Source organism: Dioscorea cayenensis, chromosome 19, assembly GCF_009730915.1.
Source record: "Dioscorea cayenensis subsp. rotundata cultivar TDr96_F1 chromosome 19, TDr96_F1_v2_PseudoChromosome.rev07_lg8_w22 25.fasta, whole genome shotgun sequence".
NCBI classification, from domain to species: domain Eukaryota; kingdom Viridiplantae; phylum Streptophyta; class Magnoliopsida; order Dioscoreales; family Dioscoreaceae; genus Dioscorea; species Dioscorea cayenensis.
This window is the reverse complement of record NC_052489.1, coordinates 26356763-26570743: the sequence shown is the minus strand read 5'-3', so window position 1 is coordinate 26570743 and position 213981 is coordinate 26356763. Positions and strand designations below refer to the sequence as shown.

At 34.3% G+C, this 213981-nt stretch overlaps 35 protein-coding genes and 4 long non-coding RNA genes across 64 annotated transcripts in view; 16 read left to right on the top strand and 23 right to left on the bottom strand.

Annotated features, from left to right (window-relative positions):
- The first annotated feature begins 3044 nt into the window (after nucleotides 1-3044).
- On the top strand, nucleotides 3045-8776 carry LOC120250411 (auxin response factor 4-like). Of its 3 annotated transcripts, none has more exons than XM_039259227.1 (15): nucleotides 3045-3305; nucleotides 3471-3517; nucleotides 4691-4800; nucleotides 4954-5049; nucleotides 5131-5187; nucleotides 5285-5437; nucleotides 5814-5898; nucleotides 6152-6242; nucleotides 6345-6509; nucleotides 6627-6743; nucleotides 6835-6910; nucleotides 7189-7336; nucleotides 7476-8107; nucleotides 8190-8380; nucleotides 8476-8776. In XM_039259227.1, the coding sequence occupies exons 1-15, from the start codon at nucleotides 3289-3291 to the stop codon at nucleotides 8558-8560; spliced, it is 2070 nt and encodes a 689-aa protein (XP_039115161.1). In that variant the 5' UTR covers nucleotides 3045-3288; the 3' UTR covers nucleotides 8561-8776. The 3 variants fall into 3 exon arrangements, with proteins under 3 accessions (XP_039115161.1, XP_039115160.1, XP_039115162.1); XM_039259226.1 differs by having other exon boundaries at nucleotides 5282-5437; XM_039259228.1 differs by having other exon boundaries at nucleotides 3045-3363; nucleotides 5282-5437.
- Nucleotides 8777-8967: 191 nt separating this feature from the next.
- Nucleotides 8968-11856, bottom strand: LOC120250413 (superoxide dismutase [Cu-Zn]). 2 transcript variants are annotated; one of them, XM_039259232.1, is made up of 8 exons: nucleotides 11714-11856; nucleotides 11106-11194; nucleotides 10911-11012; nucleotides 10732-10827; nucleotides 10599-10630; nucleotides 10427-10502; nucleotides 9271-9324; nucleotides 8968-9192 (listed from the first exon to the last, which is right to left on the bottom strand). In XM_039259232.1, the coding sequence occupies exons 2-8, from the start codon at nucleotides 11179-11181 to the stop codon at nucleotides 9170-9172; spliced, it is 459 nt and encodes a 152-aa protein (XP_039115166.1). In that variant the 5' UTR covers nucleotides 11182-11194; nucleotides 11714-11856; the 3' UTR covers nucleotides 8968-9169. The 2 variants fall into 2 exon arrangements, with proteins under 2 accessions (XP_039115166.1, XP_039115167.1); XM_039259233.1 differs by having other exon boundaries at nucleotides 11106-11187; nucleotides 11714-11825.
- Nucleotides 11857-12348: 492 nt separating this feature from the next.
- LOC120250412 (coiled-coil domain-containing protein SCD2-like) lies at nucleotides 12349-20496 on the bottom strand. Of its 3 annotated transcripts, none has more exons than XM_039259229.1 (16): nucleotides 19968-20496; nucleotides 19728-19896; nucleotides 18946-19021; nucleotides 18705-18746; nucleotides 18517-18588; nucleotides 18165-18239; nucleotides 17956-18066; nucleotides 17813-17873; nucleotides 16505-16618; nucleotides 16264-16376; nucleotides 15700-15769; nucleotides 14110-14154; nucleotides 13867-13907; nucleotides 12941-13067; nucleotides 12703-12860; nucleotides 12349-12597 (listed from the first exon to the last, which is right to left on the bottom strand). In XM_039259229.1, exons 1-15 carry the CDS (start codon nucleotides 20308-20310, stop codon nucleotides 12736-12738), a joined length of 1584 nt encoding a protein of 527 aa, XP_039115163.1. In that variant the 5' UTR covers nucleotides 20311-20496; the 3' UTR covers nucleotides 12349-12597; nucleotides 12703-12735. The 3 variants fall into 3 exon arrangements, with proteins under 3 accessions (XP_039115163.1, XP_039115164.1, XP_039115165.1); XM_039259230.1 differs by having other exon boundaries at nucleotides 12709-12860; XM_039259231.1 differs by having other exon boundaries at nucleotides 18517-18579.
- A 1420-nt stretch (nucleotides 20497-21916) lies between these two features.
- Nucleotides 21917-22483, bottom strand: LOC120250275 (classical arabinogalactan protein 26-like). Its single transcript, XM_039259073.1, has one exon. It carries the CDS (start codon nucleotides 22466-22468, stop codon nucleotides 21968-21970), a length of 501 nt encoding a protein of 166 aa, XP_039115007.1. The 5' UTR covers nucleotides 22469-22483; the 3' UTR covers nucleotides 21917-21967.
- Nucleotides 22484-23261: 778 nt separating this feature from the next.
- Nucleotides 23262-27648, bottom strand: LOC120249297 (acyl carrier protein 3, chloroplastic-like). The gene is made up of 5 exons (XM_039257801.1): nucleotides 27544-27648; nucleotides 26510-26600; nucleotides 25731-25822; nucleotides 23757-23879; nucleotides 23262-23605 (listed from the first exon to the last, which is right to left on the bottom strand). Exons 1-5 carry the CDS (start codon nucleotides 27646-27648, stop codon nucleotides 23483-23485), a joined length of 534 nt encoding a protein of 177 aa, XP_039113735.1. The 3' UTR covers nucleotides 23262-23482.
- Nucleotides 27649-27896: 248 nt separating this feature from the next.
- On the bottom strand, nucleotides 27897-31279 carry LOC120250653 (cytoplasmic tRNA 2-thiolation protein 2). Its single transcript, XM_039259482.1, has 8 exons — nucleotides 30788-31279; nucleotides 29722-30070; nucleotides 29551-29637; nucleotides 29297-29418; nucleotides 29149-29227; nucleotides 28628-29004; nucleotides 28211-28282; nucleotides 27897-28113 (listed from the first exon to the last, which is right to left on the bottom strand). Exons 1-7 carry the CDS (start codon nucleotides 31084-31086, stop codon nucleotides 28225-28227), a joined length of 1371 nt encoding a protein of 456 aa, XP_039115416.1. The 5' UTR covers nucleotides 31087-31279; the 3' UTR covers nucleotides 27897-28113; nucleotides 28211-28224.
- A 1733-nt stretch (nucleotides 31280-33012) lies between these two features.
- LOC120249895 (structure-specific endonuclease subunit slx1) lies at nucleotides 33013-35782 on the top strand. The gene is made up of 3 exons (XM_039258597.1): nucleotides 33013-33250; nucleotides 34540-34646; nucleotides 35403-35782. The coding sequence occupies exons 1-3, from the start codon at nucleotides 33072-33074 to the stop codon at nucleotides 35576-35578; spliced, it is 462 nt and encodes a 153-aa protein (XP_039114531.1). The 5' UTR covers nucleotides 33013-33071; the 3' UTR covers nucleotides 35579-35782.
- Nucleotides 35783-35887: 105 nt separating this feature from the next.
- Nucleotides 35888-39696, bottom strand: LOC120249894 (RNA polymerase sigma factor sigD, chloroplastic). Its single transcript, XM_039258596.1, has 5 exons — nucleotides 38887-39696; nucleotides 38289-38468; nucleotides 37623-37763; nucleotides 37313-37510; nucleotides 35888-37214 (listed from the first exon to the last, which is right to left on the bottom strand). The coding sequence occupies exons 1-5, from the start codon at nucleotides 39361-39363 to the stop codon at nucleotides 36933-36935; spliced, it is 1278 nt and encodes a 425-aa protein (XP_039114530.1). The 5' UTR covers nucleotides 39364-39696; the 3' UTR covers nucleotides 35888-36932.
- A 396-nt stretch (nucleotides 39697-40092) lies between these two features.
- On the bottom strand, nucleotides 40093-44978 carry LOC120250518 (armadillo repeat-containing protein LFR). Of its 2 annotated transcripts, none has more exons than XM_039259340.1 (8): nucleotides 44756-44978; nucleotides 43279-43448; nucleotides 42655-42797; nucleotides 42337-42551; nucleotides 41571-41676; nucleotides 41344-41482; nucleotides 40855-40982; nucleotides 40093-40757 (listed from the first exon to the last, which is right to left on the bottom strand). In XM_039259340.1, exons 1-8 carry the CDS (start codon nucleotides 44937-44939, stop codon nucleotides 40502-40504), a joined length of 1341 nt encoding a protein of 446 aa, XP_039115274.1. In that variant the 5' UTR covers nucleotides 44940-44978; the 3' UTR covers nucleotides 40093-40501. The 2 variants fall into 2 exon arrangements, with proteins under 2 accessions (XP_039115274.1, XP_039115273.1); XM_039259339.1 differs by having other exon boundaries at nucleotides 42337-42554; nucleotides 44756-44977.
- Nucleotides 44979-45680: 702 nt separating this feature from the next.
- On the bottom strand, nucleotides 45681-48992 carry LOC120250671 (protein TRAUCO). The gene is made up of 2 exons (XM_039259501.1): nucleotides 48027-48992; nucleotides 45681-46043 (listed from the first exon to the last, which is right to left on the bottom strand). The coding sequence occupies exons 1-2, from the start codon at nucleotides 48943-48945 to the stop codon at nucleotides 45769-45771; spliced, it is 1194 nt and encodes a 397-aa protein (XP_039115435.1). The 5' UTR covers nucleotides 48946-48992; the 3' UTR covers nucleotides 45681-45768.
- A 4184-nt stretch (nucleotides 48993-53176) lies between these two features.
- Nucleotides 53177-65522, bottom strand: LOC120249741 (structural maintenance of chromosomes protein 5). The gene is made up of 30 exons (XM_039258364.1): nucleotides 65331-65522; nucleotides 65072-65249; nucleotides 64836-64989; nucleotides 63814-63887; nucleotides 63396-63545; nucleotides 63172-63276; nucleotides 62958-63103; nucleotides 61726-61837; nucleotides 61491-61646; nucleotides 60458-60579; nucleotides 60230-60374; nucleotides 60087-60152; nucleotides 59334-59462; nucleotides 59149-59247; nucleotides 58845-59010; nucleotides 58602-58747; nucleotides 58459-58522; nucleotides 58156-58280; nucleotides 57937-58014; nucleotides 57293-57365; nucleotides 56833-56936; nucleotides 55273-55389; nucleotides 55130-55207; nucleotides 54929-55028; nucleotides 54800-54854; nucleotides 54165-54213; nucleotides 53973-54060; nucleotides 53817-53889; nucleotides 53606-53709; nucleotides 53177-53519 (listed from the first exon to the last, which is right to left on the bottom strand). The coding sequence occupies exons 1-30, from the start codon at nucleotides 65369-65371 to the stop codon at nucleotides 53470-53472; spliced, it is 3147 nt and encodes a 1048-aa protein (XP_039114298.1). The 5' UTR covers nucleotides 65372-65522; the 3' UTR covers nucleotides 53177-53469.
- Nucleotides 65523-68722: 3200 nt separating this feature from the next.
- Nucleotides 68723-73987, top strand: LOC120250625 (FACT complex subunit SPT16-like). Its single transcript, XM_039259449.1, has 2 exons — nucleotides 68723-68914; nucleotides 70507-73987. The coding sequence occupies exon 2, from the start codon at nucleotides 70512-70514 to the stop codon at nucleotides 73686-73688; it is 3177 nt and encodes a 1058-aa protein (XP_039115383.1). The 5' UTR covers nucleotides 68723-68914; nucleotides 70507-70511; the 3' UTR covers nucleotides 73689-73987.
- Nucleotides 73988-74687: 700 nt separating this feature from the next.
- LOC120250626 (sm-like protein LSM5) lies at nucleotides 74688-77068 on the top strand. Its single transcript, XM_039259450.1, has 4 exons — nucleotides 74688-74799; nucleotides 74947-75070; nucleotides 76481-76553; nucleotides 76842-77068. The coding sequence occupies exons 1-4, from the start codon at nucleotides 74766-74768 to the stop codon at nucleotides 76872-76874; spliced, it is 264 nt and encodes an 87-aa protein (XP_039115384.1). The 5' UTR covers nucleotides 74688-74765; the 3' UTR covers nucleotides 76875-77068.
- Nucleotides 77069-77265: 197 nt separating this feature from the next.
- LOC120250360 (tRNA-uridine aminocarboxypropyltransferase 2) lies at nucleotides 77266-78325 on the bottom strand. Its single transcript, XM_039259166.1, has one exon. The coding sequence runs from the start codon at nucleotides 78299-78301 to the stop codon at nucleotides 77516-77518; it is 786 nt and encodes a 261-aa protein (XP_039115100.1). The 5' UTR covers nucleotides 78302-78325; the 3' UTR covers nucleotides 77266-77515.
- A 38-nt stretch (nucleotides 78326-78363) lies between these two features.
- On the top strand, nucleotides 78364-81068 carry LOC120250361. Its single transcript, XR_005532998.1, has 2 exons — nucleotides 78364-80373; nucleotides 80811-81068. It is a non-coding gene; the product is annotated as an uncharacterized LOC120250361 (long non-coding RNA).
- Nucleotides 81069-84620: 3552 nt separating this feature from the next.
- On the top strand, nucleotides 84621-86141 carry LOC120250080 (transcription factor MYB60-like). Its single transcript, XM_039258842.1, has 3 exons — nucleotides 84621-84922; nucleotides 85010-85139; nucleotides 85225-86141. Exons 1-3 carry the CDS (start codon nucleotides 84787-84789, stop codon nucleotides 85808-85810), a joined length of 852 nt encoding a protein of 283 aa, XP_039114776.1. The 5' UTR covers nucleotides 84621-84786; the 3' UTR covers nucleotides 85811-86141.
- Nucleotides 86142-88614: 2473 nt separating this feature from the next.
- On the bottom strand, nucleotides 88615-91483 carry LOC120283694 (cell division control protein 45 homolog). The gene is made up of 2 exons (XM_039290410.1): nucleotides 91344-91483; nucleotides 88615-91223 (listed from the first exon to the last, which is right to left on the bottom strand). Exon 2 carries the CDS (start codon nucleotides 91125-91127, stop codon nucleotides 89361-89363), a length of 1767 nt encoding a protein of 588 aa, XP_039146344.1. The 5' UTR covers nucleotides 91128-91223; nucleotides 91344-91483; the 3' UTR covers nucleotides 88615-89360.
- Nucleotides 91484-92227: 744 nt separating this feature from the next.
- On the bottom strand, nucleotides 92228-96000 carry LOC120283271 (S-sulfo-L-cysteine synthase (O-acetyl-L-serine-dependent), chloroplastic-like). Of its 4 annotated transcripts, none has more exons than XM_039289909.1 (10): nucleotides 95775-96000; nucleotides 95287-95396; nucleotides 95141-95198; nucleotides 94790-95053; nucleotides 94531-94668; nucleotides 94094-94145; nucleotides 93948-93997; nucleotides 93654-93713; nucleotides 92783-92863; nucleotides 92228-92648 (listed from the first exon to the last, which is right to left on the bottom strand). In XM_039289909.1, the coding sequence occupies exons 1-10, from the start codon at nucleotides 95949-95951 to the stop codon at nucleotides 92559-92561; spliced, it is 1080 nt and encodes a 359-aa protein (XP_039145843.1). In that variant the 5' UTR covers nucleotides 95952-96000; the 3' UTR covers nucleotides 92228-92558. The 4 variants fall into 4 exon arrangements, with proteins under 4 accessions (XP_039145843.1, XP_039145844.1, XP_039145846.1 ...); XM_039289910.1 differs by having other exon boundaries at nucleotides 95141-95202; nucleotides 95287-95350; XM_039289912.1 differs by having other exon boundaries at nucleotides 95287-95350; nucleotides 95775-95836.
- A 3548-nt stretch (nucleotides 96001-99548) lies between these two features.
- Nucleotides 99549-99845, bottom strand: LOC120249295 (mini zinc finger protein 1-like). Its single transcript, XM_039257800.1, has one exon. It carries the CDS (start codon nucleotides 99843-99845, stop codon nucleotides 99549-99551), a length of 297 nt encoding a protein of 98 aa, XP_039113734.1.
- Nucleotides 99846-101139: 1294 nt separating this feature from the next.
- On the bottom strand, nucleotides 101140-102124 carry LOC120250287 (gibberellin-regulated protein 6-like). Its single transcript, XM_039259088.1, has 4 exons — nucleotides 101964-102124; nucleotides 101811-101855; nucleotides 101713-101749; nucleotides 101140-101590 (listed from the first exon to the last, which is right to left on the bottom strand). Exons 1-4 carry the CDS (start codon nucleotides 102033-102035, stop codon nucleotides 101409-101411), a joined length of 336 nt encoding a protein of 111 aa, XP_039115022.1. The 5' UTR covers nucleotides 102036-102124; the 3' UTR covers nucleotides 101140-101408.
- Nucleotides 102125-105410: 3286 nt separating this feature from the next.
- LOC120250286 (probable arabinosyltransferase ARAD1) lies at nucleotides 105411-108318 on the top strand. The gene is given in 3 exon segments (XM_039259087.1): nucleotides 105411-106529; nucleotides 107502-107841; nucleotides 107844-108318. Coding segments are annotated over 3 exon segments (1389 nt in total). The 5' UTR covers nucleotides 105411-105650; the 3' UTR covers nucleotides 108014-108318.
- A 431-nt stretch (nucleotides 108319-108749) lies between these two features.
- LOC120283768 (RGS1-HXK1-interacting protein 1) lies at nucleotides 108750-112583 on the bottom strand. Of its 2 annotated transcripts, none has more exons than XM_039290500.1 (8): nucleotides 112376-112583; nucleotides 112058-112124; nucleotides 111856-111933; nucleotides 111560-111612; nucleotides 109669-109805; nucleotides 109476-109540; nucleotides 109169-109237; nucleotides 108750-109074 (listed from the first exon to the last, which is right to left on the bottom strand). In XM_039290500.1, exons 1-8 carry the CDS (start codon nucleotides 112505-112507, stop codon nucleotides 109055-109057), a joined length of 621 nt encoding a protein of 206 aa, XP_039146434.1. In that variant the 5' UTR covers nucleotides 112508-112583; the 3' UTR covers nucleotides 108750-109054. The 2 variants fall into 2 exon arrangements, with proteins under 2 accessions (XP_039146434.1, XP_039146433.1); XM_039290499.1 differs by having other exon boundaries at nucleotides 109169-109227.
- A 653-nt stretch (nucleotides 112584-113236) lies between these two features.
- LOC120250675 lies at nucleotides 113237-115487 on the bottom strand. The gene is made up of 2 exons (XR_005533054.1): nucleotides 115232-115487; nucleotides 113237-114792 (listed from the first exon to the last, which is right to left on the bottom strand). It is a non-coding gene; the product is annotated as an uncharacterized LOC120250675 (long non-coding RNA).
- A 773-nt stretch (nucleotides 115488-116260) lies between these two features.
- On the top strand, nucleotides 116261-118403 carry LOC120250095 (E3 ubiquitin-protein ligase SIRP1-like). 3 transcript variants are annotated; one of them, XM_039258869.1, is made up of 3 exons: nucleotides 116261-116416; nucleotides 116658-116749; nucleotides 117127-118403. In XM_039258869.1, the coding sequence occupies exon 3, from the start codon at nucleotides 117134-117136 to the stop codon at nucleotides 118127-118129; it is 996 nt and encodes a 331-aa protein (XP_039114803.1). In that variant the 5' UTR covers nucleotides 116261-116416; nucleotides 116658-116749; nucleotides 117127-117133; the 3' UTR covers nucleotides 118130-118403. The 3 variants fall into 3 exon arrangements, with proteins under 3 accessions (XP_039114803.1, XP_039114805.1, XP_039114804.1); XM_039258870.1 differs by having other exon boundaries at nucleotides 116267-116416; nucleotides 116670-116749; XM_039258871.1 differs by lacking the exon at nucleotides 116658-116749 and having other exon boundaries at nucleotides 116266-116416.
- A 616-nt stretch (nucleotides 118404-119019) lies between these two features.
- LOC120283858 lies at nucleotides 119020-122136 on the bottom strand. 3 transcript variants are annotated; one of them, XR_005543391.1, is made up of 4 exons: nucleotides 120626-122136; nucleotides 120067-120184; nucleotides 119861-119962; nucleotides 119020-119194 (listed from the first exon to the last, which is right to left on the bottom strand). It is a non-coding gene; the product is annotated as an uncharacterized LOC120283858 (long non-coding RNA). The 3 variants fall into 3 exon arrangements; XR_005543390.1 differs by having other exon boundaries at nucleotides 121276-122136; XR_005543389.1 differs by having other exon boundaries at nucleotides 120067-122136.
- An 86-nt stretch (nucleotides 122137-122222) lies between these two features.
- LOC120249903 (myb-related protein 2-like) lies at nucleotides 122223-127527 on the top strand. Of its 2 annotated transcripts, none has more exons than XM_039258613.1 (7): nucleotides 122223-124243; nucleotides 124378-124579; nucleotides 124689-124768; nucleotides 124846-124903; nucleotides 124976-125066; nucleotides 125139-125208; nucleotides 126342-127527. In XM_039258613.1, exons 2-7 carry the CDS (start codon nucleotides 124381-124383, stop codon nucleotides 127083-127085), a joined length of 1242 nt encoding a protein of 413 aa, XP_039114547.1. In that variant the 5' UTR covers nucleotides 122223-124243; nucleotides 124378-124380; the 3' UTR covers nucleotides 127086-127527. The 2 variants fall into 2 exon arrangements, with proteins under 2 accessions (XP_039114547.1, XP_039114548.1); XM_039258614.1 differs by having other exon boundaries at nucleotides 122224-124243; nucleotides 124692-124768; nucleotides 126342-127526.
- LOC120249905 lies at nucleotides 125215-128910 on the bottom strand. Its single transcript, XR_005532906.1, has 3 exons — nucleotides 128798-128910; nucleotides 128458-128557; nucleotides 125215-125732 (listed from the first exon to the last, which is right to left on the bottom strand). It is a non-coding gene; the product is annotated as an uncharacterized LOC120249905 (long non-coding RNA).
- A 930-nt stretch (nucleotides 128911-129840) lies between these two features.
- On the bottom strand, nucleotides 129841-131211 carry LOC120249904 (uncharacterized protein At5g19025-like). The gene is made up of 2 exons (XM_039258615.1): nucleotides 130903-131211; nucleotides 129841-130769 (listed from the first exon to the last, which is right to left on the bottom strand). Exon 2 carries the CDS (start codon nucleotides 130720-130722, stop codon nucleotides 130057-130059), a length of 666 nt encoding a protein of 221 aa, XP_039114549.1. The 5' UTR covers nucleotides 130723-130769; nucleotides 130903-131211; the 3' UTR covers nucleotides 129841-130056.
- A 7090-nt stretch (nucleotides 131212-138301) lies between these two features.
- On the top strand, nucleotides 138302-139735 carry LOC120249294 (protein ETHYLENE-INSENSITIVE 3-like 2). Its single transcript, XM_039257799.1, has one exon. The coding sequence runs from the start codon at nucleotides 138353-138355 to the stop codon at nucleotides 139733-139735; it is 1383 nt and encodes a 460-aa protein (XP_039113733.1). The 5' UTR covers nucleotides 138302-138352.
- Nucleotides 139736-145693: 5958 nt separating this feature from the next.
- On the top strand, nucleotides 145694-147280 carry LOC120249293 (protein ETHYLENE-INSENSITIVE 3-like 1a). The gene has a single exon (XM_039257798.1). The coding sequence runs from the start codon at nucleotides 145709-145711 to the stop codon at nucleotides 147278-147280; it is 1572 nt and encodes a 523-aa protein (XP_039113732.1). The 5' UTR covers nucleotides 145694-145708.
- Nucleotides 147281-165182: 17902 nt separating this feature from the next.
- On the top strand, nucleotides 165183-167635 carry LOC120250616 (cyclic dof factor 3-like). Its single transcript, XM_039259442.1, has 2 exons — nucleotides 165183-165393; nucleotides 166222-167635. The coding sequence occupies exons 1-2, from the start codon at nucleotides 165331-165333 to the stop codon at nucleotides 167458-167460; spliced, it is 1302 nt and encodes a 433-aa protein (XP_039115376.1). The 5' UTR covers nucleotides 165183-165330; the 3' UTR covers nucleotides 167461-167635.
- Nucleotides 167636-169302: 1667 nt separating this feature from the next.
- On the top strand, nucleotides 169303-172175 carry LOC120250517 (60S ribosomal protein L24-like). 2 transcript variants are annotated; one of them, XM_039259337.1, is made up of 6 exons: nucleotides 169303-169409; nucleotides 169747-169791; nucleotides 169897-169972; nucleotides 170079-170180; nucleotides 170852-171000; nucleotides 171696-172175. In XM_039259337.1, exons 2-6 carry the CDS (start codon nucleotides 169781-169783, stop codon nucleotides 171847-171849), a joined length of 492 nt encoding a protein of 163 aa, XP_039115271.1. In that variant the 5' UTR covers nucleotides 169303-169409; nucleotides 169747-169780; the 3' UTR covers nucleotides 171850-172175. The 2 variants fall into 2 exon arrangements, with proteins under 2 accessions (XP_039115271.1, XP_039115272.1); XM_039259338.1 differs by lacking the exon at nucleotides 169303-169409 and adding an exon at nucleotides 169461-169616.
- Nucleotides 172176-172514: 339 nt separating this feature from the next.
- Nucleotides 172515-174532, top strand: LOC120249690 (protein SLOW WALKER 1). The gene has a single exon (XM_039258286.1). The coding sequence runs from the start codon at nucleotides 172633-172635 to the stop codon at nucleotides 174238-174240; it is 1608 nt and encodes a 535-aa protein (XP_039114220.1). The 5' UTR covers nucleotides 172515-172632; the 3' UTR covers nucleotides 174241-174532.
- A 139-nt stretch (nucleotides 174533-174671) lies between these two features.
- Nucleotides 174672-176714, bottom strand: LOC120249691 (pentatricopeptide repeat-containing protein At1g09220, mitochondrial-like). Of its 2 annotated transcripts, none has more exons than XM_039258287.1 (2): nucleotides 175149-176714; nucleotides 174672-175067 (listed from the first exon to the last, which is right to left on the bottom strand). In XM_039258287.1, exon 1 carries the CDS (start codon nucleotides 176700-176702, stop codon nucleotides 175152-175154), a length of 1551 nt encoding a protein of 516 aa, XP_039114221.1. In that variant the 5' UTR covers nucleotides 176703-176714; the 3' UTR covers nucleotides 174672-175067; nucleotides 175149-175151. The 2 variants fall into 2 exon arrangements, with proteins under 2 accessions (XP_039114221.1, XP_039114222.1); XM_039258288.1 differs by having other exon boundaries at nucleotides 174672-175064.
- Nucleotides 176715-181910: 5196 nt separating this feature from the next.
- On the bottom strand, nucleotides 181911-183475 carry LOC120250403 (NAC domain-containing protein 92-like). The gene is made up of 3 exons (XM_039259220.1): nucleotides 183264-183475; nucleotides 182605-182879; nucleotides 181911-182490 (listed from the first exon to the last, which is right to left on the bottom strand). Exons 1-3 carry the CDS (start codon nucleotides 183463-183465, stop codon nucleotides 182044-182046), a joined length of 924 nt encoding a protein of 307 aa, XP_039115154.1. The 5' UTR covers nucleotides 183466-183475; the 3' UTR covers nucleotides 181911-182043.
- A 6674-nt stretch (nucleotides 183476-190149) lies between these two features.
- LOC120283815 (gibberellic acid methyltransferase 2) lies at nucleotides 190150-192236 on the top strand. Its single transcript, XM_039290563.1, has 3 exons — nucleotides 190150-190874; nucleotides 191019-191312; nucleotides 191442-192236. The coding sequence occupies exons 1-3, from the start codon at nucleotides 190332-190334 to the stop codon at nucleotides 191802-191804; spliced, it is 1200 nt and encodes a 399-aa protein (XP_039146497.1). The 5' UTR covers nucleotides 190150-190331; the 3' UTR covers nucleotides 191805-192236.
- A 2996-nt stretch (nucleotides 192237-195232) lies between these two features.
- LOC120283887 (NAC domain-containing protein 2-like) lies at nucleotides 195233-197149 on the bottom strand. Its single transcript, XM_039290679.1, has 3 exons — nucleotides 196442-197149; nucleotides 196061-196311; nucleotides 195233-195962 (listed from the first exon to the last, which is right to left on the bottom strand). The coding sequence occupies exons 1-3, from the start codon at nucleotides 196599-196601 to the stop codon at nucleotides 195462-195464; spliced, it is 912 nt and encodes a 303-aa protein (XP_039146613.1). The 5' UTR covers nucleotides 196602-197149; the 3' UTR covers nucleotides 195233-195461.
- Nucleotides 197150-198338: 1189 nt separating this feature from the next.
- Nucleotides 198339-203091, bottom strand: LOC120283886 (pentatricopeptide repeat-containing protein At5g15010, mitochondrial-like). 3 transcript variants are annotated; one of them, XM_039290677.1, is made up of 3 exons: nucleotides 201159-203090; nucleotides 199476-199538; nucleotides 198339-198544 (listed from the first exon to the last, which is right to left on the bottom strand). In XM_039290677.1, exon 1 carries the CDS (start codon nucleotides 203037-203039, stop codon nucleotides 201279-201281), a length of 1761 nt encoding a protein of 586 aa, XP_039146611.1. In that variant the 5' UTR covers nucleotides 203040-203090; the 3' UTR covers nucleotides 198339-198544; nucleotides 199476-199538; nucleotides 201159-201278. The 3 variants fall into 3 exon arrangements, with proteins under 3 accessions (XP_039146611.1, XP_039146612.1, XP_039146610.1); XM_039290678.1 differs by lacking the exon at nucleotides 198339-198544 and having other exon boundaries at nucleotides 199380-199599; nucleotides 201159-203091; XM_039290676.1 differs by lacking the exon at nucleotides 198339-198544 and having other exon boundaries at nucleotides 199380-199538.
- Nucleotides 203092-210513: 7422 nt separating this feature from the next.
- LOC120283891 (zinc finger CCCH domain-containing protein 53-like) overlaps nucleotides 210514-213981 on the top strand; it is a 4233-nt gene continuing 765 nt past the window's right edge. Inside the window, exons 1-8 of one of the 7 annotated variants that reach the window (XM_039290683.1) lie at nucleotides 210514-212019; nucleotides 212103-212288; nucleotides 212381-212566; nucleotides 212649-212746; nucleotides 212831-213124; nucleotides 213216-213366; nucleotides 213615-213755; nucleotides 213868-213940. In XM_039290683.1, coding sequence (XP_039146617.1) covers nucleotides 211091-212019; nucleotides 212103-212288; nucleotides 212381-212566; nucleotides 212649-212746; nucleotides 212831-213124; nucleotides 213216-213366; nucleotides 213615-213755; nucleotides 213868-213901 — 2019 coding nt within the window. In that variant the 5' untranslated portion in view covers nucleotides 210514-211090 and the 3' untranslated portion in view covers nucleotides 213902-213940. The remainder of the gene's footprint in view (nucleotides 212020-212102; nucleotides 212289-212380; nucleotides 212567-212648; nucleotides 212747-212830; nucleotides 213125-213215; nucleotides 213367-213614; nucleotides 213756-213867; nucleotides 213941-213981) is intronic. The other 6 variants (XM_039290689.1, XM_039290687.1, XM_039290684.1 and 3 more) reach the window with 6 other exon arrangements.

Genomic DNA, 213981 nt, shown 5'->3' with positions numbered 1-213981 from the left:
GTTAGGACTCCTCTCTCTCTCTCTCTCTTGCTCTTTGAAAAAGTCATCATGCTCTTTTGTTTGTGTTTTTATTTATTTCTTTATATATTGTACAACATTACTCGATGAAAAACAATAGTTACCCGGTTCTAAATATATATATATATATATATATATATATATATATATATATATATTTTTACAAAATAAATAAATGATAAAATAAAAAATAAACGAGTACAAAGATATACCAGTTATTTGACTTGACAAACTTGTCAGGGATAAACTCCGCCATATAATTTTAAAGAGGAGAATGAAAGATATTTTTTACACAAAACTCCCATAAGAGATACAGAAAATGAATTATAATTTGAGTGGTCCGCCTGAAATATATAATTTTGTTTTAATTTTTTTTTTATATCTATTCATCCACGGAATAGTTTAAGCCGTATATTTTTTTTATAATATAGACAAATCACCTTAAATACATATATATTTTTTTATTATTATGTCTCAACCATGTCTTAGAAGGAACTCGAACACAATTGAATCCTCAACTTCTCACATAAGTGTCGAATGTTATTATTGTTATTCAACCATGTCTTAAATACATATATCTTTTATTGTTATGCTATTATTGTGGTGGTTATTCATGTGTTTGAAATAAAATTATATGATAATATGTTTGTTAATTTTTATTAAAGAGTTCTAATAGCTCCACAGACAACTCATTAATTAACTATGCTCACATTCGAAGGAAAGTAATTTTTTCTCTTAATGAGTGACATATTGAGGGATGAATTTTTTTTACAATATTAATTGAATTGAGAAGTTAATATATCGACTCCCTCTTTTAACAATGGTTGAAGTGAATGATTTATCCATATTATAAAAAATAATAATAAATAAATTTCTCAAAATTTAATCACTATCCAGCGCAATGGGCATACCACAATATTTTCAAAACTTCCATTTTTCCGAGTCTCAATAGTACTACCAATCAATTATTTTATTATTTATTTAATTTTCTACTTTTAAAAAAACAGTAACCAAAACAAGAAACTCATTTATCACAACAACAACAACAACGAATCAATCACATCAAAAGCAAAACAGCGTTCCATAATAACAATAATAATAATAATAATAATGAGCATTAATTAATTAATTAATTAATTAATCATAAAAAAAAGCTCGTCCTTGATGAGTCAAGGACCCAACAACAGCAGTGAACCGGCGGAACACCGTAGCACAAACCAAAAGCAAACACATGTCACAATCCCAGTGGGTAGTACTCCAATCACGTGTTTGTTAACAGTTGCGCACGTGATGAGGCGTGGGTGAAGAAAGAACTGAAGAAGATGAAGATGAAGATGAAGATGAAGATGAAGAATGGGCGATTAATTAATTAATTAATTAATTAATTAATTAATTAATTGTAATCGTAATTGTTTGGTTGGGGAAGCATTTCAATGCAATGCATTTGATTGCATTGCGCTGGTCCCGAGTAAATCGGCGAGGTCACGTCGCAATCTGGAGTCCTCGGCTTCCAGGCTTTTTATGGTAGCTTTGTCGCTTTCGGTGGAGCTTCCGAATCGTGCCCGTATTCTCGTGCGCTCTGGCCCGTGTCCGGTGTCCCCTCCCTCGCCCATGGACTCGGAGATCTCGCCCTACTACTTTTATTATTATTATTATTATTATTATTATTTAAATAATAAAATTAATTAATTAATTAATTAATTAATTAATTGTGTAAATATATTTTTGATTTGTTAATTCATCACGGGAATGGTCCTATTAACACGGTTTCGTAGTAGATATGATGGAACTGAGAATTTTCACTCGTTGAATTAGATCAATTTAGTAATTTTTAAAATAATGAACAACAAGCTTTTAATATAATTATTAATCTATTATTATATTATATAATAAATAAATAATAAATTTTATAAACTCATAGGTAAGAATGAGCGTTATTTTAGTTTATGATAATTAGTATGGAATCAAGTCCATTGAATAATTTTTTTATTCCCTTCCTTCATTAATGATTTTGGGCTATACTTAGATATGCATAATAATTTAATTTAATTTATAAAATTAAATTTTATATAGAAATACATTATTATATACTTAAAAAGATGTTTGGGGTCAAATATGGGATTGAATTGGAGGGAAGTTTTGATTTAATTAATAATAACTAATAAGTGTTTATTGATATGGATATTTTAAAATTAATTATTATATATTCTTAAATCTTTTTTTTTTTTGGAAAAATTGGTTTTTAAGATATTGGAATAAGTTTGGTTATTAAAATAGAAATATTGTGTGTTAAAATCTCATTTGTAGTTTTCTTTATTACAAATAATGATTTTATAAATATTGATGTGTTATTATGCATTTTTGTTTAAGCATATACATATGAATATATATATATATATAATAAAAAATATGAGTAAACTATAAATACATTAAAAAGGAGAAAAATAAAGAAGTTCAATCACATACAAACAGGACTATAAAAAAAAAATACAACAAATACACTAGAAGTGGATGTGAATTTATTTTTTGATGGATGTGCGTGATGTTAGATTTATTTATTTATTTTATTTTTGGTGAAATTGTCTATATATCCAAAAAAAAGAAAAAAAAAATATTTTTCTAAAAATATCTTATAAAGAGAATGACAGGTAATTTAGTATTATAATAATTTTAATTAACTTCTAATTAAAAAAAAACACATGACTAAATAATAAAGTGCATAGTTTATTTTGGAAATAAAATATAGTTTTAAAATAGTCAGACACAAGGAAGCAAGTACTGGCTAATAATGCTCTAGTCTATATATCATGAGGGTTCAATCCAACATTAAAAGAAAAAAAAAATATATATAATTATTGTTAACAAAGAAAGCAAAACTGATTACTTTTTGGCATGACAAGTAATAAACAAAAAATCAGGGAACCAAATATAGTTTATCTGTCAAATGAGTGAAGAGAAAACACAGGGTTTAGTTGTTAAACCCCTGTTGGTGGATGCTTTCTGTCTCTCTCTCTTTGTCAGACTGCATCAGTGTACTGTGTGTTGTTAACAGCAATGTAACCCCAAAACCAGCACTACAGGAGATGTCTATGTCTTTTCATACTTAAAAACACTGAAATCAACATGGCAAGAAACATTTGAGAGAAAGAGTGACAAACACTGTTGTAGGTGAAGAATTTGTGGTGGTGGTGGTGGTGGATGGTGGTTCTGGTGGAGGTGGTAGTAGAGTAGGAGTAGGAGCAGAGGGGAGGGGGTGGCAGGATACTAAAAATGGCAAGGAAATGTAGGTTGGTAGGCAGTAGAGAATGAAAGGCATGGGAATGACATTAGTGATGTTATTTATTTGTTAGTTTTGTTTTTCTTGTCTCTCTCTGTCTCTTTCTCTCTATTATCTCTATCTCTGTCTCTAAAGTTGTTTTTTTATGCCTTGTGTGGTCTGGGGTTGAGAGAAGAGAAGAGAGGAAAGGAGTGATGGAGGGAGGCAACAGCTCCAACCAAGGTGATGGATATGCTAAATTTCTTGTTTACTTTGTTTTGCTGGTGGAGCTGGTTTCTACTTTCTGTCTTTGTTTATACTCTGTATATTTTATTGCTTGTGTTTGGATGTTGTTGTGACTGTAGGAAGTAATTGTTTATTCTGTTGTTCTTGTCCCCCTGCTCTTGGATTGGATGTTGTTGTTGTTGTTGTTGTTGTTATTGTTTATTTAAAGAGAAATATAGATATTCAATGAGTGATTTTACTTCTTTCTTTTATGGAAGTTGGGATTTTGATATTGCTGGGTACCTTAGAGGTTTGAGGAAAAGGGGTTTCCCTTATGTGGAGGGGGATGCTTTGCCTTGAGGGAGTAGCAGGATGGGATCTTTTTGGGTCCTTTCCTTTCTATTGTCCTTTAGTTTTATCATCCTTTTCATGGGGCCTTGTCAATGGATCTAAGGATTTGGGTTGTTGAGTGGAACATATAAATATATTGTTGTGTTTTGTTTTAATGCTTTCATGTGTGATAGGATCAAGATCATTGAGCTGGATGTCTGTTTTTTCTTTCTTTCTTATTATCAATTGCATCTTGTATTGTTTTTTAGATGTAAAACTCTTTATGTCTTCTTGCTTGGTAGGTAACTTGTGGGTCTCATTGTGAGTTATTCTCCTTGTTGGGTAATGCTTTGGCTTTAGGGAGTAGTAGCGCTTTTGTTTCCTTTTGTTCCTTTCCATTCCTGTTCATTGTGCTCCTTTTGTGACGATGAGGAGCGCGGCCGCTTCTAGGGTTCATTGTTTTGTTTTCCTTTCCTTTGTTTAGTTTCTTGCCTTATCTAGATTGTTCATGTATGTGAAATTTAGGGTAGATGTTGTTTTCTTCGAGTCATATCTCTTTGTTTTTTAATGTGGGTTCTTTTGGCTCTTGCATTTGTGCCTCTCTGTCAAGTTCGCCGTGTCTTTGTTTTCGCCTTCTCGTTTTCTTTCATTGTTTGGCCCCTTTTGTGATGGGCAGCTTATGGGTTGCATCGAAAGGAGTTCTCCTTGCTTAAATTTTCTCCTTTGGTTTCACCTTAAGATTTCATCATCTGAAAATCCCATTTGGAAAAGGATGGAGATATCTGATGCTTTTATTCATCACTAGTTTGTGTATACCATTGTTGCGATAGAGGTTGATTCCAATGTGCCCTTTGGCTTTAGATGGAAATGACATTCACACCGAAAATTGGAGGTTGTGTGCCGGGCCAAATGTCTCGATACCGTCCGCTGGGGATAGAGTTTTCTACTTCCCTCAAGGTCACATTGAGCAGGTCTGATAATTTCCTCGCTGCTGTCATTGATCATATTCCATCTGTTCCTGAGCAATTCAAGATGTCTGATTAAGAAATTTGAGATTTAACACTTGACTTTCCTTTGTTTCCCTTTTTTTTTTCGTGATTTATTTCTTTGTTCTTGTTGTGAAGGTGGAGGCTTATGCAAATCAGGACAGTAACCGGCCGATGCCAAGTCATGGTCTTCCTTCGAAGATTTTATGCCGAGTTGTTAATGTTCAGCTTAAGGTCTCTTTCTTCTCATCTATGTTTTTGATTCATAAGATGCATGATTCAACAGTTTATGATGAACAATCCATTGTTCTGCAGGCAGAACGAGACACCGATGAGGTGTTTGCACAAGTATCCCTGGTCCCTGAACATGAGGTCAGATTTTGCTCTCTGATCTTCGGGTAAATCTACTAATGAATGAAATGAAAACTATCTAGTCTTGACTGTATGTTTTTGTTTCCATAAACAGCAGCAGGAGAACACAGCTGTATTTGCTACTCAGGAACCAACTGGTCTGAACCCGCGCGTGTATTCCTTTTGCAAGATTCTCACTGCCTCTGACACCAGTACTCATGGAGGGTTTTCTATTCTCAAAAGACATGCTGAGAAATGCCTTCCACCACTGGTTAGATTCACCGTGTTCTTTAGTCTCATCACTTATGTTTAGAGTGCGGAGAAACTCTCATCTTGTTGAAGTTACAATGTTCACCAATGCATCTGTGTCTTGTGCTTTATGTACTGTTTTATTGACTATATAATGTTCTCCAATGCATATGTGCTTTGTGCTTGATGTACTGTTTTATTGACTAGATAATGTTCACCGATGCATTAGTGCCTTGTGCTTTATGTACTGTTTTATTGACTATATAATGTGTCATTTGTTTGTTGCTAGGATTCATGATGGTTAATTGTGATTCAAACTGTTATGCAAATGGTTACTTTTGAATTTGACCCATTGTATTAGATGGCATTAACATTTTGCTGGATGCTTGTCGTTGCAGGATATGTCACAACAGCCCCCAGTGCAGACACTGGTGGCAAAGGATCTGCATGACGTTGAGTGGACCTTCCGTCATATTTATCGTGGTAAGTTGTATGGACATTAGAACCGGGAAATCTAAACGGGGTTCTTGAAAAGCTTATATTCAATCAATTAAAGATTATGAATTCCTGAAAGAGTGTCTATTAGTTATTGAGATACACTCTGAGTTCTCTTCATGTTTTAACGATAGTGTTCTTGGTTCTGCAAATAAAATTGTAATCTTCTGCTGTGTTACTACTGATTATCATATGATTAATTATTAGCCTGAAGGCTGCTTTATCTTGCACAAAATTTTAGGACAACCGAAACGTCACTTGCTTACTACTGGTTGGAGTACATTTGTATGTGCGAAAAAGCTTGTTGCAGGGGATGCTTTCATTTTCCTCAGGTCATTTTTCTGTTCCTTTTACTTATGACACATGCCTGATATTATTAAGATGCATTGGCGTGTGGATTATTCACATTGATCTTTCTTGTGCGATGCCTTCAGAGATGAAAATGGAGAACTCCGTGTTGGTGTTCGTCGTGCAATGAAAAAGCCGGGGAATTCTTCTGCATCTGTTATATCCGGTCAAAGTATGCGACTTGGAGTTCTTGCTTCTGCATCTCATGCTATTACCAGTGGGGCTATGTTTACTCTGTATTACTGGCCAAGGTATGCAATTTTGCTTCATGTGTTTTGTTTCAACTTTCAACCATAAAAGAATATGAGCTGTGGCCATTGCAAAAGAAAGTTTCACTTCTAATACTCGTCTTAATTTCAACTGTTCAGGAGAAGCCCTGAATTTCTGATTCCGTATGATCGATATATGGAATCCGTTAAAATAGAATATCCAATTGGCATGAGGTTTCAGATGAAGTTTGAGGGCGATGAGGGCCAAGAAGAAAGGTAGAGCAGCTTGTTACTTGAGATTATCCTTGGTTATTGCCTGTTTATGCAAATTGCTAAGTAATTCTATATGGTTTGTAATCGTACACAGGTTAACTGGTACTATAGTTGGTAAAGAAGATTCTGAACCGATGAGTTGGCTCGATTCACAATGGAGATGTTTAAAGGTTAGAAAGCTAATAAAATCCATTGTGCATACAGTTTTAGCTTCTACTAAACATTTACAGTTCTATTTCAAAAGCTTGATGTATTCTTGGACATTTATCAGTTAATCAAAGCGGGAAATGATGAGTAACTAAGAAACTTTCCATTCTTTGGTTTTACAGCATGTTCTATGAATTATGCTTTAAAATTTTTGCCACAAATGGCGAATGAATTGGAATGAGCATACCGCATAGTTTGATTAACACATTGTCTTCTTTCTTATGTCTTTCAACTCTACCAGATTCAGTGGGATGGAACATTAACCGCCATGCATCCGGAGAGAATTTCTCCATGGCAAATTATCCCATTCACATCGGCTGATGTTCATCCATTAGTGAATTCACGATCAAAGAGGGTGCGAAATGCTTATTACCGGACACCGCCCCAGGGTCGGTAAACTCTCACTCAATCAAAAGTTTTTCAGGAATTGTTTGATTTGTCAGACTATTTAGAAAAGTTTCCTCAATTCATTTAAGTTTAATCATGTGTGAGTTGCATTTTGGAGCTTATACCAAATTCCTGGTCCAGGTCCTTTAAATGCCCCTGTTTATCCGATTCCCAGATATTCTGGGGTCTTGCAAGGTCAAGAAAACATGGCACAAGGACAAAGATCCGGTTGTGTCATTGTCGAACAACCAAACTTACGGGAGCTCTCAACTCCTGGTTATCTGCCTCCACATACTAACAAGGCTGAAGGAAATCATAATGTGGTTGATTACACAAAACCGATGGAGTTGGAAAACTTATCCTTCCCTTTGCGGCCTAAATTTTCTGCCGCGGAGACTTCCTACAGAAACCCGGGTTCTAAAACTTTTGATAATCCATCTTTAGACTCCTATTGGCACTTTGACAAGCAGAATGCAGAGAGATCGCTGAATGAAACTAATGCCGGAACTATAAATAACAGCGGCAAGCAATCTATGTGCAAGATCTTTGGTGTTCTGATCAAGGGTTCAACCAGTACCATGTCACCGAACATTGTAACCTCAGTGCCTCCACAAGATGTAGCTCCTGTGGCACAACCTAAGGTGGCTACGTATGATATTGATCAACTTTCAGAGCCGTCGAAGAGCACGAGGCCGACTGAATCTGGTTGTTCTGCTAGCTTAAACGAGCAGTCGAGCTCAGCTCAACTTTTTCAAGCCCGTAGTTGCACGAAGGTTTTTGTTTTTTTAACAATTCGAATGAGGTTACTGATCAGACTTTGATGCATTATTTATTCATTCTGTTTTGCATTTTTAGGTTCATAAGCAGGGTTCAGCTCTTGGAAGATCAGTCGATCTTTCAAGGTTCGAAGGGTATGAAGAACTGAAGAAAGAGCTCGATAGGATGTTTGAATTCAATGGTGCTCTGATTGATCAAAGCAAAGGGTGGAAGATCATCTACACAGATGATGAGGGGGATATTATGATGTTAGGAGATTACCCTTGGCAGTTAAGTATCAAATGTCACATATGTATATATATATATATATATTATATTTCAAAGTTCATATCTAGTTATTTATTTGTGAGTTCATGTAATGCAGTGCTTTCTGCTCAATGGTGAGAAGGATATACATCTACACTCAAGAAGAGGTTGAGAAGCTGAAGCCAGGGATGCTGAATGGATGAATTCTGAGACGCTGTAGAAGAAGACTAATAATGTTGTTAAAAACTCTTTATTGAATCCTGGTGTCAGTTATTAAGTTTTGTTGCTCATTCTGGAGGAACAGAGACTGAATCATAAAGGCGCATATGCGCTCTCTGCTGTGTTTTTTATTAAAACTTTTCATAAGCACCATGATTTTGGAAATTAGATGAATGACAGCTGATTTGGTGATGCTTAAATTTAAATGAAATTTACTATAATTATAATTCGTGGCAAGTGCAGCATGTATCATATGATGTGCATTCATATCATGTGACATATCTAATGGAGTGTGAACCGGTCATACAATTTATTGTGTTCAGTTTTAAGTATTGATGCACACACTAATACTAGTGTCATATCCAAATAACTTGATCAATGAGTTTCAGTATTAATGGGGAAAGACCACACAATTGCATCCATTTCTGAAGATCATATGACAGAACAAGATAGGTATCAACACAAAATATTGTTTGAACACAACCAGAATCCTTAATTTATTAATCAAAGTATCTCATTATGGCAGAAACGATAAGAAGGTACTCTGATGTTCTCAAGGTACATGACATTCTCAAGATCTCAGAACCAGCAACTTAGGCTTGGAGTCCAATGACACCTGGAACAAAACTTACATATTAATATATTGGTCATGTATAATTTACATAAAATGATCTCAAGGATAACAGAAACCAACCACAAGCAAGTCTTCCGCCAGCATTTCCAGTGGTTTTGCTGAGTTCATGTCCACCTGGAAGTATAAAAAGTTTTGAGATACTTTCTATTGTTTCACTTTTTTATTTTCTTAACAAGCAAGAACATGCGGACATATGGACAGTATATACTTATAAGATGTGTGAAGCTCTATTTAGTAGACATCAAAACCATTAGAATAGGTGAGCTTAATTAACTAACAGAAAATATATTTTTCTGGTGTGCAAGTATTCAAAGATATAAGGACAAGGTTTTCCATAATCCACGATGCTAAGGTGGAACATGCTGGCCGACTACTAGAGTAAGCGACAGAGAACTCTGCAGTATGTGAAAAAAGAAAGAAGGCATACAAGGAAACAGAGGGGAGGAACATAGTCGCAACTTCAACAAGGTTAGTGAATCAGAATGTAAAGAAAGTAATTAAAAGGCCAAACATCATATATAAACATAATTAGTTCTATAAGTAGCATTATTAGAACACAATCAAAAGAGTACAGGAAGACACACATCAAATCCTATCAACAATTTCTTGACAAAGCACTGCTTAATAGTATATTAAAACAGAACATATTGTTACATCTGTTGCCCACTTAATTGGGTTTCAACAAAAGGAAGAGAGTTCTGGACAATTTAAAGTTTGGAATCATCATGATGCCTAGATGCAAGCTAGACATCATCAAACCAGGCCGTCATACAATTTCTAAAATTTTAATAAGCCATGGTGGTTTGAGTAAGAATTGGACTTAACAATATTTTATATGGAATATCATAATCCATGAGAGGTTACAGTGTTTTTTCTCCAATGTCATTCAGATAACCAAATTGATAGGGCAAAAAGGTAAGCCCTTTCTTCCCTAAATTTTAAACAATACAATTGAGCAAGGCACGCATTTCTTCTCATGCACAAGCAATCACACTGTATTCAGAAAGTTATACTTGGAGAAAGCAGCATGGAAAAGTTACCATCAATCTACAATACCAGCAGATTTACTCAAGAATAAAAAACTAAAAAAAAATTAAAATACATATAAAGAAAAAACAAATGTGCAAGAATAAAAACTTTATGCATATCCTTATTAAGACCATCAAAGTAATCATCCAATCAACACAATGCTTATGCTTATCAGAAAAAAATTTACCCTTTCCAAGATCATCAGGATCAGCATGGACAACAACAGCCCTCCCAATGACAGAATTTGGTCCAGTGAGGGGAATCTGTGCATGAGAAACAAACCACAACTCCATTTTTAGAATTACATAAACACTCCTTGAAGAATAAAAAGCAAAAACATGTAGAACATAAGTAATCACCTGGCAATCAACAATAGTAAAACAGACATTTCCTGGAACAATCAAAGAATAATTAGCATATGTATTATTGATGTTTGAACTATACCCTACGGTAACACAGTCTCATTAAGCAATGCAGAAAATGCCAAGTTACCATCTTCTCCTGCAGTCACATTTCCAAGATCACCAGCATGGCGAATCTCATCTTCAGGAGCCCCATGCTCCTTTCCAGCTGGATTAAAATGAGGTCCTGCACCGGCAAAAGGCACCATCTCAACACAAATAAATTAACTAAATTCTTGGATCAAATGAATAAGACGGAGAACAAATTACCAGTGGACATACAGCCATTGGTGGTATCACCGAGAGCATGAACATGGAAGCCATGAAGCCCAGGCTTAAGGCCAGAGACACTTCCAGTTACAGTGGTTGAGCCTGCAAAGAAACACACAAACACATAGACCTTAAATGGAGTTCAAAAACAATAAAGACAGAAAGCTTAAATCTTCAGTCTAGTAATGAAATCACCATCCCCTTCTTGGGTGAAGAAGACGGTGCCCTTCACGCCCTCACTTCCATTGAGCACAGCGACAGCCTTCACCATTGTTTTCTGTGTTCTAAAACAAACAAGAAATTTCAATAACAGTAATAACAGTAAAGTAATGCAAGATCAAGAGAAATCAATCATAATTACAGCAACGAAAGAGGGTAAAAAAAATGCAAATAGAAATCAAAACTTCAAACTTTGTGGTACCAATCTGAAGAAAAAAAAAATCAAATACGAAACTAATCGAAAAAAAGCTACAGATCCTAAGGTGATAATTTCATGAGATGAGATCAAAAGCCTTTAGTGCGATTCTCATACCAAACTAAACTAATAACAACTTGATCATTGTTAAAGAGTAGAAATAACTGCAAAATCAAAGAGAAACATTACTATCTACAAAAAAAATAGCAACTTGAGCTCGTCGATTTATGTTTTCAACCCGATTCACAATAAAAAGCTTAAGGATGATCAAGAAAGAAACATCAAAAACAACAGCCAGATTCGGTCATCGACACGATCGTATAGAAGAAAAACCCTAGAAATTCCTACAGAGAAAACCCTAAAATGATTCAGAGCTCTATGTTCTTACCTCAGGTGACCCCCTCTCCGATCTGGATGATCTTTTCCTCTCGAGCAGCCAGCGATTGGTAAACCCAAAGATGGATATTTATAGTGGTAAACTGGGGCGATGAAGTGGGATACGATTACGCTCCAGTTAGTATAGGAAAATTCTCACCGCATGATTTGGCTAGAGTTTGTTAATAAAAAATCAATATTACTGTGTGGCTAGTGACGTTTTGATGAAAAAATATTTTCAAAATAAAATTTTAAAGCGATTGTATTTTCATTGAAGATATTTTTTTTTTTTTTTCATATTTTCTTGGGCTAATTAATTTATGGATTTATTGATAATTTAAGTATAAAATTTCTACCATGATTTATTGCATTATTTTTCAAACAATTGAAGAGAAGCGTAAGTTCACCGCCAGCAAAGCACATACACAGTAATTGGCAAACGACCATCTGGCCAAAAATAATATTGTAGTTGCAGGTGTGAACGGAATCCCTCACCAACCCATGGCCTCAAATTGATCCAACTTATTTTAATTTAGAAATTATTAAATAAAATAGCAGGAAGGATCTGGAAATCTGAATTTATTCAAGCTTCTCCCAGGCTACTACTGATATATTTATCCGACTTTTTATACATGCAAAAAGCTCTGTTCTAAACAAGTAAATAAGAAATGTCTTGATTTACCTAAACTGTTAAAAAGATAAAAGATAAAACAAAAAAAATTTGGAATTCATAAAGTGATAAAAACCTAGTGTTATTAACCATTCACTATAAGATCAGTCACCGTTGGATAAGAACTTGAGGCAATTTATATCGCTTGTGCCATTGAACCTTAAATTGCTTCTGTACAGCAAAAAAATCTGGTGTGCAAGTGAACCAATAAATGAATGTGGATGAACCTGGACACAAGAAGTTTCAACTTGGATGTTAAGAAGAGGGAAGATGGGAACATATGAAGACATTATAAAAGGATGATGATAATTGAGCAAAGTTTTATTATTAACCTATACATGGAGTAAAATCTCTGTCAGCAAAGCTTAGAGCTCTGACTCTGTGCGGAATCTTTGATGATGACTAAAATCTGGAAAATTCTCTTCTCTTATGGCTTTCCATAGTTGGAACTCTATTCCCAACTTCTTCAACTCAAAAAGGCCTCGTTCAACTGAGACGGATGGTGTACTTATTGTGTTAGCACTGCATTTGATGTAAGAAGAGAAGAGAAGTGAGAAATAAAAAGGTTACCATCAACTGCATCTTGCAAAGTGGGGGAATGGCTGCTTTGGTTTATCCAAAACTGCAAACGTTCATCTGCTATGTCCTCCTCCAAGCCATGATTTTTCGCTCTCCTCCAAAAGTATGTAAGCCAAGCCTGAGAATGGGGAAAATTGGTTTAAGTGAAAACACCTCGAGATCACTAGTGCTTTGTAGAAATTTGCACATTCATACATTTCCAGTTATTGAGCACCCAAATTCTGTTAGTCTATGACACAATCAAGAATAGAAAGTGTAAGCCTTGTCATTTAAGGCTAGGCCTGAATGAGAAGATGATTTCTGCAACTATCAGCTCACTAATGGAGTGCCAAAAAAAAACAATTGCATGCTTATGTTCCAGCTTGATGGAAGCTTAGAGTTGAGAATAGCTGGTCAACTAGAAGCAATCATTGTCATGTGCATGACAATAGTTTTCTGTATGAGTATGCAAGGAAATTGGAACAAAACATCATCAGCATCAAAGAAGTCTAGTGATATAGGGTTTCAGAGAAAGTAGGCTACACACAAGTCAGAGAAGTAGGCTACACACGAGTATGTAGCTTTGTGCCAACGAAAAGTAACATCATGCAGATCACACAGTAGCATTCTAAAACAACCTTCTATATATGTGATTTGCTCTGGAAGAAAGGATAAATTTGGGAAGTTATAATTGATGAATACTTATAAAAAATATATGATCAGCATGCCATATAATTCTATCATATATAATAATATGTGTTAGCTCAATTTATTTGACAAAAAAAAAAAACCCTCCAGAACAGCAAAGATATCTAAAACCACACATTAAAAAAAAAAACAATCGTCAAACAACAATTGGAAACTTAAAAAAAGCAAATGAAACCAAGTAAAACTAATACCACATATAATTCAAGTGGAGTGGAGTTTTCATTACTGACCTGCTTGAAGAGTACATCATCTGACTCCTCCTGATTCAACTCTGAAAGCAAATATCACTATACTTTAGCCTCCAGTAAAAGCAAGCCACATGAACTGCTAACAAATTATTGCCTGATAATCTTTATGTTCCAACTAAGTATGGTATTGTTGCATTGTGTCCCCATAAACTTTACGAGGAAAGTTCTTTCTGCACCACTAATGAAAGTAGAGTGCGAAAATGCTAAGGTTTAAGGAACACTAACCAAATGTCTCTGTAGGATTTTGAACTTCGCTTTGAAGCAGAGGACCTATATTATTAAAAGAAAAGAATATTCAGTAAAACATGATTAATACCATTCCCAGCAATTCATTATAATCAAAATCCAAATGAGCTTACCACCACTTCAAACTTATTTCTACAAGTTTAGTCATGCAACATGATGAAAATAGCACGGCATGAAATACTGGTGTAGGTATGAAGTTCTTTCAATCATAACCAATGCAGATAAGATATTTTAAATTAAATCCCATAAAATATAATGTAACTTCCAAAGCCTGTGATTGATATAATTTGAATCTTAATTGAAAAGTTATTTAAACAAATAAAAACCATCAATATAATAAACAACAGGATTCTAAAAAAGGCCCCTCAGACCTGATCTGGAAGTCAAAAAGTATAGCTGATGATAAGCATCTTAATCCACATTAAATGAAAGTTATCCGTAAATCATCGCCAGTAACTATTGTGCTCTTGTCCCAAGGTGGTTGAGCAATAAATTGATCAGCATTTTATACTATTTTCCCATTAGAACAATATTTGTTCAGTCATGAATTATGATTATATTACCAACAAAGCCTGATGAACTTCCATCCTCCCTCATTAACCCAACCACCACCCCAAACAAGGGATGATAAAGTTCAAAATGAGATACCATAATTCACCGCTGATTTACTCAAGCTAGATGAACTAATCTCTATTAAAAGCAGGTGGAAATGATCCTCAGATTTGAAGCCATAATTAGTTTAAAAAATTACTGATTTATAGCAATGTGTTGATTAAAAGAATATATGATGTCAAGATGGATCGACAAGATGATTAGACTAACCCTCACAAGCATACCAACAAGGTCATGTTAATATATAAACTAGTAATTTAAACAAAAGTTGTGCGTCTAAAAGCTTATTACTTGAATTCATATTGTAAGGCTAACCAGCAGCATACATGAGCATCATTATTTTTTACATTTTGTCTTTGCACCACCTCCCTCCCTGCTGTTATGTTCTATCCATAATTAAGAAAAAAAAAAGACTAATAACTTCACAGTTCACGCTTCTAGCATACCAGAGCTTTTCACTTGCAGTATATTCTCTAGTGCTCTTCAGTCTTCACTGACCCCAATATAAACAAACATGAAAGAGTTCCAGATAGTTATATGATGATATGATGATAACCATGTCTTATGATTGACAATCATTACTTAAATCAGGCAGAATCTTAATAAACCGAAGCTTATCATTTAGATGGACTCAGGTAATAGTCGCCCTTAAAGTTACAAGAGCACCTTGAGGTCAACATCCTTGAGTTTCCTTTACATATCAATCATATGACGGGAAATTCATCAGCTATATAGCAGTATCCAAAAGCAAATTGTATCTCCCTTAAATCCAGGTATTGTGTACACTCTCATTTCCATCCCAAGTCATCTTAATCACAAGTTTAACCTTCATTGAACATTTTGGCCTGAGGTTTTGAACCACAATCTGATAAAATAAAATTGATCTCTAAATTTAATTTATAGTTATTCTATGAAAAAAATAATACCAAAAAGGTAATGGGATACATGGTATATGACCTGAGAAATGACCAAGTCTGACATTTGCATGCCGATGTTGAGCAATCGCTACCAAGACAGCTTCCTCAACCTTAAAAGTCATAAGAGAGATCTATAATATAAGAAATCAAACAAGCTATGAAGACGCTTCAATAATGTAAAAAAAATATCAAGGATAAACTGCCACTCTTATCATGTACTATGCAATGTGATATAGGTGGCAATGCTTAAAAATTTGCAGCATAGAACTCATCATCCAATCTCACTGTATTCATTGAGCAATACTTCACAAAGATAAAATCAGGCGAATTACTTCCAACATAAGACAGATCATGGACCCCAATGTAAATGATTACGAATGCCATGTATCAGTTAGATTACAGAGTGAACAAGGAGTTCAAGTTAAATGAATTTCAGGTCCAGAGTAGAATTAATATTGAAAATACTCAGATATTTAAACCATTCTTCTCATAAAAGCGCTATTATAGCTCAAGTGCATCTCAGGACACGGCCTAAAATAGTGGAGATAGAACTAATGAACAAATTGACAAGAAACTATTGCACAAATAAAGATAGAACAGGAACCTTCAATGAAGCCAGTTCTTTCAGGCCTTTCTCGACCAAAAGCAAGCTCTCAATATTTCCTTCCCCAGGTACATCATTTGCATCCCATGACAGCTTGTCTTCCTCCAAATCAGCTTTATACATTGAACAGGGGCAGAACAAGCAATACAAAATCATAAATTTTGGGTTCTAATTTGCATCTGAGACTTCACTAGAGAGATTTGAAAAGGTTGACATTGACCAATTAGTATCGAACGCATACCTGTTGAACAGTTATCTCTAGCCTTCTGTCCAGCAGAAATGACAACTTCAAGAGGGAGTGGGGCAAAGGATGACCAATACTCGTATTTATCTTCGGCAATATCCGAAAGAATTTCTGAACAACAAACAAGTGTACATAATGCCGTCACCCACACCATTAAAATTATAGCCAAAGGAACAGGATTAGCAAATAAAGAGGATGCACAAGCTTAAGTTTGTAGCAGATGCACCAGCACAAACGAGAGCGTACTGAATTTAAAGTTCTTTCTATAACACCAAGGCAGTAAGCCTTACTTTGGTAATGTTAGTTTATATATAAGATCAGAAACTCAAACACTAGTCATGAAGTAGGCATATCTCAATATATTGATCATGGAATGACTGGTAGGGTGCTGGTTAACAAACCAATAAAAAAAAGGGAAACCCAGCTATTTTGACCAAGACCCAGAGAATTTTTTTAATTATTTTTTTTTGAAATTTTAAATCCTACAAAACTAGATTTCATCCTTTTATCTATTCTTAAATTTTAAGAGTACTTGAATTTTATTAAATATATTAAGACTAAAGCCGCTAGTGGCTCCTAAAGCTTGGGCCCGATTCCTTATGACTATAAAGTTAAAAAAGAAAATTTTCAATCTAGGCCCTAAACTACATGCTTTTTTAGTCATCTGACCCCTTTGCCCAATATTGTGAAGTTTAGAGAACAAAAAACAAAAAAACTTTATTTATAAAAGCCATAACCAACAATTCCCCATACTTTATAGGCCACTAGTAGCTTTAGCCCAATACATCACAATTAGATTTAGTTATCACAGCAAGATACTAGGAGATAAATTACAAGATCTCCAGCATCAAAAGTGTGGGAAATTCTAATATTCTATCTACATAAGAAAATTACTCTTTCCCACTCTCAACTTCATCAAAAACCTTATCACCATACTCAGAGGCCACTAGTGGTTTTAGCCCAATAATCACAATTAAATTTAGCTACCATAGAAAGATACTAGGAGATAAATTACAAGATCACCAGCATCACAAGAGTGGGAAATTCTAATATTCTATCTACATATGAAAATTACTCTTTCCCACGCTCAGCTTCATCAAAAACCTTATCACCATAAGAGCCAGCATCCAGGTCCCTAATCAGATAATATAGAATAAAAAAAAAGTCCTATAGTTGTGACAAAATAAAAAAAGTGATGCAAGGGAGTGATTATCAAAAGAAACAGACAGTTAAAATTAATAATAACATTCAATTGTCCAAACAGCACGATGTTCTAGCAGAAGTAAAGACCACAAATCATCTTACCATGTTGTACACATAATTTCCAATATCTAGCAAGCCAACACCTCTTGAGAACCACCTCCTCCTAAGAAGGATACAAAAGAAATCATGAACAAAGAAAAACCAGGAGAAGATTAATATTGGTTGGACAAAGCTTATGTCCATACCATCTCCTCTTGAGTTAGCATCATTCTTTGTGCAGTTGTTCTGAGAGATCTAATCTCAGAATCACCTTCATGAATATTCTCAGCTTTTGATGCTGCCTCATTACTTGCTTTCTAAACTTGAGAATTATATTAGTTTGTGCAAAAACCACAGAATAATAGAACAGCTTAGGTTATTTCTTAAAACAGTTTGAACTTTGAATAAGCCATACCTTGGTCGCAGATCTAAGGGCTGAGATCTCTTCATTCATAGCCTGACGGGTTTGCAAAGCAGCATTCGAAGCATTCTGCAGCAAATATTAGGGTTCAACTTGCATCGTAAATAGATGATGTTAGTCATCACAATTCAAATGTTCAGAAATTTGGAAAAAGAACCACCAGTAATGGCTATTGATGTCATTCTTAAATTAATCCATTGAGTATACTAAACTGAGCAAAACATGTGAAGTATAAAGTTTAACATGCTATGGATTACCCTTGCTATGTCTGCCATCCATCAATTCATGATAACAATCAAGTTAAGAGACTTGAATTTTTTCGCCTGAGTATGAGTAAAAAGCAAACCTGTTTTTCAAGTTGTTTAACTCTTGCCTCTGCTTCTTCATATATTCCCTCTGCAATTCTAAGCTGGGAACACTAAAAACAGAAATATGAAAGGGTGCAGGAAGAAAAAGGAAGCTATTCTATTGGTAAAAAAAATCCCATATACAGGTAACCAAACCTTCAGATATATGCATTTAATAAAATCCCACCTTTTCAATAATGTTTTCGTTCTCTTCCTGTGGCATATCGATCTGCGATATAAATAAAACAACCAAAGATAAAATTTTAAACAATCCACAATCCACTACCATTGGGCAACAAAACAACAGTTTCAGTAGGATGGCAAAGATACATGTACGAAGAAAAAAATAACTTATAAAGATCCATATCAGCAGTCTGTTAAAGATGATATCTATCATTACACAGATAGATTATCTACCAAAATATTACCTCATCTTGGAGGGCAGAAGATGAACGAGGAGGGGCAGTTTCTCGTGTGTTCAAGGTCCCCAAATCAACCGACATCCTAAGCAAAACAAATTTCAAAAAGTACCAACGAAACCATGGTATTTTTATTTTTGTGAGAAGCAGGTGTGAAATAAAAAGTAAAAAGACTATCAAAGCAACAAATTCAAGAATCAGAAAAATTAACAACGGGACAAATCTGAAGTAAACATATTACTAGCAGAACTATGAAAACAACCCAAAATTCTGCATCCTATTAAGGTCGATACCTAAGTTTTTATAAAAGCAATGCAAAATATGGTCTTAGAAAAAGCTTTGCACTTGCATGAATACTACTTAAAGGTTGGGTTTAAATAATGAATGCATGTTTTCTGTGAATAAAAAACAGAAACGAAGCAACGGCAATTCTGATACAAGGTAATCAGAAAATACATACCAGGAAATATAAATGGTTAAAACTCATCATTTTTAACATAATAAAGAATTTGCCACTGATTAATATGAGCAAGCAATCACCAAATTTTAACATAAAAAGATAGAAATGAAATTCCCAGTACTTTTCTATCTCCACAAACTGGATACAACTCAAGAAATGACATGCAATGAGCCACATCCAATCCAAAAAATGGCAAAAACCAGTAGGGACCATGGCTCAAGGATTTTCACAATTAGATCTAAAGAAGTATGTTTTTCCAAAGTTTCAAGAATTAATTTCACCTTACTATACTAGTAAAAACAACTGATAATAAAAGAGCAAAAAAACAAACCTTTTTTCTCTTCGATTACTCAAGATGGACTCTGAAGGCAACGTAGCAGAGAGGGCCCTCGATGATGGCTTGATAGGAGGTATCAACGTGGCAGATGTCTTCACCGCCATGGATGGCCGAGCATTAGATGTGGAAAGCACGCTGGACGTTTGCTCCGCAAGGTATCGACCTAACTAATACGAAACAAAATCAAAAGCGAAGATGAAGAAAACCCTAACAAATGGGAGGAGAGAGACGAACCTAAGACGGCAGGGGAAGGGGACCGCTGGGAGCGGCGGGGGGTACTGTGCTCGACGACGGGAATAAGGTCGTCGTCATCCTCATCGCTGCTGCTTCCGGCATCGTTTGAGGGCTGGTGCGCCATGACTCTGGCGAGCCGCTGCATGGCCGCGCGGGTGGCGGAGTTCTGCTGGCGTCGGGAGACGGCCGCACCACCGCCGGAGGATGTGCGTATGTGGCGGTGCATTGGGGACATCACCGGAGATGAAGGGGCGGCGGGCGGCGCAGCCGCCGCCGCCGACGAGGAGTCGGAGTTGCTCTTCTGGCGGGAATAGACGGGGCTCCTGGTCCGGATCCGCTCCATCGTAGCGGCCAGATTGCCTCGAGATCGGAGTTCAAGATCAAGGGAGAGGTGGTAGGGCCCTCTTAAAACGGAATCGTTTGCTTCTTATGCAAACTGCGTAACGGTCGGAAGCGAAAGTGACGGGGAACGGACTCCGTTTCCGAGGGTATATTTGTAAATTTAAACAGATTGAATCTTGAAAGATAATAATTAGATAAAAGAACAATCATATGGTATTGTTAATCTTAGCTATTTATTATCTAGATTTATTTATGGAATTAGTAATTATGATTTTTTTTATTTTAAAAAATTGTGAATATGTTAAATTTTAAAAATTCTGAAACATAAATTTTGTTTTTATAACAAACAATGTAATCAATGTTGTTAATTTATGGCTAAACACTATCTTTTTGGTTGGTTGTCAGTTTTAAATAACTAAAAAGAATTTAAACCATGTATTTCAAAATCGTTTTTCTGTATTATTGTCAAATGATCTATGAAATAGCTTGATCTTTTATTTTCAAAAAAAAAAAAAAATTAGAGAAGCAAACAACCTAAATTGCATTATTTCTGAATTTTTTTTTCTTCACTGATAACTCTTCTCACTAATATTGATAATATAAGAAATTAAATTCTAACTAACAATAAACCCAAAGTTGTTATTATAGATTTGCATGAAATGTATCATACTGATTATTAATATTAATATATATATATATATACATGGATTTATGAAAACCAAAAGTCTTGAACATCCTTTGTACATGTATAATAAATTGTGAATAAACCTCAGCTCAGCAACATACCTATGAAGTTAATTAATACCTCAAATGTATTTATATTTTCATCAAGTAAAAAAAAAATATTAGTAATATGGCGTGTAAATACACCATTAAGGTAAAAATTGGGAGAATATATTCTCAAAAGATAAATACATACTAATAAACAACAGAATCCACATGTTAGGTGGCAACAATGCACGTGAAGAAGCCTCCAAAATGTTCATAAATTTCAGATGTCTTTTTCCTATCATTGTAAAAGAAGAACCCAAATTAAAACCCCCCCATGTTACATGCAAAGGACATTAGAGAACATTCATCCCCATCATCTCAATTTCCAACCATAGTTCTTCCATCTTTATTTTATTTATAATTTACTTTGGATTCCTGATTTATTTGATCATACTGTCAGAGTTTGCCTTGGCTTCCCTCACCATGTGGCACACCATGCAAGTTAATTTTCATGTAGTGTGTTAGAAAATACATGCATATGATTTAATTTGTTAAAAAAAAACCAATGGATTTTGGGTCAATTGATATTGAGTCCCTTGTGAGTCCCTTGTGTAAAAGGTTTGTTTCGAAAAAGACAAGATAAGGGCTCATGAGTTGGCGTTGAGCCTTGCTCCCTACAGTGCACGTCCTAGATTTTGATGCTTGTTGTTTTTTTTTAAAAAAAAATAATAAAAAAAATAAAGAATACATCATGTTTCACAAACCAATGAGAAGAAAACTACAAATAGATCACTGCATGCATGAGAAACTACAAAGAAGAAAGAAAGATTCCACCAACTTCAATATATTTAAACAACATCACATACTTATAATTCCAAAAAAAAAAAACAAATTTATCAATAAGAAAACAAAAAAAAAGGAAATAAATAAATAAATAAAAAGACAATTTAGAAGAAGAAGAAGAAGAAGGGAATGAAGACAGTGAGGAACAAGAGATGAGTAACACCATTAAAGCCTAAGTTCAGAACCAAGGCTGAGGACTCGGCGGCGGCGGCGGGGAGCTCGGAAGGGGACAAGGGGGAGGACGGAACGAGGGAGTCCGGGTTAGGAGGACTAGGACTGGAAGGAATGGTTGGTATTATTGAACTCTCCGGTGGAGCCACTGTGCCGCCGGGGGTGGGGAGCAATGGCATGGAGTCTGGCGACAAGGCCGGAGAGCCGGCGGCGGTGAAGGAGGAGATGGTGGAGGACTTCTTGAAGGTGAGTTTGAAGGAGTGGGATGGGGAGGAGTTGGAGAGGAGAAGAAGGGAGGTTGTTAGTGTGAATGAGAGGAGTGAGATGAGGTTAGTACTTGTAGCCATTGAAGTTGGAGAAGAGATGAATGTGATGAGGGAGATGGAGTGAGGTTTTAATAAGGATGTGGAGGGAATGGTTGATACAGTTGGCATGTTGGACTAAGTGACAAGAATGGAGTATTTTGATAACATGGGGGTGTGTGTGTGACCATGAATATTATTATGATGGTTTTTAACTTGGAAATAAATAGATTATGTTGTTAAGGTGAAAAGTGAAAACTTTTGGGGGGTTTGTTTTTAACAGTGTTGTATGTTTGTTTTTGTTGTAATTTTTTTATGGTTTAGTGGGTGGTGGTTTTTGCTAATTCAACTATTTATAAAATTTTACTTTTTTTTTTGGTGAGGTTTTAGAGTGAAATTTTTGGAGTTTGAATTTATTTAAGGAGCGTTAATTATTTTCCAATAATATAACGTTATAAAACCTATTATAATATAATGGTTGTTTTTAAAATCTAATCAACAAGGAAATAATAATTAATTGAATATATGCACAGGTATATTGATATTATGATTTAAATGAAGTTGTATATTTTTAACTAACGGTGGGTTGACCTGTTGGTATAGACTCTTTCACGTAAAATTGTAAAAGAAAATTGTAAATATATATATATATATATATATGTAAATACTTGTGTCTTACATATGTTTTTGATATTTTGATATATTTTTTTTTTTGAAAAAAAGGTTGCAAAGAGAAAATAAAAAAGCCACAAAAATTTAATTGGATTTTAAATATGTTCTCGAAGTTCCAAGATGGTGTGTTCAGCTGCACAAGTTTCTCGCGGAGTCTGACAAGAACATTGCGTGTCAGATTCAATTATTTCAAGGCACGGCTCCACACTTTCACTGTTCTCCAAACAGTATGGAATCCAAGCAATAGCTTAAATTCAAGAAATTAGAAAACAAAGATCACATTGATTAAACTCATCTCACAAATGGAGTCTCAGACAAACAAACAAACAAAGATGAATAGTAGGCGCAGCACAGGAGCAACAATAACATCAAGTGTTGCTGTTGCATGAACCTAACATTTATAGAAATATGCTATCATGGAAAAATTATGAACTCTATGGACTCTCCAGAGCAAGAGAGCTTCCTTATTTGTGTTCACTTGGCTTCAACGAGTTTGTCAATAAGCTCAGCAGCATCCTGCACCGTTGCAATGTTTTGAGCACTCTCTTCCTCAACACTGATGTCGAATGCTTCTTCTAATCCCATCACAATCTCAACCTACAGCATTAATACCAGATTTTCAGTCAATGGCTAAAACAAGCAAAGGATCCTGATAACAAAATGGTTCTAGTAACTAGAGCATTGTTCTCATTTAATCCAACAATAATAGAGGTGGAGGGAATAATTATTTTAGTTAAAAGGTGTCTACCGTGTCGAGAGAATCAGCGCCGAGTGCACTGAACTTGGTTTCAGCAGTAACAGCAGTGCCTTCAGGAACGGCCAACTGCTTTTTCACAATTTCACACACCTTATCCACTGTCTCCTGTTTGGCCTGTCAATACAGAAGGGCTTTGTCACTTACATTTGCCAGGGCTTATAGTAACGAGATATGGATATAAAATCACAACATAAATTCAACTAGATGCGATGGGTAAGTTTAGTGCAGGAATAAGAACTATAATAACTAACAAAACCAGCCATGCTTGAAGTGAAATGTGACATTCCATTTCACTTCCCGCATTTATAATATCCACATGTGGCCATGTTATCCAACTGGTTTCCAGCGGCCCAAATATTATTATGTTGGGCAAGTTCAAACATCAAGTAATATTTGATAGTGCCAATAATAGCTGCTGAAGATGGTTGAACAATAACTAATGTTAATGTGCTATGAATTCATTTATCTTCTGGAAAGCTATATGCTGCTGATACTAATCAATCAGATCCAAAATCAAATGTATGGAGAGGAAAGGGAAACACTAAAAAGTGCTAAATAATGGTCACTATAAATGCTTGTACCATACTTGACAGCTAATGTGGTATGGGTTTGTTGATCATCACTTGTCAGGATAGAAGCATGCTATACTAATTTATCAAATCCAAATTTTGAATAAAATCATTTGAATGTTCAGTATGCACAGATGAATAATGGTTTAGTTATTTATTTTATTAACCAGGAATGGTCAATACAGGACTAAATACAAGCAAGGATGTCTATATCATAGGAATGATGGGTTATATCCTGCTTTATCAGGAAAATGGGTAAAAAAACATGACCTGGAAGTTTTGAGGCAGAAATATATCTTAAAAGCCCAAACAAGAAGAGAAATGCAAACATCATCTATTGAATATTTACAAGAAAATCACAAATGGAGTCTCAGGAGAATCTTCCTTTTGTATTCCATCAATCTACGCCTGCTCTGTTCACCAACAAAATTTGGCTATATGGAAACACATTACTAGGCTCATACTTATCCATGCAGCATAGAATATCATTATTCTCCAAAATCCATTCTCAAAGACCAGATTCCACTTTGCTAGAACAAAAAAGGATTGCATCAGGCCGCAAAAATATTCCAAACTATATAAATATTCCCCTTTTCCTAGCTTATATAAAGAATTCAAACAGTTTATTATTCTACAAAAGACTGCACCAATAAAAAAAAAAGGCCAGTGCTCACATTCCACACCAACCGTGGTTAACTTGTTATAGATTAAAAAATCTAAAATCATTCAAAGATTTCTATACTAAACGCCTATAATCACAAACTTTAGACTATAGTCAAAGATTATAACAACTCAAACCTAAATCTAGACTCCCTATAGCTCAGAAGCCTCCACCACTTATGAGACCATCCGAAAGTACTGTGAATACGGCCAAACTACTACAAAATAATGTACATCCAAGGCAAGTTTGATGCAAAGATACAACATGTTGATCTTCTCTTTAATCTTAATGTTTGTGTTACCAGAACGATTTGCAAACAGAAATAATTTTCAACTGCACACATAACACACCAGGAGCCAGGAACTGCTAAGAGATATCTAGGTATCTTTTAAAAGCTTATGACCAAAAAAGCAGGCAGGTGCTCACAGTCAAACACACCAACACCAAGGTTCCATGTCATTCAAGTTGAGCATGTCATGCCATCAAGTACGGATGAAGCACTACTAAGAATAAAAAAAGAATAAATTTCCAATGTATGAAGCGATGGAAATTAGAATGTTATGACTCATCAGGCCAACTACTTAAAACCAGTGGTAAAATACATTCTAGTTTTCTAACAGAAACATGTGTCTCATTCGGCGTTGCTTGCGCTCAGTTTGTATCCCTACTTTTATTTAATTAATGGTTGTGGTTTAACCACCTTTAAAAACCATGTGTCTCACAAAAGAAACATACCGCACAGGAAACCTGAAGGCGAAGTGACCGGAAACTTTTTTTCTTTGGCTGGAAAAAGAAACCAATTTCAGAGAAGAGGTCCCACTCGCTCCCTGCACATCAGCAAAAGATACAAAACACATTAAATTTTTTTTCCAGATAAAAGTCTAGCAAAAGTTCATGTAAAAGGTCATGTACAAGCAAAGATTCCAGAATTCAGACTACCTTCATGCTTGATAGATTTTGAAATCAGAAAATTTTTATTATCATAGCAAGATGGCTTCCTATTTCTTTGAAACATATCCATCAACCATGAATAATTATTCCTCACAGATCATGGAAAAAATTTCACACAATAAAAAAAATCCAGAGTTACACTTGTAATTCTATATATATATATATATATATATATATATATATATATATATCCAATTCCTTCATCTTTTCCAATCAACTTACTGCTCAATAAGATATCATCTCTAATAATACCAGGTAGAACAAAACCAACAATTTCTAACCAATCTGAACCAATATCCACATTTATTATTTTTTTTAAAGCAACGGTTTCGGGAATCAATGGAATAACAAGGAAGCTAAATTTCATTCAACAAAAAACAGAAAAGGTGGCTCCTTTAAGAACCAAAAAGATTCAAAACAAAGGGAAAAAAATAAAAAAGGAAAAAACCCAATCAAAACAGCGTCCTTAGCACCGATTGCCACAAACAAAATCCTCCATCAGAAAACAGGGGATAAAATGGTGACCATATCGGAAAGAAAGCTGAAAAGGAGTAGATCAATACCAGTGACCGAGAAGAAGCTCCTGGCCGAGCACTGACGCTCGAGATCGCCGTTGCGGATAGCGAGGCCATGGATCGAAAGCGGCGGCGAGATCTAAGCAAAACGAAAGACCTCCAAAGCGCGACGAGAGCGAACTGCGTGTCTTGTTGAAATGGTTCCCCTTTTTAAAGCTGAGCTCTGATTTGTCCTCCTCCCGGGTAGAGTATTGTTATTATCGACATGAACACGTGGCAACATTTTGCATCAATTTTAAAATGCTATTAATTTAATCTTCCCAATAAGAAGATGACGCGTGTACGGTTTTCTTTAAGCTACTTGGTTCCTGAAAAGTAACATACACTTTAAAAGACCAACACTACCTCGTTTGTATCGAGAGCGTGAAATGACTAGAATGCACTTGGGTTTTGCGGTGTTTATGATAGGTATTATAGTCATTTCGAAACGGTGGGTTTTGAGGAGCTTCGATGATATCGAATGGGTAGGTTGCCGTAGGCCGGTAAGTGGGTGCGTCTTGTTATGAAAAGGTACATAACTTTTATTGTGAATGGTTTTATTTGCGAAAGTCGAAAACCACTTTTTTTTTTGTTTGTTCACTTATCTCTTAAAAATATATATATTACGCTATGAAGTTAAGAAATTATGGGATATTGACTAATCAATGTTTTATTGTAATTATATTTTATAAAGAGTATAACACAAATGTTATTTAATAATCCATCAAAAGGGAACGGTAATTGTGTACTTTATTTGATCGAGTTGGGAATTTTTAAACGAATATTTAAAGCCGTTCAAAAGAAACGGCGCCATCTCGAAAGTCCCAATTCAAGCAAATATGAGAACTTAAATATACCTAAAAATATTATAAAGACTAAAAGAGATAAAAGTACATAACTACAAAGGACATGTATGACAATTATACCTATAAAATATAATACAACTTCTTGAAGAAATTGGAAAAGGAGGACATAGAAGAGTTTGGATACAACCGGCAGGTAGGGTTCATCTAGTCCATTCAGAAGAAAAATTAGGATCACACCTTTAAGAAGATGAAAAGGGTAGTGTCATATACTCTCGAGGTGACCGCATTTGTGTAGAAGGGGATGATGAAGAAGATGACTGGTGTGAAGACCAAAGAACTCATGCTTTGCCTCTCTTGTTGAAATGTACATAGAGGATCCTTCCTCAAAGAAGATCACCTTCAAGCCTGGCACTGGGCTTTTGGATGCCTCCCTGATGTCAGCATTTGAGGTTGAAGAATAGAGAGCTTTTAGCAGTTCCTATGCTATCAAATAAGCATTTTAATATTCCATCTTTCTTGTGTTTCCACAGATTGGTATTATGCCTGTATTGTTAGCAGTGCTCCAACATGGCCAATGCAATAGTAGCTAATTTACCAATAATATAAACTATGACTTATAAGATCTTAATAAACATTTACAGATTCTGATGTTATTGCCGGGTATACATTATTTCCATAAATATAAGTGTGGCCACATAAATCAATCTTCCGCAGATTCAAGCTTTTTTATTAAACATCCTAATTGCCATGAATAGCAGCTGGAAGCATGATTTTGTTCCAAAACTCCCAGATTACAGCATAACAATCCTGCTGGATAAATATGATTAGTGAAGGTTTGCAGTTACCAATGGCAAGATGCAGAAAACTAGAAAAGTAATTTATATATTAAAAAAAAAGGGCTTACTGTGCAAACTGGGCTCAAGAATTATCATCAAGATCATCATCATCTGAGATAAGACAATCTTTTATTTGGTCTCTGAAAACAAAAGAAAAGGCAGATAATGTTAAAACAATATTGTCCCCCACATTTTTCAGTTAAACTTTGCTACATGGCATTGTCTGAATATTGTATCCATTGTGATCTAATTATGATAAATGTGGCAAAACTATCTTGTCTGAAATTGAAGTTAGTATGATTATCCAGAGCTTGAGGTCCCTGAGTAACTCATGAAGCAGTAAGCAAGTTGATTGGCAAGTCAGAAAATAAACACAGGGAGAACCTAGCAGTTTAAACTAGATTTTGTATGGAAATTAGGGCAGCATAAAAACATAAATAAGGGAACACATTACACAAAAAAATAAATGTGAAGTTTGCCCTCACCGTAAGGAATTGATATTTACTCTTTGAGTAAACGGTTGGGGTAATAGTGCATAAAACTGCACCAGAGGTACTTCATTCTTGGGAAGGATCTGAAAATGGCAGCTTTGACAACATTGAGAAATAAAATAATCAATGGATTCTTGATAATTTTCCTGAATTTTTTTCAAATTCTGCAAATCTGATTTATCTAAAGGACTTCCACAGATTGGACAGAGAACTTCTTTGGTGGAGCTATCATCCTTGACATTTTGGAACTTGCTTCGCAAACGTGAGGGTAGGAAATCATGATAACCATTCTTGCTAAATTTATTGAAATGAAAAGGCTTGAGCTTTTCTGCTGTTCTTAAAATTGTGCTCTCACGAGAAGGATTCTCATCCTGCACATTTTTAGCATCTTTAGAGAACATTTCATAGTTGTATGCACATAAAATAAATCTGTTGATCATTGCCACTGGCAAATTTTGATTAATCAAAATCAACAAAGAATAAAAAATAACTTAATAATTCTGAATATTGCCTACCTGCAACTGTGTAACAAATGATGAGACCAAAGCATTAATACCCACACAAGGTCTGTCAAGCAGCTTCTGCGTCTTCAAACTATACGGTCAATTAGAATGAGCCATCGTAAAGCAGCAAGTCAACATGCAAATTTGGAAGAAACCTTACCCATCAAGATGACAGACCATGCTGAGCTCCTGTGCAAGGCAATCTCGAAGAGGAAGCACCACTGGAATTTCCCATCTTACATCAATGTACTGGAAGTCAGCAGGTAAAGAATAACCTCGACCCTGACAAAAAATATGACAATAAACCCTCATCAGTTTCACCGAGTCTTTATTCATAACTCATGTCTAGATTTAAAACATGAACACAATTAAAACACAGTAAGATAACAATGGCGCAGGTTGGCTTCAACAAACCTTTACGGTTGCAGATATTATATGCCGTGCTATTGCCGATGTGCATGATCCAAGGACAAGCTTGTTGTATCCACGTTCCAAAGCTATCTGGAGAGCATTTACATAGTAATATTATGCATATACCACAGCATTATGAGTTCAAAAACTTGCTCCAAAGATACAAACTATAACCTTTTGTAAGGAAAGCAAGCGCAAATAGTGCAAAAAATCTTCTCTCCCAGTAGTATCAGTAATGGTTTCAAGCAAACCATTCAGCTTGCTCTTCCCATCATTGGAACCTAGAGAACAAATACTCTCAATGGGTAAAATATGCAACTCTTTTTGTACAGGTGCCAGATCAGAAACTATCAACTTTATTTCTTCTATTGCTTTATCAACTTCACAAGATGGTTGATTAGATGCCACACGTTCATCAACAAAAGCAACACCAACACCAAATACTGGAAGAGCTTGAGATTTACTAGCAACCCAGCTAGTGAATGCTTTGCGTTGCATTTCATGGATGAATTGCAAAGCTACCCTGACATAAACAAACAAGAAATTGGCAAACTAAGTCTAGAAGAACATTATGGAATTGAACCGACTATCATAAGTTTTTTAAAAGAAAAATGCTGCAGTAACCACATGCTTTTGCTAGTTGAAAAGCATTGAATGACAATGATTCAAGGATACATTGTAATTCAAAAGAACTGAATCATACATTGACAATGAAGAGCAAGTCCCACTATGCTTTTAATTTTTTGCCTAAATAATAAGACATTAAGACAAATCAAAACCAGCCAGACAGTGGCTCATCCTCTGAGATCCATCGCATGTTTAGGAGTCCAGTTAAAAATATAATGCACCCTACAGAATTTAAGCAACTAGTCCTGAATAAAAACATGGCCATAAATCCAATCGAATTGCTTAGTTTCCGCAAAGAGAAAGAGCAACAAGTGATTCAACAATAAAATAAATAAATAAATAAAAATATATATATATAATCGCAGAATGAAAAAGATAAGCCAACAAAACATTATCCCACAAATACCTTTTAATGAGTAATCACATCAATTATCACCCAAATATCACTGAAAACAAAATTGGAATTGAATGAAATTCATGAAAGTTCAATAGGATTTGCAAGCAAAACAATACCAATTGCAGTTCAAAGGAATCATCTTTTAGATCCCAAAACAACAAACAAAACATCAGGACCACCGGAAAAGAACGCATGAGAGAGGGAATAGGGTAAGACCTCGAGGCATGGCCGCCGGAGAAAGCGACGAGGAGATTGTCGGAAGGGGATATCATAGCGTTATTAGTGACGGCGAGCTTGAACTTCCCGAATACGTGCCCGCGGAAGCAGACTGCGCACATGCTGCTGTAGAATCGTTCTTCCGCCCCGCACTTGCTGCAAGGAGCCGGAAGCCCGTTGCTGGTTGGCGGCTCCGCGGCAATGGAGATGTTTTGGATAGGGATGGAGCTCTCATTGAAATCCTGGGCGCCGTCGGAACCAGAGCAGTGGGATTGGCACGTGGTTCCACAGGAGGACATGGCTTCGTTTTTTGCTTGCCGATGGGTAGCGAGGCAACCTAGCGAACGAGAAAGATGAGCCGGAGACGGTGACGGCGACGGTGATGACTCTAAAACGAGGAGGGAGGCGGCACCGCCAAAGTGAGGCGCAAAGAGTAGACCGCCGAGAGAGAGAGAGAGGGGGGCGCGATGTGGCGACGCCGGGAAGAGGAAGCGGTGGCGAGAAAATAGTTAATAGGGTTTCATGGAGTATTTATTAAATATTCCCTCCTCCTGTCGTCAATTTTACAGTGATTCACATAATTTAATAAAAAATTAGTTATTTTTATAAAATTACCTCTAATTTATAGTTTTTAAATTTTTTTTTATATTAAATTTTAATAAAAAAAATTAAACAGAATATTAGAATAATTTTAAAAAATAATAATAAATATTTTTTAATATTCAAAAATAACAGATAAATAAAAACATGAGTTTATGACAGATAAAAAAGAACTAAAAGAGCAATATTTAAAATGTGATTTTTGACTTTTGCAAATAAAGACAAATTGTTTTTTTCAATTCTACAAGTTTTAATTTAAGTTCTATAATTAAGTTGTTTGTTATTTGAATTAAATAATTTTTAAAACATTTACTACTTATTTATTCCAATTAATTTACATAAATTAAACAAATTAATTAAAATTAATTTATAATTTATAAAAAATTGTATTGATTTTTCTATATAATCGTTATTTAAAATATAATTTAATAAAATATATTATTAAATATTATTTTTAAAAATTATAAATATATATTAAATATAAAAGGTAAATTTAGAAAATAATATTTATTATTTTTTTTAAAATTTTAAATGAACAAATAAAAAAAACCTTTAAAATAAAACAAGTAAAAAAAAATCGAAGAGAGCAAATTATATATTATGTATATATATTTTATTAAAAACTATGCATTTGCTTGGCTACCGAGACTATGGACTTAGTTAGCTTTAATTGGAAATCTTATTTTAAATATGGTTAGTAAGTTATCACTGTTTAATGGGAAATCTCATGGCTTTGAGATTAGCTGATTATGAACATGCTAATATTTTGTTGGGTGACTTCTTTTAAATTTTTTTAGTTCTCTAAAAAATATTTTTTTAATAAAATAAAACAGTTTATTTATTTATTTTTAATATTATTAATATAATAAGATACATTAGAATCGCTTCAATAACCAAATGGTAAAACATTAATTCTCTTTTAATACATAATTAAAATAAAATAATAAAACTATATGTGAAATAATTTATCCATATTTCTGAAAAATTAATACACTAAAAATACAAGGGTGTCAAAGTTATAATAAAAATATTTAAATGTGTAATGTGAATAACTCAATAAAGAAGGGGACGTAAAGCATATTCTCATGAGACAAATGAAATGCTTCTTCTTTGGAAAGATTTAATTAAAATTATTACACATTTAAAGTTAAATATAAAAAAAAACCAAGGATCAAACATCATGTTTTGCGCAAGGTGAGGGCACGTGAGTCGGCGTTGAGCCTTGCTCCCCACACGTGCACGTCCCTAGGTTCTGATACTTGTCGTTTTTCTCAGAATTTTTTTTTTAAAAAAAACAATATATATATATATATAAACAATTCATACTTTTATTTTATTTTGTTTCGTCCAATAAACAATTTAAAATTGTTTTGATTTTTTTTAAACAAATTTGAGTCAAATAACAATGATTCAAACTTCAAAGCTCTTTCTACATTATTTCGGAAACTTAAGAATTTGTAAAATTATATGAATATATAATATATAAATAGAAGTTTATTAAAATAACAATTTAAGTAAATAATTCTAATTTGTGATTTTAATTACTATCTTTTTGAAGGGGCTTAAAGTAATTTTCACAAAATAAAAATGTGTTACAAAGCACCGTTCTCATCGTCAATGGCGGATCTCAGGACTCCGGAGAGTTTGGCTTCATCTCCGATCGAAGGTGTTCATCGGAGAAGAGATGACGGTGCTATCGAAGAGGTTCCAATCTCGCAAGAATCACCGCTCAATTCCATCGGGCACCTCATCCAGAGTGGTTTCCAGTTCGAAGCGGAGAGCCTCGGCGTGGTCCGTCTATCTGATCGTCTCGTCCCGGCTGCCACGGACCTATGTCGGCGTCACCACCAATTTTGAGCGCCGGTACTTCCAATTTCCTCTCTTCTTACTGCTTTATGATGCATTCTTTGGCTCCATGATAGAATGATTTGGGAGGGTTTGATTAGATTGCATTGTATGTAGCGCAGTAAACTTATTAGGGTTCGAGCTTGAGCAATCATAGAATCAATCAATCTATGCAATGCGATGAACAGTGCACTGGTTGAAATAATCTGTTTTTTGTTATTTAATTATTTTTCCAACCTCCAACATTAGCATGCTCTAGTGGTGAGATAACTTTGCTGTGATTGGGCAGGCATGAGTTTAAAATCCTGAAAAAAGCATTGTTAATTCACTGTATATTGGGGTTCAATAGGTCCACTTAACAAGTCTTTATTGTTTCATTGTACATTTCTTAGGGGTGGATCGTTTTGAGAGTGCTTGTTGTCATTTGTTAAAAAAAAAACTTAGAAATAATTTAGTATGTCAAATGCTCTCGGGTGTCTTGAGGAACCTTTACAAAGATTCATGTTTTGTCAGCCACTAGCTAGTAGTGGAGTCAGGACTTTGGTTGTCGGAATTTTTATGAACAGCCGTTGGATTTATTCATGTACTTCTAGCTAAAAGAACAGTGGCTGTTCTGGACAAAATCATTTGCAAATGGCGGTGGAACATCTGAATTGAGGCACTTTTCATCATGATGCATTCCATTTTTGATGTTTGAGTGAGAGAATAAAGATCTTCCTCTTCATGAACAATGAAGGCGTTAGTCTTTAATTTGGTGAATAATTTATTTCTTAGCATTGTGAACATCCCAATTAAAAGGTGTACGTAAGACACTTTTAAAGAAGTTGTATTTTAAATATTATTCCTATGACTAAGTGCAAATGGTCCTGAGAAAAAAATATTTTTGAGATACAATGTCTATTAATCGAGAAACAAATTTTCACACTTTATGCTTTTTAAAAACTCATTTAAACTAGAAGAGTTGAAGAAGTTATGACAATGCATTAAAGTTATCTTAAAAAGTTAATTTTAAAATTAATATATTTTTTTTCCAAAGATTTATTTTATTTTTTATTTTTGGAAAATTTATATAACACCCAGGGCAACAGTGTGGTATGTCTTAGAATTCCGTGTATTCTTTCTTTAGCAGCACAAATATGCTCACTGAAGATGCAATCTGTTATCCTTAGCTATAATCAGTCACTTATTTCATATTTACTACAGATTTCTTGTCCTTGTGTAATGAGTTTACCTATTCCTTTATGCATTTTGTTTCTCTCTTTTAAAATTGCTTGAACTTTTCCTTCATGAATATTTTTTTTTTGTAGTTTAAAGCAGCATAATGGTGAACTCAGGAGCGGGGCTAAAGCATCATCTGCAGGAAGGCCTTGGACGCTTGCATGCATTATTCGAGGTTTCAGGAATCGAAGTGAAGGTATTCATATGTGGTGTATTCAGTTTTATCCTTTTGTAACATGAAAGGACCAGCTTAGCACTTTTAAGTAAACCGTCCATTGCTGCCTTTTATTTGAAAAAACTATGAGAAAAAAAAAAAAGCTCGTTACTTCTTGCACATCTTGTCTGCTCTCTGGCGCGAGAACTACTATGTGCTATAATATATGAGTTACATTGCTTTTGTGATAAAACCACCAAACATTTCTGGACTGCTGGACAATGCAGCTTAACTGTTGCTTCACAATGTGTTGCCATCTGTCATCACTAGGCCTATAAACTAGCCATAACCACCTAGAAACAACTCATCATTGACGGTGTTAGGGCCTTTGTACACTGCTGAACTTCTCCTTAAGAAATTTTGATGCATGGCTTCCTAATATGTTGGTACCCATCGTCACAAATAGACTAATTATTACTAATCAGAAACAAACAACCAATAACAGTGTCAATATGATTTTCTTTTTATATTTCAGTGGCATTTTTCTAGGATTTGGACATTTGATGGCATATCAGTGCCCTAGTAAAACTAATCTGGTCTTTGTGATTGTGTTGCACCATCATGTCAGTCATGCCCAAACAGTTAATTGCTAACGCCATACATGTGGATGCCTTTGTTTTTAGTATATTACGTAAACCTCATAGCCTAGTTGCTTTTTATCTCGGTCTGATTGCAGACTTTCTTTATGTAGTTCCCCAAGTAAATTTGGCTATTGATACAGATCTTATCTATTTATAGCTTGTAAGTTTGAATCAAAATGGAAGATCATCTCTCGAAGGATGCCAAGGAAAAAGAGCAGGGAAGAGCGGTCCCTAAATTTTTTATTACAACATCGGGAAACAGCTCTTAGTAAGCTTAAAGCATCATTTGATTGCAGTTACTTGCAAATCGAGTGGCAGTCCAACTCCTCTTGAGCAGTGTCCATCACGCTAAGTAACCAATACCAAAAGCTCAGGTGACAAATTATTGCCGAAGTTATAAAAGTTAAACACAAGCCCAGTGAATTTCTGCTGAGTTTAATACAAATGGAGTACAAGTTGGGTTTATCACTTTGGAGCTCTAATTCTATTATATTTGTAAAACATCAAGACGAGATACTCTTGATTACTTTGGAATTATATGTGCCACTAGGTTTCAAGCAAGCTTTTTTTATTGTCTGCAAGTTTTTTTTAAATAAAAACACGCGTTGTCAGAGGGACTGACACAAACTGACAAAGGAACTTGTTACGGTGACTTAACGATCTCTTAATGATAAATTTCCTCTATTTTGCAACCTGAGGTGAAAACATTGTTTTTTCTATAAAGGACTCACATCAAGATCAACAAACAATACATTTCGATATGTGAATAGTATTACTGAACTGTATTATAAAAACGCCTTTTTACACATTTTATGGTTTTTTTTTATTATTTATAATTTACATAGAATTTATGAGTTACAATGCCTCACGTATAAGTCAATCTATAATTTTTATATGATAAAGATTCTATAGTTTATTGTTTTATGATGCCTATTTAAAATTTTATAGCCTAATGTGGTACATTGCTGGCACATGACAGGAGTATTGGCTTAATGGGATAACATCTTTTCAAACCATAGCCACATAGGCCTTTATGGAGGCACTGCTATCATCGTGTATAGTATAGCTATTTTAGCAAGGACATCTTTTTCTTAATTTGTCTTCAAATGGCCACAGAACTTTATGGAGGCACAACTATGATTCTGCATCTAGGTATTTTAGAGAGGACAATATCATTTTAATAATTTGTCTTGGATGCTTCAGTTGTTGCCCAAAGATTAAAAACTGCTGACTGTTGGCCATAAGCATGCAAACTTTCTTTCTTTGCCTGTACTTACCTGTGCATTCATTGTACAGGTAGGATCAAGTTTACTCTGTGTAAGAAGGCTAATGATCCATTCTTTCTAAAGCCTTAGCTAAATGAATATTAGCTCAATTTCCGATTCCTTTCAAATGGATATTCTGATTCTCTGCAAATTTCTGTTTGCTTATTAAGCCTTCTTCTCCCTATTAGAAGTACCAGAAAATTAGAGGCAACAACTCTGCTTTAGTGTATCAGTTATTCTGAATCTGAATAATTGCTTGTGTACATTGGTAGATATTGAGTAATGAAACTTTGTTGTATTATTTAAGATTTACCTTTGTTTCATGGTCCTCAAATCTATACAAGTTACTTTTTACAAATCAGCCAAATTTGACACTAATAAGAAAATAATCATCACTTGTAGGATTGCCACATTTTATAATTTCATGTCAAATTTTGCCTTAAGCTCTCTATTAAATCCTCTTCTTCTCTAAGCCTTGTTAGTGCAGCACGGTGAATCTGTCGAATTCTTTCCCTAGAAAGGTTCAATAATCTACCAATCTCCTCACATGAGTGAATCCTCTCACCAGCAAGTCCATAATGCAGTCTTATAATGTATTCTTCTCTTGCACTCAATGTTGTAAGAAGCTTCTCCATGTCTTGTAGCATCAGTTGTTTACCGACAATAACTTCTGGTCTTGTTTCATCTGGTCCTGGAATAACATCCTGCATGCATCCCAGACCAGTATCACAGGAGAGGTGGAGAAAATATTCATTCTTTTCTTTGCACAAACAAAACTGCACTATATCCTGTTAAATATTACCTCGAGTATTAGTTCTTGGTTTTTTGCAGGTCGATTGATTGAAATTGGATGCTTGCTTCTATCACTTACAAGCTTGACCCTGGAAGCACTTAAGGCTGTATGGTCTGCAATTTCCTGGTAAGTAGGCCATCTTCCTAATTGCCGGTGTAATAACGAGGTAGCATTGGCAACTTTCTTTGCTACTGCACTCATGCTTCCCTGCAAAATGACCATATACAGGTTTTAGTTACTAATTTATTAAAACATAAATCGTTATGCATTACACTGATGTATGACTTGCTAAACTGAGTTGAAAGTTATAAACCCACACCGGTTGTCTCACAAGTCTTGATTTTTTAGCTATAGCTTTAATAATTGCTTGTTTGATCCACCAATAAAGATATGTCGAGAGCTTGTTTCCTCTCTTGGCGTCAAACTTCTGTACACCTTTGAGAAGCCCTATGCTGCCTTCCTGAAAATTTACCAGGAAAAATATACAAGACCGATTTTACAAATTAAAGCACTACTGGAAACAAATGCTTTGGGCACTTCGTTGCATGTTGAACCTAAATTTGTACTTACTGATATGGGTACTGTCAAATGGTTTCATTTGCTCTAATTTCCTTAGTCACAAGTTGTGATGATTTTGATCAACTATTTATTTATGTCTTTAGGATGTATTCTCATTTTGTTAACACTTTATAGCACGGACTTAGTTGCAAATATTTATCTGTATTTCTGGGGTGAATATATTTCTTTCATCAAAAGAGGTTTATATTTTATAATTCCTAATTGTCGATCACCAATGGATTTGCTAGTAAAAGTTTAGTTCCTTAGTTACTCTTTTCACAGAGAGATTTTAAATTTTAGTTATTTCAGTTATGATGGTTTTTAAAGGAAAAGTTTTTGTCTGGTTTGGCATTTATCAAGGGCTGCTTTTAAGGTTCACCTGGATCCAATTAGCCTACCTGAGAATTAAAAGGAGCATGAGGTGAACCTGGATGAGGTCCTGGAAGCTCAATCCTTTGCCCTGGTATGGCGTTGCAATGGAAGCCACAAGCCTTTTGTAGCTGAGGGTGATCCTTTCTCTGCACTCTCGAGCTCTCAGCAACACCTTTTCATCAGATCTTTTCTTTGTCCTACAACCAGTTGATGCAGCTTCAAGCATGGTTCCTTCCTATTGTCATCCATTTTCTCAGGTATGTCAGAACAATTATTATCAGCAAAGTTTATAATATATCAAAAAATGATGTTGGTGTTATATCAGTTTGACATGCAGCTAACATAGCTATAAAAGTATCATTCATATCTTAGTATATGATGATAAATTAAGCCCACTTGGAATGCTCATCTTATTACCATTCCTATGCATGGTTAATTTAACTTCAAGAATGCTCATCTTATTACCATTCCTATGCATGGTTAATTTAACTTCAAGATTTTATTTGAGTTTCTGGCATGTTATAATTGTACTAATCTACACCATAATCTTGTATAAGTTTGAATTGATTGAAAACAAAGAACTGAATAGACCAGAGCAAATGATTAACAAGTACATATATTGCTTTTCTTTTGTTAACAGGCTTGAACTTTACCTTGATGTAGCCGGAGAATTCACCCTCTTGACGGCGTGTTAGATATCTGGATCGCTCTGACCATGCAACACCACCTTCCATCAAGTCTCTGCATGAATCCCAGTCTCCAAATTCATCCTCTCTGCTGCTCTTCCTCCTTCGCCTTCTTCTCCGTGTTACCAAATCTTGTTCTTCCCAGAAATCCTTGTCCTCTTTGGTTTGCATGGATATAGTCTCACTGAGTGCCATGGCCAATGAGACAGCATCATTTGCAGCCTGGGCTGCTGCATTTGCGAGAGTGATAGCCTCGGCCATGGCTGCAATTATCAGAGAGTTCTCAGACACTGTCAAATGACTAATGTTATGTTTAATGACACATGAAGAGGGAAGTGTGGAGTATGATGGGATTTGAACACAAGGTTTTGATGGAAGAGCATGGTGATTTGAGAATAGAGTGGTTGAAGTTGAGTTGTTTAAGGAGCATGCACGTATGGCCATTGGGTGTTACTGCAGGTGAAGAAGCTATTTAGATGGAAAGGGTGAGCTTTGTGTTGCTGAGAAGGGTGGAGGCACTATGTATTGATCTCATAGCTGGAGATATTTTAGTTGTTTTTTGCTCTTTTTCTGTGATAATGAAGGGTTTGTTCTTATTAGAAAAGGAGGATAAGGCAGTAGAGTCTCAAATTGATTGCTTTTTATTTTTATTTTTTTTTTTCATTTTTTATTTTTCTGTTTGTTGGATTCTCTGTTATTTGTAAATCATGGTGTTTGGTTGTCACAAAGTTAAATTAAAGTTTAAATTTAATTCAGGTATTTTATAGTTTCATGGGTTTCAGCTTTGAAGCTGTACCTGGATCTGACGAAGAATATAGAATGAATTTTTAATTCTTCTGTGAATGATTGAATACTTTTTCCTTATTATTGTATTTTTAATCATGTCTCAAGCATTAGTTTAGCTTGAAAATTATAAAGAAAAAAAAAATACATTTAAATATAAAAGGACATATATTTTCCTCTGGTCATATTAATATAAACGTTGCCATGACAACCACAAACAAACCAGACATACACACAAGATAAAATCAAGGCCTACCTTGTATTTTTGTCAGTTTATAATCAGTTACAACAATGCTCCAAGTAGAACTAAATAATAGCAATAAAATAACAATGCTCTAAATAGAACTAAATAAGAGAAATAAAACACATTCCATTAAAGTACATAAAAGATAAATGAGAAGAGCAACCTTGTATTTTTAATAGTTTCTAATCGGTTACAACAATGTCCTCAGTAGAACTTTAAAACCGAAAACACATTCCAGTAAAGCACAACCCCCTCAATGATACATCAATCAGCTACAAAGACAGTCAGGTAAACCATAAAGGCAGATGATTGATTAGCTACTCAAGAAACACAAGTGATTTATAATAAACGTCCCTAATTTGATTTTTAACCACTTCATCCATCACAAGGTCGTCAAATGCAACATAGTCGTTTATGAGATAAACTATGGTAGAGTTCCGCATGTTAGGTACAAGTCCGATCTGAACTACTTGAAAACACTCCACATGCACTAGTGGATGGATTCGAGCACTCATAGTCATAGAAGGCAAAGCCTACAAGTAAGTTCTGAGATCCTCACATGCCCCATACACCCCGAGTGATCGCAACCTTGCTATTGGGTCTTGAAGTCAGCTCATACAATATCCGAGCAAATATCTCAGAATATTTTCCATCTGAAAGGAGTATCTCTGCGAAGGTGCTTTCATGAGCCAAAAGGGCAGGCCTATTTTGAGGTTCAGAAACCAGGCTCTCCAATATCATCGCTGCTTTCCTACATACCTCAGGTACAGGGTGTGGAGTTCTAACAATCTTCAGGAGTCGATCGACAGCCCTAAACGAATAGGTGAAAAAAATAGAAAAAGAAAAATTACAGAGGATTCTGTAGAGATATTATTAGCACCTAGTTAATAATAACTAGGGAAGCTTACCATCTTTCACTTGCAAGTTTAAGGCGGCAGTCCATATTAACTTCTGAGAGGTTATAGAGAGCCCCTATTGCTGCCGCTTGTGCATCCACTGCTGGCAAACTCAGAAGATCAATCAGCCGCTTGTATATCTGTAATGCAAACTAGTTTAACTTGTTGCACTATTCACATTCTGCATAATGCAGTTAATATGAAAAAGTATAATAGATCTAAAGAAATCAAATTGTAAAAGGCAATTCGTTCTAACTTCAAGATTCATCATTACAACATAAGACTAGACAAAATCATCTGCTTTTTAACAGTCTCAAACAACAAGGACCAACTTTACATACATTCTAAGTCCCAATCACAGGGTCTCCAGACTCCAGAAATCAGGAGAACAATATATGGGTCTTCAAATATATTATGAACAGAATAATTATCCATCAGCTTCAATATAAATCATAAATGGCCAGCCATTAGGTTTTGACCATATCAAGGAGAAGAACAGACCTGTGGAGCAAAAGGAAGAAGATATGGCTCATTATCAGGATTTATTATAAGCCGTCCAAGCATTTCAGCAGCAGCACAGTGCCAAGCTTTGATTGAAGATCCCAGCATTCCCATAATGGCTTGAACAGCACGCTTTTCACTGGGATCAGAAAATCAGGTCAGAACGTCGAAACCAACCAAAGATTATTTCATAAAAGGAAGCAAAACAATTTTAAATTATCACTCACGTCATTCTGATAAAAGATGGCTTTGAAGAACTGAATATACGCAAGTCAAGCAGAGGTGCCAAATTGACAATCGTCTCAAGTGCATTAGTTATGAGCTCCTCGTCCTCTGTTCAATTAGAGATTGGAAAAGTATGAAAATACTTTAAACTTAAAAATTAGCAATCACAAGGCACAAATTAGAATTGGCCTCTGAATCTTAGATCTCAATTTCATTTAAGTGAACAAAATCTAACAAAGGTTTTTTTATCAGCGTGTTGATCCTCTAAGAAAATCTGTGCCTATAAAATATATCAAAGTTTTCTTCATAGATAAGTGCAAGCTTATCCAAATATTTATTATTCCCACAAGAAACCTTCAAAACCTAGCAGAATAATTGAGTACCAAATACACGACCTATGTAACAACAGAAGTGACTGGCTTGAGCCATTTCAGGTCAAGGCTTTGCTATTCACATTTTCTCCTTTCTATGGATAAAAATTATCATGTTTCCATGCATCCAAAACCCTAAGAACATGGTTTTCCAAGCGTAAATAATGATGGTTCAATAATCAAGTAGAAAACTAAGTCTATTTAGTGCTCCATATATGACCTGGTAGATAAAGAAGCAGACATAGGACAAGCTAAGCATGATCTTAACAAATGAAATTCCACGGTGACAAGCGCCATACAATTCACAACAATGAAAAGAAATGAATAAAGGGTAAAGTATAACCAAAAGACACCATATCAGGAAACTAAATAAATAAGGGCCCTGGATACCAAGTACCTGTCTCATGATCTTCTATACATTGAAATATTGTTTCCAAGCAATGCCTATGTTGTGCCATAATCAGGTCATTATCTGGCATGAAAGAGAAATTTCTGATTATATTTGAAGTGGCAACAGCACATTGCTGCTTTTCTGCGCGCCCTTCCTCATCCAGATTAAACAGGCCATCCTCATCAAACCACCACTCTAATGACTGGCGCTTCAAGCCATTGCTGCTGAATAAAATTAAATGCAAAATTAAGTTAATATTATCTAGCTCAGATATTCAAAGCCTGATAATTCATAGTCCACATAAAAGGGGTCTACACAAGGTACCCAGCATTGGGAGGGGCGTTATTAGGATTTGTCACTTCATAGTCATTTCCAAATCCTGTGACTGCAGTATTTTCCCCTAGTGATCTTATTCTCGGGCGCTTTGCATATTCTTTTGGAAGAGCTATGTCCCGCCAGTCATCAATCTGCAATATCGTGATAATAATATATTAATTGCAGTAAAATTTCATATGCATGTGATAGCGTTACTCCATCACAGGGGAAGACAAGCTAAAAACTTATTCAAGATCCTACTGAGCACTCAAATGCAAACACAAATATTTCCACAAAGGTTTCCAATAAGCGCCGATGAAATTATATGAAATTAATATTGATACATTTTCATGGATTAAAAGAAGAATAATCTTGTTATCACATAAGAGGGATATTGATCCCACAAGTACTTCTCTTTCCCTATTCTGAGGAAATAAATTGACAAAAACTTCACAGTGCACATTGGAGAAAACTTTCTTATTTAAAAAAAGAAAGAAAAAAGAATAAAGGCCTAAGAAAATAAATTGACAAAACCTTCACAGTACCACATCAGAGAAAACCTTATAATGTAAAAAAAAAACGAAAGAAAAAAAAATAAAGAATAAAGAATAAAGACAAAGGAATAGCACCTACGATTTGTAGGAGAGCATCCAGCAGTCCAGGTATTTTAGCAAGGGGCACTGCATCCCTGCGCATATCATCCTTCTCTTTGAAGGAGAGTAATGCAAGCGTGTTCAATGCCCACGTCAGCTCACTCTTCAACCCACTTTGCAGTGCCAGGACAATTCTTTTGTTATTTTGATCTACAAAGTGTAAGCAAAACAATGTTTATTCAAACGTGAGCCACTTGGCAGAAGAAGATTGCTTTAATAATAGGCAATAAAACTGTATTTAATTTACTATATAAACCACAAGAATGAATGGATAATTATTCTCATAATCACAGATTAATGTAAAATAAAAATAATTAAACAATTCTTAAAACAACAAATGGACACATCTCAAGGCAGCTGCAGTGTGCAGCTGCCAATGCCTACGAAAGAAATTTTAGCTCTAAGCGATTAAAAGTCGGTCATCTTCCATTCTCACTGTGAACTCTATTGAATGTGATACCATATGCCAACACCTTAATGAAATTCAAACTTTCTGTCATGAAGTGTTACTTATCAAAAATAAAGTATTTTCCAGCAACTAACCATTGGAAAAACCAAAATGATGAAAGAAAACACAATCTACCAAAACAAAAATGAAGTGATAAAAATAAATCCTCACTGAAACTCATTTCCCTATCAAATAGACCCTCCTTACGATGGGTGACTGCCTAAACATCACTATCGTTGTCATAATTACTTAAAAATTGTTTGCTTGATTACTTACTGAGAGCTAGAATTACTGCTTCAGCACATCTAGTTCTTTACACTCTTGCATCAACATATGTTCAAGCAAAGCACATAACGTGGACCATTGCAAGAAATCAGATTTCAAAAGGTTTTTGAATAAAATTAAAGCAGAACAAACAAATTTAAGTTCATATTTTCTTAAAAAAAGAAAAAGAAAAAAAGAAAAGTTCTTTTTATATAAAAAAAATATAAATAGATCAAATCCACCAGATTAAAAATTTTAAATTTAGTTTTTTTTTTTCCTTCTCAGCAGATGATAATACCGTCAATCGTAATCTCTCAACCGGTAACTTATCATGATAATAGCTGCCATTATCTAACATGCATCACAATGATCTCATCAAGCACGGATGCTACTCGCATACCCCCAGAACTGCAACAAACCAGACGAAATTCATCGAAAAACAAGAAAATTGGGAAGAACTGACACAAGCTGGCCAATTCCAACAACTCCTAGTTACAATCCAGATCAAGTAACCCAAAACCCATAAACTCCACAAGAAAACAACTGCACGTCCGTATAAACTCCACAAAAACCATTAAAAAAAAAAACAAGAAAATCATCTCCATCCAAAACCCACCACACTAAATCCTAGCAAAAAATTTCCATTAGCACAATCCTAGACCTAATTCCATACATAGATACCCAAGCAAGAATATAAAAAGGCAAAAACGAAAGCAAAAGGAGGAAAAAAGGATTGGGGGCGCACCAGCGAAGGAGGCAGGGAGCTGGAGGGAGGGGCCGAAGAGGGAGGCCGGGACGGACGAGTCACCGACAGCCGCGGCGGCTGCGGCTGCAGCAGCAGTGTTGGCGGCGGTGCTGCCGAAGGGCCGGCCGCGCTTGGGCGGCGTCGGGCCGGCGCCTGCCGCCTTGTTTGGCTCTCTCTTCTGCATCTCTCGATGGTTGCACAGCGATGTCAAAAAGAGGAGTGGGTTGTGAGGCTACGAGCGGGGAAGGACTAATAGATGAATTAACTAAAGAAAGAATATTTATTTTTACTCATAACCCCCTTGATAAACACGAAATTATTTATTAGCAAAAATCAAAATAGTATAAACATTTTTTTAATCCTTAAATTATATTTTATGGAAATTTTATAATAAGCTGATCTAGAAAGTAAAAAATAGCAAGAATTCACAAATTTTAAGGGCATGGATTTACTAGTATATAAATATAAAATTTTATAAAATAAATTATTTTAATGGAGTTATTTTTTATGTCTATCAAACAATATTCCAAATAAAAAAAAGGATAAAAATGGAGCTTTTGTTCATATAATTATTTCTAAAATTATTGGAATTAAGACAATATCCCAACTGCACAATACCATTCTTAACTGCGTTGAAGCGATATTTTTACAAGCATTATTTTTTAAAAAATAAGGACTTGAATTGGCGAAACAGGGCCAAATTCAGGCTCAATGGAAAACCACAGCAGAGCAAGCCTCACCAAAAGAGACAAAAAGCATAAACAAGCTCATAATTCATAAAACAAAAGCAGAAAACATCAGTATTATGAAATCTCTAAGAAACATGTTTTCCCGGAAAATTCCTGTTAGAAAAATCAAGATGTTCTACCCAACAAATTCCCTGTTAACTTCATTTAACCTGCTGCGCACACAAAACCAATTCTCCTGAGTGGTAACTAACATATCAATTAGATTAGAAATGTCATTACAATAAGAAGAGTGGCCACAATCTGGCAAAAAGAGTCAGGTGTGAGTCAAGTTGTTTTCTCCGTATGACCATTCTCGGCAGGGCCGTCAGCGTTAACATCCAAACCATGGTAAGGAACCTCGATCATGGGTTGTGGCACGGGACGGTCACCAAAATCTTGAGGGAAGAATTCAAAGTCCGGCCCAAAGTTGAATTTGACTTCGCAGTTTGGCTGATTTGGGAGAGTGTACATTGATGCAGCAGGGTAGTAACGCCCACCAAACAAGTCGCTGAAGGCGATACCTTGACACACTCCATTCTTGAAAAATGATATCTCACTTCCTGCAAATATGTTTTAAGTGATACAACAAACATTCAGATGACAAAACACATGGCAGATCATGTAATTATTACAACACGATTACCAATATACCTCTATTCTCTACTCAAAGATGAACTGTTTAGCAAAGCCAGCATAATAACAGGACAACACAAATCTACTAATGTTTAGACATTCACAAGCAGTGTACCTAATGAAATAATGAAATGGTGAATGATTACATAAAGAATACACAGGAAGGATGATACCTTGCAAGATTGCCAAGAGAATACACAGGCATAGCAACATTTAACAGGATTAAAAGAGACAAGACAGTTCCTGGATTGAATAGAATATATTATGCAAAGGACTGAGAAAAATTTGGAAGAACGTTGGATTTAGTTAGAAAAGAGGGACAAAAGAGGCATTAAAGTACAAATTAAAAATTGATCTGCTCACTAGTTGCAATAAAGCATTTCACTTTTAAAGGAAAGGTACTGACCATATTTCCATGATTCACTTTCTAGTCCATCTTATAAAAGGAAAATCTGAGGATATGATCCTCTCTAATGCATTACCATTGAATTTATATAACAACAATTTTCAAACGATACCTCTTACATCAAAGCAGAACTTGAAAGTATTTCACAAATGAATCATTTATAAATTGAAGAATGAAATCACATAAAGCTCCAGATTTCACTGTCGCAGCAGCACAATAAATTTACAAACTTCCCCAATCTCCATGAAAAAAGGCAAACATGTTCAAAGACATTCATTGGGCATTATTTTGTTTATTGTCCATAAAAGATAAATTCAACACTAAATAAGACTAATGGAACCAATATCAAGGGAAATTATATACATAGGCATAATTCCAATAGTGTGATCAATAACTAGAATGGACAGATAAAAAACAAAAGGTTAAAAGCAGACTGTTTCCTATGGCAAATGATGTTCAAACATAAAATTGAAATTAAATCATAGCTCTATCAGCTTCAAGGACAATGTTAATGGACATGAGATCAAATTGCAAATTTGCAACCTAAGCAGAGAAAACTAAATTTAATTGCAGAAACCATAATATGTTTGAAAACCCCAAACCAAATAAAATATAACTTCGACTTTAGAAAAATCTGTGTCAAAAAGGAGGGGAAAATTTCTCCTGAGGAAGAAAGATATCTCATATACTAATTAAATTATAATATGTAAACTAGATGGGAGAAGTTATCTTATTAGTTGCAAGGGATCAATTTATTGTATACTGATCGCATTCCTCTAAAATGAAGAGAATTCTCAAGTGTGTAAAGCCAGAGTGACTAAAATTTAGTAGGAAGGGATGATCATGAAAGAAAGTATAATAAAGTTAGCAAATACAGGTAAATGCATATCCGAAAAGCATGAAAATCTTTGCCAAATATGAGTAGAGATGTATCAACATCTGCATATGCAGAAATTAAATGCAGCACAGTTAAGGATCATACATAGCAAAAGAACATCGAGGTGATTCAACAGGAATCATGAAGATCTACTTACTACATTACCTAAAGTGACCAAGCATCATATGTAAAGACAGATACTGACTAGTTAGAATCTTCTCGTTTCTTCAAAACCCAAACTAACACGTCGAAACATAACACTAAGGACAAATTCAGAAACAACCATGAAGTATTTCACGTAAAAGAATAATTATAGATCAAAGTATGGGTAAGCAATGGCTTACAAGCTGATGTACAGAACAAACAAATATCACAAACAAAAGTTTAATCAAGAGCCAGGTTCAACAACCTACAGGTAAAAAAAAACTACAAAAGGGAACCAAAGGAAGTAATTAGCATTCGTATTACACAAAACTACTTGTAATGCATCAGATCAACACTAACACCAAACACAAAATTTTCAACCCCGGCACCAAAATCACCAAGGAACAACAAACGTGATTTGCAAAGCAGCAAATGAAGAAAAGGAGAAAAAGAAAGAAAGAAAGAGGAGTAGATGAAACTCACCAGGCACGACCTTCGGCGGCTCCTCTTTGATATCAGAGGCGCAAATGTACCTTTGCCCCTTGTACCAAACCAATTGGGGTGGCTTAGGGGCATACAGTCCCCCCTCGGGGAGGCTAATGTAGAACCCAATCACATCCCCTTCTCCATACCCATCCCCATACTTCTCTCTCAACGCCTTGTGCACCTTGCTCCCATCCACATCCCTGTAGGCAAAGCTATTCCCATCAAAACCCACCGGGGCCTGCAGGTCCCCCTTCTCGGTCGCCCACCCAAGCCTCGTGTGCCCTGACTCACCTAGCTTCATCACCCTGATCTCAAAGTACCAAGCCCCTTCTTGAACACCCCTTGTGGCACGCACCATGCGGTACCCCTTGGTACTGCCAGCAGTGAGGCGGTCATCGGAAAGCTCCACACGCTCGGCCTTGTGGAGCTTGGAGAGGCAGATAGAGGCGTCAGGTGAGTCATCAGATTTGTCGAGGAGAAAGCGAGGAATGGGGGCAAGGACGACGGTGGCATCGTCAGGGCCAGCGCCGGGGGTAGATCCGGAACCATTGGGGGCGGCGGGGGTCTTTGGTTTCTTAGGTTTGCGGCGGGAGGTGGGTTTGGTCCAGACGTTGTTGGACTTTTTCTTAGGCTTCTTAGAGGCGGCGGCGACGGCGGCTGCGACGGTGGTGGGAGCCGAGGGAGGAGTAGGGGAAGGGTCCGGGGAGGAGGGTTTGGGCTTCTTGGAAGGGGACTCGTCGGGGAGGAGGTCGCCATTGGAGATGTGCGGAGGGGGAGAGGGGGGATCGTGGCCGTTTGATTGGGGGAGGTCAGGGACGGGCGATTGGGGAGGAGGGATGTGGTCGAGCGCGTCGCACCACTCGTCTTCGTCTTCATCGTCGGCGGCTGCGGCGGCGGGGGAGTGGATGGAGTCCATCGGATGGAAGGGAGGAGAAAAGAGGAGTTGGGACTTGGCACTTGCATCCCAATTTTGACACGATAATATATATATATATATATATATATATATATATATATATATATATATTTGAGAAAGTGGATAAACCATTAACCCATTATAAAAAAAATCAGGAATCCATTATATATATATATAAAAAATCCATAACAAGATAAAAAGAAACAAGGGAACAGACCGTAGCAAGAAGTAAAGGTCGGAAAAATACAAAAAAGAGAAGAAAAACAGAAAAGACCTCATCCAAGCGGAAAATGATGAGATACTTAAACCCATTATCTAAAAGAACCCAGAGCAGGATATAAAAGAAGAAACAAAGAAACAAACTCATGATCAGAAGTGAAGGTCAAAATAACACAAAAAAAAAAAAACAAAAACAAAAAAAGAGCTCATCCAAGCGAAGAATGATAAAGTGCTTGTGGATCAGCTTGCTAAAACGCCATCAAAAAGTGTGTGTGGTTGGGGGTCGTCTGGCTCACTTGTCGGAATTGACAAAATCCATAGATCAGATAAAATAATTACAAATTATATCTAATTTTATTTATATTTTTAAAAAATTATTTTCAATTTTTAAAATATTTAGTGGTTTTATCCCTTTTAAAAATAAAATAAAATCATATATTTTGCAAGCATGATTTATAATAGGGAAAATTCATTTGCTTTACCCTCGATAATTTCAAAAACTTCCCAAACATGTACTGTGAGTTTTTGCATACCCTCGACGATACCTTCCTTTATTGTTTCACTTCCTTTTACCCCTGCGTTATGAAATTCCATCATTGCTCTTAAACCTTTTTGCATACATTTTTCATTCTTTTTGCATTCCTTTTTGCATGTACTCATTTCTTAAACAGAGCTCATTTTTTAAGCAGAGAACTTATTTCTTAAACAGAGAGTTCATTTCTTAAACAAAAAACTCATTTCTTAAACAGAAAACTCATTTCTTAAACAGAAACCTCATTTTTTTAAACATAAAACTCATTTTTTAAACTAAAACATTAATATTTAAAACGGAAAAACAAATATTTACGTGATAAATTAATCCCGGATATGAAAACCAATTAATCTTGGCCACTCAGTACATATTTAAATAGAAACAACGATATTTAAGCACTTTTTTTAAAGCGTAAGCGCAATATATTAAAGCGAAACATCGATAGTTAAACAAAGACAAACAAGCATATCAACGGATAACTCATTTCTTAAACAGAGAACTCATTTCTTAAAGCGAGAGCTTATTTTTTAAACATAGACCTCATTTTTTTAAATAGAAACCTCATTGAGTAGGGACATTGAGTATCTCATCGTCGTTGATCTCGTGCGAACGCTGAGTCTTTCGAGCTCCGAGATCCGGCGAGCGATCTCGAAGGTGGCTCTGCTCGTGTGGGGTCTTAAAGGAGAAATCTTTATCGGCGTTGGCGATCCGGTTGGCGACGTTCCTCGGCGGTCGGAGTGGTGAGGTCTTCGATGGCGACGTCGGATAAGGCGAGTCGAACTTGAACGGAACCATTCTCGATCGCGGAGACCGCAGACATGGATAGTAATAGAGTTAGGGTTAGGGATCGTTCCGAGGGTTTGGATCCATAGTGCCTAAGTCGGTGGCGAGGGAGCGGAGGGAGGAAGCGGCCTGCGATGAGGGGTTCGATCTCGTCGTCTTCGTCTTTGTCTTCATCGTCTTCCCTGTCGTCGACCTCATCTCTTTCATCTTCTTCGTCGTCGACCTCGGGGAAGACCGCATGCTCCTCGTCGTCGGCGAAGGCATCGAAAGGTTGCACTCATACGTATTTAAATAGAAACAACGATATTTAAGCACTTTTTTTAAAGCGTAAAGCGCAATATATTAAAGCGAAACATCGATAGTTAAACAAAGACAAACAAGCGTATAAAGCGGAGAACTCATTTCTTAAAGCGAGAGCTTATTTTTTTAAGCAGAGACCTCATTTTTTTAAACGAAACCCTCATTGAGTAGGGACGTTGAGTATCTCATCGTCGTCGATCTCGCGTGAACGCTTGAGTCTTTCGTGCTCCGGATCTGGCGAGCGATCTCGAAAGGTGGCTGCTCGTGTGGGGTCTTAAAGGAGAAATCTTTGTCGGCGTTGGCGATCCGGTTGGCGGCGTTCCTCGGAGGTCGGAGTGGTGAGGTCTTCGGTGGCGGCGTCGGATAAGAGCAGGGTCGAACTTGAGCGGAACCATTCTCGACTGCGGAGACCGCAACATGGATAGCAATAGGGTTAGGGTTAGGGATCATTCCGGGGTTTGGATCCATGGTGCCTAAGTCGGTGGCGAGGAGCGGAGGGAGGAAGCGCGCCGAGTGAGGGTTCGATCTCGCCGTCTTCGTCTTCATCGTCTTCCCTGTCGTCGACCTCATCTCTTTCATCTTCTTCGTCGTCGACCTCGGGGAAGCCCGCATGCTCCTCGTCGTCGGCGAAGGCATCGAAGGTTCGACCTTTTTCTCTGCGATATCGAGATCTAGATCGAGGGTGGAGATCAAAATTCTAGGGTTCGAAATCCCATTTTTTTCATGCAACGTGGTCGTGATTGTGAGCAGCGTGCTTTTGTCTCATCGGCCCAAATGCTACTGATAAAAGAGATTTTTGGGGGTGATAAATCACCACAAAAAAACTCATTTCTTAAAGCAGAAACCTCATTTTTTTAAACAAAAACCTCATTTCTTAAACGAAAAACTCATTTGTTAAGCAGAGACCTCATTTTTTTAAACGAAACCTCATTTCTTAAAAGCGAAAACTCATTTTTTTAAACAAAAAACTCATTTTTTTAAATAGAAAACTCATTTTTTAAACAGGAAACTCATTTTTTAAACAGAACCTCATACCTCATATTTTAAATAGAAGCTTCATTTTTAAATAGAAACTCATTGCACCCAAGGGCATTATAGTCAAACCCTGTCACACTTGCCACAACTTCCCACGCAAGGGACAATTTCGTCCAAAAAATTCCAAATTAACTCTATCAATCAATGTTAGATGTTTGGGGGGTTTAAAAAATCATTGTATTCAAAAGGAAGGGGTTTTTGGGGAGTGCAAAACTAACGGGGTGTTTTTGGCAATATTGCAAACTTATAGGGTGTTTTTGGCAATTTTCACTTTATAATATCTCAAACTAGTACAACCCCCAACCAAAGGAACCCAAACCAAAAGAAATTTCACAATAAAAAACCGTGAACATGCATGGGACCTTCAAAGTCTAGAAGCCCGTTTGGTGAATAAGATAAAATATGGACGAATATGATATAAAAAATAGATTGGAATAAGATAGGATTATTATATTATTTTATGTTTGTAGTGGACCTGATAATGAAATGATATAATATGAATGATATGTAAATAGACAAAATTACCCTTTATAATATAGTTATATATCTTTTTTTTTTTTAAATAGACTTGTTTTGAATTTTTTTCTTAATGATTTATTTATTGGTGTATTTTAAATTTTAAAAAAATAAATAGATTGCAATATCACTAACTTGAAAATATTATAATTCATACCAATTTTTTTAAGTCATAAACATGGCATAAAGCTAGAGTAACAAACTTATTAATGGAATATAAATAGATCACATCAAAATCAATTTGAAAAAAGAATCATTAGACTCGAAAAACTAAAAATAAGACATGATTAAAAAAGAGATTTAGATAAAAAATACTCGGCTGAAACACGAGATCAACGGAGAAACACTTTAACCACTCTAAATGCGTAAAATCCTAATTAAATAGTGAAATTAGTATCATATCTAGTTATTGACAAATTTCTTGTCCCAAGCATCATGATTAAAAGATCAAAAGAAGATATACAATGAACCCTACTTAAGAGAGAGTAACCAAATAATAGGGCAAAAAAAATAAATTTATTTTTTATCATATCCTCCCTATTTCTATCCTGACTCTTCCATAGAATTCATTATCATGTCATCGACTTAAAAGTGGACAAATAGGATAAGACTATCATGTCCTATTGACAAACCAAACAAAAAATACTAGCAAAATATGATAGTCTATCATATCTTATCATTTTTATCATGTTCACCAAACGGCCCCAGATGTAAAGTTTTTCTAGGAAAATACTAGCATGGGGTTAGAGTAAGACTGGTGGCTTTGATGCGTTATAAGAGGTCTTTGTTCCAACAAGTCTTAACCAATCAGTATCAAACTTGTTATGACTTGTGACGAATACAATCTAAGTGGTGGAATTTGATCTCGTTATGATAAGAGGCTGAGACTGCATTCATTACAAAATTGACAGGATGATGCATCATTAATATGAAATAGATACAGAACTTTGGGTCATGATGGGATCAAAGCCTTGTCAGCTATTCTGGTTTGGATGATTTCCAAAATAATAAACTTAAGTCATTGTAAATAGATGAACAAAACAAACAGCTGCTGCTCAACCACTAGTAGAGCAGCCCCAATCCCAGCAAGCGTAATATGATACAAGAGGTGTGGTTCCTGGCTTAGATGTAAACTAGGCCTAGCCAGTCAAGCCCATAACTGTTCCCCATGATTCACCACTGCTCCACACTGCAACACACAATGTAAAGGTATATAAAAGGTGAGGTTGCTAACAAACTGCAAATGGGCACCTCTCCCCTGAGTAATAATATTACCTTTTGATGGTTCTTCAATCCATGGTCCATTCATGATGTTCAAAATGCTGCACGCATCACTATATTCCAAATCAGGAAGCAACTTTGGTGTTAACAAGAAACACCTGCGTACATCAGTTCTCAGAAATATCAGTGAAATAAATACTGATAACCGAAGAAAGTTACACAGAGATGCACATATTCCAACCCATGGTTCAGTTTTGTTTCTTACTGTGGAGTGCTCGGCTGGCTCGCAGCCCTCACAAGTTGTTGGAACATCTTCCTCTCATTTATAGGGTCCATTCCTAAGTGTCACAATGAGAAAAGCTAAGCTTTCTGATAACATGCCTTCTTGGGAAGGGCAATGATATGAACCTTTGCAATTTACCTTGGTTTATCTCATCCACCACACGGAAAGGGCAATTTGTAAGATCTTGAAGAGAAACAAGATATAGAATTGTTGAAACTGAACGCTCCTGCGGAAAGAGGGTAAATTGAGCTTGAGTGACAAATATAATCAGCTCATATTTAGATTGTAGCACCCTTTGTTGTCAAGAAAAGAAAAGAATGTCAAAGATACCCCTCCGGATTGGTGGTGTGCACTGAGGACCTGAAGCTGTCCTGTTTGCCTGTAACATTTAAGATCATTAAATTATGAAAGGAGCACCTACAAGGTACCTCACTCAGGAGAAAAACCAAAACTAGAGAAAATCCATGGGAACAAGGCGAGGAGAAAAGTGGAGATTATAATGACTCTAAATGGTCACAATTGGGAAGACTCTTTCTATGTGTAAGCAGGAGATGTCATGGCATTATGAAAGTGAAATGAAGATCCAAAATGTATAGTTGGGTAGTAACAGCTGATTTGATAAAAATAATACCACAACAGTATAACCAAATGTGGTCCAGAACATAATAACGTGCAAGGAACCTTCATCACACACACACTTCACTGTTATAAAATACATCCAATAGTGAATGAAAAACCTAATCCACAAGGCATAGCAGCAACATGCATGGCTATTACCTTATACTCTGCATGTATAACAAGCCCATAAGATGCATAAGCCCAGGGATCTCTGTCTGACTCTATTGATAAAGATTCAGTGAAATTATAACCGAAAAGAGAATCATAATCGAAGACCAACAAATAATAGTTCGCACTCAATAAATTATCAACAGATATTGTCAAACAATAGTCTGGGGTAACTTTACCGGAACTTCACTTTTATAAGTATCCCAAATTTGTCAAAGTCCTTCTGATGCTCATCTGGGAACAAGATCAAGGGGGAAAAAGATTAGATTTTATTTTGTCACGCAAGCATATCAAAAATTACACAATACCTAATAAAACTTCTCCTGCAACTGCCATTTCTTGGAAGTTATGACTAAAGGTCTCATTTATCCTGGCAACCAAGTTCCGCAGAGTGGGAAGCCAATTTCCCTATGTGATATTTTATAAAAATCAAGTTACATAGAGAATCTTCAAAAATTCAAAAGAAAGATTAGTATACAGGAAAGAACATAATTTTTTTTTTTACTGACCTTTAGAGTTTCTATGTCAGATAAGCATTGAGTCAGATGATCCTTATCTGATTCAAGTTTAGTTTCTAGGGCATCTATCTGTATGTCAAAGGGCACATCACAAATATCTTCAAATCACAATGAAAAAGAATAAAAACAATTACCTTCTGTCGCCGGCTCTCATACTCTTCAAGAATATTCTGATTGAGGCATAAAATTGAATTTGCTGCAGAAATATTATCTTGAATTGCAGCTTCCAGTTCTTCTATTGTTCCTGGCATCTGCACATACAAAAGTCAAGATAATTATTCAACCCTACATGCTCATAGAAATCCTTTCAAGAAAGAGCCTCTAATATTTAATCTTCTCCAATAAATAAAACCAATACTATGCTATGAGGAACAGCAGATGTATTATGATGAAACAATTAAAAAAAACATACACACGCACACACGCGCGCGTGCACACACAAGATCAACATCCTCTGTTCAAGTCAAAGGTTTAAAAATATTTGCTAGAATCACAAAATTAAATCATTTTTGATTTCTGCAGAGGATTGAATTAGGAGATGTGCAAGCTATGTTCCTTGAGACATTCTGACTCCTCCCCTTAGAAGTCAACTAAATCATCACTTGAATTCATAAGTTCTCTTTTGATCTTATAATTAATGAGTTACATAGCCATGAATCTTAACAGTCAAAGATAGATTATGTATGGTGTAATAGTTCAGAATAACCGTATAATGAAATGGCCATCATGATAGTATTTGGCTGCAAAAGGTGGTATGCCATTGGAATGGTAATGACTCATTCTCATGGTAGCTTTGCACTTGGAACATTTATAGTAGAACGATAATAATTTAGAGAATCGCAGATACAAATTTATGGGTTTGCATGGGTAAATATGTTGAAGAGGTGTATGTAGACACGTATCTATAAGTTTACACATGCAAATATTATAAATATTCCCATAAATCTTACCACAAGAATAGGCATCTCCTATCCCCAAAATAGGCAACTACCATTAACAGGGAATGATAATGAGACTGCCTATTCATTCTTATTATAAGCCAACCAACTACGATAAATGGATGTTGGCATGGACATTCCCTCCTTGCTCAATCTAATATACCAAACACAGTCTAAGTTTCTCCACACAGAATGATACCACACGATGGCCTCTCACAATACAAGATAGTTCATAAAAAAAATGACAAAAGAAAAGAGGGTGAAAGACCTTCCTAGACCATATCATTGACAATGAGACAAACACTGAACAATGCTCATGTCACATAGCCCTTCAAACTGAACCTTTTAAATGATCCCATCACTCATCATCTTCATGCCATTGAACTAACAAAAATAAGGAGCTGACATTTAGGAAAGTTCTTGTACAATAAGAGAAACATTTCTATCCAATTCCACCATACAATCGTCACTTCTGACAGAGTAGAGTTCTCGGATAACCAAGAGTAAAACCAAGAGAAAGCAAGATCTTCATAAGCTGTCTTGAATATATAAGAAAGCTTTCTAAGTTAGATAATAATCTTATTTCAAGTATGCAATAAAGTTTGCCCAGAAAAATAATAATGTAATATACATAGAAAATGCAACACCTCAAATTATGAGTGAAAATGAGTGCAATCATACAGTGCAGAAAGAAAAAACTCCAACAGAATAAAAATCATAATTTAAAATAATGGAATGAAGTCACACGACTCACACCTCAAGAAATTCTTGTGCAAGATCTTCAGTGATAACAGCAATAGATTCTGCGTGACGCTTTGAAGCTATTAGCTGCTGCTTGCAATGTTCAGTTTCTTTCTTGCCTGCAAAAAAAAAAAAAAAATTAATTCACTATCTATTACATTCCCCACTGTAAGGAGTCCAACAAAATCACTGATAATCCAAGAGAGTCATGTGTATGAAATTCAGGAATCACACAGATAAGTAGGTCTACGGTGTAGAGAAAATATGGGGCATATATCTGTCTTCACACAATGGAAAAAGTTTGGCACTGGTGTTATGTCTCAGTTTCAGAAGCACTGATGCTTAAACCCCAGCTCATCATATAGTGTTCAGTAACTTCAGTTGTCAGTATATAGCAAAATGAAAAAGATAAATTCTGTAACATGCAAACTACAAGAAAGAAAATTTCTTGTGTGAAACAGCTTAAGAAACTCACAATTTTCCAAATGTGCAGATGCTTGAAGAGCAGACTTTTGGTGTTGCTTCAGATTGACTTCCAATTCCCTAATCTAAAAGATGGCCGCTTTAGCAAATATGAAGAGGAAAAACAATGATATATAGTAATTGTACTGGACACAGGGATAATAGAAACACTAAACAAAACACTTGAATTGCAACACTGGTTCAAATACATGAGAATTCCTTTTCAAAGGACAGACATATGCCTTTGAAAATCAAAACAATCTATATAATTGCAGAACAAATTTGTAATAGTGGTAACAAAAGACACCCAATATGGATCTCTATCCAACTTTAAAAGGATCAAGGAATTTCGGAAATTACATAATCCACGAACATCAAGGATTATGACAAATCCAGTAGGATATGACATTGAAGAGGTTTGAAGAGTCAGGCCACCTCCTTCCCTAACCAAACTAGGAAAGCAAGTGGGAGCTCCTAAGTCCACTATATAAAGGGGAAAAATGTCAACTTCAGTACTCTCACTCAGTTTTCCACCTGATTTGAGTTGCACATCTAAATGATCACATTCTTGGAATTATTCAAAACAGAGTTAACTTAGCTGGCCATATGACCAGTAAACAACTTTTGAACCCTGAATCAATAAAACTGTGTGTATACCTTCATCTCAATTTCAATGGACTTCATGTGCTTTTCAGCATAGCTCCATTTGCAAGAGACAGCATCAATGAGAAGTTTCTAGGTGAGAAAAATGCACAGTCAATTGGCAGAAGAAAATATATGAAGGGGCAGCAATGCAAGATAACTTCCAAAAGCCAAATTTCTTTAATATGTTAAAATGAATTTGGATTAAATACATACATCTAAATGTAATCTTACCTTGATTTTAATTGCTAAGTGACAACGTTGAACGTTCAGCTGACGCACATGGTCAATGAGCTTTTTGGTGTTTGACTCCAGATCACCCTCCTTATTCATGGATTCAATTTTCCTTCTCCTCTGATCTGGAGGAAACAACAAAGTGTCTTCAACAAAAAGATGTATATGTATATAAGATGTACATGTTTACTTACACACACACACACACAAATATATATATATATATATATATATAAATATATATAAATATATATATCTATAACAACAGCAGAAAAGATGGATGGAATGCTAATATGCACATACCAACACGATTTTCTATATCATGACGTTTTTTCTTCTCAAGTTTTACAGTGTTTGTGAGTTCCTCCTGAGGAAGAGGATAACCAGTTATAAAAGAACATTCATGCACCAAAACAGAAGGAATCACCCAAATTTATTACACATACCCGTTCTTTACGCAATTTTGCTGCTTCATCTTCCAAAAGTCTCTGTTCTGTTAGGAATTCTTTAATTCTCTCCTCTAGATCTACAATTATACCTTCCAGTTCACTTTTCCTGGACCTTAGCCTTTCTATGTCACCAGCATCTGAACCTGCAACATTAGCAAACAACAATATGAGCTATCACAAATTCATCAAAGCTGGTAACCAAGAAAGAAAATACTATCAAACAATAAATCTAGAACATACTGCACATGAAGAGTCGTGAACGGTGCAATGCTTCGACACTTGCTGAAATGTGACCGCCATATCTAGAAACAGACCATCTATAATGATTTTCTGGAGTCCATAGATCTAAAATTCCAAACTTCGATATCTCATCTGCCCTTTTATCTGTTTCATCGGTGCCAACATACTAGAAAAGAAGAATGAGTGGGGTAAGAAATAAAGGGGGGAAAGGCAATCCTAAAACCATGCTACTATAACAAAAGACTTCTTGCATCTGTCAATAGCAAATGAAGGCATGCAATAAAAGATCCATCATAAAGCATACCGAATGCTCTAATGCAGCTTGGCTAATCAAAACTTCCTTGACAGCGCTAGGAGCATCAAACACTTGGTCAAGGCGAGTATAAACACCAAGTTTGCGCACCTGCTCAATGATTACTAATTTATTATAAAAAAATACTGAATGAGATAGACATAAATGTCAACAATAACTGAGACAATTAGGGATACCTCCTCAGATATTTGAAATGGCGCTCTATCACTGCTGTTGCCTCCTACATAATTTAGAATTGGAACATCAAATGATCTAAGATTTCTTACCAAGTAATCTCTATCACCAGTATCCTGTGTGATGAATGACTGCAATAGAAAAGTCAGCATCATATAACAACATCAAAATGTAACAATAAGATACCAATTAAAATAATTACTTAAGAAAGGTCAAAGACTTGCTTCAATTCAACAACAGACCAGTGTCAGATGACCCTAGCAAACTAAAACATATCAAGATATGTTTAGAAGTAGAAAATATTAAAAATCTAATGATCTAGCATAACAAAGAAATAATTGAACCTTTCTTTCCTGCCAAGTCAGCAAGATAGACAGCTTAATCTTAACCCAGATTTCCAAGTGTGCCACAAAACATTCAATTGCTGGCACACTGCAGAATATTTTAATCAAGATATCACCCACACACACAGCTCATAAGTCTAGGATAAGCAAGATGGAGAAAATCATTCAATACACATAGAAAAAAACTTTCAAATACAAATGCTGATAGGTTATTTTATGACGTCCAGCAACAGCACTAGCATTACTCAACATCCAGCTATAAACTATCAGGACAAGGTAAAGTGCAAATTCGTCAGCAAAGAAAAAAAAAAGACGCAAGAAGATAAAGAAGACAGAATGAGAAATAGTAAAAGGAACAAACCAGTTGTAAAACAACATAATGGCTCAAATAAGCAAAAAATATAATTTTACCTTCCATATGTAAAATGGCACATGTTGTTCCAAAAAAGCAGCATGCATCCGGTTCTGGACATTTACCTGACAATGAAATCAATGGACCAGATATTGTCAACGTTTTTTCAAATAAGGAAAACTTGAGTCAACATAAGATATACCTCAATAAGAACAGGGCCATATACATCTTTCTTCAACTCATTACGGTGTTCTTGTAACCAGTTATAGGCATCCAGAATTCTGTCTGCGCCAGAGTTGCATAGTGCTTGAAGAAGTTTGGTGTTCTTACTTTCCATGTCTTTAAGCCTGCAAATGATGCAATATTGCAATCTTTTAGTTGACAAGAGAAAATTGGCATGCCCAGTTAAACATAGCCCAATGTAAATTACCGATCAAGACACTGGTTCAAGGCTACTCTTTTTTGATGTAAAATATTCTCATTCTCCCTCCTTTGTAGTGCCAATTGATTTGAATTGAGATCTAGGTCTCTTATTTGAGTATTCAGTCTTTCCTATCAATAAGAACTCACGTGTCAAACAGATAGGAAAAAGTAGCAAGTATATAATAAATATAAATAAACACAAGGCTTAAGAACTAAATAGCAATGACATCCCTATATAGATATGGATTGATTAAAATGGTCATTTTCCTATCAATAAGTATCAAAAAACAAAGGTATCAGAATGAAAGGGCCAAGTCACAGATTTTCTTTCATATGAGATTTATAAATAAATAGATAAATAAAGAGAACAACTGCCAAAATCTTGAACAAAAAAATTACTAAATTCAACACTTCACAGAACATCAATTAACCAATGATGATTCTTCAAAATGTTCCACGTCAAAAGGTTCATCTAGAGACAACTCCATATATAATGTTCATGAGTGTAAAATAAAGGCACAAGTCTACTTTCTATGATACTCTCTTCTAAGCTTCTAGAAACAGTTAATCATGTTTTCCAAGTGTCTGATATAAGAGAGGAAGGAGAGGAAGGAGAGTAGTGAGGAGAAAGAAATCCAGGTAAGAAAGCAGCTCAATCTACCACAGACCTCATTGCTTATGTCCTTCAATTACTATTCTCCATCAAAAGAAAAACACTTGCATCACATCTATTGTTGGTCATTCATAAGGACAAAATGCAACGTAAAAGCAACTAAGTAATCATTAAGTTTATACTAAGAGCAGCGATGATGCACATGCATGACCAAGAGGAGCATAGGCTTTTACTGCATCCACATGAAAGTATACAAGAAATTTTCTTAGTGATGCACCCATAATGTCATGACTCTTCAATTTTCTAAAATAACAGATTGTTCAATTGACTCTACAAAGTATAATACTATCTAAACATGACAAACGTGGATGGAAAACTGATCAGCTAAAAGATGACTTATTGAGCAATTGTGAAGTATCCAACATACAATTTCATTTTTTGGAGGTTCAAAAGTTGGAAGATTTGCAAGCTCTACTTCAGCAGCAAATAGATCTTCCTTTGCTTTCATGATCCTTATTTGTCGAGTTTCCTCTTGCTTCCTTAAATCTTCCATTTCAACATATTTGGCTTGCACTTGCACACCCTAATAAGAAGAAAACTAATCAGTTCAATTTAAAGATAGAGATTTGATTCACTTACAACAGGAAAAGATAAAAACAAACCATATGGCTTTCCCTTTCTAAAACTTCCATGCGCTCCTTTGCGTTTTCAGATATTTGATTGCTTAATTTCTTACAGGCTGAGTCTTGCTTTGTCTTCACTTTCTTTTGATCCCTACAAAATAAACCAATAGTCTTCTAGGTTCACAAAAAGAAATAGCACCAAAAACAGCTGGAAGAAATCTTAACCTGGCTACATGCTACAATGCTCATAATAAGCAATATATACCATTTAGATAGAGTTTCAAAGGGCAACCCTTTCATTCCCAAACCATAGGTCCACACATAGACTTGGAACTAAAGAAATCTTTAAAAATTTTGCAACACAAGAATAAGTCAGTAAGTATATTGTCCATCACGAAGTCCTATAATTTCAAACATGAACCTTGATCATAATAAGGCCCCAGGCTTAACATAACTACATTGCAAAACACATGCCTTAAATAACAGATGTTACAAATTCTCACTTACTCAAAGTAACTAGATTGCAAATATCCTACTTCCCACTCTAAATAATAATGATAATACTGTAATAGTAATAGATAAATAAAAATAAAACCAAGAGTGATAATTGTGGCCCTTATCTAAATTCTATAACAGACTTTGTTAAGCTTCTAAACGACAAGCACTTTTGAATAAGGCAATACGCAAAATACAGGCCAATTCCATGATGAACAAGAACAAATGATCTAACCATCAATACCAGAAGGATTTGACTCCCAATACTAGTGGTACAGAGTGAATAATAAGTACTTGGAATAGAGAATTCACAGTTGTGTCATTATAAACTCCATTAAAACTCCATTCAATATGCTCCCCTTCTCCTCCCTAAAACCTAAGGACACCCATGGGCATCTCTCCCCAGAAGACTATTCAGAAGTTCTCTTTGGGACTTGCCATGCCATGTCAATAGTTTTTTAAAATTGTGTTGCATTTCAGTCATCCCTAAGGTTATTATTAACTATTCACTCCATGCCTTTTAGATTCTGAGGCATCCGGCATGACTGCTCATAACTAGAACAATCACCATTAAAAACTTCCCCTAACTCAACAATGTCATACTATCAGTCACTGTCTTATAACTTATGTTGAGTAATTTGGCTGAAACAAATATTCTCAAACAACTATTCTCAAATAAACCAACAAATATTATTGGCATCTGAAGACAGTAGACGCAAAACAAATGATGAGCAAGACAGCAAGGATGAAATTACAATGCCAATTAAAAAGCGTACTCAATAGGTTGACTAAGATCATTCAAAATTTTCGCAGCTTCATCCAGTTTTCTCTTAGCTTCAGCCTCCTGTTTCTGTGATGCTTTATACTCCACTTTCTTCATGTCATATTTGAGCCATGGTAATTTCTTCTTCATTTTCTCAACCTACATTGGCAAGAAAAGGCATAAGAAAAACTAAGGTGGAATAGAATGATTGACCTTAATGTCCTAACCTTTGTCAAAAGGTTATCTCTTTGACGGACGCGCTCTACATCTCTTTCTTGCTCAGCATTAAGAGCCTTCAGCTGATTCAGAGTATCACCATTTTGTTTGACAGTCTGGATAATACACACAACGGATAAATGTTTTGCAAGATGTAGATCACAAGTTGATTACAGAAAATGAAAAACCTTTTCAGGCTGTGAATGAAAAAGAACAGGCAATTGAAAAAATTTACTAGTTCAAGTCTCTTCAGGTCAAAACTTTTCTCAATAAGAGCTTGATGCTGGACAGGTAGTTCAGGATTACCAACAGCTTTTTCAGTTTCTTCCAGAAGTTGTATTGGATTTAGCTTAGCAAATTCACAAACCCGATCTTGAGGTAAGAACTGCAAGAAATTAAGAACTAACTTTACAAAAAACCCTAAAATTTTAACCCATGAAAATAACCGTAACAGAGTTGGAAAAAATATATATAAAGCCACATAGAGTTCTTAAGAAAATCCTTCATGAGTCTTACAGTTGGTTTATGCAGGGCAATTTCATTTGAACCGGAGGGAGTAAAACTCTCACAGTTTTAAAAAACAAAATTGGCTAAGTATATTGACCTCGATAGCATCCTAAAGAAATTCCAGAATAAGTGATTCAACATCTCACCTGAGTCAAATTATTGACCTGGATATTGAACTTTTTAATGATTTCAATGACTTCCCTTCTTGACTTCACTGCACCTGCAAAGTGTGAACAATTGTGATGTAAAAAACGTCATAAAGAACTTGTTGGAAAGAATAAAAACTAATACCAATATCCTTCACATTAGTAATTAGAGGAATTAAATTGTATACTACTTCCCAATTGTCAAATGGCACCTTGTCAACTGACAAATGTGCTAAGCAAGCAAAATGAATGTCATGTGCTGTTATATAAGATTGGACTACTCGTTTTTATTTCACAAAAGAAAAAAGAGGAAAAATAATTCATTCATGTACGATATGCACAGAGAGACAATAAAGAGCCATAAACATCAACATTTACCAGAACAGTGAATTTAATTCTTTTCAACACCAAAAACATCAGTTCATTGGAATAAAATTTTACACTACTTTCTGATTGTCAAAGCACTTTGTGAACTGACAAATGTGGTAAGCAAGCAAAATGAATGTTAAAAGATGCTATAAAAGATTGGACTACTGGATTTTTTAATAAAAAAGAAAATATAAATGATTTATTCATGTGTGATATGCAAAAAAAACACAATAAAGAACCATAAACATCAACATTGACCAGAACAGTGATTTTAATTCTTTTTCAACACCAAAAGCATCATTTAAGACATTAAATTCCTTCTCTTTGTACAACCGACATCAGAGATCAACAATGACATTTGATATCATCAACAACATTGATGATAAGGCACAAGACAATTCCAGCTATTCCTGTCATGAATTACACTAAAAAAAGGCATCGTTTGGGTTTCCCATAATCAAGTTTGAGGGTAACATTCCAATATTCAGCGCAACATGCCCGCGAGAGTGATTACGTACAAAAGGTCAAATCTTGCACCAGAAGGCACTTTATTAAACAAATCATGTGTTCATATAGCCCAAGATGCCGATGATGATTAAACAAAGCATCAAAATCAAAGAAGAAGAAGAAGAAGAAACCAAGCATCTAAATACCATTGAGCGACCACTCAGACTTGTTATGAATATCAATCTTCCTTGTAATCACATACAACTCCGCTGCGCTGTAACCCCTCAGCGTGATTTTTATATAGCCAGACTCTTCACCCCGCTTAACAAACGCCCCAATACTGGAAGCCCTACCAAGAATCTAATCCAAAGAATGGAAGTTAAACAAGTAGCCAGAACCACATAACTAAGATTCAAAAGGGAATCAAGGTAGGGTATCAGACATGGGGCTCGCCAGCAAGGCCAAGAGCGATGGCACAAACGAGGGAGCTCTTCCCAGAACCATTAGGCCCGATAACGAGATTGAGGCGTGGCCCAGGCTTACATCTGAGATGATCGTAGGTCATGAAGTTGTGGATCTCGATCTCGACGATGTTCCCTGGAAGGTAGTCATCTTCTCCTCTGGATCAAAAGCAAACCCCCATCAAATCGTGCAGGTTGAGAGCGGGTAGAAGAGGAGCAAGTAGAGGAGCTTTCACGTACCTCTTGTTGAGCTTGGGGCGCTTAGCGGCGCGATGCGCCATGAATTTCGCGCAGGGGCACCGCTGGAGGAGCCAGCGAACGAGATTGGGACGCTAGGGTTTGGGAGCCGATCGGGCGGGAGAAGGCAAGGGAGGGAGAAAAGGCGCCAAAACGAACGCGCTTATCATCGTCCGATTAACCAACACTTGTGTCTTGATTCTTGCTCACCAAGAGGAACGTTGGATCGGACCCGAACTCTTCCCGTTAGAATGACTTGCCCGAACAAACCAGATTAGTGTCAGTTTGAATTGGCTAAGCTTACAAAAAAATAATAAATAATGAACAAATTTATTTAATTGATGTTTTTTAAAGATGTTTATTTGTATTTTTTTAAATAAAAATATTAGTTGGGTTATAAAAATGTTTTTAATGCAAGCGAGGTTTTAGGCAAAATGATTATCTCTCTCCCCTACGTTATTTATCTTAGCAGGTGATACATTGGGTGCAATGTTTTGCCGTGTGCTTATAATAAAAGTCTTACTATGAGTCCCTATTAAACCTTTGGATAATATTTGTTGTCTTTGATATGCAGATGATCTCATCATTTTCACAGCAGGAATACCAAAAGCCCTTCAAATCTTTAAATTGATTTTTTATCTCTTTGAAGGTATTTCAAGACTTACTATTAATTTCTCAAAGAGTTTGTTGTATTTCACAAATTATGGTTATCACCCTAACGTGGCCTCAGCTGCAGCCCTCAATTGTAAAAAGAATTGTCTTCCTCTCACCTATCTAGAAGTCTTGCTTTCTCAGATGCGCCCTAGACGATAGGAATGGACGAAATTGATTCTTATGGTTTCACGTCCTAGAAAGCAAACTACCTTTCTCTTGGGGGTCGTCTCACCCTTATAAATTTTGTTCTATCCTTCATTCCAATATACTGGATGTCGGTATTTTACTTATCAGTTTAGGTGATTAAAGAGATTGACAAGACCCGAAGAGATTTCCTTTGGAAAAGAGCTGGAGCTAGGATCGAAGAGCTTTCATCTAGTCGCTTGGAAAAGGATTTGTAGACCACGTGATATGAGAGGATGGGGAATCTTTAACGTACATGAATTTAATAAAACTCTTCTGGGTAAGTGGTGGTGGAAAATATACTCTACCCAAAAAAACTGTTGGTCTAGAATCATTCACTTTAACTACTTGAATAAAGGACCTCTAGCGCCATTGTTCCACTGCCAACAAGGAACAAATCTTTCTTCTGGGCAAGGATCAGACCGATACTACCTTCTTTCATAATTTGTATCTCTAAGACTGAAAAAAAAACGATGACTCCACACTACTACAGTATGATAATGCCTAGAAGGACGAGCTCCCAAAGACTTATGGCCTAACCTTTTCAACGATTACAATTCCCCTTGGATTACGATTAAATAATTTGCACAAGAATTTTCTTCACACGAGACATTCTTTCGCACAACTACTATCTCATAAAGTTTGTCTTTATGGTCATCCATACAAACTATTCCATCAATCAGAATGACTTGGAAATTTGGAATTTAGAAAATAACAAAACCTTATCCGTTCATTCCTTTTATAAGTTTCTAATGGATGGAGGAATGCATAGTGCTATATACCCTTTGTTTTGGAAAATTGAATGTCTAAGCAAAATATCTCTCTTCTGTTGGCTAGTAAGGGAGGATAAAATCCTAATTCTTACCAATTTAGACAAAAATGGGTATAACACAAAAAATGCGACTGACACCAGTGTTTTGTGTTATAAAGACTTGAAAATAGGAAATCATCTCTTACTTAGGTGTGAATTCACTGAATGAACCTGGGCATTCTTTGAGCAAATTCTAAATCTACAATCACATTCGCAATCTCTTTCAGAGGTTTGGACATCTTGGATTCTGTCCATAAAAGTTCGACAACGAACACTGTGGGACCTACTTTCTAGAGCAATTTGCTAGAATATTTGGCTTAAAAGAAACAACTGCATTTTCAATTCCCATTTTCTGTCTTTATTCTCTACTATTGCTAAAATTATTCATATGGTTCTCGCCTATATTTTTGCAGCTAGGGATCCGCAACTTCAACACCGACCCTCAGTCTCAGTTCAAAAACTCAAGCACACTCTTGTCTTCTTGGGTGCACAACCGACTGAGAACAGTACCACTGCAAAACCACTGGTTCGGGAGTGATTCACCCCCCTTTGTTAGCGAATGAAGACCTTTGCTTCTTCTACCGGACTTCGTCTTCTCGGGTGTGGTGTTTCTTTTCTTGTTGTGTTTCTTTTGGCTTCTTAGTTTGTATTGCTGTTAAAAGCACATTATCTCTAGTAATGGCCTTTGGTTTTTTGGTTTGTTTTTTTTTTTCTTTTAGTTTTAGTTGGTGTTTACTTTGTAGTTTATCCACTTTAATAATATATATATATTAAAGTTATAATTTTTATAAAAACACTAATAATTACAAGTGTTTTTAGATGTTTAAAAAATAATAATAATGTTTCTAAAAGTGTTTTTATGAAATGTTTTCTATATATCCCTTGTGATTGACTTGTGAAAATAAGTATTTGTTTTTTTTTTCAAACTATTTTTGTAAGTATTTTCTTATAAAATAAAAGATGGATATCAAACTATCCACCATAAAAATGAAGATAGGGCACAATAACAAAGACACCAACTAATTATAACACTTGGTTAAAAAGATTATTCGAGTTTTGGTTCATATATCCATTACCCACACCAGGTGAGGTATTTTTGAATTTCCAAAATGCCCGCTGCAATGATAGAACTATTGTTTATATATATATTAAATTTCTTTTTACAAGTGGAACATTAATTGAAAAAATACAAAATTTTGTTTCAGTAAAACAATCTTGATAGCTTTTTCAATCCAGAACCATGCTCATAGATACAATTAAGTTGTGACTTCTATCAATATATATATATATATTAACAAATAGATGCTCTCCATTTAAAAAAAAATTATATATGTAGAATTAATACTTTAATAAATTTATACTTTTAACTTATGTGAATTTTAAAATTTGATTAGAAAAATTAGATCTCTAAATATTTTCGAAACAAACACTTTGAAAACTTTCAACAAATTATTTTCCATAAAATTGTTTAGGATAATTTCACAACAAAAACTAGAAACTAGAAATGAATAATTTGATTAATTTAATATTCAGGATTAAAGTGAAAAATTCGTGACTCAAACGAGGGCCCACCGAATTCAGCCTTCTCCCCGAGTCCCTGACCCAGGTCGGCAAAAGAACTCGGCCAGGTACATCACCTCTCGAACTCAGTCCGGGTTGAGCGAGTTGACCCCGAGGTAACTCACCACGAGATCATTAAACTATATATAAAGGGATAAAACCTCGATCCCAAAAGAGTCTTCTTGATTTCTCTAGCCCTACTTCTTCTCTCCCGCCGATCTCCTCGCTCGCCATCCTCCTCCAAAGGCACTACTTCGATCGGTGCTCTCCTGGCGAAGGCGTGCAGAGCTTCTCCTCCGCTGCTGATCTAGCAGCCCTGGGGCTGCTTTTCTTCCCCTCTTCCGCTCCCTCTCCCTCTCCCTCTCCCTCTCCGGCGCTGGTACGCTTTTCCTCTTATATATTTTTGATTCGCTATTGTTCGCTTCGTCCTTTGCTGCACTTGATTCAGAATATCTCCCTTTTCGTCATTTTCTTAATCTATGGAATCATTTAGTTTCAGAAATTAGAAGCGTAAAAAACGAAGTGATTTTGGGAATCTCCTTAACGCTTTACTGTTTACTTGTTGTTTTTTCGATTCATCTGTTTATCTATTCGTGAGTTGCTGTTTGTTCTGTTGAGAGACTGAAATTTGTTGAAATTTGGTGTATTAGGGATTTCATTTGCTGTTTGTACAATGCTGATTTGATGTTTTCTGGCAAAGCTTCGTGCAATGTCGTTATATATTGTGTATGATTGTTATCATACACAATATATAATTGTTGTTGTTTTTGTTAGTATTGTTGTTGTTGCTGTTGTTGTTGTTGTTTTTGTTAATTATTGCCTGCGCCATCTTCTCCCAATCTCAGTCTTGCTCTAGAAATATGTTCAATAACTTTATCATTACCAGCCTCATCTTCTCTGATATCTCCTCTCACTGTCCATGAGGGCATTGGAGTTCTCCCTGGGACACTCTTTAATAGGCCCTGGTTTTTAACTTGTTTACTTATTTTTCTCTCCATCCCTTGAGCAGTCAACCCAATATTTATGTACTCTTTAAATTCTTTGTCTTAAAGCTGTTATCTCAGCCCGGTTAGAACTCTCACTCTACTATCTTCGTAACAAGGTTGATTTTGGCATCAAGTGAAAAAAATAATTGATCTCTATCTTTTGTCATTATTGATTGAGAAAGCACTGACAACCTCTACCTATATTTTTATCTTTCTTGAAAGAAATGGCTACCTGGATATTGTCATTCTTGATTCAGAAATATAATGCTACCTATATTTTATCATCAGCGCTAAAGTCCTTTCTCTTACTTTGTGATATCTGTTAGGAAATGATATACCAAAAAGTGGCCTCTTACCCGTCGGTTTACATGATGGCATTATACTCTCTTTTAATTGATGCCAAATTTTATAAATGAGTTATACTATGCTCACCAACTAGATTTCCAAAATGAGTTGTCATCCTTATGATGACCTTGTGATGCAGCCCTGTACATCTTGAGGAAGAAGCAATAGCCATTATTTTTTGGGAAAGTTACTTTGTACGGGTAGCATTACTCTGTATATAGAAGCTTTAACTTGTACCTATCCAATTTTAAAGGAAGCACTTTGATTTGTGTTAGAATTGGAGACCTAAGAACTAAATTGATGTACTTTCTGTACATTACTACCAAATTGACTTGTTAGAATCATGGTGTAGACTATTTTGAGAGCCCTTGACTATGTTTCTACAACCCTGGCATAAATATGCATAAATTAATTGATCTCCAGCAACCTTTGATGAAAGGAGTGTAGTTAAGTTGTTATCCTGGCCTGTTTGGCTTTCCCAAGGAGAGCACAAACCTCTTTAGTTTTCCGTAAAATGACATAAAGTTTTGAGAATAGAGGACCTGCGTTATCCAGTAACATCAGTTCATTGATTTAGTTATTTGCTGGGAACTAAATTTAGCAAATTAAGTTTTCTTATTTCAAGTTTTGGTTTTTGCAGCTGCAATGGCAGATCACCAGAATGGAAGTGCAAAAGCATCTGCCTCTGGCAATGCTTATAGGATTGATCTTGAGAATTTCAGCAAGCGTCTGAAGGCCTTCTATGGTCATTGGCAGGAGCACAAATCTGATCTTTGGGCTGGTTCAGATGTTATTGCCATTGCAACCCCCCCTCCTTCAGATGATCTTCGCTATCTGAAGTCCTCAGCTTTGAATATCTGGTTACTGGGGTATGAGTTCCCAGAGACTATTATGGTTTTCATGAACAGGCAGATCCATTTCTTGTGTAGTCAGAAGAAGGCAAATCTGCTCGAAACCCTCAAAAAGTCATCAAAAGAGGCTGTTGGTGCTGATGCTGTGATACATGTGAAGGCAAAGAATGATGATGGGGCAGGCTTAATGGAGGAGATACTACATGCTATTCGTACTCAATCAAAACCTGATAGTGCTGTCATTGGATATATTGCAAAGGAGGCACCTGAAGGGAAGCTGTTGGAAATTTGGTCAGAGAAGTTGAATGGATCTGGTTCCCAACTCCGTGATGTGACCAATGGCTTCTCAGAACTTTTTGCTGTCAAAGATGAGAGTGAGCTCACATGTGTGAAGAAGGCAGCGTACTTGACTTCATCTGTGATGAAAAATTTTGTTGTTCCAAAACTTGAGAAGATCATTGACGAGGAGAATAAAGTTTCACATTCTTCTCTGATGGATGACACAGAAAAAGTCATACTTGACCCTTTGAAGGTGAAGGTCAAGCTCAAGGCGGAGAATGTCGATATATGCTATCCACCAATCTTTCAGAGTGGGGGAGAGTTTGATCTGAGACCCAGTGCTTCAAGCACTGATGATAATCTTTATTATGACTCCACAAGTGTGATCTTGTGTGCAATTGGCTCCCGTTACAACAGCTACTGCTCAAATGTGGCTCGAACTTTTCTAATTGATGCTAATGCAAAGCAGAGTAAGGCATATGAGGTTTTGCTCAAGGCTCATGATGCTGCCATAGCTGCTATGAAGCCTGGTAACAAAGTTAGCTCTGCTTACCAAGCTGCTACTGCAGTGATTGAGAAGGAAGCGGCAGAACTACTACCTCATCTGACCAAAACTGCTGGAACAGGGATTGGCCTTGAATTCCGTGAATCTGGGTTAAGTTTGAACTTAAAAAATGATAGGGTAATCAAGGCAGGAATGATCTTCAATATCTCGCTTGGATTTCAAAATCTCCAAGCTGGGACTAAGAACCCGAAGACGGATAAGTTCTCGCTGTTGCTAGCTGACACAGTTGTTGTTGGTGGGAAATCTCCTGAAGTGTTGACCCAAGGGTGCTCCAAGGCAATTAAGGATGTTGCGTATTCATTTAATGAGGATGTAGAGGAAGATGAACGACCAAAATTGAAACCTGAATTGAATGGTGAGCCATTATTGTCCAAAGCAACTCTAAGGTCTGATCTCCAGGAGATGTCAAAGGAAGAACTCCGGAGACAACACCAGGCAGAGCTTGCCCGACAGAAAAATGAGGAAACTGCTAGAAGGCTGGCTGGTGGTGGACCTGCTGCTGGGGATGGGCGGGGGCCTGTGAAGGCATCCAGCGACCTAATTGCCTACAAGAATGTCAATGACATTCCCTATTCAAAGGAGCTTGTAATACAGGTAGATCAGAAGAATGAGGCTATTCTCTTACCAATATATGGGAGCATGGTGCCCTTCCATGTTGCTACTGTCAAGAGTGTCACTAGCCATCAGGACAACCGTACGTGCACAATCCGCATAATATTTAATGTGCCTGGTACTCCATTCACTCCCCATGATGCAAACTCTCTGAAATATCAAGGTGCTATTTATTTGAAAGAGATCACTTTCCGTTCTAAAGATCCTAGACACAGTAGTGAAGTTGTGCAGCAGATCAAGACCCTCCGGCGGCAAGTTACTTCCCGGGAGTCAGAGAGAGCTGAGAGAGCTACACTGGTTACACAGGAGAAATTGCAGCTTGCTACCAACAGAATGAAATCAATGAGATTGCCTGACTTGTGGATAAGGCCTGCTTTTGGTGGCCGTGGAAGAAAGTTGACAGGTACTTTGGAAGCGCATGTTAATGGGTTCCGATATTCTACATCAAGGCCTGATGAGCGAGTAGAGATCATGTATGGTAACATCAAGCACGCATTTTTCCAGCCTGCAGAAAGAGAAATGATTACCCTTCTTCACTTCCATTTGCACAATCACATTATGGTGGGGAACAAGAAGACAAAGGATGTCCAGTTTTATGTTGAGGTGATGGATGTTGTGCAGACACTAGGTGGTGGAAGGAGATCAGCCCTGGATCCTGATGAGATTGAGGAAGAGCAGAGGGAAAGGGACCGAAAGAACAGGATAAATGCTGATTTCCAGAACTTTGTCAGTAAGGTGCATGATCACTGGAGTCAGCCACAATTCAAAGGACTTGATCTCGAGTTTGATCAGCCTCTGAGGGAGCTTGGGTTCCATGGAGTTCCTCACAAGTCTTCAGCTTTCATCGTTCCAACTTCAACCTGTTTGGTTGAGCTGATTGAGACCCCATTTCTGGTGATAACATTGGCTGAGATTGAGATTGTTAACCTTGAGAGGGTGGGCCTGGGGCAGAAGAACTTTGACATGGCGATTGTGTTCAAGGATTTCAAAAGAGATGTTCTCCGCATAGATTCCATCCCATCATCATCCCTTGATGGAATCAAGGAGTGGCTTGACACAACTGATCTGAAATATTACGAGAGCAGGTTGAACCTGAACTGGCGCCCAATCCTGAAAACTATTACTGATGATCCTGAGAAGTTCATAGAGGATGGTGGGTGGGAGTTTTTGAACTTGGAAGCCAGTGATTCTGATTCTGAAAACTCCGTGGAGTCAGACCAAGGTTACGAGCCTTCAGATGCTGAGCCAGAATCTGAGTCTGAAGATGAAGACAATGACAGTGAGTCATTGGTGGAATCAGATGAAGATGAGGAAGATGATTCACAGGACTCAGAAGAGGAGAAAGGGAAAACATGGGAGGAGCTGGAGAGAGAGGCCACTAATGCTGACAGGGAGAAGGGTGATGAATCGGACAGTGAAGAGGAGAGGAGGAAGAGAAAGGCAAAACCCTTTGGAAAGTCCCGTGCTCCAGAACCAAGAGGTGCCTCTTTCAGTAAGAGGCCAAAGTTGCGGTGATTCAGTTTGGTCTTGGTATTTCAGATGTTAGCATCAAGGTGGTTAGCTGGTCAAAATTAGAAACAGTTGTCTGGCTTCATGCAATGACGTGAATGTATTGTCTAGGGGTGTTGTAGTTCTTTTGTCCATGTATATCAGACCGTAATGATTGCGGTGTATTATGCTCCACGTCTTTGTTTCCTGTTAACTTCTGATGGCTTTTGTTATTCAATTATCATTTGAAGCATGTTTTATGTGCAATTTTGGCTCGTTTTGTTAAGTTTTCTTTGTTTGATGAGCTATGGAAAATTTTTCTGACATGTCTTTGAATTGTCTTTAGAAACACTTCTAATTGCTTTTATTAAATGCAGTTTATGTCTCACTGTGTTTTTGAGCCACAAAGCACTGTGAAGGCTAGCGATATGTTTCTTCTAGGTCAAATGGGTGAGGAGCGGCAATGATGAACAAGTTTAGAAACGTGGGAAGAAAACACAGAATGGTATTATTTTGTTAGTACTTTCTAATATTCTTGAATGTCTATGGCTGCTGAAATCACCAGAATTTCCTCTGATGTTTATTTGTGTGCTTTCCATGCATTTTTTTTTTTCTCGACATTGTGTGGTTGAGAAGTCTCAAATTTTGGAATGATGCTTTTTAATGTGCATTGCTTTTACTGTAATTATTTTTCTCTCAAGGTCTGGCTTGTTTATGATCAATCTTCAAATTGCACCAACGTAACAGAATATTTCTGTTCTGCAATGCTTAGATTCTTTTCCGTCTCTTGATCCACTTGGTGAACCTTTTTTCAGGTATAAAGTTTTAATTTAATAAGATAATGCCTTCTATTAATTCTCAGAATTAGATTCAGAAACTTGATGTTTGAAATTATTAAAATGCATCATTGATAAAAATATCTTTAAAATTAAAATAAAAAATAAACAATACGGCGCAAAAACAAAGTGGCTTAATTAACCACATCGGATCCATACCCGAACCCGTTACGCTATCGGATTTACCAATCATATTTAGATCCATACCCGATGGGTTAGCCAAGCGCTCCAAGATTCGAAGACTCAACGCCGAGGGATCGAAGTGAAGATGTCTCACAACCCTTCTCAACTCCTCCCTTCTGGTTCGTTCTCTCTCTCTCTCTATCTCTCACGCGATCTCTCAGTGTTTTCGTCTTCCAAAGCTTTGAATTGTGATCAAAGTGTTGAAGATCTTGTTGGTAATGATGTTGTTGTTGTTGTTGTTGTTGTTGTTGTTTGTGTTTTCTCAGAGCTCATAGATCGATGCATCGGATCGAAGATATGGGTGATAATGAAGGGCGACAAGGAGCTCGTTGGAACCCTAAGAGGCTTCGACGTATACGTTAACATGGTCCTTGAAGATGTCACAGAATAGTAAAACCCTAAACCCTAGACTACAAATCTGAACACATTACTTTCTTGATCCACAATTTTGATTCTAATGATGTTTCATTGTTGTATGTATGATCATCTTAAAAAGGACGATAGTATGCTTGTGAATCTTAGCTAGGGTTTTTTGTTCGGTTTTTGTTCTGTCATTTAAATCTCCTCCTATGTTTCTCTATTTTTGAAGTTTTGATTTTGAAATCAATTTTATTTTGGTTGTTTAATTTGAATTTAGTTTGGTAGAAGTAAAATTAGTACAATAAATGGTGGTTTGGCTCATCTTCCAAACCAAAATTATCCTATGGATAGATAAAGAAGAAGCATAACTATTAGGATTTTGCATATTACTGAAATAAGCCCTATAGGAGCGGGTGAATGCACTAAACTTCAATCTTATAACTCAGCTGGGACTTCCTACCTTTTGTTTATGCTATTAGCCTATTACAGAATCGGAAAACAAATGATTAAAAAAGGGACGAAAGCTTTGGACTTATATGAAAAATATTATAAAGAGTGAAATGTAGCTGGTTTTTGTTGATTATGTGAAGTGACTCATGCATCTCAAGAAAAAGAGATGAAGGGGTAGCTAGAAACTTATTGTTTGTCGGTATAAGCTGGATCATCTGATTAAATTTAAGCCTGTTTGACAAGTTTTATTTATTTATTTGTTTATTTATCGGGAAAGTGAGCTGTGTATTTTAGTAATATATAAGAAGGCATGCTCTTGTGAGCTTGTCTATGGTACTTCCTGGCAGGAATTCCTAAGACCTTATTGCATAAGTAGACAGCTAAATTTGTGCTGTTTCTCTTTCTTTTTTCTGGCACCTACATTACTTCCAAAGATTTTACTCCACATGTCCAATATCTCGCAACAAGTATTTATTGCTGGCCTAAAAGGGCATTGTATATACTTATAAATTTTGCACATCATTTACCAGAGATATGAGGTTTGACTGCTTCATATTTGCACATGTTTGAATTATTTATATAACACTCTCAGATTGCAGTTTGTGTGTCCATGTTCCACAATCTTTACCCAAACCTAAACCCCAAAAGTGCCATCATATATACATATAATTATTCACACTATATACCATGGATATGAGATTTGACAGAGTAAGTTGCATTTGAAGCTCCCTTTTTTTTATGTCAAAGTATTTGGTATTTGAGGAGTGAACTTTCTAGTTGTTTCTTGAAATTTCGTTGAAATGTCTGTTGAATTCTTACTAACGTTGCAATCTTAATCATGCTTCTCTTTGATAGAAACAGTAACCACATCTTCTTTTGAGACACATTATGAGACAATCTATTGGTTTGGAAATGTTTACTAGTATGGCTTTCGCATATGCTTGGACTGATTTTTTATAAGCTAGTTTTATTTATGAATTTACATTGCAGTGAAATCACAGCTGAAGGGAGACGGATAACAAAGCTTGACCAGATACTGCTCAATGGAAACAACATCGCAATTGTAAGCAATCACATCTGTAAAATGAGCTGGGATACTATTTTATGTTTTGATCTATATGCATGAGTTTATTTACTGGAATCACACCATTGCATTTCCCGTCAAGATTTTTTTAATCATTACCAGTAGTTCTGGAGATTGGTTGATCAAGATGATATAGAGTTAATGGTTTGCATTTTCTAAATGTCTAGAACTAAGCGGATGCATATTATTAGAACTTCGTAGTCAATTATTGTGAATTTAGACCCGTTTTCCATTTTAAGTTTTTAACGATGCATCTGTGCCGTACAGCTGGTTCCCGGCGGTTCTCCCGATCCAGAATGACAGGACTGCTCTCAAGCAACTATTGATGCGTTATAAGATTTGATTTGCGTCTGAGTACTTAACAGTGTCCAAATGCTATGATTTACTTAATCCAGAACATACAAGGAGTTTATTTATTGCCATAAACTAGAAACAAGGAACTTCACTGGTGTATTTAAATTTAATCCTGTGAATTGTGCTTGATTATCCTGCAATTTATCTCTCTTACAAATTTCGTAGAAAAAGATTTCAAGGTTTATCTATTACTTTTATAATTTTGGTGATAAATTTAGAAAAAATCATACTGTCTTTCCTTGCATTTCATTGAGCCTTTGGAAACACAGGCACTGATATATATTTTGACAGTTCTTTCTTTTTACATTAGTTGCTGATGTAATAATACATGTGGCACTACACATGGCTCAAAAAGAAAATTTACAAATCAAAGTAAATGCTCCTCTTTTTTTGTCCAATATTATCTTTGTGCAGGGAGATTTAAAAGATAATTTTCCCTATATATATACATCTATTTTCCTTCCGTAATTTCACTTTTCTTACGTTTACCTTACCTTCAATCCAAAAAACCGCAAATAGACCAGTTAAAAAATCAAAATACTATAGAATAATTTAGGTAACAAATTTTTACAGCATGGTAATTTCAATCAAACAATTGAGTTACTTGGAAGTAGAAGATGACCCTTCTTGGTCAACCTGGGCCTGGGTTTAATGGGCTTCAAGTGGCGCTTCTGAAAGCCCACCATGGCCCTCAGGACGCGAAGCAGCGTCTCTTCGACCTCGACGCCGACCTTCTCCTCCGGCTCCAAAATCCTCAGAGCCCGCGCCACCGCCTCGATCGTGCTCACACACCCCTTGAACGGCTCCTTCTTCAGCACCAGCTCCGACTCGAAGGTGCTCTCCCCATCCACGCCCTCGTCCACCTCCAGTGACACCTGAATCGCGCCGATCGACGACAAGAATGGGCCGCTGGCAGTGGCCATCTCCTTGGCCTGAGCCCAGGTGCCGTCGAGGACAATGAGATTGAGGTTTGGGCGGGCGGACGGTGGGTTTTGCGATGCCCAGAGGGAGAGGGGAATGGAGTTGGGGCAGGGGAATAGCAGGAGAGGGGTGGATGAGGGGGAGGTGAGGAGGGACGAGGAGGATGGGTGGAGGCGACGGCCGGAGAGGGAATGGAGGTGGAGAAGGGATCGGGTGAGGGCGGGAAGGGTGGCAAGGCGGTTGCGGCGGAGCTCGTGGGGGTGGTGGAGGACGAGGATGTGGGTGGAGGTGGGGATCGGTGAAGGCGGGAGATAGGAGCAGATGCATACACTGCAGGGGCGGCCGCACCCATCGAAGCAAATCTCACGGCCTTGCTTCTTCTCCTCCTCGTCGTCCTCCTCCTCCGGCGGCTCATTGGCATTCGGATCTTCATCTCTATCACTGGTGTCCATCGTTCTCTGCAATATTGGTCATTTAGTGAGTTCTTTATGGCTTAAATAAGGTTTTTTTTTTTTTTAAAAAAAAAGGGAAATATTTCAAAGGGGGAAAATAAACTTTTCTAAAAAAAAATTTAATGTGGTTATCTGCAATTTCATGCATAGTCTTCTTTCTAATTATTTTGGCTGCATATGAGTTCTTGATTATGAAATTATTCCTAGTTAGACTACCTTCCATGCTTTCAAAGGATGCGTCTTCAACTATTTATCTACGTTAGATCTATATTTTCTCTCATTTAATGAGTGCACAATGTTCCCTTTCCTCAAAATCTTGTATAATATATAATTGGCCTCTATATTTTCACTCATCTTAACGAGTGCATTATACTCAATTTGTGTTCTCCATATCACACTTGTTATTATTTGTATAAATTTTTATATCTGTTTTGTTTTGCATGTAACCTAAAGTTTGTTTATGGCAATCAGGATCAATTCTCTAATTTGTATGATGTGAATGTGAATCTAGTATCTTGTGCAACATGCTTTAGAGTTTTTTAAGCACACTGCAATATTTCAACTCACTTTCAAGTGGTATCCATGTAGGATCTGCAATTAGTCAGTTTACAGTCTCTGTTCGAGTATGAGGGTATCTATTGTGTTCTTTTTTTTACTTGTCTGTTGCTTGTGATTTGTGAAAGTTGAAACAGCTATCATCCATTATCATTATGCACATTGCATGTTTGTGGGATTTGATATTGTTTCTAACTTGCGAAGATTATATTCTATGGAGTAGCTCTTGGAAACTAACAAACTTCTCATGATATTTAAATCTGAGAATTTCCTTATTCCAGGTTGCATCAATTAATAGCTCTACAGGATTTAAATTAGTCTGTTCCTTTTGAAGTTATTATATATATATAATGTATAAAACATGAGCGAAGTAATATCAACGATTACAAGGGCAATCCTGCATACTAAATGGAGGTCTCCTTATCACTTGACAAGATATGCATGAAGAAATTATTCATAATATAGCACATGCTTGTGTAGTAAGGCAAAATTCTTGCATATGGCAATCCAAGGCTAGACCAAAATTAGTTCATATGTTTATTGGAGTGTCATTGGATTGTAGGTTAGATTCTTGTGTTATGTGGGAGGTACTCTGCTTGATAAGACATTTGGAGCCTTCATCTTGCAAACAGTTATGAAGTTGTAATCAGGCACAACTTGTATTGTTGGAAATGACTTTGCCAGTTTGCCTTTCATTGTTTGTGATATTGTTCTTGTCGATTCTTGCTTAATGTAAATTTCAAATTAGCAAAAGCCTCAATTGAAGACAATCTATGATCGGGAATATTGGCACTATGTGCGGGTGATAACTGTCTTCGGCTTTTTTTTTCGCAAGTATTTTTACATATAGTTACACAATGAGATCATATAGTTTTTCTTGGTGAATTGATGAGGAAAAGAAAATTTAGAAGAAATCTGCAACCTAAGAACCATCTAGGATTTCCAGTTCCCTCACCTATCACCAGGTGTCAGTTCATGCACATCTGATCAACTTTCTGTTTCTCATTATCTCATTGCATTTGATTATCTGATGTATGCTTTGATGTTTTGCAATAGTCAGCTTTGCTCCCTGGCTTTAACTCTTATCGGAGAAATTTTGCTTTAGGGAATGTCATTTTGTGTTCATTGATTACTATGTTTCGTCTTTGGCATATCAGTCTCAGTTATGTCGTCAGGTCTTTTTTTTTCTCCTTTTTTTTTTGTATAATGCTTTTTCTCCATAGAAAGAATTCAAAGAAATATTTTGGCTCTCAGTTGTGTATTGCCTTTCTTATAGTCATTACAGTTAATTGTGTTTCTATGAAATTGGAGAAAAGCTATCTATATATCTATTATCTTTGCAGGTTCCTTGTGGATTTATACCAGGTGGACTGCATTGAAAATTTCTACATTTACAACAATCATGCCCATTTGGTTCAATGAATGATATCAGGCTTTTCAGTGGCTGCAGATGAGTTCGTAAGTGAGATATGGTTGATGGTGCTTACTATGTGTGTTCAAGTCAGAGGCTTGCTGAGGTGAGCTTCACAATCTTCATTCCCTTCATGGCTTCAGACAATTGGTCCACCTGGATGGTCAGTCCACTCCAAGTGTGCCTTTCACATTGGTGATACTGTTTTATTTCTCTTTCATGATACAATATTGATGCTGGACACAATCTCTCCTACCTTGTGATTTTTAAGAGAATGGAATTTGATGATCATGTTGGCAAGCTCTAAATCATAGTATTTTATGTGTCCATTTGTCATGTGAATCACAAAACATCCTGCAGAATGCTCATCAACTTAATGGATGATCACATGCTGTGGTAATTGTCATTATCTAATTTCTATGACAACAAATTTCTTAAAACAAAAAACTTAACATGCTGTTGTTATTCTTGTGGCTGCTTTTTCTTCGTCTTTATATATTTTATGTGCAGCCAAGACTTCAATGTTTGGATGTTATTGTGCAGATCAAGCCTTAATGGCATGTAACATGTAAGAATGGCCTCAAGAATTCAGGACACAGGATGGAGAAGAAAGGCCAGTGTCCCAAGGAGTGTTGGTGGAGCATGCTAGATCTAGATAAGAACATTAATATGAGAAAAGGAACACCTAGGTTGTGAATGGCATAGATTTCACATTTACTTTGTATTGCCGTTTGGGGGAATCTCTCCCAGTGAATGTTTTATGATTTTAATTTGTTATTATACCTTGGGTTTCTTTTCTGATCTTTGTTATGAATCTTATGATTCATGGTGTGTTTTCTTCAGTGCATAATTTGATCTCTTAAGCCTGGAATCATATTGCTAGGAAAAAATTACATTTGATGTGCTTGTTTGAAATTTAAGCTTGAGTACAATGAACTTAAGAAAGTATTGTGGGAGTACATGTAAAAAAGATGGCCATCTGTTTCTAATAATAATTATTATTATTATTATTGTACTTGTTTTGAGTGAAAATCACTTGTTCATACAAGGTGCTATGCACCACGCTCAACACCATTATGGCTTGACAAATCTAGCAAGGTGGTCCTGTAATCTATCATTATTATTATTATTAATAATAATAATAAATCCAAGCTTAAATGATATCAAGAAAAAAAATAAAACTAAATAAAAGGTAAAAATTTTTATGGCATTCTTTACCTCATTAAAACTGATTGAATACTGCATTCTTAAAAAAGGTAATGAATGTTTGTCCCACGACCACGAGATGAATAAAATGGCAATTCCTTTCACTGGTCCTATTATCTAACTTTATAAGCGTTCAACTGGAAACTAGAGTTAAACATGTAAAGCTGACTCTGAGATCTGATATTGGACGGTTGTGATCACACTAACAGAATTTTTTTTCTTTTTCTTTTTAACAGAAAGAATTAAGAATATATAATAAGTGAATTAAATCAAAAAAGGGGAAATGAAAAGGGTACCACATTAATTGAAGTGGCCACGTGTATGGTTTTGAATGCGGACACGCTTTAGCACGTGATTTGGTGCGGGCGTACACCTACCTTATCAAGGAAGGACATGAATGGAAATAAATTAATTCCGTACAAACTCTTTGTTTCTCTCTCGGTTACTTTCGGGATCCGGATACTGATTTTTTTTTTTTTAATTACCGTGTGTCGGTGTGTGTGTATATATTTTTTTACTGTTTTTGGAAAGAGGGTTTGTATATAATATATCTTTAAATGTTTACTCCTTGTTCCTAATCCCGAGGATTTTTTTCATTAGAAATTTACATTTAAAATCACAACTTAAAATCAACTAATACATAGTCAATTCTAATATGTTATGTTATATATATTTGAGAAATCAATAACCTTTTCAACAGATTTTTTTTTTATAATAAATAAGATATTTTATTTACAAAATTTATCAATAGATAGGATTTGAACACCTCGGACACTTGTAAAACTTCTATGTTTTACCATTAGATTACACTAATATTAACTTACAAATAAATTTACAAAATTTCAATAAAAGAATAGATATATTAATTTTACAAAAAAACTAAAAAATTTAAAATTTTGAAAAAAAAAAAAATCACCTTTGTTTCCTAGTTATTTTGTTATATATATATATATATATATATTCATTGAAGATTAAGTAAATTATATAAATATATGACAGTTCCATGTACTTTTTGCTGAAGTATTTTAGCCTGAACATATGCCTTATAATGCAAAATTAAATCAAATTATTATATAGTTTTTTACAAGTCGATATCTTTAAAATATATATATATATATATATATATATATATAATTAACTGTAAAAAAACAAGATAGATGGTGATTCCATATCAGTTGATTATTAATTATTGATATATATTGCTTTTAACTTTTGCATGTGATTTTATGCAAAGATTATAAGCATTAAAAGGATGAAGAGGAATAATATGATCAATAGTTTGCCATTTTTCAATAAAAAAATAAAGTACAAGCAATCCAAACATTGTTGGGTGATATCCATTATGAACCGTTGAAAAAATGCAAGGACTTGGAACTTATTTTCAGTTGTACAAAATAAGAGTTGTATTAGCTAAAGGCAGGAATAAGGTGATTAACAGCACCATTTCATGGTCTTTTGATAGATTAAAAAAAATAATAATGAGAATTTAAATCTTGTATAAAAAAATTAACTCTGAAGACGTTCGAATTACCCACACAGACCCTATTAAGCCAAAGTAAAAATATATATATAAAACATTATAAAAAATAAAAATAAAAATAAAAGAACGAGATTAATTTCCAAAGGAGAAAGTAGTTTTTACCTGGTACATGTAGAGAAATCCTTAGAAAATAACAATAATTTTTTAAAAACCAAACTAATTAGAACAATTGTTTCTTTAAAAAATTGAATCTTATTATAAATAATTTATTCTAATTGGTATCATTAAATCAAATTTCAATTTGTTTTATATAAAAAGTTCTACCGAATTCCATCTTTAAAAACAAAATTTAAATCATCACTACTTATTTAATCTCCAAATCAACAATATTACTTGCATGAATAATATAAATCAAAAACCACTACAGTAAATAAGTGTTAAAATATTTGATTTTTATGTGAGAAAAATCGAGGATGTGACTCCCACTTAATGCATGGTTAAAGTAAAATAATAAAAAACATATGTTTGAATGACTCATCTGTATTGTCAAATATATATTTGGACTAAAATATTCGAATAATAAAATTTTAATTGACATTAGAAACAATGTAGGATGAAAGAACCAAGCTGTTAAAATCAACCGGTGCTAATTAAAACAAAATAATACGTTATAAAAACAATGCTATATATATATCAATGTAACTAATGTAAACAGATAATAGGCATTGGCAAATGAGACAATCACAATAGGGTACAATATTTTGATGCTAAATACAACTGGTCCCTGCGGTAGTTGTAATACCCAAAATTAAATATAATGAGGTCTGTAACATCCCAAGAATTGTGATTAATAGTAACATATGCATTTACTAGCTGCAATACCCATTATAACATTAATATTTTTTTGTTCCACTTCAATAAATTTGAACAGCTAATATTTAATAGCACAAAATAAATATCTACTGACAATATTTTATATTGCTTGAAGTTTTTCTCATGTTTTAGTTTTTTTTCACTTATCAACCACTAACATATGTGATGCAGTGCAGACAAGGAGAAACATCATATATAATAATCAAAGATCAAAATAAAAACGGAGATATATAACAAATTTAAGCAATCATAAATATATTATTCTCACATTAGTGAAATACAAAATAAAATGCAAAGATGAGTTATAAGTTATAACAAACTAATAACATATATATTCTAATACTCTATAAACCTCATGCCCCAGATAATGTTAGAAAGTTTTATCAAAGAATAAGTGGAGAGAAAAACATTTGGACTCAATAAGATTAAAAACTCAGATATTTTCATTCAAAAAAGGTACTAAAAATATAATTCCTCAAAACAAGAAAAAATAAACTATTACCTAATGATACACTGAGAAGACTTTCACGTGTCTACGGGAACCTCCATGCATGGCCTACAAGCCCAAGTTGGGCACAAACATTAGCAATCAATGAAAGAGATGTACTTGTATAATACAGGCACAGGCATAAGTACATACATACATGCGTACAAAAAGAGATCTACCAAACTTTGTCATGAACAAGATCATCATTAATTATTTTCCCTTAATAATCAAATGCAGATATACTTATATAATTATTACATATGTATTTACATACGAATGTAACATGACAAAACTCAAGTTTCAACTTTTGTTGCATGTTTCACTGAATCATGTGAGTATCAAAAGAAAAAGAGAAGCTTTCTTCAAGTTGTATGTATATATATCTATATATACATAGCACTCACATGTTGATGAGACACTAGTATAAGGGAGACAAGAAGAAAGGTAGAGAAAAAGAGAGAAGCTGGTGTGCTATGATGGGGAGACCTCCATGCTGTGATAAGGTTGGGATAAAAAAAGGTCCTTGGACACCAGAAGAAGACATCATCCTAGTATCATACATCCAACAACATGGCCCTGGGAACTGGAGATTAGTTCCTATCAACACTGGTGAGTAATAATTAAACTTGAGTTTAATTAAGTTCATCCCCTCAACTGCTATCATACAACAATTTTCCTACTGGTTTCTTGTTTCAGGTCTAATGCGGTGCAGCAAGAGTTGTAGACTAAGATGGACAAACTACCTCAGACCGGGGATAAAGCGGGGCAACTTCACTTATACTGAAGAAGCCATAATTGTGCATCTCCAATCTTTGCTAGGCAATAGGTAATTATTTATCAATGAATATGATGGCGCTTTGAGGTTTAGACTCGTACATAATTGCTTAATATGTTCTGTTTGTTTGGTGAAGATGGGCAGCCATAGCTTCTTATCTTCCACAAAGAACAGATAATGACATAAAAAATTACTGGAACACACACCTGAAGAAAAAGTTGAGGAGGTTCCAGGCATCAGTGGATTGTTACATGAATTCCACATCATCTGGTTCTAGTTCTACAACAAGCCATGAACTTCTATCCGGTGGATATCAAAATCCCAGGCATCACCAAATCCCTTCCGCCTATGCATCAAGCACAGAGAACATATCAAGGCTTTTGCAAGGATGGGTGATGAAGTCCAAAATAACACAAGAAGATGAAGTTCAAAGCATCATCACGAGTGATAGCTACAAAGCATCGTCATCATCTTTTGCTCCACCAGTACTTTCAAATGAAGAACTTGAATCACTGATCCCTTTGGGGAATGGTAGCAGTAGCAGCAGTAATAATAACAATATTAACAATGATAATAATAACAATAATAACAATGGAGGTTGCATTGGTGCATGGGAGAAGTCTCAATGCACAGTGGACAACCAGAACCCTCCACTGTTCATGCTGGAAAAGTGGCTCCTGGATGAGAGTGGTGTGCCTGCAGATGCAGCACCACTCTTCTAGTGTACCAGCTTTACTGTTGCTGTTGTTACTTAAGAATTCATCTAAGGGTGGTAATAAAGAGATTAAGGTGTGGGAATTTGTTTGCAAGTTTAAAGAGATTAAGGTGTGGGAATTTGTTTGCAAGTTTAATAATAAGTGTTATGTGTGTTTGTGGCTTTAGTAATCACTCAGTAATAAATAACTTTATTCTGAGTTCTTTTGCCGAGTCTCTTCAACTTAGGGTAAAAAGACACCAGTGTTTTTCTTGTTATATCAAGAAAATGGTGGCAACTAGTAAGAATATAATATAACTCTGTAATTTGTGATGTTACTTTTGTACCTTTCTTCTTGACAGTGGATCCATGCTTGTTGGTTTTGTTTATGACGCAGCTCTTCTAATGGATGACCCATGTATATACTTGTGTGTTTTTCATTTCCATGTTGTTGATGAAAATAGTTTCTTGGTGAGTGCCAAGTCATTTCAATCTATGATTTGTCACCAGATGTAAAGGTACACATGCAGCATTCCTGGCACAATGAATGAGAAGAACACAATAAAAACCAGCAGTAAAAGCACCATTTATGTCTGGCCGTGGCAGCCAGTCACAATGAATATGAACAAATAAAATGTTAACATGTTATTACAAAATATATATTATTTTATGGTTGAGGTGAAATATGCCCCCTTTCAGTTCATTTGAATAATATTCAATTTTGATTCATTTTATGACTAACCTTATCTATTCATAGCAAAAAATTCAGTTCAGTTCAGTTCAATTCTGACAAGAAGTCATAGATAGATAACTTAAAAGTGACGTGGTTTCAACTTTCAATGCAATCCCAGTAGTGCATTTATGTTTGTGTGCCTCAAATATGCATGTGAACTTAAATAAAAGCAGTGTTCAAACAAACAAATAACTACCCTGTTCCAGTTTACTTAGATCTCTATTCAAGTCTTCAATTATGTTGCAAAGTGTCCCCCTAACAAGAATGAATCTTCATTATTATTATTATTATTATTATTATTATTATTATTATTATTTTAGTAATTTATCTAAGAAAACAATCCATGATATCAAATCAAAACATTCACTGATTATTCAGTGCAAATCAAACACAGAAATCAAGAAAAATCTTGGCATTGCTCTTCAGAACCTTGAATGCTTCATTTATCCATTGCATTAATTGAGTGTCTTAATGGCAGTTATATGAGACTAACTATGCTCGACAGCAGTTATAAATTCAAGAAAAGATACTATCTCTCATAAGTAAAATGAAATCCAAAGTGATGTAAATCAACACAAGGATTCAAGGAAAACCAGATACAAGCTTTAATTTTCAAAAACTAATGATTTTTGAGGTGACAAATTACTTTCCTCGACAAAGGATGGAGATTACATAGATTCATGAAGGGTGACATGCCTATCATATGCAAGAATCTAGTTTTAAAGTTTTGAACTTGATATATGAGGGTGTTACATTGAACTGAGCAACATTTGCTGGTAGCTGCTACATTATTCTTTATTAATAAAAAATTACTGATACAAACCCAATATCATTAATTCTTCTGAAAAAATATGCAGTAACTATCAAGCGTCAGTAAGTTATTACAAATCATGAAAATACTTGGGTACAAATCACTTCAGTAACTTCTAAAGAGCAATGCCAAAGAATTACCTTGAAGACTTGACTGGTTCCAAACTATGGCTTACCAGACACCTGCAATGAGACCTTCATCAGGCACTTAGCCAACAAACTATATAACAAGCTTCATTTTTTTTGCAATTAAAAAGTTAAAAGCATTTGTCAGGCTCTTAGCTTACCCTGTGGATTTCTCTGCCACTTCTAATGAAGACAGTTTTAGTTATTATTGCAGCAGTCTAATCCTGATTCATGAATAAGGACTTCAATTTAATCATTTATTTAGTAAATAAAATTTTGAATCCTATATACATTCCATAACTAACAGAAAAATTTTAAAGCAAATTTAAGCTAGAACTGCAAACATCCTATTCCGATGAGGCCATGACCATATTAAAACCTGACATTACTCAATGGAATCAGCCAGTGAAAATGTTATAACTTGCAGCTGATACATATTTAGATGAAGAGTCAAGAATGCATGACCTGACACAATGCAACCTAGTTCATTCGGTGCACATGTGAAGTTATTTGAAGGATTAGCACTGCCATTATGGGTATCATATCAAGTTAGCTTTCATATCAACAAACATTCCAAGGCACTGTGATTTTCATGTTCATCTGATGTTTTACCCGTAGAACCTCCGAGGAAGTTAGGGGGGAATATACAAGAAAGATCTCATGGAAGTGTCTCACATAGTCACATGTATGATAATAATGCACTTGAAGATAGTTGTCTTTTTGAGTGATAATTGGCGTGAATAATAGCCATGCACAAATGTTGTTGCCCAAAAGAGCATGTTGTTACAATTTACAGTTATCCAAAAATTACAAATGACAGAAAATCATGCTAACCTTAACCTTATCAATCAGCTTGACATCTAAAATGCAGGGCAGATATCCTACATAAGACCAAGTCAATGAAACAGAGTGTATCAGACAATAAATAGTATTCTCAACAACTAGATTTTCATTATCATACTAGTAGTAGAACAGCTTCGCATTTCACCTGATTGAAAACATGAGCAGAACTATTAAAGCATAAAATTACAAGCACAAAATCAAAGAGAATACATGGATACTTTCAAAAAATAATATAATAAGTTTATTGAAAGAAACAGCTTGAATATAAAAAGTGAGAGCTGAGCATAAACATGAATAACAACATAGTCACAAATGCCAATCAGTGTCAAGTTTGAAGACAATGATCAATGTATGGTATTAAGCAGTTGGAGTGTTAACAAAAAGAGAAAAAAGAAATAGCCTGTAGACATTGATCCAGCATCATTTGCTCTGACCAATAACAGACATTTGTGGGGCACTTACTAGGCCTTCTACACAATGCAAAACCAATAAAAGAAGAAAACCAGAATCAGGAAAAGAAGAAGATAAATGTTCTCAAATGAGTGTAAGATTAAATGCCAACAAGAATACAGGATTAAAAGGGAATTTCAATAAAATGAGCAAGAACTAAATGCTTGAGACTCTGAAAAACCAAATTCTTCCATGATTCAATAAATCATAGAATGATGGACAACATAAGAGAACAAATAGAAGCGTTGCCTGAAGAACCTGTATGCATGAACCGGAGAAGCTGACAGCCTGACACTACATAAAGTACTGAGAGGAACCATATTTATGTGACAAGCACTCTTATTTCTTCAAATTCCCTTTCTCTTTTCTTGCACTTTGTCTGAGCTGCCATAAGTCCTGAAGTTAGTTTTAGCAAACTATGTTAGCATGAGCACCAATGCTTCATTCTTAATGCCTGTGAGAATGAGCCCCTGAAGCGAGCGAATTTCAAACACTAATGGAGTCAGTTTCCTCGTGCAAGTAAGCAAATTACAAATACTGACGGAGTCAGTTTCCTTATGCAAGTGAGCAAATTTCAAATACTGATGAACTGCTTACAAGTAGTATTTGAAGCGTGTCAAAGCTTCTCAGTTAATCTGATCATAAATGAACTGACATCAGCTGTATCTAAAACAATCCAAGAAGACTCAAACAATTCATGAAAATACTCGGCACCAATTTCCTCAGCAGTAACTCTAAAAGCAATGCCAAATGAGTTACCTTGGATGGCCCCAACTCGTGGTTTACCACATACACCAACAACAAGAACTTTGCCAACTTCTTTACCCATGCAAGCACATATTAGAGGCTTCATTTTTGCACCTCTCTCTTTTAATGCATCCATTAGAAAGAAACAGAACTTGGTAAGAGCCTGAGGATAACCTAAGCACTTAGTGTCCACTGGATCTTCAAGCTTCACCCAACGGAATTTTCTGCCACTCCTAATGAATCCAGTTTTGGTTACCGCTAAGCTACCTTGCCTAAGAATAGCTCTCTGAATCTCAATGGCATTCTGCATTCCTTTCTTAAGCTGATTGAGATTGTTCAACGATAAAGCTGAGTAAGCAAGCCAAAATTGTTCAGCAGAGGATGACTCTTTACATTCTATGAAAGATTCAAGCAAGGCAGTGACCCCATAGACTACATCAGCAGCAGAAACCTTTGAACTATATCCATGTATTCTCAAAAAGCTCCGGTAATAGAGATCTGTCAGCCCATACTCAGGTAAAAACCTGATTAACTCACCCTTCAGTCTCTGCTTCACTTCCATGCTCATATACTGAAACTTCTTCTGGCACTCAACAAGAGGAAAACCCATCCTCGCAAGAAGAAGCATTAACTTCTTCAAGCCATTATCACTCCAAGTTTTCAACTTTGTAGCAATATAAGAAGAACAGAGCATTGAGTCAAACAAATTCCACTCCCTCAAAAGCATCAGCCGGGGTTCATCCTCAAATGCAATCCTAGAACTTTCTGGTGTCTGAATTTTTGTGCCATCCTTAAGTGTGACAGATGTGATTGAGCCCGAATTCCCTGAGCTGTTTATCTGCTGCTGGAGATCAAAAGCTGCAGTTTCATACCTCAGGTCCGTTATCCTCTCGTGCACAAACTGATCCGTCAGGGAAACACAAGCCAACCATAGCAACTCATTAGTGTTCTTCCTAAGCGAATGAGCCAGCTCAAACATCAAACAACCAGAAGGCCTTCCATGAAATGTGCCCATCTTATAATACTTTGATTTAAGCTTCCGAAAGAGCTTAACTGGATCAGACTCTGACTCCTCGGAGACCCTTCGCCTTTTTCTGGATACCCCCTCATCCTCACTCTCACTATCTTCATCACTGTCAGGACTGTCATCAAGCTCATCATCACTGTTAAGATCAGAGGCATTAGCCAGGGTCAGCACATCAATGTCTTCCGAAAGGTCCAGAGTAGGCTGGTCCTCATCCTCTGGAGTATGAAGAACAATAACCCGATCATTCTGCTCACTGAGGTTGTGAAGATGGATCGGGCGATGGCTATCGACCACAAAGACCCGCGACTCCGAAGAAACAAGATCCAAAAGGCGCCGGATGTCACGGTGACAGCCCCAGTTGATCAAAAGAAGGGTGGCGCTCTGATCTGGCGAGAGGAATTTCGAGCCCGCGATCTGGTGGAACGAGGAGACAGGATAGACGGAGTAGCGAATAGAATCGGATGAAAGAACATGAGTGATGATCTTGAGAGCGCAAAGCGAATCAGCATCGGAAGCCGACGGGAAGATAAGCAGCGGGGACGAAGTCGCCGCCGACACGGCGTCACGCATTCTGGCATAGAACTTCCCCACTTCGCACTCCCTCACCATAGCTCCACGATTGGAATTTCTAGGGTTCTCGGAAGATCAAAAATTGGGCATTGAGGGACATTTGAAGCGCATCAAGCTCCAAGATGAAAAATTTCTCTAAAAACAAACAAATTCGAATCAAAACATTGAAATTTGGGCGAGATTTGAAGAGCATCAAACTCCAAAATCAAAATTAACACAAAAAAAAAAAATGAAATAAATTAAAAAGAAGCTTACCGAATTGGACGATCTCGCACTCGCGGATTGGAATGTAATGAAAGAGAGAAAAGGATTTGGAGAAGGGATTCGAGTTATCAGGGTTGAAGAAAGATTTGAGATTTGAAAACCAAAAGGGTAGCATTTGGTCTCACTTTCTTTTTCGAAATTTTTAGGGTTCCCGCTTCGCGTTTGGCGGGCTTTAGATTACAAATAGATAAAGACGCATCACATGGGCTGCTGAATTTTGTTTGCATTTACCCCCTCATATTTTATGTTTATTAATTTTCATTTTTTTAATAGTGGTAATTATTATCATTAGTATAAAAAATATATAATTCATTGTTTATCCACCATATGAAACAAAAATTCAAATAAACAGTAAAGCGTGTTGTGACTTGAATATTTGGACCAACTAAAAAAGTAAAAATATACTCTCACATTTCCTTAATTCATACGATAAAAAAAAAAGTTATTTTAAAGTTGCCTATATTTTATAAAAAATATTTGTTACTTTTCAAAATTACCCATATTTAAACTTTATTAAATGGAGTATATAATATGATATAATGCTTAATTGATTATGATTTATTAAAAATTATACAAATATATTAAATTAAAAGATAAATTTGAAAAATTATTTAATGTTGCATAAAAATTCTAAACTGACAAGTAAAAAAAAGAACAAAAATAAGCTCCAAAATGTAACAGGAAGAAACATAAACAATAAAACACAAGGCATGCAAAGTTTTTGACAAGGGATGAAATATAAGAAAACCAAAGAATAATAAGATGGCAAATGTTATGAATGGTTAAGCTTCAATTGCTTCTCCTCTACAACAATCCTCAAAAGAAATTTGTTATGGAAGAGATGATGATTTACCTGATGATTTTACAGTGCTTGATTGTTAGACATCATTTAACTTGTATAATAATTGTTCACTCACAATGTCAGATAAAACTCAAATCTTTGTCAATTTGAACCCCCTCAAAGTCATTTACAGTGAACAAAACTGAATTGATTGCTCAAATGGCAAAGTTACACACAATGACCACACATGACATCAACAACACCAGAGATGATGAGTATTTGAACCAGCAGCACATCACCATCAACCTCTTCGGATAGAAACTTCATGCTTGGCTTCAATTCTTCAAGCTTACAGGAATCTAACAAGAGTTCATAAGGATAAGCTACAACAGATGAAGACTACCAGCTACTCCGGGGCCTTCATATCATCTCTTTTGTAGTTTTCGAACTTCCTCGTGTATGGAATTGAAAAGAACAGTTGATATGTATCTTTCACCAAAGCTTGGGAATATCACCTGTCATAACCACCAGCAAAACATATATGAGCTTGTAGTTTGTATGCATCCTCAGTCATGAGTAAATCCACAAATTGTATTAGTCTCAGCTTAGTAGAAATTTTCCAAGAGAATGGGAGAAAATGTTATTTCACCGCAATCAGTTTTCCTGCATTTTCAGGCCTTTTAGCCACATGAATAGCAGCAGCTGCAGCAGCTCCTGAAGAAATACCTACCTGGAAGTCAAAAACATACCTTACAGGCTCAGAAGATGAATGAATATGCTCATAAACTTTCTGGAACCCAACTCAATGAGCACTTGTTTATTAAGATTGACAAATAAATTCAAACAAAAACATTTAAATGCTTATGGGATAGACCATCTCCACAACAGACTTGATATAACACTTCCCTCCAAATCAGAGGTTGAGAATTTGAGGAATGGCTACATGAAAATGCCTTGTACATATTTCATAAAAACAAAGGAGAAAATAAAATGCTTATGTAACTGTAAGAGATGAACCAAGGTAGCAGAGATTAAACAGGCTTGTTTACTTGTTAATAGATGTGTTGAAAAGCTATGGAAAAGATAGTTGATGAATTCAATGAAAACCATGTGCATGAGCACTTAAAAGTGGACACATACCTTCGCTCATGAAAATATAGAATATAAGCTGGTGTGGTGTGTCATGCATAATAAGCCCATGGAGACAAGCAAAACAAAATTAACATAAATCTTATTCAAATATTTTACAGTATATAACTTATTATCTTATATCTAAATCCCAACTTGTGTAACATTTGGCCAGAAATCAGGCATCCTATTACATGAAATGACATTTCTGTACAATTAAATTTTTTAAATTTTCAAATAGGTTTGGGTGCATTTTATAACAGGTGCCTCATCTAGAGTCAAATGTAATGATCTGACTTGTTGCCATCACAATCTAAAAACTTCAACTACCAGGAATAATAATAAATTTTTAACTTTAAAAGGATGCAAAATTTTTCACATGACAAACCTACCAGCAAGCCCTCCTTGAGTGCCAATTCTTTTGCAACTTCAACAGCTTCAGTTGTTGTAATCTAACAATCCAACCATTAAAAAATATTAGTGCAAATATTTTTTTAAAGTAAAACCATAAACACATGCATCAAATTTAACAGGTAGAGAGCCTGTACTGAAGCTTTCAAACCAGTAAAGCTGTATAAGAAAATAAAATGGCATCATAGATAGATAATAATTAAGACAACCCTCAATTATTTCTGTCGTATTTAGTATTTATATAAGAATAGAAAATAACATCTAAGCATGCCAACCTTTATAACCTCATCAAGTAACTTGGTATCCAAAATGCTTGGTACATAGCCTGCACAATGACTCGCATAGAGAAAACCATCTCAAGAAAAGTTGCTTCCTTATCATACAGATTGTAATAGTGGGATAATACAGCTCTTTCACATACCTGGATTTTCACCTGAAATCACACTAGTTTCTGCAGGTTCCACACCAATTACCTGAAAACAAAATCAGCATGCAAAAAGAGATTATTCACCACAAAGGGTTCAAACTCACAAGGGCGAAAAGCAATTTATGGGCAAAATATGGTAATTATGTTGAAAGAAAAAGCCAAGATATAAATAATGAGACAAATTATGCAAGGGTGCAATGAGTTCAAAGTAAACTGTCACATCAAAATAAGACATCCATCAGGCTTAACTTTACGGCCACAGTGATAATATTAGGATTAAGCCCAACCCCAACCCAACCACCCAACTGGCTTACAACACTACTGACAACAATACATCAATAACATGCTACCTATTTCCAATACTGTCCTCATATATAGTTAAAATTCGGAATTCAAATATCGGAAACTTTTTAAAAAGAAAAGATGCAAACCTTGACGTCTTTATTCATCATTTTAAGATATTTCCCTGTTCCTGTGATAGTACCACCTGTTCCTATGCTGGCGATAAATATGTCAACACCACCCATTGTGTCCTCCCATATTTCTGGGCCTGTGGTTTCAAAGTGGATCTGTAATTTATTCAAATGAGATCCTAATACTGAGGTGTTTTATTTAGCAGAATTGTGATATAATAACTATATTCAATCTAGACATTAAAGTAATGAAATGGAGAACATCATATCCAACTACCTTTGTATTAGCCTGATTGTCAAACTGCTGAAACATATAAGCATTTGGTGTACTGCGAACTATCTCTTCTGCTTTGTTGACAGCTCCTTTTATTCCTTTATTTGATTCGGTCAGAACAATCTCTGCTCCCAAAGCACGAAGAAGAATGCGTCTCTCCAGACTGATAGAAGCGGGCATGGTTACGATAAGCTTGTACCCTTTAGCTGCAGCAACAAAAGCAATACCAACTCCTGTATTTCCACTAGTTGGTTCTACCAAAATGCTCTGAAAGAGAAACCAAATATTTCTGTCTAGTATGTAATTTTAACAATGCACAGGCATTTGTCAAAATATACAAAACTCAAAGTTTACCCTGCCTGGGGAAATAGCCCCTGTTTCTTCCGCTTCAGATATCATGCTGTATCCGATTCTGACTAACAGAAAAATCATGAACTACCACCAGAAATACACAAAAATAGATATAGCAAATAAAAGCCATTAACACTGATGATGCTCACCTGTCTTTGACACTTTTACAAGGTTCCATAGACTCAAGCTTTGCAGCAATGTTAGCCACACAACCTTCAACAACTTTGTTAAGGTATATCATCGGTGTTTTCCCAATTAACTAACAAAATTAAAATAAAATTACTCAAAATTTGCAGTAACAGTTAAACCAGCATCTCATGAACTCGCACGGAAATGTTCTTACATGACAAAAATTCTGTCTTTGTATTAAAATTATAATAACAATAATAATCAATAATAAATAAAAAAAATCAACACCTCATTCCTCCGCTAAATAAAACTAAGAATGCGAAACTTGTACCAACAAAACCAGCCTGAAAAAAAAAAAAAAAAGAAGTAAAATTTTGCTAACAATCCCTTTTAACTGGTCGAATAGTGCCTCAAAGGGAATATAACATTCATGCATATGCATCCAAACTTGAAAATAAAGCAATCCAGGACACGAATGCAACCAATCAAGCCATGAAAAAAGCGAGACCTGAGTAACGTCCTCGGCGATGTTGACGGCCTCGAGCTCGTTCCTGGCGTGGAGGGGGGTGAAAACGAGGGATTTCTTGGTGCGGACCGATGTGGAGTAGCGGAGGGAGGGGACGAAGAGCGCGCGAGGGCGAGAGATTAGGAGATTGCTGGGAACGAGGGAAGCCAGCAGCGCCATTGGCAGCAAAGGTGAGGGTTTTGGAGGATATCCGGATATCCCAATTGAATTGGCGGGGGTTTATGGATTAGGTTTGCCAACGAGTCTGAATTGGAATCAATTGGGCTGGCTACACTTAACCTGGTCAAAGAACCATTGGTCAAAGATGCTAATCTAAATTTCAGACCAAGTTTGAAATTAAAAAAAAATCAAAACAATTATAAAAATTTAAAAATAATTTTAAATAAAGAGATCAAAACTAAGCCTCACCTTAATTTGATGGATGACGGTAAACTGATTATTTTCAGGGTATCATTGGTTTTTTTTTAATAATGATTTTAAACAAGATTTTATCTTTTTACTATTTTTTTTAATAAAATGGATAAACTACAAATTTACTAAAAAAAAGAAAAGTACAAAGAAATACAATGAAGAAGAGACAACGAACAATAAGAAAATAAAAAAAGGCTGACATCCTCACCAATGATGAGGTAAACAGCTAACAGAACAGAGAGAAAAACACAATCAAAAAACAAAGGGAATCGATAACAAGCTGGACCGGCAAAGTCAACTATCTGGGGACACAGGCCTGCCCAACAATAATAGAAGAGAACTATTCCTGATCAATGGTGTGCGCCATATCGCCAATAAAATCTACAAGTCTAGTTCTCAAAAAGTTGAGAGAGCGTTTGATCCTTTGAGAGACTTCTATTTCGAATCTGTTGGAAGTAAAGAGAGAAGTATTTTTTTTGCTATTATTCATTGTTTTCTTAATTATTCACTGTACTCATAATTATATTTTTGTTTTGCTTTGACGTTATCCTAACTTTTTTTTTTTTCCTGATCACTATGATGTATTGTCACGTATCTTTGTAACAGCTTGTATTTTAAAAAAGTTTGAAGTCGGAGTTTATATTAAAAGTAACCTTAAACCTCCAACTTTCTCAAACTTAGGGTATTTGGTTCATGAGTTGTAAAAAATCTTTACTAGATTTTATGAATGTAATGAATTATACTTTATATTTTCCGTCTTTTATTTAATTATTGAGTGTTATATATATATATATATATATTGAAAAATGTGTATAAACCATCCCATTAAAAAGAAAAAGGTACAAAGTGAAAAAGGGAAATAACCAACTAAAATAATATCAAACATGAGAGAAACAAGCTATAATTCATTAGTGGTGGACTAATTATGAAAAACATGAGTGTATGACAATCCCTAGAAAATATAAAGAAAGATTCTCTTATGGTGATAATACACAAAAGAGGACTAGTTAGTGTCTTGAGAAGAAGTCACCTCACCGACCTCGTCTCAGTGCGAGATATCTTATGGTTGTGAGAGAATCCCTTAACTTGCCCCCCTTTTTAATTTTTAACTTTCGGAAGTCTATATATCTACAGTAATTTTGCTATGTTTATTTATGTGGACTCTGATGAGTAATATATATATATATATGTTTTTTTTTTATAATACCCGAATTTATTTCTCTATTTTTGTCTCTTTACCCTTTGGAAATCGCTCCTATATAGTTCTTCTATTCTTAAAAATAATTTTATTTAGTCCAATCTACTCTAAAATAGACTAATTATTTGGTTGTATGTTGAAAAGTAGAGGAATTATATGGAAAGAGATTAATGGTAGAGAGACTAAATTGAGTCATTTTCAAAAGTAAAAAGATTAGTAAGGCACATTTCTAAGTAAAAAAGCCATAGAAGACTAATTTGGATATTATATATATATATATATTAGGAAAAAAAAAAATAAAAAACATAGCACATGACGTTGAAATCCATTAATTAATAAACATTGATGTTTTTCTCATAATAACAGTATCCATCTTAATGAATTATTTCAGTCGCGTCATTTTCTCCACCAGTGCAAATATACTTTCACAAACTTTTCTTTTCCTTTGCATGATGGGAAATAAAAAAATAAAAAAAATAAAATACCGTGTAATGGCTGACCTACAAATAAAATTAAGGCCTTATGAAGCCTATATTCATATAATTGTACACAACCTGTTAAGAATGGCTTTCTATGAACTAGGTCTAGCTTAGCTCATTCATGGTATCATTTTTATGATTAAAAAAATTGGTATTTTATTACCTCAAAACTCAAAAATCAAAAATATCAATTGTGGTTTGTCTACATTTTTTTTAATTTCAAAAAATTCATCTGAGATGAACAACAACTTATGAACATGATCTCCCTCTAAAATTAAAATAAGTCTTCATAGTTTTTATTATATATTTCTTGGTTATTCAACACTTGCTATGCATTTCATTTTAATAAGCACTTTTTTTATATAACATTATCAAATTGAGTTTGACTCCGTGAGTTTGAGCCACGGAGTCAAACTCAATGCAATATTTTTTGATTTTTAAATTTAATTATTTCTTCAATAAAATAGATAAGCCACGGAGTCAAAGTCGGGAAGTGAACATTATTCACTCTCATCTAGGGACATGGGGCTCAGGTTACAAGTCTAAACCCAAGTTAGGAACCTGTTACCATCACATTGCTATCGGAAGAATTTAAATTCAAGGTAATAAAAAAACTTTATTTCAACTTTAAGCTTCGATATTTTAAAATATTTTCAAAAGACAATGTAAATGTGTGATATATATACACACATATACTAATTAAACATTATTTTTTCACAATCACACCCAATCTGGCCAAAGTAAATATGCACCAAACACAAGATAAACCTAATAAAAAGATAAGATAATTTATTGGTCACTCGCATCTACACGCCGGAGATCCTCCCATGCATGACCAATTGTTTTTAATACCATGACCACACAACACCTTCATCTATTTTTGTGCTACTTCCCACCCATTGCTATCCTTCCATGTCTCCAATTAATTACTTCCAACCCATTCCTTTCAGTGTGACGTTAGTTTGTACAACAACTAATTCAAAAACTGAAAAACACACATCTCTTTCATTAGGTTATATGATATCACAAATTCATGAAAAATTACTAATAAAACTTTATACAGTCTCTGTTTGATGGAGATGTGAAGCACTAACCAATAATTACTATTAGACTATTACACATGGTCACTTTTAATAACACTGTTTTGAGAGTGCAGAACTAATTTTTTAATTAAATAAAACAATTTTAACAGAGTTAACCCCGGAATAATAGTTATTCGAGTTACTTAAATAAATTGTTTTGAGTTTGATTTTTAAATAAAACAATTTTAATAGAGTTAACCCCGGAATAATAGTTATTCGAGTTACTTAAATAAATTGTTTTGAGTTTGATTTTTTTTTTTAAAAATGATATAAAAAAAAAAACATACACTCTGTTTATATCTCAATCACACATTATAAAAAAAAAAAATCAAACTTTCAATATTCCGCATGGGAGTTAATTTTTTACTGTTTAACTATTGTGATGGTAGCAGCATACCCCTGCTTTATCTTTTAATGAAAGATATAAAATAAAAAATTAAATTAAAAAGAAAACATAAATACAAAAGTACCACAGAGGGAGGAGGGTAGAATAAACCATCATAACACATCATACATCAAAAAATCAGAAAACAAACAAAACACAACAAGATTGATTGATTGATAGATTGATAGATTCATTATTGATTCATGCTAAAGTCCCAGAGTGTGAAGAATAGTCAGACTCAGACAAAGCTTCATCTTCAACCTCTCTCTTATGGAAACTACGGTGACAAGTGCAAGCAGCACAGTAAAGAGCTTGACTAGTACCTTCTTCACCAGAAGCCATGAACTCTCTGCAACCATCCACAGCATAGCCTCCTATTTCAGCAGCATGGTTTTTCCTGCACTCTTTGTATCTCACCAACCTTGTTTTCTTCTTCATGTCTTTGGGATTTGCAGAGCCATTTGAGGTCTTCTTGGGGTCTTGTTGGGACTTCATCATGGTTTTGGATTTTAATTTGAGATATGATAATAATTAATGGAGGTTGGCATGAGAAGATGGTGAAAGCTTAAGGAATATGAAGAAAATAATAACTTAAGGGAGGAGCACCATTTCTTCACGTCAAGGGGGTGTTTTATAAGTAGAATGGGTGATGACTTTGGGAGAGCTGGTGACTGGTGAGGAGGGGTTCAATAATGGAAGGACTTTCTTTCTTCAAAGTGGAAGTCCACAATTGCTCTTTAACTATACATGAATTATATATATATATTTGATATTATATATATGAAACTGTTTATCAAAGTGGTGAAGGAATTTTTTATATATATATGTAGTCCTTCCTTCCATTGTCTATTATCTAGTCAATTAATAATTAGTTTATAGGTCACTGGTTCAATTAGATTAGTGAAGTCAACGACCATTTGGTCTATTGGCATCGGATCTCTTGCGTAGGGTGTTCGCCTCGAGTGTCGAGTGTGGTTCTCGAGTTTGATCCCCATCTCACGCAAAGTGAGGGTACGGTTCAGTGGTGCCCACGTGTTCGTCTCTGGGTTCCGGCGCTTGTCGCCTTTCTCAAAAATAAATAAATAAATAGTGAAAAATAGTACATGTTTTTTTTTTATACTTGTGATTATATATATAAATATATTTGGGCATATGTCATTTATATCCATGAAGGGTAATTTCTTGTGTATAAAATTTAATTTTCTTATATACTTTTCTTTTTTAAGGATTTTATGCCATATATATGTATGATAAAATTGATTTTTTTTTTATACCCAAAGGAAAATCTATTTTTTTTATTTGATCAAGCACTAGAGGAAAAATTTTCCCATGTTTATATTCTCTTTATTTTTTTTTATTTGTTGTGGTTAACCGAATCTTATATATCAAAAAATTTAGTTATTTTATTAAAATTTATAAAAAAATTAATTATTTTTTTTAAAAAAATATAATTTATATTTTTATATATTTTTTATATTTAATTCAAAAAGAGAGTTGAATAGATGTCATAGGTAATTTTAGAAGAAAAAAAAATAAATATTTTTTTATGTTTGAAAATGAAGATAAAAAAAATATGAATTTGTTTCAAATAAAAAAAAGAATGGATGAGTAAAAGTTAACCCTTATTTATGAAGACTATATTTAAAAAAAATAAATAAATAAATTTTAGAGAGAGATAATAAAATTGCCAACAGTCTCATGAATAGCTTCCCATAAGATGGGGCGCTTTAAACAAGTTGTCCATTGAAATTAACACAACTTTGACCAATAACAGCACTTGCATGTGATCTCATTGAAATAAAGTTAATAAACTATAAATCTCCGATTTAGAGACAACCAACCAAACAACCAACCAACCACTGAACCCACACAACAAACATCTTCCATCTCAAAAACGTGCACAAAAAACAAACTAGAAAAACAGAGCAACCACTAACAACATAAGCTTGACCAAGAGACCAAAACAAAACCCAAACTCTCAAAGCTTTAATAAGACCAGGGTAGCATTAACATCCAACTGAAGTCCTAACACTTTAAGGGCACTTTAAACAAGCCTTTAATTTAAGGGCACTTTGGACCTCCTCGCTTGGTCTTCCAGTTGTTATAACAGCCACAAACCTGTTTGTTTCCATAGTAACCTGGTGGCACACAAAGGCATTTCCTGCAACACTTCTGGCAAAAGAACATGCATGGCTTGTGATACTGAGTCCTTGAGCATCTCCGAGTGCATTCTCTTGGACACTCTATAGCATCACAATTAAACAGCATCATCACCTTCATTTATAGATATATATATATATATATATATATACACACACAAATAAAAAGGTAACATATTAACCAAAAGGTTGGGTAGAATACTCACGGTAACTCTTCAGGCTTCCAGCTCCATAGTGCTTGCCCTGTTTTAACAATGCAGTTAGTTTGGGTTCAATTAATAACAAAAGAGAAAGAAAAGATAACCTTTTGAGTGTGCTTGGCTAGCATTTGGTTCATGTCATGGTCAACCTGAAAGGAAATATGATGTTATGATGTTAGTGATATATATGATGCTGCTGCATTTGAAGTTATGAAGCTAGAAAAGAAGGAAAAATAAGTTATGGTTTTGGAACTTGCATGGCATGAAATAAGAGAAACAGAGATGAGGAGGAGGAGGAGGAGGAGAAGGCATGAGAGAAGCTTGGCCATGGTGAGTGAGGGACAGATGATGGGAAGGAGAATGTGAATGGGCTTAAGTTTTATTGGGAGAAGAGAAGGGCAGGAGCACTGCACGAGGAGAAGGACATTTGTGAAACGTGGTGGAGTTTTATTGGGTTGTTTTGGAGAGAGGACTTGTTTATCTTTGACTGGGTTTCTTATTTTGGTCAAATTGATTGGACTGGTGATTTAAAATGGGTAGTTGTAATTACTAATTTGAGGAAAGGAGATTTATCATTTATCATTTATCTTGGGCTTGGTTGGATCTTTGGGATGGAATAGAGTTGGGTTTTCATTCGATGTTTATATATATATATATATATATGGAAATGATAGTCTAAATATGTCATTAAATTATTGTTTTTTATCGATATTAATTATAACTGTTAGATCATTATATAGTGATTGTTTGTTATATAAATAATGTACACTTTTTAATTGCTGAATGACACTGTAGAACATATTTTGGTATTGTATATGATGATCATAACTGTCAGATTATCATCTGATAGTCAAATTTAGAAATATTCCTAAATTATTGGTCATCACATATATATATATATATATATATATATATTTGTCTTCCCTTTAAAAATGTTTTATGAGATAAAAATTAAAACTAGTGAACCATTATTAACACTTTTTTATTCATTAAGCTGTTAAAAATAGAATTGTTTTTTATATTACATTTATCTTTTGATAGAGTCAAATGTAGTGCGTTTTATTACACCAATTATGCAAGTGATATTCTGATGTAAAATATTAATTAAATTTAAATAATTACATAAATAAATATACATTAAATACAATTTTTCCCCCAAATGAGTTAGTAAGGCGATATTTTAATTAAAAAAACAAAAAGAATAAAATATTTGGAAACATACCACTTTATTACATAGAATACTTAAAAAAACCCTTTTTTTAAATAACATTGGGTCCATCATACAATAATAAATAATATTGAAATTGTTTTTAAATAATAAAAAATAGAAAAAAAATGAAATGAGTCTAGTGTGTCGGAGGAGACGTCGATTTCTCAAAAATATGCATAAGATATTTATTTTGAGTTTTCACTAGGTGAAAAACATGTTCTATACGCATTGAAGAATTAACTCTATGGTTGGGCTTACACACTCATTTTATGAGATTAATGGTAAGTGTGCTGTTAGTACAGTCGCCCAAGTAAATATTGAGGTGATTAATTCCACCATATTAGTGTCGAATTTTGTTAAAAAAAACAAAAAAACAAAACATAAGCATATGAATAAGATACGGTGGCATCTTCCTCCTCTCCTTATATATGAACAAGAAGTACACTTGTCCCGGGAGATATCACGCTCATCAATAGCCATTACCAAGGACAAAAGATCAAGTAAGATATATGCCAATAAAAAAGTTTATAATGTATCTTAAATTACATCAGCTAATTATAATAAACCAGAAGGATATTAAATAAAATCCATAACATACGAATACCATCAAATCTTACCCGTTAAAAATATTAAATAAATCAGTACATGGCCAAAAGACAAGAGATCTCATGTGAGATCCAAATACGAAGCAAATCATTCATTGTAAGATATCACAATTCTTAAATTACACGTGGAACTTTTTCTAGTTACAGAGAGTGGGCTTTTATTTCTCTTGCACAAAAGATCACAAACCTTATTCAAAAACCTCTGAAAATTTCAACCTTGTCCCTTCTCTATTAATCACATCCACATGTTTTTCATCTACCCCAATGGCCCCATCAAGACTGCAAGTAAACAGCCCTATCAAACAAGATTCAATCATAAATTATTTTTAAAATAATTTTAAAAATATCTATTGATATTAAATATTTTACTTATGATATTCATGTTTTTATCGAAAAAATAAATTCAATCCTCAATCTACTTAGGATGAAAATAGGTTTATATTAAGATATTAAATCCGTATATGTACACATCTCTGACATGATTTGCTAATTTTATAAAAAATAATAATAATAATAAAATAATAATAATAAATATGTATTTAAACCAATATTTTAAATTCAATTCATCATGAATTTTTTTTTTCTTTGATTTTTTTTTCGTGTAGTATGCATCATCATTTTGCAGTGTGGGACTTGATAGTGGTAAAGAAGATATATTAACTATTTGAAAAAACTTGTTTTTTTTTTTACCATGGAATGTAAATATAACTATTTAACACTAAAGAATGTAGATTTGAAAAATGCATGGCTATGGACCACTCATGATATTTTGAAAAGCAGAAGCTAACATATAAATTTATTCATTAATTAGACCACTAAGTTAACTAACAAAACTTAGGCACAAGGTTGATGTATTTTTATTTTTTTATATTTAATGAAAAAAGATAAATTACACCTTGAATTAAAACAAAAGAGAGTCCAACACATAAATTACAAAATAAAAGATGAGAGAAAACAAAGGAGTAAGAGTCACCCTAAATTGATAATGGTTGGGAGCCCAAACAACAAATAATAATAATAATAATAATAATAATAATAACAATAATAATAATAATAATAATAATAATAATAATAATAATAATAATAAAACATATGAAAAAGACATGCTCCTAGTAGATGATAAAAACCATATCAAGACAATTTTGACTTAATCCATTAAAATAGCAGGCACATCCAAGTTGGAGCGGTTAAAGAAATTAAGTTTGGCCTTAATAATAACTATAAAGGCCTTCAAATTTTTTATTATTATTTTTTAAATCTGATACTGTATAACATTGAAGTAAAAACATATAATTAATTTTAATAAGAATTGAGAGGAGTGTATTGAAACAATTATTAAGATGTGATTATTTTACTTTAACTAAATGATCTAAAAACAATGGTCTTAAGAATAGAACACTAAACACCTCAGTGTCCTTAAAGTGGAAATTGAGACTTTATTGCCAAGATTTCTAATCTCCTTAGCTGAGGTTGAATATATATATTATAATTTCATCAACATTTAATTTATTTTTCATATTTTTTATTTCTCTTTTTTTCTATTAAAACTGTTTATTTAAAATGACACTAGTAGTAGTAGTAGATAACAATACATTTAAACATATTGATAAGATTAAATGTACAAATTAGCTGTTAAATCAGGCATATAGATATATATACATATATAGACTCTTATAATAGCACAAAAGGAGTAAAACCAGTGAAAAACTATGTAGAAACCCTAATATCCATAAAATAACTCATCAAATATAATTTATAAAATTATTTCAATCCAAAAAAATAAAAAATAAAAAACATCAATAATAATAATAATAATAATAATAATAATAATAATAATAATAATAAATGAGGTGCATCAACAGAATTTCCATAGCACTTACCCAAAGACATTTCCATGGTTTCCTCGCCAAACATGTCCTTCTCATTCTCAACCCATCATCACCATCATCATCATCAGTTCCACCCTTTGAACCCGGGTGTCCCCAGATCAAATATCTCCAATTAGAACATCTCCAATCTCCATTCAATTTGCGCATTAATCAATCATGAATTCCTCGAAAGGAACCATCTTTTTCATTCCAATTCCCATCTCTTGATTGGATTGAATTTGGATTTTGATTCTCACTATAATGGCGGACCGAAGCATCCACATTCTAGGGCTTCGTAGCAGTAGGAAGCCATTGTTCCTCTTCTTCGGCTTTGTTGCTCTTTTCTTCGCCTTCTCCTGGTTCTACTTCTTCGGTTTCGCCGTTGCCCGCGCGCCCATCGTCGGCCGCAGCGTCTTGCCGAGCTCCAAGATCCTCTCCGTCGTTGAAAGCAGAGATGCCGCTCCGGTGACGGAAATCGCCGGCTTTGAAAACCGGCAGTGCGATCCGGAGAGGGCTTTGTTGAAGGTCTTCATGTATGATCTCCCGGCCGAGTTTCATTTCGGGCTTTTGGGGTGGAGTTCCAAGGGCGGCGAGGTTTGGCCTGACGTCAAGGAGAAGATCCCCGATTACCCCGGCGGGTTGAATCTCCAGCACAGCATCGAGTACTGGCTCACATTGGATCTCTTGTCGTCCGCGTTCATTGATCGGAGCGGCCCGTGCACTGCCGTGAGAGTAGATGACTCTCGTCAGGCGGATGTCATCTTCGTTCCCTTCTTCTCCTCGTTGAGCTACAACCGACACTCAAAGGTGACGCCGCCGATGAAGGTTAGCACCAACAAGATGCTGCAGGACAAGCTTGTTCGGTTCTTGATCAGCCAAGAGGAGTGGAAGAGGTCTGGTGGAAGAGACCATGTGGTAATGGCTCACCATCCAAACAGCATGCTTGATGCGAGGATGAAGCTGTGGCCTTGCGTCTTCATTCTCTCGGATTTCGGTCGGTATCCGCCCACCATTGCCAATGTGGAGAAGGATGTCATTGCTCCTTACAAGCATGTTGTTAGCACCTTTGTGAATGATTCTTCAGGCTTTGATGATCGCCCAACGTTGCTCTATTTTCAGGGAGCCATCTACAGGAAAGATGTAAGTAATTCTTTCTCTCTTTCTCATCAAGATCACTGTTTTTTTGGCAATCAATTGTTTGTTTTTTTTGGTTTGATTTGCTTGTTGTTTGATAATAGTGTTGTAGTTTAGAATTTAAGTATTAATTTGGCTTTGTTTATAATAGTGTGCATCATGAAGGGAATTTGTAGGAGAGAAACTGTTTATCATGTTATTCTCTATATTGTGGACAATTTGTGGTGGTTTATGCTATATCACTAGAATGTTTAATCTTCAATATCACCTTGTTATTCCATCAGCTTTTGAGTAATTATCTGTTGTGCAGAATAGTTTGGATTTTTATGATCAAGCAAATAAATTTGAATTTGGAGTTGGTGAATTGGAAGATGTATTAGGTGTCCTGTGACATTATATGTTGAATGAAGACATTATATGTTGAATGAATGAAAGGATTAGATGAAGTCTTAACTTGGGCAGACATTAGACTAGGAAAACATATAGTAAATGGTTGATGTTCATTCAAAGTTCAAACAACTGTATTGGTGGCATGTTGGTGGTGATGACTTAGTGTGCAAATTGAATGCTTCAAACTTCATTTTATACTGAAATATTACCATCAATTATTTCTTTATAAATACTTTAAGCTAATTTGTGATGTAGAAAAGTCTTCAAACGAATATGTACCTAAAGTTTACCTATCCTTAATATATGATTTAGTTGTTGATGACCTTGTCATTTCAATAAATTAGTGAATTAACTTGCTTCAGCATAGTCTGCATTGTCTCTAGTCCTGCTTTTTGGATTCTGAATTCATGTAGGGGTTGAAATTCCTGTCACTGAACTTGTATAGATGATTAGAATTGCCTGCATTTTTACCACCAAAGTGGGACACACGGTGAATTGAACTTTCTTCAATATCATTCCTGCCTCGAATATTCTCTTTTCTGATTGATTTGCATGATGAAATCGACTTCTCTTTTTTTCTGCCAACAGGGTGGGTTTATCAGACAGGAACTGTATTACCTTCTCAGAGAAGAGAAGGATGTGCATTTCTCATTTGGAAGCATTCAAGCGAATGGAATAAAGGATTCAACCCGAGGGATGCGGGCATCGAAGTTCTGTCTCAACATTGCAGGAGACACCCCATCCTCCAACAGGCTTTTTGATGCTATAGCAAGCCATTGCGTGCCTGTTATCATCAGTGATGATATTGAACTTCCATATGAAGACATTCTTGATTACTCCAAGTTCTGCATTTTTGTGCGCACTTCCGATGCACTTAAAAAGAATTTCCTTTTAAAATTAGTTAGAGAAATAAGTAAGGAAGAATGGACACGATGTGGAAGAGGCTGAAAGAAGTGGAAGGTTACTTTGAATATAGTTTTCCGTCTCAGAAGGATGATGCAGTTCAGATGATTTGGCAGGCTGTGGCACGGAAAGTGCCTGAAATAAAGCTAAAGCTCCATAGATACAAGCGGTTCTCCAGGTCTGATGCTGATAGATAGTGTATCGGAGCTAAACATACACCGGAGCTAAACATACACAAAAGAGGAGACAAACATTGTAGTCACTGAAATATCTCATTTCATCGGACCACACACATCAAATTAACACGGTATTTTCGGGACTAGATTTTTTTGATCAAGTGTTAAGTCAAATGCATTTTTAGGTGCTGATGCATAGTTCGACCTGGTGATGCTAAGGATACCTTCTCGACTGCACATTGTATTTTTCATGAACAAAACTGATTTCCTTCTTGATTTGTAAATTCAAGTGTAAAAGAAATAGGATGATTTCCGCCATTTTTTTTTTTTGGCAGCAGTTTTCAGCCGCTATCAACCTAAGACTTGTTCTCCAGATTTTGGTACACAATCTAGCACAGGTGTCTGCTGAAGTTATTGATTCTGGTCACCAAATAAAGGACCAAACGTTGGCCTTACTACTTTTTTTTGACTTTATTCTCATTCCGACAACTAGACTAAATTTGTGATTACCAACCGATCAGATACATTAATTATGGCCGAAGCTTTCGCTTTGCTGGCACTACACTATGGCAACAACCTCCATTAGATAGTTTGCTTTGGCAAATAGCTAGACTCCTAGAACAATAAAGTTTTGTTCTGGGTCAAGGAAAGCACTAGAAAAGAAAAATTACCATGGCATATAGACACTAGCAAGAAGCTAATACCCTCTGGCGAAATTAGCTGTTGCAAGTCACGAAGAAATATTAAAAATATGATATAATGGTTCTGGAAAAATTGCTCAAGGTTTCATTGTTGTTGCATTCATTCTCAAAATATAACAAAACAGAGCATACTTATTCTGCTTTTTAGCAATATGCCATCTGGTGGTGTGAGATGTTTTTGCAACTGGGACTAGGGGCAAACATTTTTGGTATGTATCAATAAATTTGTATCCAAGATCTGAAAAAAGAGTTTATAAATGGCTCCAACTAAAGCAAGAAGAGCAGAGTTTGTCAAACTTTAATTCCTAGGTCTGCAATCTCCATTATTTTTTTATTCATTTCAGTCCTTTTCTGTTTCAATTCAGATGCCATGGAAGCCACCTGGAGAAAGTGATAAATGATAATAATGTCAATAATCAAGTGCCTGAATACTAGACTCAGAATTATCAAAATGACATTCAGGCAATAAACTTGCCTCTGCTCGAAGCCGCAGCGCACTTCTGCCAGGAAGAGCCCGCAGTCCATCCATTATATCTAGACAACCCTAACCAATTGTCAGTGAACTTGAAAATCAACAACAAAATAGAAAAGAAAGCCGGCCAAAAGCAAACATGAACATTCTTATATGAAATCCATAGCTAATTTAGGAGTTTATAAATAGCTAAAACACAGATCAATGTGAATGGTATATCGGAAAGAATGCAAGTCTTATGCAACATATGATATTCACCATGTACTGATCAAGTAATTAATAAATAACGACAAGCAAGAAGAAAGAATACCAATTGCTTCAGATTCTACTGCATAAATAGACTTGAGAAGTCTTTGGATTTCCTTTCCAGTATTCCTGCATGAACACCCCAGACAATCAGTCCCTTGAACACAAGAAGCGAAAAAGGCCTAATAGGCAGAAGGAAAAAAAAAAACTACGAAAACCTTAATCTTAATTAATTAATTACAGAAAATGGCAAATACTTGATTTTTGTTCCTCCATGTAGCATTTCTTCTTCACCAGCCTTTGCTGACTTGATCAACTTATTGACGTCTGTATTTAGCTTACCAACAGATTCAGTGAGCTCTTGCAAACCCTTCTCTGCTTTAACAAATCGGGCCTACAAAATAAATTTGAAGTAATAAGAAAAACATATTTTACAAAAGCAAGAATCTGAAGAAGGTCGAAACACGTGCAAACCGTAAAATAACAAGAGAAAGTTGAAGGCAGGTAAAGAAATGGTTTATAACAGTGAATCCTCCAGCATTCAGACAAAACAATTTTTCTTCAGTTAAATTAAGTTTCTTTCTACTGCTAAGTACTCACACAACTATGCATCACTAGTACCCAATGATGTGGTTATAGATATTTGCATAAGGTGTTCATTTCCATTGACCTATTGTCAGGGCTGCACATGTTTAAGTTCTTGATTTTTAAAGGTTTTTCACAGCAAAACTAAGGTCTTTGGCTTTTAGACTATGAGCAAGAGAAACAAATGATGTGGGTCGGAAGAATGATTGGGAAACTACAGAAACTGAGCTTTAGTCTTAGATCTCCATTGGCTCGAGGAGAAGGATAGTCAAGTGATTTGAAAGCTAAATTAGCGGCAAATGAACCAACAATCAAGTGAAGCAAAAATGAGAAAGAAAGGGAAACCAAACCCAAGAAGGGATCTTGATTGGGTTAGATGAGGCAACTGACTATGAATGATCTCAAATCAGCAGCTGATAGCTTCTGTAATGGCTTAAAACAAAAAATCATCAATGTCCAACACAACTGAGCTTTAGACTTAGATCTCCATTGGCTCGAGGAGAAGGATAGTCAAGTGATTTGAAAGCTAAATTAGCGGCAAATGAACCAACAATCAAGTGAAGCAAAAATGAGAAAGAAAGGGAAACCAAACCCAAGAAGGGATCTTGATTGGGTTAGATGAGGCAACTGACTATGAATGATCTCAAATCAGCAGCTGATAGCTTCTGTAATGGCTTAAAACAAAAAATCATCAATGTCCAACACAACTGAACATGAGGTTTGTTTGCATGAAGGGAGGACCCAAAAAAAAAGGATTTTTGCGAATGACATGTACAAGGAAAGATGTTATAATATAAATACCAGTTAGATTCCAGTTTTTAACACCCTAAACCAAATCGTTTGAAAAAGTACAACCTGAACCAAGCCATTTTAGAAGGAGCACAAACTACACCAAAATGAAAATAATAGTTTGGTAAGGTATAATGGCTTTGTAAGGTTGCATGCACACCCATGAACTTGGTGGAGCTGTCTAATTTGAAAAGCAAATCTTATTCTTCCTGTGCAGATGTCAATGACTCAGTAGCAACTATGATTTCACTGATTTGTGAAAATCATGAAAAACGAACACATCAGCCTCATAAAAGTGTAAAATTTAACAAATTAGGCTAGTACGTATTCTTTTTATAGAAAAAGAAAGAAAGTTTTCCTCAATAAATCTAATGAGTTATCACAAGTGATACAGAATGAAGATGACATTTTCATGTCATCAGATCAATATTGAGAAACATAAGCATGCTGACAATGAGGCATGTTATATGGCATGATGCACGCGTCTAACTGCCTAAGTCATGCACCTTAGAAAGCCTTTCCGTAAATAACTTTCTAGTCAATGAGATCAAAATTGACTGATTCATGGTGTTAACTGAAAAAGTAGAAAGTTTTATTTCGGAAAGGGGTCAATATCAACTTTGTAGTAGGTGGTCATCAAAAGGGACAGAACTTGCAGACACGAAAAGAACTTTCCATGAAAACAAGCAGCTATACGAGTGTAAGTCATATGATTGAATCATGTGTTTAAATACTTTGCCCTGTTTTGAATCAATAATTCAGGAGATAGCTCACCTCCTCGCTCTGAAGGCGTCCTAGAGTTTGACGGAACAAAAATCTTCTTGGACCTGCAACCAAATGCTCCCCTTAAAATTTCATTTAACATCCATATTTCAAGAAATGCAGCCGCTTAAACAGAAATGAGCAAACACAGTTTGCATATGCTGATATGCATTTCCACTATGAAATTTCTCGACAATGGAATTGATTTCTACATATGGAAAATAAAGCATAGGATGTTGACTATGTTCATAGGATGCTAACTATGCTAAAGGTGAGAAACCATCCAAATAAGACAGTATGATTGTTACCTCTTAGAAGAAGGAGACCCGCAGCAGCCCCGACACCTAATACCAGTCCTGAGTTCTCCCTCGCAATCAACAAGCCATCTACATGATTACAATATAGATAAATTATGTCTTCATTCCAATATCTACAATCTACTTTAAAACACATTTCATGAATCTTCATAATGACAACTGGGGAGAAAAAACACATTTGCATTTGCCATACCTTTAACTTTTTCAACAAATGCATCTTCATACACTTGATATTCTGATCTCAATTGTGGAATCAACGCCTATGACATATCAAAGAACTCTATCAAGACAAAAAAAAAAACCACATTTCAATCCAACTAAAACTCAATGAGCTTAACCAATTACACGAACACCCAAAGATTAACAATTTCTCAAATCCAATCCTCGACATATTGCTAATCAAACGATCTTTAGGGATTTCAAACGAGCTAGTATTTGACTGCAAAAACGAATCAAATCGTCCATAAACCCTAAGAAAATCAGGGAGGAATCGAGAGAGGGGTTTAAAAACCTGGAGCTTTAGGAGAGACCAATCACGGGTCTCCGGCGGAGAGCGAGCGACGACGAGATCGGAGAACCAGGAACGGGAATTGGAGGGCCTTGAATCCTCCGGCGAGGAGGAGGTGGGCACCGGGCTGGCCATTTGAGCGGCAATGGCGGGACTGAGGTTTTCAGAGATGCTAGGGCACACAAAGACTAGTTTTCATTTCTCAGTGTTAGAATGTGCTTTATTCTCACCGGCGGTGATCCACATCATATGTGGTTCAAAATTAAAAATTATTAATTTTGAGAAAAAAAATTATTAATACTTTGGTTAGGTCTAAATTGCGTAAATGTATTTTGTAAAATTTTATTCTTAATGACTTCAAATAATTTAATTTAATTTTTTATTTTTTTAAAGAAAAGTAGTTTGTTGTTTTAGACATCTGATCTGTCAAGCTGAGTTAACCATTTCTATTGAATTTTTATGGCAGTTTAAATTAATTTTATATTTTTTTTATTTATATCATAATAATATTTCCAATTGTTAAATACGAGTTTAAATAGTTTTACTTAAATCTGTGATCCGGTGGCTATGAGGTGTATATAGGTCTCCAACTAAATATTAAAACATATATAATTATTTTGAATAAAATAAAAAAAATTAACAAAACTTGTCAATTATTACACAATTCTTTGTATAAAATATTCATATTTTTAGGAAAAATTTCAACTTACGTAGAGCAAAAATAAAAATACATACGTGTTGAGTTAAAACATAACTTGTTCACATTTGGTTAAAATAAAAAAATAAACATGGATTCAAAAGACATCGAAGAGCATCGGACCTGCAATATATTGATAGATGCTATTAAGTTATTTGGAGAGGAGATGATAATTGGGCATGTATTATTATTATACATTAAAAAAGTAGATCTTTTGTCCAACTCTTATGTTACAGTAAAAAAGTAGATCTTTTTTCCTACATTTCAACTAGTACAACATTTGTGCATACAAATGCTTGGAATGCCAACAAGAGCCTGGCATGATTTCACATGTGATTCCTCCACTTTATACAATCAAGAGCCTGCAATTAATAAAACAGACAATAGTTACTATCATGATTCATTAACAATTCCTATAGGACTTGCATTTACTAATCATTTTGCTGGTAACTAACAAAGGAGATAAATCATGGGCCATCATACCAGTTGCAAGAACATTGAAAAAGGAGTTGCTAAGTACTATAACTTACCTAATGAATGGAGCTTTTCATTGTTAGCCTCATGAATCACCTCTGTGTTTGCTTGTGTTTTGTTAGAATACAAACGCTTTTCTAGAATGGAATGTATAGAAGAAACTGGACAAGCAACCAGATCCTTAAAGGTTCTATGTGGCAAGCTACTAAAAAGAGGTTGTAGGTTTATAGATAATAGGTGCAAACAAACAACCAATGAAGCAAACCAAGAAGCCAAAGAAATTCACAACTTGAATTTGAAGGTGTCTCCATTGTACCAGTCTTGCTAACAATGTCATAAACCTCTTCTAAGTTCTTCAAATCTTGTAAATACGATATATTCAATCCAATTATTCCCCAGCAACTATTTTCTGTTCAAACCCTCTTCATTTTCCTTCTCCTTTTTCATTTAATGAAGAATAGAAAAGACAGTTCATATATTGGCAAGATAAGTTCTTCAGATCTTGTAAATACGATATATTCAATCCAACTATTCCTCATCAATTATCCTCTGTTCAAATCCTTTTCCTTTTTCATTGATGAAGAACAGAAAAGACAGTTAATATATTGGCAAGATAAATTCTTCAAATCTTATAAATACGATATATTCGAACCAATTAGTCCTCATCTCATCAACTATCCTCTGTTCTACAGCTAAAAGATGAAAGATCAAATTCAAATAGGATGTTTTGCATTTCCATTCCAGAAACAAACCAAACTCTATAGGAAAGAAAAATTCTAACACCAGCTCATCTGGCTTATCATACTGTACATATTGCTTTCACAGATCAATGACCTACAAGAAAACACAGATAAGGGAATAGTTTAAAACTTTAAATCAACATCAATAATTTTGAACTCCTCTTAGAATTCTTGTCCAAATAATATCAAACTGGAAAACAGAAAACTACCAACTTTTATGGATGACAAACAGGATTGTTTAACAAGACGTCACAAGGATAGACACTTCTCATCTACAGCACCATAGAAGTGAAGCATACTCTCATGTTATACCCAACATGCGGTGACAATCCAAATAATCAAACATTGTACAGACTATAGAGAAAACATAGGAAATCAAATACCATACAATGTATGATTAATTTAATGATGGAATTTGGAACGCCAAGTATTGCAGACATATTATTCCTCACACTCACCTGACAATGATGTCAATGATTCAACACAGTGAAAAACCAAATTTGAGAGACCTACAGAACATCAACAAAAAAGTTAACCAGGCAAACACAATGGTTAGACGTCTTCAAATCATTAACTTTTTCAAATCAATCTCATTGCTGCTAATTTTTTTTTTTTAAATATAGAACAAAAACAAAGAGTAGAAATGGATACAAAATAAACAAGAAATTCCTCCATTTTCCCTCAATCCAAACGCACCAAACAAAACATCTAAATCAATTAACAAGATGAAGTTAAATATTAAGCCCTAGTTTGCATGCATCTAGACCAAACTAATCTTTAAAAGAAGAAAACAAAGAAATAGCCACTCAACGACTCAAAGTCATAATCTTTATCACAAAACCAAAAAAAAAAGAAAAAAGAAAAAAAGAAAACTCAAAAATCAAACGAACGAAATAGAGAAATCGAAACATTGGGGGGGGGGGAGCCCGCGAGACCGTCATTACACACCCTAGATAGAAAAGGGCATTGTGCTCCGATTGCGGGCAGTCGTCATCGCGGGACCGGGGTTGGATCAGGGCTTCTCACAAGGATCCACGCGCACCGGGCGGCGCTGCGAGACGCTACCGAGAACCTGCGGCGAAGATCGACGCAGGGGCAGCGACCTCGAGCCGCTTCACGGCCTCGCGAGGAAGGAGAGAAGCCCATCGCCGCCGCCGGCTTCCGCTCAGATAAGATCAAGTAGTTGTGGGATTTAGGGACTGTTACTAAATATTTATATGAGGATGTTTTTACTTTTCCCCCCCAAAAAATACAAAATTATTTGCTTCCCTTCAAAGTTATTTTAGGTATATCACATGACACATGCAATTCAATAATAAGCCTTTGAAATTACAAATTTTTTTTCTATTAATATTGTATTATACATGGAAGTACGTGTACATATATATATTATTAAACATAAAATTTTAAAGAGTGATTTTTTATTAATAAAATTTTAAAAATATGTTTTTAACTACCTTAATCCATTGAAATTATCATATGTTATATCTTGTGATAGTTACTTGATGAAAAATGAATGTGAAATATATATATTTAAAAAAGCAAATCAGAATAACTCCTTCAGTTTTCAAATTTTTTTTTAACTCTAGTTAACCATAATTTTATTTTGACTTTTCTAATAAAATTGATTTATTTGGATTCTTGTCCCTTGAGTTGCTGTGTTTTTTTAAAAAGATCCTCACAAGTTGATGCTAATTCAGAAATGTTCAATCAATCAAATATCAAATTATTTGCAGTCATATCTAATTGTCCGTTTATTTAAAAAATAATAAAAAAAAGGACCACAAATTTGGCCCACCCACCATCATCACCCCCACCACTACCACCAATCACATTAACAGTGAAAAAGAAAATTAATTGAATTTTCTTTTAAGAGAATTAACATACCAAATTACCACAAAATATATATTTGGTGAAATGGCAAGCAATAATAAAGACAGGAATAATAAGAAAGCTATAAGTATTAAAAAATAAAAGGGCAATAATAAAATAATAATAAAAAAAGAAAAAAAAAGAAAGATTGATGCTTTGGTGTGGTGCTCCTTCTTTGCAGCTTCCTCACCCTACTGAGTTCTGACCAAACCCTCAGCCCAATCAAAGTCCAGGCCAGGAATCTCTACCTTTGAACTCAAGGTATTCTTTTTTTTAATTTATTTTTTTTTAATTAGTATTTTTATTTTTATTTTATGTATAATTATATATATAATTATATATTATTTTTATGTAGTTGTTTTTTTTAATGATAAAATGATGTCCAATTTATTGTTGTTCTAGAGAGTTCTTTTCTATTCTATCTATGATCTTCTTGTAAACTGCTCATCTTTTGTTGTTTTTTTCCAACAAATCCTAAAAAAACCTGTGATTAATTTTGAAGATTTGAGAGCAGGACTTTGGTTTTGGTCAAGATTTATCATCTCAGGTGTTTGGCTGAGATTTCATGAGGAGAGGCCCCCCAATTCTCTTTTAGTAAGTTTTTGCATCTCAATTTTTGATTTTTCATGAATTTTTTTTTTTAAATTTTGCTTTTATGTGGGTCTTGTTAATCTGGAATTTTAATTTTAATTTTTTATTTTTTTTTGTGGAGGAGAGAAAGGAATCTCCTTTTTGGGGGGTGAAAGAATCACTTTTTATTTTATTTTTTTCCTTTTTTTTAATTATAAGATCTGAAGAAAAAAAGGAGAGAAATTGATTGATTAATTGATGCTTGCTGGTGTTTCATTCCTAGGTTTTTGTATCTGATTCTTGTGAATTTTGTTAGTCTAGGGTTTGTGAAATTTAGGGCTTGTGAAAATTATTGATTGTGGAATTGGGAATTGAGATTGGAGAGGTGGTTGTGTGATTAGGTGAAAAATGGGTGAAGCTCTGGTTGCTAGGTATTGGTGTCACATGTGCTCACAGATGGTGAGCCCTGTAATGGAAGTGGAGATGAAGTGCCCTTTCTGTGACAGTGGATTTGTGGAGGAAGTTGAAGGAAGAGGAGATTTTGATTCTGCAGAGATGGTTTCTGATAGATCTATTTCACTCTTGGCTCCTCTCTTGCTTGGCATGATGGGGGTCGGTGGCCCTTCGCGTCGTCATAGGCCTATGAGGGATGGTGGTGATGATGATGATTCTGATCAAGATCGAAACTTGACGTCGTTGCTGCGAAGGAGGCGGAGGAGGAGCTCCGCTATATTTAGGCTTATTCAAGACCTTGAGGATAGAATTCAAGCTGATCCTGATAGTATGGATGGGGAAAGGGAGAGGGAAAGAGATCGAGATCGAGAGAGTTTGATCTTGATTGATAATTTCAACCGCGCCTTAATTCTGCAAGGATCATTTGATAATCATGGACAAGGTCAAGATTCCGATGGTGGTGGTGGTGGTTTTGGTGCGTCGTTAGGTGATTATTTTCTTGGCCCTGGTTTGGATCTCTTGTTGCAGCATTTGGCGGAGAATGATCCTAATAGGTACGGGACACCGCCGGCGAAGAAGGAGGCAGTGGAAGCATTGCCTACTGTGAAAATTCAGGAGAATACAAGCTGTTCGGTTTGCTTGGAGGACTTGGAAATCGGCGCTGAGGTTAGAGAGATGCCTTGCAAGCATTCATTTCATAATGGGTGTCTGGTGCCATGGCTTGAGCTCCATAGTTCATGCCCTGTCTGCCGATTTCAGCTTCCTTCCGATGAACCTAAGGATTCAAGTACTCCCGGTGGTAATGGTCGAGATGGTGATAGAGGAAGTGAAAATAGGAATTTGAGTTCCAATGAATGGGATGCGCTGTTTCCATTTTGGGAGAATAGTGGTTCAAATTCTGCATACAATCCATCGTCTTCCTCGTCCGGTGGTAATGCTGATGAGAATTGAGTGATGAAATCATCGGCGAGCTTCATGTGTTACATCTTGTATATATTTTTTCATTCTATGGGTTTGAATCTTTCAAGTAAACTTTGAATTCTACTCTCCTTGGGTTTATTTGTTTTTTTCTTTTTCCTTGAGTGTTCTCTTGTTATTATGTTTGTATTTTGATGCGTCAAAAGTAGTTTTATGGTACAAGATGTGGTGTTTTCGGTACTTGTGTTTGTAAGCATTTCTTGGAGAGAATGTATGTGGAATACAAAGAGGTTTGGAATGTGGAAAATCTGTGTGCTTTTTTGATAAGCTGCAAATAACTGATAAGCATGAATTTTTTTTTTACTTTTTACTATAGAAAAATTTTGATGACCAGTGATGTTTGTGGTGATATTCTGCTGATCTCTGAAGGTTTTATGCAGAGATGATGGTTAACTTTTTTTCTCGCACATGTTTATTCTGTTAGAGGTCCATATATATTGAGCCCATTTTAGGTTTTCAAAACATTCCTATATAATTTAATACCACATTGTCTATTTATAAGAACTTCACCTACTTTTTATATATATATATATATCACTATTTATTAGACTTCACTTTTGGTTTTCTGGTTATGCTCTCTCTCATGTGGTGTGAAACCTAGACTTCACTTTTGGTTTTCTGGTTATGCTCTCTCTCATGTGCAGGCGTGAAATTTGGTTTGACAAAATTCTGAACTTATGTGGGCTGCATAATGCAGCATGAATGTACCAATTTTCTTGGTGCGTCGCGCCTCAGTCTTCCTGATCCCACAATTTCTCAACATATACCATTGCAAATGCAGGGCTAGCGATCTTAGATTAGTGTGTTTTTTACCAATCTAATCTTGTTTTGTTTACGTCTGTTATTTTCATTGGGTTGGAAGATGATTTTATTTGAAAAAATCATAGTGAATGCCGAGAGGCTACAAAGAAGACGGAATGCAACACGTCCCCATTGAATTCCAGGGTCGTCAAGGATTTACAGAATTACAAACTAAAGAGGCCTCAAAATCCTCACTAAATTCACCCATCTTTTGCCAAATTCCATGGTTACATTCACCTGAGATGAAAAGACCAAAAAATATCATTAATGAATCAAAGAATACACCGTATAATTTGTTTTGCAAAAGAAAAACTTCTTTGCTTTAATTCTAAGTCAGAACTAAACCATTAAACTCTTTTAATCTCCAAACCAACTAGTATGGCTAACGATTATGAAACAATGTCAAATCCAAAGTAGTGCTTGTGGTTTAGTTTCATGCCAACACTAAAATGATAGACATTGAGAGTAGATTTAGCTTCCAAACTGAAAGACTATTTTGCCATGTGAGAATGAATACGGGAAGTTTATATGCCAAGTTTTAACTACGGATAGCATCAGTTTCATTTTACAAGCAAACAGCTACATTGACATTCCTAGGTAAACCTAATCAATATAATCTGACATTATCGAGGTATTGATGTCTAGTATGTTGAAAATTCAACTATTAATAGCATCCAAAAAATAAAACAAAATAAAAGCTTGATGGTTCAGGGTTTTGTTATCCTAGTATTGGCAATCAAATGCTACCTTGGTAAGTAGGTCCATAGGATTAATCTGATACCAAATATACATCCTGAAATCTGAAACCTTGGAAGCATCTATTCTGCAATAAGGATGGCTTTTGCTGCAAATTAAATAAGCACTTCATTTAATGGTTGAACTGAAAAGTACCATAGGACCTACCTATGTCGAGGACATGGTACCACATATTGATAAGAAATCCACGGAAGTCACCGAAAGGCATCAGAAGCTATTCATCCTTCATTCTTCAGAAAGATATCAGATCTGGAATAAGATACAAAAGGCCCACCACCAGCAAATGAGCTGAACATAAAAAACCAAAAAAAATTAAATTGAGAAAGTTGAACGATAATATAAGAGCAACTTACGAGACCCAGATGTCCACTGTGACAATAACAGAATATATGCACCAGGGATGACTTGAGGTGGAGAATATCGGCAGCAACAAAACAACATTGGTCAAAAAGAAAATGCTGAACACAGTACCTGTGAGCGGCAGTCAGCAATATCATCTTGATTTTAGGTACTAATTGCATTCATCAATAGTACTAGCATTAACAAATGGACTCTTTATTTTATGCTCTGCTTTTTCTTAGTCTGAATCCTTACAAGTGGAAATTGGATGGTTTGCAAAGAGGACAACTTGCTGAAGTCTTTTTGAAGCATAAGGAATCCAGATGGGATGTATATGGAAGACATCATTGGCATGCAGTTTAAATGGCTAGTGAGACTTAAAACTACTATCCTTCTTATCAAGCATGGAGAATTCCATATGCAGTTTAAATGCAGGAATGATATTAGAAGTAAAGCTTGAGATTAGATCATTAGAGGACTAAATGCAAGACCATAAGAATATCATATGCATTCAATGCAACAGAGTAATAAGGAGGAAAACTAGAACTAGTACAATAAAAGAAGTCATATCACCTGCACAAGTCCTTGGCTAACAAGTTAGATGACCAGAATTAGTTATCCCGGTACTCCCCAATTGAAGATCAAAACAGTACAATTAGCAAGGGGTTCAACACACAGACACAGAGTATGGCGAAGGGTGCTGATAGTAAAAGAAGTTTGTACACTGATTAATTATGCAAACATTATCCAGACTAGCTTCTTATCAATACACTCCCAAGCAACGTATCTGATAATAATACTTCCTTTCCATGACTTAGAGACAACTTCTTTAAAAAATAACCAAAAGCCAATGTCAGAAGATTCTTAATTGCAATGTTATCATTTTCACCATTTATATTCAACTCATACTTGAGGACTCCTGATTTCTTGACTGAAAGAAATATTGTGACTGTCTTCTATCACCACCCCAATGTCTTATCTCTCTGCTCTTGTTTTCTTATTCTTCATATCTCATCTATTTATAAGAAAACCAGGGCAACATGAAATTCTCAAATTATCTAGTTGCCCCTGAATTTCAAACTCAAGAGAAAAGATTTCACTAAAATCTTAAGAAAATTAGAGATTTAATCATTTTTTGAAAGCAAAGCATGCAAAGGATCTGTGAACTTCAAGAGAAGAATAAGTAGCCGTATTGAATAAAAGAAAAGGAAACAGTAACTCACCTCTCAATCTGCAGGATCTGGATAGCGAAAGAGTGAAGCCTGCCAGACTCAGGTTCCAAATTCCATGCGTGTGAGATGGTGGATTCCTCCATTCGCACACCTTTATCCATGATGAATATGTTCTTGATGCTGCTGGCCACATTTAAACTTTTGTAAACATGTACAAGAACAGTACACCATCAAGCTAGGAGTCAAAAGAAATTATAAACAGCAGAGTCTTCCAGACAGTTATCCTGTACCTTTAGATGGCCAGTTCAATGCTTGAGTTTCCAACAAACTGGAATCAACATTGAAAAGGTAATCCGCAAGTACTTTACAATAGAAAGCTTAAAGTAAAATAAGAAACATTTACAAGAATAAAGGATTTTGACAGTAAATAGGTCTTTTCAGTAGAAAAAGAAAATAATTAATCAAATGACCAACTAATCATTTTTCACAATTTTTGACAGAAAAGGAAGTTTCAGATGGATGCATTCAGAGGTGTAGAGCATCTTCTTGTTGATATCAAAAGATTTGACCAGAAGAGCTCAGATATGCCACCTTTTTTTTTCATTTAAAAAAAAAAAAAGAATTCTAAACTCTAGTCAATTTCAATTGATTATTGTGAGATTGCAATGAGGTGATAGGCACTACAATGATAGGTGCTGTAGGATGTAACCCTAAAAAAATAACACTTGAAAGCAAGATATTCGGAATTGGCCAATGTGCGTTGTCCAGGTTACAGGCAGAGAAATTCTCACATATGCTACCATACTAAAAAGATTGATCAGAGCTAGTCTAAAAAATAAAAATAGGGTATTGTATATAGTTATATCATTTGGAAAGAGGAATTTCATCTGTTGCAATATTGAACATGAAATCACATATCATTAATTGAATTTTTTTTTTTTTTAATATGTTCCCATAATCATCTCAAAATTCTGTGACAGGTTAAAAAACTTAAATAGGAAAGAAAATCAAATAACTTAAATAGGAAAGAAAATCATATATTCACCTTAAATGCTACACTTTAGAAGTGCTTAGTAAGTTTGGAAAAAAAAACCTCATTTTATGAGAAGGCTTGTCAATGATTACATGATACAGAATGCAGAGAAAAAGGGAAATAGAATTATCAACTTCCAAGCCAGCACGATCAGATTACAAAGCTATATATAGTCACCTATAATGTTCCACAATCAGATGGACCTAAGTTCCCAAGTGATGGAGGAAAAATAAAATAAAATAATTCATCAGCGAAACTGTTCCCAAATAATATAGAGTCATGACACGGTGAGTAGAGTAAAGAAACAAATTCAGATGCAGTGAATTCCCAACGCTTCAATCCTGCAGCCCTGACTTACAGGATAGTCATAAAGCATACCAGCTTGTTGAAGACAAACTTGAGACTAGTCTTGGTCAGGACTAATTAGTGGGTACCATACCGTTTCATAAATTCCAGGGAATTATGTTTCAGATTGCTGCCTGGAATGCACATCCTACAGCTTAGCACACATGCATGCAAGCACACAATATATATCCTAATCTAGCTGTAGCTACATATTCTACCGCTGGTCACTCTAGCACATATTTCTATGGCCAATTGTGTAATATATTCTTTACTAAGCATATCCCTAAAGCAATCAAGAAGTAACTGATGACTGCTTATTGTACTTTCAAAATTAATATTTTCATACCATCGAATATTGTGTTTGTGCACCTGAGCAGTCGTAGATGAAGGATGATGATCAAATACACACAGTAGGAAAGCGAGCAGAGTTGTGGATGCACTTGAGGAATATAATTATTTTCTATAGAAAGAATTGCTCCTGCTTTTGTTAGTGTGCAAGCCTGCAAGAGCACACAAATTTTGACAGGTCCAAGCTTACAGCAAATCCAGAACCGACAGAGTTCAAATTCAGAATAGTAAGCTCGGGAAATATGCTATAATCACTCTAATAAACAATTAAGAGAAGCAGAAGCCTAACCCTAACCCTAATCCTTATCTTACCATTTAAAGATTATCTCTAAATTTGTGCAACAGTTTCAAACACTAGCATCATGCACCACAGAAGCAGAACCTGTTTTCTGCTTTTGCTGAGTAACAGAATAAGTGCAAAGATCAACAATGGAGACAAAAGGGAACTGCATATTTATGCCATATACAATTTCTTGATGGAAGTCAGAAAGGGCACTAATTTACAGCAACGGTGTCCTTATGATAAAAAAATTTCGGTTCTGCTTCTCAGTGTCTAGTGAGCAGAATTTCTAAACTTCTTCAATCAAAAGCTAAAAGGTATTCCTTCATTCTACATTCCATTGTCTTGGACCTGATTCTATACTCTTTAGTGTCTTTGAGGGCATATTAATAGAACCCAATCATCTTAAACCAATCACCAAACATGCCTCTTCATGCTCAAGAGGAACAATGGCCCCAGGTATCACAGACAAACAATTTAGTTTGCATACAATACAGAAGAAAATGGAAATTGACATCAGCAAATTCCTCCTTGAGGTGTTATACATAGACTTTTTTTCAAGAGCCAAATGCTTTAACAATGGATTAACATAGAAAATTTAATAATATAAGTGAATAAAATAATGTTTGCAGAAAGAATAGCGCAATAAGCATAGTGACTGTAGGCTTGAGAATTGACAACAAAAGTTTCAAAAAATGGACCACATCTAACTAAAGAAAGAAGAACAAGATCTCTCTCGGATAGATGTGAACAATGAATTGGATTGAGTGTTTTTTACAAAGATTCCCAATACCCTTTTTGCCTTATAAGGAGAGAACTCTTTGGCAATATGCTAAGTAGGCTCAAGAAACTATAGCTCAGCCTAAATTTAAAGAAAAATAGGATACAAGACACCCAGGTGATAGCCGCCATAGCATAGTTAAATAATCGGCGGATACAAGGCAATCAAGCCATTAGCTGTAGTTCATGATACCAAACCAAATAAGAGCAGAAAGAAGAGAAAAGAATAGAAGGTCCAAATCTGCTTTGAATTCTACCATTTGATTTGTCAGTAGAATTAGAGCTTGCAACACAAGTCTCCTTCAATCCACTTCGTGTTGCTAATATTTCCTCTTACGTACATGTTTCTAACATGTTTCTTATGCAGAAAATGTATCACCATTACCAAAACAAGAAAAGCCTCAACCCCTCTGGGGCAGCCTTTTTTCCAGAAAAACATTTGTTTCTTAGAAGACAAAAAGCACAGAGTCCTTCCGGATTGGTCCTATCAACTAAGCCTAGATTGAAATGGACACCTGAACTGCATGAACGTTTTATAGAAGCAGTGACTCGACTAGGAGGAGCAGATAGTAAGTACATACAACCACACAAGAAAAAAAAAGCACAATTAGAAATATCATTATAGTACATAGGTGGGCATGTCTCATGAAAGTCAACTGAATCAATTTTTTCATGTAGCAGAGGCCACCCCAAAAACAGTCATGACGCTAATGGGCATTCCAGGACTAACCTTGTATCACCTAAAAAGCCACCTTCAGGTATTCTCTGACTTCCACAAGTTTTCATCACAAAACTACAAATTTTGCTCATAAAGAGTGTATTCTTGTTTGTTCAGAAGTACAGGCTTGGTAAAAATCTGCAAGCTCAACCTGAAACTGGGACAGACAAGAATGGTAACAATTTCCAGAAAGTAGACTGAACTTCTTAACTTGAATATATGATACTGATAGATTAAATTATACCAGGTACAGCATGCAGTACAGTAGAAGCAGAAAAGACGCTTGAAATGACTAGATCATTAATGAGCAATACAAATGACCTTGCCCAGGCAAACAAGTGAGAACTTGAACTATCTAGAATGCTTAGAATTGTAGGATAAAGTAGCACTAACACTTCAAATGTTATCAGCACCTTGCAGATAAGTGAAGCACTTCAGATGCAAATTGAAGTACAGAAACAGTTACAGGAACAACTTGAGGTAAATTTCTCTCTATAGTCTATAAAGAGAAATTGAAGTAGCTCACAGAATCTAGTAAATGGCCATCATGAATGTTCAATATGAAGAAAAATTAACTCCATAGTTTGGCTAATTCTCCTATCTACCGGATGTTGAACTCTAGGAGGCATCTATGAATAACACCAAATTGAAAAAAGAAATCATTCAAGACTATAAGATGACGTCTATTTGGAGAGCTTAGAAGTAAGAACTCATAGATTAAGTCGTCTTCCATGAACTTGTTTGGATGACATAAAAATGAATTAATGGAAAGTTTCCTGCTGCAAAGGGTTAACCATAGGAAGGCCTCGAAAATAATGTGTATTACACGCATCAAGATTAAAGTCCAAAAAGGTTGATATTTATCTTGACAGTTTCAAATTTAAAATAATTAAAATTCACATGGTATAGGTACCTCTATCAACTGTTGGTGACGACATTGTTCATAAATCTACAGCCTTGAGAGAATCCCCACGAACATATTAGAGACCCATAAGATATTTCTCCTGCTTTATGAGTATTTTAAATGGTGAAGATTACTTCATGTGTCATTTAGAATTTTGCAGCAGTAGGCTTTACCAGTGACATAATAAGATTCAAGCCCATACCCTCTATATATAAGAATAAGAATAGACAGTCTTTTATTTTGTAAATATAAATACCACATAGCAGATAAATAACATTAAATAATCAAATGAAAGAAAAAAAAAAACCCTTCACCAAGCAATATAAGATTTCCATGGGAAAATAATGGAAAATTTTTTGAAAACAATTATATACAGGATTCATGCATATGATTCCTAATTCACCTAGATACGCTGGAAAGGGTGATAGCCTCCAAAAAATGTATGTGTTAGAGTACCAAAAAAATAGAAAATGTGCCAATGTTGCACTTCACTTAATTACCTAGATATATTCCAACATAAGCTTTATTTATGTAGAGAATTAGCTAAGTATGTATGGTTAAAAGGGTCAATGTTAGGTCTGAAATTGCAACAATTTGTCAATGTGGGATCATACATAAGCTTGGATGTATAGAAGCAAAGAACAAAAAGCCCTGGCTGATATGAAGTATCTGAACTACATTCTTTTCTATTATTTCCTCTTCTGAGAAGGTGCAGAGACATTTACAGCTCCAAATAGAAGCCCAAGGGAAGTATTTACAATCAGTGCTGGAGAAGGCCCAAGAAACACTTGGAAAGCAGAACCTGGGCTCTAATGGCCTGGAAGTGGCCATGGCAGAACTCTCTGAATCAGTTTCGAAAGTTTCCAGTGAATACCTAAATATCACATTTCCAAGTACAAAGGAGTTTTCTAGTTTGCAAGCCCCGCAAGCACAAACAGTTAAGATTGCTGACTGTGCACTAGAAAGTTGCTTGACCATGGTAGAAGGATCCGAACAAGACCAGGAAATAAAAAAACTAAGCACTGGTTTGACAATTTATTCTACATCCCTGCATAGTAAGCATACAACGGCTCTTACACTTGCACAACCTCAAAGTGCATGGGGCAGAAATGCAAACTCATGCATAATAGATCCTTCACCAAGAGGAGGAAATTCGAATAAGACAATTTTCCCAGTTAAGATGAACACTAATGATCTATCAATCAGACTTAAAGATAATGGTGATGAAGACAGCAGTCATATTATCCCTGGTCAACAGCAAAAGGAAATAGGCACAGAAGACCATTATGATGATCAACACAACTGCAACACACATGGAGGACAACTAGATAAAAAACGGAAATCAAATGAGTATGGAATGTCATGGCTAGAATCACAGCTGGATTTAAATGTTCAAGATGACAACGATGCTCCTCTAGTTTGCAAACAAATTGACTTGAATGGATGTTTCTGAGCTGAGAGCACCCTACAAGCCAGAAAGACATAATCGGTGTGCCTAGAAAATAGCACTAGAATTTTCATATATATTGTGATAATAAAATATATTCCCATGATAAAAAATTGTGATTTCGCATTAGATTAGGATACAAGTGGAAAATTAATTTATTGATGATGGAAAGAAAACATTAACTGAAGCTTGAAAGGAAATAAAATGAAATGGGTGTAGATAAATTAATTTTTTGGAGCAAACAATAGTTTATGCAAAATATCAGACTGTTGTGGAAGTAGTACCACCAACAGTTTACCGCATGTTACGACAGAACAATTTATTAATTTGTTTGTTTCTTATTAATTATGAGCTATGTAAACTTAAATCTAGCAACTTCATTGATACTGAACACTTGATAGAAAGTAAATTGAAAGAAAATTGACTATATGATGATAAGCAACCTTAGGAGTTTGTAAAGCTCCTATAGAAACCAATAACATATATATTAATCCCTGCAGGATAGTGCTGAATTATAAATTCTACTAGCATTTCTTTAGACTTCAAGAACAGAAGGGCCAGATGTTGTTTTGTGAATAGTTATTTTTGATTCCATGTGCTTCATGATCTAAGTTTGTAACTGAAGTCATGATTGAAGCAGCATGCATCTTAATAAGGCAACTTAGAAATGCCACACAGAAAGTTACTAGAGATTATATCATTCCTCAATAAGCTGCTAATTCTAGGAAAGTCCTCTTGTAAATGGAAGTGAAGGAAAAAAAAAGGAGCAACATATGTCTTCAAATACTCACAATTGAATTACGAGCTGTCTGCTAATAACCAAAGACACATTAATTTTGTTAGAAGAAAAAAAATATATTATAAGAGAACTACATTAGCCAATTCTTTTTTTTTTTTTTTTACAATTTATTTTCTTTTTATATGGGAACTTGGCATTGTGGGACAACTCAAAAAGTCATCAACAACCCAAAAATCTTAATAAAAAACTGATATCCTAATATTCTTAAATGTTAAAACAACCATGGAGAAACATTTACAAGGCATTAACAGCAAGTATTCATTGATAAGTAACAAGCAAATTTTTTCAAAATGCAATCAATAGTTAGACCTAATTACTTTAGAAGAAGGAATTATTCGTTGACTAAATACTCCAAAGATATAAATAATGAAGAATATACAGGCTAAATGTCAAAGTTTCCTGGAAAAAATTCGCAACTTATGAATTATTATGGCAAAATTAATGGTAGTGTCCAATGCATGCTTTGAGAAGTCAATATAACTTTAAAGTCAATCAAATTAGTAAATGATACAACAGACAGTAAATTGTAAAATATACCATGCAAATATATGGTTTCAGGTACAGATTAACAATGGTGACCTTATGATTCTCCTGGATAGTGGATGATAAGTTTGCTTTTTTTCTCATTGAAGAATCAGGAATTGACCCTCCATATAATCATCATAATCATCATCATCATCTGTCGTTTTCAAAGTACCAAATAAAATGAATACACATTACAAATGACAGAAAGATAGTTTAAATAAGAAACAAAAAGAGACACCAAAGAGGAGACAAAAGAAGAGATGTGTTCTAAACTAGCAAAAATGTTATGAAGAAGGGAACTAGAAATATGAACACAGAAAGTCTAAAATAAATAGGGATTGCTCAAAGGGGAAGAACTCAAATCCACATAAGATATAAAGTTTAAAAAACTCACCGTTCCATGATGGGCCCTGTAGAACTGAACAGAATAAGCAACCGCTTCCCAACTCTTGTCACTATACTTCCACCTATTCTGCTCCGGAAAGGTCATCAGTCATTTACAATGAGCCTTCTGTCATTTCATCGTTAAATCAGATCTTTGCCTCTCTAACTAAGAACCAATTATATGCAATCAACCGCCTTCTACTTCGTACATCATATAATCAATTATGGTTCACACAAGACTATAAAACGGATATGTAGGCAAAATTATGCTAGACATGCCTTACATACTTATATCTGCATGTCATGATGCAATTTCAATGACAAATGCCAAAAAAAGTTTAGACAAATGCATTGTCCAAATACCAAAAGCTTGTTTGCACGTATTGTATTTCTAAGAATATCTGGATTTGCCATATGTATCCTTTACTTGAACATGCACGACAACCAAAAGGTCCTTTCTGCCTACTTTTGTCAGAACAAAGTGGTTGCAGATTTCTTAAATTTGCTTGACATCAATCCTCACAAGGAGCCAATAAGCCACCACTCACATGGAGAGATCTAAAATACAGGAAATATTGTCCTAAATTACTATTCAAATTAACCAAACTTTTAATACCAATAGAACATCAACTTATGATAGTCTAAATAGGCCTGGTCGCAATAAACTGAAAATTGATCACAGAAAGGTGAAGAATGTGATGAATCAAAATCATAAAAGAATTCTTAGCATAAATACAAGCAGGGAGAACTGGCCTACGCAGAAACAGCTCTTGCTTTCTTGGACATGCATGCTGTTATACTTGTACTTAATAAGAAACCATCATAAACTACATGCAATAAGGTAACCAAATCAAGCGCAAAAAGGAGAAAGAATACAAGGGTGATCTTGAAGATACCTGAAACAAGAATACCCTGCAAGAAATGCTAAAAAAAGGTTAAAATAAAATATTCTGAAGCAATCATGCTTCTCCAGGGTAAATTAGCAAAAGCATGCATTAAAACAGCAGGCAACTTATTTCTTCAATCACAGATAGCAGCAACAAAAGCTTGTAATGAGTTCCAATATATGTATTAATTATTATGTCGGTATAGACTGTATAGTCCACTGGGGGCGAAAGGCTGATTTTTATGATCCCACAAGATGTTACAATCTTCAGGGCATAGTATATGCCATTTATTTGCTAAAATAGAAGAGAAACTATAGGGCGATCAACAGATAACCCAGTTTGCAGTTCTGTTTCTATGAAGAGCAGTTCAAGGTATGTTAATCTACTTCTTTATCCGTCTCACTTTCTTTGGCCCCCAAACTTCCATTCTGCCGGCTGGGCACCCACAGCGCGACCGAAAGATGAGGACGGTCCGTCCGTTCAGAGGTGCCATCTTCTTCAGCTCAGCTTCCAGCTCTTTGTGATCCTGCCCAAGCTCCAATCGCCGGGCACCAAAGACGTCCTCTGGCAAGGGTGGCAAGTACTTCACGCATTCCTCAGACTCGAGCTGGATATCAAATTCGATAGCTTTCTTCAACCCTTTGCAGTAAGGGTTCCCGCATTTCCTTGCTTGGTAGCCGGCCCACTCCCAAGCGGTGAACACGGCGATAATGATGACCAGACCAGCAACATACGCAATCGGTGCATTGTAGACGAGTTCTCCAATGAAAACCAAAGCCGCTACGAGGAGATATGACGATTCCTGGCAGATGAGCTTAAAGTAAGGGACGGTGAGGATGCCGAGGGCTCCGAGGGCAAGAAACAAGATCAAGATGTCGATGGCGGCGAAGGGCGATAGCTCACAGAAAGGGTGAGACAAAGGATTCAAAGACTTGCTCTTCTTGTGTCGATTGTGACCGGAAGACGCCTGAGAGTTCGCCGCCATGTTCCGCTGCTGCTCGAACGCCCGGCAGAACTCGATCAAGCTCCGGCAATCAACCATTGCCATCAAGAAACCAAATCCAATCCACCCCTCCAATCAATCCCCCCCAAATCCTCCCAAAATTCACCCATCAAGAAAAACACACAATCTCAACGCAAAGATCCAAAACCAAATGAAATCGGATCTAAGAGCAATCAAGAGAAGAGATCAAAAAGGGTAAATCAGTGATTCAAAGAGATCATATACTCGATCGGACACCCTCTCAGTCTTCGAGCTTGTCCGGGACCATCGTCGTCTTCGATGGAGTGCCGGCGTAAACAAGACGGCGATCGCGTCCGAGTGACGTGTGGATGGGAAAAGGCGTGAGTTTTACAAGAGAGAATTGGAAAGCTTGATGGGACCCTCAGAGATGTATTTATAGCGCCATTTTGCCTTGGAATTTTAGCTGTGTCATCTCAGACAGCATTCAGGTTTTTCCTTGAGTATGACGTGGCGTTTTTTCATTTGACTGGAATGTGGGTCCCCCCTAAGGCATATGAATTTCGTGCTTCGGATCCGGGTCAGGGTCAGTTCACAAGTGTGGAAATGGTTTGTGGAACCCTGATTCTTGAAAATTGATTTCCATAATACTAGCGTGATTTGGTTCTCATTTTGCTATAATAATAAACTAGGGAATGCTTACACTATGGTAATTTATGATAACCATATTTAGTCAATAACTCATACTATATAGTAATACTCTCGCATCTACAATTTTAAGTAAATTTAAATTTATTATAAAATAAAATTTTGGATCAAAATAATTAAATTATAATATTAAAGATTAATTTTAACACATGTTTCCTAAAATACCTTTATATCTAAAATTTTGAGCAAATAAAAAAGTTATGATAAAATAAATTTTTTAGATGAAAAAATTAATCGTGATACAAAAAATTAATTTTCAAATTTGAAGATATTCCCAAAATAACATTGTCTAAAATTAATTTTTCTTTATTCAACGGGTAAAATATGTAGTCTTTGAAAATGATTTTTTTTAAAATAAATGGTATATTTGTAAACAAAAAAAAAATCATATTACCACATTTTTTGTAAACCAATATATATAGCCACATGTTTTTGTGGTAAATTGGTAATGCGATTACTAAGTCTTTCGGTAATATTCCAAGGTTGGTAATCATATATTACCATCAATATTACCACTAATCCAAATATAGTAATATTTTCATATTACCATGTAACAGCCGCTAATTTAAAAACATTAATGTAAACCAAACGATTTTTAAGGTTTTATTTTCAATAAACGACAACTATCACACTTAATTTGTTAAGAGAGGGAGATTTACCGGTGAGTTATTGAATTTTTAAAAATTTATTAATTTGATCAGATATTATATAAGACAATAAAAGCCTATCACGCATTAAAAAAAAATTATTATAACAAAGTAATAGGTATCTTCATGTAGAAGAACGATGTCTCTTGTTACGGAATACCTACTAGAATCCTATTTGAATATTATTACTTGGACCCGTGTAATAATCCACTGTGTTAAACAATGGTTGTCACATAATCCTAAGATTAATTCAACCTTAATAACTTCTAGATTCATTATTATGATTATTTGTTTTGATTGACTAAGCAAATATAAATTATTTAGTTAATTCATTTTATATTAGTTTTTATGGGTTAAGCAGTGATCTAGTCGTTGGTGTGACATCATGTTAATTAAATTTGTTCAGCCGCTTATCTCGACATCACCTATAAAAGGATTATTTTTTTGATAACATATAAGACCAAGCATTAATTTTTTATTTTTTATTTTTTTAATAAATATAGATAAATGAAAATTCTCAAATATTCACAAAAGCGCGTTAAACCCTCACCTGTCACTTTGAAAGAAAAAGTAACTTTTTCCTCTATCATAAAAATTTTTTATAAACATTATATAATATTTTTATTATATTTAATGACTTTTCTTCTGTCACTATCCACTTCTTTATCTTTATTATTCTTTATTTTTTCTCTTTCACTTATCTTTTTATTTCACCATCTCACTTTTACTTCTCAAGCTATTCACATATTTTTTTTTTTATTATTTTTCTGATTCACAATATCTTATTTCTGAAGAAGTCATTGATTTATTAACGTATGACGAGGTGTTAAGTCATAGGAAATTTTAAATAAAATATTAAGAGTTTTATAAAAAAAATAAATTCTTGGCTTGTATTTTTTATATGTATAAAAAATTAAATTCAAAATCATTTATTTAAGCGTCCCAATCTTTTAAATCAATCATGTTCTTTTTCTCTCATTTTCACATGGCTACATAGCAAACTTCATTTTATTTATTTATTTTTTGCCTCTCCATGGCTCTCTTTTGTTAATATTCAAATTTATTTTATCTAAACCATATTTTTTTTATCCCATGCTCTTAAAAGTTTCAATTTTTTCAATTAAATTAACTAAACATTTAAACAAACAAATAAACTAATGTTTTTATCAAAAAATAAAATAAAATAAAATAAAATAAACTAATGAGGACCATTTTGACTTGGTGAAACAAAGAAACCAAAAATCTCCATAAGCTAATTTCACTATCATGAGCTCATAATCCCATGGAACAAGTCTACCCACTCTTCTTTGACAAAACCAAACTACTCCAAATTTATTATAAAGGAATTGATCATGTAGCTCATGTAATCATGTATTTACTTTCATATTAATTAAGAGATGACAACCAATGTCCAATCTATAGTTTTACCATATTGTTCTATATTTAAATATTTTGATGAATAAAATTGATAGCTACGTAAAATAATTAGTCAAAATGGACTGCCAAGAATAAAAAACATACTAATCTACATGTTGACTTATTAATAAAAACTTGACAAAAGTCAAGCCACTCAACTAAAAGTAGGTTTTGGTGGATGACAGGGTACTTGAATTTGGTATTATTGGTTTGGGACACCATCTCTTTTTAGGTTTTTTTTTTTATTTTTTATTATTTATTATTTAAGTTCAAGTATCATAAAATAATTAATATATTTATCAGTTCACCAACTTTTCTAGGGACTCGCATATGAATTATGAAGAATTGATTACTGAAATTCACAAGCTAACCAGGATATTTATATTTTATATAAATTAATTCGTCTGTTCTAAGAAACATTATAGTTTCGTCCAGTATAATTTATTTTAAAATTTTAATTCATTTCTTTTAAAACACAAAAGTAGTCAAATTATATATTATCTACCATGTATGTCTCAATAATATAATAATTATAAGTTAATAACAATAAACTTCATATTTGTTGTGATCATTAAAAACTACATCTCATTTTACATCATGCAAATTAGTGTATATATATATATATATATAATGAAATGTGCATAAGTGATGTTAATACTTTAATATATTTGTAACTTTATTCTATATAAATTGAGGATCACTAACACTTTATATAAGATATTCAGTGGCAATAGATCAAAAAATAATTAGTTGAACTAGTATTTATTACTTTAATAATATTATTATTATATAACAATATATGTACAGAGTGAACAAAGATTCTTTTACTTAATTTTTTTAAATATATTTAATGATTTTGTTATTGAAACTTGGAAGAGCCCTTTCATATCTTGAAGTTGTTTTTAAAAAGTATTTTAAACAATTTATTTATTTTATTCTCTTATTATATATTATTATTATTATTATACTTTATTGGGCCGGAGAAATTTAACTTTAACATTTGACGAAATAAAAGTCGATACAATTTTTGGCAAGAGACTTTGAAAGTCTATATGAAAAAATAAATAAATGTAGAATTCTTTCACTTGAAAAAAATTAAAATATAAAGAATTGACCCTTGTTGTTAATTTCACCTAATCAGTAGTCATTAAAACCAAAATATTCATGTTATTATTTGCTAGACATGTTATAATAATATTGTAATTTACAATAATTTAGTTCATCCCAAACAAACATTTTTAGAGTAGCATAAATTTTGACAATTTAAAGTAAACAAATCATGTTTGGGGCATGCACATGCATAGAGTTAATACCTAAACATATCTATGGGCTTATTCTACATGAATTAAGGTATAAACTCGTCTTCTCAAGAAAAATAAAAACATTTTATATAAAAAATCGGTACTAATTAATATTAAAAAAAAATCGTATAGATTTCACCATCATCAGTTGTATATATCTCAAAATATTGTTATATATACCAACTCCTTTCAATTAATATTATATATGATTGTAAATTGATTAATATAATGCACCAAAATTGCCGCTTAAATTTTAAACATGAATTTATGTTGTCATTGAGACAACATTCTCACATTTTACAATGATTTTTGAAAATATTTATTTGCATGATACTATAGACAACTGAGAATCTCGTTCATAAAAAATAATTAATTAAATAAATAATTTAAAACCTAACTGATTTGAACTTGTCATATATATATATATATATAAGATAAATAGTTAGATTAATGATATAAAATAATCAAATAATTCATAAAAGATATATAAAACAAAAACCTTTCAAATTGTCATCTATAAGATATATCACAATAGCTTATTTTGTTTATGTTTTTTTTTTTTATGTTACTTTATACTAGTTGTTTTTTTTATATATAAATTAGTGATTTATTCATTTTTATTAAAAAATAAAAATAAAAGATACATAATAATAGCTTATTAACATTATATAATTTAATTCATTCCGGCGATGCATCATAAATCTGAGTAGTATATGTTTGGTATTGTAAGTTGCCCTTTACATTATAGTGATAATTATATCATTTTAAGCTGATATATAGAATGAAGATATATTATGTTGGCTATTTTTTTAAAAATAAAAAATATGTACTTTTTGTAATTGTTAAGATAGCATTCTCATATTTTCAAGTTATTTTTATTTAATTAATTATATTGAATAAATTATGTATTCATCTAGCATGATAAATAAATAAATATAATAACTCATTCATTGAAATTTGAAAATGATGAAGAACCTAATTGACTTAGATTATTTTCCATCTATACAAATCAATAAAAAAAAATAGACTAACATGATATTTATTCCCTCATTCATATATATGAACATATGGAAATACAAATTTCAAAATATATAAATTAAAAAAAAAAATCCTTTAGTTATTATGTACTGTATATTTCATGATAATGCATAATTAATTTTAAAATAATTTGGTTCACTGTATCAAACAAAATTTTCAAAATGCACATATTTGAAAATCTTTCATTTACTTCTATTTAGGATCATGCCAGCAACTTTCCTTAAACAATAAAAAACCAATACTGTGAATGAAGAACTGTTTTGTAAAATTTTTAAAAGTATTTTTCTATTTTTCTTATTAAGAACAACTTTCTTTTATTTACCAAATTATTTTTAAAAAGTATTTTTGTAAATGTCATTCATTCACCATAACATAAAAACAATATTAATGGAAATATTTTTCCTCTAGTGGGATCAAGACCTTAATAAACTAAAATTTATCTATCTATATATATATAATTCAATCAATTTTGTTGACATAATAATTTGTATTACAAGATATATATTTATATATATATGTATATTTACAAGAGCAAATAAAATTATAAATTTTGCAAAATCATATATATATATATATATATTAAAAAAATCACCCTTCAAGTTACTATATTTTTACATAAAAATGTATAAATGCCAAATTATTTGGTTCATTTCAACTAGACATCATTGGAGTAGTATATATTAACTGGTCATTATATCTTATATCATGTATTGACATATGACAACCCATGTCCATTAAGACAATGCCCCCGAGAATGGAAGGTATCCAATGGTTGCCATTTCATCATCATCAAGCGAAATGGGCCGAGAGATGTATCTCCAGCCGTTGGATCCATTTTATTAATGTATATATATATTATATATATATATAAAGTCCCTTCCATGGATATACATGCATTGCATCCAACAAACGTGCCATTTTATTACAATTGGGTTATCCAGTTCCTTGTGTAATGACCAAGTTGGCCTCCAACTTCCTTTGTCTAAAATTAATTTACTATTGTTACCAAATATGCATTTAGGTGAATTAACCTAATAAATTTGTAAAGATATAATTATTAATTTTATTCATGTGAATGAATTAGCATTTTATAACCGATTTCAATTTTTATACATTTTTAATTTTAATAAAAATTGAGTAAATAATTTATAATTAATAAAATAAGTTCTATGATTGATTATCAAAAGATGGATAAAGTGTCTTACTTATGCTTGATTATGCGGAAAGATGGAAAGAAGCAATAAAAGCATAGTTATAACTCATACGATTATTATTGACGGTTTTTTATTACATGTGATAGAGACATCAACGTATCTTTTTACTGGACATAAAAAATATTAATATATCGAAGTCATTCATACAAATTTTCAATAGGTAATTTTAATGTTGTATTTTTAATATGAAAAAAATCATAATTTCATATTAAGTAACTTAAAAATAAAATATGTATAATCATTTTTAATTTTATTTTTATTTATGTGTATTAAACAAAACCTAAAAATAGGGTAAAATGGTAATTATGAAGTGCATTTAATTCAAATTAAGAAATAAATCAGGTTCATCCATCCCATTTACATTACATATATGGAGTTTCATTCCTATATAAACCCTCCCAAATCCCCAACTCTCTAAGTGTTCATGCCAATCTCCATTAATCCTTCTCCTTCAATTGGGTTAGAGACAAAGACAGGCTCAGCGTTTCAACAAAGAGAAGCTTGCTTTAGCTTCATCCCTCTTTCCTTCCCCAACTGTATGTTTACATGCATCTCTTCTTTTGTTTTAATTTGTAATGACTTTTAATTGTTCTGTATATATATATATAGGTACATGCACGAAAGATGATGATTCCTTGATAGCTTATCAATGTCAAGGTTTCGCCATGATTGCCCCCTTTGGTTTAATTTCTTCTGGTATTGCTTTTTGGATTACAATGTTCATTTATACTTTTTAAATCTTCTTCTTATGCATATATAATGTTGAGAGGATGTTATATATATATATATATATATATATAATATCTTCTATATTTATTGGCTCATTTTTATTTTATTTTTATTTAAACTGATGTGTTTATCTCAACTGAAGTTTTTCATGGTTTTGCATCCACAGAGTAGTCTGCAATGACCTTTTTGTAAAAAATACAAAATGTCACATGACTCACAAATAGAAAAGCACTCTGAAAAGAGTGATAAAATGGCACAAATATTGTTGGGCAATCCCAGTGGTGCTTTGATTCTTGATCCACTAAATGCACCCAAAAATGTTACTGAAAATGTTCCTGGTGATGTCTCAATGAAAGCAAAAGAAGAAACTAAAACTCCAGTACCATTAGAAATTCCTCAACATAAAGAAGAAGGAGGAGGAGGAGATGAAGAAGAAGTAGCGCTAGCAACAAATAATGTTGCTAATTATGATGGTATGGTTGCTCAAGACATGCTTATGGATGCCAAAGAGGAAGAAGTACAAATAAGTCAAGTGGAGGAGGGAATTCAAAGAGAAAAATCTATGCTAAGGAGATTCAGAGGAGAAGCATCATACCAAGTACAACATCAAGAAGATTCTCAAAAGAAAAAGTTATCAAGAGCTCAAGACACCATTCTTAAGACAATGATAAAGGTCATGGAAGAGTGCAACGTCCAAGGCTTCGTCTATGGGATTGTCACCGAGAATGATAAGGCGGCCAGTGCTTGTTCTGATAGCCTTAGAAAATGGTGGAAAGAGAGAGTTCGATTCGATCGAAACGCTCCCTTAGCCATCGATAAATACAAGGAAACAATTGGTGCAATGGATGATCAAGTTGATGGTCATGGCCGAGGAGATCAATCATTGAGAGAGTACTATCTTGATCAACTCCAAGATGCAACATTGGGTGCTCTCATCTCAGCTCTAATACAACATTGCTACCCACCTCAACGTAAGTTCCCTTTGGACAATGGTGTTGCACCACCATGGTGGCCTACTGGGAAAGAAGCTTGGTGGCCACCTAAGAACTTGCCGGAGAACATGGAATTGCCACCTTACAAGAAACCACATGACTTGAAAAAGATGTACAAGGTAGCTGTCTTAACTGCGGTCATCAAACACCTTATGCCGGATATAGAAAAGATCAAGACTCTAGTGTGGCAATCCAAATGTCTTCAAGATAAAATGTCAGCAAAGGAGAATAACATTTGGCATGAGATTATCAAGGAAGAGCTGAAATTATACTTGCAGCAAAATCCAGATGCGGTTATTCCACCTCCGCCGGAAACCAGTATTGACCCACTAGCACAAGAACAGTATGATGTTAGTGAAGACGAAGATGATGATGGTGGTCATTTGAGAGCCGGAAGACAAGGAGGAGGGAAGCTGAGACGTTGGCTACCAAGAGAAGCATGTGGTGCTCGCTTTGCTTACACTTGTGAGAATCAGCAATGTCCTCACCATGATCCTAACAATGGGTTCATCACCCTTAATGCTAGGAACAACCATCAGTTGGTGTGTATCCATGGTGGTGTCACTTTTGCTGGTATCCCTATCACTAGTTTCATGTCAAACATGGGGTTCAACTCTAGTAGGCATGAAGTTCTTCTTGAAGTTATTCCTCCTCTTCATCATCATCTTCAAATGGGATCAAGTGTCACAAGAACAAGGGTTGAAGTTGGAAGTAGTAGCAATGCAATCCAAGAAGAAGAAGAGTTTGGACAACCATTGATCAGTAACTCTGGGAGGAGAGCTTGCTTGTTTGAAGAGGATCTTCTCAACAGACATGGCCGTAGTGCTAACTATGATTTCTGTCCTCAAAGCCATGACATCCATCAGAGCCACACTGTTGACATGAAACATGAGAACGAATCCAAACTCTTGGATTTTATTGGTGGTTCAGGGCTTTCACTTGGTTTAGCTACAGTGGGTTCAAGTTCAACTACTGCTCCATTGCTTCCTGTTCAAACTGAGGAGCAGCATCAACAGCATCTCCAACATCAAGAACAGAAACAAGAACCTGTGTAAGAGAGTTATGATGACTGCAAGTGCCATAATAGTTGGGATTATGATGGTGTTTAATTGTTATGAATACTAGATAGTATTTATATTGATTGTTTGAAAAATAAGATTTTATATGGATATTAGATGCTGATCGCGTGTGTTTGTCTAAGCAGTTATATTATTTCTCCATAATGAAATAATTAGTTTTTCATAAAAAAAAATTAATGGTATTTGCTGTTTATATACACACACACATATGGACTTGTCATGAGATCCAACCCTTTGAGTTAAAATAGAAATGAAATACCAACTCATAGGTAGCATTTTCAAATTGAATCAAATTTGATTATTTAATTTTGATAATATTATGATAGCTAGATTTTTTTTTTTTTTTAATAATAGGCGACAAACGCATTTTTCTATGCGTATAAAAAATACCAAACAGTACTGGAGCCTGGATATACAGTATATGTACAGTACAAAAATAATACAAAAATCCCAGATGAACAATATGGGGAACAGTACTGTCGAAGAGGGACCTTTTACACTTTGGTGTCATACCATTGGGCTGTCCAATGGTTGATGATACCTAAAATTTTTGAAAGAAAAAATGAATTAAATCAACGAGCATATGATAATTACAAGTTATTTCTATAAGTAAATAAAAATAAAATCCTCTAGTTATTATCTATTTGATGTGTCAAAAATAATATATTAATGTCAAATAATTTGGTTCATTTGGGACATGTATTATCCTAGTAGTACCTATTTAATCATTATTATCTATATATCGAAATACAATTACGCCAGCTCCTCTCCATTATTATGATTTATGTCACAATGAACAAATACAGATAACTAACAACGACTTTGTTATTTAAATGTTAAATGGAATTTATGTATTTTTATTGAGACAACACTTCCGCATTTCTAAATTGTGGTTAAAAAATATTTTTGAAAATCTTCATTCATTTAGCATGGTAGAAAAGAATTAGAATTTTATTTTAAAAAATGAACACCTCAATATACTCAAAATTATTTCCTATTTAGATAGATTGATCCATGGATTAATCAATAATATAATTTATTTTACACATGCACCTACATAAGAGCAAGTTAAATTACAAATTTTATAACAGTCTAAATTTAAGAGATGCATACATTTTGCAATTATAAGTTGCATCCCATATACAATTTTGATAGTTTTTCCTTATTACTATGATAAAATCATCATGAGAAGAAGATACTTAGCCAAAAAAAAGATGATATGGTTAAATTTATATATACGTGTGTGTGTGTGTATTATTGAGACAACATCAACTCATTTTCAAGTTATTTCTAAGAAATATTTTTTGGAGAATATTTATTCATTTAAAACATTAGAAAAGAGACGCATAGATACATCCTTTCAAATTTTGAGGACATAATCAATGATTAAGAATATAATCAATTCAAAGTTATTATCAATCTATATAATGCAAACAAAGCATTGATTAGTAATATTTTTTTTATATACAAATACATTTACAGGTTTCACATTAAATCATTTTTTATATAAAAAAATTAAAATTCAAATACCAAAATTTTAAAATTATTATTTACTAAATGTATCACAATTTTGCTCCAATACATAATAATTTTATTTATTTCAACCAGACATATGCGAATAGCATATATTTTGGTTATTTTAAACTATATTTCATTTAAGGTCATGCCAACTTTTCTCTATCAAGACAATACGTACCCAAAGAAAAGAAAGTATCTGATGGTTGCCAATCGGTCAGCATCATCCAATCATGCTAAGAGAATATTTACAACCATTGTATTCACTTTATTAGTATACATAAATGTCTTCGGGCACCAAGATGCATGCATAAACCTCACTACCTCACCTTTTTTTTTTTACAATAATATTTTTGAATTTTTCCTAATTTCCATTGTAGTCTCTTGTCTAATAACTAACTTACCCTCCTATTTCAGAGTATTTAGAAATTAGATTTCATTACCAAATGTATTATTCATAAAAAATTATCCAAAAAAGTTTGATATATATATATAATTATCAGAAACTTTATCTGTGAGATAGAAATGGACCAAAAAATTTACAAATCTTTTAATTTTGACAAAAATTGAATAAATGCATTATAGTTGATAAAAGAAAAACTTCTGAGTTGAATATCATAGAGTAATTGAAGTCTTTCATTTTAGATTGGTTGCGATAAAAAAGTTTATTAAATTTAATTAGATGAACAAAGGAAAAAAAAAAACAATGATAACTTATACTATTATGTTCATTACACTTCTTTATGAAATTGCATTTGCGGGTTTTACTTTCTAAAGATTTTTTATTTATAAATTAATTATTACATGATGTGAAAATTATTATGGTCAACCAGATGACTGAACTGATAATATTAACGTTAATATTATTTTTTAGTTATTTTTAATTTTATTTTTAATTATATTATATTTAATAGTCAACATTCTTTCAAGCGGGCATGCAATGACAATTAAATATCATCACTTGCAATTATAAGTTGCTTCTCAAACCATAATTTTATTGAAAAAAACAGGGAAAAAAAAGACAACCACAGACAAACACAAAAACCCAAACAAAAGAAAGTAAACTGACTAAAATCCTCACCAGGGTGATGAACATAAAGTGTTGAAAAAAAAACAACACAGAAAAGAGGAAAAGTGAAGTTGGGCCGATGAAGACTATCGTCTGGTAACACATGCCTGCCCGAGTTACAAGATGGAGAAGACTACTCCCGATTTAGGTTGCACTCTGTATCGCCGGTGTGAACTGCGAGTCTTGCGCTCATGAAGCTAAGGGAGCACTTGATCCTCTGGGAGGCTTCAAGGTTAGTTTGCTGATGAGACTCTGAAGTTGCTGAAAACCAAGAGAAGCATATTAGCAGTCTTAAAAAATATAGAATGAAGAAATAAGCAGTTTAATTGAAATATGCCATTATTCTATTCCAGCCAAATATTCCAAATAATTGCCCTGGAACTGAAATCTCACAGGTTTTGATGGCTAGAATTTAAAGATGGGATTTAGGAGATCCAAATTCTGGAAACTGAGGACAGAGAAGAGTCTGGAGCAAAGATTTGTTTAAAGAAGGACCAAATTTACTCCGAGAATTTACAACTAAGAAAAACATGTTCCATTGTCTCAGAATTTTTGTGACAGAGAACACAAATGTGTGTGTGGCGTTTAGATTACAACCCTTTTTGAAGAGGTTTGCGAGAATAAGAATTTTGTTTTTCTATACAAACCAATAGAATAAAGTGATTTTGCTTAGGGATTGAATTTTCCAGAACTTCGGGTAAAGCTGACTATGAATCCCTCCATATGTTAAGAACTTGTAGAAGAACTTAATAGAGAAGGTTCCAATTTTTTTCTAGTGGCCAAGTATTGAAATCCTCTTGATCATTAATTAGAACAGTCCGAAATTGAAGTGTGAAAGGTTAGTAAAATCTAACAAATCATTTCTTCAAAAATATTTTGAAGTTGTTTCTAAGAAATATTTTTTGAAAAGTGTTTATTCATTTCCTCAAAAATGATTAAGGGCATAATCTATTCAAATTTATTGTCAGTTTATATAAATCAAACAAAGCATTAATTAATAATAAATTTTATTTTATTCATATACATTTACAGATTCACATTAAATCACAATATATGCAAACATATATATATATATATTAAAAGTTTTGGTTTTTTTAATGAATATATATATATATATATACATTCAAAAAACCAAAACTTTTATATTAATATTTACCATATATGCCACAATTTTTTACTAATGCAAAATAATTTTGTTCATTTCAACCGGATATCCTAAGAATGGTATATATTTTAGTTATTTTAAACTATATCCTATTTAAGGTTATGCCAGCTGCTCTCCATCAATACAATACCCTGGAGAAAAGAAGGTATTAAATGTTTTTCATTAATCATCATCATCATCCAATTAATCTATGCTAATGGTTTATTTACAACTATTAAATTCATTTTATTAGTATACATATATGGCTTCGCCCACCAAGATGCATGCATAAGGCTTACCACTGCACCATTTTTTTTCAATGATATGTACTTTTGAACTTTTCCTAGTTTCCATTGTAGTCTCTTGTCTAATGACCAGCTTGCCCTCCAATTTTAGAGTGCCCATAAATTAAATATTGTTACCAAATATGTATTTATAAATATTATCTAAAAAATTAATATATAATTATTAATTATATCATGAGATGAGATGGAAATGAATTGAAAAAATTCTACAAATCTTTTGATTTTGATAAAAATTGAATAAATAATTTATAGTTAATAAAAAAAATTGACTTGAAAATCATAGAGTAATTAAGACTTTTTAGATCAGTTACGATAAAAAATTCATTAAATTTAGCTAGATGAATAAAAAAAATAAACAGTACAATGATAACTTGTACTGTTGATGTAATTGTCGTCACTTCTTTCTCAAATTGCAATTAATGGATTAACGTTCTTAAGATTTTTTTATTCACGATTTGTTACCTCATACAAAATTCATTATGTTAAACTAAATGACTAACATGACAAAATGATAATATGTTTTATTATTTTATTATTTTTTCTTCTTTTTATTATATGATATTGAATAGTCATTCCTATAAATTGGCTGACCATGACAACTAAATACCAAGGTAATAAGCCAACATAGCAATGTATAAAAACAAAATTAATATTAAATTTTATTTATTGAAAATAAATAAACTTGGGTAAAACAGTAATTGCAGAGCGCATTTAATTAATGCCAAAAAAACCCCTTTGGTGCATTCCGCCTGAAGGTAAATGCCTGAACCTCCATTTCTATATAAACACCCCCCACTCCCCCTCTTCAAATTGCTCAACTCTACTCTTCATTCCTTCTTCTCTATCTCAGAGTTACACACACACACAAACACACAGAGATAGAGAGGATTACTAGTGAACAACAAAGAGAAGCTTGATGAGCATCATCCTGCTTCCTTTTACCAGTATGCTTTACATCTCTCATTCTCTTTTGAGTTGCAACGTTTAATTTTCTTCTATTTCTCAATTTGTTTTTATTTTTATTTTTTTATGGTGCTTTTGATTTCTCTGGTATGATCTATATCTAAATCTATGCATATATCAAGGTTTTGATTTTCCCATTGATTTCATTTGTTAATATTTTTTAAAACAATATATTGCTAATAAACTAAATATATATAATCTTGTTTACTAGATCATATATATATATATATATTGCTTTTCTTTAATGAATAAGTTTATTTATTGCTAATTTTTCTAATACATTTGAGTGTGTGGTTATCTTTTATTTTATTTTATTTTTTAAATAAATATGGATAAACTACAATTTTATTGGAATAGAAAACTGTACAGAACACCCTGAAAAAAGAAACTAAATTTTTTTTTTAATTACATAACTCTATATTTTAATTGAGTTTTTTTTTAATGGTTTTTGGGTCTATAGGATTTCTCAAATTGTCATAAAAACTACAAAGATGTCGTATGATTCACATAGAGGAAACTACTTTGAAGAAAAGAGTGTTGAAACTCCACTTCTATTAGATAATCCCAACAGGAATGTACCAGACTATGGTGCTTTGATTCTTCATACTGCTCTAAATACTCCCCATGTTCTTGTTGAGGATAAACAAGATGATCATCCAGCAACAACAACACAACCTAGAGAAGAAGCACTTCCACCCCTACAAATTCCTCAAAATGAACAAGAAGAAGAAGATCAACAACTAGAAGAAGAAGAAGAAGAAGAAGAAGAAGAAGAAGAAGCAGTAGCACCAGATGCTATTAATTTTGATGCAAATGGGGTTATGTTTATGTTTGCTCAAAGAGACATGGGCATGAGCATGCTAGGGAGAACCAAAGAAATGGGAAAAATCAAAGCTAGCGAAGTAGCAGAAGCATCAAACCAAGCACAACGACAAGAAGAGGCACAGAAGAAAATGTTATCAAGAGCTCAAGACACCATTCTAAAGATGATGATAAAAATCATGGATGAGTGCAATGCTAAAGGCTTCGTCTACGGGATCATCACCGAGGACGGTAAAGCCATCAATGCCTGCTCCGAATCTCTTAGAGAATGGTGGAAGGAAAAAGTTCGGTTCGAAAGAAATGCTTCTTTGGCCATTAATAAATACAACGAAAGGATTTGTGCAATTGATAAGCAAGTTGATGGCCATGAAGAAGATCAACTGGTGAAGGAGCACGATCTACAACAGCTCCAAGATTCAACACTGGGTTCTATTCTTTCGGCTCTTATACAACACTGTGACCCACCTCAAAGGAAGTTCCCTTTGGACAAAGGGATTGCACCACCATGGTGGCCTACTGGGAGAGAAACTTGGTGGCCACCTATGAACTTGCCGGAGAACATGGAATCACCACCTTTTAAGAAGCCACATGACTTGAAAAAGATGTTCAAGGTGGCGGTCTTGACGGCGGTGATCAAACACCTTATGCCCGATATAGAAAAGATCAATATTCTAGTGTGGCATTCCAAATGCCTCCAAGATAGAATGTCATACAAGGAGAGTACCATTTGGCATGAGATTCTCAATCAAGAGCTGAACTTATACAAGCAGCAAAACCCAAATGCATTCATTCCAACTCCATTGGAAACCATTAGTGATGCATTATCACAAGATCAGTATGATGTCTATATGGATAAAAGTGATGAAGAACTAGACGATGGTGTGATCATAAGAGTGGGAAGGCAACAAGGTGAGAAATGGAGACAGTCGTTACCAGCTGCTTGTGAGGCAGGAGAAGGATCTGGTACTAAGTATGTTTATACCTGTGAGAATTGGCAGTGCCTTCATCATGATCCTAATAATGGATTCATCACTCTCAATGCTAGGAACAACCATCAAATGGTGTGTACGTACCGTAAATTCACTTCTCCTAGCATTCCCATCACTAGTTTCCTTCACAACACTATGAATGGCAACAATGTCTTCACTAATAAACCATTCCATCACTCTCAAGATCAGCATGTTCAGCAACAAGTCATGCAACAAGATCAGCAGCAGCTACAGCTACATATACATCCAAGGTCAGCCATGGCAAATGGCCCCCATTTTCATAGCATCTCAAACATGGGGTTCAACTTTAGTGGCCATCAAGTCCCAGTTGAAGTTAGTCCTCCTCATTATCATCATCAGCAACAGCGGCAACTTCTTCAACAACATCATCTTCAAATAGGATCAAGTTTTGAAGTTGGGAACAGTAGTAATTCAATCCAAGAACAAGAGCTTGGAGTACAACCATTCACTGCTGACTTTGCAGAAATGATAGAAGAAAACCTTGATATGGATCTTCTCAGCCAACATGATCCTCTTAGTTCTAACTTTGGTTTCAGACTTGAAAGCCATGATTTCCATCAGAGTTCCAATATTGAGAAGAAGCATGACACCCAACTGGACCTCTTCGATTTCACTGGTGATTTTGGGGTTTCATTCGATTTACCTACAGTGAGTTCGCCTATTCCGTTGCTTTCCAATCAAACTGAGAATTAACAACAACACCACCACCACCACTACAATCAACAAGAACAACTAGAACAACAGCAGCAGCAAGAAGATGAACAAGAGCCTCTTTGGGAAGACGTACATTGATGACCGAGAGAATAGCATAGTTGGATTTCTGGAATGGATTGAAAGGCATGCATGATGTTAGTTCCTTTTTTATATTTTCTGTTATGTCAGTTGGTCACTGTGTTGGTCGTAAACTAAATTTGGGTCCACAATGATTAATGGCCCAAATTATGGTACTAATGACTCAGGTCCAAATAGCTTTAGGCTGTTGGCATCCATCCATTTAAGAAAGTTTTTCAGAAATTAATAGAAATTAATATCTAGTTTATCACTATAATTTTTTTTTTTTTTTTAATACAAATGGGACAAGCACCACTTTATAAAAGATTATGAAAGGGATACATACGGTGATACACAAGTTACAGCGATCCTCTAAAGATTTACTTTTTGGGTGGGCTAACATGTGTAACAATGATAACCTGCCACTTGCGCCCAAGATAATATCTTAAAAATTATAATTTTACAATAGTAAATCTTCTTTACTCTACAACCCGGAGAAGTGGAGAATACGACTTCTCTCATCAGGGATCCAATGAATATAATATTACTATACAATATTCTACAGTATTTCAATAGCATCACAGATGTACTACAGTACTGATGACGGAGAGATTTGACCCACTGCCCAATCACTCATGCTCACATATTTTTTCACTATGCTGGGAAGTGTTCATCCTCTCCCCACCATTCACGCTCCTACGCCATTTCATTGCATTAGTCCTATTTGGCTTAAAAAAAAAATATTTTTATTTTTTAAAAATTGAATAAATTGTTATGAAACATATTTGAGTGGTTTGTTGGTTGATTAAATGATGAAAAGGTCCGGCAAAGCAATCTAGAAATATCTTATTATCCCTATATAAGGGGAATTAGTCTAGCTAGTCTTTTGTATCAAGATCATAATCATAAATAATAATTCTAGTATAATGCAAGTGTCCTCTACTGTGTAATATTTTTAATAACATTATTACATAATATATATTATTAACTAGTAGACATATCCTCTATGCCAGTTTATTTAAGACCCTAAAATATTCTGCAAATAACCAAAATTAAATATAAAAATCTACACCACGCGGGTTATGTAGAGACGACATACACAAAACTGCTAATCAAATTAATAATTACAATTATTTTTAAGATTTTTTTTTTTTTGTTTTTTGGTATGATGGGTTACGTGTGTTGTCCTTCTCCTGCCTTTTTCTTGTCTACGTGCCTCTTTTCATTTCTAATATTTAAATTTTTTAGTAGTTCATTAAACTTTATTTTATTTTCACTTTAATTATCAAACATCAATTTATATCAATTTGATCATTCAACTTTAATTTGATTTTAAATCAAGGGATTTTGATCCTCAAATGAATAATGCGGCTCTTTTTCGATGACATAAACACCTTCAATAGATTTAATAATATGTCATTAGGAGGACTAACTCGGATTTTCAAATAGTCATAAAATCAATTGGGGGTTAAAATTCTTGATTTATTGCCCACTGAAATTAAATTTAAGTTAAATGGCTAAATTGATCTAAATTGAAGTTCGGTGATATAAAGTGAAAATGAGTCAAAATTTACTGACATAGTAAAAAATTTACCCCCATGTCGTCTTTCTTTCTTTATTTATTTATTTCTTATTTATTAGAGCCCTAGCTTTGTTTTTGTTGTCCTATATAACTCTGGTTCCTTTCTTCAATAAATTCTAATTTATTTATTTTTATAAAAAAATCTTCTTTTAAGAGCACTGTTACCTATATATATATTTAACGATCTGAATGGACAAGTCATTATACACACCACACTATTTATGTCTTAACTATGTATTGGGAGGGAATCAAATTCTCAACTTTTTGTATGGAAGCCAAGTACTTAAACAACTCGACCATTGTGCCTATAAACTAATATTAATAAGTGTTTGAATGAATGTTTAAGTAAGGAATATATATATATATATATAAATGGCAATAAATTATCTAGGGACGTTCTTAGAACATCCATAGAAACCAAAAAAGTAAAAGTGCGGAAGGATAAGAAAGAGATAGACACATGGAAGAGGATAGTGAGTGAAACAGTAATTGGAATAATATCGGGTTTTGATGTACTTACCCTCCGTTAATTTGGTTTTGGGAATAGGGATGGGGAATAAGAGATGGGACGGGGATGTGAACGAAGTAATGGAATTGAGAACCAAAACTGTATTTGGTAAAAGGCAATAGGATTAGGAATGTGGAAAAAGTATTAAAACTTGTAAAATTACTTTTGCACCCCTAACTTTAAATAAGTGAAATTATATATGTTTGTGCATAGTCAATGATAAAGTTATTCACTTATAAAATAAACTTTGGAAAGATTATTAATTAAAAAACTTTAATTGATTAATGAATGTTAATGATAATTATTCTTTTTTAACAATATATACAATTATGTCTGTGGGATCACTGCCATTAGCTAATAATAATACATATAAATATATAATAATGAGTAACAACTTAGAATAATAAGTATGAGCATATAATATAGGATGTAATACTCAATGGAAAAGTCAAATAATAAATAGAAACTTCAATAATTAAGCACCAACTTAAAAATAATAAGTAGGAATGCCAAATAATAAACAAAAACTTAAATAAATAAGCATCAATTCAAAATAATAAGCAAGAATACCAAATATTAAACAGAAACTCAAAATAATAAGCATGAATGCCTAATAATAAACAAAAATTTAAATAACTAAGCACCACCTCAAAATAATAAGCAGAAATGCCTAATAATAAGCGACGGAAGCGACGAGGATTGGTGTGAGCCCCACCCCTTAATCAAATCCTAGCTATTGCTTTTATCTCTTAATCCTAGCCGTTGGTTTTACTTTCAATCTTAGCCATTGATTTTGTTTTTCTTTAGTTTCAAAACCCTAGCCGTCTCTTCAGTTTTTTTTTCGGTTTTAGATCAAGGTTGAAAAGAGAGAAAGAGAGAGAGAGAGAGAGACTTGCCTCGTCTCTTTCTCTTCCTTTTTACGGGTGGTGTCGGCGACGAGGACGGGAGAAGGGTCTCATCGTCACGGATTTCATTTCACTGTTATTGTTGAGGTAAGGTTCTGAGTTTTTGTTATTGCTCTTTCTTATGCTTGTTTGTGACATGTTACTAGTTAGGGTTATGGTTTGGTGAGAATTGATTTTAGTTTGAGGATAAAATTCAGAAAGTCCCTGTTAGCATAGTAGAGATCTCTAATTTATTTTGAAGATCTAGAGATGGAATTTGGAAGAGATCAGAATAGAAAAATTGTAGATCGAGATCTTTTTTAGCTTACTACGAAATTTCAGAATTTTTGGAGTAGTATCCTGCAAATTATAAATTTTTAGACGCAGGTGACGCAGACAGGATTTCTGTTCAGCCCTTGAACAGTTTTTGATTATTTTCGTAATTGTAAGTTCTATTTTAGATTTATATTTATATAATAAAGTTATATAGGACGATGTTATATTTGACTCTGCAAAATTTTAGAATTTTTAGCCATGTAAATTGTGAGATATGAGCAGATTTCTATAGGTGTGCTCAATACTATTTCTGCAGAGAACATTACGATTACTTAGACAATTTGATGGTCTTGTAAATGGAATTTGGAGAAGAGTAATATAAAAAAGTTATATATTTTGATGTTACCTAATTACCTGAAAATTTTCAAATTTTATGCATCTGTAGTTTGTGAGATATAGCCCTATTGGTATAAGTGTCTCAGATGATATTTTTGTGCATAGCCTGAAGAATTATGGTTATTTTTGATAATCATGAAGATTGAATTGGATAAGGTAAAAAATAGGAAAGTTGTTCATTTCTAAGTTATCTTATTGTCAGGAAGATTGTATTACTTTTGAAGTTATATGTTGTGAGATATTTTTTATTGCAATAGGCATGTCTGAAACTGTTGGTTTACATAAGTATGATTTTTAATACTGGTGGCTTAAATTATGTAGGTCTCAAATCATTGTGAGGTTTGGATATGTTTTAGATGAAGATGCCTAGTTTTCTCATAAGTTTGAAATTTTTTATTTGGGTTAGAATTTGCAAAGCTACGCTGATTTTAATCTTAAGGTTTGTAGGTGAGTTGGTTATTGGTCTTGACCTTGGTAATTTTGTTAGTGTTTGATTTGTTTTTGCATTCGTGTGAATTTTAGAATTTGTTTACTTGTAATTCTGATGGGTTATTCCCAAATTAGGACTTCCTGAGAAATACTCGATTGATGTAAGAATTCAAAAATCTGGCTGTTAATCATGTAAGTATCCTACATATAAATCATATTATATGTATATACCCTAGTTTTCTGAACATTTGAAAATTTTGAGAAAAATAATGATTTTATGTATTTATTTATTATTATTTTTGGAATTATTTTAAATTATTTTAAAGTTCCAGTTAATGATATTTTATTTTGGATTAGAATTAATTGAAATGTTTAAATATTTTATTTACATTTAGATTACTTAATTTTTGAATTCCAGATATTTATTTACTTTCTGATTAATTACTATTGTGTTTTTCTTTATTATCTATTCATGTTTGGATTCAATTAACTGGATTATTTTGATATGATAAAAATGGGATAATGTGACTGCAAATTACTTGCATTTTGTCTAGTATGAATTTTGATAGTTTATTGTTTTGTGAACATGAAATATTTTGACAAAGTACTCGTAGTCCCCAAACTAACTTTGCAATAACCCTGTCACTGGGGGTTAAACACTGACCGTGTCGACATGTACTCTGATATAAAAACTATAGTTTCCCACCGCTTTCCGTCGATGAAGAATAACGGCCTTTGATAAATCTGGCTCGGGTCACCGAGGGTAAACTTATGAGTTTTGATATTCTGGCTCGGGTCATCGAGGATAAATATATGAGTTCTGTTATTTTGTTTTGGCAATAGTTGTTTGGGGGACCTATATGCTTGGTTTTGACATCTATGTTTATTTGAAATAAATTTGATTTCTGATTTTGATTTTGATAATTTTTTATTTTTGTAAATGATTCCTATAATTTTTTAGTGGGTGCTTACTGGGTTGTCAAGCTCATAATTTATTGTTTAATATCTTTTCAAATCAAGAGTAGAGTTGAGTGGCGGATAGCTTAGCGAGGATCGTTAGGCAACCGTCGAGTATTAGCATGTATTAAGTCCCGTTTTTTTGTGTGGCTATGTTTTATTTGTATAAATTTATATTGGTTTTTGCAATCCACTGAGTTTGATTTTTTGTTCTGTTTTGGATCAGGTTTTGAGGCCTTGTATGCCTACATGGTTTCGGCCTTGTAGGTGTACGGCCGTTTGTCGGCGTCCCAGGTTCATAGAGCTGTGTTTGGGGCATGACAAGTGGCAAATGCGATAACAGGTGTGGAGGCGACTACAGGGTAATATGAAGGTGTGAAAATGAAAACACATTGGGATTAGGGTTGAAAAGGTGTCATTAGATTTTTTTTTTTTTCTAGGCCAAATAATTAGTATTTTTATCTATCAGGATTAGCAATCCCCCGGGGGCCATTCTGGTTCTGGGATGAAAGCCCTCCCTAACCTAATCCCACAATTTATGGTGCATACCCAAATATGGGTATGCACTAAGGTAGCGTTTGGTTGGATGTAATTCTAAATGCAGTGGATTTCTAGTTACAATGTAACTGGAAATACTTGGCTTTCAAAATACAGTGCAGTCAAATCTTGTGTTTGGTTGGATGTAACTGGAATTATTGTATTATAAGATTTTATGTTTGTTTGGAAGGATTTGTAAATCTGGATGGAAAACATGTGTATAAGTGTATGGATATGTCTGCGTATATGCATATATATATACATATACATATATGTATATATTTGTGTATATATACATATATATATGTGTATTTATATATGTAAACATACTATATATAGGTATATCTAGGGAATGTATATACATACATGTATGTATATATAAATATATGTATGTATATGTATGTGCATAAATATATGTGTATATATGTATATGTGTATGTGTATATGTATATGTATAGATTTATGTTTATATATATGTATGCATATGTATGTGTATATGTATATGTGTATTTGTATATGTGTATATGTGTATGTGTATATAAGTATATGTGTATGTGTATATGTATAGATTTATGTATATATATGTATGTATATGTATATGTGTATATATGTATATGTATATGTATAGATTTCTGTATATATATATATATGTATATACATATGCATATATACTGGTTTTGAACTCCCGGGATTTGGTTTTACGGTCATTTTGACCGTAAACCAAAATCCCTCAATGATGGGATTTCAAAAGCACATGAAAAATGAAATACATCAAAACAAACACCGGATTTTAAAAAGGTAAGGGATTTGGAGTTACATGTAACTCCAAATCCCTTCAAACAAACACTACCTAAAAGTAATAGTGATCCCATTACTTAGGGATCACACCTGATCTATCCAAACGAAGGGTTAGAGTAGAGTTAGTGAGTGCTTATTTCTAAGGGTTAGTGTAGAGTAGAGTTAGTGAATGTTTATTTCGAAGGGTTAGTGAATCTTTATTTGTTTACAGTTTATTTGGGAGAGGGGGATCCAAATCACCTTAGACAGGGAGGATTGATATGCCACTATTTAAATATTTAATCCAACTGTTTTAGTTCAGTTAGTGTGAAAGACACTGTAACACTAAGTAATCCATGTAAAAACACTGTTAATCAATATTTAATTATTGGATTTTAATTTAATGGTTGATACACATGTTTGTAAATTTATTATCTAGCAACGAGTGTGCGTAATTGAACCTCTATATAAATATATATTATATATGTAATCAACCCTCTTGACATATGCTATTTTTTTCAACCAGTAACCAAATGCAAGAATGAGATAATACTCAATTAGATATATGTCTCCATCATATGACATGCGTTGGGCCAAATGGTCCAAACTGGTATACACAAATACATCTAAATTAATGATAATGATTTCATAACATTGTTTAAGATTGTTTTATCGTTAATTATGTTAATGAAAAAGGCATGTTGTTTTATATCATAGCAACATGCCTATTTTGCATGAGATTGCATGTCATGATAAGGAATTTAATATCTTTTTATTTAACATGTTCATCAAGCCTAGGCCCGCCATGATGTACTCTTTTATGTATGTATATATAACTAAAGGGTCTCTAGCTCAACAATAATGTCCCATTGCAAAAAATATGGTATAAGACTTTCAAATATTCCGAGTTTAAATCCTGTCGAACACACATGACACATGACAGTAACAAGTTTTATGTGTGGATATTAGCTTAAAGCCTAAAATTTGACATTGCTAAATGAAAGCACACAAATTGGATAATTAATTCCTAACTTTTATGTAGGGCTTTTACTAAATACACTTCGTATACCTGTTGATAAATATATATACTTACAATGGTTTTGCTCTTACATCTCGTGAATGACGGGAAAAACCAAAACATTTTTAAAAGAAAATGCCATTCGCAGTTGAAACTGCATCTAAATCTTAAAACATTATTGTTAATTAAAATGAATTAAGTTAAAAAAATAATAATAATTTAATTTTATGAAATGTTTTTTTTAATAAAAATTGAATAAATTATAAATTTATTTAAAAAAAACAAGTTAAAGACTAAAGAACATGAACAAAAGATAAGAAAAGAAAGAAAACACATCCAACCAAGCTAGGAGGCCATCATCACCAGGGGTGATGCGCCACCAAAAGCAAAAGAACTAGATATAAACAACAGAGAAGAAGCCACAACTGAGAAGACGAAGACGGTCAGAAGGTGTCAATGGTCTTATTCAACATTCAAGAAAAAAGGTGGAGGGGCCCGGAATGGATCACTCCCAAGTTAATGGTTTCATGGTGATATTGTTCTCGATCGGCCGTGTGCTCCGAAAGTCTAGAGAGTTTAGGAAGTGTTTTCATTTAGCTTTTTTAATTTTGAGTTAAGGAAAAAGGTTGTGCTAGATGAAAACATTAAAACAATATTGAATCTATAATTGTTTGTTTTAATATATATCGTTTATAGTTTTTTTCAATAAAAAAAAAAGACAATATTGAGTAGTTTTGAATTTTTGTGCTGTGGACATAATTTATTTAAATAAATAAATGCCAACTAAATAATACCTAATGCATCGATGAATTTGTTAATTAAAAAAACAAAGGGATTACAAACGCAAGGTATTTATTTATTTATTCTGATTTATAGGTGAGATGGAAAAGGAGTTTTCAAACACACATTCTTAAATTATAATAAAAAAACTTGTAAGTATTTATGTGTAATTTTTTTTTCATAAAAATGGATAAACTACTGTTTTATTAAAAGAAGAGAAAAAACATACAGAACATACTGGATAAAAAAACAAAATAGAAAAAACACACCGCATTCAGAAATGAATAGAAAAAAAAGAAAGATAAGAAAATAACATGCTAGAGAAAAACAACGGGAGCCGAGAAAGGTAGAGGCAGGATCGGCGAAGACTACCCTCTAGTAACAAAGGCCTTCCCAAGCCAAAAGAAATAGAAGACTACTCCAAGTGATGTTCTCTGGATTGCCGGTAATTTCTACTCCTCTTGCGCTCATGAACTGATTTTTTGGATATATATGAACTAATCTTTTTTGGATATATTTTTCAAAACCCAAAAAAGTAATTTGGTAATATCAAACAAATTAATGAATTAAGAATGTTGTGCTGGTGCAAGGCAATTGGTTTTATTTATTTATTTATTCATTCATTTATTCATTTTAACAGATTTAACTAAAATTTCAATTATATAGAGCTCAAGCAGAATATAAAGGTCGTGAGATAAAATTCTTTTAATGATATTATTAATTTCTTCACACTTAGGCAAATAATACAATATATATATATATATATATATATATATATATATATATATATATATATATATATATATATATATATATTTGTAGTGTTTTAACTTATATAAAGGATGCAATTAAATTGATTAATTCAATGGCTTACATTTGTTATAATCATACCCTTGCTAAATAGTCCAAATTTTATAAAATCACAAATAAATTGATTGATTTAAAAATAATAATTTACTAAAGAAATTGATGTTGCTTGCCATTTTAATCAATTATTTTTTTTAATAATTAATTACCAAATTCATGACTTAAATCTTCACCTTTTGATAGTGAAATATCATATGACCTCCCCCAGTGAATACAATACTTACAAAAAACAGGTAAATTTATGATTAAAATTAATTATTCATTAGTCAAAATATCACTAATTGACATTAATAAGAACTGAAGGTTGACTAAAGATCAATTGTAATTTTTTTGTGATTTAATTACAATATAATAAAATATTAATTATATTTTCATCTATTTACCACAATATTCTTTTCATATATAAAAAGTGAAAACACATATTCTTTTATTTTGTTCATTAAATTCAAACCACATATTAATACCAAAGACACGCCAAGACATGTTAACAAAAGAAATTTCATATTCTAGCTCAAAATATACATAATATCAGACTCTGGCAATTAGGCAAAATGATCATTTATTAACACAAACACATGAAAGTTAAAACTAAGGTCACAAAGTCACACACACACACACACATATATATTCACATATCAAAGAAGAAGGTTATGGTAAATAGCTAGAAAGAGAGATAAGCTCATAATTAGGGAGAGGATTGAGTGAGCTAATTCATGGTGCTGCAGGAGTCTTAGGATCATGGCGGTTGTTAGCACCAGAACCAGGGTAGTCATTAATTTCAAAGTCCATCCTCTTCATCATCATCATTTCTTCTTCTTCTTTTTCTACATCCATAACCTGTCTACCAATAACCTTCAACAACAACAACAACACTCAAATATATATGAACTCATCATTCAACATAAAATTAATAGAGAAACTTAAAATTAACTAATAAAAAGGGAAAGCAAACCTTATGTTTTGAGTCTCTAAACCCATGCTTCCTTATTCCCAAGCTCTCTATTAACATTAAAACACAAAAACATCAAAAAAATAATAATAAAAAAAAAAGAAAAGATGAAGAAGAAGTAGAAGAAGAAGGAAAATAGAGCAGAAAAAAAGATTGCTTACCAGAGAGAGGAAGAGAGATTATGAAAGAGAATAAGAGAAAGAAGAGCAAGAGATGAATGAAGTTGTTTCTGTAAGCCATGATTGAATGAAGAGAAAGGAGGTAGCAAAAGAATGGGCGGTGGTTGTGGGGCTTATACTAAACAAGAAGACAAACCTGCAAAGCTTTTCAAGTTGATAAAACAGGCTGCACACTTGCACACACACATGTGTGTATATATGTATATATATATATAGGACACTTGTAGGTTATTGAGGAGGGTTATGACGTTTGACTTCATAAAAGCAGCGTTGAAAGAAGGTAACTAAAGAAAGATAAGTTTATGAACGGAATATGGGAACTTGTGTGCCAATGATGCTAAGTCAGTGGCACACTATTTCATGTTCTCACGCATCACAATGAACTTTTGTTGTTTTCTTGAATTCTGTGGATGACTCCGAGTAGATTTTTTATTTTATTTTATTTACAATTATATTTTCAGGAAAATCACAGTCACACTGAAAATGTGCAAAAATAATTAATTAATATTTAAATTTTTAATACACCCTTGTAATAAGAATACAGAGATTCTTGAAAAAATATCAATAAATAAAAAAAACATTGTTTTATTCTTTGATTATATTTTTGTTAAATTTAATTTGTTTTCACAATATATATCTATGCAATTGTGTTAAAAAAAAAGAAAGAAAAAAAAAAAGTAGTTTGTGTTGAGAATGATAACATTCCGTAAGAGTTTGAACCCATTGCTTTTAAAGAAAAAGCAGAATGAATTTTTTCAAAGTCTTCAAAGTAAAAAATAGACAAAAGAAGATATGGATGCACGACTTGAGAGTAACAAGTCACTGCACAAAGAAAAGTATTTGTCATTGCTTCTTTACATTAATCCAAATCCATCCATGGTGATTTCTTTAATCACGTTCATTAAAATAACATTAATAATATAAATAAAAATATATATATATATATATCCAACATAAAAAGTTTTAATTATTAATCAAATAAAAACCACATGTATTTTTAAATAAACTATAAGTGGATAGGTTTGATTATTTGATTTAAATTTCAATAGATAAATATACTTTGTGATATTAAAATGAATAAAATTAAACAATTCATTGCATGGACCAGAATAGAAAGTCGCATTTATTGCTCTCAATTTAGCATTGCATAATTATGTACAAAGCACCTAAAAACGTTACCTTGTTACTAATAAATTATATTAATAAGGAATTTAATGTATTGATAATTTTCAATTAAGGTTGCCATCTCTAGTGTGAGAAGTTTTCTATTTTGTACTATCGTTTTTTTTTCAATAAATCTGTAGTTTATCGACCTTTATTTAAAAAAAAAAAGGTTACTATTATTCCAATTTGTAATAACTTACTTATCACACATTAAAAGAGATAAATGCAAAACCAAATAAAACTCAATATTATTTATTTTTCCAGAAAAATAAATGTTTTGAATATTTTATTAAATAATTATTTTTTCAGTCTCTTATTAATTAAAATAGACAAACACTACCATGATAATAAACTAATGATTAAAATACAAAATTCTCATGTAAAATGTTAAAAGTTCGACTCGGTCATAATATATAATCAAGATATAATAATAATAAAATGTGTATGTTTTTTTGGGTTTCTGTTCACATTTTTAAAAAAGCACATAGCCAAATTAAAAAATTAATTTATTTAATCATATTTTTATGAAGTACAATGTTTATTCATCGATATATTTTTTTTAATTGACGGTCACAACGATCAATATTAATTGGAATAAATAAATGGCAACCTTATCAACTGTGAGCCCGTGATTCATGTTGCTATGATTTGTTAATGACCTACACATTAAATTTCAATATATGCAAGTCAAACTCAATCAATTACTAAACACCAACTTTGTCAACTCATTGTATTTTTATTATTTATTTATTATTATTTTAATAATATAGACAAATTATCTTGAACACCTATATTTTTTATTATTATACTTCAATCCTATATTAAAAACAAATTAAATTCTCAATCTTCTATATGCGAGTCAAATTTTTTAATTATTAAACTATTGCTTAATTTATAAATTTATATCTCAACCAATTTTTTTTAAAAATAAATCTTAACAGCAAGTCCCTAATATTTTTTTTAAAACAATTTAACTATTTGAAAAATTAAAAGCTAGACAAAGTAGAGATCTTGAATTTTTTTTTTTTAATAGACACATGGCTATCTATGTGCATAATTTAATAAAAAGAATAAAGGAACATGTTAAATATTAGTAATATTACAAGAAGTAGCTTACATAAAATTGTGGGAACAAATCCAAATGAGAGTGTAGGACATTGATGAAAACACCATCCACTTGACAAAGCAAAAAAAACAAGCCGTGCAAAACTTTGTGGCAATGCCAATAATTTGGCTTTTTGATGCCTTTTGATGGTCGTCTGTCGGCATGATTTTATCTTTTCTTATAAGATTTGTTTGGTATGAGATTAATTTAAATTTTTTTGTAAATATAAAATGTGAAATTTTTATATTTTATATAAAATTTATAAAATTATTCTCAATAACCATTTATTCCCAATTATTTTTTTTTACATTTTTATGGGATATTAGGTATACACTATTCTCTTGCATTATTCCCATAGTTAGTATTAGTAATATATTCTCATGAAGTAATTTTGGGTTTATTATTCTCAAAACAATATTTATGGGTTTACTATTCTCAAGAATTCATATTTCCATCATAATATTTTAAATTTTGTGCCAAATACCCTTTAATGATTTATAAGAATAACAAAAAATATTACGAATATTACTTGATATTTCATTTATCTCCGAACTAAAAATTGAGGATTTACAATTTTTCTATAATTTCCCTATATTTAAAAAAATTAATTTGATGAATAATTCTTATTTATTTTTTATTTTTTACTTCCTCCTGAAAGCTATAACATTTTTTATATTTTTAAAAAATTTAAAAGAATTGTTTGGTGGGAATATGATATGTTTATACGGAGGAGAGAGTACATAATAAATTTAAGGTGATATATCTTTCAAAATGCAAATCCTTGGTTATTGTCTTTGCTTGTATTTGAAATAAAGTCTAAAATCACAGCCTAAATTATGTTTTTTTTTTTAATGTTTTATTTCGTCCTTTTGTTTTGTGTTATAATAATCATGTTTTATAATAATCATGTTTTGTTTATTTTTCTTTTGTATTGTCATCCTGTTTTCATTATTTATTTTCCTTTTATTTTAAGAAAAATTATTTATATAAAACTTATAATGTTTTCAATGAGTTCTTTTTAGACTCCACCTACTCACTACATACCAAATCGGAACCGTTACAAGTTGAACTGAACATAAATTTTAAAGTTTTTTTTTTGTATTTTATTAATTATGATTTATTCACTTTAATAATAATAATAATAATAATAATAATAATCTCAAAGCCCATGGAGCCCATGCAGGATCCAAGCTTTGTGGGTGAAGAAGGCTTTGCGTCCACACCAGCGTATACTAGCTTTTGGCCCATCACATATCTTTTCGCTTCCATTAACTCAATATCATCGAGATGTAATTAAATATAACTTAAATTTGTTTATAATATAAATTAATAATAATAACAATTATAATAATCATTAAAAATAGCTCATAATATTAGATTATTATTTTTTATATTTCTAACTTGTAAGTTCATAAAGAAAAAGTATTTTTTCCCATAATAATTTTATCACATCAATTCACTTAAATTTTATTAACAAATTTATACGAAAATCAAACATATTAAACAGATAAATAAAAACTCTAAAGAGACAAAACAAAATACAATAATACTAATATTTTTTTTGCATCCTCTTTAAATTTTGCATATTATTTTTTTCATTAAAAAATGTGGATAGGTAAAATTAGAATCCTTGATCTTTTGAGTTTTATGAGGAATAAAATACTTGAAGGTTGGGCTCATCAAGGACCCATTTTAATTTGTTTATTAAACTAAACGAGTAATTTCCAAACCTATCTTCTAAACTTATAAAATAAGTGAGTTGAGCCTAAACATCCACAAGCTTAACTCATTAAGACTCATGAAAAAGCTTGATTTTGTAGCATGTTAGTAATTACAACAGTTTAAACATCTCATCATTAGATGTATTACATAGTTAAATTTACTGTAAGAGCCAAGCCCAATCATTATATTTTCTAAACGAGACAAGCTTAAGTTTGACATTTAAAGCTTCAAGCAGGCTTGACTCAAATTTAGGCTTGGTTATAAATAGTGTCTAACTGAATTTGAATATACCAAATCTCAGATTAATTACGCTCCTAAAAATACTAACTACTCCATTAGGGGTTTAATTTTCAAATAATAGATATCTTTCACCAAAACTAAAAAACGGGAAAGAGAGAGTGGTATGGGAAGTTTTAAAATCTTTGTTCATATAGATTTAATTCTCGTAGTTTTGAAAAGTTCATTTGTTTTAAAAAATTTACTGATTTTTAAAATTTTTAATAAAATTTATAAAAGATATTAGTAATTTGAAATTTATTTATTTTTTTACAAAATGAATAAGCCATGATGGCGTGTGTCGGTGTTATAAATATACTACACATCTTTATTCTGTGCAGGGGATTTGACCCCTACTGTTTGCTAATAATAGTGCAAAAGATCTTATACCAGTAGATCATAAAGTTAGTAAAATAAATATATATAAATATATAACTCAATGATGTAGTACTGTAATTATACATCAATTATTATAATATTATTATAATATGCATGTTAAAGTGGATGAAGAATATTTCAGTTTTTAAAAATGAGGTTTTTGTAATTATTAATAATAAAATATTAAAGTATGTTTTTAAAAAATATAAACTCTTTAAATATAGGTACCTCGTCTTAATCACATATTTGACACATCGATGATTGATAATAGTTTTTTTATTAATGCGTATTAAAATTACTGTTATATTATTACACAATTTTAAAAAAATGATTACTTTATTAAATAATTTTGTTTTTAAGTTTTGCTTTCAACTCCACCCACCTATGAGTTTTGGTTTTGCTACTGTTCACCACCACAGCTTGTTTTTCACCAAAAGGAACTTTAGTTTAATTAATTCGTCTATAGAAACAAAGTCAAAGATTAATTTTTGTGCCAAACAAACCCAAGTTTATTGTCAATTGCAAGTAAGTTTAAGAAAGCAAATAATATATATATATATATTAAAAAAAAGGCTTTTTTAAAAATTTTTTTAGACATCCAATGAAAAGGCAACAACTCCATTAGACTTAAAAGGTGAATGAAATAGCAAACATGTGGCTCCCACAAAAGGCTAGTGTTGATGAGAATGGGCATAAAACTTTATGCACAACTAAAACAAAACATCTGACACTCAGTTGAGTACATTTTGCTCTCATGGATGAGGAATGATATTTCTCACCCATCCATCAAATACTTGGCTACAATCCATTCATGAACCCAATATAGATTCCACATTGTGTGATATTGACTCATTAAGGACAAGAATGCATGATATGCATGTATACTTTGTCAATTAAATCAGTACTCTTGTGTGGCTTGAAATGTTCATGGGGAACTTTATACACATATTGGGTCCCAATCAAATCTTATTCTTGTGGCCATGCCTCCATGTCCTAACAAGATCTTCATGTCTTGGTTGAGAAAGAGCCCAATCTTCTCTATCTCTCTCATTCAAGATTTAATTCACCATGTTAATTTTCAATAGATGATTTGAAGGTTTTATGAGTAAAGGGACTAGTTAATTGGTTTTAGATATTTTCAACATTAACTTTATTTTTACTTAATTATTTTTTTAAATTAAATTATATAATAATAATAATAAAAAAATTTAAAAAATCAATGTCAATCTAATTGACATAGATTTAAATCATTTAAACAAATGGTTTAAAGTTTAAATTATTGTGTATGAAAAAAATTGATGAGAGATGCATCTTTTATTAATATTAGACTTATAAAATATATTTTATCAAAACAAAACACAAAATATATTCAATGAAATATAAGCTTATTATGTTTTCCAACATATCTCTATCTTTTCCTTCTTTTTCTTATCTCTCATTCAATTCCTATTTATCAAATTAATGAAAACTCAATTTATCATGAAATATCAAATTCCTCTCAATTATATATTTTTAATTTTACAAGTATTTCTATACTACGAATCCATTTTTTTTTTTCAAAACATAAAAAGTGTATTTAGTTATAACATTAGTTATTAAATATATTTATGTCATAATTAAATGTCACATAAAAAAGTATATGAGTTAAGTGTTAGTGGAGTATATTGGTACCGGTTTTGTTGCGTAAAATTCTCGTTTCGTTAAACATTCGGGATCAAAATCTACACAAAGTGATGGTACAATATTATTAGTTTTAAATGGAATGTTTATCATCTACTGTCAAAAAGAAAAAAATAATAAAAGAGTCTAATATATTATATATTAACAAAAATCACCAAAAGATGAAAGATAAAAAAGCAAAAAATAAATTAAAAAAATCACAAAATTCAGGTCCACAAACAACCACAGAAAAGTAAACGAAACAAATGATATGCCGACCTTTTTATTAGAAAAAAGCCACACACTTTTTGGCCTGCTTCCATATCCACGAACGTCGCTTTTTCGACCGGCTGTTGCCGGTGGGAAGAGGGCCCCACAGTGAATCATCCACCACGTGGACGGACACAGGACGTCGAGGCGTCTGACCGGCCGATCTCATTGGCTGGAATCACGTGATCATCCGATTTGGATGAAAAGTACGGCCCCGATCTTCCGGTTGAGAAAGCTGACGGCTGAGCTCGTTCCGGCTGTTGCTTTTCGCTTTACCTTTTCTTTGTGGGTCCCTCGGACCATCCTTCCATGTCTGTCACCGGCAACTGGCGGTTCATGCCCACCGTCAGCGGGCCAGCATGGAAAGGATAAGATGGTTTGAAAGATGACACTCTAAAATGACCATGTTGCCCCTTAATGGTTTTTTTTTTTTTAATTTTTTTAATATTTTTTTTATAAAATAGAGCCCAGTATCAGACGTTCGAATTGATTGATCAGATTCGTATATGCTTTCGATCGCGAATATGGAGATTGAGTGCAAACTCTTTCTCATATCTGGCTATGATTTTTGGTACTACTGTATTTTGAATATTTTGAACAGTAATAAATAAAAATTCACAACCTAATTTTATAATATCTATTGAAAAATATATTTGTAAGAACCAATCTAATAATTTTTAAAAATATTATAAATATATTTATGTTTAAAAAGTTTAAATATTATCATATTATCCTATGGGAAGAATCGTCCATGGAGACATTTAAAGCATGCTCGTCTCTGGATTTAAATTATGAATAATCATTTGAGAGGCACTAAAATTCCCCCTGTCATAAAATACTCCCAACAAATACATCTCAAACAATAAAGAAAAAAAAAATCTTGAGAGTAATAGGTGTAGGTGTATTAATGTCATTAGACAAGTTAATCTTGGGATGCGAACAACGGAGAGCTTGTGGTTGGAGACATCTAGCCTTCCCCTCCATGAGCTGATTCGGATGCTGAGGTGGCATCAGGTACCACAACCAGAGCAACCGGCGACTACCGGTCACACTCGGTTCCATGTAGATGGGTTTATCTCTATCGAGCTCCTCCAAAATCAGTCCCCGTTTTTCTCATTTTCCTTTTTATTCCCCTTTTTCGTCCTTTCTCTTTGCTCTCTCTTTTTCTCCATTGATGCGTGGTGGCACAAGTAGTGGCTATTGTAGAAGAACCAGCGGACAGGATGATGGGATGAGATCGGGGATTGTGTTCCTGTGCGATGTCTGAGGTCAAGGATCCCGCGCTCAAGCTGTTTGGGATGTCCATCACGCTGCCAGAGAAGGTGAGGCAACTGAGCTCAATCCTTTTCGTTCTTATATTTCTTTCTGTTGTTCTGTGTTTGTGATCTGTTTCTGATGTCTTGATGTTGGTCTATGTTCTTGTTTTTGAGATTATATGGAGAAAAGTGAGAACTTTGGTTTTCAGATGATTCTTGGGTTATGGATGCCTGCAGTGTGGGGAAAAAAAAGGGATCTTTAGCAGCTAAAATTTTTAGAGTTTCATTAGAAATGCCTTGTGATTGATTTTATCATCAGTTTTGCAGATAAATGATTTGTTGTTATTCTTTTGATGATAAGGTTTAAGTTAATGTGTTGATGAAATTTAATTTCTTTTTCTGCTGTGCTTTCATTTGACCCAAGCGTCAAACTTTATTATGTATCACTTTCACATCAGCTGTGAATAAATGTCCATCTGTATATACTGAGATGCATCTCCCTTTTTATCAACTTTTAAAGATTTTTGGTGTTTTTAGTGTTAATTGAGACAATCTAACTGTTTATCTGTTACTTCTGACTGCTGTTTTTAGTGTCAAGTGTGAACCAAGTTGTTTTTAATTTTTATTGGAAGCTCTGTTTTCCTTTTTCTTTTCTTTTTTTTATAAAAAAAGATAGATAGATTTGTTTACGATATATCCTCTATTTTAAAGAGGAAAGATGCTTTAAATGAAAAAAATTCCAACATGATTTGGAAAAAAACAAATCTGTGATGTTTCTCCACTGGTTTTGGAGTAAGAGAATTAACAGGATTTAGTATAACAGATTACTTGTAGCATTTCTATTTCGTTCTTTATTAGATAATAGATTTTTTGAACTTTGATGTTGCGTTTCAGGATACCTGTGGAGTGATGGCAAAAACTGAGGTCGATAAACTAATGTCTGGTTCTCCAAATGGGCTGGACAAGAGTGGGCAGGATAGCTCTATGTGCTCAGAGAAAAATAGTGAACATGAACATCAACCATCTAATAGCAGTGACATTGAAATGAAAAATTATGAGGAGGCAGAGCAAGATCTGATCAAGAACAGTGCATCAGGTCAGGCGAAGGTCCTCAAGAAACCCGACAAACTTCTTCCATGTCCTCGGTGTAACAGTATGGATACCAAATTCTGCTATTACAACAACTACAATGTTAATCAACCGAGGTACTTCTGTAAGAACTGTCAACGATACTGGACTGCTGGAGGAACCATGAGGAATGTTCCTGTGGGTGCTGGAAGGCGAAAGAGTAAGCACGCTTGTTCTCAATATCGTCTGTGTTCTCAGAAAGAGGTTGGCAATTCAGTCCCTGTCATGAAGTTCTCCCAAGAAGGGCCACTCTGTGAATCAATGGCCTCAGTGCTCAATCTCAATGAGAAGAGGAGTTCAGAGATAGGCCCTTTATCTTGCGGAGAAACTACAGAGGAAACCTCAACTTCGTCTTCCATGACAGCTTTGAATTGCAGTGAAAATGAAGTGAAAGAATCTATTGGTTGCATTAATAAAAATGGCATAGAAAGTTGCTACAATGGAGTTACTCCAATGCAGTGTTATCATCCTGGTACCCCATGGGCATATGCTTGGGCTTCCATGGCGACTAACCGATGCCCGCCGGCGCTTGCTTGCAAACTGGAGAATGGCATCAGTAATCCAAGCTCTGAAGTCTCATGGAGGCCACCACCAATGATAATTGCCCCTGCATTCTGTGCTCCAACCATTCCTTTTCCAATGATACCTCCCTCAGTTTGGAATGTGCCATGGCTTAGGCCTGGTGGCAATGTATCTCCATTACCATCTCCAACCCTGGGCAAGCATTCTAGAGATCACAGCATGCAAAGTGAGGAGGAAAATGAGAAGTCCTTATGGGTTCCAAAAACACTGAGAATCGATGATCCGGGTGCTGCAGCGAGGAGTTCTATCTGGTCTGCACTTGGGATCAAACCTGAGGAGGAGATGAAGAAAGGTGGTGGTATCTTTAAAGGTTTCAAGTCCAGGACTGAGAACACTAAAGTTAAGACCCCAGAAGCTGCCCAAGCAATGCATGTAAATCCAGCAGCTCTATCACGTTCTCAGGCATTTCAAGAGAGCACATGATTTGCCAATTGCCAAACAGCTTGCAGCTTGTACCACCATCATTCGCACTGATGATAAAAAAAAAATATATGAGTTTGTGATTATGCAGATTGCCTGAGGTTTATCTATACTTTTGTGATTATTCAAGGATTTTTGTTGTGGATATTATAAATAAAAGTGAAAGGCCTTGTTGATATGTTGTTTTGAAATAGTATATATATGACCTTTTTTTCTTTTGTTTGTTTACCTACTTTTTGTTTAGGAATCATTGTTGAGCAGAAGTAATATCTGAGATCAGCAAATGGCATTAAGTTAATAATTGGTGCATGCATTTTGGTCAATGAAACCTTTAAAGGAAGTTATCATGTGGACCTTGGATGAGGATGAGTGGCGGACTCAAAACAGCAGAGTGATTACCAAAACCTTGGCACACGTGCATTCCGTTGCCGGGATGTTGCATAAGGGTCCTCTATTGCTCTGTGCTTTTATTTAAAACCAAATTTTAATCATATTCACATATTCTGCGGATAAATAAGAAGCTTGATGTTAAATTATTGTATTTTTACAATTTTGTATGTGATTACCTTTCAATTCTCTGTTTATTTGATGCATTTTTCCTGAGATTTTGCTAGCAAAAAAAATATGTGAGTGGGAGATTTTTTTTTTTTTTACTACGGTCATAATAGTTAAGCGGTTAAAGCATTTGACTAATTTTTAATGCATAGTTGAAGGTTAATAATAGAAATTTGTACGTGACAACTTGCTAATTAGTTGCATGTTATATTATTTTCCATGACTAGGACTGGTAATCAACTAGACTACAATGGATTTTACATAAGGGTCCTCTATTACTATGTTCTTTTATTTAAAACCAAAATTTGATTATATTCACATATTCTGTGAATAGATAAGATATCTTGTTGTTAAATTACTGCAAATTTAAAATTTTGTATGTGATTTGCCTTTCAATTCTTTTTTTGTTTGATTTTTGAGATTTTGCTAACAAGAACATCATATGGTTGGGAGATTTTTTTTTTTCTTTTACCACGGTAATAATAGCTAAGCGGTTGAAGTATTTAACTAATTTTTAATGCATAGTTGAATCATAAGTGAAAACTTGCTAATTAGTTGCAGGTTATATTATTTTCCACGATTAGGACTGGTATACAATAGCTCTCATTGTTAAATACATTAGTAATATGCTGCACATCATCAGCAATACCCAACTCGTTGGTGTTTTTCAACTACCTTTCTCGTGTGCCTTTGCTTGAACACCATCTTCCCTATCACTTTCCAAATGACTGCTGCATCTCTTCTTATCAGTCAAAATTTTAAAAACAATGATTAATTTAAAATAATTTATACAATTTTTTATAAGGTGAAGAAACTACTCTCCTTAATTAATATTATATAACAGAGTTCATTTTTCAATCTCTCTCTTAGTAAAAAAAAATTATTATTTTTCTACCCAGAAGGTGGTTATATACAATTTTACTTTTTTGAAAAGATGGATAAACCACATACATTAAAACAAATAAAAAAAAAAAAATACACAACTTGGTGGTTATACTTATATACATTCATCCTTATAAAATTTAGAATTTTACAAAAATTCTATTTATTATTATTATTAATTTGGTTGGGTACTTTCACCCTAAAAAATAAACTTCCCATTTAATAGAATTAAATATATGTTTATTTAGTTTTTTAAATTTGAAAAATTTGTTGGTTCGCATCTTCATATGTGAGTGGGTGACTATACCTACTGCTTATACTTACATACAGTCTTTTTTTGATATCATACATCGGAACAGAGTGCCATCATGAAATACACCCAATGGACGGCAGAGATGAGATCTATCATTCTCGGAAACAGCATCCCGAAGCCTTCAAGAAACCCTAATATAACTCCGCGAAGCCTCCGACCCAGTCTCTGCCATCTCTCCCTCCGCCGCTTCCAGGGCATTAGGGTATGCTTTCTCGTCCCATTCCCTCGTCGTTAAAACCTAGAAAGTTTGGGTTTTTCTTTCTATTTCTTCGTAGATCGATCGCTAGAGCTTTGATTTTGAGAATTTAGATTGGTTGCACTAGTACTGAGGCTCCGTGGCGCATCTGATTTTATGCTCGGTTGCCCAATCTTAATGTGCAAGATCGAAACTTTGGGAATCCGCTTTGCGGTAAAGGATTTTTTATGCCTTTGCCGCCTGTAATCCCCCAACATCATCAAATTATCATTTTGATGTGATATGATCCTTTCACCTTGGTTGACTTCTTGATAATTTGGTTTTTTTTTTTTCTCCTTTGTAGAGGAAGTTGTTGAGGGGTTTTCAAGCCCGAAGAGATGGTTCTCAAGTATGTTTCTCGTACCATTTTAATCTGTATCTTTGTTCTGTGATGTTTGTTTTAGTAAATGTGTGTGATGGAATGGATTAGCTAAGGTTGTGGTTGTGAATGCAGGACTGAGCTGTGCCGATTTAGCGGTGCTAAGATATATCCTGGGAAGGGTATTAGATTCGTTCGAGCTGACTCTCAGGTGACTGATCATTTCTAGATCTTGAGATATATGTGGATATAGAGGTCTTGGAATTTGGAATGGAGATTATAATCTTGATGGTTTGTCTTTGCCTTTTTATCTGTAGGTTTTTCTGTTTGCTAACTCAAAATGCAAGCGGTATTTCCACAACCGTCTGAGGCCTGCTAAGCTTACCTGGACTGCTATGTACAGGAAGCAGCACAAGAAGGTAGCTTGGTTTCCTAGCCAAACTTTTGTTATGTGAAAATGTTGGTGGAATGGTGTTTCATGGCTGTACTGAATACTGAATAGTTGGTTGTGATGTTCTGTTTCTGTTTAATTTGAGGACCATTGTGTGTTGTTGATATAAGTTATTAGCTTGGTTGAATGGATGCCCTTTTTAATCCATAGTCCATCTGACTCTGAACTGCTTTTAGTGAAGGGTAAATGGTTGATTAGTAGCTACTTATGTTTTAAAAATGCACTTTGATTAAGGTTTTCAACTTTGTAGGAGCAAAATTTTGATCTGATAAGGGATTGGATTTCCTTTTGAATTGTTAATTGTGATAGTTAATTAGTTAGTGTGAATATTAGTTCTAATGATTATGTAAAATGTTATATTTTCCTTGTCATTTTTAAGGGCATGGTTTAGTTGTTATGTCAGCAGTTGAATCGCTACCCATGAGACTGGAATTATTGATATCTCATAATTTCATATGATCATTTTAGGTTTGTTATTGTGAAAACATCTATAATAAAGAGTCAGGTGGCGATTTGAACAAGCATATGTTAACCGCATGTTCATGCTATCATGTCTTGAACCCATAAACAATGTTTTTTAGAAGCTGCAGGTGTTTAGCCATTGTGTCATTCTAATTACTCATCAAGCATAAATTGTAGGACATTCATGCTGAAGCTGTTAAGAAGAGGCGCCGTACCACAAGGAAGCCATACTCAAGGTCTATTGTTGGTGCTACCTTGGAAGTGATTCAAAAGAAGAGAACTGAGAAGGCTGAAGTACGTGATGCTGCTAGGGAAGCAGCACTACGGTAGAACTCTCACTTGGCGTTTTCATTTGTTGTATATTTAGTAACGTCAACTGTGAAGTTGTATTAAAAGCATAGCATAGCTGGGCCTTGCACTGTTTTCTTTGTTATCCTCTGTCTATCTCACTCTGAATCCATCAATATGTTGATCTTTTTTGTGTCAAGGCTTTTAATGTTTGATGATTGTTGCAGGGAATTTTTATTTATTAACAAGCAATAAGGCAATCAAGATATCTTTTAGATTTCTTTTTACTTAAGTGCTTTTATGATTTTTTACAATGATGATATCTAAAACATTAACCATTTGTTTCTCCTTTCGTAATTTGTTTTCATCAATTATCATAATCCCAGGCCTAGTTCTGTTCGTTTTTGTTTCGTGTGATTTGATTTTTGGGATGTTTAACTTGGATATTTTCTCAGTTTGTTTTCATTTTGCTATTTGTTTGGACGCAACTGGCAATTAAGATTGTTTTTAAACACTTAGTGATAGCAATCTAATTTTGTTCAATAAGTCACTATCTATCTATTGGCTGAAATTTCTTGTTTTTTTTTCTTAATGCTTTCCCTGTAAAAAATAACTGCTCAGGGGTGATTATACTTGTAAAGTTAATGTCTTTTGGACGTCTGTTTGACATTAATTGTCAACATTTTTGATGTTTTAGAGGAGCTTATTAGTGCTTTAAGTTTTGTCTATACAGTGAGATCAAAGAACGGATTAAGAAGACCAAAGATGAGAAGAAAGCCAAGAAGGCTGAGCTGATGGCCAAGACTCAGAAGACACAAGCCAAGGGAACCATGCAAAAGGGTCCAAAAGCTGGACCCAAGCTTGGCGGCGGCGGTGGCAAGCGCTGAATGCCTTAAAAATGCTGCCTGCATTGTTCAATCTTTGATCGTTTGTCAATTTTTAGTAATGTGAAATGAGTTTTACTTTAGCTGCGGCCTCAATGAGAATGTAACCTGCATGTTCATGTAGTTGCAGCTCACCATTTTGAACATCTAGTCCAGTTTGTTTGGATTAAATTTTCTGATTCTCAATTTGCAGGTTTTTCTTAAAGAACTATTGATGTTTGTGTGTCAGGGTGTGCTTGATGTATTCTAGGATTTCACCCTAAATGAATGTCTTCTTATCTGCAGTTTACTGACTTATGGTAGTCCTAAACTTGTCCTCAATTTTTTGAGATTTTGTTGTTTTTTTTTTAATAAATACTCTGATGGTTAATCATGCTTCTAAATAGCTCCGGTGTATCACTTCATCTATTCTGTGCTCTTTGCGTGCCTGAGTTTTAGTTCAAAAGCTGATAAAATTAGTTACATAATTTAGCGCAACATATGTGCATAATAATTTTTAATTATATACAAATAAACGGTATTAAATGTCTCGACTCAAATTTAACTTTCTTTAAATAATTAAAAATGAAAAATCCTCATCATGGTTTATGCGATGCTGGTGAAACAATTCTAATTAAAAATAAAAAAATAAAATCCAAAGTCTAATTAAAGGGGCTGAAAATTACATTTAAATCCAATTAACAACATTATTCCTTATTGCGAAAATAACAATAAACCCAGTCCTCCGAATCCGATTGCAAAACCCTAAACCCCCTCGAGAGAGTCCTCCTCTCCCGAGCTCCTTCAATGGCGGCCGCCGACCTTCAATCCTACTTCCCGGCCGAATCCTCCGCCGCCGTCCTCCCCCCACCTCGCCGTCCTCGTCCATCCACACCGGAATCCAACTTCTGGCGTTCCTTCCGCAAGTCCCAGCTCTCCCCATCGTTCATCCTTCCCGTCTCCTCCCTTGACTTCTCCCCCACCGCCCCCCACGACCTTGCCGTCGCTGCCTCCGCCTCCATCCATCTCCTTGACGGCTCATCCATCTCCCCGAAACCTTACTCTCCCCTTTCCTCCGGCTTCTCCGATCTCGCCCACTCCCCATCCTTCCGTTCTGACGGTGCCCTCCTCGCCGCCGGCGACTCCTCCGGTCTCGTCCACGTCCTCGACCCCTCCCACTCACGCCCACCTCTCCGCCGCCTTCGCGCTCACACTCGCGCCGCTCACGTCGTCCGGTTCCCCAAATCCCCTAACGACAAGCTCCACCTCTTCTCCGGCGGCGACGATGCCCTTCTTTGCTACTGGGACATCCCCTCCGAGACCTCAGTTTTATCCATTGCCGGAGCTCACAAGGACTACATCCGTGCTGGAGCTGCATCCCCAGTCAACACGGAGATCTTTGCCACCGGTTCCTACGACCACACAGTGAAGATCTGGGACGTCCGCGTCTCTCCGGAATCCAACCCCGTCTCAAGCTTCAACCATGGCAACCCCGTCGAAAGCCTTCTCTTCCTTCCGTCTGGAGGCCTTCTTGCGACGGCTGGAGGTAATGTCGTCAAGCTCTGGGATGTCATCGGTGGTGGGAGGTTGATCCACTCGATGGAGAGCCATAACAAGACCGTGACATCTCTGTGTCTTGAAAAATTCGGAGATGGCAGTGATGACGAGCAGTCAAGGATTCTTAGTGTTTCCATTGATGGGTATCTGAAGGTTTTTGATTATGCTGCGTTCAAAGTCACTCATTCAATGAGGTTTCCGGCCCAGCTCTTATCAGTGGGGTTCTCACCATCAGGCTCTGCTTGGGTTGTTGGAGCTTCAAATGGGACTCTGTATTTTGGGAAGAAGAGGACAGAGAAGAAGGAGATTGTGGCTAGTGTGGCTAGTGAATTTGATGGGTTTGTTGCTGAGCCACAGAAGCGAGCATTGCGACCGTCTTATTATCGATATTTTCATCGCGGGCAAAGCGAAAAGCCGGGAGAGGGTGATCTAATTGTGAAGAAAGCTGCGAAATTGAAATTGGCTGAGCATGACAAGCTCTTGAAGAAGTTTAGACACAGGGAGTCTCTGGTTTCAGCTTTGAGGAGGGGAAATCCAAACAGCATTGTGGCAGTGATGGAGGAGTTGGTGGCAAGGAAGAAGTTACTGAAATGTGTGGAGAATTTGGATGTTGATGAGCTTGGGTTGTTGCTTGGTTTCCTTCATAAACATGCTACTACGCCGAGGTATGCGAGGTTCTTGATGGGGCTGGTGAAGAAGGTGCTTGAGATGCGGGCGGAGGATGTTCGGTCTTCCGCTATACTGAGGGGTCATGTTAGAAATCTTAAGCGGATGGTTGTGGAAGAGATTCAAGTTCAAAGATCGTTGCAAGAGATACAAGGCATGATTTCGCCTTTGCTTGTGATTGCTGGGAGATGATGAGGCTGTTGATGATGCGGAACGCTTGGACTGTTATGCATTTTACTTGAGGTAGAGCTCAACCTGCTTATTGATTTTATTATTATCTGAGCTTGTCGGCACGGTCTTTGCTTCACACCACTATTTACTCCATCTACAGAGAGTTACACACACTTGTTACTATCAGATGCCAATTTTGCATTTATCCGGATACTAGCAAGTCCATCTTGAGTTCATGTATGAAATTTTCTCAAAGATTAGTTTTGTGCTTGCAATTTGGATTTAAATTAATGTTGTTAAGTGCTTCTTGTCATATTTGTACTTCATATTAGAGGTTATCGCTTTCTGGGCATGTTAATTTTAGTAACAGATATAAATGCCATTGTTCTGCTAATGGTATCAAAACCTTGTCTTACTGCTGAGGGCTAGATCTTCATGCATGTGTTGTATAACTAGGTAGAAAGCATTGGTACTTGAAAGAAGGTTCCAAATATAGGTGACGAACTCTCAAATGCATATATATTCTCATATTTTGCATTGGCTTTGTTTATATTTTTGTCAAAAAAAAAAAGATCAAATTGCACAGTGACTGGGAGAAGATGTGAGGTTTTGAATTTACTTCGAATAGCTTTCAAGTAAATAATGATGATAATATTAAGAAAGATTGGTGCACACTTAGATCAACCACCTTGGCATGTTCAGAGCAGCAGAGGTATGGCAACACTTTTTACATGGTTATGTTGGCCATCTGAGCAAATATCTTGAATTTGATTGATAATAGCCTTTGAACCAATTGCAATAATTACGTCAAGTCCGTGTGTGCCAAATTTGTTATCCATTAGGCCCTTCTAGTCATCATGATTCAAACATCACTCAATAAGTATGGAACTATAGTGTTTTGAAATGAAATGAATATATATATTCATCACCTTCTAGTCTTTCCCAGCAACTAAACTGAGCCCAGGGACTTTGAGCGCATGTCTTTCATCCATCAACCTCCTAATTCCCTCAGCATCTCCAAACCTTCCAGCCTCACTGAGCATATTAGACAAGATAACATAGTCTCCTCCATACCCCTTCTCCATCTCTAGAATCCTTCTCATCACTCTTTCACCCATCTCCACATCTCCATGTTTGCTACAACACCCCAGCAATGTCCTCCACACTATCACATTCACCTCTCCTGGCAAATCCCCGATTAACTTCTCCGCCTCCCACAGCCTCCCTGCCCTTCCAAGCATGTCGATCATACAACCAAAGTGCTTGATCTCCGGCTCAATCCCATACTCATACACCATGCTCGAGAAAAACCTCATCCCTTCCTCCACCAAACCTCCATGGCTACATGCATTCAACACACTCAAGAATGTCACTCTATTCGGCCGGACATTGTCTTGCTTCATCTCCTTCAACAATCCTACAGCCTCGCTCGCCATGCCATGCATGGCAAATGCCGATATAACCGAAGTCCATGACACTAAGTTTCTCCTCCAAGACATTCTCTCAAACACCTTCATTGAGCTGTCAATCGATCCACATTTCGCATACATGTCTATGAAAGAATTCTCCACTCTAACATCAAGCAATCCAATGCCATTTTTATCACAAAAAGCATGCATTGATTCACCGAAACCAAGAGCTCCAACAGTGGAAATGGCCGGAACAACAGCAAGTATCGTCACCTCGGTGGGCGATACACCTTCAGCCAGCATTTGAACAAGCAGACTCAAAGCCTCAACTGGTCTCCGAGCTCTCGTGTATCCATCTATCATTCCCGTCCAAGCTATAGCATTCCTCTCAGGCATCTGCTGGAATAACGCCCAAGCCATGCTGATCTCCCCGTGTCGAGCCATGCCAGTGATGATAACGTTCCAAGTCACGGCATTTCTCTCAGGCATTTCGTCGAACACCTTCCGTGCATCCACCAAAGCCCGGCAACAAACATACATATCAAGCAACGAAGTATGCACATAAACATTGGACTCAAATCCCCGTTTGACGACGAGACCGTGGAGCTGAGATCCTTGCCGTAGTGAGGACAAATTGGCGCAGGCTTTGAGGAGGAAGGAGAAGGTGAAGGAGTTGGTGGTGATGAGAAGGTGCTGCATTTGGTTGTAGAGGTGGATGGCTTCTTGAGGAGAAGGGCCGAGGGAGTAGTGGCGGAGGAGAGTGTTCCATAGAAGAACGGCAGCGTGGTGGAGAGCAGTGGTGAGGAGCTGGGCGTGGACTTGGAGTGAAGGGTGGCGTTTGGGTTGGTGGTAGAGGAGGAGGGAGAGGAGGCCGTGGGAGTGGTTGGAGGGGAGGATGGGTGGTGGTGGTGCTGTTGAGTTGGTTTTGGGAGTGAGGAGCCATTGGGGAAGGATATGAGAAATTAGGGTTGATAGCTCTCTTCTTCTTCTTCTTCTTCTTCTTCTTCTTCTTATTATTACTAGGACATTGGAAAACCATGGCATTGATGTCCTGTTTCTGGTTACATTATTCATATGGAGACGTTTCTTTTATTTATTATTTTTATTTATTAATGTGTTGCTTTCTTTACCCCTACTAGGCAGTAGGCACCCCCATCGTTTAATCCAAACTTAATATTTGAAGGCTAGATTACCTAAACAAATCTTAAATTGGATTTTAATATTATTTTTTTAAGTGATCCAAACTAACTTTTTTTATTTTTTTATTTTTATTTTTTTATTTTTAAACTGATTAAACAAACTGGCTCATTAACCAGTTTTTAAAAAAAAATTTGAATAAACCACTTAAATTATAGCAAAAGGGAGTACAAAAGGAGACAAACACTAGATGTGGTTTAAAACAAAACAAAAGAGAGTTATTAGACTTATTATTAAATTTTAGGAAGAAAATTATTGGAGTCTTGTTTGAGAGTTTGTGGACAAAGCAACAACCATGGCAAATTGTAGTACTAATATACTTTTTAAGGTTGAGAGTTGGCAAGTATAAAAAAATGCATAAAGTACAAAAAAAAAATGAAAAATAAAATAAAATAAAAGAAGTAAAGAAATTAAGTTTTTTTTTTAATTTTATTTAATGTATCATTGAAGAAAAATTGTATATGATTGGCAAATGAGTAGGTGATAACCTAGTTGAGATGTACTCATATTATGGTATATATATATACTATAATTCTTTTCAATTCTAGTTGTATAACCTAGTAGGTGATAACTTAGTTGGGATGCAATATTTTCTCAAGTAAAAAAAATATAATAAAAATAATAATCAATTAATAAAATTATTAGTTATTAGTTATTATTATTATTATTATTATTTTATTTTTAAATCATGACAAAGGTTATTAAAGTAAAGTTAATAAGGAAAAAAACAACAACGGGCCGATCCGAGCCCAATCTAACCTACCAATTCAAGCCATATCCAATAATTAATCCAAAGAGTCAAGTCCATTGATTGAGTCCTGCACTTCATATTTAAAATTTGGGCCAGTCTAGCCGGCCTAAAAAATTTACGAGCACGTTGAATCTGGGCTAAAGTTGGGCCAAAATCTCAATTTTCTGGCTCGGGCCAACATTGCCCGGACTAATGATGAGAGTGGACTAAGAGTGATGATTGGGTCAAAGAGTCAACAAACTAGACGCAGTAGTGCATGAGTGTAATCCAATCTTTATACCGACGAGGTGAGGGTGCATATGCATACAAAAGCTCAATATTTTCTGTGTGCATGCCCCTAACTATATGTGGTTGTCGCACTTATAAAAAAAATTGATCACCAAAGAAAAACTAGTTAGTTATTTGTAATATATCATTATAATGATATTTATAAAAAAGAAATCATATAAAATAGATAAAAAAAAATTATAACAAAATGTAATTTTTGCTAAAACTATATTCTGTCTCTAGTGTCATTTGTACCATATTTTCTATATTCCTCTGTGTTTAAGTATTGGTGTTTATATATGTTTTTCTGTTATTGTTATAATTATTTTTACTCTTTAACAAATTTATGGTTTATCTAACTTTATAAAAAAAAATCATATGAAAACTCAATGTAAACCTTTCTAAATTTAATCTGGATTGGATGCATGAGCAAGATGGTTAATGTTTTTTTATATCTATTTATCTTAAAGTTTTGATGAAAATAATTTTAAAAATATTTCATCTAATACTATGACTATAAAATTTTATTTTATTTTTATAATTAAGGTTGAGAGAAGCCCAGTGACTTTTTATTCCTATTACTGTTGTTTACTTGTTCTCCCCCACCTCTTGTGAGAGATTTCTCCACCCATGTACTTCTTCTTTTATTTCAATAAAATTATGATTTATTCACATTTAATTCAAAACCAATGACATATTTTTCAAATTTGTTTATTATATATCCTCTTGAATAATTTTTTTTTTTCTAGTCTCCCCTTTTGTTTGTTTCTCCATTCTACATAAGACTAACAACATTTCTTAATCAAATATCTTGTGTCTAATTTTAATTGTCTCCATAAGTTAGAAGTCTATCTACGTTCCTCAGCCTTCCCTTTTTCTTTTTTTTTATTAAATGAAAATACATGCAACTTAGTAGGAAGACCAGATATATAGTCTATGCATGAGGTCGTCGTCAATGGTAAAGTTCAGTTGGTTATAACTTTTAACTCATGTGCTCATATATATATATATATATATATATCATTCATGGCATCATCTCAATTGTTGACTCTTAATTAGTCTTCAGGGAACATGCATGTCTCTATCCATCCAACACGATCTTTATCTGTGGTTCAGGAACATATATATATCTAATTTATAACAACTTTCATGTTAATTTATTCTCTCAGAAATGAGTTAGAAAAAACCATGCACGTTTTTCTTTTAGATGGATTTGAATTCCATGAATATTGACAAAAGACGACCGAATAATTTTCTTTATATATATATATATATATATATATGGTTTTTGAGTCTCTTAGCCTATCCTCTTCAGTCTTGACATAAAGTTTTGCTTAGGTAATGACTAAATATTCATGCTTACGTTGCATGGTGACATAATTAAAGAGGGTGATATATATATATTTAAAAAAGACGACAAACACATGTCTCTATATGACCTATATGGTGACATAATTAAAGGGCGATATTAATTACCTGTGAATTAATTTTTCTAATAAAAATTCGAATCCTTATCACTCTAAGTGTTATGCACCATAAAAGACTTATTTTTAGTGCCATTAACCACTCCAACCAGATGACTTTCGTTATATAAATATATATATTCAATTAAAGCTTTGAGAAACTTCAGCAAAAGCATGCACATTGGTTGGGATGACCCAGATTTAATAAGTCTACCCATGAAGAAGACTTGTTATTATTTATATATATATATATATATATATTAAGACCAGAGTTATGATTTGGTGGCATTTGAATACTGAATATGATGGGTACGATGATTTTTATTCTTTTTCTTTCTTTATTGTATGGATAAACCAATGCTAAATAAAATAAAGAAGAGATATAAAAATAATAGGTACATTATATATGCATGAGGTGTATGGTTTAATTTGGAGAGAGTTGGCAAAAGATGTGAAGACGAAGAAAAACTAAAATCATACTCATCCACTCTATCTCCGTTTTTAATTGTGTAATGATAACCTTCTTCATAATGAATGTGAGATTTTTATTTTTTTTACTTTTTTTTACAAAGTGAATTAAGAAGGTAATCAAGATGAGTTGTAAATAATTACGTCATAACATTTGGTTTGAAAATTTCTTTATGACGTTGATTGTGAGGAAATTAATGCATGTGGCAAGCTTGGAAGAAATGCTCATCTTTGCTCACTCTACGACAATGATATTGAGAATTATAGGAAAATTTCTTCATTGAAAATAGGTCTCTCACCTGCTCCCAGATGCACCTAACATCTCAAAATTTACCCATATGTTTAAAAGTACAAAAACTAGGCAAATATTGGAATGGTATTATTGACTTATGAAGCTCACCCAAGTCAAAAAGGAAAGAGAGAGAGGGGGATTATTCTTATGCGCATGACATTTGGAGAATCTTCTTAATATTGGATATTAATTATTTAGACTTATTAATTATTTATTATTAGAGTAATTTTAATTAATTTTCCTTCCAACTTTAAAAATGAAGGTTCAATAACAAAAAAATATTTGAATAGAACATGATCTAATATTTTGTTATTCACATTGTTAAGGACGACCTAGAATTCTACTTTATCATCAATAGGGCTGTAAACGAGACGAGCCGAGCCGAGTATCACCAGGCTCGAGCTCGGCTTGAGTATAGTATTCGAAGGCTCGAGATCGGCTCGAGTATAGTATTCGAAGGCTCGAGCTCGGCTCGAGCTCGTTCGAGCTATTTTTTTTGTACTCGAGCTCGACTGGCTGAAAAGCTCAAGTAGCTCGAGCTCGGCTCATTTAAGCTCGATTAGCTTGTATACATAAGTATTTTTGTAATTTTATATAGTTTATATAATTATGTATTTTTGTAATTTATATATAAATAATTTAATATTTTATATATAAAGCTCGTTTAGGCTTGCGAGCCTCACGAGCTGAATATTTTTGGGCTCGAGCTCGGCTTGTCAACATAAACGAGCAGCTCGAGCTCGGCTCGGCTCGTGAAAAATCGAATCAAATTCGAGCATTGACCGAGCCGATCTCCAGTAGCTCACGAGTAGCTTGGCTCATTTATACCCCTAATCGTCAACCCAATTACCTTTCATTTTTTTTTTTCCCTTTTTTCTTTAATTAATAGTTAAATTTCTTTACTCAAAAAAGTAATATGATTAATGCATGCTATGTTGTCTTATCACAAATATGATGCTTTTTAAATATATTTTCTTTGTATTTCTTTTTAAAAAAGGAAAATAAAACTATTATTATGCTAAAGTTGGAGGAAATTTGTCAATATATATAAATTGGATTCAATGTGTTAGGAAGAAGCTTCAAGATAAAGAAATATGATAAATAACATGTGAGAGCTTTCAGGATATTGGTTATTCTTGCTCCCCTTGTTTTAAATCAAATTTACACTACCAAAGATCAAGTGGTTTATTGATAGTTGGGTTTTTAATAGAATCTTTTACAAGTGGTGAGATTTTGAATCTTAGATGATAGTATATTTCTGAGAGTATGAGTAGTGGTTGTGTGTGGGTAATCACAACACCCATATGTGTGTGGGCTCCGCTCTCACTTGCTCTGCCTAGGTTTGTGCATGCCCCTATTTTTCTTAGCAGTTAGGCCGCTCAACTTAACCACAAAAATATTACACTGAAACAACATCAACATATAAATAAACTTCTCAACCCAAAAACCCTTGCTTTTTTCGCTTCTCTTCTCTATAACCGAACTAACCATTTATTTATTGTTTAATTATTAATTTATTACTATATATACCAAACTTAATCTACTTAAATGGTAATGAATGTGTGAGACAAAGACTATTTCACAAGAAACAGAGTTCAAGCCATTAAAACATGTGTTTCAAGTTTGGAATGCTTCCTGGTTTTCTCACTTTGCTTTTTAGAAGCATATTCTCTAGGCATGTTTCTCAATGCCTTCCTCATCTAATCAAGTGCAGTATAAGAGCAATCTTTAATATTTAGTCTGAAAGAATATTAATGGACAAGAAGGATGGTATACTCAATGAAGTATCCATGAAATAACAACAACATCCAAAGATATTTATTAGTTCAATAATACAAATCTGATCAACTCCTTAACTACAAAGAAATTTAAAAAAAAAAAAAGAGCTATATATTTATGTTCTTCCTTGTAAAACTAAGATTCACATAACTTATGAAAAATTAATTTATATAATGAAGTCTTTCAGGTTAAGTCCAATCAGTAGTTGAAGAAGTTGTCCAGATCTTGGTAATAAGGATAGTTGAAGAACCAATTGCTGATGAAGTTGTTCTCTAGGTTCATCGACGAGATTTCGGTGTTAGTCTCAGGACTCAGCACTACTCCTGCATCATGTGATGCAGTGATCATAGACTGGCATGTAGAAATTTGCTCCAACTTGCACAGCATTTTCATTGTGGTTGGTTCATCAATTAGTTTTCCTTGTTCTTGATCATTCAAGTAGTAGTGGTCATGAGGATTCACCATTGCAGTATCAGTAATTTGGGTTGAAACAGTCTTAGTGGATGGATTGATCAAGTGATTATTATTGTTAAGGGTTAAGCTCTCATTTTGATCAAGATGTTCATCATCCACCAAGTCAATCATTGAGTTTTTAGTCTTCATGCTTTCTTTCTTTTGGAACACCCTACAAACAACCCATGCATCCTGAAAAACATGAAAGAGAATCATCAAGAAGACATACAAAGTGTGTAAATTAACTGAACATGAGATGAAGAAAAGGAAAGGAAAAAAAAGAGTCCTTAGTTAATCAAAACTTGCCTTTATGGATTTTGTCAATGAAGGTTGAGCAACAAGCCTAAACTCATGCATGACCCAATTAGTCTTCATCCCTTTAGGAGCCCTACCCTTATAGAAAACAAGAGTCTTCTTCATGCCAACCAACAAGCCTCCTCTGTCTGTATATATCTCCCTATCTTTCCCAGTGGCCTTCCAAAAGCCAGCCTCTGTAGCTCTATTAGTCCTAATCCCAGTTGGATACTTCCTATCCTTCTGGCAGAACAAATACCACTCTTTCTGTCCTGTTTTAGCATTACCTGAGATACCAAACATGCATACAAATACAACTTAAGAACTTTAACAGAAGAAGAAGTATGCAAATACAACTTAAGAACTTTAACAGAAGAAGAAGAAGCAGAGCTAAATATTTTTTTGGGAAAGAGGAGCGGGGCGAACCCACTAGAGATCCAGGGACGTGCACAAGCCTCGGTGAAACAAGTGGGGATGGGACCGCGCTCACATGAGCGCTGGAACCACCCGTACACAACAACTATTCACAACTCCCAGAAATGTACCATCAGCCGATAATCGAACTCTCACCGGTCGGTGAGAGCTCTATCGGTGACCCGTGTACCAATAGACCCGAAGGTCGTTGGCGAAGAAAGAAGAAACTAAATATTGATGATTAATTAAGTAGTTACTTGGAAGGTCCCATGGTTCACACTTGTTCAAATCAACCTCTCCAATGGCTATTGATTTGAAGTTGGGATTGAGAACCTTCTCTTTGAGATAGTTTACAATCTCTTCATCAGTTGGATGGAATCTAAAACCAGGGGGCATGTCCATGTAACCACTCCTGCTACATGAACTGCACTTGCTGATCCTTGTGACTGATCCTGCCATATATATATATATATGCACCAAAACAAGAAGCAATGAAGATCCTTTTGTAACAAAAAGAAGCAATGAAGATAAGAAAGCAGACAATGGTGCAAGGGAGATAATATATATAGAGGTGGGGAGATGAAGACTTCAATTCACATACTTGATAGGCAAGGCAAAGACTAATTTTGGTCCCCACATTTGCTGTTTCTTATACAAAGCCTAGCTGTAATATGATAAAGTCATAGACCTAGCTAGAATGAACTAGAAAAACAACATCCAAATTAATTACCTCCGTTAAACCATGCATGCAATATGCATGTCTAATTAAGTCTTTTATTGACTTCACATATATAGTCATCATGGGTGTAGTTTCATGGTAATTTCTTAATATTTGTTAAAAACTAGTCATCGATAGATTAGTTATGTTAGGATTGAGAGAGAAGACTTGAGAAGATTAGAATGAGTAATATGTTCTTATCTGTTTTAGTGTTCCCTTATCCTGGAATTTCCATCTTTTGTAATGGTAGTTGGGAGCATATATATATATATATATATATATAAGGAAGACTTGGTGAAAAGAATATAAGATTTAATTGAGTATGAATAAAATTAATCTCAAGTTGGTTTCTGTGTTTAAGTCAAAATTAAAATGCATTATTTATTTAATTAGCACATTATAGTACGGATATATTAGGTTTTTTTTGAAATATAAATTATTATAAATTTGACAATGTGACAAGTGCGTACACATCTCAAATTTTTAATTATATTTAATAAAAAAAATAAATTTTTAATTTTTTATACAAAACTTAATGATATTATGACTTATCTGTTAGGAATATAGAGAAATTGAGTATTATATTATATAAGATAGCATATTTTTAATTTTTTATACAAAAATTAATGATATGATTACTTTTCTGTTAGGAATATAGAGAAATTGAGTATTATATTATATAAGATAGCATGACACGATCGAGAAGGAAATATTGGTTGGATAAATTTAAAAAAAAAAAAATTAAAGATACCATGTGTCCCACCATATGATGCAAATCTTTAACACTGATACATGTGAGTTTTTAAACTAGTTTCACAAGCATCTATGATCTATTTCCACCTTGCACAATGTACAGAAACAGTGGGTGAAATCTATGTCAGTACCGCAATATTTGACTCCAAAGTTCACTCTTCGGAAAAAACATCAATTAATATATGTTATCATATTTTTTTTGGATAAAATATAAGATTTTCATAATAATATTTTTATGAAATCATCAAAATTCAACTATAGTCCATAGTTCCGTCAACATAATCAAGTAAATAAAAGCAATATTGACAATAGAAAATGGTTTTTTAAAAAAAAATTCAGAAAGCATAGAAAGAGAGCAATATTTACTATGGAATCATTGAATAAATAATATTAAATTTTCCTTGAGGTAGATTTATTATATATTTATTTTATTTAAAATTTATCATTGTATTAGAGAGAGTTGTTAATTTGGTGTAGCAAATCACTGCAACATAATAATGCAAGTTTTTTTTTTATGACATTAGTATTTGATTTATATTGTAATCCGAATATTATTTTATAAATGAGTGAGGTAAACACATTAAATTACATTATCAAAAATGGAAGAGGTAAACACACTGAATTATATTATCACTTTAATCCTTTTAGAAATTAGAGAGGTTTGCTATGGAGGAAGATATTTTAAAAAAAATTGAGATAAAAGCCGCAAATTTTGACTTGCAATTGAAATAAAGAAGTTCTACTATATCTCTTTTCTCTGTTGTTATCAGATCTGTACTTCGATGACCGCCTCGGCTTAATGGAGGAAGGAGTCTTGAGATGTTCTACAGGTTGTGATGAAGAATGATGATAAAAGAGCAAAAACGACCATTTCCAATGCAATCTGAGCATTACCCCCAATTTTGACGATAATGAAAATAATAAGGGGGGATGTCTTTACTGTTGAGATTCAGTCCTTTGTTAGGGGTAACCAAACATGGGTTTGGATAGATGGGAGTTATGATTCCTTTCCCAGTCTTTGGGCCACTAAACCCTCACAAGGGATGATAATTAGCCTTAATTTTGACTTTACAACCCTTAAAAGTGACTACTGTGCCATGGTTGATGAAAATACCTTACCTTTGTAAAGGGGGGTTGATCTTTAGATGATTAGTGTGTGTGAAAAAATTTATAAGAGTTCTTGTGAGCTGACATAGAACGAGTGAGTGAGAAATATAGTTTTGAGTGAAAAATTATTACAATGTTTTGAGTGTCTTTGAAAGCAAGCATATGACACACCAAACAAGAGTTTGTGATGTGTAATTTCATATTCTTAAACTGTTCATTATATTGAATATTACAGTGATATTGAGAGACATAACCCATTTATGGGTGAACATGTATAAATTTTATTTTATTTTTTTACTTTACTCTTTTAATTCTGGTGTCTTGTTTTTTCTTTACTTTACTCTTTTATTTTATATCATTCTTGCTAAGTGAAATTTAAAATTCATAACCCTACAAATTCCTAATAGTGCTATAATCATTCTTCTCCTTCAATTTAATGTTATATCTAACAATCTTTCTCAAGAAAACATTTTTTAATGTTAATTATTGAAAACTCAGTAAATATTATATAAATTTTATAGCCACCATAATAAACTTTAAACAAGAACAGAACATAACAAAATAAATAAATAAATAAATAAATATGATATTTTGCCTTTTTCTTCTCTTTCCTTTCTTTTTTTTGTTATACGAGACAATTTCTACTGCATACTCACAAAAATTGATTCCCAAATATATATCATAACACTATAAAGAAGGAACCTCACTCTCTTCTCACAGTGTCAATGCTATTAATCATGTCTCTTTATTTCTCTCTCCCCCATTATGGAGCTCTTTCATTTGTTAATAATTGATTAATTTATTTGTTTTCCAATATAACTCCTGATAGTAACAAATAGAGAATCAATATTGCAACCCTAATATTTTTTTCAAAAAACAGGGAGCCAAGCACAAAGCAATTAATATTATAACAGTAATTCTTTTATGAACTAATAAGATCAAGCGCACAAAGAGAGTGAAGTGTTGAAACTACTTTTACAATTATGGTTGAAATTTGTATTTTGTTCCCATTAATTTACCCAAAAAGAAAAAGAAAAATGCACATACACTGCATTAATTACCCGTTTATTTTTTCTCTCTATTTTTATTTCTTATCTATATTCTTCTCATCTGTTTCCTATTCCATTGTTATCTTTTCCTTTTTAAATCTAACCTCTATTCCAAATGAAATTTATGATTTTATTACTACAAATCTCATAACCAAGTGATCCACATAAGCCCACAATGTTTCACCTAATGAAGCCAAGTACCATTGGAGTAAAATAATGTAACAGCTGAGCAAGAGTTGCATGAAGGTCATGCATGAACTTGGAAAAGAGAAATTAATCTGCCAAGATGGGGAACATTTCAAAATGTAGGTGAGCAATGACCCTACATGTACATGAGCTGGTAGGAGAAGAATCCTAGGATATTGGTTGTTGATATATATATATATAATTAATATTAGTATGTGATTTTCACTGCTTTGTGATAACTGATAATGACGGTTTCAATTATCATGACTTAAATAATAATGTTAGTTTTTCATTTTTGTGATGCATGATGAAGTTTTGTTCTTTTCTATATTTTATTTGTTATTTACTGTTTTGGGTGTGTAATTAAAAGATAATAATAATAATAAATTAATTATGTGTGCTGGATGGCTTATTCACATTTTTCAAAAAAAATAATTATTTAATTTTATCATAATATATATTAAATTTATTAATTTTGGCAAAAAGTATTTTATATTTTTATTTATTACTTTTATAATATTGTTGGCAGTGCTTAATTTATTTTCTTACAACAACAAGTTACAACTTACAAGCGGTTTTGATACAATAATAAAATTTAAATAAGATAATAAAATAGGATGAAGCTTATTATCAATAAAATAATAAAATTCGAATAGACTATATATATGGTTCTAAGTCTGGACCAATTTATTTTTTAACATACACAATAAATTTGTATTAATTCAAAATAAATAATTTTTTTAAATAATAAAAATGTGTAATTGTGATAAATAAAAAAAAAACTCATTGTTGTATGAATTTTTTTTCTTAAAAGGTTTAATGATATATAGTTATAAAAATTATAAATGAAATGCATGAATACCTCGGATAATTTTATTTATTAAAATTATTATTATTAATTTTTTCTTAAATTTTCTTAGCAATTAAAAATAAAATTTTATTATTTTAAAAGATAAAGGACCATTTAAGCTAATTAATGGTTTATAAACATTTAATTATGACTTTAGCCCTTTCAATTCATCAATTACACTTTTTTTTTTTTAAAAAGCAATAAGCGTGATTAAAGAATAAGAAAGTATAAAAACTACACCAATTATGATAACTTAAAAATCTCTTAAAATGCATCATAGGTGATTTAAAAAACTTTTGTCATATAACTCTAGAGGGTAGAGATATACCACCTTCCAAAAGAGATTCATTAGAACCCAATAGATAATATCTGGGCTCGGAAAATTGCATGAACAATACTGCTATAAAAATGCTACAGTGGACTTTGCTAATGCACTAATTTGAACGACTCATTGGACTAACTAGTGGTTGTTTTAATAACACATTTGATCATAAATTATAATAACATTATAATAGATCATTTATAGTTAAAAATGACATATTTGTGGATTAGCTTCACACTTGTATTCCACGTGGCTAAACAAGATCCGATACTTATTAATTCATTTTTTTTTTTTTTTGAATAATAGACGAAAAACGCTCTTTTTATATGAATATAAACAGTACTGAAACCCGGATGTACAGTGGATGTACCGGGTAAACAGTGTATAAACAGTACATTAAACAGTACTGTTGGGGGAGGGATTTGAACCTATGACCTCCCCCTTATACTTTAGTGTTATACCATTGGGTTATTCAGTGGTTGACTTATTAATTGGTTTATATGTACAAACTACAAAATTTTATTCAACTTGTTTTTAAAACTTTTTTTAATAAAGCACAAGATATATTAAAAAAATATTTAGAATGGTAAATGAAGAAAAAGACTTGTTACAACCAATGTTTCAGCCTAGCTTTAAAGTGAAGTATTGGGTTTAGTACCCTCTAGCTAGTGTCTAGCCAAGTACTCCTCAATAGGATTAGTGTAAATTTCAAATAAAATACAAATTTAATATAATAAAATCGTATGACGGAGACAGGCGAATTTAAAATGTAAAACCAAACGACTTGATTTATCCACCTTTATAAATAAATAACCAAACATGGTCCAGATATTAATTAAGTATGCAACAATTTAAATGGATAAAGTTATCCAATTTTAATCTTATCAGAACCATAAGATGTTTTCAACGATACATTTGTATGCAATTTAAAAGTATTATGATTATTATAATATAAAACCTCTGAATGCAAACATGGTTAAACTCAAGCAGTAATTCCTAAACTTGTTTAATATAATTATTTTTTAAAAAATAAAAAAATAAAACTTTTGAGCTCAAATATGTAAACAAAGATATAATATATATATATATATAGAAATATAGTAGCAGTGACATGGTCGATTTGCTTCAATTATTTATATGCCACGCTGTCTAGGTCCACCAAAGTCGTGTCAACATATAAATGGATTAAAATCTCTATGCAACCACATCATGTTGTGGTTCTAGTTAATGCCAAGCAATAGTGCATGCATGCTTAATTGAATAGACACATTGATCTCAAAGTAGATCACTTTCATTTCAATGTCCCTCCTTCATTCTCTCTAAAAAGCAAAAATAGATCATTCATCCCTTCAAAAAGTGCTGTAAATAATACAAAGTCTGAAGGGACTTTTTAAGGTCTCATCTCCCACAACAAGTATATAATATATATATATATATATATATATAGCTAAAGAAAGATGAGAGAATATTTGTAGGCTTTTTTTTTTAAGAGTACTGAGAAACAGTTGGCATGAATATGAGATAGTGTCTCAGATGGGGGTAACTTAACTATCCCAGAGTGGAACTACAAACATGCAATCCAAAAAAGCTGCTTTCCTTTACACCTCTCTCTTCTTAGGTGTGTCCCTCTCCAATGGACAATGGCCCCCCACACTCTTGCCTCCGGGAATGAAGGTACCTTTAATGGTGGTTGATGAACAGCTCATCACTGTCCTTGAGTTTGAACCTATTTAATTTGGAATTTCTCCATTTATATGAAAAACTAATGTTAATTAAAGGTAAAGCATAATGAATTATATATGGTTAATGAATTGTGAATCTGTGATAGATGAAGTAAAGGAGATGTGAAAATGGTTTATGAGCATCGAATCAATGTGGATAGTTAATTTGCAGAAATGATATCTTGCAAATTGTTGGAATAAAACTTTGATGATTATTATGGCTATGGTATCAATTGTGAGGAATGTGGACCTACAAAATTTATATATATACTCTTAATTTTTCAGCCAACCATTCCTTTTCTAACCAAAATAAACTGTCTGTTAGGATCTGATTCTATATTACTGTTGTATGGCATCATAATAAAATTTCAAGCAGTATATATCTATCTTCAGTTTCAGTACTAGATAAATACTATAACAATCTTACCCATCTTCTTTCTCTGTTTCCATGTGATCTCTTCCTCTTTCTCTCTCTCTCTCTCTCTCTCTCTCTCTCTCTCTCTCTCTCTGTCACTCAGTCACTCTATTTAGCTCTTTCTCCTTCACTTTCTCTTGTTCTAGCTTGTTCTTCATGAATTAAATGGAGTACTAATATTGCATGGTTTGGCATTGAAGAAGCATGGAACACAAGCACTACAAGAAGAGCAAATACCAAGCATGGACAAAGGATCTCCATAGAATACTTTGCATGCAAGGTGGTGAAGATGATGGAAGCTATGCGAAGAACTCCGAGGCCCCGGCCTCGGCTGTCGTCTTGTCGAAACCATTGCTCATAGAAGCAATCCACTCCATGAAGCTTTTCAGTAATGAAACTTCAATCAGAATTGCAGACTTAGGCTGTGCCACAGGATACAACACTCTCTCAACCATGGAGTTAATTGTAGGAACCTTGAGCCAACGTTATGAGAGGGAGCAGTACTACTGTAATAGTAATATTGATAAGAATAATAACAAAGTGCCTGAATTTGAAGCCTTCTTCTCTGACCTCCCTTCCAATGACTTCAACTCTCTCTTCAGATCATTGGTTCCTTCTTCTCTTGAGGATTCAATCAAGAAGCCATACTTCACTGCTGGTGTTCCAGGCTCCTTCTACAAACGCTTGTTCCCTAAAGCCAAACTTCATTTTGTTGTTAGCTTGAGTGCTTTGCACTGGCTTTCCCAGGTACTAGCTAACTAGTTTAATTAATCTATAATAATCTGATTAACATCACACATTGTATATATATATATATATATATATATGTTTTTAATTTCAAAACACTAGCTAACTAATTAGTCACAATAAAAATAAATAAATAAATAATAGATACCGGAGGAGGTGCTAGATAAGCAATCTCCGGCGTGGAATGAAGGCCGAGCATGGATAGACGGTGGGAAGAAGGCTGCAGTGGATGCATATGCTAAGCAATCTAGTGAAGACTTGGAAGCATTTCTTCAGTGCCGAAAGGAGGAGGTTGTGCAGGGTGGGATGCTGTTCTTGTTGATGGCTGGCAGGCCAGGTTGCTCTCAACCGGATAACCAGTTAGGTGATCCAGACTCAAGAGCCAAGCACCCTTTCACCAGCTACATGGATCAAGCTTGGAAGGACCTACTAAATGAGGTGTTTATATTATTAATATTTATATAGTACTTTTAATTAAACTAGCTAAGTACTAACTAATTATCAGCATATATATATATTTATATGTATATGTATATGATTAACTTAAATATTGATCATGTATAGCAGGGATTGATAGATGAAGACACAAGGGACACATTCAACATCCCTGCTTATATGAGGAGCATGGAAGAGGTGAGGGAAGCATTTGAAAAGTGTGATGGGTTTGAGATAATGAAGCTTGAGTTTCAGAGAATTGTAGAGCATTCAAAGGAGAAGCAAGAGGAGTGGATAAAAGACCCGGTTTCTTATGGTAAGTGTAAAGCTAACCTTGTCCGGGCTACATTGAAACCAATTGTTGAAGCTCATCTTGGTCAAGTGCTTTGTGAGGAACTGTTCAAGAGGTTTGAGAAAAGAGTCTCTGAAGATATCACTATGCTTCATAAGACTTGTTTTTATGGTGTCATTGTTGTCTCTGCTATCAGGAAGTGATTAACAATTAATCAATTACTGATCTGCTCCTCTTCATTTTGTTAATTTCATGTTCAAATAATGATTATGAGTAATGAGAAATATTGGTGATCTTTAAGGAAGGAGTATGTTTAGATATGTGAAAACTTTATGGTAGTTCTAGCGAATAGAATGAATGAACTCATGAGAGAGCAACTACCGACTTTTTGGTTTATTAACATCAATTCGAGTCTTTTGTGCAGAGTGTTTGTGTTCTTGCCAAAAAGACGTATTCAAACTTCAATGTAGGATATAGATGTATTGAAGTAATATCTCCGTGTGCCCGTGCTTAAGAAGAGAAGAGAAGGTGGGCATGAAGGATTCACATTCATCACGGCCATATCTTGGAAAAGCTGGCAAGTTGGCTGCTGCACTTGCCTGCCCATTCTGCTCTCTCTAACTCCGGCCACACATTGGCCTTTTTCTTTCAGTGTATTGTATTGCATTAAATTAATGGTCATATGTCATATGGGCTATCAGGAATATCGAATTATTTTGATGCAATATTTTTGTGGAATATATATTCTGTTTAGTATGTCCTCCACAAGATAGAAGATATTTTTATTAAACATGAATAGCATGGAATGCCACTTTATAAACAGGTACTGTTCACACATCACTTGAATAAAGCTAGATATTATGGTCACAATCGTACATTATTTATAAGAGCAAGTTGGTATACCGGATGTAGAGTTTTCATTCCGGTAGACGTCAACCCCAAAGTTTATATTTGTAGAAAAAAAAAATTGACTAAAGAATTTAAACTCTCAATTTATAAGCTAAAATGGAAATAAAATACTAATATTTTTATAATAATAATGATATAAATTTAGATATTAATAATAACTTGAATAGAGAAAAATGTTATTATCATGATATTTCCTATTTCTTCATTATTAAAATAAAATTTAAAAAATTATACATACAATATTTCAAATTTGTGATTGTTCGGAGTCTTCTGACTTCAGAGTGCTAAATCAGCATTCATCATCTGCCTTCATCCCATCTTCTTTTTGTAAATAAAAAAAAAAAAGCACAAACTACATGTAATTTTAAACATCAAATGAGACAACTCTACAATATTTTAATAAAAAGTAATATCGTATAACTTCACCATGAGATAACATTTAAAAAAAAAGAAAAGAAAAAAAGAAAAGTAGAGATCAGAAAAACATTGTCCGCATGAATTTGATGTGGAGAAAGAAAAGATAAAAAGATAAACCTAAGGCAATAGTCCAGTATGGTACAAAGGACTAGTGGTATAGCCTCTTGAAGGCACATGACTTCTCAAACTACTACTGCTACTGTTTCTTCCCATCATGTACTTTCAAGTTTCAACCTCTTCATGCCTTATTTTTTTTCTTTTCCAAGTTGTCTTTGATTTCAAACCAAAAAAACATTCAAGTATTCAATTAATTATTAAGCAAGTTATTTTAATAACATTCTAAATCTTATTATGAATGCTAATTGGATTTATTCACTCTATAATTAGAAGTCCATAAATAATAGTGTCAACTTATTAAGCTAAACTTCATAGCTTAAAAAATAATTTATCATAATATATATAAATGTAAATAATAAAACTCACAAGATGTAAAATGGAGCCCACTGAATCAGCAATCACATCAGGTCTGTTAAATGGAGCCCAGACGTGCAAGTCACAGTGGTTTACTTAGAGAGGAGAACCAACAGCAGCTGCAGCTGCAGTCCTTCTACTGTTCACGTGATATGTTTCCAATGTATTACTAATATAAAAACTTTTACTACTGCAAAGGACTTGAGAAAATGAACATGGTCCACACTTGATCATAGTCACAGGTCAAGATTCTGAGACCAAAAATACAATGCCCGGGCATTAGCTTTAACATGTGACACATGCCCATCAACCTCAAATTTGGATCTCATTTTATATATGCATGCTTTGACCCTCAAATAGTTATCAGTTAGCCCTACCATGTGTCTCTCACTTGTATTTTTTTTTTCTTTTTTTTTTTCTGCAGATAATCTTATCGCATGCAGTAAACTTACTGGTATATTTTGTAATACTATGAATGTCTACATTAAACTAGTTATACTAGCTACTAGCTTAACTATGTTTAAAAGGATATGCATATAATATTTAATTAAAATTAAGTGAATTTTATTTTATTTTTTTAATACAAGCTATTGGTTTATTTGCATTAGATTCCTTACGTATTGTGTTTGTGCTCTACTGAGAAAACGGGTTTGATCAGTTTTCTTTTTATAAAGGCTAAAAACATATCATTTATTTTTGTTTTTTTTACTTTTTATGGTATGATAGATCTCAAAAGTTGTAAAAAATCTCTCTCTAAAGGTTACATAAGATTTTCATCGAATACCACTTGCTTTTCATAGAATTTTAGATGTACTTTATCTATGAGATCGAGTATGGAATTCTGTTTACTCATTTTAATTGAGTATCTGTTTCATTTTTTTTCAGCTAGAATTGGAAATCATGTATTTTATATATCCATATGATCAAGTCTTCAAGTTTGGCTCACGCAGGATCAGCAGATAAGTCTGTTGAGGGATCAACTCCATGTCTATGTACATCCCTGACATAAGTTGTCCCCGTTTCGTTAAAAATTGTGTTTGAGAAAGTATGAATGTAATGCATTCATTAATCAAAAAGAAGCTTAGATAGCATTTGAAATTATAGACAACAAAAATACATTATAATGCTGATTAAAACAGAGCGTAGAACAGTTTTCATCTTGACATATCATTTAATGCAAAATGTGTTAAATGTTCAAATGTACAACTCTAGGACCATTCTATGTTTATACAGGCAGCAGAAGAACGTTAACTAAAGAACAAATAAATACCTTGTGAAATTACTGTAACAACAAAACAACGACAGCTGTGAATGGAACCAATTAAGTCATCTTTATGCTCAAGCCTTGAAAAACAGCCTAAAATGGGCATGCAAAGTTGCAAACCATACCTTACTGTTCACTGTTCTTTGCATGCTGTGGTTATAAAACATACCACATGTTTGTAACTTGAGATCCCCATACACACTCCTAAGAACAAGGAAAATGTCTCTTTGCTACTGTTCTTGAATACTTGCCCAATAGATTATTTGTTTTTTACTCATTTAGTGGTATGAATTTTGATCATTAGTTTAGTTCATGACCACTCTTTTGTTCTATTATATTCTTTATTGCAAACATTTGAATCCTTGGTCTAATTTCAAGTTCTTTATTTTAAATGTATAAGCAAAAGGTGGTCACTGCTAGTCTCATCCTCATCTTAAAAAAACTTCATCACCTCATCCAAGATGTTTCACATCTGCAACTTTTCTCATCTTATCTGATCATATCATTGCAAGCTCTATCCTTTAAAAATCAATGGTGTTTATAATGGTGATTACAACATTAAAGCAACTGTAGAACTTTAAAATTATTTCAAATCTAATTGCAAAACCAGTCAATGTATACAACAACAACAACAACAAGAACAACATTAACATCATTTTCATCATTTTCATCATCATCATCATCATCATCAACAACAACAACCTGTTTTTTTGTATAAACACACAAGCTAAGTATAGAGGAAAAAAGTTTATGCCTTTCTATATGTTTTAAGTGTTGTACTGGTATGTCTCCAAGCTGATTACTGCAACCTTAACTGAGGGTTTAACAACAAGTGTTGGTTCAGCAAGTTGCACTGTGGGCTATAAAACTGGTTTGAAAAGTAGGAATTATTACTGCTATTGCTCTTCTTTGATGGTATTAAAATATCATCAATCTCCTCCTCTGAGTAAAAATGAACTGGTCTCTGCCTTTTCAAACTCTTCTCTTCTTTCAAAACAGAGCACCCTGTTTCTGTATTGCTTTGACCACCGTTGCTTTCATGGACTAAAGGCTGACAATTCACACTGGTTTGAACCATGTTCATGCTTTGATCCATATCAAACAATTGAGACAGTGTTGAGTAGTCTGCTTCATTAAGGAGGTCCGACAAAGAGATCGATTTCTCGGCTTTGAGAGTGTTTACTTGCTTGTTATTTTTCGGATTCGATGTATGAATATCCTCCACACTAGATCCTTCCTGTTCTAAATCCCAAAGATGACTACTCTTCTTGTAAATACGGCACAAAACCCAATCGCCCAGCTACAACACCACCACCACCACCACCAATTAGTTTATCTAATTAATACACACCTTGTTTGTGCATACTAGTACTAGTATATTTTGAAAAACATATTTACCTTTATAGGTTGAGAAAGGCGATACTCATGCATGATCCAATTAGTCTTGTGTCCCTTGGGAGGCTTTCCTTGATAAAAAACCAAAGCCTTTTTGACACCAACGTTCTCCTTGCCGGAAACTATTTTCTTATCAGTGCCAGTAGCCTTCCAGTAACCGGAACCAGCCGCCCGGTTTGGCCTGACACCGTTCGGATACTTGCGTTCTCTTGGACTAAAAAAGTACCATTCTTTATCTCCAAACGTCGCCTTTGCTATATGCACATGTATATATATATATAACACAATGAACAAAACTTAGAAATTTGAAGTACGTACGTAAAACACTCAGAAAATCCATGCATGCAAAGGTTGAAGAAAATAGTAAAAGAAAAGATAGTTAACCAGGTAGGTCCCATGGATCAAACTTATAGATGTCTACTTCTCCGATGATGCTCGCCGGAGATGGCAGTGAAGCTTCCCGGTTTCTCAAGTAGTGCACTATTAGTTCCTCATCAGTTGGGTAGAACCTGAAACCTGGAGGGAGCTCATGAGGGCTTGACATCTATATATATGTTTCTTTTCTTATGAAGAAGAAGAAGAAGAAGAAGAAGTGGGAGTGATGAAATGAAAGCCTGAAAGTCTGGGAAAGAAGAAGGGTGAAGAAGAGTGGCTGGTTTATAGATATGATGTGGTGTTTCATGGGTGCAACTTAAATGAGAGAAGGTATTAGTGTGAACCGTTAGATGGTGAGATTTTTCAGGTGTGGATAGAGTTGTGACCGCTGGATGAGAAGGGAGTTGTGAGATGGTTGGGACCCGGTGGTTGATAAACAAGATAAGCAGGTCCGTGTGGGGGGCAGTGATGAGCCGTTCATTGGATGGTTTCCAGAAATGGTCTAAATCATAGAGATGGACTTTCTCACTACAAGGACAAATGAGTTAGTTGTCCCAATAAAAAGATTCTCTTATTTTTTTTTTGTACTGGTGGCCAATTAAACGTTAAATAATTTATAGAATTATTATTTCCTATGAACTTAGTAAAATACATCGCATCGCATGTTTAATAAATTTTAAGTTTTTTTTTTTTTACATTAAAAAGCACATGAGAGAACTTTTCTCACGTCTCTTAAATTTTTTTTTTTTTTTTACCAAGGATATTTAAAAGACTAAAAATAATATTTTTATTCATGGTTAGTATTCAACTAAAACCGAAAATTTCAAAAGATGATGCCATTATAACTGAATATATGCACATAATAATTAAATCTGGTGAAGTGAAACTGAAAATTAAGCAAATGAAAGTGATAAAAGATTAATTTCTCTGACTTTCAGTATCAGTTTCCAATAATCTTATCCTTCATCTAATTAGTCAGAGAGAGAGTCACATTCTATCAACCATTCAATGCATGAATATATATAATATATATATATACATGTAAAAGAGAGAAGAATGGTGAAAGGTAATGGAATATTGGAATAGGCCTTACCTCATCTTAATTGAAGTTGTCACACTCTCTGCTAGTTAATATATAATATAAATTCCAAAAAGCAAGTCTAGGGCCTGTGCCACATGATGCATTCCTATCCGTTCCGTATAAATGGATAGGTCTTCTTCTCATCAAAGCCTTGCTATTAAATATTAGGGGGTGTTTGGTTTGAAGGAAAGCAATGGGAATCATTGTTTATAGTGAGGAAACCCTTGTTTGGATGTGGAGTAATGGGAGTGAGAGAGGCATGGGTAAGGAGTGAGAGAGGCATGGGGGAGAGTTCCCATGCCTCTCATTTTTGAGAGGAGTGGGAGGGGAATGAGGGTTATGATGGGTAAATTTACTCATTTACCCTTTTATTTTTTTTAATTATAAATCTATTAATCTAAATAATTTATTATAATAATTAAATAATAATTAATCCGAAAATATTTAAATACAATATTAATTATAATAAATAAATGAATAATATTAAAGTGAACTATTTTAATTTAATACTTAATTATTGTAATTAAAGTGAATCATAATTGATATGAATGGTTATTATGGCTTAATTTTTTAATTAAAGTTAAATAATTATTTATTATGGTTAATTAATTGTTAATTAATGATATTAACGAAAATTTAGATATTAATAAATAGTGTCACATGTGAGCTATTAAAGTTAAATATCTTTTTATAATAATAAATTTATTTTTATATTTAAATAATTTAAAAAATAATTATCACACCTCATTATATATATATATATAATAATAGTAATATTCATTTATATAAAAGGGCATGACGGTCATTTTATCATATTTTCCTTTTTCACTTTTTCTCATTCCCAATAAACTACCTCCCCAATCCTTCCAACCAAACATAGTTTTCATTTCCATGCCTTTTCCAATCCCCCTCATTTTCATTACTCCTCCACTCCTTTCCATTCCATTCTTTGCAACCAAACGGCCCCTTACTGGTGAGATGTGGGGCCAATGTGGGACCAATGTGGGACCAATGTTCAATCATCACTTGATCTGACGACACACACGATCAACTTTCACATTAGAATAAAAGAACGGTGCCAAACTGTGCTCAATCTTATTCTTTGGGCATATGAAGGATCATTATTGGCATTGCATGATAAAAAGGAAGGATGTAGATGTATCCTTTGTCTTTATTTTCATTCCAAAGAGAATGCCAATTTGTACTCTATTTGTCTTAATTATTATAATTTCTTTTATATATATGTATTTATTAAGTTTCTATTAACTTAAAACATGGGTCTTGCTAATACTAATGACATATTTCCTTTTTGGACATCCAATAATGCCATTCCATGATGAAAATCAGGCTTGAGATGGAATAACTGAATAAAAAAATTTATCTTGGATCAATACTTTTATATGGCATCCTTTTCCCAAAGCTAAAACATGGATCTTTTTGTTTTTTAGTCATGACTTGGCAGACAAGATCATCTTAACACAATACATGTCATGTCTAAATTCAGTTTATGTCCAAAAGGGATCCAAATAAATCAGTGAATAAATACATAAAACATGTCTAACATTCATTTGTAATTGTCTGCCTAAACATAACCATCTTCTACTTTATAGGTGTTTCAAAGAAACTAGTGAACTAACAAAGAGGATTAATCTTTTGACTTTGAGTCTTTATTTAATTAAATCTAGTGCATGTAGACCAAACTCAAAATTATATTCTTTATCTACAGGAGAATTGTTCATCTAGAGATGCTAATCTTACTTCACCTTACTATTTAATGAAAGATGACAAGTCATTCTTATCATCCACCAGTGATCACTACGTCAAGATTCCAGCAGAATTTCTTGTGGAAAATTTCAAGAAAAAAAGTCATGGAAATACATTAATTATATTAAAGTAATTGAAGTTTGGATTCAACATTAATCTCAGACTAATTTCACAAGGATAACAGCATAGCATACTCACCTTTCTATGTGGTTTTGCAAGCAGGAAGACAGGCTGGTGGAGTTTCTGAAGGTGTTCCATCTCCTACAGAACATATTGCACACCTTTATTCCACTAAACATTGCTATGATAGGAATAAAAATACCTAAATCATGAAGTCATACAGGAAAATAAACATAAAAGAAGAAAGAGAAATTATCTGCAGCACAGTAGTAAAAGACATAGTAGTTACTTTGACTTTCGGAGTAAGCCGAGCAAGGCATAATTTTAAAGCTTTCATGAAGTTATATACAGAAAGAGAATCAGGAAAGTCGAAAACTGATTAAAATGAAATTCCCACTAAAGATCTTGTTATATACACGACTGATAAATTGATATCCGATATAAGAATTTCCATGTAAACTGGTCTCAACTAAATCTGCTTCTATTTTTTTAATCTTCATACTTCTGAATGCTAACTAACATAGCCTTTTAAAATACTGAATTAGAATGGATTCTAAGGCCTAAAACTTGTTATTAGGGACAGGGAGGTTAGGCACTAATGCACAAAGCCCAGCATGGGTATGTAAGGTGGAGAGATAACTCTATTGATTCATGCATGGGTTTGTAAGGTGCACCTAATCAATCTAACAGCATAATGAACCTTAAAGTTTCTTCGTCATACAAATAATATACAGTTGGAGGAGAACAACATGAAAGGTTACACTGATTACATAGATTCAGATTGAAACACAAGTCATCACTCTTTGCTGTTTCAATAAGCTATGCAACTTATTTCTGCAATCACTGACAAGTTCGCATCTAATTTACAGACTACAGGATCCATATTTAACGTTATTGGTACAAAATGTTATTTTCTATTTCACAAACATCAAATGCATCCAAAGAAATTGGATGCATTTGCCAAAGAATCACACAATGACTAACTGAAATAAGAAAATGATTTTTAAGCAATATGCATCAACCTATCACAGCTGTGATTCTAAGGATCTTTTTTCACAAGAATCTACTTCAGAGTTCTGATCACCAACCATGTATAGGATACCTCAAGTCCAAATAATTATAAATCTACATATGAATTCCCTATTATTACTAGATACGGAGTCCAATTTATCTTAGTCTTAGAAATGTCAAGAGGTTACAAACCACAAGGTGGCATGAGAATTGCAAAGTCAAAGATCGAGAAGATCGAGAAGATTAATGGGATTAGACATAGTGAAACAAGGACAACAAGGACAATCTAGTATTTTTCTTAAGAAAATAAAAAGACCTAGATAATTACACCATTTATAATTTCTTAAACTTCGGATAAGATGCTGGTCAGAAGTTGCTACAATTATATCAGGATATTTCTGGCTCCCCATATTGCAGTTTTATCTGTTCCCTCAGTGGTTCTTCTGTTGGTTAATAAGGGGTCTAGTATCCAGACCGGTGTAAACTGTAAAGATAGGCAACTATTTTCATTTTCAGACGTAGGATTTCAACAAAAATGAGCATTATAAGGCTATGGCCTTAGTCAATTTGTGCAAGACAGCCATGTTTCCACCTTGAAAATTTTAGTAATACAATGCAAACACACACTACAGGAGATGGTCAGCAAATATGTCTAGTCGGTGGCTATAATTGCTCCTCTGGATTAAAGATTTCACAAACGGAAGCAAGCCATCATATTTAAAGAGTTATATAAAAGATAAAGACTCAAACCTGTACATAACGGCATCTTGGAAACTTCTATATCACTGTTCACTGAATTGTATAGTGGGGATCTATGACTTCAAAGTTATTGATTTGTAGAACCTCAACCGGTAAAACAGAAGTCTTCAGCTACCAAAAAGAAAAACCCCTCTCTCTGGTTACACTTCTCATCTCCGGTTGTTTCAGGAAATGTGGCTGTGAAATATTTGAAGTAACTCTGTCTTTCTTTGAGAAGGAACCATTAGCAACTCGCTTGGCATTCAACTCTGCCAAACCAGACCGCATGCTAGTATCTTTTGCAGAAAGCCAAGTTTGTATCATCTCTTCAGTCTTTGGCTCTGGCACAAAACCTTTTGCTTTCATCTCATCATAGTATTTGGAAGCTTCTTCCAACTTTCCATTGAGGAAAAGGCCATGTATCAGAACAATATACGCGCTACGATCAGGTAACAACCCATTTTCACTCATGTCATCCCACAGCTTAAAAACACTTTCATGCTGCCTCCATCGACATAGCTTCCTGATAAGCATTATATATGTATCAATCACAGGACAACAACCAGTCTGTTTCATCCTATCTAGAAGCTCAAAGACCTCTTCTTGAGTCCTCAACACATCAAAAAACGAATGGAATGTCCGTATAGAGGGTGAAATACCTCTCTGCCACATTTCATCAAACAACAGCCGTGCATCATCAATTAGACGAGCTTTACACAGCGGCCTGATCAAAGAATTGAAGGTTACCGCATTGGGAGAAACACCCTTCTCCTCCATAATCTTAAGAAGCTTCTTTGCCTCGTCCATGCAATTGTGCTTTGCAAGCGCAAAAATGACAGCATTGTAAACCTTCCTATCAGGCAGAACACCATCCTCTTTCATTCTGTCAAACAACTTGAGGACATCCTTAAGATTTCCGGCTTTTGAGTAGCAAGAGATCATGCTACCATAAGACACAACATCCTTAGCAATCCCTCTTCTATCCATGTCTTTCCAAAACCTCTTGGCCTCACGGAGATACACCAAGACACTGCACCACCCATTGAGTATTATATTGAAGCTCTTTGTCTCAAAGGGGAAAGCTTTCTCATTGCACAAAAGCAAATGCTCGGCATCCGAAACATTCTTATACCGGCAAAGCGCACTGAGGAGGCCATGAAAATCCTCAACCCTCAGCGAGAACCCAAACCTTTTGAGCGCATAGAACGTATTGATAGCCTTTGCGACATCATGAATAGCGGCATACCTACGGATCAGAATCAAAAGAGTCTGCGGAGTGACAAGAGAGGATCTCTTCATCTCGCCGACAAGCGTCCACGCTGTGTCAAACCGACGCATCTTGGCGAGGATGGCGATCATGGAGTGGTACTCGCGCACGGAGTGGGAGTAACCATGGTGATTGCCATTGCCGGCCCACAGAAAGAACGTAAAGGCAGGGCCCCAGTCATTGCGGAGCCGAGAGAGGACCTCGGCCACCAGTTCCGGCACTGGAACAACGCCGCAGTCCTCAAGCCGGCGCTTTGCGCCGGCAGCGTCAGTGGAGAAGTCGGCGAGTGAGGTGATGACAGTGGTGACGTCTCGGAGCATTTCGTCATCCAATTGATGGGCAATTCTCTGTGAGTCGATATAATCTCCATTGTCATCCCCTTCGGTGTCGGATTGAAGATCATCATCGCCACGAAGATTGGTAGTGGGATTGTGGGAGGAGGAGGAGAAGGAGAAGGAGATGGGAAGGGAGGGGAAGAAGGCGGTGATGAGAGGGGAGTTGGAGAGGTGAGTGGTGGGTGGAGGTGGTGGTTGTGGGAGAGGAGGGAGGTGGTGGGAATGGAGGAGGAGGAGAATGGAAGGGAAGGGACGGTGAGAGGTTCTTCTGAAGATCCTTGACAACATCATGTTCTTAGTTCCCAGTTGCAACAAATAGCTTCCGTGAGAGGATTCAGTAATTTCAAGGTCAGGGATAATTTCTTATTTAATTAAATTAAATTCACCTTTTATTTTTGAATAAAATTTAAAAAATGAATACTTTTATGTGAGATACGCAATAATAATAATAATAATAATAATAATAATAACCAATCGCCTTTGGGTCAATTGGTATCGGGTATTTTACGAGGGGCAATCATTTCGGGAAAAACCCGATATCGAAGCCTTGCTCTGCACACGTGTGCTTGTCGTCTTTCTCAAAATAATAATAATAATAATAATAATAATAATAATAATGGGTTAGCGATTGTGAGTGCGGATTCACAATTTAAATTCTTCATTCGATTGAAAATGTGCATGTCAATATGTAGATGTTTTTGATATATAAAAGAGCATATTATTTTTGTAATATATATATATATATATTTTATGTGACTTAAAATGTGGATTTTTTTTTTTAAATCAATGATCAAATTCAATTTGATTATGGTGGAGGAAATAATTGTGAATCTTTTTAATTTTGTATTTTGTTTAGTTCAGTGAAGAGTGGATAAACTGATGAAATATATACTATTAGGATAATTTTTGGGAAATATATAAATATTTAAAAAATTTAATTATTTAAATTTATTTTTAGATAATTTTCCAAATGCGTGTAACTTGTTCAAACAATTAGAACCAAAAAACACAAAAAGATCTGGTTCCAAAAAAATGAAATGGCGCAAAGTTCAAATTTGTAAAAATATTTAATCAGGATTGGTATCTTTACTATACTTTACCCAATTTGGTTAGAACAAAAAAAACTCTTAATTTTTTTTTTCTAGCAAATCCTTATACTGAAATTCTATTATTAATATACATGATCATATACCTTGTAATCATTTCATTGCAATTTGGAATTACAATAAGCCTTATCTAAAGGAATTCACCATCCAAATTAAGGTTTTTTTTAATAAAAATGGATAAAAAATAAATTTATTTGAATTGAGAAGATAGTGCAAATACATAAAATGAGAAAACCTTATTAAATATAACAACAAAACTAAAAAGTAACCACATACAGTGATTAGATATTCTTATATGATAAACAATGATAGAGATAAAAACAATAAAAAAAAATCAGAGGAAGAAAAAGCCTCTGATAGTATAATATATATTATATATTATATATTATGATATATATATATATATATTATAATTAACTGCATAATGAAAAAGCCTCAAATCAGAGGAAGGAAAAACTAGAGTAGTTTTATAAAATTTGGAGTTAAGAATGAAAACTAGATTAAAACATGCAATTGTCACTAATAAGACTAGCACAACAATAAGTCAATAACGACAACAAACAACATAATCACACACATGGACGCACTCACGCGCACACAAACTCATTAGTCATTAGAGCGATGGGCCATAATACTCCCATTGCCCAATGACTGATTGACTACTTTGCCTTCATCCATGCCATGCTAGTCTTTCATTACATCATATTAATTCAGCACCAAGAGAACAACATTTCATTCAATTTATAAATCAAAATTGTTCATTCATAGTATGATGAGCTATTTTAGCACAACATTAACATTTGACTCTCATAGTTTTTACTACTTTTTTTTTTTTCATATATTGTAATCTCTTGCTGCTCATTGTACTTGGTTTTTTTTCTTATCTTCTTCTTTACTGTGTGTTATTGTGCATGCAGGCAAATGGGCCATTGATGGATAAGATATCAATTAAGTTCCAACTCAAGGTGGTGGAGTTATCATTAGTTTATAATATTCTGAATTTAATGAAGCCATGAAAAATCTCCCATTTCTTGAGAAGTATATATAAAATCTTTTATTTATGCAGTTATCCATTCAATAACAACACAGAGCATAACAAAAACAGAGTTTATTTGATCAGCTCAAGTATGAAAAAGTATTGGTTAATTGGTGATGATTTCTGACAGTTTTCAGCATTCATACTAGATGAACATCTCTGATGATCTTGTGATGAATTCAGCTGTATACATGCATTCACTGGGGACCCATTTTCCATGAGCTGTAATTGTGGTTGGTTGAATGGATGAACTCCAAAATGTGGCCTTGAATGCACTATCAATCTATCATATTCAAGCAATATTTGAGTATCAGGAAAAGTTTATACTGACATGCATCTTGATGTGCTCTTTTGGAAACATAATTGAACCTTCAATGCCATCAGTAAAGCCCAAGTGTTGTTCATCTGTTGTTCAAAAAGATAATTAATGGCTACTAATACCAGATACCTTTGATTATTGCTTTGCAGATTTTTAAAGTTTGGTTTGGTGGTACACTCTATTACTTGCATGATGAGAGTGACTTGTTAACCAACACTGATGATGTACGTCAAAAGAAAGACAAAAAATACAACAGTAAAACTTTTACCATGGATATAAATCAGCACTTGCTTCAGATTTTAACCAGGTAAAGGAGTTAATAGAAAGAGGACAGAAGAACAAACTCATTCATGTGAGCATGTGAGTGAGTAAGATGGTTGGTGGCCCTACAAACCATTGGCCGGTTTGGATTTTTGTATCATAACCATCACTCATTTTCAACCTTGAAACAATGCCACAAGTCTTCAAATCTTCAAATGAAGATGATCTGGACTCATGAGCATCTCTTGAATATATATATATATATTATATATATATATATATGAAAAGCTAGACATGATAGAAAGAGACATATAGAGAGACATAGAGAGAGAAAGAAAGATGCATCCACGTAAATGGAATAACATAACATGATTAGCAAGCATTAGCTATCCATCATTTGTTGTTTAGCATTCATGAGCACCCACCAATGTAGTTTAATTGTGTTTTCAAGCCATGAGTGCTTGGGATGTGAGCTCTACCTTTTTTTAAAAAAAAAATTTTTTTTTGAGTGTGGGTATCATATGACCTAATCTAATCTTGATATTAAAATAACTCAATTATTAATGCAGGAGTTTTGAATTAAAATTTCAATGAAACTGGGAGACAAAAGTTGCAGAGGGTGGTCACATCTGGGTGAAAGCCACCAAAGATTGCAGCTTTCTCCACTTGATCATTCACAAGATAGAATGACAGAAAAATAGGCTTTTTACTGTTGCTTATCACATGGAGCTGGAGAGTGTCTTATAACACTTTATTATTATTATTATTATTATTATTTAATACTAGAAAAGAAAAAATCTGAACATCTGAAGATATTTTTTTATTTTGAAGGAGAAGGCAGCTCCACACATTTTTGCAAGTTCTTGAATCATCTTTCTGCATGTCTGATCAAAACTGGCCTACATTTCTGTGTCTTTGAACTGTTTGATTTATTTAATATATTTTTCTTTCTTCTTTTAATTTGTAATGGAAAGGGCAGTAGAACAGTAAGACAGTAAGTGAATAGTAAAGAGAGGCCAATTATGGAGGCAATTTGATTGTGCCCTGCTGTGTGGGTCCTCAAACTTTGCCTAATCTTTTTTTTTTCTCTTCAGCCATGACCAATGCTCTGTCTGAGCTAGTGGCAAATGAATGCTGCCACTGATGATGATGATGATGAGCTCCACTCACAAACAAAGCTTTTAATTCATTATTAAGTTTTTAATTAACAAGTGCTTGATGATAACATTAGTCTTGTGTTGTTTACTGTTGTTTTCTGCTTATTAAGGGAGAAAAAATGAAGTGCACTTTTTATAATTGAAAGAGAAAAAAAAGATTCCTTTGCATGAACTTGGCAGATAAACATGGACTATGTTTGCACTTCATTCTTTCTATGTCTCCTTTGACAAAAAACCAGGTAGATTAAAAGGAAATAAATAAAGAAACAAAAGTGTGGTTTTATTCTGCAGTAAAATCATCATATCATAAGAAATTTCAACCACAAAAATCATTTGATTGTTGACTTTCAGACAGCAGAAAAAAAAAAGAAAAAAAAGAACATCATGGAATTTTGTTTTTCTCAGTTCTAATTGAAGCTAATAAAAAAACAACTCATTTCAAACTCTCATTTCACTCAAATATAAGGTCACTTTCTTACCCATAGTCAAACAATGCTTTCATATCTTCACATACATCATCAGATAATCACTTGGGTGGATTGTGTATATCTATTACTTGATTAAATTATTCTTCAGTTTACTAATTAATTTAGACTTTGTACAACCTTGTGATGGTTAAGATAATAAGAGTAATATAAAAACAGTGTTTACAGAGAAACAGAATCTTTGTAGTTTTTAAATGAAGAGTTGAAAGCTCAATTTGTGGAAAATGTTTGAGCTTGATTGAATCATTTTTATTTTGTCAAAAAGACATATTATTTTTTGGTAGATGGTTTAGATTGGGATGAGTTGTTGGATAATGAAGAAGGTGGGCATTGAAGATGTATGGCTAGCTGGATTGATGTATCAAATTGTCAATTTGAACCAGCCCTGATAATGAGATGAGCTTTGTCTCAACATTTGAAAGCAATGTTAAGGTTTCCAACCAAGGTGACAGATTCAGCCGCATTGTCTTTGTTGACATCCTTAAATGATGAAAGGAAAAAAAAAAATCACATTCATTAAAATAAATTAATATGATATATATGAGTTAAAATGCTATATTTAATCATTTGTTTCCTCCATTATTTCAATTATAATCAAAATTAATAATATGTTTTATTTTTTTATTTTTTCATAACCCGGGATTCTCATATGTGCACAACATGAGTCGTGACATCCACCATTAAGCGCTCTTTCAATTTTTTTTAAAAATTCACTAATATCGGAGAGAGTATTGATGCTGTAACTGAAACACCAATGTATCACACATAGTGATCTAGATCATTAGCTGACAAAAAAGACTAGTTTTTGATTTCTCGTGGATGTCCTCACTGGAGTCTTTGTCCATATTCATATATATATTTATCTTAATTTTATTCTGTTATTTGTGTAGGAATTTCATTTATTATCGCTAATCTATCATTTTTAATATGTTATTATTTTGCTATGCTGCCCAGCTTTTTTTTAATATTTTTTTATTAATATTTTTGTAGTGCATCCATTTTTATTTTTTTTTTTAAAAAACAACAACTTTAAAAGCCATAATAAAATAAACAAAGAAAAAGAAAGAACAAACACAAATAAGTAAAAACAAGTACATGGATTCAGTGTACTCAAGACACTAATATAAGAGGGAGTGGATTGCATTGAATATGAAACCAAATGGTCCAACAAAAGGCAAGATGGAATCCTAAAAATCTTTTTAACCCAAGTTGGTGGATGGTCAAATAATGAACCTAAAGAGTCCAACCCAAATAACAGTCTAGAAATTTAATTAATTGGGTCAGGTCACCCTCCCAACCATTGAATTTAGGGCACATTCAAGTGATAAGACTTGTCCATTGGCCATTGCCTTGCCTTTTATTATCAAATTTTCACCTCACCTAACCAGAAACCCTAATTAATCTAATCATTGCCCATCTTGATGATATCTCTCATTCAAAGTAAGCTGACCATTGAGAACATCTCAATTCCACTTTGGACTTTGATTGGCCATAAATTAGTTTTGTAATGTGGATAACCCAATTAACAATTGACACATTGGATAATTTGCAGTATAATTCTCTAATTAATCATGTTAGTTAATCAAAGGAGATATGTGTTTAATAAAGCAAAGCCTTATCATGGAGTATCACTTATTGAAAAGTTGAATCAACTGCCAACTTCGTAATTCCATGAATTATGTGATATATATATATATATATATATATATATATATATAATGGAAATTTGAATGATAGGTTGCTCTTTCCATTTATACCCCCTTGTAAAATTTTAAAAAAATTCCTTAATTTAACCATATGATAATTACATGAATAAATATACTTTCAAATATAAATTTATTTTGGGTTTCTTTTACATGTATACCGCGGAAAATTTATTATGTGTACACAACTTGATAAAACCAAATAAAATATATACGCCTAAAAATCAAGTTGTTTTTGCATGTATTCCTTGGTGTCCGACATTCTCCATTAAAATATTAAAATATGTTATAAATTATATAAATATTGGTATTTTTAATAATAAAAATATATTTTAATTTAAAATTTTAAACTATCTCAATATTGTTAATTTTATTAAGATGCAATAAATAAAATTAGTTTAATTTTTTAAGGTATATAAATATATAGAAATATTGACTTAATCTCAGTTATAAATTTTGATGATTAAGATGTAATGAATAAAATGAGTTTAACTTTTTTTTTATATGTGTAAATACATATAAAAAATATTTATTTAATGAGTATTAAAATTTTTAAGGCAAATATACACATAGGTTTTTTTTGTCATTTAATATGCAAATTTTAAAGGTATGCATGATTTTTAGTTTTAGTGAAAAATAAAAATGTAATAAAATAAATTTTTAATAATATGCAAATCTTCTTTTCAATAAAACAAAGACAAAAAAAAACATGTTTTTATAAAGATTAAAATAAAAGAAAATCATCACATGTATACATACATGAAGCAGCGGAATTTATGATATTATTATTATTACTATTATTATTATTATTATACATGTAATTTCAAAATTGTAGGTGTGTAATATAAGTGTGTAAAAAATGAATTAATTTTTTTTATGTAAGAAAAAAAATGGAAGAAAAATAAAAATTTACGTAAAATTCTGATTTCGTGGAGACTCAGGATTAAAATCTACATAAAGTGATTGTACAATATTATTGAGATTACGGATATGTTTTATATCTATGCATGTTTCTGACTATTAAGTGTTAAATATGAGTGTTTGAGAGTAAAAAAAAATAAAAATAAAATAAATTAGAGGGAGAGGTTTGGCACGTGGGAGGGGAGCACGTGAGTGAGAGTGGGTGTGGTGACCACAGGGAGGGAGGGAGGACGCATGTGATGGCTCTGAAAGAGTCCACTTTAAAAGACGACCCGTCCGGTTTTATCGCAGGGCCCACAACCCTCTCCCCGGGCCCAGCCCACACCACCACCAACTTAAATCACACACATATCATCTCATCATCTCATCATCTCTCTCAAATCAATATCCCCATGAAATACATTATATACCATACTATTCACCCATCTATCCATTTATCTTTTATATATATGTATATATAATGATCATGGTGATGATGATGATGATGTATTGATGTCCATGATGGGTCCATGACCAACATAGATACAATTATGTTAATTATGGTATTATTTAACAAATGTAACCTCACTTTGTCATTGTGGAATGGCAACACCAACAACCACACTGCCACTGCCACCACCACCACCACCACCACCAATACTTCCTCAATATAAAACAACTAACAAACCCTCAAAAACTGATCCCTTTACTCTCTCTCTTTCTATCTTTCTCTCTTTCTCTCTTTTATGTGTGTGTGTATATATATATATATGTTTTTACACCTAAACAATAATATGTAAAACAATAATGATAAATAAAAACACCTGTTTTATTTTTTGTGGGAGAGAAGGGAAAACCAAAAATTTGCTGCATATTTGACCTATTAAGGAGCAGAGATCTAGATCTATGACCAGACAAGGCCACACCTGTGTTGTTTAGTGACCTATTTTAGAGAGTGAGAAAGAAAATGAATAAAAAGAGAGATTTTTGTATGTAGAGAGAGAGAGAGAGAGAGAAAGAGAGAGACAGAAGACAGTGCTGCCTTGGGAATAGTGCAGTGCAGTAGCCAGTGAGTGTGCAGGAGTGCTGCTGCTGCTGCTACGATAAATCCAATGAAAATTAACGGAAAAAGAGAGGAAAAAGTTGTTTCTTTTTTTTTTTTTTCCTCTTTTTTCTCTTTCTTTTTTGTGGCTCTGTGTTTTCAAAATTATAGCAATATAAACAAGAGAGGAGGGCAGTATCAAACGTTTTGGTGCTTTCCTTGTTTTTAATAACAAGGCCAGTGTTCGGTGGAGAGAGAGAGAGAGAGAGAGAGAGAGAGAGGGAGAAGAAAGGAAAAAGGAGGGAGCTTTGAGAGCTCTCTCGGAGGTGAGAGATGGATGCGTATGAGGCGACGAGGGTAGTGCTATCGCGGATCCAGGCTTTGGACCCGGAGAACGCTGCGAAGATCATGGGTTTGATCCTTATCCAGGATCATGGCGAGAAGGAGATGATCCGCCTCGCATTTGGTCCTGAAGCCTTGCTTCACTCTGTCGTCCTTAAAGCTCGCAAGGACCTTGGTCTTCTTCCTCTGTCTCGTCAGAACTCTGCTCCAAGACTACTCTCTGCGCCTCCGCCCCTTGCCGTTAGCTCGCCGTCTTGGGCTTCGCCTCCTTCGCCTTTCTCCCGTTCTAATGGTGCTGGCTCTGATGAGCTGCAGAACACGGAGGAGATTCATAGTCCAGCGCCGTTTTTTGGCGCCGGAACAGGGGCGGACCTCATGGATGAGTTCCAGCTCCAAGACCAGCTCTCATTCCTCAACGAACAAGGCTCGGCGGCGAACGCGATGCTTGGAGGAGCGAAAAGCAGCGAGCTTTACTTCGGGGACGTCGCCGCCGAGTGCCGGAGCCCTGGTGCGGGCAGCGACGGTCTCCTTTTCCCTTACTCCATGGGCTGGGGCGGCGCAAACGGCGCACACCATCGCCGCAGCTGCTCGGTTGCCGACCTCTGTCTCGGATCCGACGCCGGGTTTGGCTGGAAACCGTGCTTGTACTTTGCCAGAGGTTACTGCAAAAACGGAAGCAGCTGCAGGTTTCTCCACGGGATCCCCGACGACGCATCGCCGGGAGGGAAGATAGACGCCACTGCCGCGGCGGCGGTTGAACAGCAGTGTCATGAGTTTCTCATGCGTTCAAAAAGCCAGCGAGCCTCTCAGCTGATGGCGTCGGCGTTTCCTTACTCACCAACAGGGTCAGTGATGCCAGCATCTCCTTCTTCAAGCAAATGCATGAGCTTTTTGATGCAGCAACAGGGGGAAAGCCAAAGGTACCAGCTTTCCATCAAAAGCTCAAGCCTTTCCTTGTTATTTCTTCTTATAAGCTTTTATCTCACTGGATATGGGATTCCAGGGCGGCCGCGGCGGCGGCAGCGGCGGCGTTGATGCTTGGAGGGGAGGAGGCGCACAAGTTCATGGGGCGAGCGAGGATGGAAAGCAGAGACTTTGGTGGGTTAATCAACCCAGGGTCTCGGCAGATCTACTTGACTTTCCCGGCGGACAGCACGTTCAGAGAGGAGGATGTCTCCAATTACTTCAGGTTTGTGTTGGATGATGAATTAGAGAAGAAAGAGATAGTGGAAGAGAAGGGCATTTGAAGCTTTTAAGCTTATTAGTTTTGTTTTTGCGAAGCATCTATGGGCCTGTGCAGGACGTGAGGATTCCATACCAGCAGAAGCGTATGTTTGGTTTTGTCACCTTCGTCTACCCAGAGACAGTGAAGCTCATCCTGGCCAAGGGGAACCCTCACTTTGTTTGTGATGCCAGAGTTCTTGTCAAGCCTTACAAGGAGAAGGGCAAAGTCCCAGACAAGTTCAGGCACTCTTTCTGTTTCCTCATTATTCTCCATTCTCCTTTTATCCCTATCAGTTATCACTCATCTTTTATTTCTTCTCTCTAGGAAACAGCCCCAGCAACAGGGGGAAAGAGGTGACTTCTCTCTGTGTACAACTCCCACTGGGATGGAATCCAGAGACCCTTATGATCTTCAGCAACTTGGTATGTAAATATATGTATGCAGATAGAGAGAATATTATCTCTTGCTCTCTACTAAAGAGAATTCATTCAGTGCTTACTGTGTAGCTTGTTTGAACTTTGAAGTGAGTCCAGGAGCTGGGAGGATGATGTACAGTGGTACTAGTGTTGCTCAGGAAGCATTTCTGCGAAGAAGGCTGGAAGAACAGCAGCAAGCTGCTGAGCTTCAGCAAGCTATAGAGCTTCAAGGCAGACGTTTTATGGGTCTCCAGCTGCTTGATCTCAAGGCCAGAACTCTGGCTTCTCATATGAATCCCTCCATTACTTCAACACAGGAAGAGGCTGCTCCTCCGCCACCGCCACCGCCACCACCACCACCACCACCACCACAAGCTACTGAAGGTATGCGTATAACCACATGATAGTATAGATTCTTATCTAGAAAAAAAAAGTTGTGATTTTTAAGCTTTGTGTTTTGGTTTTCTGTTTATAGATAAGAATGGTGGCTCTGCTGCTGGTCCTGGTGCTTCTGAGCAGCAGCAGCAGCAGCAGGTGCAAGAGGTGACAGTCAACGGCGGTGGTGCCGAGAGAGAGGAATCTGGTGGTGAAGCAAGCCCCAATGAAGATAGTGATTTCCCAGAAAGGTAAAACCAGTGCTGCTTTTAACAAAGTAAAGCTCTGTTTTTTCAAGTAAAAATCTATACTTTAGTGCACTGTTGTTGTAGTAGTTGTTGTTGTTGTTGAAGGCCACACAACATAGGGAAGCGTGAAACAGTGAAAAATAGCAATAACCATGTTATAATAATAATTATTATTTTTACTATTACTATTTATTGTTTTTGTTTTTCTATCCCTGCTCTACACTTGCTTAACTTCACCATGACGGCAGCAGTGCAGAGCACAACCTCCCTGATAGCCCATTTGCATCCCCAACCAAGTCCTCTTTTACTCCTACTTCCTTCTCCAGTCATGAAGATATCATCCCTCAGATGAACACCTCTTCTTTCAAATCATGCTTCTTCCCAATTCCCAGGTAGTACTATTACTATTCACTAGTACTAGTCAGTAGTCAAGCTAAACATTTACTGCTTTTGATTTCCAGAGATCTCAAGCAAAGTGTTTTGCCGTTTTCATTAATTGTACAGGTTATCTTCCGGCCATGGAGCTGTAGGAATGTGAATGGAGGTGGAGGGAAGAAGAGACAGAAGTCCTCTCACAGTAAGTGTTCAGTCCTTTTCCCCAATCCTTTTCATTCCACT

Bases quoted from the DNA above. Each gene is read 5' to 3' on its own strand.
- LOC120283768 (XM_039290499.1), bottom strand. From the start codon at position 112,507: ATGGCCAGCCCGGTGCCCACCTCCTCCTCGCCGGAGGATTCAAGGCCC. The intron at 112,125-112,375 runs GTTTTTAAACCC...GATATGTCATAG, and splicing joins GGTCTCTCCTAAAGCTCCAG to GCGTTGATTCCACAATTGAG. The intron at 111,934-112,057 runs GTATGGCAAATG...GTAATCATGTAG, and splicing joins ATTTGTTGAAAAAGTTAAAG to ATGGCTTGTTGATTGCGAGG.
- LOC120250360 (XM_039259166.1), bottom strand. From the start codon at position 78,301: ATGGACACCAGTGATAGAGATGAAGATCCGAATGCCAATGAGCCGCCG.
- LOC120250653 (XM_039259482.1), bottom strand. From the start codon at position 31,086: ATGTCCTCCTGTGGAACCACGTGCCAATCCCACTGCTCTGGTTCCGAC. The intron at 30,071-30,787 runs GTCTTACCCTAT...TGTTTATGTCAG, and splicing joins TCCGGCGGCCATGCCTCGAG to GGTAGCTTTGCAATTCATCC. The intron at 28,283-28,627 runs GTGAGGGCAAAC...TTTTGTTTTCAG, and splicing joins GTAAATATCAATTCCTTACG to AGACCAAATAAAAGATTGTC.
- LOC120250412 (XM_039259229.1), bottom strand. From the start codon at position 20,310: ATGGAGCGGATCCGGACCAGGAGCCCCGTCTATTCCCGCCAGAAGAGC. The intron at 18,240-18,516 runs GTTTGCTTTTTA...TATTTGCTGCAG, and splicing joins TTAAACAACTTGAAAAACAG to AATGCTTCGAATGCTGCTTT. The intron at 15,770-16,263 runs GTTCCTGTTCTA...ATGACTTTTAAG, and splicing joins AAGAACTGGCTTCATTGAAG to GTTGAGGAAGCTGTCTTGGT.
- LOC120283271 (XM_039289909.1), bottom strand. From the start codon at position 95,951: ATGGCGCTGCTGGCTTCCCTCGTTCCCAGCAATCTCCTAATCTCTCGC. The intron at 94,146-94,530 runs GTTTGCATCTTT...TTTTGTTTTCAG, and splicing joins TGATGAATAAAGACGTCAAG to GTAATTGGTGTGGAACCTGC. The intron at 92,649-92,782 runs GTGAAATAACAT...TGGTTATGACAG, and splicing joins ATGCAGGAAAACTGATTGCG to GTGATATTCCCAAGCTTTGG.
- LOC120249690 (XM_039258286.1), top strand. From the start codon at position 172,633: ATGGCGGCCGCCGACCTTCAATCCTACTTCCCGGCCGAATCCTCCGCC.
- LOC120283887 (XM_039290679.1), bottom strand. From the start codon at position 196,601: ATGTCAAGCCCTCATGAGCTCCCTCCAGGTTTCAGGTTCTACCCAACT. The intron at 196,312-196,441 runs GTTAACTATCTT...ATGTGCATATAG, and splicing joins TGATCCATGGGACCTACCTG to CAAAGGCGACGTTTGGAGAT. The intron at 195,963-196,060 runs GTAAATATGTTT...GTGGTGTTGTAG, and splicing joins GCCTTTCTCAACCTATAAAG to CTGGGCGATTGGGTTTTGTG.
- LOC120250625 (XM_039259449.1), top strand. From the start codon at position 70,512: ATGGCAGATCACCAGAATGGAAGTGCAAAAGCATCTGCCTCTGGCAAT.
- LOC120249293 (XM_039257798.1), top strand. From the start codon at position 145,709: ATGTTATCAAGAGCTCAAGACACCATTCTAAAGATGATGATAAAAATC.
- LOC120250413 (XM_039259232.1), bottom strand. From the start codon at position 11,181: ATGGTGAAGGCTGTCGCTGTGCTCAATGGAAGTGAGGGCGTGAAGGGC. The intron at 10,828-10,910 runs GTAATTTGTTCT...TTGCCGGTGCAG, and splicing joins CAATGGCTGTATGTCCACTG to GACCTCATTTTAATCCAGCT. The intron at 10,503-10,598 runs GTGATTACTTAT...TCTCATGCACAG, and splicing joins TTACTATTGTTGATTGCCAG to ATTCCCCTCACTGGACCAAA.
- LOC120250411 (XM_039259226.1), top strand. The intron at 5,899-6,151 runs GTAAGTTGTATG...ACAAAATTTTAG, and splicing joins CTTCCGTCATATTTATCGTG to GACAACCGAAACGTCACTTG. The intron at 6,911-7,188 runs GTTAGAAAGCTA...CAACTCTACCAG, and splicing joins CACAATGGAGATGTTTAAAG to ATTCAGTGGGATGGAACATT.
- LOC120283886 (XM_039290678.1), bottom strand. From the start codon at position 203,039: ATGATGTTGTCAAGGATCTTCAGAAGAACCTCTCACCGTCCCTTCCCT.
- LOC120250626 (XM_039259450.1), top strand. From the start codon at position 74,766: ATGTCTCACAACCCTTCTCAACTCCTCCCTTCTG. The intron at 74,800-74,946 runs GTTCGTTCTCTC...GTGTTTTCTCAG, and splicing joins TTCTCAACTCCTCCCTTCTG to AGCTCATAGATCGATGCATC. The intron at 75,071-76,480 runs GTAAAACCCTAA...TTTACATTGCAG, and splicing joins CTTGAAGATGTCACAGAATA to TGAAATCACAGCTGAAGGGA.
- LOC120250403 (XM_039259220.1), bottom strand. From the start codon at position 183,465: ATGGCAGGATCAGTCACAAGGATCAGCAAGTGCAGTTCATGTAGCAGG. The intron at 182,880-183,263 runs GTAACTACTTAA...TTGGTATCTCAG, and splicing joins TGAACCATGGGACCTTCCAA to GTAATGCTAAAACAGGACAG. The intron at 182,491-182,604 runs GCAAGTTTTGAT...CATGTTTTTCAG, and splicing joins CATTGACAAAATCCATAAAG to GATGCATGGGTTGTTTGTAG.
- LOC120250080 (XM_039258842.1), top strand. From the start codon at position 84,787: ATGATGGGGAGACCTCCATGCTGTGATAAGGTTGGGATAAAAAAAGGT. The intron at 84,923-85,009 runs GTGAGTAATAAT...TTCTTGTTTCAG, and splicing joins ATTAGTTCCTATCAACACTG to GTCTAATGCGGTGCAGCAAG. The intron at 85,140-85,224 runs GTAATTATTTAT...TGTTTGGTGAAG, and splicing joins CAATCTTTGCTAGGCAATAG to ATGGGCAGCCATAGCTTCTT.
- LOC120249741 (XM_039258364.1), bottom strand. From the start codon at position 65,371: ATGGCGCATCGCGCCGCTAAGCGCCCCAAGCTCAACAAGAG. The intron at 63,546-63,813 runs GTGAGATGTTGA...AATTTCTTGCAG, and splicing joins AGGTCAATAATTTGACTCAG to TTCTTACCTCAAGATCGGGT. The intron at 60,375-60,457 runs GTAATTTACATT...CATCATTTGCAG, and splicing joins TTGAACCAGTGTCTTGATCG to GCTTAAAGACATGGAAAGTA.
- LOC120250095 (XM_039258869.1), top strand. From the start codon at position 117,134: ATGGGTGAAGCTCTGGTTGCTAGGTATTGGTGTCACATGTGCTCACAG.
- LOC120249691 (XM_039258287.1), bottom strand. From the start codon at position 176,702: ATGAATAATGTAACCAGAAACAGGACATCAATGCCATGGTTTTCCAAT.
- LOC120249294 (XM_039257799.1), top strand. From the start codon at position 138,353: ATGATAAAGGTCATGGAAGAGTGCAACGTCCAAGGCTTCGTCTATGGG.
- LOC120249295 (XM_039257800.1), bottom strand. From the start codon at position 99,845: ATGATGAAGTCCCAACAAGACCCCAAGAAGACCTCAAATGGCTCTGCA.
- LOC120250287 (XM_039259088.1), bottom strand. From the start codon at position 102,035: ATGGCCAAGCTTCTCTCATGCCTTCTCCTCCTCCTCCTCCTCCTCATC. The intron at 101,856-101,963 runs GCAAGTTCCAAA...ATTTCCTTTCAG, and splicing joins TTTCTCTTATTTCATGCCAT to GTTGACCATGACATGAACCA. The intron at 101,591-101,712 runs GTGAGTATTCTA...GTGATGCTATAG, and splicing joins TGGAAGCCTGAAGAGTTACC to AGTGTCCAAGAGAATGCACT.
- LOC120283694 (XM_039290410.1), bottom strand. From the start codon at position 91,127: ATGGTGAGGGAGTGCGAAGTGGGGAAGTTCTATGCCAGAATGCGTGAC.
- LOC120250616 (XM_039259442.1), top strand. From the start codon at position 165,331: ATGTCTGAGGTCAAGGATCCCGCGCTCAAGCTGTTTGGGATGTCCATC. The intron at 165,394-166,221 runs GTGAGGCAACTG...GTTGCGTTTCAG, and splicing joins CCATCACGCTGCCAGAGAAG to GATACCTGTGGAGTGATGGC.
- LOC120249904 (XM_039258615.1), bottom strand. From the start codon at position 130,722: ATGGCAATGGTTGATTGCCGGAGCTTGATCGAGTTCTGCCGGGCGTTC.
- LOC120250671 (XM_039259501.1), bottom strand. From the start codon at position 48,945: ATGGACTCCATCCACTCCCCCGCCGCCGCAGCCGCCGACGATGAAGAC. The intron at 46,044-48,026 runs GTGAGTTTCATC...ACATATTTGCAG, and splicing joins GCCGCCGAAGGTCGTGCCTG to GAAGTGAGATATCATTTTTC.
- LOC120250518 (XM_039259339.1), bottom strand. From the start codon at position 44,939: ATGCAGAAGAGAGAGCCAAACAAGGCGGCAGGCGCCGGCCCGACGCCG. The intron at 43,449-44,755 runs GTGCGCCCCCAA...TACACTTTGTAG, and splicing joins GCTCCCTGCCTCCTTCGCTG to ATCAAAATAACAAAAGAATT. The intron at 42,555-42,654 runs GTACCTTGTGTA...AATTTTATTCAG, and splicing joins AACGCCCCTCCCAATGCTGG to CAGCAATGGCTTGAAGCGCC.
- LOC120249895 (XM_039258597.1), top strand. From the start codon at position 33,072: ATGACGGTGCTATCGAAGAGGTTCCAATCTCGCAAGAATCACCGCTCA. The intron at 33,251-34,539 runs GTACTTCCAATT...TTTTTTTTGTAG, and splicing joins ACCACCAATTTTGAGCGCCG to TTTAAAGCAGCATAATGGTG. The intron at 34,647-35,402 runs GTATTCATATGT...ATCTATTTATAG, and splicing joins TTTCAGGAATCGAAGTGAAG to CTTGTAAGTTTGAATCAAAA.
- LOC120249903 (XM_039258613.1), top strand. From the start codon at position 124,381: ATGTATCACCATTACCAAAACAAGAAAAGCCTCAACCCCTCTGGGGCA. The intron at 125,067-125,138 runs GTGAGAACTTGA...AAATGTTATCAG, and splicing joins GACCTTGCCCAGGCAAACAA to CACCTTGCAGATAAGTGAAG. The intron at 125,209-126,341 runs GTAAATTTCTCT...TCTTCTGAGAAG, and splicing joins AGTTACAGGAACAACTTGAG to GTGCAGAGACATTTACAGCT.
- LOC120250517 (XM_039259337.1), top strand. The intron at 169,973-170,078 runs GTGACTGATCAT...TTTTATCTGTAG, and splicing joins TCGTTCGAGCTGACTCTCAG to GTTTTTCTGTTTGCTAACTC. The intron at 170,181-170,851 runs GTAGCTTGGTTT...CATAAATTGTAG, and splicing joins ACAGGAAGCAGCACAAGAAG to GACATTCATGCTGAAGCTGT.
- LOC120249297 (XM_039257801.1), bottom strand. From the start codon at position 27,648: ATGAGTTCTTTGGTCTTCACACCAGTCATCTTCTTCATCATCCCCTTC. The intron at 25,823-26,509 runs GTATTGATCTAC...GCTGATGTGCAG, and splicing joins GAGCTTCTTCTCGGTCACTG to GGAGCGAGTGGGACCTCTTC. The intron at 23,880-25,730 runs GTATGTTTCTTT...CTGTATTGACAG, and splicing joins GCCTTCAGGTTTCCTGTGCG to GCCAAACAGGAGACAGTGGA.
- LOC120250275 (XM_039259073.1), bottom strand. From the start codon at position 22,468: ATGCCAACTGTATCAACCATTCCCTCCACATCCTTATTAAAACCTCAC.
- LOC120249894 (XM_039258596.1), bottom strand. From the start codon at position 39,363: ATGGCCATACGTGCATGCTCCTTAAACAACTCAACTTCAACCACTCTA. The intron at 38,469-38,886 runs GTAAAGTTCAAG...GGATGACAATAG, and splicing joins AATTCTCCGGCTACATCAAG to GAAGGAACCATGCTTGAAGC. The intron at 37,215-37,312 runs GTAATATTTAAC...GGATGCATGCAG, and splicing joins ACCAAGAACTAATACTCGAG to GATGTTATTCCAGGACCAGA.
- LOC120283815 (XM_039290563.1), top strand. From the start codon at position 190,332: ATGGAACACAAGCACTACAAGAAGAGCAAATACCAAGCATGGACAAAG. The intron at 190,875-191,018 runs GTACTAGCTAAC...AATAAATAATAG, and splicing joins CTTTGCACTGGCTTTCCCAG to ATACCGGAGGAGGTGCTAGA. The intron at 191,313-191,441 runs GTGTTTATATTA...CATGTATAGCAG, and splicing joins GGAAGGACCTACTAAATGAG to GGATTGATAGATGAAGACAC.